Below are 249,497 nucleotides of genomic sequence, written 5' to 3' on the forward strand. Positions count from 1 at the left end.
CAGCTGTAAATCATACATCGTTATGCCTACTGGCTCGCTTGAAAAAAACAAAAACCTATCGTTGAAAAATCACTTTAAGGAAGAAAAAAATGAAAGTACCACTTTCTGCCAATAAATTGAATCGCCGTATCAGAAATGGGGGGAAGATACAGCGACGCAGTTAGTCTGTGAGTAGAACAGATTGTGTAGACAACTTCACTGTTTCCACAAATTAACCAAAAATGTGCTTTTTAACAGGACTTGGTCAGTGTAATGATATAAATGCTAGCATTCGATTATGGTCAACGGTACCGAAAATGCCCGTTGCACCAGCCATCATAACAAATGTCCCAATATAGGATCGATTTAAACCTCTATATATTTTTATTTCACGTTGACAGTGTAGGCTATTATGTGTATTCCGACGCGAATCACATTTAATTGGGTTACGGCATTCACTTCAACCGAATGAAGTCAAATAGAAACGGCTCGAATTCCTTAATAAGGCTTCTTGGTTTTCAAGCTAACTTTCCGAACAGCTGTTTTGTATTGAGTCCTTAAAATGCTACAACACGGTTTTTTTTAAACCAAATAACATTGAACGTCATTGCAAGATATGCATTATATGTGTTAATCTTTTAAATATATGATACTTTCCTGCCAGTAAAAGCCTGTCTTTTATTTTAGTTATTCAATCCATATAATTAAGGTAGATGAGAAAAAACGTTGCTGTGGGCTGGGTGTTGTCAGTACATTTTCTCACGTAGGCTGCCGCTGTTACTCATACATCGTTATGGTTACTGGCTCGCAAAAAGAAACAAAACTTGTCATTGAGAAATCACTTTATCCAAGAAAATTAGAAAGAATACTAACCTTTGCCACTAGATGGCAGTCGCGTATTAGAAATGGGAGAGTCAGTTGCGACTTGCGTTGAAGTTTTAAGACTGGAGATAATGAGTCTCCAGCGAAAATAGTAAACTATTATTGCTTAATGGATGTGATGACACTCCAACAATGAACATATGTGAAAAGATGTAGCCTCAAAATCAGGCAATGTAGAATTTAATACCTTTTTGAAATTATTTAATACATAATTTTCCTATTTGGGCAGCATTACAAGTTAATTTTAAGGCATACCATAGCCATACCATTCCAAGATATTAAAAATCAGTTCATAGTTGTGTGTCAGGGCTATAATATCATGCTGACCACATTTTGTGTGAATGTGATGAACCCCCTAGGAAGAGTATTTCAAAGTTTGGTACGTGAAAAAACACTTAAAAACACACAAAATCCAAAATAGCTCACTTCCTGTTGGGAAAAGTTAAGGGATGCAAATGAGAAATGTGTGTGTCTTGAGGAGACCCTTATGCCTACCAGACGTGGTGCATTTACGTGAAAGTATATGTCCACAATATTAGAAAAAAGCCATAGGGGGCGCTGTGTAGCCACGCCCAGATGAATGTGGATATGGATGTGATTGCACTCCAAAAGTGAATATATTTGTAAAATATCAGCCCGATCAGATGATGTAGAACGGAATTAAGCCCACTTCCTGTTTTTGGGCGTAACGTGTGTATTATACGCCTCGCCATTGCCAAACCGTTTGAGATATCAAAAATCCTTTCGTCATTTAGGGTCAGGACTATTCTAAGATCATGATGACTACATTTGGTGTGAATGTGATGAATACCTTAGCAGGAACGCATACAAACATGATAAAAACCTCACGTCCGTTGCCAGATGGTGGCGCTATAACATTGATTTCTTCTTGGTATTTGGATGTGATTACACTCTAACAGTGAACATATTTGTAAAATATCAGCCAGATCAGACAATGTAGACCATGAATTTATGGCAACTTCCTGTTGGCGCGGCGTGACATGAAAATTGTACGCCTCGCCATGACCATACCGTTTGAGATATCAAAAATATCCTTTGGAATTAGTATCATGACAATCCTGAGACCAATTTGACCACATTTCGTGTGAATGCAATGAACCCCCTAGGAGGAGTACTTAAAAGTGTAGTACGTGTAAAATGCACAAAATTCAAAATGGCTGACTTCCTGTTCACATATTTGATTTGATGCGAATGAGAAATGTGTTTGTCCCGAGGAGTCCCACAGGCATACCAAATTAGGTGAAGGTAGCTCAAAGTGCCTGTCCACAATAGAAAACAAAGCATTAGGGGGCGCTGTGGAGTCCCTTGGCCACGCCCAGGTCTGAGCATCTGACACATCCTGACAGCCAACATTTCTCATGTGTGTGCAAAATTCTGTGAGTTTCCATCTATGGCAAGCACCTCAAAAATGCAAAATACATTGAAAAAAAAGAGAATAATAATTATAGGGGGCGCTGTCTAGCCACGCCCCAATTGATATGTATATATCTGATATTGTACTGCTACAGTGAACATATTTGTAAAATATCAGCCAGATCGGACGATGTCGAAAAAAAAGTCATTTTTTTGCACGCAATATGTGTACTGTACGACTCGCCATTTCCATACCGTTTGAGATATCAAAAATCCCTTCACAACTTAGCGTAAGGACTATCTTAAGATCATGCTGACCGCATTTGGTGTGAATGTGCTGAATGCCCTAGCAGGAATGCATACAAATATGTTAAAGACCTCACTTCCTATTGCCAGATGGTGGCGCTATAACACTGACCTGTTCTTGGGATATGGATGTGATTACACTCCAACAATAAACAAATTTCTAAAATATCAGCCAGATCAGACAATGTAGAGCATGAAATTATGGCCACTTCCTGTTGGCGTGGCGTGACATAAAAATTGTAATCCTCCCCGTGACTGTCCCGTTTGAGCTATCAAAAATATCCTGGCAATTTAGCATCATGACTATCCTGAGACCATTCTGACCACAGTTGGTGTGAACGCGATGAACCCCCTAGGAGGAGTACTTAAAAGTGTAGTACGTGTAAAACTCAGAAAATCCAAAATGGCTGACTTCCTGTTTGGATATTTGATTAGATCCAAATGAGAAATGTGTTTGGACCGAGGAGCGCTATTTGGCCACCAAATTAGGTGCAGGTAGGTCAAAGTGTCTGCCCACAATAGAAGACAATGCGATAGGGGGCGCTGTGGAGTCCCTCGGCCACGCCCAGGTCTGAGCATCTGAGAGCTCCTGACAGCAACCACTTCTGATGTGTGTGCAAAATGTCAAGACTTTTTACGCATGGCAAGGCCCTCAAAAAAGCCCATTTGCCTGAAGAAAAAGAATAATAATAATAAATATAGCTGCAAGCAGCAATGAACGGGCCCAAGCACCATGGGCGCAACCGGCTTGGTGGCATAGTTGTGCCAATGACATTTTTCACAATATGTACACACTTTGGAAATAATCACCTTCCTGGACAACATATAGTGTGCACAGGAATTCCCCTTTGATCAATGAAGATGTTGCTGCTGCTATTGGAATGCATCAATGATATAAACTTCACTTCCTATTGCCAGATGGTGGCGCTATAATATTGAGCCGTGTATGGTTCATGGATTTGATTACACTCCAATAATTAACATATTTGTACATTTTCAGCCAAATTGGAAGATGTCAAGTAAAATTTAAGCCACTTCCTGTTGCCAGATGGTGGCGCTATAATATTGAGCCGTTCTTGGTATATGGATGAGATTACACTCCTAAAATGAACATGTGTGAAGTTTCTGCCACATCAGACAATGTAGAATGAAACAAAAAGTACTTCTTGCTTGCACATTGTAATAATATGCTCCAGTCCTGTATGGAGAGCAGAGATGAATTCATTTCAATAGATTTTACAGCGGGAGGCAGAATTTACGCTTGAGAAGTCATTCGGTTATAAATATGCACTCAAAATAAAACCATTGGCGTAAAGAAACTATTCAACTTTATTGTGGCCGCACCGGGGATGGAACCGAGGACCTTGCATGTCTTAATCCACTGTCTGAACCATTAAGCTATACTGCCCTCTTATACACGTACGCCATCTATTGGCCAAAAGTTGTATGTTTCCTTTTATCTTGGTTAAATAATTTCTCTCCGAAGTGTCGGACAATATTGCATTAAACGTCTAGTTAGCCAGCATCATTCTTTTCCATTTCACCGGTAATTATGCTGCCTGAAACGCATTTGTTCAGCCAAATCTAAGGGAGATGCCAAGTCTCTGCCCTCAATCCGGTATTTTCATATTAAGTCAAAAATTCCAAGCGAAATTGTATGTTCTCTTAATTCGTGTTTAATGACAAGCAAAATAAACTAACTTATCTGGCGATTTAACTGAAAGTTTTCTATTCATGTAAACAAACGTAGCTGACCTGTTTTTTGACTCACACAGACAGTGGACAGGCTGGCTGCTGTTAGCCAACGACCTGCATGCCATACCTTTTTTGAACATAACGGTCTCATGTTAACACAGAGTTCGACCACAGCCATCTCAAACGTTAACGTTTCTTTTTGACTTTTGACTCTTTTAAATATATGCTACTCTCCTGCCAGTTAAAGACAGTCATTGAATGTCTTTAATATTTATTTCAGATATTCTATTCATATAATGAAAATAGATGCAAAGAAACGTCGGGCTGGGTGTTGTCAATACATTTTGTCACGTAGGCTGCAGCTGTAAATCATACATCGTTATGCCTACTGGCTCGCTAGAAAAAAAAAAAAAACCTATCGTTGAAAAATCACCTGAAGGAAGAAATATATAAAAGTACCACTTTCTGCCAATAAATGGATTCCCCGTATCAGAAATGGGGGGAAGTTACAGCGACGCAGTTAGTCTGTGAGTAGAATAGATTGTGTAGACAACTTCACTGTTTCCACAAAGGAACCAAAAATGTGGTTTTTAACAGGACATGGTCAGTGTAATGATATAAATGCTAGCATTCGATTATGGTCAACGGTAACGAAAATGCCCGTTGCACCAGCCATCATAACAAATGTCCCAATATAGGATCGATTTAAAACTCTATATATTTTTATTTCACGTTGACAGTGTAGGCTATTATGTGTATTCCGACGCGAATTACATTTAATTGGGTTACGGCATTCACTTCAATCGAATGAAGTCAAATAGAAACGGCTCGAATTCCTTAATAACGCTTCTTGGTTTTCAAGCTAACTTTCCGAACAGCTGTTTTGTATTGAGTCCTTAAAATGCTACAACACGGTTTTTTTTAAACCAAATAACATTGAACGTCATTGCAAGATATATGCAATACCAACTTTTGCCAGTAGATGGCAGTCGCGTATTAGAAATGGGAGAGTCATTTGCGACTTGCGTTGAAGTTTTAAGACTGGATATAATGAGTCTCCAGCGAAAATAGTGAACTATTATTGCTTAATGGATGTGATGACACTCCAACAATGAACATATGTGAAAAGTTGTAGCCTCAAAATCAGGCAATGTAGAATTGAATACCTTTTTGAAATTATTTAATACATAATTGTATTAAAACATGAACTGTTTGGGCAGCATTACAAGTTAATTTTAAGGCTGACCAGAGCCATACCATTCCAAGATATTAAAAATCAGTTCATAGTTGTGTGTCAGGGCTATAATATCATGCTGACCACATTTTGTGTGAATGTGATGAACCCCCTAGGAAGAGTATTTCAAAGTTTGGTACGTGAAAAAACACTTAAAAACACACAAAATCCAAAATAGCTCACTTCCTGTTGGGAAAAGTTAAGGGATGCAAATGAGAAATGTGTGTGTCTTGAGGAGACCCTTATGGCTACCAGACGTGGTGCATTTACGTGAAAGTATATGTCCACAATATTAGAAAAAAGCCATAGGGGGCGCTGTGTAGCCACGCCCAGATGAATGTGGATATGGATGTGATTGCACTCCAAAAGTGAATATATTTGTAAAATATCAGCCTGATCAGATGATGTAGAACGGAATTAAGCCCACTTCCTGTTTTTGGGCGTAACGTGTGTATTATACGCCTCGCCATTGCCAAACCGTTTGAGATATCAAAAATCCTTTCGTCATTTAGGGTCAGGACTATTCTAAGATCATGATGACTACATTTGGTGTGAATGTGATGAATACCCTAGCAGGAACGCATACAAACATGATAAAAACCTCACTTCCGTTGCCAGATGGTGGCGCTATAACATTGATTTCTTCTTGGTATTTGGATGTGATTACACTCTAACAGTGAACATATTTGTAAAATATCAGCCAGATCAGACAATGTAGACCATGAATTTATGGCTACTTCCTGTTGGCGCGGCGTGACATGAAAATTGTACGCCTCGCCATGACCATACCGTTTGAGATATCAAAAATATCCTTTGGAATTAGTATCATGACTATCCTGAGACCAATTTGACCACATTTCGTGTGAATGCAATGAACCCCCTAGGAGGAGTACTTAAAAGTGTAGTACGTGTAAAATGCACAAAATTCAAAATGGCTGACTTCCTGTTCACATATTTGATTCGATGCGAATGAGAAATGTGTTTGTCCAGAGGAGGCCCACATGCACACCAAATTAGGTGAAGGTAGCTCAAAGTGCCTGTCCACAATAGAAGACAAAGCATTAGGGGGCGCTGTGGAGTCCCTCGGCCACGCCCAGGTCTGAGCATCTGATACATCCTGACAGCCAACACTTCTCATCTGTGTGCAAAATTCCATGAGTTTCCATCCATGGCAAGCACCTCAAAAATGCAAAATACATTGAAAAAAAAGAGAATAATAATTATAGGGGGCGCTGTCTAGCCACGCCCCGATTGATATGTATATATTTAATATTGTACTCCAACATTGAACATATTTATAAAATATCAGCCAGATCGGACGATGTCGAAAAAAAAATCATTTTTTTGCACGCAATATGTGTACTGTACGACTCGCCATTTCCATACCGTTTGAGATATCAAAAATCCCTTCACAGCTTATGGTCATGACTATCCTAAGATCATGCTGACCACATTTCGTGTGAATGTGATGAATGCCCTAGCAGGAAGGCATACAAATATGATAAAGACCTCACTTCCTGTTGCCAGATGGTGGCGCTATAACATTGACCCGTTCTTGGGATATGGATGTGATTATACTCCAACAATAAACGTATTTCTAAAATATCAGCCAGATCAGACAATGTAGACCATGAAATTACGGCCACTTCCTGTTGGCGCCGCGTGACATAAAAATTCTACGCCTCCCTAGGACCGTCCCGTTTGAGCTATCAAAAATATCCTGGCAATTTAGCATCATGAATATCCTGAGACCATTCTGACCACAGGTGGTGTGAATGTGATGAACCCCCTAGGAGGAGTACTTAAAAGTGCAGTACGTGTAAAACGCACAAAATCCAAAATGGCTGACTTCCTGTTTGTATATTTGATTAGATGCGAATTAGAAATGTGTTTAGGCCAAGGAGGGCTATATGCGTACTAAATTTTGTGAAGGTAGCTCAAAGTGCCTGCCCACAATAGATGACAATGCGATAGGGGGCGCTGTGGAGTTCCTCAGCGACGCCCAGGTCTGAGCATCTGAGCTATCCTGACAGCCACCACTTCTGATGTGTGTGCAAAATTCTGTGAGTTTTCATCCATGGCAAGCACCTCAAAAATGCACAAAACATTGAAAAAAAAAGAATAATAATAATAATAATAATAATCCTTCCAATAACAATAGGGTCCTTCGCACCCTACGGTGCTTGGGCCCTAATAATAATAATAATAATAATAATAATAATAATAATAATAATAATCCTTCCAATAACAATAGGGTCCTTCGCACCCTACGGTGCTTGGGCCCTAAATATAGCTGCAAGCAGCAATGAACGGGCCCAAGCACCAGGGGCGCAACCGCCTTGGTGGCATAGTTGTGCCAATGACATGTTTCACAATATGTACACACTTTGGAAATAATCACCTTCCTGGACAACGTATAGTGTGCACAGGAATTCTCCTTTGATCAATGAAGATGTTGCTGCTGCTATTGGAATGCATCAATGATATAAGCCTCACTTCCTGTTGCCAGATGGTGGCGCTATAATATTGAGCCGTGTATGGTTTATGGATTTGATTACACTCCAATAATTTACATATTTGTACATTTTCAGCCAAATTGGAAGATGTCGAGTAAAATTAAAGTCACTTCCTTTTGCCAGATGGTGGAGCTATAACATTGAGCCATTTTTGGTATATGGATTTAATTACACTCCAATAATAAAAATATTTCTACATTTTCAGCCACATCGGAAGATGTCGAGTGAAATTAAGGCCACTTCCTGTTGCCAGATGGTGGCGCTATGCCATTGAGCCTTTATTGGTATATGGATGAGATTACACTCCAAAAATGAACATGTGTGAAGTTTCAGCCACATCAGACAATGTAGAATGAAACAAAAACAACAAACACATTGCGATAACGTGCTACAGTCCTGTATGGAGAGCAGAGATGAATTAATTTCCATAGATTTTACAGCGAGAGGCACATTTTATGCTTGAATAGTCATTCGGTTATAAATACGCACTCAAAATAAAACCATTGGCTTAAACAAACTATTCAACTTCATTGTGACCGCACTGGGGATAGAACCGCCGACCTTGCATGTCTTAATCCACTGCCTAAACCATTAAGGTATACTGCCCTCTTATACACGGGCGCCATCTATTGGCCAAATGTTGTATGTTTCCTTTCATCTTGGTTAAATAATTTCTCGCCGAAGTGTCGGATAATATTGCATTAAAAGTCTAGTTAGCCAGCATCATTCTTTTCCATTTCACGGGTAATTATGCTGCCTGAAACGCATTTGTTCAGCCAAATCTAAAGGAGATGCCAAGTCTCTGCCCTCAATCCGGTATTTTCATATTAAGTCAAAAATTCCTAGCGAAATTGTATGTTCTCTTAATTCGTGTTTAATGACAAGCAAAATAAACTAACATAGCTGACGATTTAACTGAAAGTTTTCTATTCATGTAAACCAACGTAGCTGACCTGTTTTTTGACTCACACAGACAGTGGAAAGGCTACGCAACGACGTGCATGCGATACCTTTGTTGAACATAACGGTCTCTTGTTAACACAGCGTTCGAGCAGAGCCACCTCAAACGCTACCGTTTCTTTTTGACTTCATGTGTTACTCTTTTAAATATATGACACTCTCCTGCCAGTTAAAGACAGTCATTAAATGTCTTTAATATTTATTTTAGATATTCAATTAAAATAATGAAAATAGATGCAAAGAAACGTCGGGCTGGGTGTTGTCAATACATTTTGTCACGTAGGCTGCAGCTGTAAATCATACATCGTTATGCCTACTGGCTCGATATAAAAAACGAAAACCTATCGTTGAAAAATCACTAGAAGGAAGAAAAAAATCAAAGTACCACTTTTTGCCAATAAATGGAATCCCCGTTTCAGAAATGGGGGGAAGTTACAGCGACGCAGTTAGTCTGTGAGTAGAATATATTGTGTAGACAACTTCACTGTTTCCACAAAGGAGTCAAAAATGTGCTTTTTAACAGGACTTGGTCAGTTTAATGATATAAATGCTAGCATTCGATTATGGTCAATGGTACCGAAAATGCCCGTTGCACCAGCCATGATAACAAAAGTCCCAATATAGGATCGATTTAAACCTCTATATATTTTTATTTCACGTTGACAATGTAGGCTATTATGTGTATTCCGACGCGAATTCCATTTAATTGGGTTACGGCATTCACTTCAATCGAATGAAGTCAAATAGAAACGGCGCGAATTCCTAAATAAGGCTTCTTGGTTTTCAAGCTAACTTTCCGAACAGCAGTTTTGTATTGAGTCCTGAAAATGCTACAATACGTTTTTTTTAACAAAATACCATTTAACGTCAATGCAAGATATTCATTATATGTGTAAATCTTTTAAATATATGATACTCTCCTGCCAGTTAAAGCCTGTCTTTTATTTTAGTTATTCAATCCATATAATTAAGGTAGATGAAAAAAACGTTGCTATGGGCTGGGTGTTGTCAGTACATTTTCTCACGTAGGCTGCCGCTGTTACTCATACATCGTTATGGTTACTGGCTCGCAAAAAGAAACAAAACTTGTCATTGAGAAATCACTTTATCCAAGAAAATTAGAAAGAATACTAACCTTTGCCACTAGATGGCAGTCGCGTATTAGAAATTGGAGAGTCAGTTGCGACTTGCGTTGAAGTTTTAAGACTGGATATAATGAGTCTCCAGCGAAAATAGTGAACTATTATTGCTAAATGGATGTGATGACACTCCAACAATGAACATATGTGAAAAGTTGTAGCCTCAAAATCAGGCAATGTAGAATTTAATACCTTTTTGAAATGATTTAATACATAATTTTCCTGTTTGGGCAGCATTACAAGTTAATTTTAAGGCTGACCATAGCCATTCCATTCCAAGTTATTAAAAATCAGTTCACAGTTGTGTGTCAGGGCTATAATATCATGCTGACCACATTTTGTGTGACTGTGATGAACCCCCTAGGAAGAGTATTTCAAAGTTTGGTACGTGAAAAAACACTTAAAAACACACAAAATCCAAAATAGCTCACTTCCTGTTGGGAAAAGTTAAGGGATGCAAATGAGAAATGTGTGTGTCTTGAGGAGACCCTTATGCCTACCAGACGTGGTGCATTTACGTGAAAGTATATGTCCACAATATTAGAAAAGAGCCATAGGGGGCGCTGTGTAGCCACGCCCAGATGAATGTGGATATGGATGTGATTGCACTCCAAAAGTGAATATATTTGTAAAATATCAGCCCGATCAGATGATGTAGAACGGAATTAAGCCCACTTCCTGTTTTTGGGCGTAACGTGTGTATTATACGCCTCGCCATTGCCAAACCGTTTGAGATATCAAAAATCCTTTTGTCATTTAGGGTCAGGACTATTCTCAGATCATGATGACTCCATTTGGTGTGAATGTGATGAATACCCTAGCAGGAAGGCATACAAATATGATAAAAACCTCACTTCCTGTTGCCAGATGGTGGCGCTATAACATTGACTTCTTCTTGGTATATGGATGTGATTACACTCTAACAGTGAACATATTTGTAAAATATCAGCCAGATCAGACAATGTAGACCATGAATTTATGGCTACTTCCTGTTGGCGTGGCGTGACATGAAAATTGTACTCCTCGCCATGACCATACCGTTTGAGATATCAAAAATATCCTTCGGAATTAGTATCATAACTATCCTCAGACCACTTTGACCACATGTGGTGTGAATGCGATGAACCCCCTAGGAGGAGTACTTAAAAGTGTAGTACGTGTAAAACGCACAAAATTCAAAATGGCTGACTTCCTGTTCACATATTTGATTCGATGCGAATGAGAATTGTGTTTGGGCAGAGGAGCCCCACAACCCTACAAAATTAGGTGAAGGTAGCGCAAAGTGCCTGTCCACAATAGAAGACAAAGCAATAGGGGGCGCTGTGGAGTCCCTTGGCCACGCCCAGGTCTGAGCATCTGACAGTTCCTGAGAGACACCACTTCTCATGTTTGTGCAAAATTCCGTGAGTTTTCATCCATGGCAAGCACCTCAAAAATGCACAAAACATAGAAAAAAAAGATTATAATAATTATAGGGGGCGCTGTCTAACCACGCCCCGATTGATATGTATATATTTGATATTGTATTCCAAGAGTGAACATATTTCTAAAATATCAGCCTGATCGGACGATATCGAAAAAAAAGTCATTTTTTTGCACGCACTATGTCTACTCTACGACTCGCCATTTCCATACCGTTTGAGATATCAAAAATCCCTTCGCAATTTAGTGTAAGGACTATCTTAAGATCATGCTGACCACATTTGGTGTGAATGTGATCAATGCCCTAGCAGGAAGGCATACAAATATGATGAAGACCACACTTCCTGTTGCCAGATGGTGGCGCTATAACATTGACCCGTTCTTGGGATATGGATGTGTTTATACTCCAACAATAAACGTATTTCTAAAATATCAGCCAGATCAGACGATGTCGACCATGAAATTACGGCCACTTCCTGTTGGCGTGGCGTGACATAAAAATTGTAATCCTCCCCGTGACTGTCCCGTTTGAGCTATCAAAAAAATCCTGGCAATTTAGTATCATGACTATCCTGAGACCATTCTGACCACAGGTGGTGTGAATGCGATGAACCCCCTAGGAGGAGTACTTAAAAGTGTAGAACGTGTAAAACGCACAAAATCCAAAATGGCTGACTTCCTGTTCGCATATTTGATTAGATGCGAATTTGAAATGTGTTTGGCCTGAGGAGTGCTATATGCCTACTAAATATGGTGCAGGTAGCTCAAAGTGCCTGCCCACAATAGAAGACAATGCGATAGGGGGCGCTGTGGAGTCCCTCAGCGACGCCCAGGTCTGAGCATCTGAGAGCTCCTGACAGCCACCACTTCTGATGTGTGTGCAAAATTCCGTGAGTTTTCATTCATGGTAAGCACCTCAAAAATGCACAAAACATTGAAAAAAAAAGAATAATAATAATAAATATAGCTGCAAGCAGCAATGAACGGGCCCAAGCACCATGGGCGCAACCGCCTTGGTGGCACAGTTGTGCCAATGACATTTTTCACAATATGTACACACTTTGGAAATAATCACCTTCCTGGACAACGAATAGTGTGCACAGGAATTCCCCTTTGATCAATGAAGATGTTGCTGCTGCTATTGGAATGCATCAATGATATAAGCCTCACTTCCTATTGCCAGATGGTGGCGCTATAATATTGAGCTGTGTATGGTTTATGGATTTGATTTCACTCCAAAAATGAACATATTTGTACATTTTCAGCCAAATTGGAAGATCCATCCATCCATCCATCCATTATCTGAACCCGCTTATCCTGATCAGGGTCGCAGGGGGGCTGGAGCCTATCCCAGCATACATTGGGCGAAAGGCAGGAATACACCCTGGACAGGTCGCCAGTCCATCGCAGGGCACACACACCATTCACTCAAACACTCATACCTACGGGCAATTTAGACTCTCCAATCAGCCTAACATGCATGTCTTTGGACTGTGGGAGGAAACCGGAGTACCCGGAGGAAACCCACGCAGACACGGGGAGAACATGCAAACTCCGCACAGAGAGGCCCCGGCCGACGGGGATTCGAACCCAGGACCTCCTTGCTGTGAGGCGGCAGTGCTACCTACTGCACCATCCGTGCCGCCCCAAATTGGAAGATGTCGAGTAAAATTAAAGCCACTTCCTGTTGCCAGATGCTGGCGCTATAATATTGAGCCGTGTATGGTTTATGGATTTGATCACACTCCAATAATTAACATATTTGTACATTTTCAGCCAAATTGGAAGATGTCAAGTAAAATTAAAGCCACTTCCTGTTGCCAGATGGTGGCGCTATGCCATTGAGCCTGTCTTGGTATATTGATGAGATTACACTCCAAAAATGAACATGTGTGAAGTTTTTGCCACATCAGACAATGTAGAATGAAACAAAAATTACTTCTTGCTTGCACATTGTGATAACATGCTACAGTCCTGTATGGAGAGCAGAGCTTAATTAATTTCCATAGTTTTTACACGGGGAGGCACAATTTACGCTTGAGAAGTCATTCGGCCATAAATATGCACTCAAAATGAAAACAATTGGCTTCAAGAACCTATTCAAATTCATTGTGGCTGCAGCGGGGATCGGACGGCTGAATTTGCGTGCCTTAATCCACCGCCCTAACCATTACGCTATACTGCCCGCTTATACACGGGTGCCATCTATTGGCCAAATGTCTCTTTTTATCTTGGTTTAATAATTTCTCTACGAAGTGTCGGATAATATTGCACGAAACGTCTAGTTAACCAGCATCATTCTTTTCCATTTCACTGGTAATTATGCTGCCTGAAACGCATTTGTTCAGCCAAATCTAAAAGAGATGCCAACTCTCTGCCCTCAATACAGTATTTTCATATTAATTTACCATTCCTAGCGAAATTGTATGTTCTCTTAATTCGTGTTTAATGACAAGCCTAATAAACTAACATAGCTGGCGATTTAACTGAAAGTTTTCTATTCATGTAAACCAACGTAGCTGACCTGTTTTTTGACTCACACAGACAGTGGACTGGCTGGCTGCTGTTAGCCCGTGCGTGTCATCTCGCAACGACCTGCATGTGATACCTTTGTTGAACAAAACGGTCTCTTGTTAACACAGCGTTCGAGCAGAGCCACCTCAGACGCTAAAGTTTCTTTTTGACTTCATGTGTTAATCTTTTAAAAATATGATACTCTCCTGCCAGTTAAAGCCTGTCTTTAAGTCTTTAAATGTCTTTCATATTTCTTTTAGTTATTCAATTCATGTAATGAAAATAGATGCAAAGAAACGTCGGGCTGGGTGTTGTCAATACATTTTGTCACGTAGGCTGCAGCTGTAAATCATACATCGTTATGCCTACTGGCTCGCTAGAAAAAAACAAAAACCTATCGTTGAAAAATCACTTGAAGGAAGAAAAAAATGAAAGTACCACTTTCTGCCAATTAATTGAATCGCCGTATCAGAAATGGGGGGAAGTTACAGCGACGCAGTTAGTCTGTGAGTAGAACAGATTGTGTAGACAACTTCACTGTTTCCACAAAGGAACCAAAAATGTGCTTTTTAACAGGACTTGGTCAGTGTAATGATATAAATGCTAGCATTCGATTATGGTCAACGGTACCGAAAATGCCCGTTGCACCAGCCATCATAACAAATGTCCCAATACAGGATCGATTTAAACCTCTATATATTTTTATTTCACGTTGACAGTGTAGGCTATTATGTGTATTCCGACGCGAATTACATTTAATTGGGTTACGGCATTCACTTCAATCGAATGAAGTCAAATAGAAACGGCTCGAATTCCTTAATAAGGCTTCTTGGTTTTCAAGCCAACTTTCCGAACAGCTGTTTTGTATTGAGTCCTTAAAATGCTACAATACGGTTTTTTTAAAATCCAAATAACATTGAACGTCAAAGCAATATATGCATTATATGTGTTAATCTTTTAAATATATGATACTTTCCTGCCAGTAAAAGCCTGTTTTTTATTTTAGTTATTCAATCGAGTTAATTAAGATAGATGAGAAAAAACGTTGCTGTGGGCTGGGTGTTTTCAGTACATTTTGTCATGTAGGCTGCCGCTGTTACTCATACATCGTTATGGTTACTGGCTCGCAAAAAGAAACAAAACTTGTCGTTGAGAAATCACTTTATCCAAGAAAAAGAGAAACCATACCGAAAATTAGAAAGAATACTAACCTTTGCCACTAGATGGCAGTCGCGTATTAGAAATGGGAGAGTCAGTTGCGACTTGCGTTGAAGTTTTAAGACTGGAGATAATGAGTCTCCAGCGAAAATAGTAAACTATTATTGCTTAATGGATGTGATGACACTCCAACAATGAACATATGTGAAAAGATGTAGCCTCAAAATCAGGCAATGTAGAATTTAATACCTTTTTGAAATTATTTAATATATAATTTTCCTATTTGGGCAGCATTACAAGTTAATTTTAAGGCTGACCATAGCCATACCATTCCAAGATATTAAAAATCAGTTCATAGTTGTGTGTCAGGGCTATAATATCATGCTGACCACATTTTGTGTGAATGTGATGAACCCCCTAGGAAGAGTATTTCAAAGTTTGGTACGTGAAAAAAAACACTTAAAAACACACAAAATCCAAAATAGCTCACTTCCTGTTGGGAAAAGTTAAGGGATGCAAAAGAGAAATGTGTGTGTCTTGAGGAGACCCTTATGCCTACCAGACGTGGTGCATTTACGTGAAAGTATATGTCCACAATATTAGAAAAAAGCCATAGGGGGCGCTGTGTAGCCACGCCCAGATGAATGTGGATATGGATGTGATTGCACTCCAAAAGTGAATATATTTGTAAAATATCAGCCCGATCAGATGATGTAGAACGGAATTAAGCCCACTTCCTGTTTTTGGGTGTAACGTGTGTATTATACGCCTCGCAATTGCCAAACCGTTTGAGATATCAAAAATCCTTTCGTCATTTAGGGTCAGGACTATTCTAAGATCATGATGACTACATTTGGTGTGAATGTGATGAATACCTTAGCAGGAACGCATCCAAACATGATAAAAACCTCACGTCCGTTGCCAGATGGTGGCGCTATAACATTGATTTCTTTTTGGTATATGGATGTGATTACACTCTAACAGTGAACATATTTGTAAAATATCAGCCAGATCAGACAATGTAGACCATGAATTTATGGCAACTTCCTGTTGGCGCGGCGTGACATGAAAATTGTACGCCTCGCCATGACCATACCGTTTGAGATATCAAAAATATCCTTTGGAATTAGTATCATGACTATCCTGAGACCACTTTGACCACATTTCGTGTGAATGCAATGAACCCCCTAGGAGGAGTACTTAAAAGTGTAGTACGTGTAAAATGCACAAAATTCAAAATGGCTGACTTCCTGTTTACATATTTGATTCGATGCGAATGAGAAATGTGTTTGTCCAGAGGAGCCCCACATGCATACCAAATTAGGTGAAGGTAGCTCAAAGTGCCTGTCCACAATAAAAGACAAAGCATTAGGGGGCGCTGTGGAGTCCCTTGGCCACGCCCAGGTCTGAGCATCTGATACATCCTGACAGCCAACACTTCTCATGTGTGTGCAAAATTCTGTGAGTTTCCATCCATGGCAAGCACCTCAAAAATGCAAAATACATTGAAAAAAAAGAGAATAATAATTATAGGGGGCGCTGTCTAGCCACGCCCCGATTGATATGTATATATCTGATATTGTACTGCTACAGTGAACATATTTGTAAAATATCAGCCAGATCGGACGATGTCGAAAAAAAAGTCATTTTTTTGCACGCAATATGTGTACTGTACGACTCGCCATTTCCATACCGTTTGAGATATCAAAAATCCCTTCACAACTTAGCGTAAGGACTATCATACGATCATGCTGACCGCATTTGGTGTGAATGTGCTGAATGCCCTAGCAGGAATGCATACAAATATGTTAAAGACCTCACTTCCTATTGCCAGATGGTGGCGCTATAACATTGACCTGTTCTTGGGATATGGATGTGATTACACTCCAACAATAAACAAATTTCTAAAATATCAGCCAGATCAGACAATGTAGACCATGAAATTATGGCCACTTCCTGTTGGCGCGGCGTGACATAAAAATTGTACTCCTCCCCATGACCGTCCCGTTTGAGCTATCAAAAATATCCTGGCAATTTAGCATCATGACTATCCTGAGACCATTCTGACCACAGTTGGTGTGAATGCGATGAATCCCCTAGGAGGAGTACTTAAAAGTGTAGTACGTGTAAAACTCAGAAAATCCAAAATGGCTGACTTCCTGTTTGGATATTTGATTAGATCCAAATGAGAAATGTGTTTGGACCGAGGAGCGCTATTTGGCCACCAAATTAGGTGCAGGTAGCTCAAAGTGCCTGCCCACAATAGAAGACAATGCGATAGGGGGCGCTGTGGAGTCCCTCGGCCACGCCCAGGTCTGAGCATCTGAGAGCTCCTGACAGCAACCACTTCTGATGTGTGTGCAAAATGTCAAGACTTTTTACACATGGCAAGGCCCTCAAAAAAGCCCATTTGCCTGAAGAAAAAGAATAATAATAATAATAATAATAATAATAATAATAATAATAATCCTTCCAATAACAATAGGGTCCTTCGCACCCTACGGTGCTTGGGCCCTAATAATAATCCTTCCAATAACAATAGGGTCCTTCGCACCCTACGGTGCTTGGGCCCTAATAATAATAATAATAATAATAATAATAATAATAATCCTTCCAATAACAATAGGGTCCTTCGCACCCTACGGTGCTTGGGCCCTAATAATAATAATAATAATAATCTTTACAATAACAATAGGGTCCTTCGCACCCTACGGTGCTTGGGCCCTAATAATAATAATAATAATAATAATAATCTTTACAATAACAATAGGGTCCTTCGCACCCTACGGTGCTTGGGCCCTAATAATAATAATAATAATAATAATAATCTTTACAATAACAATAGGGTCCTTCGCACCCTACGGTGCTTGGGCCCTAATAATAATAATCTTTACAATAACAATAGGGTCCTTCGCACCCTACGGTGCTTGGGCCCTAATAATAATCCTTCCAATAACAATAGGGTCTTTCGCACCCTACGGTGCTTGGGCCCTAATAATAATAATAATCCTTCCAATAACAATAGGGTCCTTCGCACCCTACGGTGCTTGGGCCCTAATAATAATAATAATAATAATAATAATAATAATAATAATAATAATAATAATAATCCTTCCAATAACAATAGGGTCCTTCGCACCCTACGGTGCTTGGGCCCTAATAATAATAATAATAATAATCCTTTCAATAACAATAGGGTCCTTCGCACCCTACGGTGCTTGGGCCCTAATAATAATAATCTTTACAATAACAATAGGGTCCTTCGCACCCTACGGTGCTTGGGCCCTAATAATAATAATCTTTACAATAACAATAGGGTCCTTCGCACCCTACGGTGCTTGGGCCCTAATAATAATAATAATAATAATCTTTACAATAACAATAGGGTCCTTCGCACCCTACGGTGCTTGGGCCCTAATAATAATAATAATAATAATAATCTTTACAATAACAATAGGGTCCTTCGCACCCTACGGTGCTTGGGCCCTAATAATAATAATCTTTACAATAACAATAGGGTCCTTCGCACCCTACGGTGCTTGGGCCCTAATAATCTTTACAATAACAATAGGGTCCTTCGCACCCTACGGTGCTTGGGCCCTAATAATAATAATAATAATAATCCTTCCAATAACAATAGGGTCCTTCGCACCCTACGGTGCTTGGGCCCTAATAATAATAATCCTTCCAATAACAATAGGGTCCTTCGCACCCTACGGTGCTTGGGCCCTAATAATAATAATCTTTACAATAACAATAGGGTCCTTCGCACCCTACGGTGCTTGGGCCCTAATAATAATAATCTTTCCAATAACCATAGGGTCCTTCGCACCCTACGGTGCTTGGGCCCTAATAATAATAATAATCCTTCCAATAACAATAGGGTCCTTCGCACCCTACGGTGCTTGGGCCCTAATAATAATCCTTCCAATAACAATAGGGTCCTTCGCACCCTACGGTGCTTGGGCCCTAATAATAATAATAATCTTTACAATAACAATAGGGTCCTTCGCACCCTACGGTGCTTGGGCCCGAATAATCATAATAATAATAATAATAATAATAATAATAATAATCCTTCCAATAACAATAGGGTCCTTCGCACCCTACGGTGCTTGGGCCCTAATAATAATAATAATAATCCTTCCAATAACAATAGGGTCCTTCGCACCCTACGGTGCTTGGGCCCTAATAATAATAATCCTTCCAATAACAATAGGGTCCTTCGCACCCTACGGTGCTTGGGCCCTAATAATAATAATAATAATAATAATAATAATAATAATAATAATAATAATCCTTCCAATAACAATAGGGTCCTTCGCACCCTACGGTGCTTGGGCCCTAATAATAATCTTTACAATAACAATAGGGTCCTTCGCACCCTACGGTGCTTGGGCCCTAATAATAATAATAATAATAATAATAATAATAATAATAATAATAATAATAATAATAATCCTTCCAATAACAATAGGGTCCTTCGCACCCTACGGTGCTTGGGCCCTAATAATAATAATAATAATCCTTCCAATAACAATAGGGTCCTTCGCACCCTACGGTGCTTGGGCCCTAATAATAATAATAATAATAATCCTTCCAATAACAATAGGGTCCTTCGCACCCTACGGTGCTTGGGCCCTAATAATAATAATCCTTCCAATAACAATAGGGTCCTTCGCACCCTACGGTGCTTGGGCCCTAATAATAATAATAATAATAATAATAATAATAATAATAATAATAATAATAATAATCCTTCCAATAACAATAGGGTCCTTCGCACCCTACGGTGCTTGGGCCCTAATAATAATCTTTACAATAACAATAGGGTCCTTCGCACCCTACGGTGCTTGGGGCCTAATAATAATAATAATAATAATAATAATAATAATAATAATAATAATAATCCTTCCAATAACAATAGGGTCCTTCGCACCCTACGGTGCTTGGGCCCTAATAATAATCTTTACAATAACAATAGGGTCCTTCGCACCCTACGGTGCTTGGGCCCTAATAATAATCTTTACAATAACAATAGGGTCCTTCGCACCCTACGGTGCTTGGGCCCTAATAATAATAATAATAATCCTTCCAATAACAATAGGGTTCCTCGCACCCTACGGTGCTTGGGCCCTAATTAGCACATTATGTTTTCATCACACTTATACTTTTGTACTTATCTTCAAACCATACCGCACTTGTCTAGCATATAGAAGTGGATCTATTAGCTCTTCAGTTTAGAAAAATTCCCACATTTTGTCTGCATATTGTTGATGGTCAGGTTCATATGCAAACTCAATACTTTTGAGGAGAACCTAATTCAACTTGCATTTATTATAGAGTTAATGCAATAAATGACTGTACTATAATGTTGTCACCACTTCATTTGCATTCACTTGTGTCGACCAGTAGTTCCGAAACTCAGTCTTGGAGTACCCCTGTGTATGATGTTTTTTTTTCCCAACCCCAATTGTCATTGAATAATTTCAGCAAGCTCTTAGTCTCTTAATTTGGTGCTTTTAATTTTAAGATGAGTTATTTACCCAAAAACATGTTATGCCAGAAATAGTTTTGGCATGAATAATAAAATTCCCATTTTCATATTGTGCTTATTGCACCAACTTGCAAACAATTACATAAGAAGAGGTAACAAATTAAAAGATTTAGGTTAACTAATAAGGTCATAATTAGGTCATTGAACAGTGCAGGTTTGCCTTGTTATCATTTGCTTTGCCTTCAAGTTCTTCATTATCTTCCAAATGGTTAGTTTTGGTGGCCAGGTGCCAAACTTTCACAGCGTACTGATTCAATTCAGTGTTTTTTATTTGATCAGTAAAAAATATTTGACTACGTTTCTATGCAATATAGCATAATAAGCACAATATGAATATGGGAATTTTATTCTTTATGGTATGCATAGCTATCTGTGAAACTGGTTTATGAGGGTAAGTAATCCCTCTAAACATGAAGCACCTAATTAAGGAAGAATTAACAGCTTCTTGAAATTCTTGGATTGCAATTGTGGTTGGAACAAAAACCAGTGTACACAGGGGTAGTCCAGGACCAAGTTTGGGAATCACTGCCATAGACTACGACTATTCCACCAACAAAGAAGAACGATTAAGTGTCCTGACTCAGCTAGTCTTTATATTTCATATCTGCACATTATTACATGTATGGATTTATAGCTGAATGATGAGTATTTCCAGATCTGTGTTGATCTCATTTTTGACCAATTGAATATGACACAGTTTTTTCAGCATTCTATAAAGTTGAGTAAACTGATGATGGTACACTCTTTACCAGGTCAAGTCACATATTGGTTTGGCACTCCAGGGACTCTAGTAGGATTTGGAAGGCAATTGACAAATGCAGAGTTAATATCAATATAGAAGTAGTAGTTTGCAGGTAGTGTCAGGAGCCTGGTGGCTGGGCTGGGTTTGCCAGAGTTGGGTGGGGCTCGGTGTGCACATAGATCCACGCGTGTGACGTGCCGGCTGTCGGGTTTGGGGCGTGACGCAGCTGTTTCCTGTTTGACTAATGAAGTCAGGTTTAAAAGAAGCAGGTAAGGGGCAGACGCGAGAGAGACGCCGGGGTTGAATGTTGGGTTCCGCAAACGGAATTTTAACTTGTTGATTATATTTCAGCCGAGCCGAGCCGAGCCGAGCCGAGCCGAGCCGAGCCGAGCCGAGCCGAGCCGAGCCGAGCCGAGCCGAGCCGAGCCGAGCCGAGCCGAGCCGAGCCGAGCCGAGCCGAGCCGAGCCGAGCCGAGCCGAAGACCGCGCGACTTGGTGGAGGAAAGACGCAGTGGGACTACACTCACCCTGACAAGGGCGGAGGAAACTGTGAGTCTTCCACTCGGCAGAAAAGTAACGGGCGGACCAGGACCGGAGCCAGCACAAGCTCACTCCCCATTGGAGGAACAGCGAGGATGCTGAGGCGGACAGTGCGGCAGTTCCAGCGTGTAGTGGACAGCAGAGTGGTTCGGAGCGCAGTCCAGCAGCCCAGAGACTTTAATTCACAGCGGGAGACAGCCGATTGTTTAGGGGTTGGGTTTTATTTTTTTGTGTTTTTTTGTTTTGGGATGTAGAGGCCCAGCACAGCGGTGGGGGCCAACTACATCCCTTCTTTAAAGATTATTTGTTGTGTTGTTGGTGTGTGTGGAAGAGAAAGGTGTGAGTGCGTGTGTGAGACCCTGCCTGTGTTGGTTGACTTCCCCTTTGAGTGGGGTTTCTTCCCCCCCCTCCTGGGCGTGGGCTGGGTGGCAGGGGGGCCCTGGGTGGGGGACACTGGAGTGCCGTTTGGTCACTGGAGAGTTTAGCCGTGATTGCCTCTGTGTGTTGTGTGACGGGTTTAAGCTCTACCTGTGCCGGGCTCTGGGTACGGGGGGGGAAGTGTTGGTGTAGGAGTAGTGGGGAAGTCGAAGGGGGGTGGGGTTGGTCAATCCAATCAATCAAAGGGCGAAAGTACAAAAGGGTTAAGGCAAAAATCGAAGTTCCAAGACAAAGCAAATAATCAAAACCAAGAAAGCAGATGGACAAACAAAACCAGAGGGCAAGGCGAAACTCGAAAATCAAAACCAAAGGGATGTCTTCAGGAATTAGGTGGGCGAAACGCTAAAAGTGGAGTGGTCACAAAAACTATTGATTTGATTAAGTTTTTTTTAAAGATATTTTTTAGGCCACTCCTTACATCCCACCGCCCGACCACCAGTCCTCTTCACTCCATCCCCTCTCCCCTCCTACAATCTATATCCGATGACATTCTCCCTTTTCTCTCCTCTCTAATCAACACCTCCCTCTCTTCCAGCACCATGCCCTCTTCCCTGAAAAGAGCCAGAGTCAATCCCCTGCTCAAAAAACCTACTCTTGACCCCTCTGCCCTGAACAACTACCGGCCTGTCTCTTTTCTTCCCTTTCTCACTAAAACTCTGGAACGGGCGGTCTGCTCCCAACTGTCCACTTATCTTCTCCAGAACAATCTCCATGACCACAACCAGTCTGGCTTCAAGAGTGGCCACTCCACTGAGACCGCCCTGCTCGCGGTCACTGAGGCACTCCACTCTGCTAAAGCCAAATCCCTCTCCTCTGTCCTCATCTTCCTCGACCTGTCGGCCGCCTTCGATACAGTCAACCATGAGATTCTGCTCTCATCGCTGTCTGGGATGGGCGTCACAGGATCTGCACTCGCTTGGTTTTCCTCTTACCTCTCTGGTCGCTCCTACCAGGTGACTTGGAGGGGCTCAGTCTCCGACCCTCACCCCCTACAAACTGGAGTCCCGCAGGGCTCAGTTCTTGGGCCTCTCCTCTTCTCGCTATACACCATGTCTCTTGGTTCTGTTATCTCTTCCCATAGCTTTTCTTATCACTCTTACGCTGATGACACCCAACTCTTTATTTCCTTCCCCCCCGACACTCAAGTCACCACACAGATCTCTGCCTGCTTGGCTGATATCTCTGCGTGGATGACTTCCCACCACCTGAAGCTCAACCTTGCCTAAACTGAGCTTCTCTACATCCCTGCTAAGTCCTCTCCGTCAATCGACCTCTCACTGATTGTTGAGGACTTTGTAGTTTCCTCCTCCTGTACGGCAAAGAATCTTGGAGTGACTCTTGATAACTGCCTCACCCTGGCTCCACAAGTATCCTCCACTGCCAGAACCTGCAGGTTCTTTCTGTATAATATACGCCGTATCCGTCATCTCCTGACTGAGAAAGCCACCCAGCTCCTAGTCCAGGCGCTCGTCATTTCCTGCCTGGATTACTGCAACTCCCTCATGCTTGTGCCATCAAGCCCCTCCAGCTGGTCCAGAATGCTGCAGCCCGCCTGATCACCAGTCAGCCCAGGTCAGCTCATGTCACCCCGTTTCTCATTGGCCTCCACTGGCTTCCTATTGCCGCACGCACCGCAAAGGCCCTAGTGTTGGCATTTCAGGCTGCTAAGGGGACTGCCCCACCTTACATACAATCCTTGATCACTCCCTACTCCCCAGCTAGACCACTCCGGTCTGCCAGCTCTGGTCGCCGTATGGTTCCCTCTCTACGTGCACCTGGCGGTCGAGCTGCACGTTCATGCCTGTTTTCCGTTCTGGTTCCTCAGTGGTGGTATGACTTGCCTACCACTGTCAGAACAGCAGAATCCCTCCCCCTATTTCGATGCAGACTCAAAACCCACCTTTTCAAACTCTACTTTAGTCCTCCCTTCTGATTTCCCCTGCCCCTCCTTTCTGATATCCCTATCCTTGTCTAACCCCCCCCCCAAAAAAAAAAAAAATAAAATAAAAGAATTTGCACTTATGATGACGACTATGTTTAGAACAGCATTTCATGTGTATTTTGCTAGTTCTGGATGTGATGCTTTGACTTATGGTAGAACCTATGCACTTGTAAGTCGCTTTGGATTAAAAGTGTCTGCCAAATGACAAAAATGTAAAATGTAAAATGTAAACAAATAGACAACAGGTGGGGAAACATAATAGGGTGATAACACCATAACGGGGGGAGACGAAAACATGGACTGGATGCACGTTAACAAACAAGTAAAACATGTTTAGGGAGATTAGGGAGTAGACATTTGCATAGATTGAAGATGTAGTGATAGTCAGAGACAGGTGCGAACACTTCGCTGAAACTAAACAAGTAATCAGGGATAGCATAGAGAGGTGGAGTTATAGAACAGTGCAGAAACACTAAAAAATTCATAAATTAATTCATTCATTATCCTAACCCGCTTATCCTGAACGGGGTCGCAGGGGGGCTGGAGCCTATCCCAGCATACATTGGGCGAAAGTGTGGAGGACCCAGCCCTAGGCCCGCCTGATGAGAGATTGACAGAAGATGGGTTAGGCAGGAATGCATTGTTAACCCCTCGCCCACGCCATTGAGGTGGTAGTAAGAACGCCCGTAAGAGGAAAAATATGTGGAGCCCTACTTGTCAGCAGAGGAGTCTGAAGTCGGAGGACTTAGATTTAGGGTACTAAGGAGCAAGGCTAAAGGTCTGACTGAGGCCATGCGTAGAATGTGTTCCAACATGACCTTGGAGGAGACTCAACATGCCGAACAACCGGTTGGTGACCCAGGGGGTCTGGCTTTCACAGAAACGGTGAATATAATAACATTCCTGATTGAGAAGTGTGGGCTTGCTCCTACAGGGGAGGAACATAAGGCCTGGTTAAAGCAAAAAGATGAGGAAAACAATGTGGACGATTGGGAAATGAAAGATTATGAGGAGATGGAAAAATGTAGGAAAAATAAGGAAGAAGGGAGGGATGTTAATACCGAAAGAAGAGGCTTTAAGGGCCTCCCTGATTATAGCACTGACAATTTGTCAGATAGATTCAAAGGACTGACTGTAGAGGAGTTGGGGGATGAATTACACTCGGCTATTAGTTGGATGTCCTTTATAGATCCCTTAAGGCACCACAAGAAAGAGCACCTGAAGAATGTATTGAGATGGTGGAGGGCACTTACTGCTGGCTTGTATGAAGTCAAAGTGTGGAGAGAGTCCAAGAGAGACTATGACAGTGAGGCAGATTGTCGAGGACCCGGCCCTAGGCCCCCTGATGAGAGATTGACGGGGGATGGGTTAGGAAGGAATGCATTGTTAACCCCTCGCCCACGCCATCGAGGTGGTAGTAAGCACGCCCGTAAGAGGAAAAATATGTGGTTCAGAGATAATGAGCAGCCCTACTTGTCAGAAGAGGAGTCTGAAGTCGGGGGACTTAGATTTAGAGTACTAAGGAGCAAGGTTAAAGTTCTGACTGAGGCCATGCATAGAATGAGTTCCAGCATAACCTTGGAGGAGATTCAACATGCTGAGCGAGCAGTCAGGGAATACCCCAACCCTACAGGGGAGGGGCACAATGCCTGGCTAAAGCAAAAAGATAAGGAAAACGGAAGGGATGTCAATACCGAAAGAATATTAAGAGGCTTTAAGGGCCTTCCTGATTATAATCTGATAATTTATCGGATAGATTCAAAGGACTGACTGTAGAGGAGTCTGGGGATGATTTACACTCAGCTATTGGCTGGATGTCCTTTGTAGATCCCTTAAGGCACCGCAGAGAGGGGCACCTGAAGAGTGTGTTGAGATGGTGGAGGGCACTAACTTCTGGCTTGTATGAAGTCAAAGTTTGGAGTGAGTCCAAGGAGAGATTATGACAGGGAGACAAATACCAGTGATGAATAGGTTCATTGAAAAATTACATAAGAGCTAGTGTTTTTCCACTCGTATATTGAGATGGTGGAAACTCCCAACCGGAGGGGCACATGAGATAAAGTATTGGGAAAATTTATTTTGAGGTATGAGAAAATGACAGTGGGACAAACAGAAGTGATGAATATAGTAATTAAAAAGTTGCATAAGAGATAAATGTCTTCCCACTCGATATATTGGGGACATTTTTAATCAAAAAAAGGTACACTCTTATACGGAAAAAGGATATATAAGGAGTGAGCTTTTAGACGTTAAAAAATCAGGAAAAAAGAAGAAGAAAGAAGGAGAGAAGAAAAAACCCTCTTAGAATTTTGCTGTTGAAGATATCTATGGGCTGTTGAAGAGAGAGCAACGCAAGACAGCTGTAGTCAAGCTGGAGTGGCGCGCTCCCTCTGCGCGCCACTCCAGGATATGGATATGGAGAACAGAGTGATGTACGCGGTGTGGACTTAGCCCAAGAGTTTTGGCAACAGGACTGATGTCAAAAGAGCAACACAGAACAACTATAATCAAGCTTGAGTGGTAATTATAATCTATATTACTTGTAGAAGTAGGAAAAGTAATACATAAAAGTAATACATTATAAGTTTCCTTTTATTTTTATGTCTTTTATTTCTCAGTAAGGTACTATATAAGGTAGAAAAATGTAGAGAAGTTTTTATAGTTTAGATAAATATATATCCTGTAATAATAGTTTCTTTTAAACGTCCAGAAGGGGGAGCTATAGGATAAGGCTAAGGCCAAAGAGGATGGGTATTTGAGGGGTGTACCTTGACTTTTAAACATCATGGTGGAAAGGTAAATTAGAAAGAGCTAAAGGGGTATATGTAACTTGCATGTGATCAGCAAACTGAAAGATGATATATATACTGTAATCTGTATAACTCTATTCTTTTGATTGATTATAATAAAGTATATCTTACTATAATCATATGTGATAAATATTCTTTTAGAGGAATACATTGAATACAGGACATCGTATACCAGATTTGCATCACACCCTTCACTTCGAGACTGGGCTGGAAGTTCAGTAGAACTTACCAGGGCTCCAGAAATTGAGTTCGTCCCCGAGACATGGTGAGGTACTGCTCGTGGGAACGTGAGGTCTGAGCTCGGCAAGGGGTCTGTGGCTCACGACAAGATAACAGTGATGAATAGGCTCATTAAATAAGTTGCAGGAGCGTAGTATTGTCCCACTCGGTACAATGGGGATATTTCTGGATGAATTTCTTACCAGTATAAGTACACTTCTGTACAAGTTTCAGGATATATAAGGAGTGAGCTTTTAGACGTTAAAAAAGGCTCTTATGACTTCGCTTGATGAGGAGGGCAGGACGGCGCGAGACGGCTATATTTAGGGCATGGGTGGTAATTATATTTTGTATTACTTATAAGGTAGAAGGTAGCATTGTTAGGTGATTTAAAAGTTGCAAGTTTCCTTCCTGTTTCATATAATTCTATTTTCTGGTAAAAGTATTTTCACGATAGAAATAAGTAGTAGACTTTAGGGATGTTCGTGCCCACAATATTCTAGGAGTAGTTACGTTTATCTCCCTGAAGGGGGAGCTATAGGATAAGGTAAAGGCCAAAGAGGATGGATATTTGAAGGGTGTATCTTGACATTAACATCTGGTGGAAAGGTGAATTAGAAAAACAAAGGGGTTATATGAACCTTATGTGAATCACGTAAATGTACCGGTATACGGTTGAAAGAATATAAAGCAATGTATGTGACTGGCAAACTGAAAGATCATATTTAACCTGTGAACTGTAATATTCTATTTACTTGACTACAATAAAATATGCTTAATCATAATTATAATTGATTGGAATTGAGTCAACTAGAAAACCTACAGTGAATACAGGAGATCATATAACAGTGTTGCATCACACCACTTCACTTCGAGACTGGGCTGGAACTTACCAGTTCTACTGAAGCTCGGCACGGGGTCCGGGCTCACGACAAAAGGCGGGAATACACCCTGGACAGGTCGCCAGTCCATCGCAGGGCACACGCACCATTCACTCACACACCCGCAATTTAGACTCTCCAATCAGCCTAACCTGCATCTCTTTGGACTGTGGGAAGAAACCGGAGTACCCGGAGGAAACTCACGCAAACATGGGGAGAACATGCAAACTCCACACAGAGAGGCCGCAGACAGGGGAGTGATTCGAGCTGGTAAACATTCAGACGCAGACATAACAGGTGGATCACAAATGAGAAACTGTGATGGGAAACAATAACCAGGGATCTATGATAATGAATAAATAACAAGAATAAACAATAATAAACACTAATACAGACAGAACAGATGCAAAAACATTACAGTTCCATTAGTGGGGAATTCGCTCAGGAAGTAAGAGTGATTGTCTGGCCGTTGGAGGGTTGCCAGTTCAGTCCCCTGCTCTGGGTTTGTCGAAATGCCACACAGCCCCTCGACATTGGCATTGTTGAGTGTGTGTGAATTGGTTAATGAGAGGCATTCATTGTAAAGTGCCTTGGATAATATAAATGCAGTCCATTCACCAATTCTTCTCATTCAATCTTCTTTTACACCTCTGATGGAACTGCATGGCGGACAGTGGTACTACGTGGCAAGCCAGTACTTGGCGACGACACTGGGGATTTTTTTCAAAACATGCTTTATAAGTGAATTATATTAAACGCTTATAATTTGGATAAAGATACATTATTAAAGCTGGTTTGTGTACTATGGAGCTAGAGACCCACATTTCACCACACTTCAAAGCAGTGTTCACCAACCTGGTGTTCATACAAATGTGCTGTTGTACAAATGTCTTAATATATGGGGATTTCCTATGATACACACATGCAGAAGGTTTTGTGAAGTACATTGTACAATATTAGAACATATTTGGAGGCATCTGCTTTTAGCATGTGTAGCTGTTCTGGTGGAAGGCTATGCAGTGTGTTATTGGCAGGTATAAGGATATCGGGGTACTTATTGAGCAGGCGGCTGTGTCACCCCCCATCCCCATCATGGGTAAAAATATGAACATATAAAAACAAAAAAGCCCCAAAACCCTGAAGGACCAATTAATGGTGGATATTGGATTTGTTTTTCAGTTTTGGAAAGAAAAGAACAAAAACATTTAAAATACCTCATCTTAGGTTTGTGCAATGTCCACAGCGCTTGGTATACAGCATCCTAATAACAAAGCTTTTTAAGCTACGTATGTACAGAAAGTTTCTATTTTTCATGGATGGATATGATGTAATGTTTCTGTATTTGTTCTGTATGTTTTCATGTTTATTCTTGTTTATTATTCATTTTTCATAGTTACCTGGTTTATGTTTTCCATTACAGTTCTCTATTGTTCTCCCCTGTTATTTCTGCGTCTGAATGTTTACCAGTCTAGTCACTCCCCTGTCTGCATGTCCCACTATTCGGGTGGTTACGGTAGTTTTCGGGTTTTCAACATTTTTTCTAAAACTCACGATTCTTACTTCCTGCTATTTCTTGGTAGTTAAATTTTGTAAAGCATGATTCTTACTAACTACTACTAATCTAGGTTTTGTACAGTACCAATCCACTTTTATTGGGTAGTTTAGAAATATTCACGTAACTCACTAACGCAATCTCTTAGTATTTCTGCACTGTTCTGTAACTCCGCCTCCCTATGCTATCCCTGATTACTCATTTAGTTTCAGCAAAGTGTTCGCACCTGTCTCTAACTATCACTACGTCTTCAAACTATGCAAATGTCTACTCTCTAATCCGGAGCCGTATGTTTTACATGTTTTGTTTCGTGCATCCAGTCCGCGTTTTCGTCTCCCTCCCGTTATTATGTTATTACCCTATTATGTTTCCCCACCTGTTGTCTATTTGTTTAGCCCACCTTTTTCTCTGCCCCGCCTAGATTGTCACCTTCCCTCTTGTATTAAACCTCATTCTCAGTATGCTTCTTTGTCAGAACGTTGATCGTAGTAAGTGCCGATTTTGTGTAAGCCTTATTATTGAGATTCATGATAGACACCCCTTTGCCTTGACTTCTGTACCTGCCTTGCCCTCTTGTTTTGTTTGCTCATCTCATCTTCTGGTTTTTCAATGTGTTGTTTTGTATTTTTTGACTACGAGTTTGTTTTTGCCCTTTTGTACCTTCGCCCTTTGATTTCCTGGATTTTGACCTCTCGCTTGTTTTTTCGACTATTCTTTTGCTTTTCATTCTTGGCTTTGTACTGGATCTCTTGGCTTTTGACCACTGAACATTAAACTACGATTTTTGGATTATCCTGTGGTCTGCGTCTGGGTTCTCTGCACCGTACATAACATATGATCCATCCCTCTAATTATTTTGGTTTGCTGTTCATTTGAACACTGCTACGTGTTTCTTGTCCTGACCTCAAGTTTAATTGTAAGGTACCACTGACATGCTGAATTTGAGGGAAAAGGAAGCATCAAGCTTCAGTCTTGGTTGGGCCGGTGAGGGTTTTTTGTATTCATTCAAGTACAATTTTCAGTCACTATGGTAACCGGATATACCATTTGAAAGCATCCAAGCTCACAGATCTATCTTTATGACCTTTATGATTTTAATATGTCATTGCTTTAGCCACAACAGTTCCTTATTTTGTGGGTGGCAACCTCACGTTCTCTGAATTTTGGAAATCCACATATGACAGGAATTAAGGTGATATCATTGTCCTTTTCACCACAATGGTCCTGCAAACCAAATGCATAATAGTTTCTAATTGTAAAAAAATGCTAATTCAGAGAAATTCGATAGAATGTCTATTGTTTACTTAGAATTTTTCTCTGGAGGAATTATCATTGTTGTCTGTTTCATAGCATACTTCTACAAAAGTACTTGTACATAAGAATGCTATTAGCTCCATTTCGTATGGACTCTCTGGAACACAATGAGCCTACAAATGAGCTTTTCTGAACAGCATCAGTAATGCAGTTCCCATCCATGTGCAGTGGCCGTTGATCTGGGTTGGGCGCATGCACACACCAGTACTCACCCCCAACCACTATAATTACAAAGGAAAGACAAAGCAATGCCAATATTAAAATACCTGTTTTCATAATAATGCCTGATGTTGGTAGTAGATAATACAAATGCTTCCACTTAAAAAAAAAAAAAATAGTCTCAGGCTTTTGAGCAAGGGTTTCTTGGAAAAAACAATGAATTTAAATTACCCTGGATGGCGAGAGGCTTTAGAGGGCAGATATGGAAGATATTGTAATATACACAAAGGCATGAATATATTTAATTCAGCTTTTGTTTATAGGGTAGCAACACAAAAGATAAGAGAAACAGAAAACTTTCAACTCGGATCCTCTTGGGGACACCGACAAGAACCGATCAACTTTCCTTTCTATTCAGATGATTCACTTTGTGAGATTTTACCATACAGATGCAATAAACATATTGACAGAAACCTTTCTATCTTGACTTGACACATAATATTAATAGTTTTAAAAAGTTTTAAATAAGATGAATAAGACTACTACAATTTCTTAATCTTTACTCATTAATATGTGAGTGAATTCCGGCCCATCTCATTGAAATTGAGAAAAACAAGGTGATAATTATTCTCTGGCAGGGGAGGGGCGATACCATGTGTGAGTGCCAAATGTAAAGCACGATACAATGACATACAGAAGCATAGGCTATTCACTTCTTCTGAGGTAAACATGAGTAAGTGCATTTCTTCCGCGTGTACTGGAACTTCTCCAGCTTCGTTTCAATATTCAGCAATGTGCACGTTTGTAAATTCCCACACTCTAACCATTGCATCTCAATGTGGCGTCGCCAGGATTCTACAACTGGGTGTCCTTGCACAATCAATATTAGTATACTGTATCTACGTTCGAGAAAAAAGCAGAAATAACATAGCTAAACAGTCCAACTCCAAGAGCAAGTGTATTTCTATGATCATATTGGTAAATACATGTGCTGTATTGCAACTTCTCTCTGTGTTCATCTGAATATTCAGTAATTTGCATTTGTAAGTTACCACTCTGTTCTGAATTTATGAATGATTCTAACTCAAAATAATACCTCTGCATTTTTGCAAGACGTGTATGCTCTGCAGAATGGACATTGGGGAAAAAACAACACTCTGTGGAAGTGCAAAGAGTGTGATGTCCCCCTGTCCTTGTAGCTAAACAGGAACTCTTTTGAAAAATGGCACGCAAAACTTTGAGGTGTTTCTGAATGGCATCTTCATTGTATGTAGTTTGTGTGGTGATTTGAATAAATTCCTGAATCAAAAAATATATTTGTTTCTGTCTTCTAAATGGCTCACTGAGTATTTCTTTGTGGAAAGGCTTTGTCTTAGAGGTAGGGAGGGGTCAGTCCAGGTGTGAAAAGCCTACTTACCTGGCAGGACCACATAAATATTCATTGAAGAATATTCTATTAGCCCTCCCATTGTCAACTTGTACTGAAAAATAGTAGCGACAACACTAGGTTTTTGTAATTTAATTTATATTTCTAATTGGATTTGCTACAATATTTGATACCCAAGACCTAGATGAATAAATTTCAGTGATCCAAAAATTATCACTATATATAAAGTTGATTGAAATGACACAAATGTCAGAGCATGGCACAGTCATCAGTTTTCCTAGAGGGTTAAATGCTAGAGACCCTAGAGGGTTAAACCGAAGGGATTCCCTTCACGGGGCAAAACATTAAAAAAAATATAAGCATATGTACAACTACAGATGTAATATACACTGCTCAAAAAAATGATGGGAACACTTAATCATCACAGTGTAACACCAAGTCAGTTAAACTTCAGGGCTATCAATCTGTCCATTTAGGAAGCACCAGTGATTTTGAATCAATTTAACCTGCTTTGGTGCAAATGAAAGTGACAACAGGTGCAATGGAGATGCAAAAGCAAGCAAGTAATGGTTTTGCATGTGGTGGCCACAGACAATTGCTCTCTCCTTATCCCTCCTGACTGATTCTTCTCTATTTTTGTGTTCTGCTAGTGTCCTTGTCACGACTGGTAGCATGAGGCGGTACCTGTAGCCCAATCAGGTTGCACAGGTAGTCCAGCTCCTCCAGGATGGCACATTCATACATGCGGCCGCAAGAAGGTTTGCTGTGTCTCCCAGCACAGTCTCAAGAGCATGGAGGAAATACCAGGAGACTAGCCATTACACAAGGAGAGCTGGACAGGGCCATAGAAGGGCATCAACCCAGCAGCAGGACCGGTATCGGCTCCTTTGTGCGAGAAGGAACTGCACTGCCAGAGCCCTACAAAATGACTTCCATCAGGCTACTTGTGTCAGAAACAGACTCCATGAGGGTGGCATGAGGGCCTGACGTCCTCTCGTGGAACCTGTGCACACAGCCCAGCACCGTGCAGCTCGATTGGCATTCGAGAGAGACCACCAGAATTGGCAGGTCCACCACTGGCACCCTGTTCTCTTCATTTGGGCAGAGTAGTTCTTGGGCAAAGTAGTGGATTCATTACTGCTGGTAATTATTTTTATTGCAGTTGGGACAGGGTCTTTTTTTTGCTTCTAATCATTTAATTCCTTTTAGAATTATCTTCCTGTGGGTGAAAAAGGGGGCATCCCAGACTGTCTGTAGGGATCTCTTTGACTTATAGTCTGCCGTGTGGGTTGCTGGGGTTTGCTGAAACTTAATATGCTGGAGCACTATTGGTATTTGGTGACATGAGTAAGCTTGTGTGGTATTGCACCTTGACACAAGATAAGTGGTGAAATAACAAAGTTCTTCGAGGCCTCATTACACGTGGGTGTTAGGCCCTCTGCCGGCAGGTAAGTTCACGCTAATTATTCTATAAAATTTTATTGTGCTAATGTGATTTACCATTTTGGGTGTTTTTCTTTGCATAATAAAAAAATATATATTTCTTATTACGTCTCTGCTTGTCTTTCATTTGGTTGAAAGCCTGTGTGTATAGAACACGGATATGGCTCCTGAGGTCAAAGACCAACTAGATTTCCCTGGGCAGCCCCAGGGTGGTGTCGTCATTCCCATATAGGTTTCAGTTATTTAAACCTGTGGCCCTTCTACATAAATAAACCAACAAAGGAATCAGAATCCATCGCAAATTGTTCTCTGAAATGCAAGACACAACAAGACCTATTTCCTCAAATAAGGATGTTAGCATTCAAGCACCTATCGATGTGTGCTGCCTCAGACACAAAAGTTTTTATTTCACTTCATTCGAGATAAGTGAATGTTCTTACCCTTTTTAAAAAATTTTTTTACTTCATACATATACATTTTGTTATGTTAATAGCACCTAATTTACAATATTAACATTACACTTAAACCACGCTTGGAATTCCTTAATCATGGAGATGAATTAGCGGCATCTCCCTCATAAGTCCCTCACTACCACAATACATATAGCTCATAGAGCTAGCTAGCGATCTAATTTTAATTCAGGAATGGATATGTTAGCCAATTCATTCCTCTTCTTCTCCTACCTGGCAGGAAGTATGTGGAGGGCAGGACAGGAAAGGAGGGTAAAAAAATAAGTACTAGGAGTCCCGGCCAATGGTTGCTGCTCTTGCAAAGGCACTGGGTGGGAGTAGAATGCCTATTGGCCAGGGGCATTAAAATGTAACGGCCTGCCTGGTTTCTGGCAGCAGCCAATCAATGTGGCACAAATACATCACCCAAAAGAGAAAACACACCCTTCCAATTAAACACCCATATGGGCTTTAAATATTATGTATATACATGATTTTATGTCTGGAAAATTGGTGATTTTGTTAGATGTTACAAATATTAAAATGTAATAATAATATGTAACAGTAATATGTACTGATAGTTCAGGGGTGGGGCAGTGCCCTATGTGCCCCTATTGACCAGCTGCCACTCTGTGTGTAAGACAACACAGTATATGTAACTTCTGCTCAGCAAAGAACCGACTATGGGCATGTTATTGAAGTGACGACTGAAAAGCATTTTAATTAAATTACATTTCCAACGAAGTATAGTTTGTTACAGGGTGGCCTGTAGCGAAGTGGTTAAGTTACATGACTGGGACCCGCAAGGTCGGTGGTTCGATCCTCGGTGTAGCCACAATAAGATCTGCACAGCCCTTGGGCCCTTGAGCAAGGCCCGTAACCCTGCATTGCTCCAGGGGAGGATTGTATCCTGCTTAGTCTAATCAACTGTTGCTCTGGATAAGATCATCTGCCAAATGGCATTAATGTAATGTAATGTAATTAATGTTAGGCTTACATACAAAACATAGATTTTTTTTTGCCAGCGTAATGGAACCGAATAATTTTCAAGATGCACGCTGGGACTGTTGTCTTTCAGCAGAAACAGTTCTTGAGATTTTTTGCCAAAAAAGGTTGACAAGCGATGCCTACATCTAAATTGAAGGCTTCCCTGAGTGAATATTTCTCAAGAAGCCCATGAAAACACCATTGACTCCACAATAGAGGGCATTTTCAGTGATGTGACCCCATTTTATTTTATCAGTGAGCATCTAAATACATTCTAAAAATATTGTTTTATTATTATTATTATTATTCAGTATGCTTGTAAATAAGGAGCAAGCCTGGTTTTGAATAATAAAAAGCAAATGAAATTGTGGAATGTGTTTGGCTTGCTGTTGGGGGTTGGGTATTTGACAAAAACTTCAATCAATAGACCTTAATGAATATGTTAGTATACAAGATGTTGTCATTGAGATTATTGTCCTTAATAACCTGTTGTTGTCTGAGGAGAGCACAAGAACAGGGAGGTTGAGACAGAGAGGTAGGGGGAGGGTGACAGATGGGGGAAAGTACAAACCTTTTTCAGGCAAGTCTTTAATTTAGTTAGCAAAACTGATTTTTTCATAAGACCCATAATATCATTTAGTTTCCATGTGTCCTTGTGGAATCTCCAAATGCTCTTTTTCAAAAACTGCCAAGACATAGCTTAGAAAAAACAATACAGAACACACATTTTAGTGTAAGAGGATTTGTCTATTGTTGTGGCTCTAAGCACACCAGTAAAAGCGACAATAATCTGTATACACTCAAAAACAGAAAATATTTTCAGTGCTGTTACAACCGGCATTCAAGCAGTCAAAACAAAACATGGAGACCAGACAAGGAAAATATATTTAAAGAGTTTTATTTTCAATGATTGCGTTTCTGTCTGAATGAGTGTCAGAGTGAATCAGTTTAGGGGTGTTTGAGTGCAAGTGGAGTGTGGAAATCCAAAATAACAAAGGAAGACCAAACCAACAACCAACAACCAACAACCAACAACCAACAACCAACAACCAACAACCAACAACCAACAACCAACAACCAACAACCAACAACCACTGTCAAAGGCTCAGCACGGAGTGAGAAATCACTTCCCTGAGCATCTGGGTGAAGCCATTTATCAGGGTTCTCTCAGGTGCAAACACCCAGGAAAATTGGTGACTCATCAACTAATTATCCAATCAACCATTAGACCATTCCAGGTGAAGGGAGGGATAGCATGCAGCACTGCCACCTGCTGGACGATTTTGAGCTTCTTTAACTTTGTTTTAGCAATATCTGGAGTAATTTTGACTCTTGGAAAACAAACCTCCAAAGGGTCACCATTCGGAAGAGTCCAGGATTATGCCTGAAGTCAAAAGGGTTCAGGGATAGTAACCATGGTATTTTGGGTTTATAATATTCAAGCATGTGTCAAGAAAATGGGTGATAATTAAGGGGTTTCACTGAGAATTAATAATGAATGAACCCTTTCTTTACATGTAAACACCAAAACATGTAAAGGAAGTCTAAAAACAATATAATAAATCTGAGGATGAGGTTTGTCACGACTGACAAAGGTTTGTTGTCTTGCATGTTAAAATTTTGAAACCGATTGCCTCACTTTCTTGAAGTAAGCACTTAATTGTCCTATATTAAGAAGTTTGGTTTACTTGATTGCGTAAACTTCAGATTGCATGACACGATTGGGTTACTTTAATTTAATTTAATTTAAATAGATCATTCATCAATAAGTTTACTTGATTTAGTACATTTAAGATGATTTGACATGGTTGGGTTACTTTAATTAAAAATACTTGGTTATCCAACTTGAAATTGATTAGTATAAAATGACTTAAAATCAATCTGTAAATTCATTTTACATTCAGTAGTCAGTTTACTTGATAATTATATGTTACTTTACTATTTAATTTACAAATCTATTTATTTAACTTGAAATTGATCTGTAGCATTACTTGAGATCAAACATTGACTTCACTTGGTAAAAGTATGGCAAATGGTTTCCCAACTTCTTAAAGTAAAGTCAATTTATTAGGATTTACAGTGTATGTAAGTGAATGGTGTGTGCCCTGCGATTCATTTCTGGCCTGTCCAGGGTCTCATCTAATGCAATGCAATGTCATTATGCTAGCAATATAGTGCAAAATAATTATATTTCAGTCTGTATACAGTATTTTTTTAATTCCACATTCCAGCATATTCATTGGTTGAATCATTACATTTGTTGAAAAGGTAAATACAGTATAATCAAACATTCAAATGTACATGCAGGCTCACTCGCTGGAGCTCTCTGCCCATATCACTCATGGGAAGGGTAGCTACAATCAAAATGACAATTCTACCAAAAATCAACTATATTTTCTCAATGATCCCCAATAAACCTCCTAGGGCATGGTTCAAATCATTAGACTCTGCAATGACTAAATTCTTATGGAAATCTAAACCACCGCGGATAAGCATAAAAACATTACAGAAGGCCAAAAATAGGGGTGGACTTGAGCTTCCCAATTTCTATAATTATTTTTTGGCCAATAGACTAAAATATATCGTACAATGGATGACGCAAAATCAACAAGATTGTGGCTGGTTGGATATTGAACAATCACTATGTAATGACATCCTAATACAGGATTTACCACTCATCAGTCCCATCATCAAACATCACTGGAACTTCTTAAATTAAACAGGTCCTCATTGGTCCCATGCAGACTCACACCCATCTGGAACAACCCTGACATACTACAAAATAAAAAAAAATTAACTTTACAACTTGGTATGATAAGGGAATTAGACATCTGGAGCACATTTTTCAAGGTAACCACTTCATACCATTTACCCAAATAATAGATACCCATGGTATTGACAAAAACAAATATTTAGAATACCTCCAGCTGAAATCTATAATTCAAACCAGGTTCAAAACTAAACATTTGGATCTTGGAGTCCCGCCAAATATAATAAACCTTCTAAAACTCCCACCACAAAAAAGACTCTCCAAAATCTATATAAGATTATCTGAGTATGATTCATCCCATTCACTCCCAACCCATAAATGGGAAAAAGATTTACTTATTAACCCGGACCCTCACTTTTGGTCGCAAATTTGCAAAAACACCTTTGGAATGACCCAAAACTCAAACCTACAGCTAATCCAATACAAAATTCTTCACAGAACACACTATACAGGACAAAGACTGTTTCAGATGGGTATCAGTGATACTAACATATGCTCACACTGCAGAAACAAACTGCCAGATAACTATTTACATGCCACTTGGCACTGCACACCTGTTAACGCATTTTGGCGAAGGGTCTGTGAAGACCTATCTCTGCACCTAGAACACCCCATCCCGGCCTCCTCCTCCCTTTGCCTACTTGGTGACATCACTAACCTTAACATGGACACAAAACAATCCCACCGGCTCCTCAGAATCCTTACTATCGCAAAGAAAACTATCCTCCTGAACTGGAAGTCCAAAGAAAATCTGAATTTAACGCAATTCAAAAATCTACTGTCAGATCACATTTCCATGGAGAGAATGTCTGCATGCAGGAAAAAACAATTGGCAGCATTTGAAGACACCTGGGCCCCGATAATTAATTACATCACATAGGGTGGGGGGCTCGGCGGGGTACCCCTCCCTGGCCTCTGGACGTGGGCTCCTTGTGGGCTCTCCGGCTGGGGCCTGGGGCGCTTGTCCCCGGGGGGCCGCGTGCCTGGCCCTCCGGGGGTGGCGTGGGGGGGGTCGGTGGCCTTGTGGGCGCTGTCCTCTTGGGCGGGTGGGGGCTTGGGGAGGGTGGGTTGGGGTGGCCGGGGGGCCTTGGGGCCCGTCTCGCCCTTGTGGCCGGCAGTGGTGCCCGTGTTGGCTCCTGGGGGCGTGGCTGCCCGCTTGCGGTGGGGCTGCGCTTGTCGGGTCCGGCCCCCGGGCAGGGCGGGGCGGTGCTCGCTGCGGTGCCTGGGGGGGGGGCACCCTGGGTCCTGCGGTGGTGGGGGTGCGGGGGGTGGTGAGGGGTGTGTGGGGGGGGGCGGATGGGTGGGGGGCTGCGCATGGCTGGTGTCCTCCTCCCACCCCGGGCCGCCCTGGCCGCTCCTCCCTTCCCGTTCACATGTAACTAGGGTTTTGGGGGGACGGTTGAGGAGGGGGGATAGGTTTGGGGCGGCTTCGTCCTGTTTGCCGGACCCTGCCTTGTTGCGCCGCCCCCCCCAAAAATAAATAAATAAATAAATAAATACATAAATTAAAAAAAATGTAACAACACACATTAGTCACCATATGTCACTAGGGCTCCGGGGGGAGGGATGGGGCAGACTAGCTCTCTGTCGCGGTGGGAGCCCCCTGCCGTCACTCCCCCCAATTTTAATTGCACGTCAGTCAGAGACACACTCCACCCACACCACATATCACACTAGGGCCTGCGGGTGCCGGCCCGGCTTGTTGTGGTGGGCTGGGCCCTGGGGGCCCGGCTGCCCCGGCCCGCCCTTGGGCCCCGCGCCCCGGGGGGTGGCGTTCCCGTCTGCCTGCCCCCGCCGGCGGCCCCGCGTGGTCGGGCGTGTGGCCGCCTGGGGGCGGGGGCCCCGGGACCCGGCCGGGGTGTGCGCGGGGGGCTCGATGCTTGGGGGCCACTGGTTGGCGGGGCCAGCCGCGCCCTGTCGCGCCCCTCACGTCCACCAACGTTCCACAGGAAGTGACAAACCTGCTCACGCCCACGTACATGCGCGTATACACACATACCACTTTAGTGAATATTTGGTTCATCTTGATGCTAACCTCTTCTCTTGTTACAGCCAAGTCTTTAGTGTTGTAGTTGTCTTTGTACTGTCTTGAACGTATGTCTTGTTATGTTTGGTGTCTCTCCCCATCACTTGTGTCCCCCTCCCTTCCCCTCTCCTATGCCACTCCCCCCCCCCCGGCCCCCCTCAATCTGCGGCGCGGGGGAGGAGAGCAGTAACAGCCTACTCAGGGAAGAAGACGAAGACCCCCCCCCATCTCATATCCCATCCCCATATGCCTAAATAAAGTATGAAATAAGCAACAGGGGGAACATCTGACACCTCTGGAAGAATACAAGGGTACCAATACTCCCCTGTTATAGATCAAACTGGCCCCAAAACACACGGCACCCAGATCAATCATACTGCTTGCCCAAGATACCGGGGACAAAAAAAAAAAAAAAAAAAAAAAAATGTACATGCAGGCTATTAACTCAATTGTTCTCCATAATCACTGATTTCAGGTACATTCTTATACGGCCTTGTAGCCAATGGTGGTCTGGTCTGCAATCCACTACATATAATCTTGACCCCATGTCTACTATCTAATGAAAAAGCAGTTTACAAATTAATGTGATAAATAGATTCCAGCACTATTTTCAGAAATTATATCTTCTTTATGAAGCAGAGTACACTGCTGCCTAATATACAATTTAAAGGTACAATAGGTAAGATTTTTGTGTTAAAACATTGTTGCAAAACCATTGTAAATCCCTTCCTATCACTGAAAAAGGCTCGCTGACATGTTGACTGACCCTCTGCCTGTGTTTATAGTCCTTTAAATCGGGTTCCAAAATATACAGTTGACGGACCGACACTTGTACCAAAACACTGTATAGCTGTACAATAATTCAAGCTCATTGGTTGAAAATGAATTGCCACAGCCAATGGTGTAGGGGGGGTTTCAACATGAGCGCGTTCACAGAGAAGGGGGACGGATAAACTGTGTTGTGGTTTGAGGGTGTTTGTTGCTGCAGTTCCTTTCTTAACTGTTATAAGTCCGAAATTACCTATTGTAGTTTGAAATGAAAATACACCAAATTCTTATACATACTGTATTTGATAAATATCGAATCACCTCACATTTTCACCTAATATAGCCGTACTTTCCATTGCAGTCATGAGTTATATATATCAATGATATTCTATGAAATTAGCTAAACTTGACTACTATTGAGATTACTTGTTTTTTTCCTCTGGGTATATTGCCTTTCATGTTCCTTCAACCAGCGTCTTCTCTTTCTTGCTCCATTCATCCTAATATTTCATATGTTTTAGTTTTTTCTCTCTTTTCTTGTGACAATGGATTATCTGTTTTTCCAGCTCCAGATACATTCTAAGTGAGAAATGCCAGCCACCATTTCCTTCCACCATCTCCTCTATCTCTGTTAATAATTGTGTAACCTGAGTGCCATCACACAAAATCAAGTCATTAATAACATGATATCTGTTCCCACATTTCTCAACAATCCACTGAAGGTCTTTATCTCTCTCAATGTGCTGTGAAATTGACATTTCTCCTAGTTCTTTGGTTCTAGAAAACAGCACTATCGTGTGTCTCCAGACTCTCCCACTAAGAAGTTCCAGGTGTTTCTTCACAGTTGTTTTTCTGTTCATAGATGAACCCACTGGAATTACCAGGAGCAAAGCATGGGGTCCAGGAGGGCACAAATTAACACTCTGCACAATTTCCTCTTTCACCCAATCTAATGTCTCATGCTCTGAAACTCCATTCCAACCTGGAGTATCTACCACGGTGATCTCTTGTCCAGCTACCTGACCTGTTTTCTTTTGACACTCCCCAGTCACTCTCTCAGTGTTAAAGAGCTCTCTTCCCAGAATGATGTTTGCTATAGTGCTCTTTCCAGCCCCTCTCTCACCCAGCAAGACTATTCTGACCTCTGGCAGATTATTTATTGGGATCTTCTCACCTGTCAGAGAGAAAGAAACAAGCTGCATTAACTTGCATGGAAATATGCATATGGAGATTGACAAGTACAGATTGAATTTCCCATGGCTCTATATAATTACCCATGGCTCTTAACCAAACAAAAAAAGAATAACTCACTTGGGAGCATGGCAGATGCTCTGAACTGTTCAGCTTCAGTCTGAGTGTCTTTATCCTGACTGATTTGCTGTGGTTTCCCACGGTGTCGCCACACCTTCCACTCCACTTTCCCCCTCCTCTTTACAGACCTTTCTGTCCCCTTATTCTGAATTTCATAATACCCATCTCCATTTTTGCCCACCATTTCCTCAATCTTCTCCAGCAGTTCAGTAACCTGAGTGCAGTTGTCCTTGCTCTTATTGTCCAAAATGTGATACCTGTTCCCACACTTTTCTAAAAGCAACTGGAGTCTCTTCCCCCCTTTCTCAATGTTCAGGTCTGTTGTGTCTCCCTTGGTGAACAGCACTATAGTATGGTTCCAGACCGTCTCACTAAGAAGCTCTAAGTGTTTCCTCACAGCTTTCTTGTACCTTTTCCCTGGTGATCCCATGGGAATAACTAGAAGGATAGCATGGGGTCCTGGGTGGCATAGTGACACACTGCATGCTATTTCCTGTTCAACTCTTATTGTAGCATCTTGGGCTGAATGCCACACCCAACCTGATGTGTCTACCACAACAAGCTGCCTTCCAGCTGTTTCTCCCTGTCTCTTCACACAATGGACAGTCCCTACCCTGGAGTCAAACTCTTCCCTGCCCAAAATTATGTTTCCAGCTGAACTTTTCCCTGCCCATCTCACCCCCAGAAGTACAATCCTTAATGCTGACTGGCTTTGTGCCTGACAGCATTCAGATTCTTCATCTTCATATGGCATTAGGAATCCCTTATCTGCAATTTAACAAAAATATTTTAGAACTTAAGACCCACCAATATTTATGCACCGGACCGAACATGACACTCTGAATTCTAGTTTAATTTAATTATATGGCCTCCATTGGCTTGGTTGATGGTGCCTCTAAATGGATACAGGATTAGTAGTAGAGGGGATATGCTTCTACAACATTATTCAATTGCGAGGATTGATAATTAAAACATTTCCGTCTTAATAATCCTGAGCACCAAGCATGTGGGTGTAGCAGTATAACTACAAAAAGTAATCAGTCTCATAAATGACTATTATCTAAAATATCATGAAAATTCTTAAATTCCAATATTAATTAGTGTGATTGCAGAGCCTGGGATGTACAGTTGCTTGCCTTGACTTTTTGCACAATTTATTGTGTTGTAGATTTAATTTTAAATGGATATAATATAATAGAATCCCGGTCAGCTGGGGCCTCTCTGTGTGGGTTTGCATGTTCTCCCCGTGTTCGCGTTGGTTTCCTACAGGTGCTCCGGTTTCCTCCCACAGTCCAAAGACATGCAGGTTAGGCTGATTGGGGAGTCTAAATTGCGCGTGGGTATGAGTGTGTGAGTGAATGGTGTGTGTGTGCCCTGCAATGGACTGGCGACCTGTCCACAGTGTATTCCTGCCTTTCGCCCAATGTATGCTGGGCACCCAGCGACCCTGTTCAGAATAAATGGGTTAAGATGATGGATGGATGGCTATAATAGCCATTTTTAGCCATAACTTAATTTTTGCCATTCATAATGATGCCAAGATTGGAAAAAACTGCAAAGGATTTTGCGTAGGCTATGTGTGTGTGCCCTGCAATGGACTGGCGACCTGTCCAGGGTGTATTCCAGCCTTTCCCCCAATGTATGCTGGGATAGACTCCAGCCTCCCTGCGACCCTGTTCAGGATAAGCGGGTTAGGATAATGAATGAATGAATGAATGTATAGGTGTAGCCCTATGGGAATTTGGGGTATTTCCTAAACTCATTGTATTTTTATTTTGTTTATTTTATTTTAAAACGTGTTTTGAATAATCTAAAAAATGTTTAAATACTGTTTACATGCATTAAAAAATGTGTTAGTTAAAATTCACTTCCTTGGAGTGAGGCCAGGAAAGCAGCAGTCAGGGTGAAGCAGGAAGCAGGAAGACGGGGGAGAGAAAAAACGGGAGTAGAGGAGAAGAGACAAGACGGGAGAGCTAGCACTGGTGCACTGCTAGTCATAAGTTTATAGTTTGTAGAACACCAATGTATAGTGATATTGTAGTGAATGTGTTTAGACCAACAGACAGTGAGTCTTTTAACAACATTCTACAGTGATACAGCGGTGTTACAAGGTGTTTGATATCGAAAACTCGGACAGATTTTACGTAGCCATTTAAAGGTTAAAATATTTATGTAACTGTAAAAGCTAATTTAACCTAGCACTGATAACAGCTACATAGCCTACATTTAGTGAATTATTTCATTTAGCAGTCACTTGATTGAAACTTTGCATTAAGTTAAAAGCCTATGGTAGGTATTCTTAGGGTAATGTGAATAGCTGTAAAGGTCAATAAGTAATAATTAAGTAATTTCGTTAGAGCATTAATTAACACTAGAGAGAGTGATCTCTCGCTATATAGGAGTTTGGGGAGCGCACTCCACACTAATAGCCAGACACGCTAGGGGGCGCTACATAGGCCTACACTCCACGGTGTTTACATTGGATTTAGCAGTTTCCGGTTTGAGATGTCAATGACTTGACATCACACCTTTGTAACCTACTCAGCAATATGCCTGTAGTTAATCAAATAAATTAAATGTGTTCTTATGCGTGACTTATTTAGCTTACAAGAATGGGAAAAGTTATTGTTATGATATATTGAACAGATCTAGGCATATGCTTGTTTTGGGTACAAGTACCCTTTAAAATTGGTGGTAATTGAGCTCCTAGCTAGCTATCAACATTAGGTTAGCATATTAGATTGGTTAATCTACCTAACAAACAAGTAAAGGCACTAAATTCAATATAGGCATGCTGCATGAATGAATTCAACAAAAATAAACTATCAACCTCTAGAATACGATATACCTGGATATACTCTGCCTCTTGAAAATTTCTCCATTGGTGGTCTCTCAGTGGAACGTCTGAGTTTTTGGTGTGCTTCTTTGGGATCTTCCTCTCTGACTTTCTCCATATTGATTGGGATTGGGGTGTTTTAAGTTTTAAATGTTTAAATATATTAGTGGTATTACCAGAGTGTTGCACTATCGTGCTGCATGTGTCTCAGACTGCCATGCTTATTCCACATGCTGTGAAGTAACACCACACAACACTTTCTTCTTTTCAGCCATTTCACATGGTTTTTGTTTCGTCTCCTGCTCTCGCAAAGTTTGGTCAGATGAGGAATCAGTCAGGAGCAATTGCAGAATGTTCACGAGCACTCACGCTGTGTAAACACTGCACAGGAATGCCTGTACAAAGATACAGTTGCAAAGACAGCTTAAAAATGGATGCCCCTGCACAAGAAAATAAGTTGTACTCCCGAGTTTGAGAATTAAACATTTATTTTAGTGAAAGCAGTGTACTGGCTCAGCCCATCCATCAACCCATCAGCCACTACTTTGGAGGGTCTAGAGAGATTAGGGGCACGGCATAGGTCTGGGGGTGTCAACGAGCTGCCTAATGGACCTTTAGGTGGGAGACGCGATTTTCTCTGGAGGAATGTGATTTATGGTTATGGTTATGGTTGCTTATTGACGGTCTACTCTTGAGCCAGGTACTTAACCTGAATTGCTTCAGATGGCGGCGCGCACGTATGCAGCAGCTTTGCTCTCCCTGAAGTGGTGCATTTTGTTCATTTTGTCAGCATTGTGTCTTGTCTGTCTGTCAGCGACAAGACACAATGTTACAGCCGACAGGATCTTATAAAGATCAGAACGTCATGTAGCGAACTGGGTTTCACCAAGAACTTCCGCAATTCACACATCCCAGAGGAGATCATTTGCCTAGCGGGGTCTCAGAGGATTACTATACCGGATGGGAGGCACAGGAGGTGGCGGAGGGAAAGGAGGCAGAAGCGGGGCTGTCACGCTGGTATACAAGCCAAACTAAAGAAGCCTTCACTGCCCAGCATTTTCCTCACCAATGTCAGGTCGCTCAGCAGGCAAGACATTCAGCACCTCAACAACTATAAAAGCAGCAAAGATCCAACCACCAGCAGCAGCAGCGACTCGCTAGCTGAAGAACTTAATCACTTCTTTGCCCGCTTTGAAGTGTATGAGGCAGAGACTGAGACCGCAATGCTACCCATCAACTAACAGCCTGGCACTTACTGTTGGCACAGATGAGGTCAGAAGAGTGCTCTGCAGCGTCAACCCCAGGAAGGCCACCAGACCAGATCGTATTCCAGGAAGGGCACTCACAGACTGTGCGGATCAGCTGGCAGCAGCCTTAACAACTACAGACCTGTGGCTCTCACCTCCACTGTGATGAAGTGCTTTGAGAGGCTGGTCCTAAGACACATTAAATCCTCTCTTCCACCCACTCTGGACCAGCATCAATTTGCCTACAGAGCCAACAGGTCTACAGAAGATGCCATTTACACAGCTCTCCATATTGCACTGACCAATCTAGAACACCCGGGGACATATGTGAGGATGTTGTTTGTAGATTTTAGCTCTGCGTTTAACACAATCATGCCCAGCAGAATGATGACCAAACTGCTTGACCTGGGTGTCAGTCTGGACACATGCAGATGGATCAAGGACTTTCTTACAAACAGACCACAGACTGTCAGGCTGGGTACCCATCACTCCCCGACCATCACACTTAGCACTGGAGCTCCTCAGGGCAGCGTGCTGAGTCCTCTCCTCTACTCTCTCTATACCCATGACTGCACACCAACCCGCAGCACAAATGTAATTATTAAGTTTGCAGATGAAACAACAGGAATGAGACTGATACACAATGGTGATGAGTTCTTCTACAGATTTGAGGTCCAAAAACTGTCAGAATGGTGCTCCAACAACAACCTGGCACTCAACACCTCTAACACAAAATAACTGATAAGGAAACTGAGAGAGGAACCTGCTCCTCTCTTCATCGGAGGAGACATGGTGGAGAGAGTCAATTTCAAATTCCTGGGCAGACACATCTCTCAGGACCTCACTTGGACTGTGAACATTACCTCTCTCGTGAAGAAGGCACAGCAGCGGCTCTACTTTCTGAGGACACTATGGAGAGCTAACCTGTCCCAGCAGCTGCTGCTGTCCTTCTATCGCTGCTCTGTAGAGAGCATACTCACCTATGGCATCCTGGTGTGGTATGCTAGCCGTACTGCAGCTGATAAAAAAGCAGTCCAGAGAGTCATCAAAACAGCACAACATATCACTAACACACAGTTACCCTCACTTGAGGACATTTACAGAACTCTGTGTTTCCGTCAGGCCACAAACATAATCAAGGATTCATCCCACCCAGGCAACCACCTCTTCACTCTGCTGCCCTCTGGGAGGAGCTATAGGTCTTTTAAGACTCGCACCTCCAGACTACAGAACAGTTTTTACCCCCATGCCATCAGAGAAATGAGCTCTGCAATAATCTGCTGTGATCAAGTCTGTGCAATATTTCATGTGTAATATTCCTGTTAAGTGTAATTATACATATTTAAAAAAAAATTTTTTATACTCATATTATTCATAATAGCACTCACACTTTAGATTTTACCTACTTACTTGTTTTTACTCATTTGTTTTTTATACTCTGCGTGTTCCTGTCTGCATTTGTCAAGTTTTTTATTTTAAAAACACATGTATTTAGGTACAGCCATGGAAGGAGGAGGGTATTGCATTCATCATGCTGCAATCCATTTGATTAAGGTAGATGAGAAGAAACAATGAGCTAGGTATTGTAGCCTAAATATGTTTTGTCACGTAGGCTGGATCCAAACTTAGACTCGCTGTGTGACCGAACAAGACACAGGGAAGCGGCCACTTACAAAATAAACTGGCGAGTAGATGGAATAATTTACTTATTTTATGAAAGCTAAAATATCATATAGTTGAATGCATGCCACCTTTTATGGTTTTCTAAGATTGTATCCACAGCCTAGATCTGTTCAATATATCATAAAAATAACTTTTCCCATTCTTGTAAGCTAAATAAGTCACGCATAAGAACATATTTCATTTATTTTATCAACTACATCGGTTCCGTAACACTTCAGTGAGCAGACATATTGCCGAATAGTACAAAGGTGTGATGTCAAGTCATTGACAGCTCAAACCGGAAACTGCTAAATCCAATGTAAACACCGTGGAGTATAGGCCTACAGCCTGTCATTATCATTATGAATGGCGAAAATTATTCAGAAACTTCAACTGGTTATTTGTATGAACTACTTAAGAGGGATTATCCATATTTAGTATGCTCAGGTGGAGAAAGTGACGATTCAGATGATGACATTATGGAACCTGGCGCTAGCAGGGCGACATCCATTTAACATCCGACAAAAGAAATACAAAATTAGCCCTTTTGCACGTACCTTCACAAATATGTGATCATTCCAGAACTGGCCCAAACGCGTACAGTCAAAAATATGTGATTAGAACGCATCATTAGAACGCTCACTTGATAATGTTGTCACAATGGGTTTCTGCCATCTAAAATGGATTCTGAACAAGAGGTGTGCGTTAAGCCCTGTCAGCATATGGCATTATGGCAGAATAAATCAATATCAACTTGTGAAGTTGAAATTGCTGATAAATGACAATTAATCTACATCTTACTGACAGCAAAACTGCACTAGCTAAGCAATTTAGTTGCTCTTGGCCTTTTACCACAGATCTAACAATTATATATTAATGAAAAGTGCAAACCATCAATAGTGCAAGTAATCTAGCATACATAGCTATTTTCAAATTTCCAAAAAACATTGCACCAAATAAACAAATTAATGCTTACAAGGATATAAATACCGGTGTCGTAAAGAGTTTATGTAGCCATTGACACTAGTTCAACAGGATAAAAATATACTAAGTTAGTCCATACAGTATGAGTTAACTAACTTTAGACTGCTAGCTGTTGAAATGAGCTGACTATGCGGTGACAGAAGGCAGAATGATACAATGGCATTTACAAGTTCCAATGTGTCACATTACGGTAAACCCACCAGTGATCAAAATAATTCACTGAAGACTCTACAAACGGTGAAAATATACCGACAGTTGCAACGGCTTTTGCGGCGCTTTACATTTCACTGGGCGCTGCCATCTTGTTTTTCTGCATTCAACCAAAGATAATACATTAGAGAGATGCTCGATTTGCTCCCAAGACAATCTCACTCATTTCCCCATCAAGTCTTCTGGGAAGATTGGCCAAAAGAAGCATGTTATCTTAGTCATGTTATTATCTTTTATTTTGACAAAATTATGTGGTTGGTCCTTAGCCACAGTCTAGGGTTTTAGCACATCATGATCAGGCCTTAAAAAGTATTTTACAAACATTTTGAGTGTCTGTTACAATGTCTGCTAAAATCAGAATACGCAATGTTTAACATGTGTTTGAAAACATGCAAATAATATCACAAATAACAACGTTTTCATTGCGCAAATTACATTAGCTGACATTGCAGCTGGCTTAGTTCACTTATATCATGCAGTTAATACGGCCACATGAGGACTTCAACAGCATAATGTCAGGCTTGCTGTCGACTTGAAGAAATGGTATCTGATCTCCTATTATTTCTTTCTAGCGGTAGCTGGCTTAATGATATGGGTAAAAGTTAGCCTATGTTTGTTGAAATGAAAATTTATTTTAGTAGCTATATTGATGTGCAGCAAATTGTTTTGTTTGGAGCATATTTCAGAGAGACCGACAAAGGTGTGTGCAGATTCCAGCAACAAGGAGAATAAACTGGACCATAACACCACTGTAGATCATGAAATCGTATAGAGGGGATCCTCTAGTGTTGCCAAATTGGGATATTTTGAAAATCCAGTCACGGTTGAAAAATTCATTAAAAAGGGAGTAGAAATGAAGAAAATATGTTCAAATAGGATCTCTTTTATCTGATTTAAACACGGTTTATTACGATTGAAATGTATGTTGTCATTATCAAAGCACTTTGTGACTGGACGCCCAAACGAGGTGTTCAACAACATAATGTAAGGCTGTCGGCTTGAAGAAATGGTATCTGATCTCCAACAACCGTTATTTCTTGCAGTTAGCTCTGTGAGTTTAGCTCTATATTCTGAATGATGCAACGACAGCAATGCGGCAAAACTTCTAATAAAGCAAAAAAATATTTATTTCATGTAAAGACAGGTCAGCCATAGCAACAAAGGTTTAAGCTATGACTTGTATGTCCTATTTATAGCAAACTTTGTTGACGTATTTTTTTTTATTATATTCGACTCCAATTGAGTATTATTTAATCAGGATTAGCCAAATGAAACATCACTTTGTTGTTGAATCCAGTTGTATGTTTTTATATGATATGTAGAATTAGTATGATTGCGAAGCAACACAGATATTTAAGGTTTTCCAGGGGGAAAAATTCCCGTAGGAATAAATGGCTGAATGTTCAGTTTCTAAAGTGGTCACTGCTGGAATTGAAATGTTTGGACATGTTTTTTAAACTTACACACTCAATTTTTGGACTACATACAGTCCCCTCCAAGACTGAATTTGTATTAGAAAAAATAAAGCAACATGAAGACCAGAGAGCTGTCTTTGGGAGAAAAGCAAACCATTTTGAAGCTTATAAATGAGGGGAAATTGATCAGAGCCATTGCACAAGCATTGGGAATAGCTTGCACAAGAGCTTGGAATGCTGGCATACTGTGCAACAGACATCAAACAGGTCGACCAAGGAAAACAACAGCAGTTGATGACAGAAACATTGTGAGAGCTGTGAAGAAAAATCAGCCAGTGACATCAACACAATCTCCACAGGGCAGGAGTGAAGGTGTCTCAATCAACTGTTCAAAGAAGACAAGAAGAGAGCAGCAATATAGAGACTATAACACAAGATTCAAACCACTCATCAGTCGTAAGAATTGGAAGGCAAGATTACAATTTGCAAAGAAGTACAGAGATGAGCCACAGAAGTTCTGGAACAAAGTTTTATGGTCTGATGAGACCAAGATTAACCTCTACCAAAGTGATGGAGAGGCCAAAATGTGGAGAGAGAAGGGACCTGCTCATGATCCAAAACATACAAGCTCATCTGTGAAGCAGTGGAAGAAGTGTCATGGCTTGGGCTTGCATGGCTGCTTCTGGAGTGGGCTGACTAATCTCTATTGATGATGTAACTCTTGATGGTAGCAGCAGGTCTACAAAAAACATTCTTACGGGGAAATGTGTCCAAACTGGGAGGAACTTCATCATGCAGCAAGACAATGACTCAAAACAGACTGCCAACAAGTGGAAGGTAAAGAAAAAGTGGAAAGTTTTAGACTGGCCAAGTCATTCACCATACCTTAACCCAATTGGGCATGCATTTCAACTCATGAAGAAGAGGAGATTGAAGGGAAACAACATGGCTCAGGCAGTAAGAGCAGTCGTCTGGCAGTCGGAGGGTTGCCGGTTCGATCCCCCGCCCAGGCTGTGTCCAAGTGTCCCTGAGCAAGACACCTAACCCCCAAATGCTCCTGACTAGCTGGTTGGTGCCTTGCATGGCAGCCAATTGCCGTTGGTGTGTGAGTGTGAGTGTGAGTGTGAGTGTGAGTGTGAGTGTGAGTATGAATGGGTGAATGAGAAGCATCAATTGTACAGCACTTTGGATAAAGGCGCTATATAAATGCCAACCATTTACCATTTTTTGCTCACCTAAAAATTGGGTGGTCTAATTCCAAAGGTACCATATTCTAAGTAGATTAACATATCTAGTTGTAAATACCAGGAAATAAAAACTCATGTTCATCTTTTTATCTCAAGCCCAAATGTATTCATTGTTTTGCAAAAACAAAGGAATTGGCTCCAATACTTTTTGAAGGGACTGTAAATAAAGAGCCAGCCTGCTTTTGAATAATAAATAGCATGAGAAATTATGCTGTTTCACTTGATGGGCCTTGTGTACTTGACAAAAACATAAATCTATGGACCTCAATGAATATATTAGTATAGAAGATGTGATTATTGTACTCTATTGTACCTATTCCTATCTGAAGATAGATAGCTAGTAAAGAGAGTGGGACAGAGAGGTGGGGGCAAGTGCAAACCTTTTTTTCAGGATAAAAAGTGTAGTATAGTTTAGTAAGCAAAATGCACTATTTTACACCCTATAAGACCCATAATCTCATTCCATTTCCATATGTCCTTTTTGGAAAATTGCCAAGAAATAGACTGGAAAAAACAATGCTGAATGCAAATTTTTTGTGATATTGTCCACAAATTTCCACTTTCACTGCGTGAGTTTCTATAACTTTGTTTTAGCAATATTTGGAGTGATTTTAACTCTTGGAAAAAGAAACCCCAAATAGTTACCTTTCAGAAGAGACCAGGACTATGCCTGTAGTCAACAGGGTTCAATAATAGTAACTATTTTATTCTGGTTATGTCATTTTTAAGGTTGTGTCAAGTAAAGGGGTGATACTTAAGGAGTTAATATGAAAAGTACAGTGCATCTGTATTATTTCAAAATGAGTCATTTATACACTTCCTTAGCTATATCTGTGATTTTCTTGCCTCAAGCTCCATTGCAAATCAATGATGTCTGTCTGGCTTTTGTATTACAATGCCAAGGATGATAATGTTTTGAAAAGTTTTGTTTTATAACTCAAATGAATTAATGTATTTCATTAGATCACAACAGCAGTGAGCACAAGAAACAACTTATGCAAATATTGTCGAAAGATACATTCCCAGTCAGCAACATAAAATGTGTAAATGTTAAATTAACACATCCCTAAACCATTTTATCGAGTAACATTGATTCAGTTTCATTGTGCATATATGGATTATCATGTATATTGGAAACGGTATTACAAGAAAAAAAGTAATACTCCTGTCATTCCCTTTTCAGCTTTAATTTGTTCTGCTATTGCTCCATCACTATTAAAATGCACAGGAGATTATAAAGCAGCTATTCCCTTTCAACCCAAACTTTTGTCTCAACAAAAAAACACAAAGAAATTAACACCCAGAGAAGTTACAGGAGGCTCACCAGACTCCATATTGGGTTTGCAAGATGCCATTTCCTCTCCTCACAATGTACATCCCTTGGTTCTACAGGACCAGGTGTTCTTTCCTGAGCAATGAAGAGTCTGTTCTGAGGACAAACACAACTACAGCACAGAAAGCCATTGTGAACCGGATAGACCACTTCAAATGGGCTGTGACAAATGAACTGTACTCAGGTTACTCAACATATTACTTTACAATGCCATTGATATATTTTTTGTGCTTGTTCTTCACCGTAAGCAGAAAAATGGAATATAAATTATTGTATTCATCCTCACAAGCAACCCAAACACAACTGTAACATAAGTATCAAAAGTAGCAAGTGCACTCTCCCAGGGCAAGGTTTGGCCACACTCTGTTATTGTTACGTTAAAACAGGTATGACAACATCTTTTGTTAGTGACAACCATACACACCCTGCTTTATGTGTTATTACAGTAAATATGGCAAACATCATAGCATTGGTGTCTGGCTGCTACACATTTTGGAATTTACAGTAGCATGCCACCAGCCTGTGATTACCATAGCTGTGGATGTGCAGCTGTACTTTTTGAACACATCAATAAAAAACACATGGCCCAACAATATGACTGTATAGATGTTAACACTAGACCTTCTACAGTGCCTTTCATAATTATTGCTATCCTCAATTAACATTTGCAAATAAATGCTGGGTAACATTCACTTTATTGTTTATCAAATGTCTAAAAAGATTGGGGTCACAATTATGATACCCCTGTATTTAATACTTTCTGAACCCTCCCATTGCCAAGATAACAGCACTGAGTAGCAAAGAGCTGCAATTAAAGTAAAGAGCCTACCACTGCTGCTGCACAACATTCATATGGCAATACAGAACAACATATGGGCAGCATGTAGCGTAGTGGCTAAGGTACATGACCGGGACCTGGAGGGTTGCTGGTTCAAGCCCCAGTGTAGCCACAATAATATCCGCACAGGTTTTGGGCCCTTTTATTAATAGTGCATATTATCCCCACGGACAGTAAGGAAGATGGTGAGGGAGGCTACAAGTAATCCTAGGATCGCAGTTTTTGAATAGCAGAAATAGGTTGTGTCTTGGCATCACCAAGGTACAAAACCAAGCATCTTGAGTTTGCCAAACCTCATTGGACTGGAAGAGAGTGCTATGTACAAATGACACCATCATCATGTTTGGTGGCAAAATGGAATGCATACAAGGAAAAGCACCTCATACCTACTGTCAAATATATTGGTGGATCATTGATGTTTTGCTGCCAGTGGTGCAGGGGCACTATTTAAGATCTACGGCACAATGAATTCAACAATTGGTTGTAGGAAGATTGTCCAGCAGGACAATGACTCAAGCATACACAAAATCCACACCAAAATGGTCTGGTTGTTGGTGACAATAATTTTGGAACCTGTTTTATGGGGATTTATTTTATTATTTGACTTTGGTTGATTCGATTAAAATGAATAAAAGACACTATTTTCTGTGTAAAAAAGCTTATGTCAATACCTTTAAAACAAATAAAATGTATTAAGGGTGAAAATAATTCTGGAGCCCACTGCAATAGACAGGAAACTAATTTGTGAAGTACACAGCTAACACAATGCACTGAAATGACCAAAGACAACAAGGGCAAACAGAAACACACACACTCACAGTGATCATAGTTAAGACTAAGCTTTGCAAATTTGTTGGATTACATTAATGGCATTTGGCAGACTCTTATCCAGAGTGGCGTACAGTTGATTAGACTAAGCAGGAGACAATCCTCCCCTGGAGCTATGCAGGGTTAAGGGCCTGGGTTAAGGGCTTTGCTCAAGGGCCCAACGGCTGTGCAGATCTTATTGTGGCTACACCGGGGACCAAACCTACCAGTCGTGTACCTTAACCACTACACTACAGGCCTTGAATAGGCTACGTAGTGATGTGTATGTGTAAACCAGGGGTGCATCGGGTTGTGCCAAGCGAAAGTTGAGAAAACAAAAGAACAGCTGCAATGTGTGTTCCAATAACACATGTCTTTAAAACTGTTAACGTAGGTAAGTCTGATGACACCGAGTCGAAAACTGAGGGAGAAGTCGAGCTGAAGCTAACATTAGCAGAGACACCTGCCATGCTAGTTGAGACCAGAGACCCAGTAGCATCACAAGAAGGCAGCTCTTGCATCCGAATGATGTGCTGCCTTCTAGCGACAGGGAAAAGCATCCACCTCACAACAGGGAATAGCGATCGAGGTTGAGGAGAATCTTGCGGGTCGTGAAGGATTCTCCTGCAGCAGTTGTAGGGACCAAGCCAGATGTAATGTTGGACAACACAGAGCAATATCCATCAGACCCCTTTCTCTTTGAAAACAAAATGTTAAGCACAGCAGCTGTCTGAGCCCTGATGGGACTGTGTTAGCTTGGGTTGAAAGATAATTTTTCAGATTTTAATGTATCTGATAATGACAAAGTAAAATGGTACCAAAACATAAGTGGCAAATGCACGGTGGATAGGCACTGACGGTGTCATCAGATTGTGCACTCGGCTAAAGCAGGCAAAATGTTTTGTTTTTGCTGTTGTCTCTTTCGGGTGAAGGGAAGTGAAAGCATTTGGGCTTTTCTAGTTTTTGTATAGGAAATGATAGAATTAATCTCCATTCATTCATCTCCAGTGCATCACGTAGCCAAATACATACTTTTCACACCAAAGTATTGCATTACGGAGGATAAGACTTTGATTGCGGGACTTGTGGGGGCAGAAAGGCAGACAATTGAAAGGAATCGGAAAGCACTGAGAGCACTGAACTAATTGAGGCTGTTTTTAGCTAAACAAGGGCTCGCCTTCAGAGAGCATTGGGAGTATATGCAGGTCAAGGAGCCCCTTCTGTAAACAAAGGAAACTTTCTTCAACTTTGAAAACGAATGTCAAAATATGGCAGTGTGCTCGAGAACTACCTCAGTACAAAAGCTGGGCTATGTAAATTGCATTCATTGCAGATGATTATTAAAAAGATCAGAGCGCTGTTTTTTATTCTGATTGTTGATTCAACTATTGGGCGGCAGGGATGGGGATGTTCTCCCCGTGTTTGTGTGGGTTTCCTCCAGGTACTCCGGTTTCCTCCCACAGTCCAAAGACATGCAGGTTAGGCTGATTGGAGGGTCTAAATTGCCTGAGTGTGTGAGTGAATGGTGTATGTGCCCTGTGATGGACTGGCGACCTGTCCAGGGTGTATTCCTGCCTTTCGCCCAATGTATGCTGGGATAGGCTCCAGCCTCCCTGCGACCCTGTTCAGGATAAGCATGTTAAGATTATGGATGGATGGATGGATTCAACTATTGACATTACCTAAGTAGATCCTTATCCTTCTGATAAGAATGGAAAAAAGCATTGAGTGTTTCATTTGATGAGCTTCCCAGTGGCAGTGCCGAAGCATTCCATGATGTATTGACTGAAGCGCTCTGTGAATTCGGACTTAAAGTCAACAATATTACAGGACAAGCTTATGATGGCTGATGATTGATGTCGGTTGATGTCGATGGGCGGCCTGTAGTGTAGTGGTTAAGGTAAATGACTGGAACACGCAAGTTCGGTGGTTCTAATCCCGGTTTAGCCTCAATAAGATCTGCACTGCCGTTGGGCCCTTGAGCAAGGCCCTTAACCCTGCATTGCTCCAGGGGAGGATTGTCTCCTGCTTAGTCTAATCAACTGTACGTTGCTCTGGATAAGAGCATCTGCCAATAATGTAATGTCTTGTAACCTGTCGGGCTGTCAGGGAAGCAAGGATTAAGTATAATATGTTTATTTTCTGAATCCAGTGGTTCCAACAAACAATATCTTTGTTAAGATGTTCAGCACTCTGAAAACTGAAAGGGTGGTATTATGTGCTAGAACCCCTCATTTAACCTACATTTAAATGAATAATTATTATGAAAAATGACAATTATGAATTAAATCACTGAATTCTTGGATAGGTCAGTCTACAGAAAACTGGTGGAATCAACCAACAAGTCAAAACAAACTCTATATCGGATCTCAAGATTAAATTAATTAATGAAGAAGGAGACAATTAGAATAATTAATTAAAATCATACATTCTTTATTGAATGTAGGCTCAGTACTTTTAATTTACAAAACAGGAGACATTAGAAAAGACATTAAACTGCAAATACCAGAGTGAGGGAGAAACAGATAAGTCAGACTTTGCCATTGTAAATACAGTCAGGTCCACAATTATTGGCACCCTTGATGAAAATGAGCAAAAAGGGCTGAATAAAATAAACAACACAGATAATGAGCTATATTCTATGTCCAAACATATGGGAAAACTATATACCTGTATCTTAATACAATTATTCTAATTTTTATTTTATTTTTATTGAGTAATACTATTTTTTAATGAAAAATGTAGGTGTCAAAATGATTGGCACCCTTAAAGATTATTAAAGTTTAAAGTTAAATCTGAGTAAACTACTTATTTAAGTTAATCTCAGTCTTAAGGAACTGTATTGTGGCCTTCCATCACTTCCTGTTTCGGTAGGGTATAAAAATGAGGTAACACACATGTAAAATCCCTTTGTCATCCATCACCATGGGGAAAGTCAAAGAACTGTCAAATCAAAAGAGACAGACGGTTGTTGACCTACACAAGTCAGGTAATGGGTACAAAAAAATACATAAACGGTTTAACATACCACTAGCCACTGTTAGGGCAATAATCAAAAAGTTTCAAACATCTGGAACAGTTGAAAACTTGCCAAGAAGAGGACGCAAGTGCATGTTGCCCCCACGCACAGTGAGGAAGATGGTGAGGGAGGCAAAGATGAACCCCAGTTCAAGAACTGCAGACTTGAGTAGCATCTTGAGGTCACAAAGTCTCAAAATCAACCATAAGACGCCACCTCCATACCAACAGGCTCTTTTGAAGGGTTGCACGAAGAAAGCCCTTACTGAGAACAACCAACAAATTAAAGCGTCTGGAGTTCGTGAATCATCATTGGAACTATGACTGGAACAGGGTCCTATGGTCAGATGAGACCAACATTGAACTTTTTGACCATGTACACCGTCAGCATGTTTGGCTTTAAAAAAAACGGATGCATACAAGGAAAAGCACCTCATACCTACTGTCAAATATGGTGGTGGATCATTGATGCTTTGGGGCTGTTTTGCTGCCAGTGGTCCAGGGGCTCTTGATAAGATCAATGGCATAATCAATTCCACCAAGTACCAGGACATTTTAACCCAAAACCTGGTTGCCTCTGCCAGTAAGCTGATACTTGGCGGAAGGTCCACCTTCCAACAGGATAATGACCCCGAATATACTTCAAAATCAACACAGAAATGGTTCCATGAAAACAAAATCAATGTTTTGCAATGGCCATCTGTCTCCAGACATAAACCCTATCGAAAACATGTGGTCTGAATTGAAGAGGGCAGTCCATAAGCGCAAACCTAAGGATATGAAGGATCTTGAAAGGTTCTGCATGGAGGGATGGTCCAAGATCCCTCCAAATGTGATCTCCAACCTTATTAAACATTATAGAAATCGGCTCAGTGCTGTTATCCTTTCCAGGGGAGGCTGCACCAAGTACTAAAAACAGGGATGCCAGTAATTGTGAAACCTTTTTTTTTTTTGGAAATAAATGTATAATTTGAAAATTGTGTAATTTTGGTTGATTCCATTGAACATTAATAAAATAAAATATTTTCCACATGTTGGAAAATTACAATATATCTGAGTAATGGTATTATATGTTTTCTACAGTCTTTTTTGCGCATTTTCATCAAGGGTGCCAATAATTCTGGACCTGACTGTACCTTAGCCTAAGGATGCTTGCCCCTGACTGGGTGATGCTGAGTTAAGGTGTGGAAGTAAAGGGGCCATACTTCTTTAAGGCCAGAACTAGCCCATCTAAGAGGACAACATTGATTCACTTGACCTTATATTGTTGAAAGCAGGGCTAAGCACCATTATATTATTATGAAAAGAGTCACGGTTTTAGTCTTTTTAATGACACCAAACATGAAGCTAATATAAAAAAGGGATACTTTTTACTTCTGCTTCCAACAACAGAGGTCATATTTGTTGGCAAGTAATTGTTAAATCTCGGCAGTCACAATCTCCATCTACATAATCCATGTAATAAAACCAAATTGCACCACATTTGTCTCCGCTTGAATCTGGAACGGCTTCAAAGTTAGTTGTTAGCTGTACCTATAACCTCAACTGGAATCTTCTGATACAAAATTCTAAATGAAGAACGGGGGGAAAATGTTGAATTAGATGGCCTTAACATTAAGACGTCTTTCTGATACTAGGTGTGCATCGCTAAAACATGTGACAGAGGCCGTGCTAAAAGGTATGCCAGCGACAGTGGAGGCACTTCACAGAATTGTTACCCATTGGAATGCAACACAAAAAACTGCCTCAGAGGCACAGAGGTTGTTGGCAATGTCGGGAGCGGGAAAAGCACCAGCTGACTCCTGCCCCCTCAACGGGTTCCTATTATTCTTATGCAGAACCCACCCACCACAAGGAGCTCAGAACGAAGCAGGTAAAGGGCAAAAGCTTTATTTTATTTATTCTAACAATAACACAGAGCACGCCACAGACTCGCACCAACCCCACCTCCCTTCGACTTCCCCACTACTCCTACAACAACACCCCCCCCCCCCCTCCCGTACCCAGAGCCCGGCACAGGTAGAGCGCACACCCGTCACACCACACAAAGGCAATTACGGCTAAACTCCCCAGTGATTAGACAGCACTCCAGTGCTTCCCACTCAGGGCCCCCCTGATGCCTAGCCCATGCCCAGGAGGGGGGGGGAAACCACACTCAAAGGGGAAGTCAACAAACACGGGCGGGGTCTCACACGCACTCACACCTTTCACTTCCACGCACAAATAACTTTAGAAGGGATTTAGTTGGCCCCCACCGCTGTGCTGGGCCTCTAGATCTAGAAAAAAAAGAAAAAAAAAGAAAACCCAACCTCTAAACAATTGGCTGTCTCCCGCTGTGCAATAAAGTCTCCGGGTCGCTGAGCTGCGCCCCGAACTACTCTGCTGTCCACTGCACGCTGGATCTGCTTCACTGTCCGCACTCAGCGTCCTTGCTGTTCCACCAAAGGAGAATGAGCTAGTGCTGGCTCCGGTACTGGTCTTCCCGTTGCGTTACCGCCGCGTGGAAGACTCACAGTTCCCTCCGCCCTCGTCAGGGTGAGTGTAGTCTTACTGCGTCCTTCCTCCGCAAAGTCGCGCGGCCATTGCCACGGCACCAGTCCGGCTCCACACAGCGCCGCTCCTCCAGAATCGCCCAGCGCTGGTCCCACTTAAGAGCAGTATCGCACGCGCAGCATCCACATTCTTCCAGGGCTACCAGCCAGCTAACCTCCGTCAAGACAGCCTAAACCAAAAAAAACCCAAGAAAGAAAAAGAAACCCAAACACAACGAACTGAAAAAATAATCAACACGCTAAAATTCCGTTTGTGGAACCCAACATTCAACCCCGGCGTCTCTCTCGCGTCTGCCCCTTACATGCTCCTTTTAAACCTCGTTTCATTAGGCAAACAGGAAACAGCTGCATCACGCCCCCAAATCCCAGCAGCCAGCACGTCACACGCGCGTTGATCAATGTGCACGCCGAGCCCCACTTAACTGGCAAATCCAGCCCAGCTACCAGGTTCCTGACAGCAACATTCACATTTTTGTTTATTATCAGTTTGTAGGAAAATGTTTAAGCGAAAGCCTTCATTCTGTCTCATGACTTACTGCAAGAATCAATAGATTTAAACACGGCACCTGTGCTTATTAAAGATGAAAGTGCCACTGATGACCCAATATCCGACAGTAGAACACGTTTCAAAGTTCAGTTCAGGTGCTTAATGCAAAACAGATGAAATTGGTGAATGCGCCATGTTCTCTTAACTTACTCACTTTAAGAGATTTAAGCAAATTAAGAACAAATCTGTTTGTATGAATAGTTGCATGAGCTGCTTTGAATATGAGGTTACCAAGCATACTCGTAGCTCTGATTTGAGGGGATTTACACCCATATTGTGTGATCTGTGCAAAAATTAATGACTAGGGGTGAGTGAGTCCTGCATCATTCGTATCTTTATTACATTTTCTATTTAACCTTTATTTAACCAGGTGAGACCCATTGACATTACAAGAGCTCTTTTTCGAGGGAGGCCTGGCAAAGAAAGCAGCAATACAGTGTTACAGACTAAATAAAATCAACAATAATACATATTAATACATATAAAATATACAGTTGAAGCTCACAATCACATGCCTAAAAGATAGGAGTCAGTAGCCTACCTCCATCTAAGTGAAGAAATACACCTTTTCAACAACACCAAAGCTGTCTTATTTACACAAGGTATCATGTGTATTTGAAATACAAAAAAAATAAAAATAAAAATAAAATAAAAAAGTTTTCAGCATGCCTCTGTTCTCAGGCAAATAATGTTTCTTCAGAAATGCTCTAAGACAACTGAGCACTGCTCAATCAAATATCTTTCACAAACCTTGTTCATAAATCACCAGTCCATCTTGTGACATGTCCCCGGGCTTGCCACAGCGCTAACATTGTTTTAAACATTGCCTATGACATGCCACTGTTGAGAGAATATTCTCAAAACTTAAACTACTAAAAACCTACCCTACCCTTGAAGAGAGACTATGTGGATTATCAATCCTTACAACTGAAAGCCCACATGTGCCAGGCGTCATCATATACATTTGCAGCATCAGTCTAAACTCCTGATTGTTTCTTTTTTAATAGTCGCATATTAATGTAGAACGATAAGGTAGAATATGAAAATATTGTACATGAGGGAGAGTGTTTAGCTTCATGGTTCATATTGATTGAAATACGGATTAAAGTAATGGATAGGCTATTCTAACTCTGAGAATTTATTAGGGGTGACACATATTACAGAAAATATTTTTCATCCAGAAAGAAGATCTTTGCTGTGACTATAGATCATCGGTAGAGGTGATTAGATTAGTCAAAAGTAACAGTAGTGAAACTGATAGAAATAGAAACAGCTCTGGGGAAAGTTTAAACAGAGTCTGAAATGTTGGAAAATAGACTGGAAAAAGCGATGGTTGGTGAATCCAACAGTTTTTATGGTATACATTTTCCATCTGTTTATTGTCCTGTATAGATGATCTATATTTTGTCTATGCTGTTATATATAATACTTTTCAAAACAGAAAAACAGTGTTAGAAAGTGCTTTTACATAGAAATACAAATATTTAATCATCTCAATTCACCATTTCTCATCAGTTTGAATCAATCAAAGTTGTTCTGATTATTCTCTAACAGGGCTCAAGTCGAATGGTATGGCGAATTCTAACTAAATTCAACTCTAAAATCAACAGGAAACCAGATCAACTCCTCACAATGTTTTGAACTGACATGGGCTCTTGGGTTAAGCTTAAGATGGATGACTTGCATTCATTTCTTCTGTGCTTTTTTAGAGCTTTTGTTCTTTTTGTGGTACCATGGATGGTATGGTTTGTGGAGCCATGGGTATTGGATGCCTTAACTTAATTTTGTTGTCTCTCTCTTAACATTTTTACTCTGCGTTCTCAGAGCTTTCCTGCATGTTTGCTCAACAAGCACATGGCTCACGGTAGACCAGGGATCAACTAATTAACTAATCATGGTCTTCAGTCAATAAATTGTAGTGTAGAATCAGGCGTGTTGGTGTTGGGCTATTTTGGGCACGGCCACACTTGTCAAAACCCTGGAAATGTGTACTGTATATCATCCTGGGATTTTAAATGTACAATAGGTAATAGGACTTCTAATGGTCAAGAGAGGAATAGCAGCATTGAACACCTTCAAACCACAACACTGTTTATCCCTCCCCCTTCTCTGTAAAAGCGCTGACATTGAAACGCCATTGGCTGTGGCAATTAGAACCAGTTTTCAACCAATGTGTAAGGGTTGGGAGGTAGTACCGGCCGTGGCCACTAGGGGGTCTTTATTATTTTCACCTGGCCCTCATTAGTGCCAATGGTACCTTACCTCCTGAGGCTGTATATAAAGCACTCGCAGACAATCGGTCGACGCTTTGGTGTTACTGTTTGCTCTAATACCAAGCCGGTATGCACGCAAGAAGAGCATTTAGAAGGGAACGACAAGACCTTTTAATCTTCAGGAGGGCCTCCGATTTAGTCGTGAGGGAATCAGTTACCTCCAGTGATTAATAAAATACATTTTATTTGTTTAAATGCTATGTAGGCTACGGTGCATAATCACAAACAAATAAATATTTCCATAACGTTCCCAAATGTCCTATGAGGTTACCCACCAGCCCATTACGGTGTACAAGTAATTGATTATGAATTTACCATTTTATTCAAGTATACTTTGATTCACTTTTTCCATAACGCCACCACACTTAAACATTGAATTAAATTATTATACATCTTCCCAGTGCATGGGAGGTCATACAAAATACATAATTTAATGTTTCATTGTGCAGGTATTGTTAGAAAGTATGATTCAAAATGAATTTTTCTTGTGATGCAGGGCTGGGGGTGGCCACTGCTGACATGGTGAACAGACAGAAAAACTCAAAGGAAGGGTTGGCCTTTTACTGCAAACTGGCAACCAAACAAGAAATCACAAAAATACTTGCCCAAAAGTCAGTCCATGCAGCAGTCCTTACAACCCCAATTCTCCCCAAACTGAAAAACCCAGGCCTCTTTTACAGCCCAATAATGAGGTAATTGGCCACTTATAGTGATTACAAGCAATCACAGCTGTGGCCATACCTGTCTGTAGGGCCGATGCTGCTGCCTGGTGGACAGCACCTTAATATTCCCATCCTGGCGACATCCAACCTGTAAATACTGTCCTCCCAGTTTCTCTCTCATTTTGGCCTCTCAGGTTTGCGAGTAAAAGACCACAGAGGCGATTCGCACACACTTTGGGGCAACGTTGGTTCAGGCGGTAAGAGCAGTCATCTGGCAGTCGCAGGGTTGGCGGTTCGATCCCTCCTTGGGTTTCTCGAGGTGTCCCTGAGCAAGACACCTAACCCCCAATGGTCCTGCCGAGCTGGTTGGTTTGTGACTGTGTGTATGAATGGGTGAATGAGAAGCATCAATTGTACAGTGCTTTGGATAAAGGCGCTATATAAACACCAAGCATTTACCATTTACACCTCATTCAAAATAAGTAAGGTTGGAACAAATCTGGCCCATACCTTGCTATCAGGTGACGTCTAACCGTCACCCACAGTACAGTCAGCCTAAAGTAGCCGGCTAGTAGTGGTGAGTCGAGTATTGTTTCAGAGTACTCCAGACACAAGTGTTGTACAAGTAATTGGATTCATTATCATTGATCAGAGAAATGGGCTGCTTTATTTATTTTTAGTTTTTTTTACATTGGCTGCAGTAGCAGTACATCAGTGATGAATGCGTAACAAAGTTAACACTGTTTCGTGATCGGCCAGTTTCCTCCCCATTAGATTATTTTCCTCACTTCTCTCTTGTGCATGTCAAGAGACTGTTGTGTTAACCCTCTGGGGTCTGAGGGCAAAATGAGGAAAACTGGTGATTGTGCTATGCTTTGACAATAAACTTTACATATAGTGATTCCAAAGTGTTTCATAACTTTGTTTTTCACAAACTCAGCTACAATAATATGGCAACAGTAAGTAGGTCAGAATGATATGTTGGTTGTACATTTCTCTAGAATCACACAAATTGTAAATGGTTGTTTTGAACATGTACACGAATGCTATAAATCAGGGGTCGGCAACCCTGGTCCCGGAGAGCCACAGGGTGTGCTGGCTTTCGTCTCCACAATTCCATAAGCAACCAATTCAGACCCAAGAAACCAGGTGAGGTGAGTTAACTGTGCAATCAACGGCTTTCATTGATCAATTAATGCCAAGTAACAACGAAAGCCAGCACACCCTGCGGCTCTCCAGGACCAGGGTTGCCGACCCCTGCTATAAATACACATGCTAACCAACTGTAACAAAATTTTTGGAACACTGAAATTTGTTCAACCAGAACTTGGGTATCAAAAGATGACAAAATATTGTAGCAAATCCAATAAGTTGTACTGCAATTCGATATTGTGCTAAGGATTATAAAAGGGTGAAACATGCCATTTTCTTCTCTTCCTCAAACATTCTTCCTAAAACACTCCTTTGTGAACATGCGTCCTCGAACGCTTTCCCTGGACCAGCGTCTCTCGTACAGCACAGGGAAGGCCACAAGACCGAACAATGCACGCTCGCACAGGCCTATCCCAGCAACCCCCACGGAGCACTGCAAACCTATCCGGCGCATACATGAGTGCCGGTGTTCCCAAGGCGACTGAGAAGAGCCACGCAACACCTGTAAGTCCCAGGAGGCAAGTGACTTGTGAGCGCTTCCCCCTTTTTCATACCACAACTCTCCTCTGGATTTTGCCTGGAAAACAATGTATCTGACGAGGAAATCCAACAGAGTAAGGTTGTAACTTTGGGCATATATTATAGCTAGCTTAAACTCAACCGAAACTCCTGTAATTGAATGTACATAACTGTTTTAATGCTCCATGTATTGAATGGTTAATGTATGCATTTTCTTTTGGTTGGTTCCATGCCATCCACCGCGCCATGTTAGATTTAATATACATCACACATAGACAGGATCTTGCATGTGGTCTATTTTAATTACTAACCGGTCATAGCATGGCATTACTGATCTCGACACACTGAAAACTGTAAGGTTATCCTTTATCTGTTTGGCAACTCCATGCGCCATAGTTTCCTCACTAGCTCCAGCTAATTTTCAAACCTCCCTCCATCTTAGTTTCTTTGTTCTCCTTAAAACACGTATGCATGGTGTGCAGCCACGCCTGTATAACCGCGCACATTCCAGAGAACATACAACCTTTCCACATTGCTGTGCACATGCGCACCCAATGCTAACACGCATACGAAAGACAAAGCCTTTCCACAAAGCAAAACTCAGTGAGCCATTTAGAAGACAGAAGCAAATAAATTTTTTGATTCAGGAATTTATTGAAATCACCAAACAACATACAATGAATTTACACCTCAAAGTTTTGCATGCCATTCTTCCTGTTTAGCTGCAAGCACAGGGTGGTATCGCACTCTTTGCACTTCCATGGAGTGTTCTGTTATTTCCCAACGTCTTGCGACCATACGATGCCACCTTGCTGGCATCCAGATTCTGTGTGGCTGTCGGCACAGGCACATGATCATAAATGGCCTGTTGAGATTCCTTGGGTACTGTCTGTCAGTTGATCCCCAGCTTGTGGTGTACTTGGTGTTTCTTTGGCATGTTCATCTCTGAAAATAAAATAAAAACAATATTGTTTGGAAATGTGACATAGTTACTTCCTATAGCCTACAACCAAAGATGCCTTTCAAGCCTATGTCTAAGCCAAGAACGCAGAGGTATTTGAGATGTAATGGTTAGAATCGTTCATAAATTCAGAACAGAGTGGGAACTTACAAACAAGCATTACTGAATACTCGGCCGAACAGAGAGAAGTTGCAATACCACACGTATTTACCAATGTGATCGTAAGAAATAGACTTGCCCTTGGAGTTGGTCTGTTTAGCAAAGTAATTTTTTCTGCTATTTCCCCAAACGTAGATACAGTATGCTAATATTGATTGTGCGACACCCAGTCCTGGCTACGCTATTACACATGACATATGTATTATTTTGAGATGCAATGGTTTGAGTGTGGGAATTTACAAATGTGCATATTACTGAATATTCGAAACAAGAAGTTGCAGTACACACATAAGAAATGCACTTACTTATGAAGTTCATCCTCAGTTGGATCCTTCCACTGTTCAAAATGACACCACTTTTCATCAGTGTCAACTTCAGTGATGAGTCAGTTTGTGTCTTCTTCATCTCCGCTCTCCCACAAGGCATGCATGAGGTCCAGTCATTTGTGCCATTTTCCATAATGGAATGCGTTCCGTTATTTAAAATATTTACCTCAAAAGAAACCTATGCTTCTGCAAGTCATTTTATCATGCTTTACAGTAGGTGTTCTCGCACATGGCATCAAATTAGCAGCACAGAAAATGTCGACATTGATGGAGTGAAAATGCTTTCGATTCACAAACACAAATTCATCCGCGTGTGGTGCCCTTATTGCAATATGAGTGTAGTCGACCGCACCGATTATATTTGGGAAAGCGGACGTCGCTGAAAATTGCTCTTTGATGTTGGCTTGTTCTTCTGCAGTGCAAGAAAACTGTATGCATCACTGTGTCATTCCAATTCCAATCCAATGGGCCCAATTCACACGGATGGCATCACAAGGCTCAATGAGGGTTGTGAAATCCCCAACCTGTCCACCAATTCCCTCTGGAATGTGCCGGTTGCCAGAAACCCAAGAGTGGTCAAAATCTGTAAATAGACTGGTATTGGCCAGTTTCTGGAGGTTGGTCGTTCTAAAGTTGGGCCCAATTCAGCACACAATTCCAAGAGAATTGCTGTTGCAAATCGAAATTGGTTCATAAGCCAGTCATCATCATGGGCCAGAAAATCTTTCCTCTCCCTCCGAAGCCAGCCATTGGCAAGTCCTCCAACAGTGCTAAAGTATGGTCATGACCCAGCCCTTCTATAACTTTGAATCAATCAGTGTGGACTAATTGATACCCCTTGCAAGTCCATTATGAAAATTAATTGAAAAAAGAGATACATCTTTCTTTTCTTTTTGGTTATGTGCTTGGTAACAGAACAATTACTCAGGCAAGAATTTTCCACTGACTAGTGATATTATAGCTTACTCTAGGGTGCTGGAAAGGAGGCTCCGACCGACGGTCGAACCTCGGATTCAGGAGGAGCAATGTGGCTTCCGTCCTGGTCGTGGAACTGTGGACCAGCTCTTTACCTTGGCAGGGTTGCTGGCGGGGTCATGGGAGTTTGCCCATCCAGTCCACATGTGCTTTGTGGACTTGGAGAAGGCTTTCGACCGTGTCCCCCGGCGAACCCTGTGGGGTGTACTGCGGGAGTATGGGCTACCGGGTCCGTTGTTACAAGAAATTCTGTTATTACCCTGTATAACCAAAGTGAGAGCTGTGTCCGCATTCTCGGCACAAAGTCAAGCACGTTTCCTGTGGGTGTTGGACTCCGCCAAGGTTGCCCCTTGTCACCGGTCCTGTTTGTGGTATTCATGGACAGGATCTCAAGGCGCAGCCGAGGTGAGGAGAGTGTCCGGTTTGGTGACCTCAGAATCGCATCTCTGCTTTTTGCGGATGATGTGGTTCAGCTGGCTTCATCGGACCGTGACCTTCAGCACGCACTGGAGCGGTTTGCAGCCGAGTGTGAAGCGGCCGGGATGAGAGTCAGCACCTTAGAGATAGCGTGAGAAGCTCGTACATCCGGAGGGAGCTCGCAGTAGAGCCGCTGCTCCTTCACGTCGAAAGGAGCCAATTGAGGTGGTTCGGGTATCTGATCAGGATGCCTCCCGGGCGCCTCCCTTTGGAGGTTTTCCGGGCTCGTCCAACTGGGCGGAGACCCCGAGGTAGACCCAGAACCCGCTGGAGAGATTATATATCTCTCCTGGCCTGGGAACGCCTCGGGATCCCCCAGGAGGAGTTAGAATGCGTTGCTGGGGAGAGGGACGCCTGGAATACCCGGCTTTGCCTACTGCCACCACGACCCGACTCCGGATAAGCGGGTGATGATGGATGGATGGATGGATGGATAGCATTGTATTGTATTATTTTTATATATTCTCCACTGAAATATGATATTTGCACTGCATTGTATTATTTCCATATATACTCACAAACACTGGAATATTTTCTTAAAGTGGTTAAAAGTCTATTAGAAGCTGTGCCACGGGTATTTTCTGAGATGTGGATGAGAATGTGTAGGCCAATCATAAAACAGGGGTAATAATATGAATGTGTAAGCCAATCTGATGCAAGCAAACAACTGTGGCATGACTGGAGAAGATTGAGCCGTACCCAGACAGAGGGAGAATCCCAGGCCACGAAAAAGATATATAAGAAACTGTGTTGCAATGTGTGTATGCTCCGCGGATTACCACTGCTTTTGTAATTGGATTCCATCTGATGGAATAAAAGCTTATTATTCAACACTTTGCTGCAAGACTCCTGATTATACAGATTGGATTGTATTCTTGGAATTGGACTGATACTTTGTCGGCCTGGGGAACCACGACACTAACTCTCATGACAATCTGTGACAGGCAATGGAGGCAATACATCTCATTCAATATACTGGGCTCACATGGATTATCAGTACGTTTCAAAAGAAGTAATGTCGGAAAGCAACTGCCCCATACCTTGCTATTGGGTGACGTCTATCCATCACCCACACCACAGTACAGTCAGCCTGAAGTAGCTGGCTAGTCTACCAACCACTAAGGTAAGCGTTTAATTTGTCCTTGTTGGATTAACTAACATGAAGGACCAGAAACAGGTGTTGAGTAGTTAAACGTAGGTGAATTAATGACATTAATGACAAAGGCATTTTTAATCCTGGATCATTTATGTTTAAAGTCAGCTCTGCACTGTAGCTTATTTGGAGCACATGGCTGTGTGTTTACACAGCCATTTCTGTTAGCAGCGCACTGCCTTTTCAAATTGTAACATAAAAAAGTTTGAATATGTTCGCTAACAGTTGCGATCTTGAACGCACCCCTGATCACATGATGACAAGATACTAGTCAAATACTTATATCCTTAATCTATGATCGGAACAAGTTCACACAACAGTCTCTTGACATGCACAAGAGAGAAGTGAGGAAAATAACAGCAGGCAGTAGTTTTTACTGATCTAAGGGGGAGGAACTGGCCTATCACGGAACAGTGTTAACTTTGTTATGCATTTGTCCCTGATGTCTAGCTACTATAGCCAATGTAAAAAATGAATAAATAAAGCAGGCCAATTCACCAATCCGGGTAATGACTCCAAATTACTTGTACAACATTTGATTTCGAAAAAAAGACAATACTTGTCACAAGTATTCATCTGAAACGAATACTCGGCTCACCCCTAGTAAAAGGAATCAGTTTAAAAAAAAACATTTGTGGCATTTAGAAATTACATAAACCATTGTAAAGTAACATCCTGAACAATTGTCAGTTCACAGATTTGCTTTGAGTCAGTCCACAGTTCGTTTTAAGCTCCCAGCAGTTTTTGTTTTAAGAGGATAAGATGCATAGAAGTTCAGATTTTACCCTGTGTGGTCTTTTGAAGTACAGTCAATAGCACTGAAACCAAAAAGTCCCACTAGGATCAATTTAAATCTTTAAAAGTTATATACGAGATGCCAGTGCTAACGAGGTTAAGTGATGCGGTGGAAGATATACCCTATACCAGGGGTGTCCAAACTTTTTTAAAAGAGGGCCAGATTTGATAATGTGAAGATTCCGGGGGCCAATGGTCCCTTCTGACATATTTTTAACAGTAAAAGTTACATACAAATGCACTGTTCTATAACAATTTTATTTTCATTGTCACAATTATAATTTTTTTAAATGGCAATGTAACCAAATCTAAGCCACTCAGGCATTAACAAATAAAAATTACTTTATTAAAACAATTCTGCCTTTCTTTTACATCTGGAGTCAGATAACATAGAACAAACTGTATGGAATACCTTAAACTTCCATGAAGTTGATAAAAATCTTAACCTCATGTTCATTTTAAACATGACTTATTATGAGTGATGCAAAGTCTGTTAACATTTAAGTTTAAAACATATGACTCTTGCTCTTGTCTTTCACAAGATCATTCAGAAGGTAATATTTTGTGTCACATCTACAGGTACATAACACCAGCAGTTATGTACAAATGTTCTCCAACATTTTCGTGACACAGTCTTTGATAAACGTACCCTCTGTCCAGAAGAAATCCAGCCCGATCAACATCTCTCCGAAAGTGTTTTCCATCTCGAAAAAGCTGCACCAATGTTCACCTTGTCTTGCCCAAAGATTTATCGATACACACACAACACATAGGTCTCATTTTAGGTCTCATCGGTAGCTACTGCTATTAGCTTCCTCCCTCACACAGCTGTCAGTAGCTTGCGTCCTCGGGCTACTCCTGTTAGCTTCCGCCCTCAAGCAGCCGCCGTTAACTTCTTCCCTCATGGTGGTGCCGTTAGGCATGCGGTGGTGGTTTTAATGAATAGCCTATAGTGGAATGTTGAAAACATTTTTCGAAGTGCGGATGCCGTGACCGCAGTAAGTCAAGGCAGTAGGCTGTTACATTAGCAAATGTTGCTAGGCTATCAGTCTGATCACGAGTCTAAATTCATATGCTGGCTAGTGCTGCCGAAAAAATATCAACTTGGAATCACAAGAGCTGTACTGTATGATGAAGAACATTGGTTTTATATTGAATATCGTAGTTACATACTGAGCAGTTTGCTGTTAATTCCTATTCTACAGACAAGGGTATGAAGGCAGTGAATATAACGGTGCTTGCATCAGGTCAGAATTAATGTTGCAAATTAGATTCCAAATATGCATTGTGCTGTATGTACTAGCATTAATAAACTTCATATGGCAATGAATGTAACTTAGGGTATGAAAAGCAGACTGCTGGTTATGTGATCGCCTGGATGGGTGGACCTACATAAACCAGTACCTGCGTTCAAGGGTGGAGTTAGAGCACCTGTTCTTCTGGGAAACACAGGCTGGAAAGTCAAGCCAAACACTTTGTTTTGCTCCATATCTAGGAAATGGCTACACTGACAGTGATTTAAAAACTGCCTACACACATAATTATAGGCGACATTGGCTCAAGCGGTAAGAGCACTCTGGCAGACGGAGGGTTGCCGGTTCGGTCCCCCACCTGTGTCGAAGTGTCCCTGAGCAAGACACCTAACCCCTAATGCTCCTGACGAGCTGGTTGGTACCTTGCATGGCAGCCAATCACCATTGGTGTGTGAGTGTGTGTGTATGAATAGGTGAATGAGAAGCATGAACTGTACAGCACTTTGGATAAAGGCGCTACATAAATGCTAACCATTTACCATTTTGCCATTTAATTTAAGCATTTAATCCAAATAAGCTCAAGTCAAAAAAGCGTGACAGTGCTCCTTTAAACAAACCATTCCTTAAAACAAATTTGCATCATTTAATTGTCAGGTGTCACCAGCGCACGTGCTTGACCCAATATCATGTATGAAAGAAAAACTATCCACGTGAGTTGCACCCAGGCCCGTTTCTATGGGGGTGCAAAAAGGTGCAATTGCACCGTTAGATTCATATTTTGCTCTCAGTTGAATATTGTAATAAAACTTTAAAAAGCGCTACATATGTTCAGCAGACTATATTGAGCTCATGTCACAAGCAGCAGGCATTACATGATCTCATTTGTTTGGCGTAACAGACAATTGCGACCTATGGTGACGCAAAGAAGTTACAATCAGTTAGACTAGAGGAAGCATGCATTACACCATTTTAAAATGTTCACAGAAGATTAATTAATTATGACTTTGTTCAAAATAAATAACAGTCCTACAAGTTAGCTAAGTAATTATTATCCTAGGTGTATGAAAATAAATACATCAAAACATTATTAAAGTAACCCGAGAACATTATGCACCCGAGGGACATTAGCTGGCACACCAAGGTCAACTTTTTAATGTGCGAGTGAATAAGCAACGTTATGAAAACGCGGTTAGCTTAGGTGTGGATATTCAAAAATGGTTGAAGCCAAACACCAGCAAAAGGACAACAACAACCGCCACCGCCACAAAGATAAAGAGAAAGCTGGCTATAGCAGCAAAATCGTCGGAACAAGGAGTGCTCCAGCCACAGGAACCAGCTCACTCCTGCCGCCTGTCTCAGCCCCTCTAGATAACTAGGTATCAAATTGTAAAATTGAGTAAGCAAAATAAAAAATGCAAAAGTATTATGGTCAATCGTTTTTCTGCAATGATGGGTTGCTGCATCAGCAGTCACTTTTGGTAAAACATGGTAATATACTGTGGGCGTAATACGGTATCAGCATCACAAAACTTTTTGTTGCCATGCCAGCCAACACAGTGTACACTGCAGCTAGCGACTAGTGCACCCCATTGTTTCACGCTAGTTTCCAAATGAATCCAAAACATTGTTTAACTGTCATAATAATATTGAGCTCTCATCGTAAAATCAAGCATCATGCCATTCGTATGTCAATATCTCAGTGATCGTTTTATGTAGAGACAGTAAACTGAATCGTATTCAGTTGATAAATGCATTGGTGTGGTGTGAAGTATTTATTTTGATATGCTTGCATTTCCAAGGCCCTCAACAACCGATTTCAAGTCAAAAACATTGTGACTCATTGTATTGTAAGTATAGATTGTAAATTAGAATTATTCACACATCCAGTGCACCAGATCATTCATTTAACTGTTAAAATAGATTTTTAATTTTATTTAAAATTGAACATTTTCTCCTGCCCTCCGACCCCCCTAGAGGGTTGTCTTCCCCCCCAGTACTGCACCCCCACTCAATTCAGATGCACCCTTTGTGATGTTATTCTGGAACTGGGCCCGGTTGCACCTCTGCGACCGTGGGTATTAATGATGCACAACTCTCTGGAAAGGAAACTGTTCTAATATTTGTTTCAAACATTTGTACTAATCACTTCTAATTCATTTTCAGGTAGGCTAGAAGTGTGTTTGTAAGGATGCAAGACTTCTATTGTCATCACTCAGCAATTGTTCTGAGTATGCATTCAGTAAATTGGTTGTTAATATGTCGGTGTTGGGACACTTCAAATGCGGCATAGAAAATTGATGGAACAACTGCTAATACAACCTAAAAATGCCTTTAATAGGTAAATTAGACAATGTCTGAAAAATATCATTGCATTTAAGGGTGACACAATCACAATAGTACACAGCAATCTCTGCAGGAAAGCAATTTTATTGTCACCTTATATCATTGGAAAAATAAATGTAGATAAATCGGTTAAAAAAAACACAACCCAATCCAGTCCAGTCCATAGATAGATGCTAAATCAACTCTTAAAAATTGTATGTTGTGGGACTCCCGTTTTGCTCATCCTGTTAGGGCTCTTTTCAGTGCATGGATGGGTCTCACAACAGCCTGACAGCACAATTCACTATAGCGTCTCCCAGATACAAGATCGTTTCAGTCACCCAGGATGAGTGTATCATTGCTCACTAGTCACCCCGACAGGTTGATAGGGTGCTTGCAAGTCCGCCTGTTAAGGTGCATATCAAGTCTCTACCTCCAGCTCATGTCTGTACAAGCCCAAATTGCAAACTGTGGTGTGATCACATGCTGACATCACATGCTTCAAAGGACAGCAAAAACAGCAATGAGTGAGTGCACCTGTGTGTGTGTATGCGTGTGTGTGTGTGTGTGTGTGTGTGTGTGTGTGTATGCCAGGTACTGCTAGTTCCTTTGCATTTCTCCCATCTTATTCTGCTTGTCTTCGGTAAATCCTCATTCTAGCTGTCTGGAAACAATCTTTTTGAAAATAGAGTCTCTTTGGCAAAGAACTGCAGGAGTGTCAAACTCCACTGCTTTCCCTGCATGCATCACCAGCACTTTATCGGAATCCATAATCGTGTTGATTCTGTAAAGCAAGAGTCAAAAGGATACATTTTGAGTGGCACAAATACAAATTACTTGCCTGACCTTTTGTCTTTAATCCAAGCAGCAGTATAAATACAGACAGTAACATTAGAAAAGTGGGATAATTGTATGATGAATGGATGATTATAAAGTTATTGGTTCAAATACACACTTTATTAGGTACACCTTATGGGGGTTGCTGTTGCTGTACGCATTGTGCCTAACAACCATGACTATTCATGACACAGCACAGCCTTTTTGTGTCATACTGCTTAAATAAAACACATTCGAGGAACAGCAGAAAAATATAGCATTTATGTTATTTTATCTCAGAATAGTGAAATGCACCACTTTATTATCAATGCACTCCCCCATGCGTGTGATGACTCTCCATAGCACCGGCCTGCGCATTTCATGTGGTAGCTTCGAGGAGCTTACCACCTGGCGTGGAAAACAAACCAAGGGAAGCACTGAGTAGTAATTATTGAAATTGATGTTCTGTTAAATTGACTAGCAGTGCATGAGCAATTTGTTCAATAAAAGCATGCTGGAAATAATGTATGCTTTTTTTTTTTTTTTTTCAGTGGGCATGGGCTATGTTGGTCTCTGGTCTATGTTAGCAGTGTGCCGAAAGTCATTAGAACTGTGCACACTTCAATATTTGTTTATTTATCCCAAGTCATATTGTCATTGCAATATTCAACAACATCATCGCATATTTTGCTCATATCCTGCAGCCATATTTGCTGACCACCACTCTGTTACAACTAGGAATTACACAGACATTCCTTGTTTTCTTTTCGTTTTTTCACCTTTTTTTGGCACTTGCTGCAGTGACGTTAGGCAGGTCCACAGCACACACCTTCGGTTAGGAAATCTATATTTAATTGAGTCTAGTCAGGTGCATCGTGATTTGGCCAGGACCCTATAGGCTCAATTTCAATCCTCCATTTCCCAGCACTAGAGGGATTCGTAACACCTCTCTGACCACAATCTACCCATCTTCAAGCAGGATAACCAGCCATGTCACAAAGTACACATCATCTCAAACTGGTTCCATGATCATAACAATGAGTTCAGGGTACTCCAATGGACTCTACAGTCACTAGATCTGATCTATTAATCCAATCAGCAGTCCCCAACCACCAGGTCATGAACCGGTACAGAGCAGTGGGACATTCTGAAAAAATAGAATACAGGGAACAGAACACAGTAAAACCAGGTGATAATGCATATAACATGATTTAAAATATAGCACAATCATATTGCTCATTGTTGGCTCCCCCCACCAGTTTCATTTTTCATTTAAAAAGATTTGTGTGACTGCCTTTTCTGTTTCATGTGCATGTGTTATGCAGTTATGATGTGACAATGATTGACAAATATGTTTACTATTGGAGTAAAAGTTATTCTAATGCAGCCAGCATCTCTCCTTTAGTATGGCAATTGCTATTTTGGTAAGGCCCTTACTAAAGGTGTTCCTGATGTTCAGCACTCATAGGGTTAACAAGGATTCTTTTTAGTTGTTTCTTTTTAGTTGTTTTGCTGAATTATGTGCAAATTCCCATAGTTAAGAAGCAATATTAACCACTTAAGTATCGCCCCTTTTTTTAACACAAGCTTGAAAATGACATACCCAAAATAAAATGGTTGAACCCTTTTGACTACAGGAATAATCCTGGTCTCTTCTGAAAGGTATTAAGGTATTAAATGATTTAAATTACATTTTTGTATTCAGCATAAAATATTATGAATTTTTTAATAGAATAGTTGAATAGAGGTGTGAATATCTTTGGCTTCACAACGATTTTGATTTGATTAACAATTCAGTAGTTGGCGATTCAATTCAAGGATGATTTGATCTTTTTTGGAATGATTCGAGTCTATAAACCACCAAAATGTGATTTGGTAACTTTTAACCAAAAATATATAAACTTGCAGTAATGCGAGCAAGACTATCTGTATTCTTCTGAAAGTGAGTGAGTGAGTTAATGGCTGGATGGATAGGTGAGTTAGTGAGTGGGTGGTTAGGTAGGTTCTATTCATGTACTTTATGTACAGATTTTTCTTCAGGAATATTAAAGGAGTAACATATTTTCTAGGCATAAATCCCCCACTATAAAAGTTCACCCAAACTGTCAGGGCTTGGTAATGAGAACTGTCAATTAGCTATGACTGACAGACTGTGTCCACTTTCCACACATTGTTTGTTACCATAGCGATCTCCATGATATGTGCTCATCTTAGGAGACTGAATTTTCACAAGCTAGCTAACTTAGTATATCAGCTATCGATAACTAAGGTAAGGACGCTGACCGATCCAATGATAATTTAAGTTAAGATTAAGCCAAGTAAAGATACATTTCTGCTGCTTTGAAGGTCCCAATAAGCACAGTGGCCTCCATCATCCGTAAAAGGAAGAAGTTCGGAACCACCAGGACTCTTCCTAGAGCTGGCCGCCCGTCTAAACTGAGCAATCGGGGGAGAAGGGCGTTAGTCAGGGCGGTGACCAAGAACCTGATGGTCACTCTGTCAGAGCTCCAGTATTCCTCTGTGGAGAGAGGAGAACCTTCCAGAAGGACAACCATCTCTGCAGCAATCCACCAATCAGGCCTGTATGGTAGAGTGGCCGGACAGAAGCCACTCCTTAGTAAAAGGCACATGGCAGCCTGCCTGGAGATTGCCAAAAGCCAGCTAAAGGACTCTCAGACCATGAGAAACAAAATTCTCTGGTCTGATGAGACAAAGATTGAACTCTTTGGCGTGAATGCCAGGTGTCATGTTTGGAGGAAACCAGACACCGCTCATCACCTGGCCAATACCATCCCTACAGTGAAGCATGGTGGTGGCAGCATCATGCTGTGGGGATGTTTTTCAGCGGCAGGAACTAGGAGACTAGTCAGGATTGAGGGAAAGATGAATGCAGCAATGTACAGAGACATCATGGATGAAAACCTGCTCCAGAGCGCTCTTGACCTCAGACTGGGGCGACGGTTCATCTTTCAGCAGGACAACGACCCTAAGCACACAGCCAAGATCTCAAAGGAGTGGCTTCAGGACAACTCTGTGAATGTCCTTGAGTGGCCCAGCCAGAGCCCAGACTTGAATCCAATTGAACATCTCTGGAGAGATCTGAAAATGGCTGTGCACCGACACTCCCCATCCAACCTGATGGAGCTTGAGAAGTGCTGCAAAGAGGAATGGGCAAAACTGCCCAAAAATAGGTGTGCCAAGCTTGTGGCATCATATTCAAAAAGACTTGAGGCTGTAATTACTGCCAAAGGTGCATCAACAAAGTATTGAGCAAAGACTGTGAATACTTATGTACATTACATTACATTACATTATTGGCATTTGGCAGACGCTCTTGTCCAGAGCGACGTACAACAAAGTGCATACCCATAACCAGGGATAAGTTCGCTGAAAGACCCTAGAGGTAAGTACAATTTCAACTGCACATGTGATTTCTTAGTTTTTTATTTTTAATACATTTCTTTCATGTTGTCATTATGGGGTGAAGTGCTGTGAATACTTTCCGGATGCATATATCGTGCATGTATATCGTGGATAGCGGCACAGCTAGGGGGTGTAACGGCACTCTGTGAACCACCCTGCTAGCTGTACCAATATCCACGATATACCATGGGTTCTCATTCCATAACGCTTAATATGTTCCAAGATACTGTGTTATGCTGCAGTGGCAAATGGGAAATTGGTTATTAATTGGATACTCATCATTTAATTTTTGTTCTCACTGCGCAACATATAGTATGTTAAAATACAAACTGCATTATTGCTAATTTGGTACGAGTTTAATTGAGTAACCTAGAATATTACAGGGAGGGGACTGACATTGCAATTGATAATTCAGTGCAAATTTTGATGTGATTATGGTTAGCCCTGCACACAGATACTGCCACGCTCCAAGGCCTGACCACTGATGCTCATCTCTACGTATCTCTAATCACTGGCTATCACAGCTGCAGTTCCTACAAGAACCAACCATTGGGTTTTTTTTTAATATTGGTGAGTGCTGAGCTTTCATTGAATAATAAATGAAAAAAATTATCTGGAGTAATATTTTGGGACAGAAATATTGTACACAACATTATAAAAGAGATGATGTGATTTTGTTCACTTTTCTTCTGTGAATCTCACCATTCTGAAATGCTTCTCTAATGTGGCATGTAAAAATCATCAGACAACTGCTTCTCGTGAAGTCGGGGCAGATGGATTTACCCCAAGTTCACAAGGAGGAATTCTGACTTTGAGTGAAGTTCTATTGCACTTTCCTAGTTTGAAGTCTTCCGAGTTGTCTGGAATGCAGCATTTTGAATTAACGTTACGTTACAAAGACAGAATGTGGCTAACCTAGGGTACAGTTACCGTTGTCTGTTGCAGCTAGTTAACGTTAGCTGCTAACTACAGCATTTTACCTAGCTAGCTATATAACTAACGTTAGCGTTAGCAATGTAATGTAATAAATTATTGGGGACCCTTATGAACCACTGCTGCCGATTTTGCAAGCACTAAATAGCAATATGACAAGTCTATATTAGTTTGATGGGCAATCTATGAGATTGCTAGAGGTTATATAGCCTACATTTTATCGTTGTTAAAACATTTGGTTAAGAAAAACAATGTCGTAAAAATATCTTAAATAGGTTTCTGTCCACCCACTAGGTGGCTGTGTATGCACTGATTGCATTATGCAGCCATCCCAAAGTATTTCTCCTCCTTAAAATCTTCAACTGGCAAAAACAAAGCTATCATCAACTTAGAAATATTCCTTAAATTCTTACAAACAACACAATTTATAAAATTGTGTAAAAGAAGTGTAAAAGGAAGCATTACATGTTATTATTTCATGTATGCATAGATGACAAGAGTTAAAAGGATATTTTGGGAGTTGGTAACATAATTTGGAGAAAAGTTAGATGAACAAAAAACCTACTGCTTAAATGGTTATATAAATGAGTCTTCCCATCCAATCTACCTTGCTTATTATATTTATACATACAGACTGATAAACATTACAGAAATTTAACCTGTAGAGGGAAAATGCATGGAATGCCCCTTCCCAGCTCAGCTCCAAATGACTTTGGCTCAGCCTCAAATGTATTCAAACTTTGGTGACGCCCCTGAGTTAAAGAAATCTTAAATTGCTGGAAAACCACAATCATAATTTACAGTGTGGCATTTGTGAATTTCAGACAAATAAGTATGACTATGACTTCTATCATTTAGCTAACACATAACTTTAGACTAGCTTTCCATTTCAATAGCTAACTATAATGTTAACTAGCTAGCAAGCTAGCTAATGTAAGTTCACGAACATAAACCTGAGAGGAATACTGCTCTAGGTCACTAACAAGTGTTTATAGATCTAGCTAAGTATCTCTAACTGTATATTAAAGTAGTTTGCTATGTTGCATGATTTGTCCTAGCTAGCTAATACAACCAGTAGCAGGAGCAGCAAGCCAGCTATTAGTTACAGTTATTATCTAGCTAGTTAGGTAGTTAACATTACTTAGACAAAGACAGGAGAATCAGTCTTTTCAAGATTAAAAATGCTTTAAACTGTATAAACACCCGGCATATTTCAAAACGCATGGGATCTATTCCTACATAGGTTTCACCATATGCAGTACCATCTAATTCCAATGGAGGGAACAAAGGTTAAACTGATGTAGGATAAGATGCCATGTATTTTTAAATATGGCGGGTGGTCTTTATTATCATTTTTAATATTAAAACTTCTACAGGTCCTGGAGCATTTGTTAAGATAGACGCCATCATGAACACCAGTACATAGCAAGATATTTAAATAACAAGACAATACTTTTGGGTCACTGTCTTGCTGCAAGATGAAGTTCCTCCCAATTAGTTTGGACGCATTTCTACTTAAGCTGGCAGACAGAATGTTTCTGTAGACTTCTGAATTCATCCTGCTGCGATCATCATGAGTTACATCATCAATAAAGATTAGTGAGCCCACTCCAGAAGCAGCCATGCAAGCCCAAGCCATGACACCGCGCTTCACAGATGAGCTTGTGTTTTGGATCATGAGCAGATCCTTTCTTTCTTCACATTTTGTCCTTTCCATCACTTTGGTAGAGGTTAATCTTGGTCTCATCAGTCCATAAAACTTTGTTCCAGAATTTTGTAGCACATCACTGTACTTCTTTGCAAATTGTAATCTTGCCTTCCAATTCTTACAACCGAAGAGTGGTTTGCATCTTGTGGTATATCCTCTATATTGCTGCTCTCTTCAAAGTCTTCTTTGAATGGTTGATTGAGATACCTTCAATACTGCTCTGTGGACTGCTCAGCTCTCACAATGTTTCTGTCATCAACTGCTGTTGTTTTCCTTGGTTGACCGGTTCGATATCTGTTGCTCAATACGCCAGCAGTTTCTTTCTTTTTCAGGACATTGCAAGTGGTTGTACAAGCTATCCCCAATGATGTGCAATGGCAATTCTAAGCTTCAAAATTGCTTGCTTTTCTCCCAAAGACAGCTCTCTGGTCTTTATGTTGGTTTATCTTTTCTAACACAAATGCTGTCTTCCAAGGCTAAAACCAAGAGTAGGCATTCAGAAGTACTTATTGTTTAACAAATCAATCTAACAGGACACATCTGGACTACAAGAAACATATGTATTTATATATAACAGCAAGAAGCAGATGGGCTCCCCCTCTGAGCTTGGTTCTGCTCAAGGTCTCTTCCTGTTTGCCACGGAGTTTTTCCTTGCCACTGTTGCCCACTGTTTCAGGTGTAGGCTCTTTGTAAAGCTGCTTTGTGACAATCTTGCATTGTAAAAACCGCTATACAAATACAATCAAATTGAATTGAAACACCTGTCAGCCACATGTTCCAGTTTGCTGACCTATAAATTGGTTGGTCTGATGCAAAATGTGATATGTTCTAAGTTGTTTAACAAACCTAGATGAAAATACCAGGAAATAAATTCGGATCTGTCACCTCATGTACATATTTTGACCTCAACCTCAATTGTCTTCAGTGTATAGTAAAAATAAAGGTGCTGTTCGAATACTTTTTGAAGGGACTGTACATATTCAAACACAAATCAAACCAACGATTATGATCCATGAAATGCTCACCTGTGGGCTATGGTAAGAACAGTCTTGTCTCTGAATTTCTCCTGGACAGTTTGTTGTAGCAGCTTCTCTGTCTTCTGGTCAACACTGGCTGTAGCTTCATCAATGCAAAGTATCTTGACAAAGACAAAATAAAGTCACTAAGTTGCTAAGTTATGGATCATTCTTAATCACTTGAAAATTTCCTTGAGGATGACATTTTGGAGGACAAGTGGCCATAGCAACCCATAGAACACATTCTTTTTTGCGGTAAAACAGGGGTTAAACTAGGCCTAGATCACAAATATTTTTTATATATACGGAATATTTAACAGCCCCTAGTTTAAATATGGAAATTTCCAATAGTGTATGAACTTTGGTCCCATATTTATATGGTGGGAGAAGATGAATCATAGTGGCAAATAAATGTATATGTGGAAGAATGTCTAGCCTGTAGAGAGCTTTGGAGACAGGACAATTTCTTGAGATCAGTCTCTATTTGTTGAAAATTGTTTCAGGCAGTCAAACAGAGAGGGATGGATATGATCACCAAAATATTTAAAGTCCTTAAAGGGTACCTGTACCCAAAACGAGTATATGCCTAGATCTGTTCAATATATCATAAAAATAACTTTTCCCATTCTCGTAAGCTAAATAAGTCACACATAACAACGTATTTCATTTTTATTGGACTACGTCGGTCCTGTAACACTTCAGTGAGCAGACATATTGTCGAATACTTCACAAAGGTGTGATGTCAAGTCATTGTGAGCCAGGAGCCAATGAGTGTTTTATCTGATCCTTGCAAGCTAGGGATTGTGCTGGAGGTAATGTCATCATCTGAATCGTTGCTTCCTCCACCTGAGCATACTGAATGGGTATAACCCCTCTTCAGTGTTGCATACAAATAAGCAGTTGAAGTTTCAGGAATTTGGATTCAGCAGTTTCCGGTTTGAGCTGTCAACGACCTTACGTCATGTCTTCGTCAAGTATTCGGCAATATGTCTGCTCAGTGAAGTGTTACTGGACCGACGTAGTCCGATAAAATAAATTAAATATGTTGTTATGCCTGACTTATTTAGCTTACAAGAATGTGAAGGAAAAGTGTGAGTGTGACCTGGTAACTCTATGAAGGGGGTGTGGTTCTTTGTGGCAAGAGGAGAAGTAGTGAGAAAACAGACGCCGACTTCCGAGATACAATATTTGAATCTATTCGAGTTTATAAGTTATTTGCATGATAGTGTAGCATTATGCGCACCTATCCCATTCTAAAAGCATCAACCAGCTAGATATCTGCAAGTCATCGTGGAACTTTTAAAATGACAAAACAACAAAGCTTGAACGACGACTGCAAACTGCAAACATGGCACTTCGGGATTTTATGAAACCTGCTTGTTCATGATGAATGAATATATATAGCCATATATATTTCAATGCGATTATCATCAGAATTTATAAAATAAATTGGTCTGTAGTTTGCACAATATGTGGAATATTTTTCTTTAAAAATAAAGATGGCCAAATTTGCATCATAATGCAATTTACTGCTGAGTTAAACGCATCAAGAAGGAAAGAGTCCAATTTAGTCAGGAATTTAAGATAAAGCTCACGAGGTATGCTGCCCCATCCAGGTGATTCTACATTTTTTCATCCCCTGAAAGGCTCCAATTCTTTGAAAGAAAGTGGGCCGCTTAAGGTAGCACTTTCCTCATTGGAGAGAGCAGGGAGATTCAGATTTGTTCTCATCAAAGGGAATTTCAGAATTGCATAGTTTTGCATAAAAAGAAAACTCTGCAGTGATCTGTTGAGGATTGGTTAGTAGGTCTTCCTATGACAATCACATTGAAGTTATACCGGCGAAGCATCCATTTCCACGGAGAGAGCCAGGAGGCGGTTAAGTCTAGCAGCATGGAAATAATAGCTTTGTCTGACCATCTGAATGAGAAATTTGGCTCCGTTTCTTAATAGTGCCTGACGTTCAGTTTGTACTTAATCCATATCATGTGCAATGGAATCAGAGAAAGAAATCTGATTATGTTTCAGAATTGCTAGGTGGCCTCCAATGCCTCAATTTTTTCCCCATTCTCGTTTGATTTGTGAAGCCTTCAGTAAGATTGCACAGTATCCAAATATCCTTACGGTTCTGTAGTTAAAGCTTAAAAGTTTTGATTCATACATGGTGCAAAACTTGTAACAAAGTGACATTAAAGCACCATCTTTTGGGTCTACATCTACGCAGAAATATTGAGTTTGCAATATGAAATTGAATGATCACATTCTCCAAATCCCAGCAATGCTGATTTCTGACAAAACATACAGGGAAACTTGCTGAAGACCAAACTGAAGGGAAATATCCCCATTTTCCACCGCAGTCTGAAGACTCATCTCTTCACATTGTACCTTGCGGGAGTCCCCTAATCTACAGGTGCATCTCAAGAAATTACAATATCGTGGAAAAGTACAAATGTTTGCCGTAATTTAATTCAAGAGGTGAAACTTTCAGACATTCTAGATTCATTACACATCTAGTGAAATATTTCAAGCCTTTTTTTGTTTTAATCTTGATGATTACGGCTTACAGCTCACAAAAATCCAGTCTCTCAAAATATTAGATTACATAAAACCAATTAAAAAAAGGATTTATAATAAAGGAATGTTGACCTTCTGAAAAGTATGTTCATTTATGCACTCAATAATTGGTTGGGGCTCCTTTTGCACTAATTACTGTGGCGTGGCATGGCGGCAATCAGCCTGTGGCACTGCTGAGGTGTTATGGAAGTGCTGAGGGGTATAGTGTCTCTCACCTTCCTCTTGACAATACCCCATAGATTCTCTATGAGGTTCAGGTCAGGCGAGTTGGCCGGCACAGTAATAGCATGGTCAGCAAACCAATTACTAGTAGTTTTGGCAATGTGAACAGATGCCAAGTCCTGCAGGAAAAGGAAATCAGCATCTCCATAAAGCTTGTCAGCAGACAGAAGCATGAAACGCTCTAAAATCTCCTGGTAGATGGCTGCATTGACTCTGGACTTATAAAACACAGTGGACCAATACCAGCAGATGACATGGCACCCCAAATCATCACTGACTTCAAGCAACTTTAAGCAAGATTCTGTGCCTCTCCACTCTTCCTCCAGACTTTGGGACCTTGATTTCCAAATGAAATGCAAAATGTACTTTCATCTGAAAAGAGGACTTTGGACCACTGAGCAACAGTCCAGTTCTTTTTCTCTTTAGCCCAGGTAAGACGCTTTTGATGTTGTCTCTGGTTCAGGAGTGGCTTGACACTAGGAATGTGATACTTATAGCCCATTTCCTGGACACATCGTGGGGCTTATATTACATTACATTAAAGTACTGTGCCAAAGTTTTAGGCAGGTGTGAAAAAATGCTGTAATGTAAGAATGCTTTCAAAAATATCTTTCTTTCTTTTTTTTTTTTGCTTTGCAACAAAATGCAAAGTGAGTGAATCGAAGAAAAATCTAAATCAAATCAATATTTGGTGTGACCAGCCTTTGCCTTCAAACCAGCATCAATTCTTCCTGGTACACTTGCACAAAGTCAGGGATTTTGTATGCATATAGTCAGGTGTGTGATTAACCAATTACAGGAGCTAATGATCATCAATTTAGTATGTAGGTTGAAATACAATCATTAACTGAAACAGAAACAGCCATGTAGGAGGGTTAAAACTTGGTGAGGAACAGCAAAACTCTGCTTCCAAGGTGAGGTTGCTGAAGACAGTTTAATGTCAGAAGTCATACACCATGGCAAGACTGAGCACAGCAACAAGACACAAGGTAGTTATACTGCATCAGCAAGGTCTCTCCCAGGCAAAAATTTAAAGGCAGACAGGGGTTTCCAGATGTGCTGTCCAAGCGCTGTTGAAGAAGCACAAAGGGCAACGTTGAGGACCGTAGACGCAGTGGTCGGCCAAGGAAACTTAGTGCAGCAGATGAAAGACACATCATGCTTACTTCCCTTCACAATTGGAAGATGTCCAGCAGTGCCATCAGCTCAGAATTGGCAGAAACCAGTGGGACCCAGGTACATCCATCTACTGTGCGGAATCAGGTCAGAAGTGGCCTTCATGGAAGAATTGTGGCCAAAAGGCCATACCTCTGACATGGAAACAAGGCCAAGTGACTGAACGATGCACAAAAACACAGGATCTGGGGTGCAGAAAAATGGCAGCAGGTGCTCTGGACTGATGAGTCAAAAATTGTAATATTTGGCTGTAGCATAAGGCAGTTTGTTCGCTGAAGGCCTGGAGAGCGGTACAAGAATGAGTGTCTGCAGGCAACAGTGACGCATGTTGGAGGTTCCTTGCAAGTTTGGGGCTGCACTTCTGCAAATGGAGTTGGGGATTTGGTCAGAATTAATGGTTTCCTCAATGCTGAGAAGTACAGGCAGATGCTTATCCATCATGCAATACCATCAGGGAGGCATCTGATTTGCCACAAATGTATTCTGCAGCAAATGTCATGTCATTAAGAACTATCTTCAGCGTAAAGAAGAACAAGGAGTCCTGGAAGTAATGGTATGGCCCCCACAGAGCCCTGATCTCAACATCATCGAGTCTGTCTGGGATTACATGAAGAGACAGAAGCATTTGAGGCTGCCTAAATCCACAGAAGAACTGTGGTGTTTTGAAGGCAAAGGGTGGACACACCAAATATTGATTTGATTTAGATTTTTCTTCATTCACTTCTTCTATTCATGCATTTTGTTAATTGATAGAAATAAACTATTAACATTCTTATTTTACAGCATTTTTTTTCACATCTGCCTAGTACTGCACAGTACTGTATATTAATGGCAGATGCTCTTATTCAGAGCGACATACAACTTAGTGCAAAGTGCATGCCCATAACCAGGGATAAGTGCGCTGAAAGACCCTAGAAGGAAGTACAACTGCTTTCAACTGCTACCTGTACAACAAAGATAAGCACCAGGTCCAATTTGATCATCGGATTTCTTTTTTTAATTTGTATTATTATTATTTTAATTTAATAGTAATGCCACAACATGTAAATGTAAGAAACTGCTTACCTAGCCAAGCCAACTAGTAAAGGTGTCATCCTAATACACAAGCAAATAACACAGGTAAAGACAACAGTTAAGGTTTACAGGTAGGGAGGGACGGGGAGTTGTGCAGCTTGAAGAGGTGTGTCTTCAGTCTGCGCTTGAAGATAGCAAGAGATTCTGCTGTTCTGACCTCCACGGGGAGTTCGTTCCTCCACTGTCGAGCCAGAACAGACAGTAGTCGTGAGCGGGAGGTGGAAGTTTGGAGAGGGGGAGGCGCTAGGCGGCCTGTGATGGACGAATGAAGAGGCCTGGCAGGCGTGTAGGGTCTGACAATCTTTTGGAGGGAAGCTGGGGCTGACCGCTTAACTGCTTGGAAGGCTAGCACCAATGTTTTGAATTTGATGCTAGCCATGACAGGCAGCCAGTGGAGGGAAGTAAGCAGGGGGGTGACATGGGACTGTGTGGGAAGGTTGAAGACCAGACGAGCTGCTGCATTCTGGATCAGTTGGAGGGGTCTAATGGCGGATGCTAGGAGGCCAGCCAGGAGAGAGTTGCAGTAGTCCAAGCGGGACAAAACCATCGCTTGGACCAGAAGCTGGGTCGAGTTGGTGTCAGAAGGACCAGAAGCTGGACCAGAAGCTGGACCAGAAGCTAGACCCAAAGCTGGACAAGAAGCTGGACCAGAAACTGGGTTGGAAGCTTGGTCGAGTAGGGTGGCTCTTGATGCACTTACTCCAGCTTCAGTCCACTTCTTGTGAAGCTCCCCCAAGTTCTTGAATCAGTTTGCTTGACAATCCTCTCAAGATTTCAGTCATCCCTGTTGCTTGTGTACCTTTTCCTACCACACTTTTCCCTTCCAGTCAACTTACCATGAATATGCTTTGATATAACACTCTGTGTACAGCAAGCCCTTTCAGCAAGGACCTTCTATGGCTTACCTTCCTTGTTGAGGGTGTAAATGGGTGTCAAGTCAGTCTTCCCCATGATTGCCCGACCATACATTTTTGTATTATAAATCCTTTTTTTGATTGGTCTTATGTAATATTATATATAATATTATATAATATTTTGAGATACTGGATTTTCATGAGCTGTAAGCCATAATCGAGATAAAAACAAAAAAAGCTTTGAAATATTTCACTTTATGTAGAATGAATTTAGAATTTATGAAAGTTTCATTACATTACATTACATTATTGGCATTTGGCAGACGCTCTTATCCAGAGCGACGTACAACAAAGTGCATACCCATAACCAGGGATAAGTTCGCTGAAAGACCCTAGAGGTAAGTACAATTTCAACTGCTACCTGTACAACAAAGATAAGGACAAACAAACAAACAGAGCAAAAGTCACCAAAGTTAACTATCCAAACACTGCTTCCCTAGCCAACTAAAAATACCGATACACAAAGCAAGTCACAGAGACAACAATTAAGGTTCACAGGGAGGTAGGGAGGGATGGGGAGAGGTGCTGCTTGAAGAGGTGCGTCTTCAGCTTGCGCTTGAAGGTGGGGAGAGATTCTATAGTTCTGACCTCAACGGGGAGTTTGTTCCACCACCGTGGAGCCAGAACAGACAGTAGTCGTGAGCGTTTCACTTTTTGAATTAAATTAATATTATATTCTAATTTTTTGAGATACCTGTGTTGTCACTTGTTTTTCACCTGTCTCTATATTTAGCATATATAGGCATGTAGGCTCTATATTTTACGTGATGTAAAATATCCCCCAAAACAAGCAGGAGCTGAAAAGGGCTGCATTATAGACCTGGTAGAGCATCAACAGAGACTTCAGGCAGTCATTGATTGCAAAGGATTTGCAACATAATGTTGAATATGATGACTTTATTTCAGTTTTTTTATTTGGGGGACTACGTTTAAAAAGGGACTACATATAAAAAGGGCTGTAATTCCAACACAATTCACCTACTATGGATGAAATTCTACACTTTAACAACATAGTGACTGTTTTATTTCATGTTTGTTTACTGGAGTACTGAAAACAAAAACAAAAATGCAAGCTGCGAGTGCAAGGAATATTGAACAAGCATGGTTGTAATGGCATATTTTCAAATTTGTCCATAAAATAGCCACAAGTTTAGAATATCGAGCTTCTTTGACTGGCTTTGCAATGATTGAATTGTACCTTTATGGATGAAGATGCAATGGTTGAGGGTAGAGAGGGAAGCAGGGCAGGCAGGAGGTGATGCAGGGTAGGCAGGCAAGGCAGGTGAGTTGGCAGGTGAGTAATCAGGTGGATGAGAGCAAACAAAGGAAACTCCAATAGATTCCAATGATTCAACAAATGGTTAGTAGAAAGTGGTTAAATAAGTAGATCCAAATGATTTCGAAATTACAAATAGTCTGAAGTCGAAAATGTGACAGGTAAGTATTCAAAAAAAGGGTCAAATAGTCTTCAATAGCCGTAAAGAACTGTGTGCTCTTACGTCTTCCTAATTCCTTTGTTCTCAGTGTTCTAAAAATCAAAAGTGAGTGTCGGCCATCTTAAAGCTCAAGGCCTTCTCATAATAACAAAAATAAGAGTTCTTTCAAAATAAAAGATCCTAAATTGAAACCAAGTTTTCTGTGCTCCTGTAGCACGCATTCAACTCATTTAAATGGAAAATGGCTCCTACAATGGTTATCACTATTTTACAGCAGTATACCATCCCTTGCTCAATGCTTGATTGGTGCCAATTTCATCAGGCAGCAGGACAATGATGTGAAGTACAGTGCTACGGTATGCAAAAACAATTTGGGGAAGTAGCAATCAGCATAATCAGAATAACCTCTCTGATGGACTGGCCATTACAATAGCCTGAACTAAATCCTATCAAGCTTTTCTGGGAACAGGTCTGTGAGAAGTGCCCTACAAGCCAGTCAAACCTATGGCAAGCGCTACTTGAAGTGTGGGGTGAAATTTCACTTGAATATCTTGAGAACCTCACAGCTAGAATGCCTAAGGTCTGCAAAGCTGGAGGATTCCCTGATGCACTGAAAGTTTGAAGAACATTTGAACATTTGAAATAGAAAAGGTAGTTTGTTATATGAATGCCAATATCTTGACTTTATTTCTGGGTTAATGTAATGCTACTGTGGTATACTATATCATAAAAATTCATTTCTTTCAAAAATATTAAAATGTATGAAGTGATTCCAAACTTTTGAATGGTAGTATAAATTTGAATTACAATGGAAATGGTAAAAAAAATATGTCAATTGCTGGTTGTACATACATGTCAGTAAAGTAAAATTCTTGGAGAGAAAAGTACACATTAATTCAGCTTTCTTTGGCTGTTAAGGCACTGTGTGGATAGGTACCACAATCTGTTTTCAAATCTAGACTGTGCATGTACTAACTGTGGCTAGCACAGGCAATTAACTGCCAGTAGTCGAGTGCCCAGGGAAGGAGGATTGAGTTGGTCAATTAGGCACCCACAGTCTGCTTGTCTGTGCAAACTCAACTGGTATCCTGAACCAACCGTGGAAGTTAAAGAAATGGTGGTGAATACAACTGGCCATTCCAAATTGATGGGAAAAAGGGGGGGAAATCAGCAGTCCTTTATTGTGTGATCTGTTTTAGCAGAAAAATCCTATTTGAGGCAGAGGTTAAATGAGAGCAGATTATGATGTAAGAAAATTTTTACCTTAGCCTGTGTTAGTAGGGCCCGTGCCAGGCACAGCAACTGCCTCTGCCCCAAGGAGAGAGATTTCCCTTTCTCTCCCACTTCTGCACCCAGTCCTCCTTTTGTATTAGAGACAGAGACAATTATTATAAAGATTACATGGATTTCTAGGTATACACATGGACACATTCAAAACACATGATAATTCTATTTTGTAGTGCACCTGTAATACCTCTTTATAGTACTAGCTTTAACACCTTCGCAATGGCTCCCAATCTGGCAACCCTTGCCATTCTTTGCAGTGTTCTTTATAACACCAGACTTAAGACTTGAAAACAGGCTTAACTGAAGTAAGACACTTTTACCATTTATTTAGTTTAGTAGTTATGAAAATAAGTGCTACAAATACAAAACAGTGTAGGTGAAAATGCAAAAAAACATACTGAGTGCCAAAACTATTGGCAACCCTAACAATTGTAAATAAAATCAAAGTGAAATTGGCAATATCATTTTACTTAATTTAGTTAGTTGGATAATAGGTAGAAAAAAATACATAAATGGCTAAACATACCACTTAGCACTGTAAGGGCAATAATAAAAAGGTAAGCAGTTTCATACATTTGCGTGTTGCACCACACAGCATATAAACAAAAATATGTTGTGTTCTTTATTGTAGCAACCACAGACCTGCTCGTGGGGACACAATCTAGCATTCTAGTGTTTGGCTGGAGAGATATTAAATACATTGTTTAAAATTACTTTGGGTACGCCTTGATACACAGCTCCAAGGTGATGTTGCCCTTACGTGCAGATGTAGCATCAGATTTCCCAACCTCAATTTAAACTTGAATCATTGTAGCCGACAATATAATGCTAAGCTGATCCTAAACATCATTATTTGTGAAATGACAGTTATCGCACAGAAGGAAGTTATGAATATTTCTAGTTTCCTGTATCTTTTGATGGAGTACACAAAACGTAGGCCTATATTAGAAATACCACACTCTGCTGCCCTCTACTGTCAGAACATTGCAAGTATTTCAGACAGCTCTGGATTAGAGTGCTCACATTTGCCACCTGGTGGTGGTTGTGCAAACAACAAGTTGTAGAACTTTTTAAAACTGCCATCTCAAATGATTTTAAAAAGACTTGAGGCTTGACTTGGATTGCCCTGTAAGACTTGAGACTTGGCTTGACTTGTCACAACTCAATTGAATGTCTATTCCTGCGTAACTTATGGTTAGTCACATAAAAAGGGATCTTACTACTTATATGTGGTTATGAGGTTATTTAAGTCCTGGTAACAGATGTCACACACTGTTGGAAAGCGTACATTGTCCTCTGTAGGATAACACTTCTCAATCAATTCAAACAAATTATTCAAGACGATTACCACTGAAACCTGAAAGGGGCCTCCCTAACCGCAAAACCAATGGTAAGATTGTGTATGTGTTCCATATTTAGAAGCAGATATTTACAGTAGATTGACATGGCATAATTACGTTAAAAATAGTTTATTTTGCGGCTTCAAATTATTTAGCTGGCTGCAAATAAGACTGCGGGTGCTTGTTAACTACACAACATTGGTGGCACTTAGAAGCGCCGTATTTGAATAAGTTATTGTGTTCCGCTTGGTATTTTGATGCTTCCTCTCATAGTTTGGTTGTAGGAGCACTGGATGTCCAGTGCCACTGCCACTGGGGGGCTTGCGCGAAAGGGTTAATGTTGTCTGGTCAAAATATTTCTTGAGCCAACATATCAAACCTTTTTTTTTTTAATCAGGTGTCTGTCTGGCACCTATCTGGCTGTATAGTATTGTCCTTCCCTTGCCATGCCCGATCTTACCCATCTTGTCTATGGTCAGGCAGAGATGGCACTGCTCCAGCACATCTAGCAGCTCAGCGTCCGGGTGACATCCACAGGGATCAAGGTTCTCCCGTACTGTCCCACTGAACAAGAAGGAGTCCTGGGGAATAATGGCCAACTTTGACCTGCAAGGGAAGACACAAATGGAAAACAAATATGAAAACATGCCACAGTGCCATCCAGCACTCTCTAGTACACTTGAATTGTGCTGATTTGGTAGCATCTTATAATAAAAATATTAGATTTTTAAAAACTTCCAGCTGACTTAAGGTCCATCAACTGCTCGACATCAGCAGCCATTTTGATTAATCCAATACAGTGGTTTCGTGTTTAATTTTTGTGTATATGTTAGTACACTATATACTACCATAAAACCAATTGCCTTACGCAATAACACTTAACCTCACATTACAGTAACACTGATTGGTTATTGTTAATACCTAGCAACCACCTAGAAACTTGACTAGTAATACCCTAGGAATTTACTTTATGCTTATGTTCATTAAACATACTTATATGGTTGATAAAGACCATTAAATCAATGGCCTTGCAAAAACATCTCGACAGTGATTAGCAACACCCAAGCAACCACCTTAGCAACACCCTAGCAGCATCTTAGCAACTACCTAGCAACCACCTTGCAACCACCTATCAACACCCTAGCAACACTTTAGCAACCCCTTACAACACCTTGGCAACACCCTAGCAAACACCTACTAAGACCTTAGCAACTACTGAACAACACATTAGCAACCTCCTAGCAACATCTTAGCAACCACCTAACAACACCCTAGAAACTGCCTAGCAACACCTTAGCAACCACCTAACAACACCCTAGCAACTGCCTAGCAACACATTAGCAACCACCAAGCAATCACCTAGCAACATCCGAGCAACCACATGTCAACTACTAAGCAACACCCTAGCAACAACCTTAGCAGCCTCCTTAGCAACACCCTAGCCACCATGAGCAACACCTTAGCAACCACCTAGCAACCACCTACAAACACCTTAGCAACCTCCTAGCAATACTCAAGCAACCACCTGGCAACCTCCTAACAACACCTTAGCAACCACAAAGAAACAACCCAACAACACCTTAGCAACCAGCTAGCAACAATTTATTTATTTAATTTATCTCTAGTTAGTGTGATTGTTAAGCAACACCCTAGCTTTTATGTTGTCGTTATACTTTTTTAATTATGAGTATATGTTTGAGAGCAGCTTTCTTTACGCTCTAGTCTCACTGATATAAAATTATATAAAATGGGCTCACATCACTGAAAAGGCCTCTATTGTGTTGTCAACAGTGTTTCCACTGTCTTCCTCAGAAATATTTACTCAGACGAAAGATTCCTCTATTTAGACATAGGCATCGCAAAATAAAACGTCAACCTTTTTTGGCAGAAAATCAAAAGAAATGTTTTGCCAATGTGCAACTCGGCGTGTGTATTCAAAATGCTACAGTTTCGTTACACAGGCAATGCATTTCTATGTACAATTACTTTTGTGGAAGTATACAATGGCAAAACGGACAAAAATGATAACTGCTCCAGAAAAATTGCAAGTAAACAATGGACATTCTCTCAATTTTTCTCTAAGTTAGCACATTTTTAGAATGAGAAACCATTATGCACTTGGTCCACTGGACACTTGTTGTGAAAAGAACACTGGCATTACCTTATTTTTACATTACATTACATTTCTTGTAGTATGTTGAATTACACCCACATGTTATAAAATATAAAAAGGAGCTGTTTGCCGCTAAAGGAATGGCATCTTAAAATAGGTTATGCAGATACAACCGTGAGCATTAACGGTTTCAAACGGTATATCCAGTCAGCAACATTTGATGGATTATTGATGGATAATTTTCAAACATTTGCTTTTATTCCAGTATTTTGACCACTGATGAATTTACTGGTGGCGTGATACATTGTAAATTGCAATCATTATTAGAGCATTTATATTCTGCTTTGTGTCAGCCTGTAGTTGGCTCACGGTGACAGCTTTAACAGTCTAATGTTAGCTAGCTAACAGGATAGCCTAGTATTAAGCCTATATTTATTCTGACTGAAATGTTCCTATTTCAGGGGGGTGAATCACAGATCCTTCCTAAACTAGTCCATGCACTGAAGTAAAAACAGCTGTTCCGGGTTTTTACTCTGTGAACTTATCCAGCTAACGCAGTAATTCTGTCTTGTGATATCCAAGAGTATGTAGATGTCTGTATAAATAAATACTTACATTGAGAACATAAATTACCAGCGTTTACCGTTTGGTGCATCGTTTTTGTGTGGAAAAGAACTGTGCTTAGTCTTAGAAAGAAGGTTTAATTGTTGCGTCACTCAAAAATGCCTAATCTTGTGTTCTAATCACACTGGTCTGACCTTACACTTCAGGTATTAGTCTAGTGCTGGAACACCCGTGTGACCGTACGCATCAAAGGGTTAATATATTTCGTTTTTACCATTGAGAAATAACAACACTTTCTATCAATAGCTCCCCATTTCAGGGCACCATAATGTTTGGGACATATTGATGTTATGTAAATGAAAGTACTCATGTTCTGGACTTTGTTACATATCCTTTGCTTGAAATCTGGGACACATAGACCTGGTCCTGAGTATCTTCTCTAGTAATGCTCTGCCAGACCTGTACTGCAGCCATCTTCAGCTTTTTGTTTTGGTGGCTAGTTCTCTAAAGTTTTCTTTTTCTCTTCAGCATATAAAACACATGTTCAATTGGATTCAGAGCTGGAGACTGACTTGGCCAGTCATACATTTTCCAGTTTGGCCTTGAAAACCTCCTTTGTTGCTTCAGCATGTTTTGGATCATTGTCTTGCAGTCGGATGAAGTGTTGTCCAATGAGTTTGTAGGCATTTGCTCAAACTTGATTTGTTTCTATGTACTTCAGAATTAATTCTGCAGCTGCAATCAGCAGTTACATGATCCATGTAGAGAAATGAGTCAGTACCTGTGGCAGCCATATATGCCCAAACCATAACACCCCCACCATGTTTTATGAATAGATGGTTCTGTAGGCTCTTTTAGGTACTGTACTTCTTTTTTTTTTTTTTTAAAGATATTTTTTAGGCCTTTTTCAACTTTATTGGACAGTATATAGTATAGAGAGACAGGAAGAATGGGAGTGAGAGAGAGGGGAAGACATGCGACAAATGTCGGACGGTCAGATTCGAACCGCCGACGTCGCGGCTCGCAATGAGCATGCGGTCAGTGCTCTACAGGCTGCGCCACCGAGACACCCGGTACTGTACTTCTTAGCAAACTGCAACCACCGGGCCGTCCTGTTGTTTGCAGCTAACTCATGGTTTGCATCTTGCATTGTTGTCTCAGTAGTCCTGAAGTACTCGATGGACAGTAGTCGCTGACACATACAAGCCTGAAGAGCATTTCTGATCTGTTGGACAGGTGTTTTTCTTCATTATAATGAGAATTATTTGGGCAAGTGTAGAGGTCTTCCTTTGTGATTACTGAGATCCCCAGTGCTCTCTTTCTTCTTGAAGAGACTTCCTTGATGTTCGTTGGCACAACGCTAGCCCTCATGATGACAAATGCCAATAACAGAAGGCAATGAAAAGTCTACAATCAAGACGAGATACTGAAAACTCAATTCTCGCTGCACTTCTGACTTATCAGAAAGAACAGTGTGAAGAACACTGTTATTTGAAATAGGGGGCCATGCATAAGAAGTGCTGTAATTTCCACATGGTGAAACCAAAATTAAATTGACCAATCAAAATCAACATCAATGTCCACAAAGAAGAACAGAAAAGTTAATGACCAGTGATTACAAGGTCAAACAGCATAAATGCAGGCTTAGAATGCCATGTTCTCTCCCTGTCATTAAACATTCTCCACCTGGCCAACTCACCTCAGGGATTCCAAACCGATCTGGGCGATGTCCACCTGGTCTATGAGGATGTGCCCACCACTCAATTCTACCATGCGAAAGAGGGCCAGGAACAGGCTGGACTTCCCAGAGCCTGTGCGCCCCACAATGCCAACCTTCTCCCCAGGGTGGATCAGTATGCTCACCCCATCCAGTGCATTTGGCAGACCTGGGCGGTAAGTGAGCACTGCTCCACGGAAATCTATTTGCCCCTGGTCTGGCCATGAGTGGGACACCTAAGAGAGAACAAACACAAATATCAGACAGAAATGATAACTATAGAATATACTATTTATTTAAGTATTTCAAGTAAAAAAAACAAAAAACTTCTCAAACAATTATCCCATTTGCTAAATCTAAACTGATAATGTTATTCACACCAATTAAGCACAGATGGCGATTAACAGCAATGTTTACAAGCAACCCTTATGTGAAATTAAGTTTGAATCCTGACTACCTGCTGCAGTATTTTTAAATATTGTACAGGCAGGGGCATGTCAGTTTTTGTTAGAAATAGTGGGAAATGGCCAGATTAAAAATGAGAGCAGTGATATAGCATTTAACTTGCATAAATTATGTAGAAAATTGTTTGCAAAAGTATAAATAAAAAAGATAAATGAAACAAAGTCAGCAATGTCATGTACAAAGATCAAATGTAATGTAATTTTTTTTAAAATTGTGAAATGTTTGCATTTGCCGAAAGGCTCAGAAGACCAGCACTTAGATCAGCCATAATGCTAACATCTGCCTGCTCTCCATCAAGGTGTATCAGCACAGATCTTTGACTGATACAGCCCTGTACTTCAAACAACCTGCACTCATCACTGGGAAGATTGTTTAAGCTTCTCTTAAAGAGCCTTGTTCTTAATCTTATAGCAGTGCTCTTATTGGCAAAGTTGGTTATTAAAGTCAGAGGCAATATACTTTAAGATTTTTGCCCTTTTCTAAAGCATGCTTCATTTCCAACATGCCCATGCATCCTATTTGGGACCACATACAGCCCCCTCCAAAAGTATTGGAATAGCAAGGCGATTCTTTTTGTTTTTACACTGAATACAATTGGGGTTGAAATAAAAAGCTTTTATTTTTATATTTTCTCACGTATTTACATCATTTATCATATGAACAGCCAATTACAACAATCTCACCGCTGTACTACAAACATAATACAAAATAATAATAATATATACAGTACTGTGCAGAAGTCTTGGGCAGGTGTGAAAAAATGGCTTCAAAAAAAATAAGAATGCCTTCAAAAATGGAAATGTTTATAGTTTCTTTTTATCAATTAACAAAATGCAAAGTGAGTGAACAGAAGAAAAATCTCAATCAAATCAATATTTGGTGTGACCACCCTTTGCCTTCAAACCAGCATCAATTCTTCTTGGTACACTTGCACAAAGTCAGGGATTTTGTAGGCATATAGTCAGGTGTGTGATTAACCAATTATACCAAACAGTAGCTAATGATTATCAATTTAATATGTAAGTTGAAACACAATCAATAATTGAAACAGAAACAGCTGTGTAGGAAGGTTAAACAGCTAAACTCTGCTTCCAAGGTGAGGTTCCTGAAGACAGTAAGCACAGACTAAGCAAGACTGAGCACAGCAACAAGACACAAGGTAGTTATACTGCATCTGCCATCAGCTCAGAATTGGCAGAAACCAGTGGGACCCAGGTACACCCATCTACTATGCGGAGAAGTCTGGTCAGAAGTGGTCTTCATGGAAGAATTGTGGCCAAAAAGCCATACCTCCGATGTGGAAACAAGGCCAAGCGACTCAACTATGCACAAAAACACAGGAACTGGGGTGCAGAAAAATGGCAGCAGGTTCTCTGGGCTGATGAGTCAAAATATTTGTTTGTAGCAGAAGGCAGTTCGCCGAAGGACTGGAGAGAATGACTCTCTGCATGCAACAGTGAAGCATGGTGGAGATTCCTTGCAGGTTTGGGGCTACATTTCTGCAAATGGAGTTGGGGATTTGGTCAGAATGAATGGTCTCCTCAATGCTGAGACATACAGGCAGATATTTATCCATCATGCAATATCATCAGGGAGGCATCTGATTGGCCCCAAATTTATTCTGCAGCAGGACAACGACCCCAAACATACAGCTAATGTCATTAAGAACTACCTTCAGCGTAAAGAAGAACAAGGAGTCCTGAAAGATGGTATGGCCCCCACAGAGCCCTGATCTCAATATCATCGAGTCTGTCTGGGAAGAGAGAGAAGCATTTGAGGCTGCCTAAATCCACAGACAAACTGTGGCTAGTTGTCCAACATGTTTGGAACAACCTACCTGCAGAGTTCCTTTAAAAACTGCATGCAAGTATACCCAGAAGAATTGATGCTGTTTTGAAGGCAAAGGGTGGTCACAACAAATATTGATCTGATTCAGATTTTTATTCTGTTCATTCACTTCTTCTGTTTATGCATTTTGTTAATTGATAAAAATAAACTATTAACGTTTCTATTTTTGAAAGCATTCTTATTTTACAGCATTGTTTCACACCTGCCAAAAACTTCTGCACAGTACTGTATATGTTTATTTTTTTGTGTGTTAGTATAAAAGAACACATTTGATATTTTCAAATATTCATTTTCCAAAAGACATTCCAGAGGCATTTTTGTATTTCATTTAAAAAAAGTAACATATTACTGTAAGCAATTAACTACTTTTTACATAAAAACTTGATCAAGGCTGTCTGAGATCAGAAGCAAGGAGCCAACCAAAGTCTGCAGAAGAACGGTGGCAAGTTCTCCAACACGCTTGGAATAACCTCCCTGCTGACTGCCTTATAGAACTGCAGGACAGCATTACCTCAGAAAAGTGATGCAGTTTTAACGCCGAAGGGTAGTCACAAAAAATATTGATTTGATTCAGTTTTTAACTAGTCTTTGGTCACTACTTGTTGAAAATACAAATAAAAGAATATTCCCCCCAAAAAAAAAAAAGATATACAGTGGTGTGAAAAAGTGTTTGCCCCCTTCCTGATTTATTTTTTATTTTTTATTATTATTATTTTTTTTGCATGTTTGTCACACTTAAATGTTTCAGATCAAACACATTTAAATATTAGTCAAAGACAACACAAGTAAACACAAAATGCATAAATGAACGTTTTTATTATTAAGGGAGAAAAAAAATCCAAACCTACATGGCCCTGTGTGAAAAAGTGATTGCCCCCTAAACCTAATAACTGGTTGGGCCACCCTTAGCAGCAACAACTGCAATCAAGCGTTTGCGATAACTTGCAATGAGTCTCTTACAGCGCTGTGGAGGAATTTTGGCCCACTCATCTTTGCAGAATTGTTGTAATTCAGCCACATTGGAGGGTTTTCGAGCATGAACCGCCTTTTTAAGGTCATGCCACAGCATTTCAATAGGATTCAGGTCAGGACTTTGACTAGGCACTCCAAAGTCTTCATTTTCTCCACCTCGTATGAAGGGTCACACTCACTCTACCCCCACAAAGTGTAAGGCGTGTGGTGAAGAACCATGGTCTACCTCGGCATAATATTTGGCAATGGAATAATTTAAAATTACTATTATGAAAAGAGGCTTTGTGTTCCACAATACTTAATTTGAGGGCATGTTTAGTATGACCTATGAAAGACATACCACAAAAGCAAACCAATTAGTGACATTTGTAAAAATCTCAGGATTTATTCATTGTAATATCACAGAAGTGACTTACATGTTAATTAGTACTTGTGCAAAGTGGTGCAAAATAAATTAAATCTGTCACCAAGCAGTGTACCAGGTGAATACTGCTTCTCTTGTTTGTTCAAAGACATGCTTTTCCAAGATTTTAAACATCTATCCATGTTCACTTTCCATCCACTGACTCTCCCCATATTAGCTCAACAATTTGTTTCCAAATTAGAAACTTGACTGTGTGGTTGAAGTGCCTATGGGGACCCATGGAGGATAAACATGGAAATACAAGTTTAAATTCCTGCAGGTCATGCTGGTGGAGATACACTGGCGGCCCTAGTTATAGCATAGCATGCTTAAGCTTCAAGTGTAATGGTAAATTAAAACTGGGCCACAATAATTATACACTGCTCAAAAAAACTAAGGGAACACTTAATCATCACAGTGTAACATCATGTCAGTTAAACTTCAGGGATATCAATCTATGGCAACACGGATGTTGCTGCCACCTCACAGCAAGGAGGTCCTGGGTTCGAATCCCGGTTGGCTGGGGCCTCTGTGTGGAGTTTGCATGTTCTACCCGTGTTCGCGTGGGTTTCCTCCCACAGTCCAAAGACATGCAAGTTAGGCTGATTGGAGAGTCTAAATTGCCCATGGGTATGAGTGTGGGTTAAGATAATGGATGGATGGATATCAATCTGTCAATTTAGGAAGCACAAGTGATTGTGAATCAACTTCACCTGCTTTGGTGCAAATGAAAGTGACAACAGGTGCAATGGAGATGCAAAAGCAAGACAACCCCCAAAAAGGTAATGGTTTTGCATGTGGTGGCCACATTTTTAGTTTTGTGTTCTGCTAGTGTCCTTGTCACTACTGGTAGCATGAGGCAGTACCTGCAGCCCAATCAGGTTGCACAGGTAGTCCAGCTCCTCCAGGATGGCACATTCATACATGCGGCCGCAAGAAGGTTTGCTCCCAGCACAGTCCCAAGAGCATGGAGGAGATACCAGGAGACTGGCCATTACACAAGGAGAGCTGGACAGGGCTGTAGAAGGGCATCAACCCAGCAGCAGGACCGGTATCTGCTCCTTTGTGCGGAGTGCAGGAGGAGCACTGCCAGAGCCCTACAAAATGACAAAATGGCTACTGGTGTACCAACCTGTCAGAAACAGACTCCATGAGGGTGGCATGAGGGCCCAACGTCCTCTAGTGGGACCTGTGCTCACAGACCAGCACCGTGCAGCTCGATTGGCATTTGCGAGAGACCACCAGAATTGGCTCTTCATAGATGAGAGCAGGTTCACACTGAGAACATGTGACAGGCGTGAAAGAGTGGTGAACATTATGCATCCAGCATGACCGGTTTGGCAGTGGGTCAGTGATGGTCTGGGGGGGCATATCCTTAGAGGGTCGCACAGACCTCCATGTCATAGCCAACGGTACCCTGACTGCTGTTAGGCACCGGGATGAAATCCTCAGACCGATTGTCAGACCTTACGCTGCTGCAGGACGATGCCTGGCCTCATGTGGCCAGAGTGTGTAGGCAGTTCCTGGATGAGGAAGGTATTAATGCCATTAAGGCCCCCTGACCTAAATCCAATTGAGCACCTATGGGACGTTATGTATCGGTGCATCCGACACCGCCAAATACCGCCACAGACTGTCCAGGAGCTCACTGATGCCCTGTTCCAGGTCTGGGAGGAGATCCCCCAGGACACCATCCACCGACTCATCAGGAGCATGCCCAAACTTTGTCGGGAGTACGTACAGGCACGGGAGTCCATACACACTACTGAGTCACATTATAAGTTGCCGTGATAAAAATCACACAAGTTGGATCAGCCTTACATTTTTTACTTTGATTTTCGGTGTGATTTTGAACCCAGCCCTCAATGGGTTGATGATTTTGGTTTCCTTTGACTGTTGTTACATCATTTTGTTCTCAACAAATTATACAATGTACATCAGAAAAGATTTTCTTCTCAATCATTCTGAGCAGTGTATATTTGAGCAATGATTTATTGAATTGAATTTTTACAGTAAAAAACTCAAACATATCAAACAAATGTCTCTTATGAGATCTCTTTAGAAGTGACAGCCCTAGTTCACACTCTACCCAACCAGCTAAATGCCCAGTAAGATAGCAGCGTAAGGTATGTAGGATAGAACAGTGGGCTCCAGATTTATTGGCACCCTTAATAAATTTGCACAAGAAAGCGACGTTAAAAAAAAAAAAAAAAAAAAAAAGAATAGTTATTGACATAAGCTTTATTTTTCAACATACATAAATTAGTGTGCATTCAAGTTCAACCAGTCTTTCATTTTTCAAATGAAAAACATATTTCACCAAAAAACAGGTTCCACAATTATTGGCACCCCTGGCAAAGATGATAGCCATGAATCTTTTCCTATCATTTGTGTTAAGTTTAGAGAACACATTTGGAGGGATTTTTGACCATTTCTCCATGCACAATTTTTCAGAACCATTGATATCCTTAGATTTATGCTTGTGGACCCCCCTATTCAGTTCAGACCACAGGTTTGTGATAGGACTTAAGTCTAGAAACTGAGATGGATGTTGTTCTTACTTAAACATTTCTGTGTGTATTTTGATGTATATTTGGAGTCATTATCCTGTTGGACAATCTACCTACGACAAAGTCTCAGCTTCTGAGCAGAGGCAAACAGATTTCCTGATATTTTGTTGAACTCATCGTGCCATTGATCTTAAATAGTGCCCCTGGTCCACAGGCAGCAAGACATCAATAACCCACCTCCATATTTGACAGCAGGTAGGGGTCCTTCTCCTTGTATGCATTCCTCTTGTGCGTGTGGCCAAAACCATATGACCATAGCACTCTCATCCAGTCATAATTCCAATGAGGTTTGGTAAACTCCAGATGCTTTGTTTTGTTTATTGTGCTCAGTAAGGACAGTCTTCGCACCACCCTTCCAAAGAGTTTGTTGGTATGGTACTTTTTCAGACTTGGTGACCCCAAGATGCAACCAATCTCTGCAATTAAACTGCAATCCTTGGGTTACTTATGGGCTCCCTCGCCATCTTCCATCCGTGGGGATAATATGCACTTGCTTACTCTTCCTGGCAAATTAGCAACTTTTCTATATGTTTTACACCTTTTTATAATTGCCCTTACAGTGCTAAGTGGTATGTTCAACCACTTATGTGTTTTTCTGTACCCATTACCCGACTTGTGATGGTCAATTACCGTCTGTGACTTCTGAATTGACAGTTCTTCGGCTTTGCCATGCTGATGGTTCACAAAGGGATTTTGCATGCTTGTTACCCCATTGAAACAGAAATAGAAAGTGATGGAATGACACAATATAGTTCCTGTAGACTGAGATGAACTATATTATGCTACAATAATACAATAATTGTTAGGGGTGGCAATAATTTTGGCACCTCTGGATTTCGGAACAAATGAGATGTAATACATGTATTGAAATAGATAAAAAAACATGTATTGAAATAAAAGTATATTGTTTTCTCATGTTTGAACTTAACATATAGATCCTTCTCAATGTTGTTTTTATATATTTTTTTATCTAGAGTGCCAATAATTCTGGAGTCCATTGTATATACAGTTTTGTGGCTGTAAACTGTAGAGCCATGTGCGCATTAAACAATCATTAATGGCACCTTACTACATCATTTTAAAGAGCAGAACCTCAAAGGCCACTGGGCTGTCTAATGGTTCTCTCACCTCAAGAGTGCCATGCTGTGGTTCAATTGGGACAACAGTAGAGTATTCTTCAGTCCGCTCCATGCAAACCATCTGGGTTTCTGTCTGTGTGAAGCTGAAGATGAGCCCAGACAGTAGGTTGGTAATTGAGAGGGCATAGGACAGCAACAGACCAACCAAGCCTGTGAGAGAAAACATAATGTCCAACCTACATACTTGTATGGACATGTCTGACACACATCCCAATCCAACCCTGCTCTGAAATAGTTACAAACAAGACCCTTAGCTAAGGAGTACTCAGGACACAAGCCAAAGACAATTTCTCAGCACCGGTACTCACCTGGATTGACTGATCTGGTCTGGTACTGAATGATTGCAATCACACTGATTCCGGTCACCACAACAACACCAATCATTTGCAGCCGGATGTCCAGCCACTGCATGGCAGCGTTGCTTGCAAACAGACATCGCTGGTTCCTCTCCAAGTGGTTCTCGTTTTCCTCCTCAAACCTAGAGCACATAAAATTAATCCTCAGATACCTATGGGGTTGGGGATTGGTAAATTGTTAAGATGCTATATTGGCTTAATGATTAGATGTTTTATTGATTCTCATAAATTATTTTTTATTGCATTTTAAGGAAAGAATTTTAGAACGGAATTGACATAGCTTTTATTTCCCAAAAAACTTTTTTTCTGCAGCAGCAATAGGCTACTTTCTGAGAGGATATTGGCAAACATAAATAAATAATAATATCCTTTGGACATATTTCTTTAAACAGTTTTAAACATATCATACTTGACTATCATAAACTTTCATATACGCTTGTCGGGTCCCCTTTATTTTCCTAAGCTACATGCTGTTTTTACATAGTAGAAATAGCTGGTAACAAGCCACGTAAAAATGTCCATCTGAGTTACCGTTTCAACAGAAGTGGTGTAAGTCACCAACATATTAAAAAAGTAACAAACAAAACGATGGCTACTGAAGATGATTGAGGAAATGACTGAATAGTTATATAGCCTATAGGCTAAGTTAAGAAAGGGAAATTAATAAATAAATAAATTAATTGATGGTAGGCCTACAGTTTGTAATTTAAGCCAGGGGAGTGAACAAAACAACACTCACAAATGTTAAATTATGAAGACGACATTCCCTAGCCTATATACGCTCAGTGAGCACTTTTTTAGGTATTATTATACTTATTTTTTAGACTTAATGGTCTTCTGCCGCTGTAGCCTATCCACTTAAGAGGTTTGACACATTGTGTGTTTCAACATATGATGATGCTCTTCTGCATACCACTGTTGTAATGTGCGGTTATTTGTGCTGCTGTCACCTTCTAGTCAGCCTAGGCCAGTCTAGCCCTTCTCCTCTGATCGCTCTCATTAACAACACGTTTCTGCCCACAGAACTGCTGCTCACTGGATGTTTGTTGTTTTTCACACCATTCTCTGCAAACTTTAGTGACTGTTGTGCATGAAAATCTCAGGAGATCAGCAGTTTCTGAGATACTCAAACCACCATGTCTGGCACCAACAATCATTCCACAATCAAAGTCATATAGATCACATTCCTTCCCCACTCTGACATTTGGCCTGAAAAACAGCTGAACATTTGGACCATGTCTGCATGCTTTTATGCATTTAGTTGGTGCTACATATTTGGTTGAATAAATAGTTGCATTAACAAGCTGTTGTACAGGTCTACCTAATAAAGTGATCACTGAGTGTATATGCTTTTGCTGTAGGATTATTATGGAATCAATAACGGTTCTTCTGAGCTGTGTAAAGAGCACAATAGGGTAGGGAAAAGGCAACAAAAGAATGTGATTTTCCAACGGTGGAATACTGAGCATACTTCAGAATTCCAAGCTGGCAAACAAGCAACATTACTAAGCAACAACAAAGATACTACGTCTTATGGAACAAATGTTGACAGCAGCAATTATCACAGGAACTGCTAGGCTCACAAACAGATTTAATGCAACTCAAGTTTATAAACCGCTTTCATGAAACAATAGCAGAAATGAAATGAGGCAAGAATAGGATCAATAAGAGAATCAATAGTTTCCGATCAATAAGATAATCAATTTAATAGCCTTGTTCAACAAGGGTGATTCTGATTATAAATTCACCACAAGAGGCTGACATATGGGTAGCTTTTACATTAGAAAGTGAGTATAGTATGAGATGAATTACTTGCCCTCCATCTTCCAAATGACGCTTCAATATCATACAAGTTGGTTAACTCATTGTTTATTTCAATTATTGCATTGTTGTTGCTATCATTATGACATTAAGCATGACTAGCTTAGTCCTAACACCGAAACCAGAACAGCCATGTAGCCAAGTCAACCATCCATCCACCCATCCATTATCTGAACCCGCTTATCCTGAACAGGGTCGCAGGGGGGCTGGAGCCTATCCCAGCATACATTGGGCGAAAGACAGGATACACCCTGGACAGGTCGCCAGTCCATTGCAGGGCACACACACCATTCACTCACACACTCATACCTACGGGCAATTTAGACTCTCCAATCAGCCTAACCTGCATGTCTTTGGACTGTGGGAGGAAACCGGAGTACCCGGAGGAAACCCACGCAGACACGGGGAGAACATGCAAACTCCGCACAGAGAGGCCCCGGCCGACGGGGATTCAAACCCAGGATCTCCTTGCTGTGAGGCGGCAGTGCTACCCACTGCACCATCCATGCCGCCCCAAGTCAACCAGACAGGTTTTTTTTTCCAATCATTGTGTGATTTCTATGATGCACAATAGCTGCCCAATCAATCGCTTAAATACAGCCTGAACTAGGTTCTGATTTATATCCCTCAACTTATTCAAGACTCACCTCAGTATTCAATTGAATTCCATTCACTTAAATTCAATGATTTTACTGCTGTAATCCCTTGACAGATAGAGGGAGGGTAGTTCGGGTGGAAACAAAAGTCACTTTTTGCCAAGCATTAATATGCAAGGTATTACGGGATAGCTACCTGGCAAGATGTAATTACCTGTTGATGAGGGCTATCAAAATTTGTGGGCACTCTTTGAAATATTACTGTTTTATGGTTTAAAACAAGCAAATACTGGGTTAGGGACTACACAAATATAACAATTTCATACAATCATATCTACAGCAATATTTTATCTCAGCAAGTATTGTATCATTTTGTATCTCCGGTTCTATACTTTAATTTGCAATAAAACATCCATCCATCCATCCATCCATTATCTGAACCCGCTTATCCTGAACAGGGTCGCAGGGGGGCTGGAGCCTATCCCAGCATACATTGGGCGAAAGACAGGATACACCCTGGACAGGTCGCCAGTCCATTGCAGGGCACACACACCATTCACTCACACACTCATACCTACGGGCAATTTAGACTCTCCAATCAGCCTAACGTGCATGTCTTTGGACTGTGGGAGGAAACCGGAGTACCTGGAGGAAACCCACGCAGACACGGGGAGAACATGCAAACTCCGCACAGAGAGGCCCCGGCCGACGGGGATTCAAACCCAGGACCTCCTTGCAGTGAGGCGGCAGTGCTACCCACTGCGCCATCCGTGCCGCCGCAATAAAACATGAAAAGTAAAATTTTGAAACGTATCTGAAGCATGGAGACTGTCACATATACTTTAAATGTAAATGTAATTACATCCTTTTGCTAGGAATCCAATTTTGACTGAGTTTTTTTTTGTTAGATTAATAATGTGCATTTTAAAAGACATTCCATTGAACCAAATACCAAAGTATTTATAGTGCAAGACTCCCTCAGCTTGATCACCGTTTAAAAGATGACTTTATTTAGTAAACTGCATAGTGCACTACATGGACATTCACTAGTTAGGGATTAGTAATTAGTGAATAGTGAGCCATTTTGGACACAGCCTGTGTTTGGCTCAGAACTAAGTTTCAAAGTACTCACTCACGTGATATCATTGCATCCGATACATCGCGATGATACCGGAACCGGAAATAGTGCGACAATTTCTTGGGATCACAGAATTTCTTGTCACAGGTTAGGGAAATGACTGCAGGTTAAATGTCAATAGCACATAGTTTCTTTCTTTAAAATTAAAATTCCTGTATTTATTTCTGTTTTTAATCGTTTGTGGCTGGCCTCATACTACACTCTCAGCAATAAAGGTACAGTAGAAGTACATTTTTGTTTTTTAAGGAACCAATTTCCTGAATGTACCCTGAATGGTACAATAATGTTCTTTGGGTGCTAATAAGTACCTTTTACAAGAAATAAAGGTAGAAAGTAATCCTTATGGTACGGGGTACAATTTCATGCACCAATAGTAACCTAGATTCACCGTGTTCCGAACACCAAATTAGCTCATGTTCTGAACAGTGCAACCATGATTTTGTCTCCTCTTTGTGAGAACAATTTGCAATGGTTTGTGATTCTTTTGTCGGTTTATTTACACAAACCTATGTTGCGTGCATACGTGTGTATGGCGCCCCACCCAGGTTGGCCACCAGCCGCCACTAATTACCAGTATCAACAACATCCAATGATAGCCTTTCTCTGTTTTGAAAATAGTTAATTAAGATTACCCGAGGACTACGATGGGTGACAAAAGGCTGACACAACTGATGCCTATGGCAGTGGAACCAAGTCAAATCGTTGAATTGGGACGACCTGGTCACAGACTTTGCTAAATTGTGATCCCAACCCTCTCAGTGAAGTGAAATAATTTGCTAATCATTACCACTATCCTATTAAACAGACTGAACTTTCAAAACAGCTGACATGGACGACTGCGCCTCCTTGCACCTCCTACCTGTTCTTGTCAACCATTGCAGGACAGTGTTAACTGCGGATTTCCGCAGGATTTACCTATGGAAATCCACGGGACATGCAGAATCCCATGCTCATTTTAATTGACCGCTTCTATAACTATCGTAAAATGCCATATGCAACTCTCGACTGTATACTGTATACCCAATTAAAACCCTACCAAATTTTCTCAACCAAAGCCCAACCTCTTGGGATTTGGGTGGAGCCACTTGATATTTGGCTTTGTTTTGATATATTGGGTTATAGGGAATGAAAAGAGGTCATTTGATTGGCGGTCAATGGAATCAGCTTTAACACACCCACTGATATTATATTCAGCACAATGTGCCATGTCAGGGTGATTCCAGAAAATAGGGCCCAATTAGTTGAAATGACAACAATAAGTGAGCGGCAATTCGGGTTTTTTATTTTTTATTTTTTTATTTTTTATTTTTTTAAGAGTGCACTACTCAAAGTTAGGTCTGTCTATCTTTCTCTTAAATGTATCCATTGGTTCTTGTTAGAAATAGAAAAGAACCCACCACCAAACAGTCATGGAGTATAAAAAGAACCAAAGGAGTATTAATTAAAATTAATTTAATTATATTTATTCATAATTAATCATTCAACTACCCACCACAGCTTAACCATCACCATTTCTATAGGCTATTTTAATTTTCTATTGCTCCGCTTTCCATCCCTGAACTAAAACCCAAATTAATCAGTTTCTCACCTGGAGGTGTTGCCACTGGCTCGGATTGTGCTGATTCCAGTCAAAGTCTCAGAGAAGTGAGTGTATATGGGCGAGAGGGTGAGGCTGTAGAAGCGCTTGAGCTCACGCGAGGTGTGGCGGTAATAGTGCTGTATGTAGTAGTACAGGCCTCCCAGTGGCAGTAACATCAGCAGGATCCAGGGCAGGCCATAGCTAATCACAACCAGCATGCCTAGCAGGCTGAAGATGTTAGCTAGAAAGATATTGAGGATAAAGGGCAATGTGTCATCTATGCTGTACAGGTCAGAAGAGAATCGGTTCACGATGCAGCCAAATGGGGTGGTGTCAAAGAAGCTCACAGTGGCCTGCAAGGAGAAAGCAAAACAATTGGCAATTTTTATTACTGTAGCTGGATATACAGTCGTATGCAAATATTTGGGCACCTCAGGTAAAGAAGAATTTTACAATTCATATCTTGATGAACAGAAGCAAACAAGACTGTTAAAGCAAGATTGCTTTTTATTTTAATTTTTACAGTTTATAAATTATATAAAAAAAGGAAAAGTTCCCTGTACAACAGTTTTGGAATACTTTTGGATTATTCTTTTTTTTTTTCTTTCAGATTTGCAGGAATTTGACAAAATGACAGCTACAACAGAGCATGGTGCAATCCACTGGGTCAGGTGTACCTTCATCACTCTGTTCAGCAACCTATTGTGAACAACTGTAGCAGCACAGATAGCTCCATGGGCAAAGAAGAACGCCCGGGCAGCAGTGAAGAGCGTGTTGGCAGCTGCAATGGAACTGTAGACTGCCAAATAGAATTTTATTTCTGACGTGATGTTTGCCTTAGAAGCAGTTTCTACTTGAGTGACTGGGTACCTGTGGGACACAGGAATGAAAGAGAAATCAAACAAAATTATCATTCTTCTATAATCGCATTTAATAACCACATAATAATAAAATCAACTAAAATAACAAATAAAAGGGAAAAAACATTGTTTCAATAGCTTATATTTTATCCATAGCATCCCTATATTTTGGTGTGATTTTGTGCATTTCCAGGTTACATAAACTCACATGAAACCACGGGGAGAAAAAAGCAGCAGATATGAAAGGTCCCTATACAAGGGGACACTGAGGGAAGTGTTGTCACCACTCTTCAGTTGAGAGATCCAGTGGGACAACCACCAGTCTGAGACATTCTTTGATGCTAAGAGGAAAGATAACAGTGTTATATGTATCACTGCAAATTTCAGAACAAGAACAAATCTGCTGCTCTGGTACAGATAAGATTTTAGTCTCTTCTGGGGCATTCCATCAGAAATCAATCACTTTCTGACCTCACCCTTTTTCGATTTGAACAATTTTTTAATACATGTTAACCTACACAAGGGACTGTTAAAAACGAGGTTTGATTATCCTAGAATTAACCACGATTCAGGAGACAGGAGAGCCAACCAATCAAAGTTGTCGAGATGACTGGATTTTGATAACATAGTGAATGTTCAATCTGAAGCCATGGGTTTTGGTGTTGGTTTTTGCTGGTCCATCTTGTGCTGTAGGTGGTTTGCCAAATAATAATATTTAACATTAGGGGCTTCTAATCTTCAGTGAGATTTATATTTCTGTATAGTAGTCAGGGTGGTGGTTTTATTGTTCTAGTAGAATTTTGATGTTATTGAGTCGAGGGTGTAAAACCAATTATTTGTGTTGGGTTGGACACAGGAGTCATTGCAAATAGATAATTGATTTTGGGAAGGATAATAATATTTTTACTGTGCAGATTCTTCCCATGAGGGAAAGGGGCAGGTTATTCCAGCAGATTCTATTGTTTAATGCATTTGAGCTGGAATAACTGACAGCTTGGTGGAGATACAAATTCCATGATATCTGACTATGGTGATGGGTTGTGAGGTTTGGTCCAGGATTGCAGCATTCCACCTGGTTTCATTGATGGGTAAAAATATTGATTTTGTCCAATTGATAAAGTAGTCTGATAGCGGTGGATTCACATTCTCAGACCTATCTCATTGTAGACCATGTAGAGACTCAGTTTTTGCGCTCTCCTGTAAAAAATGTCAGTGCAGGGTTTACTTGCATGAAGTCACATATAACGGCCTCAAAAGTCTCTAAAATCCCCCATTTCATGTTGCAACCCCTAGTGGAGGGTAATAAACATGAAAGGAGGACACGCGAAATGTTTGAACAGTACAAAAAAAGGTTAATTTAAGTGTAAAATATGAATATGACATGAAGGTGATTAGATGCAAGGTGTATGGACAAAAGGAACAACTAAAATCTTAAAGAAAAACTATGAGAAAGACACTGGCCCAAAAAAGGCCAGGCTCTCAGCAGAGAGGGGGAGGAGAGAGAGTGAAGTCAGGAATATCACCCTGTGCACAGGTGTGCTGCATCTCTTCCGAATGACCATGGAACATGGTGTCAAATAGGCGGCTCCAGGACATCACATTAGAAAATTAAATCAATGAAGACAGCACAGTCTTGCAAACTACTCAGACTCTGTTGAATGAAAATGTGTAGTTGAATGTGTTGTTGATGGATGTACACTGCAGCCAGATCTAGCTTGCTTGCTAGGTTAAATAAAGCCTTGTAAATGAAACTCACTGTTAAACAGATAATGAAAAGTTTACATACAGGTACTTATTGCTAACTTGTCAAAACCTATTAAACACCTGTTGATTAAATAAAGCTTCAAAATAATGTTTAAATCTAAAAGGCTGCTGTCAGAAAATAAAAAAAGGTTTCATAGATATGGCAGCATTCTGTGATTACATGATTATGCACACTTGATCACTTTCTGTATTCATATAGTTGAAGGGCTTTTAGTTCCTCTATGGCTTGAACCATGCACTCTGCAATAACGGTTGTAACACCACATGTAATAATAGCACACACCTTGCATGAGAAGCAGGAAGAGGAGGATGAAGAATGTCAGGCAGCGACCTACTGCCAAGCCGTACGATTTATATACCCTCCAAGCCACAACACCCGTCTGCTTCTGCTCTTCCCTGATTGTGCAGTCAACCAGAGCACTGTGGTCCTGGGGCTGTTCCAGTTTGCTCTCCAGCTCATCTTATTCAAAAGACAAACATTTTTCCCCAGAAATGAGTGACAGTAGCCTTCCACACTTTAATTTATGTCAAGCAGTGCCTCACATTGACCCAAAAAGTAATATCTAGGGTATTTTTGAAACCTTTAGAAAAACTTGATATTAAATAACAAATAAATTGAATAATAATTAAATAACAATATATTTAAACAAAATCATGACTAAGCAATAATCAATTGATTATTGACTTCAATATGGGGATGGAAATACATTTCTGAAGTTCAATTGAAAGAATTAAGCAATCCAGGGGATATTTCAGGGGTGACCATGAGAAATGTTGTAGTTACAGGTGATTTATTACATATTCAATACGACTGTAAATACCTGACAATGTGTAAATCAAATCATTGGTCAATTTATCTTTAAATAATAATTATAATAATTACCCTTTGTCTGTACAGTATATTATACATATAAAAACCATGGACTGATGAAAAAACAGGTAAAATAATTTGCATTTTTCACACTCAGTTAACCCATAAGAGGTTAACAATTTCTAAACGCTACACAACATGCAATTACACTCTAGAAATATACAGTGGGCTCCAGAATTATTAGCACCGTCAAAAATGCGGACAAAGTCATACCTTTATCCTGCCTTTTGCTGTCACTCTTCCGTTTCTTAGGTACTGCTTCCACCATTGGGAGAATTGCTTCAGGAGTGCCTACATATAAAGTAACATTAATTCAAATATCTGTCTCTGTGTGATGTCACAATGTTTATTTAAATGTTGAAAGACAATTACTGAGAATTGGTCAGTGCACCATGTCAACATGATGCCACATTACAACTACATAGCCCAAGATTGTGGAACAGTGAGATCTGGCCTGCACGTAGAATAATTTGAAGATTGATTGGAGGTATGGTAGAACTGTTCAATGAACTACCCTGTAGGACTAGTGCCAATGTTTTAAACTTCATATTAGATATAACAGGCAGCCAGTGACATGCATGGAATGTTGTAGACTAGTCTTGCAGATAACTAATCCTACATGAATATATACACTGGTGGTAAGCACGTGATTCTAGTTCTGCTTCTGCTTCTGGTTCATGAAGAGAAAATGATTTGATTTGAGAATTTGCAATGGGCTATAATGAGCAATGAAAAGCTGTTACAACTGGTTACAATGAACAACGAAAGCATGTTTACTTTAACTTAATGGAAAGCATATCTGCCATATTCCCCCAATAAAAAGCATCAGAACATTTAATACCCATTTCTACAATTGTCCCATCATCCATAAGGATCACTAGGTCAGCTTTGTCCAAAAACTCTATACGGTGCGTGCAAATGATTCTGGTTTTGTGCTTGAGGATTCCCAAGATGCAGTTTCCTAAGAGGTGGGATGCAACAGCATCATCTACTGAGGCCAGAGGATCATCAAGAAGGTAAATGTCCTTCTCCTAAAATGAAAAGAGAGAATGGATTCTACTAATGCTGGCATAAATGTGTTTAACTGGGAATGAATACTTAATTAATACATTTATCTTGAAAGTTTTGTTTAATAATACTATATGGCAAGCAACAGTTTAACAAATGTCAATATAACAAATGTTTTTATGAAATAAAAATGGCACAGCAGATATTTGGCACAAAAGTGGAAGACACTTGGGGAAATTATAAGCTATGAGAGCACAGTATAAAGTACAATAATGGCAATAAGGTGGCCAATGTTTTCCTTGCTAGTGAAATTGCTCACCATGTAAATAGCCCGTGCAAAGGCAAGACGTGCCTTTTGTCCTCCACTGAGTGTCACGCCATTTTCTCCCACCTCAGTCCTGTCCCCTTGTGGAAAAATCTAGAGGCCAAGCAATTCCATCAGCACCACTACAACATGACTTTCTAGGAAGAAACATGCATTATACTGTACAAACAGAGCAGCATATAGGCTGCACCTAGTCAAAAGTCTATTCCAGAAACCTATTCCGTCGGACCAGGAGTCACTGACATGCAAATTCATTAGAAACTAGTGCCAGTACATTTTTGACCAGCTACCAGCTGTTTCAAAACTAGCCTAGCTTGAACTGTTTTTTTTCTAGAGGGTAGTGATATGACGGCTCATAACCACACGTGGACATAATATTGATTATTACAATAAATTAAACATAGGCTACTATTAGTGCTAGCAGCTAGGTTAGAAAAATATATTTTAAAAACAGTATAGCTTTGCTTGAGCAAACTGCAGAGCTAGTCTAACCTGCCTGCTCATTCAGGAGCTTTCTTCAAAAGCTCTAAAACAGTGCCTTTATAGTATCAAGCCCTTCCTGCAAGCCTCCTAGTGGTTGAGACTGCTCGACTCAGACATTCAGTGCCATGCTTAATACCAAACAAGGTATTTAAGCAGTTTTAACAGTTTCATGCTGGTTTGATAGACCTTTTTTAAGCAGTACGATGATGTATGGCACGCCAAATTCTAAACTTAGAACAGCATGAAAGCTTGCTTTACACTGCAAATAAGCCAGTCTTATCACAGTCTTATATTTAAACTTAAAATCTTATCTATATAACTTTTTGCTAAATAGAAAAAACAATAGAACAACAGACTATTTTCTACTTGAGAAAAAAAAATCTTATTACAATAACGCTTGTTAAGACAGCCATTTTTTGCAGTGCAGTACATTCAAGCATAACTTTACACCGTAATATACATGCACTTGAGTTGTAATTGTTGTTTTCTCTGTTGATTTCACTATTATTTTGCCAACTCATCCAGTGGATGAGTCATCAAACATGGTGAAGTACATACATATATGTACATATTGCACGCATGTAAGGGATATACATACTAATGCTTGCAACATTAAAATGATTTACATTCAGATTGGCTGCAATAGACAAATGTCAACTTTTGCTAGTAAGGCATGTTTGTATTGGGGGTGCTATAGGAGCACTGAAGTGTACCCAGGGCAGTGCTGGTGAGTGTCCACGCTCATAGTTGCATGCTTTGTTAGAATTCATGCCACTCACAGATGAGTGTTGAAATCCCCTTACAAGAAAATATTACATACTTTAGCATAGAGAAAACTTACAACAGTGAATGATAGGTGTACCAGTGTGTCAGATTTCTTCTACATTATTTTTCAATGTTATTGATATTAATGTGTCATCTTAAATCGCAAAATTTGCTTATGTCCTTAATGCATATGCATTTAAGGGTGGATTGTGCAAATAAAGAGCGGAGATATTATAAGCATGGCTGATTATGTATTCCGTTGAAGTTCACACAATTAACCAGGGTTTAATTGTGTGTGAAAGTTCTCTGAAGAGTAGGCTTAAAGCAAAGCGCAAGTCAGAAACACAGAAGATACACTGAAATAATCTTTGCAACAAGAATCACACTATTTCACACAATATCTGAGAGCAAGAAATCAAACAGATTATATTAGTAAATATCAATTAATGATTGCAGCCAAGCAGTAATTAAGGGTGTTTTCACAGAAATATATACAAAATAATGGATTAAATTAACCAGTATCTCATGCGAAGCAATTGGAAGTGACTGAAATAACATGTTCAGCCCTAGTGACAGTAACTGAAGTACATAACTTTTTTTTTAAACATAAAAAAGCAGTGTTGCCATGACTAAAAAATCTCAGTAGACTAAATGCAGTGATATGCTGCTTTTAATTGCTTTTGTCCACCGCAGAAAGAGCATGTGTTTGTTTTGAATAGTTATCCTCCAAAACAATCATTGAATAGAAACAGAGAATTAAAAAGACAGCCAGAAAAGAGAAAATCACCTGCAACTTCTGTGACAAACACGCAACCATACAAATAATTACACTTCTAGCAGGAATAAAAGATGTATTGGAACCTCCCACACAACGTTTCCATTCTATCCCGGGAATAGTCAAGCTCATTGCAACATTACATCTGACATTTAATTCAAATGACACTAGCCGCCACAGCTGGAATACGCATTTAGCCTAGGCTATTAGGCAATTTTTCACTATTATAAAAACTGTGTTTGAAACACAGTTACAAACCTGAAAAATCTGTTTAGGATTAAGTATATGACACTGGTCATCACACATAGCATGTTGTTTCTATGGTCACTAGGGGATATTAACCTCCTACGTACTTACTAACCATTGTTCTTATTGCTTCCTCTTTTTACTTCTTGTATTTTTACATTCTTATTTATTTACTTATTTTCTTTTAATGTTTGTACTGTACAGCGCTTTACAAATAAGAAGTATTATTATTATTATTACATATTTTGTCCTGAGTTGGATATGCTTTAATGTGGCAGCCGATATATGGATATTCAAATCACTAAACACGCGTTTTAACTATGGTTTAAGATCTGTACCTTTTGCAAAATGCAGTTCATAGGTAGTCACATTCATTGATTGCATAATGAGCTGTAGCCTTCGTAAATAAGATGCTAATTTCAACTGCTCCAACACAGCTTCGTCAATCCGCATTTTGCGGTGCGAGCTTCACATACGTAAATCTGGCCCTATGTTTCTCCTGTGGGGAGACCTGTTAAAAAAAAGATAGTAAAATAATAACGTAAATGTGTGATCCCACATGAAAAACGTGTCACTAAATATTTGTGATTGTGCCAACAGTTTAAAGGAGCCCTGATGCCTCATGCCAGATAGGCAGACTTGTTTTTCTTGGAAAAAAACCTCTTAAGAGAAAACTAAAGGAGCATTGTTGTTTGCCGGCAGTTTTATAAAATTATTTTTAGGGATAGCCTATTAGCCAAAACATTGATGACAGTGTAGGGAAAATTCACAGAGCAGGAGACCCCCCCCCCCCCAAAAAAGTACAAATCAAAATCAGACTCTGCCCTAATGAACAAGCTGGTTCCTTCAACGCTTTCGAAAATGTAGGCTAAGAGTGTATCAATATATATGTATACACAACATATAATCAATATATCATATGTATGCAGTGTACACTGTCGAAAGGAGAGCAAAGACTGCAAGATTAAAGAATTACGTTTAGTCACTTAGAATAAAGTAGTGATTAGATGTGTAGTAATATATATTCCATAATTTCTTTGATGATTAATGTATATCTTCTATGATGTCACTGTTCAGTTTATCTATACTTTCTATGACTTACTTTTATTTTTCATTTGATGTCTATCATATAATTTCTATGATTTTGATTTGACTGATGCTCAGTACATCTGTGTACTCTTTTATGACTTTTTACTGATGAATATTGTTATTAGAAATGCATAGGTGACCCACATGTAATAATCCAAAGTTAAGTGAAATGATGAATATGAGGTGAAAATCACCAAAACTGATCTATAGGTCGTAGAAAGTTCTGGAAAACACTACATAGTGAATAGCACCGTGTTTCATATGTTTTTAATGTTAAAGATTTAAGTTTATTAGACGACACAGCCTATAGCACAAAATGTATGGAAAATGATCTTTCTTTGTTTTGGGAATCAAGGGGAAAATTCGCCACAGTGGTTTCAGGACTGAAAAGTAAACATCTGCAACATAGCCAAGTCATATGATGGTTTTTAAGAAAGCTATTGGTTGTACTGAGATAAGGATTGTGCATAAAAAGAAGGTTTTGTCTATTATTCAAGGTTGGAAATCTGAGGATTTGAACTGGCTTTTGTGCACGTGTGCTACAATAAAGTCAAATTTTCTGCAGACTTTGCTTTCGTGGGATCTTTTCACTTCCTGGAATTGTTTTACAACTGATTGGAGATCGGACCTTGAGAGCTTCTGTTTCCTAGCAACGACAACAGCCTTGCGATTAGTGGCTGTTTGTTGCAAAAATGTATGCCAAGATATTCATTAATGAGACACAAGTCTCATTAATTGTATTTTATTCTAATTAAGAAAATTACTTGACTTAGCCTTTTTGAGTTTGTTCTGACAAAAACATAAAGGAAACAGAAAAATTGTGAATCATACATAATTTAGAAAAAAAATAAAAAAAATTGACTTTTTTTATTTTTAGACTATATCTCCCAGCCCTATCTAGTATCTACTTTCTGAACATGAATAAAATGTTCATGATGAAGCATATACATTTTCCCCTTATGGTAGGTGATGAAACATTGATATCACATTTATTTTTTATTTTTTTTTAAAGAAATGTGACATACTGTGAGCCAGGATGCCCGCACAGTCCTCCTATATTATTTCCTATATTATACCCCCCCATACAAAGATGCCTTGCATTAATAGCAAAGGCTAACATTTGCCTATTGCAGCCAATCCAAATAACAATATCAAAAATATGACAACCTAAATAATTGTAATGTTACATACAAGAATACGTACCTCTTCACTATGTTCTCCCTGACTTCATATTTCATATTCTTTTTCTGACTCACTCCCCAATTCCATGAAGAAATACTCCTTACAGAAACTCTGAAGCCGTTTTATTTACACAAGGTAAATACAGGTGCATGAAAAAGTGTAAATGAGACGCTGTTTATGGAGAAGTGTATTTCAAATACACATGATACCTTGTGTAAATAAGACAGCTTCGGAGTTGCTGTAATGTGTATTTGTTCACTTTGCTCCTGACTCCGATAGCTCAGCATAAAGCCTTGAAGCCTAACAGGTTTTGCTAACATGGAAATGTGAATGCACAAAAATGAAATCAAACATCTTGTCTATGTCTGGGTTGGTACCCTTTAATATCTAAGTGAACAGAAGCAAACCTGACCTCACAACAACGTTAAACATTTTTTTTAAGTAACAAAGAATAATCCAAAATGGTTCCCAAACTTCTGCACAGGGCCCTTTTTCTTTTTTTATAATTTATAAACAGTAAAAAATGACAATAAAAAGTTATTTTACCCCACCCCACTGTAATCCCTCACATCCCTATCCACAACAGATAAGAGAATGAGACTGACAAAGAACAGAAATTGGAATAAAGAGATTGCTCACATTTAGATCACTGGTTAGTGCACAAGCTTCAATGACAGAATTGTAGAAGCTGCTGTTGAATTCCTTGCCGAACAGAATGTTGTCACGGACTGTTGCATGCTGGATCCAGGGCTCCTGAGTAACAAGGCCAAATCCATTTTCCCTTCCTTGGACACACACCATACCTTGATATCTGTGGAGTTCAGAAGCATTTGAATTTTCTTCACTGTTTAGAGGTTTCTGTGTTTGGAACTGGTATTGAACCACACTGCAATATTCATATGATTAAATAATATCATTGGAAAATAACAGCTGATCATTTGAGAACCATATAAAAACATTTATAATGCCACAAGCTTCATGCGTCAAGCCCTACCGCACAAGTTCTCCTGCAATGGCTGCTAGAAGAGAGCTCTTTCCACAGCCCACTTTCCCCACCACAGCAACAAGGGAACCCTGGTGGAGACCAAGATAATTGTTTCAAGAGAGAATCATTTCATTTATTCCACAGAAACAAAAGTTTGGGGTCACCTTGCCTTGTTCTGCTATAACATATTATTATCTCTGTTCGTAATCAAACAATACATATGTGGTCAAGCACAGACTCAGGTCTCTTATTAAAGTATTTTAATACATTTTTGTTTCACCATGTAGTAATTATAGCAGTTTTTGTATGTAGTCTGTATGTAGAATTGTTTCTTTTCAATATTTATTCAACAGGAAAATTTCTCAGGAGAAACATTTATTGTAGTATCCACTGCATATCTGACAGCAGTATGATAGTTTGAGGCTCATTTGATACCTTTTTTGATTTAGGTATGAGCTCTCTGCCAGGAGAGGAAATATGGCAGTTGAATCTCCCAAAAATATAAGCAGTGATGTTAGTATTCTGCAGTGGGACCCAGCTATCGTGCCAACCAGTTTACAAAACTGAATTTAGTATGCTTTTCAGATACTACACAGAAAAAAAAAAAAAAGCCCACACCCAGAAGAGGCCGGAAGAGTTTTTAGAATAACAAATGTAAATAGAAAAGCAAGGAATTGGGCAGAAGGGAACACAGGCACAGGCTGCCAGTGTATCATAGTAATGACTGAGCATGTTTGTTTGATGATATTTGCAAGGTGAAAATCCTCCATCATATGCCTTTAAGTCAACATGACATTGACTTCAGCATAGGTATCAGTGATCGTCAACATAATTTTTCGTGTGTTTGGCACTTCGTTTGAGGAGAAGGACACAGGCTACTTGTGCACGCAGTCTGGCCAGTGGCCATGAGCATCTTTTTAAGCATTTTACTCTCTGACATTAAGCTGGCTTGGTAAAATTTGAGAGCCACCACTCTGCGTTTGTCAGTCCAGAGCGAGTAGTGTATTTACTCAAAATAAAGATCTGCCAAATTTGCATATTTATTTTGTTTTTCCACAGTAACTATTTGTTGTTTGCACAATCACCACAAAGTGGCATATGTGAGCACTAATCCATCGTCTGAAATACTTGTTCCAAAAGAATGGGGCAGCTGAGTGTCATATTTCTAATATAGGTCTAGGTTTCAAGAATAGTCCATGAACTCCTCCAAAACTAGCATCCACACATACATACATACATACATACATACTATAAAGATACAGTAAACTAGAAATATTCATAAATATGCTGTGCAACAACTAATTTGACAAACAATGATGATCAAGATTAGTTTATCATTGTATTGTAGGCTATAATTGTTAAAGTTGGTTGGGTTGGGAAATCTGACCTGCTTGTACGGGCAACTTCGCCCTGGAGCGATGAAGTCTCTCATTTAATAAAAGAAAATACATTTAATAACTGTCCAGCCAAACGTTACAATGCTAACCAAATATGCACTAAATGAGCAGGTCTATGGTCGTTACAATAAAGAACATAACACAGCCTGTTTGTTTTATTTTCCATCATGACACTGGCTACAACCAGATATTGTTGCCCCCTTAACAAATCTGCCTAAATTGTGAGCTTGCCTGTTACCACCTTGAATTTCACTGTTCTCAAAACACATAAAAGCTAATGCACAGTCAATACCCAATCCACTAAGCGATCTACATCCAACAGTATCTACAACACATGATGAAAAATGCATAGCCAGCTGACTTGGTAGCGCATAAGAATATGGAAAGCTATTTCCCTTGAAAAGCTATTTTGAAGGGCATCAGCTCTAGAACGGGCCCAAAATGAAGGCAGTTGAGCAGGGGATGCTGTATTGATAAGTCTCTAAAGTAACAAGAGCCTGCTATACTTACACAGAAGCTTTGCCATGGTTGAGTTATGGGTTGGCAATTGCTTTAAAAAAAGAAAGAAATCCATCCGATCTTGATAGCTACCTTTTCTGCTAGTACGTTTACTCCCGACTTCTGTATTTACTTATGTACTACTAGTACATTTGGCAGATGTTCTTATCCAGAACAATGCACAATAAAGTGCAGACTTTGCTATTTTCCTACAAGCTGTCACTGATGTTCAAACTTTACCACAAAAACTAGCTAGTTTCATCATTCTGCCTCATCAGAAAACATGCAGCATATCGAGGTTGGAAACAACGGGTCTGTATGAACTGAAACCACACTTTGTTGTTCCCACAAGTTCCCAAGACGATAAACCCAGAGCCATAGAAAGAGATAGTTGCATCAACTCCGTTCAATCTAATGAGACCGTTTTTTTAGAGCACTAGCAGATCGTGGAGTCTCAATAATTCCAAAAAGGTGCAGTGTTTTTGACAGTATGCGATGTTCTCTTCAAAGGCAAAATTAACAGTATTTTGACATTGTTACTAGCACATTTGTATCAAAATAACAATGTGGCTTAAAGCATGCCTCCTCATTAATTCCCACCAAATCAGTAGATTAAGGTAATTTAATGTTAACAGATGATAACATTATTGAATGTTTCTGAATCCGGACCTCAATCCAACCTAACCTATAGCTAGGTTAAAATTAGCTAACAACACGTAAAGACAATATTGCTACGTGTTGTGTTGTACCCATTTCATGGATAACGTTGCTAAATTAGACAAAGAGACTGTGTTTTAGGGGAAAATAGAATGTTTTTAGTTAAATGCAGCCTAGCCTACTATCAGCATGAGGATATCTAATGATATAGGCTAGGCGCCTAACGTTAGACTGCTTCCGACCACGATATGGTAGCTCAAATTAACTGACCTTATATCACTGTTAACGTTATAGCTAGCACCAGACAGCTAGGTTGTTCTTGATACTGATGAATCTTCCTATTAAGGAGAACCATCCTTATTACAGACAACAGATATCCAAATTAGCCCGTTTGGATTCATTTACATTTTACATTTTAGTAATTTGGCAGACGCTTTTAATCCAAAGCGATTTACAAGTGCAGAACTTGTTGCATTGGTTATTTGTTGTGACTTTATCGATTAACTTACTGAAAGTTGCAGATCCTGCTACATTTAGACTAGCTTCATAAACATAACATATGTGACATTTCTTGCCTAGGCTTCAATCTGAAAGTCATTACAATTACATTAAGTATTTCTGGCTATCGTAGAAGTTGAAAAACATATAAATAAACATGCAATGCAATACAGTAAGCAGCAAGTGGGTTAGCCAAGGGATGAGTCAAAAAACCAGCTAACTAACAGTTTAATCCGAGGTATACACTCACTGAGCACAGCCAGTGCAATGCATAAGATCATGCATACAGGTCAGGAGCTTCAGTTAATGCTCACGCTGACTATCAGAATGGAGGAAAAATGTGATCTAAGTGACTTTGACCGTAGAATGATTGTTGGTGCCAGACAGGGTGGTCTGAGTATCTCAGAAACTGCTGATCTCGTGGGATTTTCACATGCAACAGTCTCTAGAGTTTGCAGAGAATGGTGCAAAAAACAAAAAACATCCAGTGAGCAGCAGCTCTGCGAGCAAAAACACATTGTTAATGAGGGGTCAGAGGAGAAGTGCCAGGCTGGTCGAAGCTGACAATAATGCAAATAACCATGCATTACAACAGTGGTATGCAGAAGAGCATCTCTTGACACACAATGAGTGAAATCTCTAAGTGGATAGGCTACAGCAGCAGAAGAGCTTGTATGTACCGTTAGCTAGGTAGGTAGTTGATATATACTACTGTCAAGTATGTTAGCATTATTGAAAGCAGAGAATGTTACTGAAGATACCCAAAATGGCGTAGCACTTAATATCTCAGCCTTGTGACTTTGGTTAGCAAGCAAAACATGCAAATGAGTCATCTACACACTGCCGCATATTTTCTATTGTGAATAATACAGGTAGGCTTGCCCTGCAATTTATGTCTGTTTTCAAGGCATTATCTGTTCAATCCGAATAATGTCTGTATTCGGTTACATCCCTATTAGCTAGTAGCCTACAGTTACCACAAAGGAGGTTAAATGCAGTTTGTCATTTAGTTTGTATAACCATCTACAAAACATAATTGGTCACAAACATAAGTGATGTTGCAACATTTGGTTAGGTTTCATGTATAGAGTAAATGCTAATCTACTGATTTCTCCATTTAAATGATTCAAGGAACTGATTAGTTGATTTCTGTAGCGCAAATTGCCAACAAATAATGACATGATTGACTGAAATTTAGTATTATTATGATTTATTCTTATTATTATGATTGAACTTGAATAATGGCTCATGGCAGCTGTGGAGTAGAGTGCTCACATTTGCCACCTAGTGGTGGTTGTGAAGAACACTATGGATTATTTGTAATCTTGCTACAAATGCCTGTTACTGCCCGAAAAAAAAAAAAAAAAGGATGAAAGTCAACTGGGAACTTCATTAAAGGCGAAGCACCTTAAATTGTGATAATGATTATAAATCTTTTATTGCCATTTATTACCCATTCTTCTTTGTGCACGAAAAATGTATATGGTGAATCCACTAATGTATATGGTGAGACAACTAATATTTTCCCAGCTAAAACAGAAATGGGTTTTTCCACAAATACAAATGACACTCTGCTGCCTCCTACTGTTGAAACCTCACAAGTATATTTTCCTGGGTGGCAGCATTCTTTTCGCCGAGGCAAACCACTATGTGTTTATGTGTTGTATCAGTTTCTGAGGTAGATGTGTTTAAAGGAGAGGTGCAGTCCCTTCAAAAAATATCAGAACAGCAAGGCCAATTCCTGTGTTTTTGCAGAACCTAAAAATTGGGTGGCCTGATACAAAAGGAGATATGTTTTAAGTTGTTTAACAAATATAGATAAAAATACCAGGAAACAAAAACTGAAATTTTGATCTGTCATCTCATGTACATCTTTTGAACTCAAACTCTCAAATGCCGAGGTTACAATATCTGAATGCAAAGTTGGTACATTACCACGTTAGCGTGTCAGGAACAGTAAATTAATGTGTCTGTGTTTCAATGTATCTGGAAGAGTGAAATGAGAGCTGAAGGCAGACCTTTTTAATGGTAAGGTTGAGGTCATGGAGCAGCAAGGCCTCTGGGCCAATCGTGCCAGTCTCTCCTGGAGATTGAGAGTCCCCTCCATCTCGGCCTTTCCAGGAAAATGTGCACTGCTCTATTCGCACAGCTATCTGAGGATCCTCAGGGGCCACTGTGGGGACACAAGGTTAAAATTAGTGGTGTGAATGGTTAAACGGTTAACCGAAACTGATTTGTAACCGGTTCCAAAAAATTGGTAACTGATAACCGATACTTCTTTTCTGAAGGTTAAATTGTAAGCTCAGTTTAAGATAAATGCACGTTCATCACCATGTTCTAAACTAGCAATCGACTAGCTTCAGTGGTTCGAGCAAGCAATCTGGCCATTTCAAGGGGTTTAAAATGCAAACACCATAGGGAATTGAATGCTACAATATTACAGTTATCAAATAATTTCAGAAGCGGTTAGTTAACTTATGGCTTATTGTAACGTTATGTCGTTTCTTTAGGTTCACAGAAGATCCGTGTTTATTCGTTGCCACGCGAAACTACTGGCAAACTGCAGTAGCTTTCCACTATGCTGTATCCACATAAAAATCAGCCATTGCGCGAAATATTACAATACGCCGTTTACATTCAATCCACAAGCTACAGTCATACAAGCAAGCAATCTGCGGCCATTTCAGAGGATTAAGAATGCAAAGAGCGATCATTTCTGTGTTTTAAATCTGTAGCTGTTAGTTCACTTATGACTTATTCTATGGCGTTTCTTCATCCGTGTTTATTCGTTGACACGCAAATTCGTTGACACTACCGGCAAACCAAACTTCGATTTCCACGATTTATCTACATTATCACTAGGCTATTTATCCATCAGATATTGAAAACGAAAATTCCCTGCTTTCAGCGGAAAATGGACAAGTTAATCTCACAACCACGATTGTCCCACGCCATATAAAATGCAATGGCATATAAAATGTAAGTTTACCGTTACATAAGAATATATCAAATTATACAGAGACTTGCATTGGCATGAAAGTAAAATCATTAGACCAGTCGCATATGGTAAAATAGACCCGGTGTTATATTATTTCAGGCAAATATTGCGTGACCACGGAGTGCACAACCTCGTCTGTAAGAAAGTTGTTAACAGCAGCATATTCACAGATTTCATGCCAATCAAGTCAATCAGGCAGAAGCCATAGAGAAGAGGGATGAAAACACGAAGAATTATCATTTTAACCGATGCATTTTTTAAAAATGACACACGATCGACCAGCATTGGCTGACATAAACTACAGGGATTTAACTACAGATTTCTGCAACTGTGAGGTTACCCTGCACAATGTCAGCGTAAATGTAAATATTTCATTAGGCAATTAGGCTGACTTACTGTTATCTGACTTACAATGTTGACATTTAACTATTGAGATGGCCAATACAATTACATTTCTCAGTAATCCAGTAAAAAAAAGAAAAGAAAAAAAAGATACGACCTCTAGCGGTCATAAGCAGTATCGGTTAACTGGTTAACCGTTTAAAAAATGGGATGGTAACCGGTTACTAAAGCTCATGATTTGTCACATCCCTAGGTAAAACAAGCAAATCCAGCACATCCAGATCAAATAGATATTAAAAGTTTACATTGTAGGAGAGTGTTGGTGTGGTCACCATACCCAGACTGTAGTAGGTGTTCAGGTCCTGATTGCGAAGCCTCAGAAAGCACTGTATGCGATCCAAAGACACCATGGCCTCGATGATGCCATTCAAAACCCATGGGAAGCTGTTTAGGGGAAGGATGAGCATCCCCACAAGGGCAAGTGCTGTAAAAACCTGCAAGACAATATAAACAAAACACTGGTTAAGATATCACAATTAATTTTGTAAATGGCACAACAAGTGAATGATTTCATGGCAATCGACAAGCCATTAAATGTTGTTTAATTGTTACTTGGTTGGTTGAGTGCAAAACTCAGACTTTAGTGTAAAATTGTAACACTTGACCCAGTTTATTGAAAGTCTTCTCACCCCCAACCTCACCCCCACCCTTTCCCTGCTAATAGTATATATAAAAAAATGTTTTAGATTTCAGTGATTTGGCAGACGCTTTTAATCCAAAGCGACTTACAAGTGTGTGTGTATGTGTATGTGTATATATATATATATATATATATATATATATATATATATATATATATATATATACACACACACACACACACACACACATACACACTCGCCTTACACTTTATTAGGATTTGAGTATCTCAGATGGTTTGATTATCTCAGAAACTGATCTGCTGGGATTTTCACGCAAACTAGTCTCTAGAGTTTGCAACAGTGATATGCAGAAGACCATCTCTGAACAAACAACACATCATAACTCTAAGTGGATAGGATACAGCAGTAGAAGTCTAAAAAATAAGTCTAATAAATACCTAATAAAATGCTCATTGAGTGTATATAAACCTTGTTTGCAGATTTATTTCAATACAGTTCCAAATTCTTAGACAGCATAAATCTATCATTCCTGAAGCAACAAGGTTCAGTAGATAATGTCCAAAATATAAATGAGATACAGAATATACAGAACAATCCTTAGGTATTTGGATAGTGACTTCACTCTGTACTCCAGCAAATAAACAGTTGAAATAAAACACTGTGGGGTTAAAGTGCAGGTTTGAGGGTTTTTACATCCAAATTGGGTGAACAGTATATGAATTGTAGCTGTTGTTATACATAATTATACATAGTCTCCCCAATTTTAAGGGACTACAAAAAACAAAAAAAGATCTACAGGAGCTACACGGCAAGCTGAAATTATGCAGCTTGTTGACAGCTCCAGACCTATGTCCTGCCCCCAATCTCTCTGATAAGCCATTTACCTCATTGCATCACAATTGCAATCTCTGAATTTTAACAAGCAGTTCATTTGGCTTAATTTCATGCTTTTTAAGAGGGGTTATGTAAGCCACTTTATGTCAGATATAGCTATGCATGCCATGAAGACTAAAATTCCCAAGTTCATATTGCACTTATTCTGCTATATTGTGAAGAACTGCATAAATTGTTCAAATTAAAGCCTGAGTTCAATCAATATGCCCTGAATTGGTGAAAGTGTGGACACCTGGCTACTCAATCTAACCATCAGGAAGATAATGAAAAAAATACAAAAAAATGATAAAGAGCCAAACCTATATGGTGTTCAATATTAATGAAATAAAACAATAACCTAAACAGGAGCATATTAATTAACCTCAGTCTTTTTTCATTTGATCAAAAAAAAGGAATTTATGTTTATGTAACTGTTTGCAATATAGCATAAGATGAACTTGCTATCTATGCTACATATCATGGCATGAATCGCTATATCTGACATAATGTGGCTTACACAATCACTCAAAACATAAAACACCTAATTAAGCCAAATTAACTGCTTGTTACAATTCTGGTTGGAGCAAAAACCAGCATACACAGGGGGGGCCCAGAACCGCACTGTGCTAAGTACTAAGAAGTGTTTTTTGTACTGGAAAAAGGTATTGTGGACAGAAGAGACCAAGATTGACTTGTATAAAAGCGATGGCAAGAGCAAAGTGTGGAGGGAAAAAGGAATTGCCCAAGAACCAAAGCAGCCCATCTGTGAAACGTGGTGGTCAGGGTACACAGGTGCTGGCTTATTTGCCTTCATTGATAATGTAACTGCTGATGGCAGCAGCAGAATGAATTCTTAAGTGTAAAGAAGTATCTTATCTGCTCAAGTTAAATCAAATGCCTCCAAACCCATTCATCCCACAGCAAGGCAATGAGCCCAAGCATAGACCAGTGCTCTTTTTTCTCAGCCATAATGGCATCCTTGCTATTAACACAACTCTGGTCTTGATGTTGACAAACAAAAGAAAAAACCGAAAACCTAGAATCAAGACTAGCTAGATACTGAAAGCTTTCTTATACCTGCATTAAGGAAGCAACTAAATAGACCTGTCCAATCACCTTTGGTATCCTAAAATGGAGGGACTCTGTATAAAAAGGATGCAATTCCTACATGGATCACCCAATATGGAAATTTCCTCAAACTAAAGGAGACAATCTGCACTTTATCCACATATTCATGCTTTAATTTCAAATCCAATCTGGAGTAGAGAGCCAAAAGAACAGAAATTGTACCACTGTCCAAATACTTAGACAACACTGTACAGCATACAGGACTGTGCACACATCTTAGATTCTATCTATTACTTCATATGTTATTTTATTCAATGAAATACAAAAAATGTCACGTTTGGAAATCTCAAATTTGCTCTTTTATACCGATACACAAATGCATTAAACAAAAAATAAACATCTTAGATGATTTATATATACACAAAAAAAAGCCCACTGACCTTGGCCGCAGTGAGTTTGTGACCCAGTAGAACATATGTTATAAATGTGAGAATCGAGACGATCACAGGGAGTGCAGCCCAGGTATATACACACACTGCATCAAGGTACTTGATAGTTTTCAGGTGGCTGAGTTCCTGCTTCCGACAATCTGCGATCTTCTGCACAAAGTGTGACTCCCAGGTGTAGAACTTCATAACCCGTATTCCAAACAGCATCTCTGACATACGCTTCAGAGCACAAAGTAAAGAAAATGAAACTATTGCGATGTTTTCAATTTTACAGATCAAAGCCTTACTAACTTTAGGGTCATCTCTGGAAACAATGGGCCAGAATTTCATACATGAAACTCACACTGATGAGGGTGTGTTGGTGCGTTTACAGTCTGCCTGAAATGAATGTCTCATTTACAAAGGCTAAAGCGCATCACAAAATCAGCAAATGGAACTCCCTACTGATCGCTTTTTGTGAATGAAACAGATCTTAAAACTAGCTAAAACTCCTATTTAGTGCACTGAATATCTTCACTGGATGTGGAAATATTCATATATCTTATGGTGCCAGGTAACATATCCAGCACTGTTGCCAGGATAGAATGGGAATGTTGTGTGGGAGGTTCCGAGAAGAGTATGGTCACAGAAGTTATTTTTGGCAGTTCTGTGTTGTTCCCCATTTTAGTGTTTCATAACAACATGAAATAACATAACATAAAGACAAGGACAGGCCATTCAGTCCAGTAAAGCTCAACTTTCCTAACCACTAGGACCACTACCTACTGCTTACTTTGCCTTAAAGATAAATAGAATCTAGCACCGTATCAACCCTGGTCTTCAAAACTCCCAGAGTGCCTGCCTCCACTACATGTCCTGGTAAGCTATTCCACACAGTGACCACTCTGTGTGAAAAAATACTTCCTAGTATCAGTGCAGATTTTATCCTTATCCCAATTTCGATGTATGCCCTCTCATTCTGCTAACTCATCCTGAAGAATCATTCACTTTGTTACACACTTGAATGAATTTAAAAGCCTCAATCAAATCCCTGCTGTGTCTCCTTTTACTATGCTTAGAGAGATGAAGCATCTTCTGTCTTTCCTCATAACATTAATCATTTTTACATGGAATAAATCTGGTTGCCCTTGCCTGTGCCTCTATAGTGCTTTTCCAATGCCTCTATAGTGCTTTCCATAGAATGATACCCAGAAATGCACACAATACTCTAAGTGTGGTCAAACTATTGTATAAGGTGACTATAACTTTCTAAGATTTATAATCAACACTCTTGGCTAATTATCCTAACATGCTGTACTGCTACCGCACATTGATTAGAACCTGAAAGGCTTAGATCAACGATTACCCATTAGTCTTTTTAAACTTATTTCATACAAAAGTCGCAAGGCACAATGCCTCATATCTACACCTGAAGCTAGTCACAAGCAGTTTAGTAAATCTGGCCCAATGCATCTCAAAAACATATAAATTAAAGTTGTCAATAACTATGGTAAAGTTTCTACTGTATTCCCTTCAGAATTAGTTTTATTAGACTTGTTTATAAACAGAGCTGAATTTACTGAAGTTGCTCAGGGTGCTTACTTTGACACGGATGTCTTTCTGCTGGAGCATTTGCTTGCTGTTCTGCATGATGCATGTGGCAATCACCTTATTTAATGGGACAAGCAACAGTGCTATGCCAAGGCCCCCCAGGAACGCCACCCCCACTTGCAGGTAAAGCAGATAGAGGGTGATGGCAAACTGAAAGGGAAGACTCCATAATTCATGGAAACTATTGAAGAAATTGGCCAACCGATCAGTGTCCGTGCTCATGAAATTGACCACCTCGCCCACGGAGAAACTGGCCAGCGCTGAACTGTTGACTCGTAGCGTCTTGCGGTAAATAGTGGAGATGATAGCAGCACGAACAGAGAGCGAGACCTTGGACACTTCGAATAGGAATATGTTGCGAAGGAAGGCAGAAAGCGAGGTACTAGCAAAGAGACCAAGACAGCACCACAGCCCCTGATTAACAGGTGCTTGCCCAACCTCCATGAAATTCACCAGGCTGCTGAGGAGCAACGGGCCAGCGAAGCCCAGCATGTTGCCTACCAACTTTAAAATGCCAAGGAGGTAAAATTTCATTCCAAACGCCCTGTGTAACACCTGAGGAAGCCAGACCACAGGCTCCTCAGCTATGCATGTCTCTGAATCATAAAGAATTTCCTGTGAAGCGGACTGGCTCCATGTACCATTTTGAACTCTTTCAGGAGGAGTCAGTCTGTCGCTTATCACCTCTTCCACCCCTCCTTGCCTTAGCATAGCCTCCTGCCAGCATTGGTCGAAGTGTAGGCAGATGGCCCTGGTGCGTAGTTGGCGGGGCAACAGGTAGACATCTGAAGGCCTCTTCAGTTCACCGTGTTGGCCAAGTTTCATCAAGGGGTTCAGCCAAAAATAGAATATCCGAGAAACCCAGTTGCAACTGTCCTCTGCAACTATTTGTCCATCTTGGCACAAGTGAGCATCATTGGATATAAGGGAGGCCCGGTCAGAATAATTTACAGAGAGATGTTCGACTGCTTCTCTCTGACATTGAAAAGAAAATGCAACCAGGTAGACCAGAAGACATAATAACTGCGCAGCCACAATGGCCATGCGTACAACCCTGAAGGGATGAGTTAAGTCTAGATAAGTGGAATCCTTGCAAAAAGTGACCAGATTAATGATGAGACTGGGAGCAGGCAGAATGGCCAGTACTAGTAGTGTTAAAGGTCCCCTGTTCCCAGTACCTATGCAGTAAAACTGCTGCTGGACTGCTAGTGCCCCAAAGTGGACAAACCACGCCAAAATGCCACATCCATCAGCCAGGATATTAAGATACATAATGGGTTGGTTTAGAATGACAACCATGACTATATCCACAATGAAAAGTAAGGCAACCAGTACAACCATTGCCATCCTCCAGCTCCAGCTGCATGAGGAAGAGACAGTAGGACTGTTGAATCTGCATGAAGAAAATAGAGGGGAGAAGATGATTAGATTATGGGACTGTGCCATGCCCTGCAGAGAAGCAATTGCACATTTACTCATATACTGCTACAGACAAGTTAGTAATTTGAGCAAGACACACAATTCTCAGAATAGTTTTATTAGTGTGATTGCAGAGCAATTGTTGTTTATTTATTTGCTTGCTTTAGCACAGAAAACTATTACATTACATTATTGGCATTTGGTTATCTCAGAGTAACAGTCTAATTGAGACGAGATGGCTTGGAGAAGGCATGTCGCTCTCAGGGTCACAAGATCCTACTGAGCAGCCGAGCTAGCACTAATTGGATTAGATAAGGTATAATTAGCTACCAAATTGGGAGAAAAAGGGAAAAATTGGAAAGGAAATATATTTTTAAAGAAATGTCGACCTTCTGAAAAGTATGTTCATTTGGAGGGTTGCCAGTTCGATCCCACCCTGGGTCTGTCGAAGTGTCCCTGAGCAAGTCCCTGGTGCCTTGCATGGCAGCCAATTGGCGTTGGTGTGTGAGTGCGTGTATGAATGAGAGAATGAGAAGTATCAACTGCACAGCGCTTTGGATAAAGGCGCTATATAAATGCCAGCCATTCATCATTTACATACGATGCAATGTAGTGTCCGAAAGATTTAAATCAGAGTCATTGTTATGCTGATGATAGCTCAATCCAATGGCTGTTACCAGAGTTGGGGACTCCAGTCAGGGACATACATGGACTCATACAAAAATGACTTCAGACTTGACTCGTCAATAAGGACTCATGAGTCTGCCAAATGGCATTGTGAAAACGAGAAAGAGAATAATGTCACAGCCAATGATTATTTTTAAATTATTTATATGAAAGATATCCCTAAATTAAAACACACCCAACGTCGTTTTACGTGCCACACCGTGCGCCTTTTAGTTGCAACCATAGCAAAACCCTACGCTGTATTTCTTGCAGCATAGCTCGCTAAGATTACAGTTCCGCATTTTAAAATTATTTATATGAAAGATATCCCTAAATTAAAACACACCCAACGTTGTTTTACGTGCCACACCGTGCACCTTTTAGTTGCAACCATAGCAAAACTCTATGCTGTATTTCTTGCAGCATAGCTCGCTAAGATTACAGTTCCGCAACAGACATTTGAAAACTTATACGGAAAGGTTACGTGTTTCAGACTCAGAATAAAGTTTGTGTCATTTTAATCAGCATAACAGAAGTGCATATTTTCTTATTTTGTTGACTGCCAAGTTGTAGCGATGTTGGCTTGCATTTCAAATGATTATACTTGAAAAGCTATGCAAGCTAGAGAACCACAAGTATAAGGTACAGTAATTTTAAAACAAACTTCTTCAGGTTGGCTTGAAAAGCCCTGTACATTGTCAGCATAGTTCACACAAGCAGCTGTGTTTTTCAATAAAATGGCCATGTAATGGGATTTTTATCTGGGGCCCGATCAAGGGTTGCACTATTTTAAAAACTTTCAGTATGGTCTTTAAGATCGATATGCAAGCAGGACAGCGAGTGATTTTTCAGTGTCTTGTTAGGTGATGTTATGGACATTGCTTGGTATTCCAGTGTCATACAAATATGAACTGTATTTGAGAGAACTTGTTTGTAATTGACGTTAACATTAAAAGCTACCGTAGAACCCGAGTTTGGCATGTACTGTAGTTGCATGCAGTTTTTTATAAGATTTATAATTTTACTATGCAATAGTGCAATGGCATTCCTTAGGATTCAAGGTTTTCTTATAGAATAATGTAGATGTAGTCCAAAATCATAGGTCCCGATTTCTTGCATAAACAGTATCTAGCCTGACTTTATTTTTTTTACTAATTCAAGTAAATGCTTAACAGTAACCTTTCATTAAAAATTTTTTAAGAAACAGTATATTAATAAGGCGGCACGGATGGCGCAGTGGGTAGCACTGCCGCCTCACAGCAAGGAGGTCCTGGGTTCGAATCCCCGTCGGCCGGGGCCTCTCTGTGCGGAGTTTGCATGTTCTCCCCGTGTCTGCGTGGGTTGCCTCCGGGTACTCCGGTTTCCTCCCACAGTCCAAAGCCATGCAGGCCAGGCTGATTGGAGAGTCTAAATTGCCCATAGGTATGAATGTGTGAGTGAATGGTGTGTGTGCCCTGCGATGGACTGGCGACCTGTCTAGGGTGTATTCCTGCCTTTCGCCCAATGTATGCTGGGATAGGCTCCAGCCCCCCTGCGACCCTGTTCAGGATAAGCGGGTTAAGATAATGGATGGATGGATGGAGTATATTAATAAACCACTACTGCAACGTGATTCAAATTTCAACACTTTGTAACTTTGTTTACATTTACAAAATTATTATTCTTGAGTCACAGATGCAGATTAAGCCTAGTCCTAGACTAAATTCAATTGCATTTTAACCATACAAAGCTGCATTTAGTCCAAAGCTTAATCTGTGTTCATGTAACCAGCCCACATTTTGTTATTGACAATCATATATATTACAGCCCATGGTAATGAGTCACACAGAGTTCTTCAAAAAATAGAATAGTTATTTATTTTATCTAATTTATTGATATAGCAATTACCTAGCACAACAAACCTGAGGTTTTGGCAAGCCTTTCTCCGCCATCTTGAGAAAGGCTTTGCCAAAACCTTGGCTCAGGCGTGGTAGTTCATTGCTATATGAATAAACAAATGAAATAACCACTATCCCCTGATAATATCCCCTGCTTCTTCAGTTGCCACACACTTGATGTCATATACAAACTATGTCTTCTACACTTCTGGTTTCTATATCTTCAATTAGCATAGGAATCGTTATGAATTTCTATAGCCATACTGTGTAGGCTGCACCATTCTGGAGACTTGAGACTTGACTCAGACTTGCATATGATGACTTGTGAACATCTCTGGCTGTTACGCAGTACTCATGATACCAGTGGTGGAAAGCAAACTGTGTGCAGGCAGCACGCGGGAGATGCAAGATTACAACACACATGAGCGGCGCAGTCCTTTGAAGTGCACACTCGGCAATGTTGAGATCTGACAAAAGAGTCGTAGAGCAGTTCTTCCAGGCTGTTGCTAGCTGGTCCTCTCCCAAGCTATGTGCATTAGTGGCAGGCTAGCTAACATTAGAGCGACCTTTCTTCAGTTGTTCAGCAGGTTGAATTTCACACACAACTTGCGAAAACATTAAGTTCAGTCACTCACCATGCTAATAACAGGCTATCCCCGTCCACCGGGTGTGGGACAGAACCAAACGCAGTGCAGTGCAATACAATCGACACGACTTACTAACAACTAATAAATAAAACAGTAGGCAAATAACCTGGATATACGCTATTTGGCCCAAATAATATTTGGGCCAATACAGTGTATTTAAGTTGTCAAATATTCCAAGTTACAATAGTGTATCACATAAATTCCCATTGGCTGACGAGACGTACTACAGGTTGCATATTACATTGGATTGGGTAATAATTGCAGGAAGCTGTATTCATAGAAAATAAATGCACAGATAATTCTGGGAAATAGGGTGCTCATGCTTAATCATGCTTCAATAAACATAACTTTGTGCAAGTCTCAATAAAACAGCAAAATTACACATTGACATCAAAAATCATATTGTAACAGAGCCCTACACTAATTTAGGGGTATCCATAACACAGATATGGTGCAACTTAGCGATATCAAAATCAGTAATTGTCAAGCCCATTGCCATTGTAGTAGACATGGCATTGAGATTGGTTTCGAAATGGATGAGATATTGAGGTTCAAATTTAGCTGTTTTCAATGAGAGAGCCAACCAACCCGAACATATACTGTGCACTAATACGCTCAGTATAATAATTCACTCTTGTACGTTTTGCTGTAATCTATAGATCATGTAATCTTTTGTTGCATGGGGATGGGACACATTTTACAAATGTAACTATTTACAATAAATCCAATGGAATTATTACGATCATTAATTATCAGATCATCTAGCATGCTAACAATGCTTAAATAGCAGATCTAGTACCCTTCAATTATGTGCTGGCTTATTAGCAAAGGCGAAACATTGTCAATTACGACCAATGCAAATATAACAATATCAAAAATATGACAATGAAAATAATTTAAATGAGATAAGCAGTAATAGGTTTGCCATGTTTCTATGTGTCTGCTTTTCTCACATACTCCCAAAATCCACATCAACATTAGGGGTGTGAATGATTAAACGATTAACTGGTTAACCGAAACTGATTTGTAACCGGTTACAAAGAATTGATAACCGATTGTAAACTCAGTTTAAAATAAATGCACGTTCATCACCAGGCGTATTATTGCGGTTCTAAACTAGCAATCAACTAGCAGTTCGAGCAAGCAATCTGGCCATTTCAAGGGGTTTAAAATGCAAACACCATAGGGAATTGAATGCTACAATATTACAGTTATCAAATAATTTCAGAAGCTGTTAGCTGCTAACTTATGGCTTATTGTAACGCTATGTCGTTTCTTAAGGTTCACAGAAGATCCGTGTTTATTCACTGTGTCACGCGAAAATACCGGCAAACTGAACATAGCTTTCCAGTATGCTGTATCCACATGGAAATGAACAAAGCAATACATCATTGCATAAATATTGCACAAAATATTACAATACGCTGTTTACATTCAATCCACAAGCTACAGTCGTACAAGCAAGCAATCTGTAACCATTTCAGATGGTTAAGAATGCAAACACCGCATGGAATTGAATGCTACATTACTACAGTTTTCTAATCATTTCTGTTTTAAATCTGTAGCTATTAGTTCACTTATTGCTTATTCTATGGCGTTTCTTCATCTGTGTTTATTTGTTGACACTACTGGCAAACTGAACTTCACTTTCCACTATGCGGTATCTACATAAAAATAAATAAAGCAATACATTATCATTAGGCTATTTATCCATCGGATATTGAAAGCGAAAATTCCCTGCTTTCAGTGAAAAATGGACACGTTAATCTCACCACCATGCCATATAAGATGCATTGGCATATAAAATGTAGGTTTACCGTTACATAACAATATATCAAATTGTACAGAGACCTGCATTGGCATGAAAGTAAAATCATTAGACCAGTAGCCTATGGTAAAATAGACCCGGTGTTATATTATATCAGGCAAATATTGCGTAACCACGGATTGAACAACCCCGTCTGTAAGAAAGTTGTTAACAGCAGTATATTCACAGATTTCATGCCAATCAAGTCTATCAGGCAAAAGCCATCGAGAAGAATGCAGCAGCTCGTCTGGTCTTCAACCTTCCCAAATACTCACACGTCACCCCCCTGCTTACTTCCCTCCACTGGCTGCCTGTCATGGCTCGCATCAAATTCAAAACATTGGTGCTAGCCTTCCAAGCAGTTAAAGGGTCTTCCCCAGCTTATCTGCAAAAAATCATCAGACCCTACACCCCTGCCAGACCTCTTCGTTCAGCCTCCACAGGCCGCTTGGCACCTCCCCCCCTCAGAACCTCCACCTCACGCTCACGACTACTGTCTGTTCTGGCTCCACGGTGGTGGAACGAACTCCCCGTTGAGGTCAGAACTATAGAATCTCTCCCCACCTTCAAGCGCAAGCTGAAGACGCACCTCTTCAAGCAGCACCTCTCCCCATCCCTCCCTACCTCCCTGTGAACCTTAATTGTTGTCTCTGTGACTTGCTTTGTGTATCGGTATTTTTAGTTGGCTAGGTAAGCAGTGTTTGGATAGTTAACTTTGGTCACTTTTGCTCGTTTGTTTGTTTGTTTGTTCAAAAAAAAAAAAAAAAAAAAAAGAAATGGCCCTTGTCCTTATCTTTGTTGTACAGGTAGCAGTTGAAATTGTACTTACCTCTAGGGTCTTTCAGCGAACTTATCCCTGGTTATGGGTATGCACTTTGTTGTACGTCGCTCTGGATAAGAGCGTCTGCCAAATGCCAATAATGTAATGTAATGTAGAAGAAGGATGAAAACATGAAGAATTATCATTTTAACCGATGCATTTTTAAAAAAGGACTTCAAATGACACAAGCTGTACATAGTTGGAAAGCTTATACTGGCAGAGAAAAGAGTTCCCAGTCAAAACATTTAAATGAATTAAAACAGCTTTTCAAAAGTGTATTGTTATGTGTGGCTGATATACCCCCACTTCTTCTTTGCTTGATTTTTATAAAAAGTAATTCAAACAGATTATGAAATGACCATTGAATCTTGAAACAGACACCTCTATGCATAAAACCACTGGAAAGAAATGTATATTTATTAGATGTATAGGAGCAGATATTGACATTTTGCTATTAAGTGAGGACAGTTTTTCACTGCTGTATCATTACATTTACATTTTTACATTTTTGTCATTTGGCCGACGCTTTTAATCCAAAGCGATTTACAAGTGCATAATACCTTCAAGCTATTTTTGGCTTTATCTTGACGGAATGCTAATTTTGATGGTGAAAATTTTGTATGTATCCTTGAGTTTATGCTCCCAGATAGACGCTATTGTTAAATGTGTCAAGCTTATTGCAGATGAGGACCGCTCAGGAAATGTGCGCACATTAGTCACTAAACAGGACTGGTTGGACCTGCTTTTGCGGTTTCAGGCTTTCAAGTCTGTTCCCAGGTAGTTGGTTACCACATCCCTAACTGTAACCAGAGAGGAAGAGGCATAGCAAGAGGTCGCACTTTGGGTCTGAAACATCTGCAACATTGTTGATATGCTCGATTGCGCAAATTGACACATTTTGTTGATGTTGTTTGCTCAAAATAACCTTGTTCCTAACTGCATCACTGTCATGGCAATAATAACAGTAAACACACCTTCACCTGATGTGTGATAATGCATGTTTTGAACTTTGAACTCTTCTCTTCTCTAATCATATGGCCAAATTAAATTTGATTGCAGAGGCATCAGCCTGAATTCGGTGAACGAAGGAACTAACATTACTTCACAAACACGCAACAAACCCTCATTTTCACCATTATAGCCTTTCAAAATAAAAATGTATCAATATTTCTTTTTACAATATTAGCCGAATGCCGAATTGGTTTGTTTGTATCTGCAATATGGATAAATAACCCCTCTCCTTTTTTATCTAACTTACAACAAGTCAGGGTATATATTTTTTTCTTGAACAAAGGACACGTGTCAACTTAAGTTTCACCTGATCAGGAACATTGAAATCTACAGTTATTCAGTCAACTGAACAGTGAGCCGTACAGACATTAGCACGCCCTCTGAGTCTTGCGGGGGTGGGGTGGGTGAAGACAATGAAGCAAACTGATCTGAAAGCTCACTATCCCTCACAAGTGCCCAAAACAGTAAATCCACAGCTTAAGCTAGGTTTTGAAACAACTAGTAGCTGGTTGACCAGTTAGACCAGCTCCATACTAAACATGCTTTGACCATCTCAAGCTATGCTTTGAAAGAGCTGGGTAGCTGGTATCTCAAGCTGGTCATAGCTGGATTTTACCCCAGGGACAGCTAACGTCAACTAAGTTATATAACAAACATTTGTTTACTTTAACATCAAGTTTATGTTTGTACTGATGAGCTAATGTTAACAACATCCATGTCTCTACGGCCTAATGTTTCTCTTAGGCCGCACACAAAACGATTAGCTAGCAATTTTAAATTAGCATCTGGATGAAATCAGTAAAGTAAGAAATAAGAAAAAAAGGTAATGTAGGCTCCTGCTTAGGCTACAGAGCTTTTAAACTTTAAAGTCCTGGTTGTTCCTCTACATTTAATGATGTGAGACAGCATAGCCCTATAGCCTACTGTATAAACGACCTGGATAACAAGTTTCCATTTTCATAACATAAAATAACATAAGGTAATGGCGAAGGTAACAGGCCATTCAGCCCAGGAATGCTCACCTTTCCTACCCCTAAGTGTATCTACTGCCTAATTTGCCTAAAAGCTAAATAGAATCAAATACCATATCAAGACTGGTCTTGAAAACTCCCAGTGTTTCTGCCTCCACTACATGCACTGGCAATTCCAAACATTGGCCGCTCGTTGTGTGAAAAAATACTTTGTAATGTCAGTACGGAATTTATCCTTTGCCAATTTCCATTTGTGTCCTCTCCTTCTGCTAACCGAACTCAACCTGAAGAATCCCCTATAATTCACTTTGTTAATCCCTTTAATGAATTTAAAAGCCTCAATGAAATCCCCACTAAGCCTCCTTTTACTAAACTTAAAGAGATTAAGCATCTTAATTCTATCCTTGTAACTCTTATCTTTTTTACATGGAATCAATCTGGTTGCCCTTCTCTGAACCTTTTCCAGTGTCCTTCTTATAGTGCTCCTATATACTCAATACTCCTGCCTATGTATCCTAACATCCTACTGGCCTTTGAGCACTATCCAATTTTGTACCCACCATGCAGTAATCCTGCCTTATATTTTTATTTCCCACATGTAGAACTTTGCAATTGGTTGTATTGAATTTTATTTGCCAGGTTTCCGCCCACTTCTGGATTCTGTTTAAGCCTTCCTGGATTACCTTAGTAGAGTCTATACTGTTAGTTAAGCCTCCTAGTTTGTATCTTCTGCAAATTTAACTAAATTACTTTCAATGCCCATGTCTAGGTCATTTATGTCAGGAACAGCAGTGGCCCCAGCACCGATTCCCTGTGGGACTCCACTTCCCACAATACCCATTCATCTGCTTATGGTTCGCAATCACAGAATTTTAAAAAAGCTCTTCATTTTTCTGATTTAGATTATTACAAAATGAGTAGACATCAACTACGCTACAAGAGCCGAGTCTTATACTGTCCGGACAATAGTAAAGAGGTGTTAAAAGCGGGGGGATAAGTGGGGTAAGTGGGAATTTGTCTGACCCACTATTCAGTAGCAAACTGAACGACAGGAGGGGAAATCAAGAGAGAGAGAAGTGCATATTTTAGGACTACAAACATAGCACTACTCCCATAGAGGAAATTTTGTAATCTCACATCTTCTTATGAGCAAACAATTACAACCCCCAGTTAGTAATAAAAATGACTATATTGATACATATTGATTGTTGCAGGTTTATTTGCATTTTTCGCACGATCGCTAAACATGCTCACTCACGTACAGTATTTTCATATTTTAAGGTTCACCGAATACAAAGAATAGCATTCTACATTAATGTGACTTAAATAATAAGGGGGATAAAGGTTAGATAGACACCTGCCTGTAATCAGTGGTGTACTTAAGTAGCCTACATTTTTGCAGTATCTAAAATGTGTCGTCTAAAATATCTCAAAGAAAACCCAAAGAATAATGATGCACTTTTAAATTGTTTAAAAATAGAAAAAAAATTATCTGAGGTACAAGATCCAATCACTTCATGAAAATGAACTATAATACTAAACATGCTCACTCATGTACAGTATTTTCATATTTTTAAGATTCACTGCATGCATTCACTATTCCTTTCCACCACAAAATTCTACCCAGTGCTTACTGCAATATGCAGATAAGCTTGAATATAATTCAGAGACAGACTTTGCCATCTTGATGCAGCCAATCCGTTTCCCATTAAAAAATGCTCTCTGTATCAGCTAACAATTCCGTTTCTGTTTTCAACTATGCTACATGCCACTATAAGAGAGTTGGTAATGGCTATGAGTTAGCCAACCCTCTTTTGGAAAGTTGTATTAAATTGTAAACGTGTGCTACAGAGTGAAGATGGTCCAGACTGCAATTTAAAGTCCGTAATACTATGTATTCGGAACTAGTAGGGTTACAGATCGTGGATGTTGTTAACTTTAGGTCATCAGTACAAATATTAACTTAACGTTCAGTAAACAAATGTTTAATGAAACCGATGTTAGCTGTAGATATTTGCTACTAAAGGGGTGTAACGTTACAAGCAATACAGTGGGGTTCAATGAATGTCTGTTACAATTAATCTGTATATGACTGAAAATAAACCTGAATAGCTTTATAAATGATACAAAAGGAAAGGGGCTGTGAGCAAAAGTGTGGGATACTTTTTGGATTATTCTTTGTTACTTTGTAAAAAGTGATTTGAGTCAGGTGAATATAATTCCAGGGCTGAACTTTTTATTCTGAAGTAACTCCATGCCCTTTAATGTATCCAACAGCAGTGTAGTGTCCTATCCATCTGGTGCTAACAACTATGGGTTCCTTGTCCAAGGATGTCTGAATGAAAATGCTTAATTTGGTTAACTCTCAAAGTTTCAAACTACCTATTTCCACTGTCAGAAACATTATCAGAAAATTTAAGATGAATGAAACAGTTGCAGTCCAGGCAAGGTCTGGAAGACCAAGAAAAATTCAGATAGAATGGCCCAAGGGGTACCCAAATGTTTGCACACCACTGTATATTATAAAGTTTGTTAACTTCATATAGGGAGGAGCTTTATAATGCTATGTGCACGTGAACTCAACAATAAATTTCTCATAGAAAACAAAGTTTGTCCACTTTTTTACTTCACAGCAGTGGCGATAAAAAGTGCTAGTGCATTGTTGACCTTTACTGGTCCCCATATGAGGTTAGTAAGATGTCACTAGCATAACCCATATCACTAACCCATAGAATTTGCTTTTTAACAGTAATTTGTCAGTAGAAAGATAAAAACAAAAGCATTCGATTATGGTCAACGGCACCGAACATTTCTGCCACACGATCGAAAAACAGGGGGCGGCCTGTAGCGTAGTGGTTAAGGTAAACGATTGGGACACACAAGGTTAGTGTGTTGGTGTGTCTAATCCCGGTGTAGCCACGATAAGATCCACACAGCCGTTGGGCCCTTGAGCAGGGCCCTTGAGCAAGGCCCTTAACCCTGCATTGCTCCAGGGGAGGATTGTCTCCTGCTCAGTCTGTACGTCGCTCTGGATAAGAGCGTCTGCCAAAAATGCCAATACTAAACAGCAAAAGTGAGACGGGTGCGTGGGGGGGTTGGACCCAAAATGCACGACTCAGAAACAGTGGTGTAATAAAGTCCCGTCATGGCTTTATTCTGGGAATATCCAGAGAGAGGTGTTCGTACACGTAAAATCCAGCCAAAACCAAAGTGCAGTACCGAGGGAGAAGGCAGTCTCGTAATCAGTACACCATGCAAAAAGTCTGGTAGCCAGGAAAGCTGTCAGCGGGGCAGAAGTACAGGTGGACGGTAGGCAGGCTCAGGGTCGATGACGGCGCAAGAGTCAAGACCGAAGTCTGCTCCGCAGGGCAAAAGCACAAAGACAGCAGGCAAAGTCGTGGTACAGGCAGGCAATGGTCAACAAAACAGAAGTCAATAATCTTTGGTCAATAAACAGGCTTGGATCGTAACAGGTAGACAATGGCTTGACAAAAATGCTGAAGAGATGCACTGACGAACAGGAGGCAACAATTTTGCAAAGACATGAATAAACTACATAATGTGACATGACAAGACTAACAATAAAATCGTAACAACAACTAAACGTGAAACATAACATGACATGAGACATAAAAACGTGGTGAGACTAGACTAACATAATACGTGACATGACAGTAACATGACCAAGATAGTAACTAAACATGAAACATGACGTGACAAACATGAAACAAAAAGCCCCACTATTGAAATCATTAAAAGTTATATACGAGATGCCAGTACTAACGAGCTATGGCTGTCATCTTTGCCAGGGGTGTTTCAAACCAGAGTATTAAACCAGGGGTGCCAATAATTTTGGAACCTGTTTGCACTGTACCTTAATTTTAATTGGTTCATTTCAAATCCAATGCACTGGAGTACAGAGGCAAACGCACTGTGCCCTGAATAAAAAGTGCCCCCAAAAATCTGTGACTGCCCCCCCAAATCAGGGCAGTCTAGAACCGAGTCTAGTCTAGAACTAAAATATATATATATGAGGGATGTGACAAATCAGTTTTCGTGAATGGTTTCCATCCAATTTTTTCAACATTTCACTGTGTAACCGATACCGGTTATGATAGGTGGCACATTTTTTGATAAATTTCATTTCATTTTCAAACTGTATTTTGGGCCAATAGAGGTCTCTGTACAATTTGGTCTCTGATATATTTTTATGGAACGGTAAACTTTGCCAATGCATTTTATATGGCTTGGGGCAATCGTGGTGGTGAGATTAACGTGGTCCATTTTTCACTAAAGCAGGGAATTTTAACTTTAAATATCCGATGGATAAATAGCCTAATGATAATGTATTGCTTTATTTATTTTTATGAAGATACCACACAGTGGAAAGCGATATTCAGTTTGCCAGTAGTTTGAATTTGCATGTCAACAAATAAACACAGATGAAGAAACGCCATACAATGAGCCATAAGTGAACCAACAGCTACAGATTTAAGACACACATAAATTATTTGATAACTATAGTACTGTAGCATTCAATTCCCTGCATTGTTTGCATTCTTAACCCTCTGACATGGCCGCAGATTGCTTGCTAGTAGGCTACTACTGTAGCTTTTCGATTGCTAGTTTAGAATGTAACAGCTTACTGTAAATTTCATGTAGCATTTGTCCAATGATGTATTGCTTTATTTATTGTTATGTAGATGCAGCATAGTGGAAAGTTCAGTTAATATAAACCGCAATAATACGCCTGGTTTTGAACACGCATTTATTTTAAACTGAGCTTATCATTCCAGCTTCAGGAAAAAAATGATTGTTTATTGGTTAGCAATTTTTTGTAAACGTTTACAACTCAGTTCCCATTTGCCTCGGTGAACTCATTGTGCACTTTCGCGTGAAGCACCTTCAAATGCTTTATAAGATTGCTGGTGTTGAAACTGACAACACTAGTGCCACCCCTCAAAACTAAAGTCTTGCAAACTGTGCACATTGGTGTTTTACTGGTGGAATATTCCAGTGTAATATATTGCCAAATTTCTGACATTCTGCTAGCTCTGACCAACGTTACATTCTCGTGTTGTTGTTTGCCTGAGTAGCATAAATGAGCAATCATCACATGATAAATTATGTGGTACCTGATCGGTGCATAGACTCGCGTACTCGCCGATACCCGATTCAGCATTTTGGACTGTAATGAAGGCATTTCCGATACTGGTATCGGTATCGTAACAACACTACTTGCCATAATTTATTCAAACTCAAATGCTGCCTGACTGGGACTCTCATCATACATAGAACTGTCGCTAAGGATGGCAGGAAATTTGTATCCCTAATGCATTTAATGTATATTTTCATTCCTTGGATTAAAAGTTTGATCTCCATATTGAAGCATATTCTTTTGCACTTTGTCCCCGCCATTTCTACTCTAGGCTACATTAACTGGTGGAGGATGATAAACAGGGGTCAAAGTGAGGTTCAGATAAATAGGGTTCTACTATACTTCAACACAATAAATGATCAAGCACAGAAGGTATGGTACTACCATTTTTTGACCTACCTGTGTGCAGTCAGGTAACATGCACTGGCAACAGCAAGGACAGAATGTGACAAGGAGCCAAGGACCAGCAAGTTAAAACAGGGGCTGATTGTTCCATTTTGCCACACTGGAAGTGGATCCAGAGGGTCTGTGCAGCAAAGTTCAGCCAGGAAGTCATCCATCTCTACAGAATGAACTCACTGGGATGGAACCAAGAAGAACATTGTTAGAGTAATTACACTCTAGATCACATTTCTTTAGTCCACCGACTTTAATTAAACATTTTGGTCCATTACATTATTTCAACATTTCTGACATAATATCATTTGGCTGAAAAAACTGATAGAACATTTGAAATGTTCTTTCTGCATTCCACTCTGGCATTGCCCCAATCTTGAAGACAGAGTACCTTTGAAGACATCTCTTTATCATAAATCTCAATAAAGACATAGAACAGAAAGTTGTTGCTGCCTGCATGTGTCGTTTACTTTTTAACAGCACATTTTGTTTACAGTCACTTACATTAGTCAGATGTTTCGTGTTTCATTTTCATTCAGTTAAATTTGAGGTGAGAAATAGGCCATGCAATTGCTGAATCTGGAATCATACTTGATCCCGTTTGGATTATTTGCCCTTTTTTGTGCAGAATGATGAAGAACACGCTGACAAGTTCTCTTAACCGAGGATTTAGGTTTATTACAATGTGCAAGAGAGAAACCATCTTGGAACATTTTGGGCCATCAGTACTGGGAATATCTGAGTTGAGTGACTGCCTGAGTGACATCCAGAGCTGGATGGACAACCACCATCTAAAGCTCAACCCAGGTAAGACTGAAATGATATTCATCCCTGCCATTACCTCTCCCCATCTGGATCTCTCCATTTCCCTAGGGGATACTACTTACGCCATCACCCAGTGCAAGGAACCTCGGCTTGGTGATGGACAGCAGACTGTCCCTCTCTGAGAACATTGCAGTGGTGACCCGGTCATGCAGGTTCTTCCTATACAACATACGGAGAATCCGCCCCTTTCTCACCCCCTACTCGACCCAGCTCCTGGTCCAAGCGATTGTTCTGTCCTGCCTGGACTACTGCAATTCCCTCTTGGCTGGCCTCCCAGCATCCGCCATCAGACCCCTCCAACTCATCCAGAATGCAGCAGCTCGTCTGGTCTTCAACCTTCCTAAATACTCACACGTCACCCCCCTGCTTACTTCCCTCCACTGGCTGCCTGTCATGGCTCGCATCAAATTCAAAACATTGGTGCTAGCCTTCCAAGCAGTTAAGGGGTCTTCCCCAGCTTACCTACAAAAAATCATCAGACCCTACACCCCTGCCAGACCTCTCCGAACTTCCACCTCACACTCACAACTACTGTCTGTTCTGGCTCCATGGTGGTGGAACGAACTCCCTGTTGATGTCAGAACTGTAGAATCTCTCCCCACCTTCAAGCGCAAACTGAAGAAGCACCTCTTCAAGCAGCACCTCTCCCCGTCCCTCCCTACCTCCCTGTGAACCTTAATTGTTGCCTTTCTGTGATTTACTTTTTTGTGAATCAGTATTTTTAGTTTGGCTAGGTAAGCAGTGTTTGGCTAGTTAAGGGGTTTGCTCATACTTTTGCTTTGTTTGTTTGTTTGTTTGTTTGTTTAAAAGAAATAAAAAAATAAAAAAATTCAAATAGACCCTGGTCCTTATCTTTGTTGTGCAGGTAGCAGTTGAAATTGTACCTCCCTCTAGGGTCTTTCAGCGCACTTATCCCTGGTTATGGGTATGCACTTTGTGTACGTCGCTTTGTGTATGCCAAATGCCATTAATGTAATGTAATGAGTGTAGAGGTCTACATATCAACTGCGTCCTGTTTTGACTAAATGCAGTTTAGTCCCTACATGGAGGAATTAAATAATAAGGTGGGGCACTGCAACCTTCCAGCTCTGGAAAAAGGTCTTGTGGACAGATGAGACCAATATTTACTTGTATCAGAGTAATGGCAAGAGGATGGCTGCCGCAGGTGCTGATTTACTTGTTTTCATTGATAATGTAAGTGCTGATAGCAGCAGCAGAATGATTTCAGAATACAGAATTCTACATAACCATCTTATCTGCTCAAGTTCAGTCAAATGCCTCCAAAGTCATTGGACAATGCTTCATCCCACAACAAGGCAATGATCCCAAATACACCAGTGAACGCTTTTATCTTAATGATGTTCTAATGTTAATTTACATTACATTACATTATTGGCAATCTTATCCAGAGCGAGGTACAACAAAGTGCATACCCATAACCAGGGATAAGTTCGCTGAAAGACCCAATTTCAACTGCTATCTGTACAACAAAGATAAGGACGAGGGCCTTTTTTTTTTTTTGAGAACAAAGAAACAAACAAACAGAGCAAAAGTGACCAAAGTTAACTATCCAAACACTGCTTACCTAGCCAACTAAAAATACCGATACACAAAGCAAGTCACAGAGACAACAATTAAGGTTCACAGGGAGGTAGGGAGGGATGTGGAGAGGTGCTGCTTGAAGAGGTGTGTCTTCAGCTTGCGCTTGAAGGTGGGGAGAGATTCTACAGTTCTGACCTCAACGGGGAGTTCGTTCCACCACCGTGGAGCCAGAACAGACAGTAGTCGTGAGCGTGAGGTGGAGGTTCGGAGAGGGGGAGGTGCCAAGCGGCCTGTGGAGGCTGAACGAAGAGGTCTGGCAGGGGTGTAGGGTCTGATGATTTTTTGTAGATAAGCTGGGGAAGACCCTTTAACTGCTTGGAAGGCTAGCACCAATGTTTTGAATTTGATGCGAGCCATGACAGGCAGCTAGTGGAGGGAAGTAAGCAGGGGGGTGACGTGTGAGTATTTGGGAAGGTTGAAGACCAGACGAGCTGCTGCATTCTGGATGAGTTGGAGGGGTCTGATGGCGGACGCTGGGAGGCCAGCCAAGAGGGAATTGCAGTAGTCCAGGCGGGACAGAACCATCGCTTGGACCAGGAGCTGGTGGCTTTGAGACAGGCGGACAGAAAGAGATGTGCACCACATTCCTTCAGGCTCACGCACCCTCCAAAGTGGTTGACAGTCCGGCTTACTCAGTTTGCCCGCTTCGTATGTGTCCAGGGGCCTCATTTATAAACGTTGCATAGGCACAAAAGAATGCGTACCCCACTTTGTAAGCAAACTTTGGCATTTATAAAAAACGAACTTGACGGGAAAATGTGCGGTCCTCCACGGAAACTCTGACCCATGCGTACGCACATTAACTGGAGAAATGAGAAACTGCGATGGCAATGGGATGAAACGCGAGAAATGGTGTGAAATTGATACTGTTGTGTCCTGTGCCTTTAATGCTCGTGACGTAAGACCAGGAAAACGGGAAGTGAAGCGGGAAGTCAAACAGGATGTAAAAAGGTATAAAGATTTGCCGGGAGTTGTGGCTGGGTATGGCTGCTGTAAGGACGTGCTTCGTCCCTGTTATACTTATTAAAGTGTTGTATTGTTGAATCTCGCTATACGGCTTCTCTCCCTTCCTAAGTGCAACACAGCATTTGGCGACGAGAGAAGTCGAAAATGATACACAACAGATACCACTGTGTAAAATAAATCGAAATTGATTGTTGTTGATTGTACTCTTAAAGGGTTCTGATTTTCTGCATGTTTACACTAGGACTCGGAACTATACTGTCCTTTCAGGTCCTCTTTGCACTTGTTCTTGTGTTTAATTTGCACTTTGTTGTACGTCGCTCTGGATAAGAGCGTCTGCTAAATGCCATGCAATGTAATGTAATGTAATGTAATGTAATGAAATATTACCTCTCACGTATCATATACGAAGAGTTAATTTGCAAAAACTGACAAAAGCCTCTCTTACAACGAATAAACAAACAGCTGTTTGATTGATGCTCCCTGGAGTGCCCAAAAAATATGATTTAGGATGATAAATATAAACGGAGATGTTGCTGTAAAATAATCCCTAAAATATGTAGACGAATTGTTAAACAATACTTCATGTTATTAAATGTATTCTCATAAATAATATGGTGAACAGTCGGACAAATTGCGCTGCACTGATGCTGTTTACAATGCGTCAGTCGGGCAGATACGAGCATAGTTTCATATATTGTTATCATATTCATATATTATGTTTTATAATGTGTTTATTGTTATACATTTTTGTTCGTTTTATCTCTTAATTTTGCAACTGTGTTTTCAATGGTGCTAGACAAATAACGTGTATTATTATTATTATTATTATTATTATCATCGTCATCATCACATTCGTTGTGCAGAACTGTTCGTCATTTACAATCAATCAGGATAATTCCCACACCTGTAGCTTTTCAGAGGCAATCAAATGGCTGAAATCCCTTTTCTTGGCCTTCTTTTCAGCGTTTGCCATTGTCGTCTTCCTGAAATGCATATTCATTAGGGGTGTTTCACTGCCTATTTATAGGCAACTGTGGGCGCGACATGAAGCTGGCAAAGTTGCGCCACATTTAGAGTTGATTGTGATTTTTAAAGGAAAACTGGCGTGGGACGTGCGTATGCACCGTTTTATAAATCAGAATATTTTTTTGCGTACGCACGTCCTGGGATTCATGCTTACGCAACCTTTTGACGTGAATCCTATGCACAGTTTTATAAATGAGGCCCCAGGACTTTTACAGGACTGATGTGACTGTGGGAGAAAACCAGAGTAGCCGGAGGAAACCCACGCAGACACGGGGAGAACATGCAAACTCCGCACAGAGGGGATTTGAACCCAGGACCTCCTTGCTGTGAGGCGGCAATGCTACCACTAATGTAATTATTAATTTAGCCAAATTATAGTTATTATGAAATATTTTATGAGACTGATATTTTACCTAATGCCACTATTTGTAGAAGGATGGTATAACCATCTATCTCACCTAATTGGCGCCATACGTGAGGATTATTAAGACGGAAACATCTTATTATAAATCCTCGCAACTCTACACACAACGTGTAGGAGCATATCCCTTACATAATTGGTGCCTTGTGTGAGGACTGAGAGACGTATACGTTTCAAATAGTCATCCTCACTATTTCGTAGAGCATAAGAACTAGGGATGCTCCGATCGATCGGCCACCGATATAATTCGGCCGCCGATATAAATCGGCCGATTTTCACTCCAAATGACTCCATCGGTGGTTGCCAAATTAGCAGATCGCAAAATCCAATGTTTTACCAGCAAGCTGCATTAAGTAGTATGAAAATCAAGTATCAGATATCATTGTTCTGAATAGTAGGCTACATAACGACGTGAACTCTCTCTCCATGGCAGCAACGTAAAACAATTATGGCATTACTAAAGAAACGCGCTGCATTCTGGAAAGATAAAGATAGGCTATTGTTTTATTTTCCCAATGAAAGTACAAGGACCGGTACTTCGCAGACGATCGCAAAGGCCATGCAGGCACATTGCTTTCCGGTGTCCAGGCCACAAGAACAGGTTCAGATCCACAAACAGACAAAAAAAAAGTTTGAGAGAAACTCACACAGAGCACCCCCGGAAAGTACCCCAAGCAGGATCCTTGCAGGCGATGTATTCTTAAATACTGGAGAATCAGGAACAGGCTGGTTCTGACAGATGCGAGATTACAGACAAATCTGTATCTCTGTGAGGCACCGATCGCACGAAGCGCACCACCTTTTGCTTTCTGGCTGGTCAATAAGGGCCGCTTGCTGAAGCAGCTCGTGTATACCTTGGCGCACCTTGTACGGGTGGCTGTTTAGCACAGTGGCAGATATTATTGATGGGAAAAGAAATAGATTGTCTTCAAAGAATGCAGAGATGCTCATATTCCCATATAAATAAAGATGAATTTGCCCTCTATGCTTAGTGAACAGTAGCCAAAGCGAAGCTCAAAGTTCAAGCCTTTTGAGTAGGCTATGTACATTACATTACATTATTGGCATTTGGCAGACGCTCTTATCCAGAGCGACATGCAGTTGATTAGACTAAGCAGGAGACCATCCTCCCCTGGAGCAATGCAGGGTTAAGGGCCTTGCTCAAGGGCCCAACGGCTGTGCAGATTTTATTGTGGCTACACCGGGATTAGAACCACAGACCTTGCGTGTCCCAGTCATGCTACCTTAACCACTACGCTACAGGCCGCCCCTATGTATGTACAGTGGGAGCAATAATTATTTGATCCCTTGCTGATTTTGTAGGTTTGCCCACTTGCAAAGAATGGAACTGTGTAGAATTTTAATCATAGGTACATTTTAACATTGAGAGCCAGAATATCACAAAATAATCCACAATAACAACATCATATAAATTTTACAAATTTATTATCGTATTTTTGCATTAAATAAGTATTTGATCCCCTACCAATCAGCAATAATTCTGGCTCCCACAGACCAGTCAGTTTTCCTATTAAGAAGCACACATGTAGCTGTATAAAAGACACCTGTCCACACAATCAATCAGATTCCAACGTTTCCACCATGGCCAAGACAAAGGAGCTGTCTAAGGACATCAGGGACAAAAATTGTAGGCCTGCACAAGGCTGGGATGGGCTACAAGAAAATAAGCAAGCAGCTTGGTGAGAAGTTAGCAACTGTTGGAGCAATTATTAGAAAATGGAAGAAACACAAAGTCACCGCCAATCTCCCTCGGTCTGGGGCTCCACGCAAGATCTCGCCTCGTGGGATATCACGAGAAAGGTCAGGGATCAGCCCAGTACTACACAGGAGGAGCTTGTTAATGACCTGAAGGCAGCTGGGACCACAGTCACGAAGAGAACCAACACACTACACCGTGAAGGATTAAAATCCTGCTGCGCACGCAAGGTTCCACTGCTGAAGAAGGCACATGTACCGGCCCGTCTGAAGTTTGCCAAAGAACACCTGGATGATCCAGAGGAGGCTTGGGAGAAGGTGATGTGGTCAGATGAGACCAAAATAGAGCTATTTGGCATCAACTTGACTCACCGTGTTTGGAGGAAGAGAAATGCTGAGTACAAACCCAAGAGCACCATCCCCACTGTGAAGCATGGAGGTGGAAACCTTATGTTTTGGGGGTGTTTCTCAGCTAAGGGGACAGGACGACTTCACCGTATCGAGGGGAGGATGAATGTGGCCAGGTACCAGGAAGTTTTGGGCACTTCCCACAGTGAGAGCACTGAAAATGGGTCGTGGATGGGTCTTCCAACATGACAATGACCCAAAACATCATTCGAGTTGCCAAGCGACAGCCTCGGAACCTTAAGGATTTGGAGAGGATCTGCAAAGAGGAGTGGACCAAAATCCCTCCCAAGATCTGTGCAAACCTGGTGAAAAACTACAACAAACGTCTGACCTCTGTGCTTGCCAACAAAGGTTTCTCCACCAAGTATTAAGTCCTATTGTTCTATGGATCAAATACTTATTTCATGTGAAAATATGATATAAAATTTATAAAATTTATATGATGTTGTTATTGTGGATTATTTTGTGATATTCTGTCTCTCAATGTTAAAATGTACCTATGAAATTCTACACAGTTCCATTCTTTGTAAGTGGGCAAACCTACAAAATCAGCAAGGGATCAAATAATTAGGACTGGGTCTGGCATTCATTTTCATATTTGTAGCATTTACATAGCCTTGGACATTTGTTTTTATTTGCACATTTCATTGAAAATTTTATTTTTGAATAGGATTTAGATTGGGCCTGTGGTTCAGATATTTCGGTACACCTTATGTAGGCATATGAAACTGCCATAAATATTTTCATATAGAGAATGTATGAAATTAAAAGAGAGGTTACCAAATTCAAAATCTGTCACTTAGCATTTGTCTGATATACTGTATATCTGATATATACTAAATAATATTTGGAGGGCCTATTCATGAGTGTAATGAGTATTTAATAATGGGCAAGCTTAATCTAAGGCAACTCTATGTGAAGACAGTGTCATCATATGGGTACAATAATATGGGAAAGAACATTCTAAGAGACAGCCGGTACAGTTAGTAGCAAAGATTAAACCGTTTCTTTCTTTCTTTTTTAATTTCATTCATTTTATTTTATTATTTTAATCGGTATCGGGCGATCCTGCGGAAAAGAACCGTTGATCAGTATCGACCCCAAAAATCCAGATCAGATCATCCCTAGTAAAAACCCTACACTTCAGATCAGTCTTATGAAAACCGAACTGGGGAAAGCAGCTGAATTATGCTGCTCATAACTGGAACTGTGTACAGGACACCTCAAAACTGGATCACCGAAATAACATGGAGGGTTCGATAATTATTTTAAACGAGGCCTTGCCGGATACACGCTCTTTTTCGTAAATGCATTACGTTTTTCTTTCCATTATTGTCAACTTGTTACTTTTATCTTGTTATTGTGTGATTCTTCTTTCTCTGTATTTTGTATCGATATGATTTGCACATTGTTATGTATCCCATAGCACTGCTGGAAAAGAGCATTACTCACCTGGTCTTACTTGGTTAAATGAAGGTTAAAATAAATAATGTGAATAAATTCCAAAGTGTCAATTTATCAGTACATTCTATCTGACAATTTATGATCTACAGCATGTCGTAGGCCATTGAGAAAGAAATATTTGCTTATACTGTAATTACCTCTGCCAAATATGTAAAAATGCACATAGGGAGCCTATATGAAATAAAGTACGATGTTTTCGGATATGGTGTCTGGTAGGTTTAAAATGTAGGCTATAAGTTTGGGGGGGAAATGCAAAGCTTTATCCTGTCACAGCGATAAGAAGGCATTTTAGGACAGCGCGAGTATGACGTGTCTGAGCCTGAAAGTGTTTTATCTAACGTTTGATCTAAAGAGGTGACTATATTTTTAAAAAACGACACAACCTCCGCTGTGTAAACACACTTTTAAGCTACATTTGCGGGTCAGGCACATGTGCTGCGACCAAAACGAAGATAGCAATTTAGCTTGCATGCACATCTGCCGAAATGTAAACGGGTAAGGAATTATCACGGTAAAAAGAAATGTTATGACAACGTTATCAACAAAACATAGCTATCAAGTTCATTACGAACCTACCTGCCGTTTTGAAAAAGTAGACCAGAGCGAAATCCATAAATGGTTGTTTATCAAGAACAGCCAGCATAAATTGAAGGATTTTATGCAAGATTATGAGAATTCATAGCTGGGATTAAACTAAAGCAAATGACTGTATTGTAAACCAGACAGTATAATAATCTTCGACTTCTTCTTCTTCGACTTCTTCTTCTTCGTTTAACGGCGGTCAGCAAACCATTTCTGCTATACCGCCATCTACTGAAGGCATCATGTGATCTCTAATTATTTAGGCCCTAAATGGCTCACTATTCTATTTTTGTTAACTCGTGGGAACGAGATCCGTATGTCCTGGCAACAATTTACAAAAGTGTGGGAACGCGAACCTTGTTTTACCTCTGTTAATCTGTTAAACGAGATTATAGTTATATAGTATCACGCTAGTAGAAGCACACCACTTGCTGCTGCAGAAAGGAGTTGGAAGTGAAGGCTGATGCTGCTCTATGACAAATAAAATCAGGTAATTAATGAAGCATTTAATGGTTTATATAATAAGCGGTTAAGTTGGTGCCTCTGCACATAAATCGTGGCTAAACCACTTCTGATTTCTTTGTATGGGGAAAAAATACAACAATTTGAATGATGAACTGCCAGGTAGCCTATTTGCAAGGGCAATAGAATCGTAGGCAGGGGCCATGTTAATTATCGGTATTGGACTGGAATTGGAAACATTGGAATTGACTTGATATTTAAAGAGGGATATGTATATCTCAAAAGCGGTGCATTGCGCATCGTGCAACTCTTGTAGTGTAACTACGTTGTGTTGTAACCATTCAACCTGGACTAGTCCACCCAGGCAAACATGGCTCATAGTGAGTAGCCTTGCTGCCAACACAACCTGCAAGTATCACATACGTCTGGTTTGAGACAATAAAAAATAACGGATTTCATCAATTTATTGTTTTGACACATCTTGTTTCAACATTAGTCTAGGCCAGAGGTTTTCAAACCTCTCATGGAGCCCCATGGCATATTTCCACCACCAGCACACCTGAATGAACTTAAGGAGCCCTTGATTAATTGAATCAGGTGAGCTGATGGTAGAATTGAACAAATATATAGAATGGCTTAAAAACCACTGGGCTAGGCTACAGGCAGGGCCACCAGGTTTTTAAATGAATTAATGAAAATTTTAAAACTGAAATGTCTTTATTGCATAAGTATACATAATAACCATTCTTAATTCACTCAAGTGCAAGAAGCTGCCTTTGCTTTTTGCTACCGATAGTGAACTGGTATTGTTTTATAACTAGATAAGTAGTCTTCACCTGGATAATAAGCAATAGTATACAGAGTTTTAGTGATAGCTTGTCTGAAGTGCAATTTGGGCAGCTACACACAAACAATCCAAATAAGCCCCCACGCCATTGGCTGTGGCAATTAGAACCAATTTTCAACCATCCATCCATCCATTATCTGAACCCGCTTATCCTGATCAGGGTCGCAGGGGGGCTGGAGCCTATCCCAGCATACATTGGGCGAAAGGCAGGAATACACCCTGGACAGGTCACCAGTCCATCGCAGGGCGCACACACCATTCACTCACACACTCATACCTACGGGCAATTTAGACTCTCCAATCAGCCTAACGTGCATGTCTTTGGACTGTGGGAGGAAACCGGAGTACCCGGAGGAAACCCACGCAGACACGGGGGGAACATGCAAACTCCGCACAGAGAGGCCCCGGCCGACGGGGATTCGAACCCAGGACCTCCTTGCTGTGAGGTGGCAGTGCTACCCACTGCACCATCCGTGCCGCCTCAATTATCAACCAATGAGCTTTAATTATTGTACCGCTGTTTTGGTACAGTGACGGCCCATCAACTGTACATTTTGAAACCAGCATTTAAGGACTATAAACACAGGCAGAGGGTGAGTCAAAATGTCAGTGAGCCTTTTTCAACGATAGGAATGGTAACAATGTTTTAACACAAAAATCTTACCTATTGTACCTTTAAGTGAATTCAGAATGGTTATAATAAGGGACGTGTTTACTTATGCAAGCAATTATTTCACTTTTAGGGTGGAGTAGATTGTGTGGATAAGTGGGGGGAAATGCAATATGTCTTGAGTTCAGGCTGTATTGAAACAAAATACCAATATTTGGACTGGGTGTGCATGCTTTCTATAGGTATATGTATTTACAAATGATGGCCAAGCTAAAACAAAATAGTGCAACCAATCCAGAATTCAGCCTGCAATGTACTCACACACATTTACTGACACAATAGCAGCATTTGATTAATTAATTAATTCTTATTTGACAGTAAGACTATTAATGGTCAATTATGACCATCATGCTCATTATCATATGCCAGCTGCCATATTTTATAGAAATTGGTTTTCCCATTACTCTGGCCAGTACCTGTATGTTTAATAAAATCTGTGAATTTATTTCTGTTTTGTTAACATTGTATTGCAATTAAATATTCATTTCCCCATGTTGCATTGGCATACAGTGTGAGCTATTAATGTTGAATTTTAAATGCATTAAATTAATTTTTACTAACCCTTTCAAATTTATCCTTTCCACAGATTGATGTCTCTGAGATTCCACTGATGGCAGAAGATGATCTAGCCAAATACATCCCCCATTGTTTATGACAGAAGGCCACCGCTGCCACTACAACAGTTTTTGGATAGAAGTACATACAAGAAAGGTCTATTAGAGTGATTAAGATCAAGACTCTGTGCCCCAAACACCAAATAAAGACACAGAAGAAGTTTTAAAGAAATACATGGGAAACTCAAATGCCAAGAAGAAGGCCAAGCGAGTTGAAATAGGCTGGATGAACTACAGTGAGAGAGACTGTGATAAGCAAGTCTGCATTGGCAGACCGACAAAAATAGGTGAAATCCAAAAAATGGCAGAAATGCTTTTTTCCCCAAATGGGAAATCAAAGCATTTTTAACTCAAATATTTTTTACTGTGACATTTGGGATAGCTCTAATAGAAAGGTTGTCCAGGAATGTACAGTTGAAGAGTTATATGAAACATCCATCCATCCATTATCTTAACCAACTTATCCTGAACAGGGTCGCAGGGGGGCTGGAGCCTATCCCAGCATACATTGAGCGAAAGGCAGGAATACACCCTGGACAGGTCGCCAGTCCAACGCAGGACACGCACACCATTCACTAACACACTCATACCCATGGGCAATTTAGACTCTCCAATCAGCCTAACCTGCATGTCTTTGGACTGTGGGAGGAAATCCACACAAACATTGCACAGAGAGGCCCCGGCCGACCAGGATTCGAATCCAGGACCTCCTTGCTGGCGACAGTGCTACCCACTCCACCATCCGTGCCGCCCCGTTATATGAACCAACTTAGTTTAAAATTCTCAAGTTGTACCTTTTCACAACAAAACACAAGAACGTGGACAGTTCTCACATCGCAACACCTGACATAGAAGCTGTACCTTCCCGGAATGACAACCAACAGTATGAAACAGTCAACTTGACCATTTTAGCAAACGTAGCTGAGACAAATTTTGGCACAGAGGATCCAGAAGACTTTATGAACCAGCAAATATTGGCTATGCACAGATAAAATAGGCAGGAGAATATCCAGGCAAGATCAGAACATGAAGTGCATGTTGAAGATTTCATCATGGCAGAACAAGGGCAAGAAAACAATTGCATAGTTGGAAACATCCAGGCAGAACAAGGACAAGAGAACCAGGAGACTGTGGTGTGCATCAGAACCATTACACAGAACAGAGAGATTCCAATTGATGTGAAAACTATCCAGTTTGAGGACTCTTGATAATGAGGTCACGATTGGAGCAGCATTTAGTGAGTTTGGGAGTCAAGATGACACAATTCCTATTGAAGATATCAGAAATTCTGCAACAATTGTCGTAATGTGAAGAGGGTTTTCTCTCACTGACCTAATGAGTGCATTTAGCAACCCAGAAATTATGGAGAAAGAAGTGACTGTCCGCATGAAACTACCTACTGGAAGATTGGAAGAGGGAGTCAGCTCTGGCACTTAATTTTGGAATACATTTTATAACATGTACTGGACAACTTTTTAGTCGGTTGACCAAGACTCACTCCTTGATGTTCTAGATTCACATGAATGTCACCAGATTCCCACTGAAGAAAATATTTCACCACTTCTGACACAGTTGGGTCACAAAGCCCTCATACAAACTCCTATATTTGTGATTGAGTTTCCACAGGCCATGACTGCACCACAGAACTGTGTGGCAAGACACCTGAAGAGATATGTTGGGGAGTTGGACAACAACACTTTACGGCACTTCCTCTGCTTCTGTACTGGGGCCGATTTCCTATTTGGAAGCCACATTACCCTTAATCCCTAACCCTTAATAAAAAATAAATAATAAATTGCACTTACGTTGACTGTTGTCTTTTTGTTTAGAAGAGTTATTCATGCGTATTTTACTAGCTATGGATTTGATGCTTTTAACCTGTGGAAGAACCTATATACTTGTAAATCGCTTTGGATTAAAAGCATCTGCCAAGTGACTCAAATGTATTATTATCAGAACTATCCAGACCTCCGCAGTGACTTCAATACCGTTCTCAACAGCTCAGTCTGGGTGATGGATATCATATAAACCTTGAACTTGTAATTGGTTGTTTGCTGTACTTATGGTCTTCTGAGAGGATTAAGTAGACGTAATTGCTTGTAGTTCACTTTACTTTTGTGAATAAGACCAGTGGGGGCACAACAGTGTGTCTGTTAGTAATGAGATTTGATTTGAATTACAAAATAAAGTAGTTATTGATTGTATAACAGGGTAGGTTAAATAAATCAAGGTATCCATGTATGTGACTTGATAAACTATCTAGGTAGGATGTTAAAAAATAAAAAAATGGGCTATAGAAAAGCTTAAGGAGCCCTTGATTAATTGAATCAGGTGAGCTGATGGTAGAATTGAACAAATATATAGAACGGCTTGAAAACCATTTACTCAGTAATTTACACAAGCACAGCTCTGGCCTGACATATTTTTGTAAATCAGTAGTCTGTTGTGGCTGTGATCTGATTTTGCCTGTCATGTCAGGTAGCAGACTGCTGTAACAGTGCCTTTGTTCAATGGATCAGTCATAAACTGCAGTCATTGCTTTTAACTCTTGCTGAACATTTCCGATTGAAAAATGAGATTAAGATTTACATTTGTTTAAGATCAGAAGTTTAGAATCACAGGGCCTTAACATCTTTGTTTATGATTTTTATTTTTATTTTCATCTCACAGTGAATAGGGTATAACATATATTAGCTATGCTACCTTTCACACCACTGTTAACAAACTGAGTATTTCTAAATTTGGAAGAATACAGCACAGAAGGTATTTGATAATGTAATGTAATGTAACAACAGGTGGGAAACATAATAGGGTAATGATACTGTTATGTTCCTGTGTTCTGTCCTGTGTTAGTTTATCATTGTTTATTATCATTATTCTTGTAATTTATTATTTTTCATATTTCATGTCTCGCCTCACAGCAAGGACGTCCTGTGTTCGAATCCCTGTCGGCCGGGGCCTCTCTGTGCGGAGTTTGCATGTTCTCCCCGTGTCTGCGTGGGTTTCCTCCGGGTACTCCGGTTTCCTCCCGCAGTCCAAAGACATGCAGGTTAGGCTGATTGGAGAGTCTAAATTGCCCGTAGGTATGAGTGTGTGAGTGAATGGTGTGTGTGCCCTGCGATGGACTGGCGACCTGTCCAGGGTGTATTCCTGCCTTTCGCCCAATGTATGCTGGGATAGGCTCCAGCCCCCCTGTGACCCTGACCATGTCTGGTGTTCTGTTTATATTCATTAGTCTTTGCACTCGTCTTCCCCTGTGATGTCTGAGTCTGAATGTTTACTAGCCCAGTTACTCCCCTGTCTGCGTGCCCCACTATTCGGGTGTTTACGGTAGTTCCGGGGTTCAACCTTCCTTCCAATCTTGCATTTCTTACTTCCTGCTTTCTCTCCATTTCATGTTTGTACATAGCACTAATATACTAATCCCAACTAACATAGAAGTTGTACAGTACTAATTATACTAACACACTAATATGTATGTCAATCTAGTTTTTGGTATTTGTAATTTAAATCACTTAACTAACTTACTAACGCATCTCCAGTTTCAATTCTGTTCTGTAACTCTGCCTCCCTATTCTATTACTTGCTTAGTTTCATCCGTATCTCTGCATCTCCTGATTCTCTGCAATTGTCTACTCTCTAGTCCGGAGCCGTTTGTATTACATGTGTCTTTGTGAATCCAGTCCGCGTTTTTGTTTCCCCCTCGTTATTGTCCTATTACCCTTTCATGTGTCTCACCTGATGTTTATTTGTTAGACCGCCCTCACTCCCATGCCCCGCCTAGTTTGTCTCATTCCCCTGTGTATTTATATTTGTCCTTTTCAGTTGCACGCTGTTCGTCTTGTGATTTTTTCTGAGCCCCAAGCCATTTATTCCTTCCCCCAGTTCTAGCCTCCTTGTTTCCTTGCCTTTGTATATCTGGATTTCCTGTTTTGACCCCTGCCTGCTTCCCTGGACTCTTCTTTGCATGTTGTGGATTTCTGTACCTCTGCCTTGTTGGACTGACCCCCTGGTTTTTGACTCCGCTCTGTCTGTCCCTGCTGTTGCAATTAAATTGGCCTTTTTTTCCTTCACCCCTGTCTGCTTTTGGTTCCTCTGTTCCCCTCAGCGTAACAGATACTCTAACAGGGGGAGACGAAAATGCTGGATGCACATAACACACAAGTAAAACATACGGCTCTGGATTAGGGAGTAGACATTTGCAGAGAGTGAAGATGTAGTGATAGTAAGAGACAGGTGCAAAGACTTCGCTGAAACTAAGCGAGTAGTAATCAGGGATGGCATAGGATGGCGCAGTTATAGAACAGCGTGAAAAGCTAGGAGATTACGTTAGTGAGTTAGTTACGTGATGAATCTAAACTACCCAATTAAAGTGACTGTTAGTTTATTAGTTAGACAGACAGTAAGTGTATTAATCGGATTAGTACTGCACAATATCTAAATTAGTCGTAGTTAGTAAGAATAGTGCTTTACAACATTTAACTATCGAGAGAAGGGCAATTAGGCAACATGTTCAATAAAGTGCAACATGCATCCTTCGTAATTTATAATTTTATTATTTGCATGAAAACAGTGCCATTAATGTGGTATTTTAGTAATATTATTAGCCAACTACAACTGTAGAATTATTAGTGTTCACATTGCTTAACAGATTAAGATGTAACTAAGAGCTGTCACGGTCAGGTCTAGAACCCCGGTCTCTGGTGTGCTAGTCAGATGCCAATCCCCTCGACCACCAAGTTCTGAGAATGTAGTTCACAGAAGATTTATGAAACAAAAACAAAAACAGAGGATTTTCCAAAATTCCATAAAGCCAAAAAACAACAAAGAACTTCCAAAAAGGGAAAACTAAAAATACTCCAAAAGGTAGCCAAAACACAAAGGGCAATCCAGTCTCGTAGTGTATAAACAATCCAGGGTCAAAAACAGAATATCCAATAAAGGTACAGGTAGACAGGGAATCAGACAGGGTTACTCACGGAGGGTAAAGTGAAGACTCAACAAAGACCAAGTGAAAAGGACCAGGCTATATACAGGAGACAATGGACAACACTAATCACAAGACTTAACAACAGGTGCGTACAACAAGACAATTAAGCAGTGAGACAAAATCAATGTAGTGACACCTAGTGGCTAGCAACACAAAGTACAACACTATGACAGAACCCCCCCCCCCCCCCCCCTCTAGGAACGCCTCCTGGCATTCCCTGAACGACCAGGATGCTGCTGGTGAAAGTCTCTAATTAGAGTCTTGTCAACAATGTTCCGGGCAGGAACCCATGACCGTTCTTCCGGGCCGTAGCCCTCCCAGTCCACCAGGTATTGGACCGACCGTTGGACCCGACGGGAGTCCAGCAGCCGCCGGACAGTGTATACCGGTTGACCATCAACCATACGGGGTGGAGGAGGGGGCTTGGGAGCTGGGGCAAAAGGGGAGGTGAGAACTGGTCTTAACCAGGAAACATGAAACGTGGGGTGGATTCTCATGGAACTGGGCAATGCAAGTCTGTAGGTCACCGGATTGACCCGATGGGTCTCCTTGAAAGGGCCAATGTAGCGTGGAGCCAGTTTACGGGATTCCACCTGCAAAGGTAGGTCCCTGGAAGATAGCCAGATCCTCTGTCCCGGGCGGAAGCGAGGAGCTGGCCCTCGGTGGTGGTTGGCCTGCTCCTGGTTCCGTCTGGCCGTGCGAAGCAGTGCCTGACGGACCCTCATCCAGGTCCGTCTGCACCGCCTGTAGCGCTGATGGCACGGCTGCTTCGTTTTCTTGTTCGGGGAATAAGGGTGGCTGGAACCCAAACTGGCACTGGAATGGAGAAAGGCCAGTGGAGGAGGACTGGAGGGTGTTGTGAGCATATTCTGCCCATGGCAGCTTGGAGCTCCACGCGGAAGGATGTGGAGGGGCGTATAAATCCGGTGGAGAGGGCATCCTTGATGTAATCATCCATGGTTTTCCTTTCAGGTAAGGAGAGAGAGAAGATCCGACCTCATGGGGGACTGGATCCTGGCAAGAGTTCTATTGAGCAATCGTACGATCTATGGGGTGGAAGTGTGCAGGCCCTTTGTTTGCTAAACACCTCCTTAAGGTCGAGATACTCACTGGGAATGTGACTTCGCTCAGAGGGATCTGGAGACTTGGACACAGGATATAGTCTTGAAAAAAGGCAGGTGGCATGGCAAGTAGGATAGTTGTGACGATTCAACCATGGAAAACCCAGGACCACGGGAAATTCTAGTGAGTCAATCAAGTGTAAGGTAATGGTTTTGTTATGGTTCCCAACAATAAGGCGGAGTGGAGTGGTGGTCGACGTAACCTTCCCATCGCCGAGAGGTTGGCCGTCTAATGCCGACACAGAGAGCGGAGTTTGTAAGGCGGCTTGGGGAATCTTCAGTCTTTGGGCCAGGGTGGTGTCAATGAAATTCCCAGCAGCACCAGAGTCCACTAACGCCTGACAGGAGTGTCTTCGCTCTCTCCAGGCCAAGGTTACTGAGAGGTAGACTCTGGTTCCGGGAAGTTTGGGAGAACAAGTGACCTCCGTCACAGCCCTCCCTCGGCTGAACGGGGGTGACCTTTTCCCTGGAGTTCGGGGCAAGAACGTCTGAAATGGCCCGATTTACCACAATAAATACACAGCCTCACCCTCCGTCTCCGATCCCTCTCCTCCTGTGAGAGCCATGTTCGTCCGATCTGCATGGGTTCGGTGGCCTCAGGGGAAGCAGGAGAGTCCCAGGTGAGTACAGGAGGTGTGGACCGGCTCTGGACGCTGGTTGGCGGCTGGACACAGATCTGGTCCCGTTGACGCTCCTGGAGACGATTATCTAGACATATAGACTGAGAGATGAGAGACTCAAGATCGTTAGGGCACTCGGTTACGGCTAAACAGTCTTTCAGGGAGTCCGACAGGCCATTTAAAAAGGTGGAAACCAGGGCCGTCTCATTCCAGCCACTTTCTGAAGCCAAAGTTCGGAAAGAAATGGTGTAATCAGATGCTCGGTCTTCCCCTTGGCGGAGAAGCAAGAGTCTCTTAGCCGCCTCTTTGCCAGCAGCAGACTGGTCAAAAACTTGCAGCATCTGATTGGTAAAGAGAGAGACGTCAGGACTTTCAGGACCCTGTTTCTGCCAGATTGCCGTGGCCCAGGCTAATGCCTTGTCTGTCAATAGGGTGATCACATAAGCTATTTTGGACCTAGCGGAAGGGAACGTGGAGGGCTGCAGCTCAAAGATCAGTTGGCATTGCGTTGCGAACCCACGACAACCACCAGAGTTACCGTTGTATCTTTGAGGTGCAGAGGTGCCGGTGGTGGTGGGGCCGGAGGATCGGGAGATGGAGGCTGTTCCCCTGGTGGATCGGGTCCTGGGTTCCGCACCGACTGGACGAGCTGCTGAAGGAGTTGATCATGATGGGCAAGAGTCTGTTGCTGGAGAATGAGAGCCTGCTCAACAGCTCGTCCATAGTGCCACAAAAACTGTTGAGAGCTGTCATGATTTTTTGAATTTCAGAAACCGCCAGATTAACACTACTGGTTTCTCCTGCAGAAGCATCCGCTGGGTCAGACATGTTTGAGTCTTCTGTCACAGTCGGGTCTAGAACCCCAGTCTCTGGCGTGTTAGTCAGATGCCAATCCCCTCGACCACCAAGTTCTGAGAATGACTCAATTGCGGATTACTGCAGGTGTAGTCCAATTATTTATTTGAACAAAATACAAAGTTCCAAAAGCACAGAAGATTTACGAAACAAAAACAAAAACAGGATTTCCCAAAATTCCATAAAGCCAAAAAACAACGAACTATATACAGGAGACAATGGGCAACACTAATCACAAGACTTAACAACAGGTGCGTACAACAAGACAATTAAGCAGTGAGACAAAATCAATGTTGTGACACCTAGTGGCTAGCAACACAAAGTACAACACTGTGACAAGAGCAACAGCTGATTTCAGAGGCTTGCGGTCGTAACAGTGGTGGCCACTAGCGGAGTGAGCTGACAACATCGCTAAGGTATAGCGAAGAATGGTCCAGACCAACCTTACGAAAGTACAACGTACAGAAGGTATACTTAGCTAAGAAAGTTTCAGGAAACATGCTGACTCGTAGAGCTTAGGTACATGGTAGAGCTTAAGGTACAACTTACGAACGACGTAGCGTTAAGGCTTCGGGAAATGCACCCCTGATTGTTATGTGTTTGCTCCATACTCTCCAGCGTTTATTCCTGATTGATTCCACTTACTACCTGTTTTGTTTTCGACTTCCGTCTTTAGCTTATCCTGTCTGTATAGTTTTGATCTGTAGTGTTGGATGAATAACTGTACTGTGCTGTACTTTTTACTGAACTAAATGTGCATGTAGAAGATAGATACACTGTATAAACAACACATACAACATAATTTAACAGATTTATTAAAAGTATGAAGATAAAAAAGAACAATGTGGTCATATAAATATATTTCTGTTTACAATGAATCCACTTGTGTTTTGCATATTTGTCTGTTTTTTTCGGGCTGCCGGCCTAACATCATAAAGTGTAGGCAGTTGAGCTGATGATTTCAAAAATGCTGTGCACAAAAGCAAAAGAATGATATAGAACTAAAATGAGGTGAGTGGATGAGAACAATAATCAGTTAACTGGTTGCCTACATGAACGTGCCTGCGACATGCGTCCCTGGCTTGTGATTGCGGCTTCTGGTGGAAATAACTGTTCCAAGTGCATTCCGCTTGTGCGGCCGCATCTGGTGTAAAACCGGTTTAGAACAGACTTTACCGCTGCTATTCTATAGAATAAGATTTGTGGCAAAGGTCTCAAACAGAACAACGTATCATATATCAAACAAAAAATCTTTTTGAGAAATCTATATTTTGCCTTTCAACTTTATTTCTTTGCTCTCAATCAGAAATGCCTTGCTTGATTATTTTAATACAAATTTGAATCAAAGTTATGATGCTTTCTTTCATAACTAATTTCGACAATAATCTGATTCCGCACATGATAGACGGCACGTCGTATAGCGTACAACTGTTTGCTTAAAAACTATCAAGGTAGATAGAAACGGTCATTGGGACGCTGAGAGGAGAGATAACGACATGACGGTCAGGTACAACAATATAGGCTGTCATAAACAATGTAATTTAAATGTCTGTCAAACCATGTAGCCTATCTGTTTAAAAGTTTTGGCCCCACATCCCGCACTTTTCTCGTTTTTACACTATAGTTTGTTTGGGGTAATTACAGTTTAAACATTTTGTAACACGATATCATTAAGTTTTCACTGCCAAGCGAAATCGTCGTCTTGCTTTTGTACTATGGGTAGTATATATATTTTAAAAAATGCCATCTACTTTATTGCAAGCTATAAACCGCGAGGATAGGGTAACATGAGAAGGACGATGGTGAATAGATGTTCACAGTAAATGTGTATTTAAACAAATATGTAGCAACTTGCTACTTCCAAGCAATGTTTCCTCCGCCAGCACATAATACACGTCATATTGACGATGACGCCGATTCAACACGGAAGGTTTGTAACTGAAACTTGTTTCATCAATGGAAAGTTTTAGTGTAGTCTACTGAGTCTACTTTTCGCTGGGTTGCTAAAACTATCTAGATAGTTCCGGAACACTTGCCTGACCTTTCGGTTATTGACCTGAAAACCTATTTACGTATTACATTCTAACGTGTGCAGGCTACGTACAGTAATTTGAGTTACTTCTTAGAACGTAACAGAAGGTAAGTGATCTATTATATTTGTTTATTTAGATTATTAAGATCTGTCTTAATAATGTCGTAGCTAATGTCCTCAGTGTAACAGTAACAGTGCCCAGGCAGGTGGCGGTTTGGCGTGTGGAAAGAATTTCACCACCCATCGCGTAAAAATAATTATCACGAATAAACTATTTGTGTCTTGGAAGAACGAATATTTATTTTCTCAGTCTTAGCGGGTTTACGAATTCCAAGTAAAGCGATCCAATTTTACGATTCTCATTTAGCATTGCTGTGATCTTAAAATAGGTTTATATTTGTAAATATTGACCATCCTGTAGGCTACATTTAAGCTAAAACATTGAGTCTGCATGTGAAATATTACGATTATCTATCATGATCCATATCTCTAATAATGATTATCCATAATAATAATAATAATAATAATAATTATAATAATAATAATAATGCTATCTATATCACCTCACCTATCGTGCACACACACACATGTAAACATAAACATGTAAAGCCTACACACGTGCACACACACTATGTGTAACTCGAAAATTGTTTTTGTGTCTGAGTTAATCCTCTTTCAGATCTTGTATTTCCTGTATTATATTTGAGTGCTGATCCTGCCATAGTGGTTAATTTTATTAGACCTCGAGAATCTTGTACTGATGCGTTTCTGAATGTTTTCCTTTATCAGAGCACTAAGCCTACACACGTGCACACACACTATGTGTAACTCTAAAATTGTTTTTGTCTGAGTTAATGCTCTTCCCGGTTTTGTATTTCCTGTATTATATTTGCTTGCTGATCCCGCCACGAGAATCATGTACTGATGCGTTTCTGAATATTTTCCTTTGTCAGAGCACTAAAGACAAACGGCTGCATTATAAAGATCCAAGCGATTTCCGCATTCCCTTTAAATGAGTAGTTGCTCATATAGCCTCCTATTATTTTCCTTTTTTTGCTGATGTAGCACATCCCATACCGGTCAAATTCAACCATTTATTATGCCCTTAGTCAGACATAAAATTAGGTGTTTATCAATTTCCTCATTACAAATAATACTAAAGTACCCTAATGATTTGATGGTAGAGTTGACCACCAAATATCTTCACACTGCCTATTCCATAAAATCCAATCCTAAAATCCAATCTGATGTAGGCCCTACCACTTTTATGGGAGTAGAGCTGTTGGAAAATGTGTCCATTAATATTTATAGCAGGCACAGGATTACATTGGATGAGGACAAACATCATGTACTACTGGTGCCCCTACCAATACAATTATCTAGTTTTAGTGTGAAGCTTGCAAAGCTATAATAGGGTCAGTTGACCATAGCTCACCAGGTGAAAGTAAACACTAATGTAAAACTGGGCTTAGATGTGATGTGTTAATAGAGAAAACTATTTTAGTCAGACAATTCACGATTAATTAACAATACTTGAGGTTTACTGTAAATGCAATGTAAAGGCCTCTCATTACTCCCTGTTGTAAAGCCTGCCGAAAGTAGCTACAAACCCACCCTGATGGGGATCTTCAGAAGCAGAGCTCACCGGTGGATGCTGGGGTGGTGGTGGGAGCGCAAAAAAGGCATGAATGAGGAATTGCAGGATAATTTGTCCCAACCATAAATTGCAATCCCAGAATTTTAACAAGCCATTCCACTTTTCTTGTTTTGAGGGATTATTTTCCCTCTTAAGCTACATTGTCAGAAACAGCTATGCATGCCATGAAGAATAAAAGTAGTGCAAAAAGTTGGTGAATGAGGTGAGGCTGAGGTGAATCAATTGGTGAAACATTTGGTAGATAATTAAACCAACAAATATGTTTCCACTTACCCAGAGTCAGAGGACTCATTTGCATTGCATTTATGTATGTATGCCATAATTAAAATGACTAGGTGACATGGTTACAGCAATACAAGCAAAAAATTTGTGAATGTGAATGAAAGTTCACAATTTAACCTAAACAGATACAGTACATAATTCATGAATTCATATTATTAAGAAGTTTTATTCACTGTCCTTGGTCAGCTATTGCTGAATATTGTTTATAAAAAAATTAATTCCTTGCCCTTGCTCTAACATTAGTAAAATATAAAAAGATTGTGACGCAACAGCAACTCCGATCTCTTGAATAATTTACTCTAGAATTTATGAGAAGTAAGATCTGTGGCAAGGCATCTATAACATACCAAGGCATCTTTTATCAACCAAAATTCTCAGGAAATATACGTAATGGATGAAAATGTTCAGCATGCTTGAGCAAAATTTTCTTGACACAAATAGGCTATTGATTTTCTTTGACCATCACAGCTGCTCCATCACTCCCCAGCCAAAGTAGTCAGTTTAGGTCCACATTACGGCTCACAAGCGCCTTTTATTTTAATAGTTGGCTCATGCTAATGTACACAGCAGTAGGCCGACCAGAGTGCACCACATAGTTGCCTGTGAACACAGCTTCACATTTGTATGGCAGCCTGGGAAAACCCTTCTCATGGTGAATAGCTCTTCTGAACAATATTCATAATTTTCTTTTTTGATATGTCAATCTGAGCCCAGATGATGATGTTTTAAAGTGAATAACAGCCGAAAACATCCATCCATCCATCCATTATCTGAACCTGCTTATCCTGATCAGGGTCGCAGGGGGGCTGGAGCCTATCCCAGCATACATTGGGCGAAAGGCAGGAATACACCCTGGACAGGTCGCCAGTCCATCGCAGGGCACACACACCATTCACTCACACACTCATACCTACGGGCAATTTAGACTCTCCAATCAGCCTAACGTGCATGTCTTTGGACTGTGGGAGGAAACCGGAGTACCCGGAGGAAACCCACGCAGACACGGGGAGAACATGCAAACTCCGCACAGAGAGGCCCCGGCCGACGGGGATTCGAACCCAGGACCTCCTTGCTGTGAGGTGGCAGTGCTACCCACTGCACCATCCGTGCTGCCCAGCCGAAAACATAAAACTCAATATTACATGAAATACATTAATAATATATAAATACAATTACAATGGTATAGTACATTCAATTAGGTAGTATTGTATTAAAGCATAACACATCCTGGGAAGACTATTGGCTATCTGCAAAAAATTGCCAACATTATGCTACAACAAGTCAATAACAATGTGAATCTTTGAACTGAACTGGATGATCTTAAGTATAATGAGAAATTAACGCAGGTACAGTTCAATAGCGTATGAAATAATGAATTGCTGTATTAAAAAACAACACATCCAGTGGCTAGGCAAAGGCCACAACCTGTTAGAAGTGGAATATCAATATCATCAACAAGGTTTTCAATGGCTTGATGCACTGTGAGCACATGAAAATATTCTAAACATATACATAAATTAATATAAAATATTATCATATTTATTAACAAATTATTATATTATCTACAGTCCCCTCCAAAAGTATTGGAACAGCAAGGTCAATTCCTTTGTCTTTGCTATACACTAAAGACAATTGAATCTGAGGTCAAAAGATATACATGAATGACAGATCCGAATTTCAGCTTTTATTTCCTGGTATTTTTTATCGATATTTGATCCCAACTTAGAACGAGGGATGTGACAAATCATCAGTTTCTGTAAACAGATACCATTCCATTTTTTAAATGTTTAACCATGTAACCAATACTGCTTATAACCGCTTGGGGTTGTATCTATTTATTTTTTATTTTTGAAACTGGAGTACTGACAAATGTAATTGTATTTTGGTGGCACGGATGGTGCAGTGGGTAGCACTGCTGCCTCACAGCAAGGAGGTACTGTGTTCGAATACCGGTCAGCCAGGGCCTCTCTGTGTGGAGTTTGCATGTTCGCGTAGGTTTCCTCCCACAGTCCGAAGACATGCAGGTTAGGCTGATTGGAGAGTCTAAATTGCCTATGAGTGTCTGAGTGACTGGTGTGTGTGGCCTGCGATGGACTGGCGACCTGTCCAGGGTGTATTCCTGCCTTTCGCCCAATGTATTGTCGTGAGCCACGGACCCCTTGCCGAGCTCAGACCTCACGTTCCCACGAGCAGTACCTCACAATGAGGTGTCTCGGGGACGAACTCAAGTACTCCGAACGTCCTGGAGCCCTGGTAAGTTCTACTGAACTTCCAGCCCAGTCTCGAAGTGAAGGGTGTGATGCAAATCTGGTAATCGATGTCCTGTATTCAATGTATTCCTCTAAAGACTCTTTATCACATATGATTATAGTAAGATATACTTTATTATAATCAATCAAAAGAATAGAGTTATACAGATTACAGTGTACATATCATCTTTTGCAGTTTGCTAATCACATGCAAGTTACATATACCCCTCTTAGCTCTTTCTAAATTACCTTTCCACCACGATGTTTAAAAATCAAGGTACACCCTTCCTATATCCATCCTCTTTGGCCTTAGCCTTATCCTATAGCTCCCCCTTCTTGACGTTTAAAAAGAAACTATTCCTATAATATTATATTTATCTAAATATGATAATTTCTCTACATTTTTCTACTTTATATAGTACCCTAATGAGAAATAAAAGATATATAAAAGTAAACTTATAATATGTTACTTTTCCTACTTCTACAAGTAATATAGATTATAATTACCACTCCAGCTTGGTTATAATTGTTCTGCGTGGCTCTTTCTTCACCAGCTCGTAGATATCTTCTGAAGCCAAATTCTGGGATCCTGCTCTAAGGTCTAAAAGCTTATTCCTTATATATCTTTTTTGCATACAAAAGTGTACCTTTTTTGATAAGAAATGCCCCCATTATGTCAAGCGGGAAGACATTTATCTTTTATATAACCTGTTTTTTAATGATCATATTAATTATTTCTGTTTTTCCAATTGTCATTTTCTCATACCTCAAAAGAACTGTCCCCAATATTTTATTTCATGGGCCCCTCTGGTTTGGGAATTTCCACCATCTTAATATACGAGTGGAAAAACACTAGCCCTTATGTTGTTTTTAATGAACCTATTCATCACTGGTGTCTGTGTCAGTTTCATAATCTCTCCTTGACTTCCTCCAAACTTTGATCTCATGCAAGCCAGACGTTAAAGCCTGCCACCATCTCAACACCCTCTTCAGGTGCCCCTTTTTGTGGCGCCTTAAGGGATCTACAAAGGACATCCAGCCAATAGCTGAGTGTAAATTATCCGCCATTAATCATTAATTTTCTTTCGGTATTGACATCCCTTCCGTTTTCCTTATTTTTTAGCCAGGCATTGTGCCCCTCCCCTGTAGGGTTGGGGTATTCTCAGTCAGAACTTTAACCTTGCTCCTTAAAACCCTAAATCTAAGTCTCCCGACTTCAGACTCCTCTACTGACAAGTATGGCTGCTCATTCTCTGAACCACATATTTTTCTTCTTACGGGCGTTCTTACTACCACCTCGATGGCGTGTGCGAGGGGTTAACAATGCATTCCTTTCTAACCCATCCCCCGTCAATCTCTCATCAGGGGGGCCTAGGGCCGGGTCCTCGACAGTATGCTGGGATAGGCTCCAGCCCCCCCTGCAACCCTGTTCAGGATAAGCGGGTTAAGATGATGGATGGATGGATTTACATTGACATTGTGTAATCTCACAGTTACAGAAGCCTGTAGGGTAGTTAAATCCCTGTAGTTTATGTCCAGGCATTCTGGTCTATCGCGTGTCATTTTCTAAAATGCATCGGTTAGAATTATAATTCTTCATGTTTTCATCCCTCTTCCCGATGGCTTCTGCAGTCAATTCTGTGGTCACGCAATATTTGCATGATATAATATGATAACACCAGGTCTATTTTACCATAGGTGACTGGTATGTTGTATGTAACGGTAAACTTTCCTAATGCATTTTATATGGCACGGGACAATAAAATTGTCAATTTTTCTGATGAATTTTCACTCAATATTTGTATTGTATTGTATTGAAATGTATTGCTTTATTTATTGTTATGTAGATAGTCCATTGTGGAAACCTATATTCAGTTTGCTGGTAGTTAGAATTTGCGTGTCAGTGAATACACATGGATGAAGAAACGCAATACAATAAGCTATAAGTGAACCAACAACTACAGTTATCTTTGATTACAATAGCACTTGCACTTTGATTACAATTCCCTGCGGTGTTTGCATTCTTTACCCCCAGAAATGGTCACAGATTTATTGCTAGTTTAGAATGTAAACGGCATATTGTAGTACTGCGTGCAACACTTGTACAATTTTGTATTGCTTTATTTGTTTTTATATATACGGCATAGTCGAAAGCTACATTGAGTTTGCCGGTAGCTAGTTTGAATTCGCATGTCAACGAATAAACACGGATCCTTTGTGAACATTAAGAAACTATGTACATTACAATAAGCCACAAGTCAACCAATAGCTACAGAAATTAATTTGTAACTATAATACTGTATCATTCAATTCCCTGTGGTGTTGGCATTTTGAACCCTCTGAAATGGCCAAAGATTGCTTGCTAGAACTACTGTAGCTTGTCGACTGCTAGTTTAGAATGTAAACCACAATAATATGCCTGGTGGTGAACATGCATTTATTTTAAACTGAGTTTACCATTTCAGCTTCAGAAAAAAAGATTGGTTATCTGTTTGTAATTTTGTTTACAACTGTTTAAACATTCACACCCTTACTTAAAACAAATCACCTTTTGTATCAGACCATCCAATTTTTAGGTGAGCAAGTCCCCTGGCCCATGTATATTGATTAATGATTGGGGGGGTCCTAGAAGTATCTAGCTACATGCAGTTGTAGAAGCCGGAGACCAGATGAGGTGAAGGAAAGGGCCAAAGAGAAAAGAGAAAGTCCAACAAGGATGTCTTGCTCTTATAATGGGAAAGTATATTGCTAATTTAGTTACGTGGTCCCTACAACTATGTGGACAGACTAGATCAGCCAGTGATTACACCAAGTTATGAAGATAGCAGTCACACTCTGGATTCCGCTCTATTCTGGTATGGGCTGATCTAGAATCCCGAAAATAGTGGTTGTAGGTGAATTAACCATTTTTAAGATCTGGAATCTTAATAGTATGAGAGGTGCCAGCATGAAGTTTACTAGGCCTCCCCCATTGAGACACACACACTCACACTCACCCCAATTGACTGAATGCCTTTTTACTTCTTTTCTTATCTTCAACCACTTTGAGGAGGCCCTTTGAAGTTCCCCATGGCCAAATGGTGAATGAGTAGTACATTGGTAGTACACAACCAGTAGTGACATTAGTAATGCATAAATCAAGAGTATTAGTAGGATTTAAAGTTATAGTGAACTAGGCTACGTTTGAACTGAAGAACAGCTGATGCAACCTATTCCTACAGAGGGCACACAGAGGGTTTCTGCAGTAGTGAAGCTCCCCTCTTAGATATTTGTTTTCTTCTGTTACACGCCAACCATCCAACCTTTATATAAAACCTGATATTGACTGGGCTCCATCATAACACTTTGTCAACTCATCTAGGCCTAGTTCAAACCCTGTGTTTGACCACAAAAATGTGTTCCTGGTCGATGTTGTCACGTGATTAAGAATGATCTATAGTGCCAAACCAATGCGACCAGACGTATGTTAACGCACAATAAATGATGATTCGACTAAAAGAATCTTCGTCAGTGAATGGTTCTCTGGCCAATACTTTGACTAATCGACCATTGGGGGGCAGCCATAGTGTTATGCAAGCAGATTCCATTTAGTTGCTACATTTGGAATTTGTTGTGTAAGTATATGCATGTATTGTTATAAAGTAAATTTTAGGAGATTTAAGAACACCTTTGAAATCTAGTATTAGATTTTGATTGAGGTAATATTTACCTGGTGCATCAAGGCATGCATTATAAAGTAAATAACACATTCCATAAGCAACTGTCAAACATTTCAAATTAATTAATGCATTCATGTTTTCTAAACTGTAAAACCTTTTTGTTTTTTTGTAGTGTATATGTAGGCCAGTTAATAATGGTCATGCTGGTGGATGTTCAAACATTACTTTGAAATAATCTTTCTTTCAAGGAAGGTACTGATTGTATTTCAAAAAAGGGTGCTTAATTTTCTCTCTACATTAAAATTTCATGGTGTCAGTCAGTAATGTTACCTCTTCAGTAAGATCACCTTAGACACATGATACTATTGTGCAGGCACCTGGAACATTTGTACCCTCTTTTTTTCCAGAATAAGTGACTGAGTCTTTATTTTATAAATACTTATCTATTACAATATATTATTTTGTAATGATTTATAGTGTACCAGAGTATGCTTAAGTGTGTGTCCTATTGTTTTCACATAAAACATATGTGTGTACCTAAAGATCCTGAGAAGCTGGATTGTGTCATAAATGTTTGATCAAAGACGCATATGTCCTCTCATGGACAAAGGGGTTTTTTGTGGGAGTCTCTATGACTGTGGTGAAGGCTAAGCTTGTCAGTCTCATCCCACAAAGTTTTGTACTCTGTTTATCCTTTTTGGCAGTTTTTGAATCTGAAATATGCTGTATGTATATAAATAAAAAAAGTGTTGTGGCACAATTTAACACCTTAAGTCTCACCAGGGCTGTGGCAATGTCAGTTTTTCTGCATTCATTCCATTTTTAACAGTGTCATTTTCAATCACAATGGTAACAGAAGATACCATTTTAAAGTGTTAAAACTCACAGCTCTATCTGTATAACCTATATTAGGATGCCATTGTTTTAATGACAACAGTCCCTAATTTTGTAACATGAGTGAGTGTGGGGGGGACCTCGCCTTCTCTGCATTGTGGAATTCCATACACTACACGAAATAAGGTAATGGGCTGTGTCCTTTTCATGGCCAGTAAACCAAATGCATAATAATGCAACTCCGAAAACTTGCTAACTTGGAGAAATGTGCATTGTTTACTTCAAATTTCGGTTTCACTGCTGCATACTTCTACAAAAGTACTTGTATACATGAATGCTATTACCTACTTTTTGTATAGGCTCTCTAAAACAAGAAGAGCCCACATACAGTTGTGTTCACATAAATAGCAGTGCGTTAAAAAAAGTGAATAAAGTGCAAATATTTTATATTATATAGTTAATAGCTTTTAGTTCAATATTTCAAATGTAGTGGAAACATCCATCCATCCATCCATTACCTTAACCCGCTTATCCTGAACAGGGTCGCAGGGGGGCTGGAGCCTATCCCAGCATACATTGGGCAAAAGGCAGGAATACACCCTGGACAGGTCGCCAGTCCATCGCAGGGCACACACACCATTTACTCACACACTCATACCTATGGGCAATTTAGACTCTCCAATCAGCCTAACCTGCATGTCTTTGGACTGTGGGAGGAAACCGGAGTACCCAGAGGAAACCCATACAGACACGGGGAGAACATGCGAACTCCGCACAGAGAGGCCCCGGCCGACGGGGATTCGAACCCAGGACCTCCTTGCTGTGAGGCAGCAGTGCTACCCACTGCACCATCCGTGCCGTCACTAGTGGAAACATTACACATTTAATTCCAAATCAAAGCATTAGCAAATTTGATCAAGTCTACGTTATTCTTTTACTGGAAGCAAAGAAAAGGAATATTAATCTGTTCAAAGAAATGGTGTAGTGTAGACATTACTGAACTAATATTTAGTTGCATAACCATTGTTTTTGTAACTGCTGCACATCTGCGTTGCATCGAGTCAACCAACATTTGGGACCTAGAAATGGGTATTTCAGCCCAGGATGAACAAACTACATATGTTTAGGTTTTGCTTCAGAAATTCACCCCACAAGTTTTCAATGGGATTGAGGTCGGGGGATTGAGCTGGCCACTGCCTTACCTCAATCCTTTTTATCTGGAACCCATTTCAGGGGCATTTCCTCTTCGGCATACGGCAACTTAATCTCTTCAGGTATTTTGATGTATTCAAACTGATCCATGATCCTTGGTATACAAACCCAACACTGTAGTATGAAAAACATCCCCATACCATGATTTTTACTTTACTTCACAGTGTACTGTGGCTTGAATTCAGTACCTAGGGGTCGTCTGACATACTGCCGACGACCACTAGACCCGAAAAGAACAATTTTACTCTCATCAGTCCATAGAATATTACGCCATTTCTCTTTGGGCCAATTGATGTGTTCTTTGGCAAATTTGAACCGATTCTGCACATGCCCTTTTTTCAACAATGGTGCTTTATGGGGACTTCTTGCTGATAGCTTAGCTTCGATCAAACATCTTCTGACTGTAACAGCAGTTACAGGTAATTGTAGATCATCTTTGATTTTTCTGGAGCTGCTGAATGGCTGAATCTTTGCCATTCTGACTATTCTTCGGTCCGTTTTAACAGTAGGTAATATTTTAATTCCGCTTCTTTCGGGTTTTTGTTGCTATTTTAAAGCATTTGAGATCATTTTAGTTAGCATCCTATAATTCTTTTCTGCACTCATTTTCCCCTCTCCAATCAACTTTTTAATCAAATGATGTATTATTATTTTACTTAGCAATTCAGAAGGAAATATATTTTATAACACGCCCCTTTCAATGAGTCAATTAATCAGAACAAGCAGCATGCATGTCGTGACAGTTTGGTCTGTTGTTTTTCTATTACACTACTACATCTACAAGCGAAGTATTTGCCATGCCGAAATATCACTACTACTAATAACCGTGGTTCATCAGGTTACGTGTACTGCTATTTTTTTGAACACAACTGAATTAACTTCTCTAGCCAGTAATCCTGTTGCACAGTAAAGACGTGAGCTAAATATACAGTATAACTTCAGCTGAACCTAGAACCTTCAATACTAGTGGTATGGCATTGAAGTAACGTCTGAAGCATTTTAGCTTTTTGAATATGCACACTGAGACTGTTACGCAAAAACTGTTCTTGAGATTTTCTTTGGGGGACTTCCAAGGAATCTCTCATCTTTCTAGTCTCTATTCTCGAATGAATATTCAAAACACCTTTGGCTCCACAATAGAGGGCATTTTCATTGTTGTTACCCCATTTTATATCAGTGATCATCTAAATACATTCTCAAAATATTGTATTATTATTCAGTATGTTTATAATTAAGGAGCAAGCCTGCTTTTCAATAATACATTGAATGTGAAATTGTGGAACGTGTTTTACTGTCATGTTCCTTTTTCAGTCCCTCATTCTTGTCATCTCCTGATTTCCCTGTTTTACAGTCCCCTCCAAAAGTTTTGGAAAAGCAAGGTCAATTCCTTTGTTTTTGCTATACACTGAAGTCCTCTTGGCCAAAACTCTAGGTTTTAGCCTTGAGTTTTGCCTGTGAAGACTATATTTGTGTTAGAAATGATAAACCAACATGTAAACCAGACCACGGTGGAGGAAGTGTCATGGCTTGGGCTTTAATGACTGCTTCTGGAGTGGGCTCACTACTCTTCATTGATGATGTAACTGATGATGGTAGCAGTAGGATGAATTCAGAAGTCTACAAAAACATTCTGTCTGCCAACTTATGGAGCAATGCTTCCAAACTAATTGGGACAAACATCATCATGCAGCAAGGCAATGACCCAAATCACACTGCCAACACAAGAAAGGACTTCATTATGGAGAAAAAGTGGAAGGTTTTAGACTGGCCTGACCTTAACCCAATTGAGCATGCATTTTACCTCCTGAAGAGGAGATGGAAGGGGAAAACCCCTTGAAACAAACAACTGAAAGAGGCTGCAGTAAAAACCTGGAAAAGCATCACAAAGGAAAAATGCAGCAGTTAGGTGATACCAATGTACTTTCATTTACTTAAATACTCTCTGTTCCAATACTTTTGCTCACCTAAAAATTGGGTGGCCTGATACAAAAGGTGCTATGTTCTAAGTTGTTTTACACATCTAGGTGTAAATACCAAGAAATAAAAGCTGAAATTCTGAACTCTTGTCTCGTGTTCAACCCCAAATGTATTCAGTGTAATGCAAAAACAAAGGAATTAGCCTTGCTGTTTCAATAGGTTTGGAGGGGTCTGTATGTATTTTTGAGTTACATGTTCCGTTTCATGTTTTTTTTGTCATGTCCGTTTCCCCATTTCTATGTTCCGTTCCATGTTTTTTTTCTTGTTACGTGTCTCCACCCCTCGCACCATATACACTCAGTGAGCACTTTATTAGGTATTTATTAGACTTATTTTTTATACTTCTACTGCTGTAACCTATCCACTTAGAGCTATGATGTGTTGTGTGTTCAGAGAGGCTCTGCACTCTTGTAATGTGTGGTTATTGCGTTACTGTCATCTTCTTGTCAACTTTGACCAGTCTGGCCATTCTCCCCTGTTGTCTCTCATTAACCAGGCATTTTGGTCTGCAGAACTGTTGCTTACTGGATTTTTTTTTTTTTGCACCATTCTTTGCAAACTCTAGTGACTAGTGTGCGTGAAAATCCCAGGAGATCAGCAGTTTCTGAGATACTCAAACCACCCTGTCTGCCACTAACAATTATTCCATGGTCAAAGTCACTTAGATCACATTTTTCCCCCCATTCTGATGTTTGGTGTGAACATTAACATTGCCCTGGACCTCATTCTCAACCCCAGACCTGCTGTAAAGCCTGCCGTTTACTTAATTCCTGAGTCCGCGAGTGGTTCCTCTGTTCACGATTCTGACAGAACAAACTAGCCGAGATGGAACCTGTGGAACTGCCCCAGGCCTTGTCTCCAGCATCTCCTTGGGCACTGTTCCCTGCGTTACTTCTGGTCCAGCCTCCAGGCTTCCACAGGCCCAGTTTAAAGTGTCACCCCGGTCCCCAGTGATGCCTCAAGCCCTGTCTCCGTTGCAGGCTCCGTCTCCATGCTCCATCCCCAGCGACTACTTCACTCTTCCTCCCCTGCGCCTTCTCTAGCTCTGTTATCACATTGGAATATAGACCAACAATTCCCCATCTGCTGGACAAAGGACCAGCTGGCAGTGTAATCAGCAAGGGCAACGATTTTTCACTGTGGTGAGTAAAAACCCTTCAAACATACTACATATTTCATTTATGACCACTTGCAGAGTTTTAATTCCAGTTTGAATGTGGTCATAAATGAAATCTATAGGATCTTGAAGGACTTTTACTCTGAAATTGTACTGTGAGAAAACATGGTACTGAATTATACCAACTCAGGTTCGTCTTACGGTGGCACGGATGGTACAGTGGGTAGCACTGCCACCTCACAGCAAGGAGGTCCTGGGTTTGAATCCCCGTCGGCCGGGGCCTCTCTGTGCGGAGTTTGCATGTTCTCCCTGTGTCTGCGTGGATTTCCTCCGGGTACTCCGGTTTCCTCCCACAGTCCAAAGACATGCATGTTAGGCTGATTGGAGAGTCTAAATTGCCTGTTTGTATGAGTGTATGAGTGTATGAGTTTAGAGTGTGTGTGTGCCCTGCGATGGACTGGCGACCTGTCCAGGGTGTATTCCTGCCTTTCGCCCAATGTATGCTGGGATAGGCTCCAGCCCCCCTGCGACCCTGTTCAGGATAAGCGGGTTCAGATAATGGATGGATGGAGGTTCGTCTTACCATCAGATTCAGAATTGTTAGGTAATAGTCGACAGCGTCTTCTTAATTCCAGCTTGAACATGGTCATAAATGGAAGCATGTTGGACTTATATTTATTGGAATGTGTTCTGAGGGCAGCATTAGGTTCTGTCAGGTACCCGATGAAGAAAGCAAGGAGGTGGGATCATTTGCAGTCGGAAGCATAAGCTTGATCTCCCTTTGGTCAATTACTTGTTTTTTATTTATTTATTTATTTATTTATTTACACAAAATACTGAAATTAAAAGGAATTGACAAAATTACAGAACAGTATACATTAAGATTGCAACTCCCCGGACTGAGCTGAAAAATGTGTTATACATTTGTTTTAAAAACTGAGCAAAACAAAGAGTAAATGGAGGGAACAGGTAAGCCTTGAACCCTGGTCTCCTGCAGCAGAGACCATCATATTTACCACCACACCAAACCTGTTGGTGGAAGAACAGGTGCCGTTTCTGTGATGTACCATTCAGAGGACCCTAGCGCAGACCAGGGAGTATGCAAAAACCTTGTCTTTATTCAGTGCAAAGTCAAAGCCAGGTAACCAGAAGATACAATTCCAAATTGAGTTGCAAAAGAATAGTTGAAAAACAAAAGCACGGGTCAAAAATCCAGGAAAGCAAAGGCTGAGGTACAAAAGGGCTAGGCAGAAACAAAGGCAGAAGAAAAAAACAAATAATCAGATGTTCAAACAAATCAGAAAGAGCATGGCATGGCATGGAAAGTCTCAGGCAAAGGGTGTCTTTCAGGAATTTCAAATAACCAGGCTTAAATACATGAAGGGAAGTGACATACTAGGCGGGGCTTGGGAGTGAGGAGGGCTTTACAAATAAACAACAGGTGAGAAACATAATTGGGTAGTAATAAAATAACAAGGGGGAAACAAAAATGTGGACTGGATACATATAGACCCACATGTAATACAAACAGTTCCGGATTAGGGAGTGGACAATTGCACAGAGTTAAGAGACGTAGTGATAGCGGGAGGCAGGTGCGTACATTTCGCTAAATCAAAGCAAGTAATTAGTGATAGAATAGAGAAGCGGAGTTAAAGAGCAGAATCGAAACTGGACATATGTATGTTAATTTACGTGATTAAATCAAATTTACCCAAAACTAGTGACTGTTTATTAATTAGTTAGACAGAGTTAGTGTGTTAATATAATTAGTACTGTACAATATATATGTCAGTTGTTATTAGTAAATTACAACATGAACTAGAAAAAAAGCAGGAAGTAAGAAAAAGCGAGGCTGAAAAGGAATAGTTGGAACCCGGAAAATTCCAAAGGCACCCGAATAGTGCAGCACACAGACAGGGGAGTGGCTCAGAAACATACAGACACAGATGTAACAGGGGAAGACGAATGCAATGACTGTAGTGGACGAATGAACAGAAGACCAGATATGAATAGTGAAAAATAATAAATCACAAGAAATAACAATTAAACTAACAGACATTCTCAGGAACATAACATTTTGATTCGGTGCCTGATAGAACCAATCACATCCAGTGCTGCCCTAATAACAAATTCCAATAAATATAACTCCTATGTGCTAAATGGAATGTGTATGACATTTTTTAATTGTTCTTAACCATTTTAATTCTGAAACTGATATGATCACCCCAAAGAGCAAACCCTAAAGTGCATGTGCATACAGGAAACTAATATCTTCAACGATCAGCATCATTTGTTGTCATTTACATGACATTACATTAACGTTAACAGTTCTGTGGAACAATCTTCACAATTGACCTCCTTTGTAATAAAGTAAATATCTTGCGTTCACATGCAAAGCACCAACATTTCAAATAAACTTCATTTATCAGTTGAACACACACATATTCTTTACAGGTGAACCAATTGAAACAATAGTTGCTTTCATTATGTAATCCACTATCCGAGCATTTGCACAAAATAAAAGGGCAAAAGGTGAGATGTTCTGTGTTTGCAGGCAGGATAATGTTACATGATCGTGACCATATTTTCAAAAAATTTTAAATATATACTAAATGTTGTTGACTCCCAGTAGTTTTCCAGTCTCTTATTTTTGTGCACTTTCATCTTTCATATCAGGCAGTGGGACAGTGGAACCATGCAAAAACCATAACAGAACAGAAACAGAATAATGAGACAGGAGGGCTAGAACAAAACAGAATACCGAGTGTACAGCAGGGAAACAGACTTGATGAACTAGCAACCCAAGAACAAAACAGGCAGGCGGGGACAGAGCTTGGGGTAGAGGCTGGACCTGGGGTGGCTCGAGGAAAAGAGTCCAAGGAGGTACTGGAGAAGGAGCAGGACCTTGGGTCTGGAGCGGCACTGGAACTGGAACTCAGTGCAGTCCAGGAACTGGGTGCGAGATGATCCTGGAAACTGGACTGGGAGAGGCACCATGAATTGGACACTGGTGCGGGAGCAACTCCTGGGACCTGGTCTGGAGAGGCGCTGGAGACTGGACCTGGTGCAGTGCAGGAAACTGGGCTTGGGACAATCCTGGAAACTGGTCCAGGAGAGACGCTGCGGACTGGACCTGAAGTCGCGCTGGACACTTTCACTGGAGCAGCATTGGGGATCAGATCTGGGGTGAAGCAGGAGACTGGATCAGGGATGGAACCAGAGGTCTGGGCCTAGTGCCGTGCTGGGATCTGGGTCTTGGGTGAAGCAGGCGACTGGATTCGGGATAGAACTGGAAGCTGGAATTGCCATAGTTCCGGGAGCTGGGTCTGGAGCGAAGCAGGAGACTGGACCTGGGACAGAACAGGGAGCTGGGCCTGGTGTGGTTTTGGGAGCTGGTTTTGGGGTGAAGCAGGAGACTGAACCTGGCGCAGCGCTGGGAACTGGGTCTGGAACGAAGCAGGGAACTGGACCTGGGACAGAACTGGATGCTGGGCCTGGAGAATTGTTGGAAACTGGGCCTTAGGCAAAGCAGGAAACTAGGCCTGGAGCGGAGCTTGAAGCTGGATCTGGCGCAGCGCTGGGAACTGGGTCTGTTTAATGGAGTGCGGGGTACTGAGCATGCAGAGATGGTCTAGAGCCCAAGGGAGCTCATCGAACAAAAGTTTGTAATTTAGTAAATTTAGAATAATTTCACAGAGGGCATTATTACTGTAATTAGTGGAGTCGAAGTTCAAAATCTAACAGCACAGGAAGAGCTCCTGACCTGTAGAGAATCCCACATGTGACTGGTCAGAGAATTTCCTCATGTCGGTGGAGAAAGAAAAAAAACTAAGAACCACTTAGGTGCCCAAGAGTCCACTGGTTCCAGTTTTGACTAGTTTGTTCTGTCAGGCAGCAGGACAAGAGGAACCATGCGTATTACTCAGGGATAAGGTGAATAAAGCATGCTTTATTAATAATGGCCACACCAGGAGGGTAATCCAAAAACAGGCAAAGGTCATAATCCAGGCAGGCAGGTATATACAGGGTGATCAGAAGCATAATGGGTAAAAACAAAAACTGGTAGGCAGTCCACACAAGTGAAAGTGCAAAACTTAATCCAACAAAAATGCATGCATAAATATACTTACAAATGAATTAAACTATTAACACATATAAGGAGTGGAGGATGGAGATATGTAATGGGGACAGAGGGAAAACAGTGAAAGCACAGAGAAAGGAAAAAAACAATAGGAAAAGGGGCATGGACGTGACATCTATTTTTCATGAATACTTTGTTAAAAAAGACAAAACTCCTCTCAATGTAGTTTTTATAATTCGTGTTGGCTAGTATAGTGCAAACAGTAAATTGTATATCCATTGACAGTACAACACTGGCTATTCAAAAACATTCTGATGCTTCAATAAATTAAGAAAAAATTATTTCAATTGTCATACCAGTGGTTATAATTTATATTCATGACGTATCTTGTTCAGTTGTTTATAATTTGGAAGCACAACATTTCTTGAGGTTTGACAAAACCACCACCATTTTAATTTGAGAAACTGTGGAAAAGTGTGACAACTACAGACATTAAAGTGCTTTTATTTTGTTATTAATTTACACATCTGTCATGTGCGCAGATGTTTCACCCTAATTCTCACAGTGCACATGCGTTTCAGCTCAAGCTCTTGCCAGTCCCGTGGTAGCTGGATGCCAGACATAAGAAACAAGTTTGAAGCCATGGCAGGGCCAGAAATCTTAGTGAGGGGACTTAACAGGATGGACCACTAGGCCTCACTAAATAATATGTACCCCTTGATACAAGTCCATAACCTCTAATAAAAGTAATTATACAATTTGTAAATTGACATCCATTAATTTTTGCGCAATTCATACATCATATGGAAAAAGGCTCATGGTGAAGCATGGTGGAGGTTCCTTGCAAGTTTGGGGCTGCATTTGGGGATTTGGTCAGAATTGGGGGATTTGGTCTGAATTAATTGTCTCCTCAATGCAGAGAAGGCGGCATGGATGATGCAGTGGTTAGCATACGGGCTTAAATACAGGCTTATTTCAATTCAGCTACTTCACCATTTTAGGAGCTAAAATTGATTAATTGACATGATCATTAAAACACTGTACTTACAAGTAAGACTGATGAATTCAACAACCCTGACCAGAGAATGCAGTAAGTCTGACCCAGGTTGAAGATTCACTCCAGACAAACTGCCGCCATTCATGCTTTGAAATGTTTGGTTCGGTAGCAACCCAGAACATACACCTGTATAAGGTTTGGTCAGGAACACCCTGTGACTATCGTTCCGACCTGGTCACACTATGGCAAGATACTAGTTAAGTAGTTATATCCTTAATTTAAGTTCACTCAACACTCTCTTGACATGCACATGACAGAAGTGAGGAAAATGGTAACAGGCAGTAATTTTTACTCATCTAACGGGGAGGAACCAGGGAAGAACTGGCCAATTACAGTTTTAACTTTATGTTACTATTTGTCACTGACTTACAGCTACTGCAGCCAATGTAAAAAAATAATAATAAAGCAGGCCAATTCACTGATCACGGATAATGAGCCAATTACTAGCTTTAGTTATCTCCTAGCATATCTTCCTCGCCAATATCATCCGGTTGTACTCAATGTGAAAGAGACCGATAAACAACAATTTGTTCATATTTAATATTAATTTTAATAGTTACGATTTTTTGATCATTTGGGTCAAGTTCAAGTTTAATAACCAAGGAGAAAGTCGCACACGCAACATGTGTGAACCCCAAACACCCGTTCTCCACGCGAAACACAATTGGTCAGTTCAGTTTAGTAAGCCATATTGTACACATAATTTCATTATACCTTAATTTTTTATTTTGTTTGAGCAAGAGTTCATACCAAGCCATTCACTGTTGTGAACAGCTGGATAGCCTGTGTTACATTGAATAAATACTTGAAAAACATTTCAGTATTTCTTAGTTACCCCCCCTCAACATACAACATCCAGCCAAAAAAAAAAAAAGGAATTATCTATATATATACATATACAGTGCATCCGGAAAGTATTCACAGTGCTTCACTTTTCCCACATTTTCTTACAGCCTTATTCCAAAATGGAATGAATTCATTTTTTTCCTCAAAATTCTACACACAACACCCCATAATGAAATAAGTTTTTTTGAATTTTTTGCAAATTTATTAAAAATAAAAAACTAAGAAATCACATGTACTTAAGTATTCACAGCCTTTGCCATGAAGCTCAAAATTGAGCTCAGGTGCATCCTGTTTCCACTGATCAACATTGAGATGTTTCTACAGCTTAATTGGAGTCCACCTGTGGTTAATTAATTTGATTGGACATGATTTGGAAAGGCACACACCTGTCTATATAAGGTTCCACAGTTGACAGTGCATGTCGGAGCACAAACCAAGCATGAAGTCAAAGGAATTGTCTGTAGACCTCCGAGACAGGATTGTCTCGAGGCACAAATCTGGGGAAGGGTACAGAAATATTTCTGCTGCTTTCAAGGTCCCAATGAGCACAATGGCCTCCATCATCCATAAATGGAAGAAGTTCAGAACCACCAGGACTCTTCCTAGAGCTGGCCGCCCGTCTAAACTGAGCAATCGAGGGAGAAGGGCCTTAGTCAGGGAGGTGACCAAGAACCCGATGGTCACTCTGTCAGAGCTCCAGCGTTCCTCTGTGGAGAGAGGAGAACCTTCCAGAAGAACAACCATCTCTGCAGCAATCCACCAATCAGGCCTATATGGTAGAGTGGCCAGACGGAAGCCACTCCTTAGTAAAAGGCACATGGCAGCCCGTCTGGATTTTGCCAAAAGGCACCTGAAGGACTCTCAGACCATGAGAAACAAAATTCTCTGGTCTGATGAGACAAAGATTGAACTCTTTGGCGTGAATGCCAGGCGTCATGTTTGGAGGAAACCAGGCACCGCTCATCACCTGGCCAATACCATCCCTACAGTGAAGCATGGTGGTGGCAGCATCATGCTGTGGGGATGTTTTTCAGCGGCAGGAACTGGGAGACTAGTCAGGATTGAGGGAAAGATGAATGCAGCAATGTACAGAGACATCCTGGATGAAAACCTGCTCCAGAGCGCTCTTGACCTCAGACTGGGGCAACGGTTCATCTTTCAGCAGGACAACGACCCTAAGCACACAGCCAAGATATCAAAGGAGTGGCTTCAGGACAACTCTGTGAATGTCCTTGAGTGGCCCAGCCAGAGCCCAGACTTGAATCCGATTGAACATCTCTGGAGAGATCTGAAAATGGCTGTGCTATATATATATATATATATATATATATATATATATATATATATATATATATACAGTACTGTGCAAAAGTTTTAGGCAGGTGAGAAAAAAGGTGTGAAGTAAGAATGCTTTCAAAAATAGAAATGTTAATAGTTTATTTTTTATCAATTAACAAAATGCGATGTGAGTGAACAGAAGAAAAATCTAAATCAAATCAATATTTGGTGTGACCACCCTTTGCCTTCAAACCAGTATCAATTCTTCAAGGTACACAAAGTCAGGGATTTTGTAGGCATATAGTCAGGTTATACCAAACAGGAGCTATGCTCATCAATTTAATTTGTAGGTTGAAACACAATCATTAACTGAAATCGAAACAGCTGTGTAGGATGGTTAAAACTGGGTGAGGAACAGCCAATTTCAAGGCAGACAGGGGTTTCCAGATGTGCTGGAAACGGGCAACGTTGAGGATCATAGATGCAGTGTTCGGCCAAGGAAACTTCACATCATGCTTACTTCCCTTTGCAATCGGAAGATGTCCAGCAGTGCTATCAGCTCAGAATTGGCAGAAACCAGTGGGACCCAGGTATACCATTTACTGTGTAGAGAAGTCTGGTCAGAAGTGGTCTATATTCACAAAAGTCTTTGTCAGCTAATAACCCTATATTAAATTTCCACTGTGAGTTTTTTGAGTGAAAGACTTGTCCAATCCAGGGCCTACGTTGTCTGGTATGATTGTTAATACGCAAGTGGGTTTCCTGGAGAAACATTGCTTCAACATTAAGGAATTTCAAGTGAGAAAATGTTCTGCAGCACTTAACAGGACCGCCCAACCCACGGACATTCCATTTAACTAATCGAATAGTAGGCCCCATCATAACCTGCATTTACACTAGAGGCAGCCTTATGCATGAATTAAAAGGACCAAAAGATTGAATAAAATAAATAAAAATAAAAAAGGGGATTATGCAACCAGAGAAAGCATTTTGCACCTCCAAACAGGATAACACAACAATCATGAATACCTCCTAAATGAAAAGTAACCAACATATTCCCACAATAAAAAAAATTTCAAGAATTCCAAGCACCATAAGAATGAAAGAAAAAAAAGAAAAAGATACCCTTTTACATAGGCTAGACCATAACATGAATAATTTAACTTGATATTAATATAAATAATTAATAAACTTGAGTGAAGTAACCGCCTTGCAGTTGTATGCCTTCGTCAACCAGTCAAGTTGCAGTTTACATCCCAGGCTGTCCAGCATCATCTCATCTTTAACTCAACTCATCTTTATGAATCCACAAGAAGTAGAGCTTAATGTAAAGAATTAATGTGCCGTTTCTTTGTCATTGGTGTTATAAAGGTGCTATAATGTAAACAACATTAAATGTTGAATAACATTTTTTCTCATTACAACCTGAATATGTGGTTTAAGGCAGAGTAGTGGAATGAATGAAGAAAATGTTTTTATAAAATTGCACGTTTAAACAACATTGTATGAATGTATCATTTTGTTCTCTCAAACCAACTACAAATTAAGAATATAAAAAATTCTGTAATTTTAAAAATATTTTTTAAACTTGAAAATGTTTGACTAACTTGAAAATATCAACTAATGATTACATCACCAATCAACAAAACCTGAAGATTATTTTCTGTGAGAGTGAAGTTGACCTTTGACCTTTTGGATATAAAATGACTTAACTATTTTATATTAGACATTTATTAGATATTTGTGTAAATGTTTGTCAAATTAACTTATGAATTCTTGAGTTATGGCCAAAATAATTTCTTTATTCATATTAATTTATGACGTTACAATTACCTTGGACCTTTGACCAGCAAAATCTACTCAATTCATCCTTGAGTCCAAGTGAAATGCTTTCCTGAGATATTGCATTCACAAGAATGGGACAGATGGACGGACGGACAGATGAACCTGAAAACATATTGCCTCCGGCCACAGCTGTTGCAGGGGTATAAAAAAAATATGAAAATGGCACTTAACGTTTTGCCAATATAACAATAAGTTGCTAAATAGATCCTACAGTCCCAACAGTATAACGTTTTGAAGCAATTTGTTTATCAGAATAGGTCATCTACAGTTAAACTCAACTCACAGCAAAGTGCTGCTGATAAAAATGCTGAGCCTTCTCTGGGAAATCAAAATGATCATTTGTGCCATTCAGCGTGACTCATTGCTGGGCAGGATACAGCATGTCAAAGCAAACTCCTTTCTTGTAGAAAGTAGATTTGAAACAGGAAAATCTGCCTGTTTCCTGGCTACTGCTATACTGAAGTCCTCATAGAACTTGATCTGATGCCCATTAAAGGACATATCAGAGCGCTCCTTAGCCCACTGTAGTACCTGTTCCTTCTCAGTATAGTGATGAATGTGCACAATGATGTGGGTGCTGGTCCTGCTGTGGTTTGGGTCCCAGGCTGCGGTGAGCTCGGTCTAGTTCGGGAGGGCTGGGGAGCTCATCACCAAGCACTTTCATGAACAGCTCAAACATGAACCACCTCGGGTTCTTACCCTCCAAACCCTCCGGAATGCCAACAATATGCAGATTTTGACAACAAATCAGGTCATCAATGCTGTAACGAACTGCAGCGTTTTCCTCGAATGCCGCACTGCGTGGAATTCACTTTTTTTCTGGAGCTGGGTGATCCTGCCACAGTGATCATTGAGTGGAGGATTGTGAGCCCACGATGGTTTCAAGGGCTTTAATAGAGCTTTGGAGCAAGAGATTCCTTTAGGGAAGTGCGATTTGCTACCCAGTCACGTTCATTCCTGTAAATAATTGATGCCTAAATACTTTCAATTAACAAAATGAACAAAAACTGAAGGTACAAATATTGAAATTGATTGATGGAATTGATGATGGAATTCTGACAGAAGCAAATACGTTGGATTGATTTTCAAACAGATTTCTCTTATTTCTCGTTAGGAGTCAATTTTCATAAAACCAATTGCCAATCCAACCTGTGCAATATGCATGGATCGCAATGGAAATTCATTTCACTTCAGTTCATTTGATTGGAGATGAATCAAGGTGCACCCCACTCACTGATAATATAGTGAGCATAATCCAGCCTATTTCCACCTGCCCATGCACAAATAAACTTTGCATGGCGCATTGGCGTGGTGTGCCAAGTGTTGCCCTCGCTCGACAACGGAAAATGGCATGCTTCAGTAGCCATGCCCAGTGCACCATGCAGCTCGCTACTTGACTGTGTCTACAATGCCCCATGCAAAGTTGATTCCGGAAAATATGGCCCTATGAGTCATAATGATAAGGAGTCATACTGATTCCCCACAGACCAACAAAATGAGGAAGATGGAAACCTCTTCTCATTTGCATCAGCTTCCTGTTTTTGAGCATGTTGTTCCAAATTAGATCACAGAAATGTACACTCACATGACACACATGCACTAAGATTCCAAATACATGAATACATCTTCTTCTTAATGGCGGTTGGCATCCAGCTTTAGGTTTTATTACCACCATCTACTGCTGCGGAATGTAGATCAAAGCATCGACTGTGTATGTTTTGCCCGGCTTCCCTTGTCTTAGCTAACATTACCTCCCTTTCCCTGTGATACCTCCAACAGTGCATTATGACATGCTCTACTGTTTCCTCAAACAATACACAATCCACATTGCCCTGCTGCAAGCATTTTGATCACTGTCTGTGTTACTTTTAAGAGACTATGCCCTATCCGTGGCCATGTAATAAAAATAGTGGAGGGGGCATTGTTTGACTGCAGTGGCTATGGGGTGGCTTAATTGCATGGGTGGCTAGAGGGAGAAGCTGACAAACACCATCTTCTTCTTCTGTTTTCCTTTTTGCCTGGAAAACCAGCATGTTCACTGTTCAGCTTCAGCAGTGTATGTGGGTGGCTACATTTCATCTGCACTGAAAAGTATTCTGATGGTGAAATTTTGCAGCCAAAAAGCATTCAGTGGAATTCATTGTATTTCCACCAGAGAAATATGTCTTCCACTCAATCAATAACAGCTTTGTGCAGATATTCAACAGATTCTGCCCTTCTGTGCTAATTGCAGCAGAGCCCCTTTCGCCAGCAGTCTGACCAATATAGTTTTTGTCGTAAAAATGATAAAAGAATTTGAAAAAGGGCACTGCTGCCCCCTATTGTTGGAAACTGCAATTATTTCAGACCGCTATGGATTAGAGTGCTCACATTTGCCAGCTGGTGGTGGTTGTGTGAACAATAAGCAGTTACTGTGGAAAAATGCAAATTTACTGCTGTAAAAATGTTGTTGTACTCATTAATGTTATGTACATTTTATATTGAATGTTACAACTGATTGCCCAGGATCTTATTCAAACATGGGTGTAGGTTGTGATTTGATTAAATCACTAGGTAACATGAGAAAAGCTGACAGCTGAAATGTGAATGTTTGGACCGAATGGAAGATACCAAATTAACCTGTAATCAGTGTAATTATCATGGACACATCTAGACTGTCTAGTTCGGCCAGTACAACACATAGTAATACTAATGAACATTGATTACCTCCAAATTAAAGCCCTCAACGTTCTTAATAATCTCTAAATCAGCATTATTTATATGTAGCCTACAAATGTCCCTACAGCTTGTTGTTACCTTTCCTGATCATAGTCAGTTCAGGGAAGTTTCAATTGACTTATAAACTCCAGGTACAGAGGTGCCTAGCTGAATTCTGAGGTAACTACACTAATGCAATTTCCAATCATTCCCCTCTGTTAAGTGAGTGAAGAGACAAACGGTGTTGATTCTGTGAAGCAGATGGTAATTATTTGCCAGCTCACATGTTTCCACAGTATTCCCGATTTAGCTAATGGAATCAATACATTCAAAATGAGGCAGTGGCAATTTCAAAGCGACTAGACTGCTCTACCACAACCAAAAGCTCTTAAGGGCATAAAACACATTTTCTAACATTTTGTATGTAACATTGCCTCAGTACACCTGGACATGAGATACAGCGCCTACGTTCTTTTAACCAAAAGATTACTCAGTATGTTTACCGCTTTTCACAAAATGCACTTATCACCTAGGTTATATGACTTTACTGTATGTATAATAGATGTTAACTGACCAAGTAAGTGTGATTATCGTGTGACAATGAACAGATTTACACCCATAGCCTTGATAGATTCAATATATCTACCTAAATAAACAAACAAATATTTAATTTATTCACAAAAATAAATTTGATTTGAATTAGCTTTTAAATCACTTAAGGTAAATAAAGTAAGATAAGTGGAATCAAACCACTTGAGGTGAGTATAAAACTGTTAAGCTTTTACTCAAGTAACTGACACATAGTATACTTTTAGGTTCTAGATACACTTTAACTCATGTATGTATTAATTCATACAATAATTAAATTCAACAAGCTTCAGTACATTATACTGCTATGTTCCAATATTTAATCTGTGTAGGAATGGCTACAATGATATAAAGCAGTTTAACTGAACAGGAGTGAAATTACAACCTTGGTTAACTAAAATGCCATGCAATACAATTGCAAAAACACGTAGGCACACACACAAGATAAGACAAATTAGCTGGCAATAATGAAAACAAAGTAAAAGAACCTCTGTTGCAGGCCTGATAGAACTGTGCTTCGTGCTTACACTGCTAGAGCAAATGAAACAGATTTTCTCCATTGTTTCCAGAGGTGGTGCCGAGCTTTCCTATCTGGTTTTGCTGGTGCTGGTACTCTTTTCCTAGTCACACACAGTGCTATCTGTATTCTTATGGTATTTGCAAGCTGAATTACCATAAAGCTAAGCAAGCTTAAGCAACACAGCAACAGAATGATACTTACAGGTGCTTTCTGATATGGATTCCACTCAAATCACTCAGATGACAACACACACTTTGACAACGGCTTGGACAAATGAAACATTATGCTTTTAAAACCAGCACTATTACAAGCGACATGGCTCAGGCAGTAAGTCGTCTGGCAGTCGGGGGTTGCCGGTTCGATCCCCCGCCTGTGTCGAAGAGTCCCTGAGCAAGACACCTAACCCTCAAATGCTCCTGACGAGCTGGTCGGCGCCTTGCATGGCCGCCAATCGCCGTTGGTGTGTGAGTGTGTGTATGAATAGGTGAATGAGAAGCATCAATTGTACAGCGCTTTGGATAAAGGCGCTATATAAATGCCAACCATGTATCTAGGCCCTACAAATGAAAAGGCATGTATGGACACTGGATCTGCAGTCTTCACACTGCTCTGACCATAAAGGAAATTGAGGAAGATTTACATTGCTCACAGTATCCCCGCTCCCTGACCTATTATCATCGTAGAAACATGATGTCTCGTTATATTGACAAATTAGTCAAGTGCAGAAAAGAAAACTTAATCAGGCTAGAGTATATTACCATGTGTAGCGGGCTGTGTCATTCAATCTACAGTCCCCTCCAAAAGTATTGAAACAGCTAGGTCAGTTCCTTTGTTTTTGGGAATTTCAGCTTTTATTTCCTGGTATTTTATCTAGATTTGTTAAACAACTTTTAGGTGAGCAAAAGTATTGGAACATGTGACTGACAGGTGTTTCGTGTTGCCCAGATATGTCCTGTTAGATTGATTAGTTCAACAATAAATAGTTCTGAATGCCTACTCTTGGTTTTAGCCTTGGGTTTTGCCTGTGAAGACTGCATTTGTATTAGAAAAGATAGGAGTATAAAAGCACCCCTGAGCAAGACTCCTAACCCCCAATTGCTCCGACAAGCTGGTTTGTACCTTGCATTGTAGCCAGTCGCTGTGAATGAGTGAATGAGAGGCATCAATTGTAAAGGGTTTTGGATAAAAACACTATATAAATGCTAAACCAGGAAAACAGGAATTAAAGCTATTGGACAATTGGAATGATGTTTCCTGCAGTCTGATGACATAGAAAAGGCATCTAATATTATGATGGCCAGATTCAGTGACACTGCACCATGGTTAAATGAGCATCCTAGGAGGCTTATGAAGCAGAGACTTGAAGGATTACCACATCCCCCTCCACTAAGAAAAACTTTCAGGAATTGCGAAATAAAGTAGTAAAAGAACTGAGAGGCTAAAGCGAATTATTTCATTAAACTAATGAATGAGTCTAATTAGCTCATTTATTTGGGAAAATATGAATACAATTACAAAGGAAAATCATTTCAAAATGTGGCAATAAATTAACAATCAAAAGTGATGGAAGATCAGATTTTTGAAATTATAAATCAGTCCTTTAACTCCTGTTTTCCCTCTGGAAGGCTGCAGTAGGCCTTTTAAATCAGGTGAAAGAACTAACCCATCAAATTATAGACCAATTAATATTCTTCCAATAGTTTCTAAAATTGCAGAAATGGTCGTTTGTGATCAGCTAGTTTCTTATTTAAATGAGGGTGAATTTACTCTACACCCCATGCAATTTAGTTTCCGAAAGCATTATTCGACAGAAACGGAAAATTGCTTTTTTATTGAACAAATCAAAGGTAATCTTGATAAAGATACAGCCAAACTGACAGCTACAATGAGCAAAGTGTCGGATTGGCTAGCTAATTCATTCTTGGTCCTTAATGTTTGTATGTATTTGTATGTTTGCATGTATTTTACAGTGAGGATCAATAATTCAGTTAATCCTGAAATTTCATTTCAGTCATCACATCTGTGACATGTTAAATATCTAGGCATTATAATTGACACAAACCTGTCTTACAAACAATGAATTAGTAGGGTCAGCAATGTCAAATTTAATCTGAATAATTTTAAGAGCATCAGGCATCAGTTGTCTCCGTCTGCTGCAAAGATTTTTGTACATACTGTGATTACTGCATGAAAACCTGGCACAGGGAGGTGTGACTACACTCAAGCCACTGTACTCACTCTATAAACAAATCCTAAAAGTACTAGATAATAAGCCAAAGGATTATCATCATTGTAACATCCTTAAAGATATATCATTTCCTCAATTTTGATTCTTCTTATTTGACTCTGATGCATGCCTGATGTTTAAAATGATTCATAATCTCGGCTCTTATAAGATGCTTGGCCTATCCCAGCAGTTATAGTGCCAGTAGGACTAGCGCATCTACTAGGGGGGACTGGGTACCTCAGTTCAGCCTCAAGCTTTGGCTAAATTTATCACCAATTTGTACATATGATACTGATTTTAACTATTTACAGTTGTGTTAAAAAAATAGCAATACAACATCAGTAACCAGATGAACCACTGTTATTAGTGGTAATGATATTTACTTGTAGATGTAGTAGTGTAATAGAAACACATCAGACCTAACTGTCATGACATGCAAAACCCGAAACACGCGGAAGAAAACGAGCAACTACTGTTAAAACGGATCAAAGAATAGTCAGAATGGCAAAGATTCTGCCATTCATCAGCTCCAGAAAGATCAAAGATGATCTACAATTACCTGTAAGTGCTGTTACAGTCAGAAGACATTTGATCGAAGCTAAGCTATGAGCAAGAAGCCATTGTTGAAAAAAGGGCATGTGCAGAATCGGTTAGAATTTGCCAAGGAGCACATCGATTGGCCCAAAGAAAAATGGCATAACATTCTGTGGACTGATGAGAGTAAATTGTTCTTTTCGGGTCTAGTGGTCATCAACAGTACATCAGATGACCCCTGGGTACTGAATTCAAGCCACAGTACACTGTGAAGACAGTGAAGCATGGTGGCGCAAAAAACATGGTATGGAGATGTTTTTCATACCACGGTGTTGGGTTCGTATACCAGGGATCATGGATCAGTTTGAATACATCACAATACTTGAAGAGATTATGTTGCCATATGCCCCTGAAATGGGTGTTTCAATAAGACAATGACCCCAAACACACAAGTAAGCGAGCAACATCTTGGTTCCAGACAAAAAGGATTGAGGTAATGGAGTGGCCAGCTCAATCCCCCGACCTCAACCCCATTGAAAACTTGACATTAAAAATGCAGAAGCAAAACCCAAAAATTCACAGGAACTGTGGAATGTAGTTTGTTCATCCTGGAATGAAATACCTGTTTCTAGGTGCCAGAAACGCAGATGCGCATAACAATGGTTATGCAACTAAATATTAGTTCAGTAATTTAAAGTGAAGTTAAATCTTGAAAACATTTCTTCAGTTTGTACAGTATTGTTTGAGTTAAGAGAAAAATGTTGACACTTCCATTTTTTTCATAGATTAATATTCCTTTTCTTTGCTTCCTGTAAAAGAATAATGCAGACTTCATAAAATTTGCTAATGCTTTGATTTTGAATTGAATGTGTAATGTTTTGACTACATTTGAAATATTGAACTAAAAGCTATTAAAAAATATTTGCTCTTTATTCACTTTTTTTAATGCACTGCTATTTATTTGAACACAACTGTATATTGAAGGACCTTTATGGATTGAGCTGTTTTATGTAGTGTATTTGCTGTTTCTGTGGTTATCTGTCTACCTGCCCAGGGACAACAGATGTAAATTAGGTGCTAGCTAACTGCGATTACTCTTTAATTGTGCACTGTCCCTGCAAAAATAAACAATAAAATAAAAATACAATTATATTTTGTCTGACCATTGACTAGTTTGAAGTTGGAGACAAATGGATTCTTTCCAAAATGATATATTCATTGGCTCTATGAAAAAAAACTCCCACCTCCAGCCCAGGCACAACACTGTTCAAACACTTTTCCTGTTTCTTGGATTTATGTTTATTAATATTTGTGTATCAAACTAACAACAATTATTTAATAACATTGTCACTTTATTGTTGTTGCCTAGTTGGTGTTGTGCTGCTCGTATTTATTGGTGTAGTAATTTTATTTTATTATGCATATTTTATTTTTTATTTGGTTGGTTGTAATGATTGTTGCTCTTTTCATTTCAGATATGGTATCACATGGTTGCCTCAGTCTCATCAAATACTTCCTGTTCCTGTTTAATCTATTCTTTTTTGTAAGTAAACACTTCTTTTACACATACACACACCCGCACACACACACACAAACCTCAATAGCTTATGGAAACATGCAGTGTTCGGCTTCTGAGCTAAAAATCGAGGAGGTAGAAACTAATGATTGGTCTGTTTTCAATCATTTTCCTTAATTAACAATGTGAATAAGTCACAAAGTGTTGGTACTATCAGGCCACTTTACTCACTAAAACAGAAATAAAACGATTTATTTGCGAACATTTCAATCAAGGTTATTCAAAATTGTTGATACATGTACCTACTCTTTTTTCCGCACTCATACTGCGAGAATACTGGTAGCATGTCAGTTTTAGTTTTATTTTACTCAGAATGCTGTGCATGTAGTTAACTGTATAGAAATCTGCAAAAAATAGACATTTTAGTTTTTAGTCTTGTATTTACAGTATAGTGTAAAGTGTGATGTTAAATGAGCCAGTGCATATATTAAATCACTGTTTCTACCTGGCTTCTAGACTCTGGGAATGCTCCTGCTCTTTCTTGGATTATGGATTGTATTTGATGAAATGAGCTTCTTCAGTAAGTTCAATATTTTTTGTTTTGAGTACTTTACCATAATGTAGATTATCCACACAATGACACAATAATTGACATAGGATTCATATGAATGCTTTATTCCTTTCAGGTGTGAACATTTTAATGCGTATCCTCCTAAGACCCGGCAATTAATTTTGTCCCCTGTAGGGTATAATTTCAGTTTCTGGTCTCAATCTCAAGGGCAATATTAGGGGTGAGCAAGTAGTGCATTACTCGTATCTGTTTCCATATCTGTTAAACCAATTGAAATACTTGTATCTGTATACGTTACTTGTACTTGGAAGTTGGGGTGTCGTAACCCGGAAATGGTGTCGTTTTAGTGGTGTTGTACATTGAAACCAAGACTTTCACCTGAAGCACAACTACTACAGTTTTGCACTGTTATGCAGGTAAATCTCTATTAAATCTTCATCTGGTTAATCTTAACATAAATTAAAAACCGAAACCATATAAAACGATGTCTGTCCGTGAACAATTTTACAAGGAACATTTTGGCTATCCGTGTTGCCATCACACTCGCCCTTTTAGCACACACCTACATTGTCCTAAAGCACTATACTCTTAAGTAACACATCCGTCACAGTTTGTTCCATGAATAAAAAAAGGAAGAAAAAAATCACAAATCACAAAATAGCGTAAATCACAAACACTGGTGACTAGCGACCACACTCTCATGGCAATCTGTGACAGAGACAACTGGACGTTCTTGCCACATTAAATTAAAACTTCAAAATAAAACTCAAAGAGAACTGAGTCTGATAGAAGTGGGTTTATTGTATATGACTTGTGACAAGAACCCGAGCTGGTCTGCATAGAACAACAACACAAAAACAGTTTCTCATTCATTCCCAAGACAGAAAAGACAGACTGAGATCAGATCCCTCTTTTATCCTATTTCTGTAGCATCTTGATTTAATAAAAAATGAACAATTCACTTCTATTTCCACTACATGATTGTTTCTGACAATGCTCAATGCTTGGCACGTCACCTGGCATATCACTTGGCACATTGCCTAGAACACTGTCTGGGATACAGATATAGTCACAGCTTGGCCTTGTTCAGGCCACAATTGTCAGGTTTGGGGGACAGAGGAACCAAGCGCAGACTTAGGGGTGATGAGAAAATGGCAGATTCAATGAGAAGTAAGATCCAATATGTTATCCAAAAACAGGCAATAGTCATAATCCAGGCAGATGGATACATACGGGGCAGGCGGAGCGTAATCATGAAACAGGCAGAGTTCAAAAACCAAGGAGACAGACCAAACCAGCGAAAGTACAAATCGAAAATTCAAAAACACAGAAAGGTAGATATCACAAATCTCAGAATGCAAAAATCAGGGCACAGAAAAACAGATAGGATACAGGGTAGCAGAAAAAGGCTAGCGGAAAAAGGCTAGAACCAGGGGAATGGAATACAAGGGCAGACTTGGAAAATGGGACAAGACGAACTAGCAAAGAGCAACTTAAAAAGACAGTTATAAATACACAGGGTAATGAGACAACCTGAACAAGCGTCAATTCAATGCCAGAAACCCGGTAAAACAGCCAATGAATAACGTTAGCTACGTTAACATTAACATCAGCCTTTTACAGAATGCTTAGTTAAGCTAGCCTGGGCCTAACCTACTTTCAAGACAACATGTGCCACTTCGTTTCCATTCAATAAATAAAATAAAATAAATTTACATAAACGTTACTGTAAATCTATTACATAAATCTTGAGTGATAGCTACAGTTAACGCTAACAAAGAAAAATTAATTAATTAATCGACCTTTCCATTAGTAACGGCTTCTACCAAATCGTTTGTCCTTATCGACCATTACATTTAAGAGCTCCACATAATTTCCGCGATTGCATAAGCTGACGCTCTCATCGTTCCCATCTTGTTTAGCCAACAAGCATATAGCATCAATAAGGCTTTTTTGTTTATTTACTGTATGCAAGTACGCCAAGTCTGTGCAACAGTCAGCTTTTCACGTTAATGTAAAAATAATACGGGTCAACACGCTTGCTTTCGCGAGAGCTTTCTCCCCACTGTAGTAACGTCAACCTATGTAGGCTTGCAGCCAAATCACAGTGAATTCCCGAATTTGAATTGCGTCGTGAGACAATAATTAATGCATCTATTTTCAATTCGCTGACATTATTGCTCATAAAAAAGAAAAAAGAAATCTTATTATTTTATTTATTTATTCATGTATTATTTGTTTATTTTTTCATCACTGGCTAGGCGCCGCCCGTCCGTGGTACATTTTAAACAAAAACAAAGCTCCATATCTCTTTTATTGACCAATTTATGCCAATACCAAATATATACTAAGCTACATAAAGTAATACATATTCCCAGTTTAGTCAATGTGACCATCAGCCAGCAAAGAATTTGAAAGCAAGTATTTCGAATAACTTCAGGAAATTACCAACGAGAACACCAGCTATGACAAGAATAAAGACTTGACCAGATAAAAATTTATTAGAGATTTAGTCTCCAGAATGGTGCAGCCTAAACAACAATTTGGCTATAGAAATTAATCACGATTCTCTAATTGAAGAAGCAGTATTATCAGGGGCACAGAAAAATATATATCAATGAACTAGAGCCAACGTTTTGGCAAAGCGTTTCTCAAGATGGCTGGAGAAAGGCTTTCCAAAAGCTCAATATAAAATATAAAGAACTCTGTGTGACTCATGTGACTCATAATGTAAGCATTATCATGGGCTGTAATATAAGATGATGGTCAATAAGAAAATAGGGGCCGGTTAATCCTGGACTAAATGCAGCTTTATATAGATAATCCCCAGTTAAATTCAGTCTAGAACTAGGTTTAATGTGCATCTGCAACTAATTATAACTTTATTTGTAAACAAAGTTACAAAGTGTTGAAATTTGAATCACGTAGCAGTATCGGTTTATGAATATACTCGTACCTTTTAATTTTTAAAATGAAGATAGCTGTTAAGCATTTACTTTAATCATTCAAAAAAATCTAATAAGGCTAGATATGCAAGAAATCAGGAGCTATATTATTCTATAGGATAACTTCGAATCCTAAGGAAAGCCATTGCGCACTATTGCATAGTAAAATTATAAATAATTTCAAAACCGCATGCAACTACACTACATGGCAAACTCGGTTTCTACGGTAGCTTTTCATGTTAAGGTCAATTACAAACAAGCTCTCTCGAAAATACAGTTCATATTTGTATGACACTGGAACACCAAACAATGTCCACGCAATTAATACAAAACGTCACCTAACAAGACATTCAAAATCACTCGCTGTCTTGCTTGCATATCGATCTTAAAGATCATACTGAAAGGTTTTTAACAGTGCAATCCTTGATCAGGCTCCAGATCAAAATCCCATTAAAAATGAAAACGCAGCTGCTTCCATGAAGTACGTTGACAATGAAAATGCATGGGGCTTTTCAAGCCAACCTGAAGAAGTTTGTTTTATTGTTACCTTACGCTCGTGGTTCTCTAGCTTGCATAACTTTTCAAGATCAACCATTTTGAAATGCAAACCAACATCGGCAGTCAACAAAATAAGAAAATATGCGCTTCTGTTATGCTGATTAAACGGTGACACGAATACTGAGTCACGAACGCGAGTTATGTGAACACCTTTCCATATTAGTTTTCGAATGTCTGTTGAAATTTGACATGGTTGCTCCCGCATCCTTTTTTTAAATTATCCACATTTTGCAAGACAAGCCTTTTGATTTTGACGAAGAAATACAACACAGTTTACAGTTTTTAACCATCATTTACAGAGGAAGAATTGCGTGAGCGAGAGACTACAGGATGTTGCAAGGGTTCGATCAAAGTTATTATTGGCATTGATGCAAACTCCGTGTTCGGTTGTCCGTGTTCCTCCGCTGTCTCTCTCGCTCACGCAGTTCATCCGTTTCAAAACTTTAAAGTTATATTTCTTCGTCAAAATCGAAAAGCTTGTCCTCTAACTCAGGGAAGTCAGAGCTCTCTGTCATATCGCTCAGGCTAGTGATATTTGTATGCTAACGCTATTGTATTTTCTGGGAGTGTCATGTGATCACCTGGATGGGTGGCCTTCCATAACCCAGTCTCTGCATTCAAGGGCGGAGTTTGAGCACCCTTTACCTTCTGGGAAACACAGGATGGAGATTCAAACCAAACACGTCCAGTGGTGTCAGAGGACGTGTTTGTTTTGAGAAGTTTTGCCCTACATTTTGCCCCACATTTAGGAAACAGCAGAACTGACGGTGATAGCATAATAAAAACAGATGCATAGTCTCAATTAACTGAACAAATATACACTCAGTGACACTTTATTAGGTATTTATTAGACTCATTTTTTAGACTTCTGCTGCATTAGCCTACCCACTTAGAATTATGATGTGTTGTGTGTTCAGAGACGCTCTGCTACATACAACTGTTGTAATGTGTTATTTGTGTTACTGTCACCTTTCTGTCAGCTTTACCAGTCTGGCCATTCTCTTCTGACGTCTGTCATTAACAAGGCATTTCTGTCTGCAGAACTGCTGCTCACTGGATTTTAATTAGTTTTTTGCACCATTCTTTGCAAAATCTAGAGAGTAGTGTGTGTGAAAATCCCAGGGGACAATTTGTTTCTGAGATATTCAACCTGATGAGACAGAGGAGAGGCAGGGTCAGGTGTCCAACCACAGCACCCAGAATCTCCAGGCACACAACAAAGGCGTCAGCATTCTCTCAAGTAACAACAACGTATCAGACGACCTGCAACAACAAGAGAGGCAAGCCAGTCAGGAAACAGGTCAGGGAGTGCAGGCCATTGAGGGAGGGGAGATGAGGAAAAAGCTAGTGACGTGGCCAACAGCAGCAGCCAGGAAAGACTGTGAGTCTTTCGACCGGGAAGTAGACCAAGTCCTGGAGTCTGTCCTCGCTGGTGACATTGGCAGGAAGATGAAAGCAATGTCCACTATCATCTGGAACATAGGAGCAGAGCGCTTTGGGATGGAGCAGAGAAAGACCAAAGGCCCGCAGCACGCTGGAGAGAACGGACGCTCAAGGGAGATTGCAAAACTCAGAGGTGACTTGAGAAGACTGAAGAAGGTTTTTCAGCAGGCTCCTGAAGACAAAAAACCTGCCCTTAAAGAGATGCGAGATAACGTGAGGGAGCGCATAAAGACCTTGCGCCGAGCGGAGTGCCACAGAAGGGATAGAAGGAGGCGGGAAAAGGAGAGGGTTAAGTTCACCAAAAACCCCTTCAAGTACCTGTCAGGGCTCCTTGGAGTCAAAAGATCAGGAGTGCTAAAGGTGCCGAAGGAGGAGGTAGAAGAGCACCTCAGTAAAGTGCACAGTGACCCAAGGCGAGAGGAAGAACTCGACCTGGAAGGAAAGCTGTGCTGCCCAGAGGAGCCAACCATCTCCTTTGATGACGGAGAGCCCAGATGGAAGGAAGTCAACGACTTCATCCGAAAGGCCAGGGGAAGATCTGCACCACTGCTCCTTTTTTTTTTTTTTTTTTGAGAACAAAGAAACAGAGCAAAAGTGACCAAAGTTAACTATCCAAACACTGCTTACCTAGCCAACTAAAAATACTGATACACAAAGCAAGTCACAGAGACAACAATTAAGGTTCACAGGGAGGTAGGGAGGGATGCTGCTTGAAGAAATGTGTCTTCAGCTTGCGCTTGAAGGTGGGGAGAGATTCTACAGTTCTGACCTCAACGGGGAGTTCATTCCACCACCGTGGAGCCAGAACAGACAGTAGTCGTGAGCGTGATGTGGAGGTTCGGAGAGGGGGAGGTGCCAAGCGGCCTGTGGAGGCTGAACGAAGAGGTCTGGCAGGGGTGTAGGGTCTGATGATTTTTTGTAGATAAGCTGGGGAAGACCCTTTAACTGCTTGGAAGGCTAGCACCAATGTTTTGAATTTGATGCGAGCCATGACAGGCAGCCAGTGGAGGGAAGTAAGCAGGGGGGTGACGTGTGAGTATTTGGGAAGGTTGAAGACCAGACGAGCTGCTGCATTCTGGATGAGTTGGAGGATCGGTGAAGACACCATCCCAACGGTCAAGGAGAAGCCGGTAAAGAGCTTAGGAAGGTGGTACAGAGCCGACCTGAGTGACAAAGTAAGTATGAAGGAGATGCTCAACCAAGCAGAAGATTGGCTGAAAGCCTTAGAGGGGACGGGGGTCAGAGCTGTGTGGTGAAGTCCTGAACGGCCGAGGGAGCATTTCCAGGACGCTGGTTCTGCTGTCAAGCCCCACTGAGGTGTTGTGGGCTAGTTGACGAAACACCGGTGAAGTAGGATGCCCACTTGAAAACCTAGTGAAGTCAGCAGTTCTGAAACATGCAGCTCTCCCCTCAGTTGAAGACGTCTGAGGGGAGCGACTCCTATGCTAACCACCCCACATAAGAAGCAGGACGTAACTCCTGCAAAGTGGGGTGGTTGCGATATACCCTATCGTTTAAAGACACACATATACAGTGGTGTGAAAAAGTGTTTGCCCCCTTCCTGATTTATTATTTGTTTGCATGTTTGTCACAATTAAATGTTTCAGATCATCAAACTAATTTAAATATTAGTCAAAGACAACACAAGTAAACACAAAATGCAGTTTTTAAATGAAGGTTTTTATTATTAAGGGAGAAAAAAAATCCAAACCTACATGGCCCTGTGTGAAAAAGTGATTGTCCCCCCTGTTAAAACATAACTTAACTGTGGTTTATCAAACCTGAGTTCAATTTCTCTAGCCACACCCAGGGCTGATTACTGCCACACCTGTTCTCAATCAAGAAATCACTTAAATAGGACCTGCCTGACAAAGTGAAGTAGACCAAATGATCCTCAAAAGCTAGACATCATGCCGAGATCTAAAGAAATTCAGCAACAGATGAGAAAGAAAGTAATTGAGATCTATCAGTCTGGAAAAGGTTATAAAGCCATTTCTAAAGCTTTGGGACTCCCACAGTGAGAGCCATTATCCACAAATGGCGAAAACATGGAACAGTGGTGAACTTTTCCAGGAGTGGCCGGCCGACCAAAATTACCCCAAGAGCGCAGCGACGACTCATCCAAGAGGTCACAAAAGACCCCACAACAACATCCAAAGAACTGCAGGCCTCACTTGCCTCAGTTAAGGTCAGTGTTCATGACTCCACCATAAGAAAGAGACTGGGCAAAAATGGCCTGCATGGCAGAGTTCCAAGACGAAAACCACTGCTGAGCAAAAAGAACATTAAGGCTCGTCTCAGTTTTGCCAGAAAACATCTTGATGTTCCCCAAGACTTTGGGGAAAATACTCTGTGGTCTGACGAGACAAAAGTTGAACTTTTTGGAAGGTGTGTGTCCCATTACATCTGGCGTAAAAGTAACGCCGCATTTCAGAAAAAGAACATCATACCAACAGTAAAATATGGTGGTGGTAGTGTGATGGTCTGGGGCTGTTTTGCTGCTTCAGGACCTGGAAGACTTGCTGTGATAAATGGAACCATGAATTCTGCTGTCTACCAAAAAATCCTGAAGGAGAATGTCTGGCCATCTGTTCGTGACCTCAAGCTGAAACAAACTTGGGTTCTGCAGCAGGACAATGATCCAAAACACACCAGCAAGTCCACCTCTGAATGGCTGAAGAAAAACAAAATGAAGGCTTTGGAGTGGCCTAGTCGAAGTCCTGACCTGAATCCTATTGAGATGCTGTGGCATGACCTTAAAAAGCCGGTTCATGCTCGAAAACCCTCCAATGTGGCTGAATTACAACAATTCTGCAAAGATGAGTGGACCAAAATTCCTCCACAGCGCTGTAAGAGACTCATTGCAAGTTATTGCAAACGCTTGATTGCAGTTGTTGCTGCTAAGGGTGGCCCAACCAGTTATTATGTTTAGGGGGCAATCACTTTTTCACACAGGGCCATGTAGGTTTGGATTTTTTTTCTCCCATAATAATAAAAACCTTCATTTAAAAACTGCATTTTGTGTTTACTTGTGTTTTGTGTTGTCTTTGACTAATATTTAAATTAGTTTGATGATCTGAAACATTTAAGTGTGACAAACATGCGAACAAATAAGAAATCAGGAAGGGGGCAAACACTTTTTCACACCACTGGATATATATATATATATATATATATATATATATATATATATATATCTCTTTTTTAAAATTATTATTATTATTATTATTATTTTTATTTTTATTTTTTTCAGGTGTAAAATCTTGCCTACTTATATTGCAAATCCATCTTGCTCTGCTTTCTATTGACAACCTTCAATTTTCCTGTCCCTGGTGGGTAATAATCTTTGGCAAATGAAAAGGACAAACAAAAGGAAATGGAAAAACGGGAGCAAAACTTCCCTAGCACAAGGCTAACACAAAACAACCTCAAACGGAGGCGAATATCGCTAAAACAGCGAGAAACAAACAAAATAGCAAGCCTGTAACTACAGCTCAATAGCCTAAGGAGCTGAACAGAGGATAAACAGGCTGCAGGCAAAAAGAAAGGAATAGAGGACCATAGGACAGAAAAACAAAAAATGTAATCCTATCACTAATGGAAATAGCTGCGTCTCTGTATAAAACCAAACAGAGATGCAGTAGCTAACTTCTCATACCTCTACCTATACTGGCTTCCTCGTCATAAAGCAACGTCAATCTAGAAGCACCGGAAAGCAGAAGTAAGGTCTATTTATAGCCGAACACAGGTGTCGGAGATAATGACCCGGAGAGATCCAAACACTGGGACAGAAGAAGAAAAAATCTGATAGAGCTTCAGACAACGCCAAACGGAAAACAATAGTAGAAACAAATAGAGACAGCCACTAACCATGACAATCTGATTTTGTGATGCAGATGGTATCTAATTTGTTTCCTGATTTAGCTGATGGAATAAATATATTCAAAACAATGTAGGGCAATTTAAAGGTAACTAGACAGTTCGCTACCACAACCAAAAGCAACAAAACACATTTTCTAACATTCTGCATTAGTACACGTAGCCTACTGAGATAGAAATGCTTCAAGATTTTTCACTGTAATAAACTCTTAAAGGTACAATGGGTAATTTTGGACTTCTAACAGTCAAGAGAGGAATAGCAGCAACAAACACCTTCAAATCACAACACTGTTTATCCCTCCCCCTTCTCTATAAATGCACTTACACACCATTGACTGTGGAAATTAGAACCAATTTTCAACCACTGAACTTGAATTATTGTACAGCTATGTGTAACAGTCAGAGACAGGAGCTTCAGGAACTGCCTTTTTGACCGTTTATTGTCTGAAGAAGACAAACAAAACACATAAGTGTCTTCTTAAATGGCCACTGCACTGGCAAACCCTCAGCAGACAGACTTGAATCTGCTACAGGGATATAGCAACACAAGAGGGACATAAACCGCGATATTAATCGAAGTGCAGTGAACCAAAACTCCACAAGAGCACAAAACAACAAATACTGGCTGGGGGTTGCTCAATTCAAGTAAAATTCACATAAAAATAACCTACATTTTATACTCTGTTACACCCACCCCCACTGAATTTTGGCGACAGTCTGACATATTACACTGGATCTCCAAAACAGGAAAACCAACCTCAAAAGTATCCCATAAGGATGAAGTGGTATGAGAGTAGCGCTAATCTCTCAATCCAGCTACTGGTAGTAGGGTGCCTTCTACAACCCACAAGACCCTCACATACTGTCTAGTACAGGGGTCGGCAACACTGGTCCTGGAGAGCCGCAGGGTGTGCTGGTTTTTGTTTTCGCCTTAATACCAGCAACTGATTCATACCCAAGAAACCAGGTGAGGCGAGTTAACTGTGCAATCCGCTGCTTTAATCAATCAATTAAGTGCTGAGTAACGACAAAAGCCAGCACACCCTGCGGCTCTCCAGGACCAGGGTTGCCGACCCCTGGTCTAGTACAAGCCCAGGAAGATAAATCACAACTTGACACTATAACAAATTATCTGACCAATAAAGATGTAGGCTAAACAAATGGCTTTGGACTCAATTAGTAAAAACTTGGAACATGGACTTGCAAATAGCCTGAACATTGAGCTTTGTGTCATGAACAACGTCTTGCCCCGACATGGTCTGTATTAACCTATTGACTGGTCTGATAAGGCGGCTATATCTAGACCTAGCTTGAGCATGAGCACTGGAACAACAGAGTGTGTGGGTGCACTCTGTCTATCAGTGCATTGTGTGTGTCTTGCACTACCTGACTGTGTCATAGTGTCATGTGAAGAACCTGACTGCTCTACGTGTATGGAATTGTCAGCATGTCAGTGTCAGTCACTGGTCTATAGTCACAGGTCACAGACTGATCTTCCATCTGTTCTTCAGATCCCTCTGAGATGTTCTGAGGCACTGAGGCCATACTGCTTATATCTATAGCATCAGCATGTGAAAGACTAGGTTCGGACAGCCGAGTAATCCATCCACAGGCTCCGGGTCGGTCAAGGGATCTTCATCTCCACGCTTTCTCCCTCACCATCAACACTTGGAGTGGAAGACTGGGTCACAAGCATGGATGAGACAGGGTTGGACACATCACTTGTGTCATCCACAGGGAAGAAATTGACCAGCATCAACAGGTTCCTATGAACCACCTTCTCCTGTCCAGTAACTGTGTCACGGATCCTGTATGTATGTGTCCCAGCGTTCAGGTCTACCACAGTGTAGACTGTTGACTCCCACCTATCGGCAACTTTCCTTTTTCCTCTCTCTTTTCTGTTCGCCAAGAGCACCCTGTCACCAACTTCAATACTGGGCCCCTTCACTCTCCTGTTGTAGAGTTGGGCATGCCTGTTCTGTTCTTTCTTGGCATGTTCCTGGGCAATGACCATGGCTTCACTCAGATCCTTAGTGAGAGACTCTACATACTTGTCATAACACGTCACACATGAGTCATTGAAGACAGTTCGGAAGAGGACATCTACAGTCAGACGGGGAACACGGCCGAACATAAGGTAAAAGGGGGCATATCCTGTTGTCTCATGGACTGTGCTGTTGTACATGAATGTCAATGTCTGCAAACGTCGTGGCCAGTCAGCTTTTGCTTCAGGTGTCAACACCCTGATCATCCCACCCAGGGTCCTATTGAAACGCTCGACACTGCCGTTTCCCATTGCATGGTAGGGAGTTGTGTGTGACTTCCTAATCCCTGATACTCTGAGAAGCTCACTGATTAGCTGACTCTCGAAATTTGGCCCTTGATCACTGTGGATCCGTTCTGGGAACCCAAAGACACAGAAATATCTGTCCCAGAGAACCCTCACCACTTGTTTGGCTGACTGATCTTTACAGGGAAACGCCTGAGCCATCCTTGTAAAGTGTTCTGTCACCACTAAGACATCGATGGACTTGTTCCTGTTATCTTCGGCCAACCAAAAGTTGATACAAACCAGCTGCAGCGGTCTGATTGATGTTATACTCTCTAAGGGCGCTCTCCCTTCTGGTTTGACCGTCTTGCTCACTACATCGCTGGCAGTGGCGCACATAATCTCTGACGTCCCTGTCTAGGTTTAGCCAGAAGAACCTCTGTCTGGTTAAGCTGAGGCTCCTGAACTGGCCCTGATGTCCTGCATCATCGTGAATTCCCTTCAGGACCTCGACCTTGAGTGATTCAGACACAACATACTGGAACCACTTTGTCTTGGTGATCTGGTCCCTCGAAACTCTGTACAGCACACCATTGCTCACAGGAAGCTTCTCCCAGTGCTTCAAGTATCTCACTACTATGACAGACTCTTTCACTCTTTCTCTCCGGGAAGGCCTTCGATGTCTCTCCACATAATACAGGACACGCGAAAGGGTTCTGTCTTCCAACTGCTTATCACGGAGGTCATTCTCTGTGTAGGCAGGTAAGGAGTCTTGCCAAGGTGGAACCAACTGAGGTAAATACTGCAAAGCTGCCACAGCGCGGGCCCTCGAACTAGCCTCCCATTCCATGTGCGACTGTATGACAGCAGACACATCTTCCATCTCAATGCACTGATCATGCATGTGACTGGGGCTGCACGTAAACTGAGCACTGACACTCAATGGAGTGTGCGTCTGACGACCACTGGATGACCGGAAGGCATTTTGGACAGAGGCACTTGACACATCCTTGACCTGAGAGAGGAGACTCTTCAAGCAGCCTGTGGCCAACACCGTTCATGACAAATGGCACACGGCTCAGGGCATCGGCCACAATGTTCTGCTGACCTGTTACGTACTTGATGTCAACATCATAGCTCACTAACTTGGCTACCCAGCCCTGTTCACAGCAGTCCAGCTTCGGCTTTGTCATGATGTGAGTCAGCGGGTTGTTGTCAGTCCAGACTGTGAAAGTGTGGCCCTTCAGCCAGTGGCTGAACTTGTCGCAGACTGACCACTTCAAGGCCAGAAACTCCAATCGATGAGCTGGATAGTTCTTTTGAGACTGTGACAAGGACTTGCTGGCGAATGCAATAGGTCTGGCTCTGGTTTCACCTTCCTGAATTTGTGACAGAACTGTGACGCCAATCTGTTGATAGCATGAAGGGACGGGTGAAGTCAGGATCAGCTAAGACTACTGTGTTGACGAGGGATGTCTTCAGCTTCTCAAAGGCCTGTTCCTGCTCCAAGGACTGCCGAGAATCTGGGGACGAAGTGCTGATAATAATTGATCATCCCCAAAAATGACCTTATCCGCTTTTGCGATGGGGTCACACCATCGGGCTCCATAAGGTCAGCACTCGTCATCTTTGCAATGCTCTCAACTTTGCTGGGATCCGTTGACACACCATGCTCATTTATTATGTGGCCGAGGAATCTCACTTACCTCCTGAGGAAGAAACACTTCTTGGGTGCTAACTTCAGGTTATGGCGACGCAGTCTGCCAAACACCATCTCAAGGCGCACCAAAGCAGTCTCCTCATCTGGTGCAAACACCAACAAGTCATCCAAATAGCATAGTAGACTCAAGTAGTTCTGGTCTCCGAAAATACTGGTCATCATGCGCATAAAGCTCCCAGGACTATTGCATAGGCCCTGCGGAAGGCGGTTGTACTCATACAAGCCCATAGGTGTGGTGAATGCTGAGTACTTCCTGTCGTCCTTGTGCAATGGCATGTTATAAAACCCAGAGGTCAAGTCCATCGTGCTGAAGAGACAGTTGCCACCAAGCGCAGCCAGGCAATCCGCCTGGTGTGGAAGAGTCCTCTTATTCAGCCAACGGAAATCTGAACACACACAGAGATCCCCATTTTTTTTCCACCCAAGCACCAGAGGTGATGCATATTCACTGGTAGACTTCCGAATGATTTCCTTCACCTCCATCTCATTCAGCACCTGGCGTAACTTCTGATACTGACCAGGGTGCACTCGCCTGAATGGGAGCCGGAACGGTCTGTTGTCAGAGAGGTGGAATGCGGTGTACGAAGCCCTTCGCTTATCCACAGTCAAGATGGTGGCGTGAGAAGATGTCTTCATATTGCACAACCAGGTCAGCCATCTTCTGTTTGTACCTCTCAGACACATCACAAGACTGGATATCAAGACTATTCAGCCCAACCGACTTGAGCTTCTCGTCAACGGAACGTACATCAGCAGTGGAAGGCATCTCCGCCTGGGTGCAGCTGACCAATGGAACCTCAGACCCGGCAGCATCCATTTCCTCAAGTGCTATACAGGAGAAGACATCAGCTAGCTTTGCGTTACGCCTCACCAACACAGGCGTGTCAGATGTATTGATCAGCTTCAGTGGGACCCACCTGTCCCCCCACAGTGGAGTAATAATCTTTGCCACCAAAACTCCTCTTGGAGCCGAACAGGCTGAAGTGGGCTCTGTCATCACAGTGCTGCCAGGGGATATAGTAGCACTCTTAGGCAGTTTTCCACATACTCATGGCCAGTCTCAAGGCAGACAGCTGAATTACATCTCACAGTGCCAACCTTTTCGGGAATGTCCTGCCCTCTCCAGGGACTCAGACCAGACAGCATGGATAAGAACTGTTCGATTTCTGGATCCCTTGCAGAGCAGGGGTCAGACACAGTCTTCCAGTAGGAATGGCACAGCTTAGATTGACGCAGGATGTGTTTTATGACATTCGTGCCCAGTATCAAATCATCATGCTGTCCCTGAACGATGAGTGTGGGAACCAACATCTTACAGCCATACACTTCCATCTCCACATTGAAAGCAGACTTAGGCTTGACACGACGTCCACCACATCCAACAAGGACCACGTTCACCTTGAACTGGTTACACTCAGTTAACACTCCAGCCTTCCATAGTTTCATCTCTGCCGCCTCACTGATGCTACAAGCCATTGACTCACTGTCTAGCATGCCACGCAGTGTTACTGTACCACCTATACTCACAGGTACGGAGAAAAGACTGTCACTGTTGCCAACTCTGTGTATGTTCTGATATACAACTTCAGAGTCATTACACAAATCTTTCATATATGTGTAGATTGTCTCAGCATTAGATATAACATCAATTTGGGAGTTTATGTCAGGACCCATACTGCCTCCCTCCAAATACAGGTCACCTAGCTTCCCCCAGACTGAAGTTGGGAGGACTTGGTGGCTTGGCAATCAGCTTTGGTATGGCCAGGAGCCAGACAGATGAAACACAGTCCCTCGGACATGCAGTGTGAAATGGTACCATGACCAGAGTCATTACAGACCCGACAAGCTCGCTCTTTGGGACGTCTCACCCCAGGGGCATGTTGATACCTCCCACCTCGCATTGGGGTAGCAGTATTGTGCTGCTGCATTTTCTCCATCATCCCCTGAAACATGTCCACCATACAGCTGAGAAGCCTCTCCTCTGACTGCTGGAGATTTTGAGCTACAGCTGGCACAGAGGCGGGGCATGAAGCATGGCAGACCTCACCCTGAAGTGGGACATGGACAGGAGAGGAGCAAGGAGGGTGGCACACTTGGGGCTGTGTTTGAGGAGAGGGAAGGAAAGAACTTGGGGTGTGGCACTGCTCCAGCACTGGTAAGCAGACTGGTGATGAGTTGGGCTGCTCAGAGGGGGTAGCAGTGGTGTGGCTCTTCAACTGCACAGCACCAGTGACTCGACCGCTAGCTCCCAACTCCCTCTGATAATCGTCAATCCTCACCTGAACACCTGATCTTGTGAGGTCCATTCATGGATTGGCTTACATTTCAGGGTGCAGGACAACTCTGGGTCGGGGCAGTGTTTCGCAAACATTAGCGCCACTTCATCACTCATGTTCCCTGACTGTTTGCCCTGTCTGGAAAGGCCCTCAAGCAAGGTCTGCTGCTTTGTTAAATCTAATCCAGTAGTCAACTGGGTTTTCTCTGAGCTTGGGCAGAGTAGTATAGAAGTCTGCTAGCGGGAGACATGAGGACGCATCACTGAAGTAATGAAGGAGGATCTCGTAAATCAACTCAGGGTTCTGATTGACATCAAGCACTGGATCACTACGTATGCTGATTCTCACAACGTCTCTAGCTTTGCCCCTCAATTGACTCATAATTTCCTCTGCTTGTTCATGCACAGGTATTCCCTGCTTTCTGAGATGAGTCTTAGTCATGTCAATCCACTCCCGGACTGAATACTTCTCAGAACTGTCACCTCTGAATGTCCGGGGTTCTCTGTCAGACTTGACATGGACTGTTACTTGTGGAACCTCATGTCTGGTAGCTTCACTGTGTGTATTTTGAGGATCACTACTCATGCTTACTACACCAGCTGACATCAGCTTTTCAACTATGGACTCACCAATCTGGGCACCTAATTGTCCTATCAGATCTGCAAGGTGGTGGGTAGCATCAGCATCACTACCGGGTGTGGAAGTGTGAGGACCCTCCCCAATCAACTGCCCAACAGGAGTACAACCTGGGCCCCCACCTGACCCTGTACCCCTAACGCTGTCAGCCATGGACTGGGAACGCCCCACCCTCCTACCGTCAAGCCCTCTGGCGACATCATCACTGCCAGTATTACTACCAAACCAAACACCTCTTCCCTTTGGCAGAGCTGGACTGGCAAAAGTATTAAACATTCTGTCATCAACTGCTCTCTCAGCCATTTTATGTACTTGCGTTGTGTGAAATTCGATGAAAATAACACAATAGAATGTCAAATGAACGTAGTGTGGAGAAAGAAAAAAAAAAGAAAAAAAATAGATATATATATATATATATATGTCAACAAAAATAAAAATGATTCTCAGTCTTATCACTATACACTCAAGCACTATGCTAATAGACTAATAGACTAGTTACGGATCTGACCACAACTTGATCTTCTACTCTTAGACTGGACAGCCACACAGCAACAGACTGAGCTGATCTTGAAGATCCCAAGGGTCACGGCACTAGTGTAACAGGTGTCAGTCAGTCAGAAACAGGAGATTCAGGAACTGCCTTTTTGACCATTTATTGTCTGAAGAAGACAAACAAAACACATAAGTGTCTTCTTAAATGGTCACTGCACTGGCAAACACTCAGCAGAGAGACTTGAATCTGCTACAGGGATATGGCAACACAAGAGGGACATAAAGCGTGATATTAATCAAAGTGCAGTGAACCAAAACTCCACAAGAGGGCTCCAAAACAACAAATACTGGCTGGGGGTTGCTCAATTCAAGTAAAATTCACATAAAAATAACCTACATTTTATACTCTGTTACACATGCAATGTTTTGGTTTTGGAAGTATCGGGCCGTCAACTGTATATTTTGAAACCCGAATTTAAGGACAATAAACACAGGCAGAGGGTGAGTCAACATGTTAGTGAGCCTTTTTCAATGATAGGAAGGGATTTACAATGGTCTTGTAACACAAAAATCTTACCTATTGTACTTTTAATAATAACTGAATGTCACTCAATCCACAGTTTTCCAAATATATTTTTTATTGTAAAAGAGGTGGAAAGAAGTGTATAGTTCCTTAGACATGTTTATTCAAAAAAAGAATCAAACTTCTTATTGCTCTTTCACACATGCAAATATTATCTGCAAATGAAGCAAGTATACATTTGTCCTTGTTACAGTCAGCTTTAGGAAGATATTTCTACATTGTGTTGCTCATTTGCAATAACAGTCCCCATTTCTCTTCCCTTTCAGTTACTGACCCCTCTTCCATTTCTCTCTCTCTACTCTCCTATTTTCTGGCCATTGGGGGCACTATCACTATGGGAGTGGCCTTTTTTGGATGCCTGGGTGCATTGAAGGAGGTTAGATGCATGTTGGGAATGGTGAGTTAATTGATTTGTTTGTTTGTTTATTTCTTTGTTGATCAGGGAGATCTCACTGAGACTAGTAGGGTTGGGAAATGAGAACCGGTTCCAAATTAGAACCGGATTCAAAATTCCGAGAACCGGGTAGCTGACAAGATAAAATAAATTCCAATTTCAGTTCTGCTTATCGGTTCCATTTTCACTCATGCATGTTTCAAATAAACAGCCTCGATTTGGCCTTTTATAAATCCCAACACAACTTTGAATTGTCCATATGTGTACGAGCCCAACACACCATCTAGTTCACTCCAACAATTTCCCATACATGGTTAAAGAAACGCTCTTCATTAATATTGATAAGCATAGAACTGTCATTGATAATACCTATGTCTGTGAATGGCAATGTCAGAGCGCAAAGCTAAGAAGAGAAATTTAGAAAGATAATTGGGAAATTGATGCACAAAAGCTCACACTTATCCCTGGTTATGGGTATGCACTTTGTTGTACGTCGCTCTGGATAAGAGCGTCTGCCAAATGCCAATAATGTAATGTAATGTAATGAGTGTGTGAGTGAATGGTGTGTGTGCCCTGCGATGGACTGGCGACCTGTCCAGGGTGTATTCCTGCCTTTCGCCCAATGTATGCTGAGATAGGCTCCAGCCCCCCTGCGACCCTGTTCAGGATAAACGGGTTAGGATAATGAATGAATGAATGAGATTCTAAACTAGCAATCAATCTGTGGTCATGTCAGGGGGTTAAGAATGCAAACACCGCAGGGAATTGAATTCTACAGTACCATAGTTATCAAAGAATTTCTCTGTTTTCTATAGCTGTTGGTTCACTTATGGCTTATTGTATGATGTTTTTCATCCGTGTTTATTTGTTAACACACTACCGGATAACTGAACGTAGCTTTCCACTATGCGGTATCTACATAAAAATAAATAAAGCAATAAATTATCATTCGGCTATTTATCCATTGGATATTGAAAGGGAAAATGTCCTGCTTTCAGTGAAAAATTGACGATGTTAATCTCACAACCATTTGTGAGATGATTTGTCACATCCAAATACAAAATTTCCATAAATGTACGGCAATTTTATATTTTTATAAATCCCAATTCATGCTTAGAAAGTGGCCTACGCACATTTCAAGCCCTTTTTTCTGCGTATGCAAAGGTTATAAATGAGGCCCCATGAACAGATTTGCCTATGTATCTATAGGAAAGTTGCAGTGACTGAATCACATGTACATATTGCGACGTGATAGCAACTGCTTTTACATAATCTGCCGTTATGTTTTTGATGTCTTCAGAAAAAACTGGAAGTGTATAAGAAGGGAAGCTGTAAGAACAACTTCTCAGGCTTGCCAACCAGAATTTCATATAAGAAATTTAACAAGAGCTTGAAAAATAAAATAAGGAAAGGAAGCAGTCAATAATGGCAGTCAAGATTCAAAATACAGTTTCTGCTCTCTCCTTGATGTTCCGCTTAACCCTGTAAGAAATTAATGGCCTGAAATGTCCCAATTGATGTTGTGCTAGAGCATTTACTAGACTTAACTCTACATTTCTCCACACAGTATTTCTTCCTGCTCACAATCCTGCTTTCAGCTCAGATTGTTGGAGGAGTTCTGTTCTTCACACAAAAGGCTGCGGTAAGGCATTAGTTTGCTGGGATCACCACACTTTATGTCATTGCGAATGCCGCAGTGTCATTTTAAGTGTGTTAAGTTTTATGTTTGACTCATGAATAGGGGCTACTGGGTGGCTCATCCTCTTATGACACTGTTATAGTGCATGGCTGGGGTCTAGTGTCATTTATGGATGGGCAAGTTTCACTCAGTCAGCCAGGAAAACATTTTCTTCTCACTCACTAGCAACCCCAGTGGTTGATCAGGCATGTATTGTATTCAAATATGAAATGTGAAATGTATTCATATGTCAAATGTATTGCAGAGATTGAAGCATTGAGAACTAAAAATATATACTGTATGTACAATTGGGCATTCCAGGTGAGGAAGAAAGTTTTTTTAAATATAGACATGAAAACATTAATTTAATTAATTAATTAATTTGTTTATTCACATACATAAAAATCAGTTTTTCATAATCTTCACATTTTCATCCACAGTTTGGAATCCCCAGACACGACTATAGGCCTACTGTCTTTCATTAGTTCTGAAGTACAGCCAGTTGTTGTTTCTTTTCACAGCAGTCCACAAGCTGAAATGTAGTAGGAGTTCAGAGGATTCACTATTGAGTCAGAAAGGTTAATATCCTGTTGACTGAAGCCATTCTTTCTGGGTTATCCTATACCAATTATACACTTATTACTCTTCAGATTTGACCCAGACTACAGGCCCAATCACATTCTCCTGTACTGAAAATAAAAAATAAAGAACTTGCATTTTTCAAAATAGACCTCAAGACTCCATTGGTTTCTGAATAGTTGTTGAGTCATGAGGAGATCAATGGTGTCTCTGAACTGTTGCTCTCCAAATACTCTTTGTAATTATTTTATTTAGTCCTGGTCATTAGAGAATTAAATTCCTCCTTTGACATTTAAGTTGAAACATCACAGTAGTGTTGGACAAGATGTCATTTGTTTGATAGTTACAAGTTTTGATGACTATCCAAGTATCTTTCTTAACATTATGGTTAGTTTTCATCCACTGCCATATTTTCAATGATGACTGTGGAGCAATAATTTACTTGTTGTTTTATAAAATTCATGTGTATGTCTCTTAATCATGTTATGTACACTGCTCATAAAAATGAAGGGAACACTTCACATCAGATCTTGATGAAGTTTATTCAACGAATTGTTCAAGTAATAACGTTCAAAGGAAACCAAAATCATCAACCCATTGAGGGCTGAATTCAAAATCACACCAAAAATCAAAGTAAAAAATTAAAATCACAACTTTATTTTATTTTATCACGGCACCTCATAATGTGATTCAGTAGTGTGTATGGCCCCCGTGTGCCTGTACGCACTCCCGACAATGTCTGGAGATCTCCTTCCAGACCTGGATCAGGGCATCATTGAGCCCCTGGACAGTCTGTGGCGGTACTTGGTGGCGTCGGATGCACTGATACATAACGTCCCATAGGTGCTCAATTGGATTTAGCTCAGGGGAACGTGAGGGCCAGTCAATGGCATCAATGCCTTCCTCATCCAGGAACTGCCTATACACTCTGGCCACATGAGGCCGGGCATTGTCCTGCACCAGGAGGAACCCAGGGCCCACTGCACCAGCGTAAGGTCTGAAAATTGATCTGCGAACAGGGTACCGTTGGCTATGACATGGAGGCCTCCCCAGACCATCACTGACCTATCGCCAAACCGGTCATGCTGGATGATGCTACAGGCAGCACACCATTCACCACGGTGTCTCCAGACTCTTTCATGACTGTCACATGTGCTCAGTGTGAACCTGCTCTCATCTGTGACGAGAACAGGGTGCCAGTGGCAGACCTGTCAATTATGGTGGTCAATTATGGTGGTCTCCAAGCTGCAAGGTGCTGGGCTGTGAGCACAGGTCCCACTACTAGAGGACGTTGGGCCCTCATGCCACCCTCAGGGAGTCTGTTCCTGACATGCACATCAGTAGATTGCTGGAGGTAATTTTGTAGGGCTCTGGCAGTGCTCCTCCAGTTCCTTCTCGCACAAAGGAGCAGATACCGGTCCTGCTGCTGGGTTGATGCCCTTCTACAGCCCTGTCCAGCTCTCCTTGTGTAACAGCTGGTCTCCTGTTATCTCCTCCTTGCTCTTGAGACTGTACTGGGAGACACAGCAAACCTTCTTGTGACCGCACGTATAGATGTGCCATCCTGGTGGAGCTGGACTACCTGTGCAACCTGATTGGGCTACCAGTAGTGAAAAGGACACAAGCAAAACACAAAACTAGAGAAGAATCAATCAGAAAGGATAAAGAGAGAGCAGTTGTCTATGGCCACCACATGCAAAACCATTACCTTTTGCCAAAACCATGCTCTTGCATCTCAATTGCAGCTGTTGTCACTTTCATTTGCACCAAAGCAGGTGAAATTGATTCACAATCACTTGTGCTTCCTAAATGGACAGATTGATATCACTGAAGTTTAACTGACTTGGTGTTACACTGTGATGATTCAGTGTTCCCTTAATTTTCTTTGAGCAGTGTATTATGCTGCATATTTGTTGCTATACTACTTAAGATACTTGTTGTATAGCATGATATTTGTATTGTCACATGCACTTTATATTGTTTAAGAAATGTACAAAACATTTCAGTTCGGAGTGGCTTGGCTGATTAATGATCAATTCAGATTGATTAGCAGTAGTAATACCATCAGAACTGTCTGTCTCATTTTAGTTTGAGGACAAAGTAAGAGATCATGTGCTTCAAATCATCACATCATTCAGAAAAAATGACTCCAGTCTCAACCATTTTGAGAAGACTCTGGAGTACATACAGATAGAGGTAATGTACATTCCTTTTGTTCTCCACACTTTCCTCTTTGCATCACTTTGTAAAAGATTATTAATAATTTACTCATCCTCAGCTCATCTGACCTTGTTCCAGAACATTTTTAGCAATCTCTATCCTGGGCATTCATCTCTGAGGCTATGCTGGTGTAATCTGCTCATTATTTTAGTCTTTGAGGCATCTACAGAGTTTACACTACATTCATTACTGTGGGCAGCCCTGCTCTGACAAGCGCACAGTCGCATACTCCCTGATGCACTAAAGCCACGCCCTGTACTGCTCACTATTTATGAAACTTGCACACCTAGAAATGCCAATGAGAGACCTCGTCACCAGACCTAGAGCAAGAAAGACTCATTAAGCAGGGTTGACTAATTTCACATAATATGAAGCTCAAAATTAAGCTTTTTTATTAATTTGTTAAACATTTTCTGCTTTGCAGCTAGTTACAGATCACTTGAGTAGCCTAGATGCCTCAGCTCAAGGCAACAGGTGTGACAGTGTGTGTAATGCAGGCTACAAATTAATTGTGTCAGGTTCTGTGTTTTTGTAACTTTACTATTTTTCATATTCATGCCTGGTTTCCGTTTACAGTCATTGTTCATCACACTCGTCTTCCCCTGTGACGTCTGTGTCTTTATGTAGTTCTGAGCCTGAGTCACTACCTGGTCTGTGAGATTCACTATTTGGGTGTTTTCGGAATTTTCCGGTTTCCCACGATTCCTTCTCCGTCTCACTTTACTTTCTTCCCGCTTTCTCTCCATTCATGTTTGTAGATATAACTAATCTACTAATCTTGACTAACAAAGAATTTGTACAGTACTAATTGTATTAACTAACATACTAACATTCACTAGTTTTTGGTTTTTATAGTTTAATCACAAAACTAACATGTTAACATTCTCCCTATTTCTGCACTGCTCTGTCGCTCCACCTCCATCTCTGTTTGCCTGCCTTAATTCTGCAAAGTGTTCGCACCTGTTCTCTAAATATCACTACATCCATTAAGTCTGTGCAATTGTCTACTCCCTAATTGGGAGCTGTTTGTATTACATGTTTGTCTATGTGAATCCAGTTCAGTGTCTTCGTGCCTCCCTTGTTATTGTATGATTGCCCTTTCATGTGTCTCACCTATTTGTTAGACCGCCCTCACGCCCTCTATCATTCCCCCATGTATTTATACCTGTCCTTTTAAGTTTGTCTTTCCTAGTTTGTCTCTCTCTGTTACTGAGTTCTGCCCTTGTATTCCCTACCCTGGTTCTCCTCTTCCCCGTGCTGTCCTCCCTGGATATTCTGTTCTGTTCTGTTACGCTCTGTTTTGGATTCTGGATTTCTGTTTTATGACTCCTGCCTGGCTCTGTGGACTCTGCTTTCTGAATCACGTTTCTGTACCTCTGCCCTGTTTGGACTGACTACCTGTTTTTTTTTACTTTGCATGATCATTGGATTATGCTCTGTCTGCCCCATCTGCCTACTTCATTAAACCTGACATATTTCTCATAACCCCTGTGCTTGGTTCCTCAGTAAAAAAAACTATTAAAAAAACTGTATATTTATATTTATTGCAGGTAGGCTACTTATTAGTCTTATTCGTATTATGGATGTAACTCCTCCTCCAGTTGATAAAACTAAATGGACCAAACTTGCCAATCAAATGTCCACACACCTATTTGGTTGCTTCCTCTTATGCGATACAATTTATACTTTATATATCATCATGTTTTTTAAAAACAGCCCCCTGACTTAACATCGGTGGAACGCTGAGTTTACAGCAGAAATTTTATTATTATTATTTTTTAAAAGATATTTTTTCGGCCTTTTTCAGCTTTATTGGACAGTATAGTATAGAGCAGGGGTGTCAAACTGAATCCCCAGGGGGCCGCAGTGTCTGCGGGTTTTTGTGGTTTCCTTTCAATCAGCTGCCAATTAAGGCCAATTAAGGCCTTGAGAACAAGGCGTGTGGATACTTTAACCAATCAATGACTTGAATGAACCCAGAACACCCCAAAAACCAGCAGACACTACAGCCCTCCAGGACTGGAGTTTGACACCTGTGGTATAGAGAGACAGGAAGAATGGGAGCGAGAGAGGGAAAGACATGCGACAAATGTCACGGCTTGCAATGAGCATGCGGTCAGTGCTCTACAGGCTGCGCCACCGAGACACCCAATTTACAGCAGAAATTTCAGCAAATGTTTTAAAATCGAAACTGAAATCTCTCATTTATAAGAGTATTCAGACCTTTAATTCGTCTTCAGGTTTCTCCACAGATGTTCTATGGGGTTTAAGTCTGGGCTTTGGCTGGGCCACACAGTCAGAGATGTGTCCCGAAGCCACTCCAGTGTTGTCTTGACTGTATGCTTCGGGTCATTTTCACTGAAAGGTGAACCATCACCCCAGTCTGAGGTTGCATGCTCATGCACTCCAAGAACCTCTTTGTATTTTGCTGCATTCATCGTTCCCTCAATTCTGACCAGTCTCCCTATCCCTGTCTCTGCTGCCACCATCATGCTTCTCTGTAGGGATGGTATAAGCCAGGTGATGATCAGTGCTGGGTGTTTGTTAGACATAGTGCTTGGAGTTCTGCTCAAAGAGTAAAATCTTTTGTCTCATCACACCAGATAATTTTTTTCCCTCATTTTGCAGAGTTTAAGTGGGCTGCCATCTGCCTTTTTCTTGGGTGGCTTCCATCTAGCCACTCTACTATATAGGCCTGATTGATGGAGTGCTGCTGAGATGGTCGTCCTTCTGGAAGGTTCTCCCATCTCTGCAGAGCACTTCCAAAACTCTGTTTGTGATTGTTGGGCTCTTGGCCACCTCCCTGACCAAGGCCCTTCTTGCCCAGTTACTCAGGCCAACACTAAGAGTCCTGGTGGTTCCAAACTTCTTCTATTTCACAATTATTGTGTTTCACTGTGCTCCTGGGAACACACAAAACTCTACTCTTGCACTTATCTATGTGTGACCAGAAGATAAGGAAGTGAAACATCACAAGGCTAAGAGTGACTATGCCACCTCTGGATATAATGGGTAGGGGAACTCAGCTAGGTACAGCATAAGAAGCAACAACTTTTAGTATAAAAATAAAGTTTGTAGTTATCCTTAAATAGTAGCTCAGTTGGATTCGATATAATAATTCAGCACATTGACAAAGCTGCCGGCCCTTGGGGTTACAGGTAGTCTTCCCCACCAAATAAGTAAATTAATAAATAAATAAATCTGAAATAAATACACGGCTTGACGCTATGTCCCAGATGCGCCCCAATACATACTTCGACCAGGTGGCTAGGGTTGGCCCTTCGGGGTTGAGTCACACAGTTCAGAGTAGAACACAGCACACTAATCATCATAAAAAGATGTTATGCACAGCACAAACCGTTGTCACTACACACTGTTTAAAGAAATACACAATTGACAGCAGACACTGAACAGCACAAAAAGCTATTCTGAGATATTAAGGGCGGAGTTAATAGCCCAAGGGCCAATCTATAAGCCAGAATGGTCACAGTTCTCAAGGGTCCAAAGCCTGGGCACAACAGGGGGTTGCACATAAAAAGCCAATAAACCAGATAAGAAAACTATGGTGGCTCAACCAATTTGAGAATGTGGATATTTGTGTGATCCAGTAATACGCAGCTCACTACATTTGGCTCACCACAATTTTATCACAAAGGTCTACAGAGTTCCTTGGCTTGTTATACTGACATGCAGTGTGTGCCTTTTTAACGATGTCCAATCAATTTGGCACAGGTGGATTCTAGTCAAGGTCTAAATACCTCTCAAGGATAATTAAAGCAAACTTTATTACCATAGCTACCTCGATGACACACGCTCATCTTGGGAGACAGAATTTTCACAAGCTAGCTAACTTAGAATATCAACTATTCATAGCTCGGGTAAGGACACTGGAGTGGCTATGGGACATAAGGCAAGTGGTTATCCTCGGTTATCCTCGCATACGAGGAGAACATTCTCAACCGTTTCAAAATGACATTACATTAATGGCATTTGGCAGACGCTCTTATCCAGAGCAACGAACAACAAATTGCAAAGTGCATACCCATAACCATGGATAAGTACGCTGAAAGACCCTAGAGGGAAGTACGATTTCAACTGCTACCTGCACAACAAAGATAAGGACCTGGGCCTATTTCATTAATTCATTCATTCATTATCCTAACCCGCTTATCCTGAACAGGGTCGCAGGGGGGCTGGAGCCTATCCCAGCATACATTGGTCAAAAGGCAAGAATACACCCTGGACAGGTCACCAGTCCATCGCAGGGCACACACACCATTCACTCACACCTATGGGCAATTTAGACTCTCCAGTCAGCCTAACATGCATGTCTTTGGACTGTGGGAGGAAACTGGAGGAAACCCACGCAAACACGGGGAGAACATGCAAACTCCACACAGAGAGGCCCCGGCCGACAGGGATTCGAACCCAGGGCCTCCTTGCTGTGAGGCAGCAGTGCTACCCACTGCACCATCCGTGCAGCCACCCGGGCCTATTTGATCATCAGGATGTTTTTTTTTAATCGGAGTACCGCAACACGCTAATGTATGAACAAACCGCTTACCTAGCCAAACAACACTAGCAAAGGTATCATCCTAATACACAAGTAAATATCACAGGTAAATACAACAATTAAGGTTTACAGGGAGGTAGGGAGGGACAGGGAGAGGTGCAGCTTGAAGAGGTGCATCTTCAGTATGCACTTGAAGATGGCAAGAGATTCTGCTGTTCTGACCTCCACGGGGAGTTTGTTCCACCACCGTGGAGCCAGAACAGACAGTAGTCCTGAGTGGGAGGTGGAAGTGCGGAGAGGGGGAGGCGCCAGGCAGCCTGTGGTGGCCGAATGAAGAGGTCTGGCAGGTGTCTAGGGTCGAATGATTTTTGAACTGATGAACTGCTTGGAAAGATAGCACCAATGTTTTGAATTTGATGCAAGCCAGGCAGCCAGTGGAGGAAAGTAAGCAGGAAGGTGAGGGGTGAGGATGTAGGACAATACAATTTAAACGCTTACTTCTCCAAAACTAAAGAACGGACATAATAGAAAGTGTGACCAATCACCATGTTAATACATTTGCAAAAAACATTTTTCACTGGTTTTCACTTTTTCATTATGGATTATTGAATGTAGCTTGATGCCACTATATATTTCAGAAACGATGGCTTTATATTTTTATATTACATGTTATTTAACTGATGCTTTTATCCAAAGCTAATTACAGTTGATTAAGTAGAAGACAATGCCCATTGGAGCAATGTGGAGTTAAGGGCCTTGCTCAACAGCTGTGTAAATTGTATTGTGGCTACACCAGGGATTGAACCACTGACCTTGCGGGTCCCAGTCTTTCACCATAACCACTTTTTTTTGTATTAATTTCAGTAAAGATAGCCAAGCTAAACGCCCCAGGCTACAGTGTTCATGTTCACCCTGCCTGTATGCTAGTTGAATGTCAGGGTCAGGGAAGACTAAAACCTGGGAGATTATTACTATTGTTGTTATCTCTGTTTTGAGTTCCATGTACTATGGAACAGATGGAAAAATGGTTTGACATTAAACTGGTTTGGTTTGGCAAAGCTATACAATTATAGGAGAGATGTTGTCTGGAAGGGTGACAGCAATATATTTTCACTTTCCTGTGCCAGTCCCCAAGAGGCTGAGGACAGAAAGCACCTGAACATGTTCTGGAATTGGACAGGAACGGCACATGGATCTTCTGGCTCCAGTGTGTTGCGTAAACAGAAGGATGTGTCTGGGCAATCAGAGCCAGTTTTATATGGTCTATGGTCGGACCCAACTTGTGGGCCTCACAAGAAATCAGCCATAGAGACAAAGGTCTAAGCTATGACTACTTATATTAAGTAAGCTACCCCTATTTATAGCAAACTTTGTTTTTACGTGTTTTATGGAATTTACTGTATATTCAACTCCACTTAAGCATTAATTAATAAGGTTTAACAGAATGAAACGTTGTAATATTGAATCCCACTGCATTTTTATATTATATAAATAATTTGATTATTCCATTGGCTTATTCAAATAATTTTGCCACTCTAAGTCAAAATAAAATATGAATGAATCGAATAATCTTACTAAAAACTGAAATCCGAAAACTGATAAATCCCCATTTTTTGGTGAAAATGCATTTCTGAAGGATAAACAGTCAATTTCGTTCGACTCACGTTTGACAAATAAGCCCCAGTGCATTCAATTTCAGTTTAATCTGTTCAAATAGACCTGTGAATCCGCATTAGGCGATGTTGTTCACATTCTGTCACATCCCGTACTCCTGTCTCTTTTTTCCATTTGTACCTTTGTTCCTGTGTTTTTTGTCCCTGTTCACTTTCCATAGCACATTTCTCACCTGTGTTGTGTTATCTGTAACCAATCACTCACACCTGTTTATCATTGTGAATAATTTTCCAATAGGAAAGCAGTGGATTTTTTTATGACTAATGACAAAATGATAGAAAATGAACGCTCAAAAATAGCTATAACGGTAATTTTTTCAGTCTTTGTCCGCCCAGATGACGACTCTCACCAGGCTGGTTAAAGACTTTGCCACGCAAGCTGCTAGCCCACCAGCTATTGCTGCTCTGATCATGCCTTGATGTCATGCTGAGCCACGCCTACCCCCTTTTCTCCCAGTCTGCCTTAGTGTTCAGGCTTCAGTCAACTTCGTTTCTAACCAAACATTACAATGTCATTATGCTATTGACTAGACTCTGGGGCTCCTGAATGCGATGATGAATGTGATGATTTTCTGTCATTCTCGGCTGAGACAAAGAAAGTCTTTGACTGGTCATCTGTGGGTCACTCCACAACTCGCCAACTCTACGTACCATTTCTGACGTCTAAATTTAATTCAGCACCTTGGCAGCATCTGTGGGCGGGAAGAAGGAACCCCTGTACGGCCATGTTTTTGCATATCAAAACAAATAAAGGACTGACCACTTGCAAGCTTCCTCTGACACTAGATGATCTGATATACCTGGCTATCCGTGTGGACTCCTGACTGAGTGAGCGACAAACCGAAAGATGTTTACAGAGGAGAGCTGCCTGCTTCGCCCCTCGTCCTGTGAAACAATCTATAGTCGCTCCTTTGCCCCCGGAACCGATACAAGTGGACCGCACTGTCTACATGGGAGCAACCGTTGCTTATTTCTAAGCTGCTGTGCCTCCACTGCACTGGAACCGAGAATTTTCTCGCTAACTGTCCAGTTTCATCCTGCACGCTCTCATTTCCTGGAAGGGAACTCAACAGCAGGTTCAGGTTTTTATTTACTCTGGGGCCAACGCACATTTCATATGCTCTACAGCTTCAGCCACTTGAAACTGCTCTTTGAACCAACGTGCTCAGTGGTACCCCCTGCCCGAGGTCAACTGCGTCACATGGGAATCTCGGTCTCATGAGAAGGCGGCTTTATACTTTTTAAGTCCCCTCAAGTTCCTGTGGTGTTGGGCAGACCCTGGCTTCTATGTCACAATCCTCAGATTGACTGGATAAAAAGTACTATCACTGGGTGGGGCCCACCTGTCACGTTTCATGTGTGCATTCCACTCCTGGCCCCATAGCTCCTGTATTCCCCGCTGATGAGATGCCCATCGACCTGACCAACATGTCAGTGTTTAGTGAATCTTGAGCCTGCTCCCTACCACTTCACCTTTCCTACAACTGCTCTATTGACCTGCTCCCGGGTACCACACCCCCCAGAGGTTGACTCCCTCTCAGCACCCGGATCCACCTCCATGGAGAAATACATTGGCGAGTCCCTGGCCGCCGGTCTCATCCGCTCTTCTTCATCGCCCACCAGAGTGGGGTTTTTCTTCATAGAAATTCTGCATAGACTATTGTGTACTTAACAAAATCACTGTTAAGAATCATTACCCCCTTCCATTCATTTCCTCTGCTTTCTCCACTCTTCAAAAGAGCCAGTTTACCAATCTTTGAAATGTTTACCACCTGGTCAAAATCAGAAAAGGGGACAGCTTTTAACATGCCCAGTAGCCACTACTGGTACCTTGTTATGCCTTTTGGGCTAATCAATGCCAAGGCCATATTTCAGACTATGGCCACTTACATCCTATGGGACACTCCCGATTCCTGTCTGTTTACCTCGTGAAGGCAGAGAAGGGCAAATTTCATCGGACTACTGTTCAGTTCCTGGGTTTTGTGGGTTCTAGATGTCAGATCAAGATGGATCCTGAAAAGACCAAACTGGTGGACTGGCGTAAACCAACCAATCGCAAGGAGTTGAAGTGGTTCCTCGGTTCCCTCATTTCTTCCTGAGGTTCGTGGATACAGCCCTGTCGCCACCCCACTCATGGCTCTCGCCTCTAGCAAGGTCACATTTTGCTGGAACCAGGAGGCTGAGGCTGCATTCCAAGAATTGAAGAAGTGCTTTACCTCTGCTCCTGTCCTTACTCTGCCTGAGCCCGAAAAGCAGTTTATTGTGGAGGCAGACACTTCTGACACTGGTGTCAGGACCGTTCTTTCCCAAACGGCACCAGACAACAAAGTACATCTATGTGCATTCTTCTCTTGTCGCCTTAGACCTACAGAGAGAAATTACAGCATTGGCGACTGGGGGCGGTTCTGAGCATTTCCCTTTGTATTACCTTTTTTGACCCTGTTCACTTTCCATAGCCCATTACTCACCTGTGTCGCTTTATCTGTAACTAATCACTCACACCTGTTTATCGTTGTGAATAATTGTCTGTGTATTTAATCCTGCCTGTTTGTTCAGTTCTTCTGCAGATTGTTATGTGTCCTGACCATACTCATAAACTACCATTTTTATGCCTGCCTGTTTCGTGTTCTGAAACGGGTTCTGTATCCCGACTTCTCTTTGTGGATTTGCCCTTTCAATCGTTTTGCCTGTGTTTGGTACTATTGTTTGTGGATACACGTGTATGATCCTCTGCCTGCCTCTTTGACTAAGAACTTTGATTATCTACATTGACTCTGTTCGCTAGTATTCGATCATTACTTTTATCGACCCTGAGCTGTTCAATAAAAACACCTTCTTAGCCAAGAAGTGGGCTGTGATTGGTTCCTCTGTCCCCATGCTTGACAAAAACTCAAGCTTTCCTACCAGAGCACTGCTGAATACTGGCTGCAGGCACTTCAGCCCTTAACACTGTGAGGGTTTATTCACCAGCTTGTTTGTTTGGTAGCTAGTTGGTTAGCTAGCTTGCACATCTCTGAGTTGTCCTGCGCTATCATGGCTGTACCTTTTGTCTTTTTAGTGAGTACTCTCATGATTCAGGGCTAATTGCAAGTTAGTTATTGTATAAAGGGTTAGGGAACATTCTAGGATTGCCACCTCTTAGTAAAATCATTTTACAAAACAACCATTCATTGGATTTCCCAGCTAATGCTGCTTGAAAAACAAGACATGCACACAATAATAATAATAAGAAGAAGAAAATAATGCGATACAACATTTCCAAGAGAGTGTCGGTACAAATGAATAAAGTCAATTTCCGTTTTAGAAGAAAATATGTTGTTTTTTGAAAGCAGTTGACAATAATTTCACTTCTTACCTACATTTTAATAGCACGGACAATGTGAAAAAATAATCTTATTAAAAGTGTCAAAGTGTCTTTAGGTGTACAGTTTGTTCAGTTGGAGCTGTCTTAATACAGTTTTTTCTGGTCTTGACCATTCCAACACAATCAAATATCTGGACATATTTCTCTCTTAAGCGGCACTAGGGCCACTGAATTCTGATGCTGCTTTCCAACCAAAATAATAACTTTGCTAAAAAAAAGCAAAAGCAAAGATGCTTTCAAAAATAATGAAATTAACAGTTTTAAATATCGAAAAATGTACTATAAAGAGCAGTGAATAATTAAAAACTAAATGTGACCACCCTTCACCTTTAAAATTGCATAAATTATCTTTGGTACAGCATGTTTTTCTTTTCTTTTGTGCTTTCCCTTTCCAAGTGTGATCGTCCAATTTCAATCTTTTCTGAACATGCTGCACGTTTTGTTTTTATGTTCACCTTGGCATTTTGCAGTATGATTCTTCTCTTGCAGCAAGGTTCCGTGCTACATTTCCTTTACCTCATTGTTTCATGATTTGCAGCACATTTTCCTTAGGGTTTTTATGCTTTACTGTTTTTGAAGTGCAATCATTCTTGTGGGTCACTGTAGGCATCAGATCATGAAAAATAACTGACATTTATTTTACCAGTGTATTCCATCTTTTGATTAATTGTTTCAACAAACATAATCTCTCTCCATCTTTCCTTCTCTGTCATTCCCTTTCCCTTGCTTTCATGTGGTCACTCAGGTAAACTGCTGTGGATGGAATGGACCAACGGACTGGAGTGATGATCTGGTGCCTTGCAGTTGTTATGAGCCAAGCAACAGCACAGTTTTTGACCAGTTAAACCAAGAGATAAGTCATACTGGTTCTCAAATGGCTTGCCTCTGCCAGTCCCTGTCCTTCCCAGAAAACTACACCTGCAACATTTATAAGCAAGTGAGTCCTTATAGTACTATAAATGACAAAGCTATAAATCATAATTTCCATGCTGGATTGTGATATATTGTTCAAAACATAAATATTATTTATCTGTGGATTTTACCATTGTTCCAAACATAAGTGCTGCCTCTCTTTCTTAGGGCTGCAAAGAAGGTATTAAGGTGTGGCTTGAAGAAAACATGGTAATCATACTGGGTGTTATGTTTGCTGTGGTGCTAGTTGAGGTGAGTGAGAAACACAATTGAGGTAATTGAGGTAAAGTTCATCCTGTTGAGACACTGTTTCAATATGTGGATGTACACTGGATGAATGCATTGTATCCAGCCTGTTAAATCAGACAAGATGGCATAGAATAGAAGCCGCGGTGGCACAACAGGCTAAAATCCAGCGGACTTGCGGTTGCAGTTCGTTGCAGTTGCACACCGAGGACCGGGGTTTGCCAAAAGCCAAGTTTGGCTGGCCTCGGAATCACGGTCACGAGCATGAGACGCAGTGGACTTGTGGCTTGAAGAAGGCGTGTTGTTCTCAGATCGCCAGATCCCTTCGGGCTGCCAAGGGACAGGCTGTGGGTGGTGCATCCCCCAGCTAACACTAATTGGATTAGATAGGGTACAATTGGCTACGAAATTGGGAGAAAAGGGAAAATCTCAAAAAAATTAATATAAAAAAAGATGGCATAGAATTCATGTAACAGGGTCATCTTGGCTAGTTCACAAATCTTTAACTTGTTACATTGGTGCCTGTTGACCAAGACCTGGGCTGTAAATAAAAATGGTTGCTGCAGTTTCAAATGGAGGGGGTGGTGAAAGGGGTTTGTGTAGCAGGATTAGCTTGGCTAGTTCTCTAGTAAAAGTGTTGTTCCTGTTTTCTGTCTGTTATCATTGTTTATTATCGTTATTCTTGTAATTTATTATTTTTCATATTCATGTCTGGTATTCTGTTTATATTCATTAGACTTTGCACTCGTCTTCCCCTGTGATGTCTGAGTCTGAATGTTTACGAGCCCAGTCACTGCCAGTCTGCGTGCTCCACTATTCGGGTGTTTATGGTAGTTCCGGGGTTCAACCTTCCTTCCAATCTTGCATTCCTTACTTCCTGCTTTCTCTCCAGTTCATGTTTGTACATAGCACTAATATACTAATATACTAATCCCAACTAACATTCACTAGTTTTGGGTATTTGTAATTTAAATCACTTAACTGACTTACTAACGCATCTCCAGTTTCAATTCTGTTCTGTAACTCCGCCTCCCTATTCTACTCCCTAGTTCAGAGCCGTTTGTATTACATGTATGTCTTTGTGAATCCAGTCCGTTTTTTTTTCCCTCTCGTTATTGTGCTATTTCCCTTTCATGTGTCTCACCTGATGTTTATTTGTTGCCAACCATTTGTTAGACCGCCCTCACTCCCATGCCCCATCTAGTTTGTCTCATTCCCCTGTGCATTTATACCTGTCCTTTTCAGTTGCACCTTGCTAGTTTGTCTTGTCCTGTTTCTTAGTCCTGAGCCCTTGAATTCCTTCCCCCAGCTCTAGCCCCCTTGTTTCATGAGCCCTTGTTCCCTAGCCCTTGTTCCTGAGTCCTTGCCCTTGTGGCATTCAGCCTTGTTTATCTGGATTTCCTGGTTGGCCCCTGCCTGCTTCCCTGGACTCTTCTTTGGTTTTTGTGGATATCTGTACATCTGCCTTGTTCGACTGACCCCCTGGGTTTTTTTTTTTACTCCGCTCTGTCCTGCTTTTGCAATTAAACCTGCCATTTTTCTGCACCCCTGTCTGCTTTTGGTTCCCTCGGCATAACAAAAAGCACAGTGAAGTACAGCAACAACGCTCCCTGATGACATAAGCCTCAAATTCAAAATAATGTTGTTGGACTTGGTTAGGGGCAATCACCTTTAGCTGACTGGAAACACATTTGTGTTGTATGAATCTTTGGATTCAAATCCCACCTTGGCAAATGTCTAACTTGTTACATTAGCTCCTCCATTTGCACAAATAATGTGGGATTTTCGGATGTCAGTTTTTCCGTGGGAGCTGAACGAACGGTTGTAAAGCGTGCTTTGTGCGTTAATTATTCCATTAATTTATATTTGATTTTGATTTTGAGTGGCAAAATTATTTTAATAAGCCAATTAAATATTATGATTATTCATATCATATAAAAACGCAACAGGATTCAACATTAAAAAGGGTGATGTTTCATTGCTGATTAATTAATGTTTAATTGAATGTAATATAAATTCCATAAAACATGTAAAAAGTTTGCTGTAAATAGGCCGTAGCCTACAAATGTAAAGGTTTGCTATAAATAGGGCGTCCCCTGCTTAGACCATTGTTTATATGTCTCTTAACATTACATGTAAATGTATTGCTTTAGCCTATTCGAAGATTTGGGGCTTGGCGTAGCCTACTTCGGAAAGAACGCATATTCAACGACTGAGCCAATTTCTCGCTCACAGAAAGAAACAATGAACAATAATGGCGAGTTCAAGTTGAAACATCATGGTATAGAAGTGGCGTGGCATGGCATGCACTTCATTTGTTAATGAGTTTTGTTGACGTGAACTGTTTTTCCCAGTCGGAAGGTGGTAATTGGGTCATTCCGATATGACGTGAACACAGCATTAAACTCTCTTTAGATTAATCTTCAATTAAAGTCTTGTAGACTGGCACAGGACAGTGAAAATATATCGCTCCTTGATAATTCCAGACAGTAATTCTCCAATCACTTTATGTCAAACTTTATGTTTTATGTCAAACCATTTTTGGTTTACTTGTTCCACAGTATGTGGAACTCAAGACAGAGATGACAAAAACAGCAATATCTCTGAAGTGTAGGTCCTATGTGGCACATATGTAGTTTATGTAGCCTATATAAACAAAAATAGGCTATAAGCATGCACACCTTACACACCTCTATTGTAGAAAATGTTTTGATCCCAGTGGATCTTCATCAGGTTTGGCACATCTATATTTTCATGTTCGCAAAGAGAAGTTACAAAGTAGCTGTAGTGCACACAGATTAGATCATGTGGAGGCTAATACAGTATTTTTTCACTTTAAATTGCCTGAAATTGATTTCCGTGGTCCTTATATTTTTATATTATATTTTTTTAATGAACACAAATGAGAGAGCTGTGTGCTGTACTGTGTGTGTGGGTGGGTGTGTGTGTGTATGCAAGGCTCAAGCTGAGGTAGGCTAACAGTTTTGTGTTGCCTACTGCCAAATCTCTCTGGAGAACAGCCTGCTTGTGAAATTAACGGTGCTGCTGACAAATGATAACTGTCGGAAACTGTTAAGCAGTCATCGTCTTTCTTCTGTAAACACTCAGAGGCTAAAGGGTGGAATGGGCAGTCAATATCTCCCAATCTAAGTTACGATACTAACGCATAGCTGCCAACTCTCACGTGTGAAAACAGGCAAATGCGTGTGTCTCACGCCGAAAGCGTGAGAGTTGGCAGCTATGCTAACGTGATGAAAAATTTATAATCTCCATTGCTATATAACATAGCCTCATTTTTGCCATGTATGATGTGGATGTAGTTACAAATGTAACAGTAGGCTACAACCTATTTCTTATCCATAGAACAAAAATATTTACTGAACCCATCCTACTTAGTTTTGGAGCTTGAAAATGGTCATATGTTTTCATTTCTATTAAGTGCATGTGGAGTGCCTGGCAACTTTGCTTATTCAAATAAAAAAATAATGGTTGATAGCCTACAGAGCGGCAGGTAACTCATTCAGAATAATAATGAGGCAACGTTATCTCAGCTGGCCCCATACAAAACTAACACAAAAATAACCTTGAAAAACACTTTTTCTACTCACTCAAGTCATTTGAAGGGCAACAGCTCTAAAACGGGTCCAGAAGGACAGCAGTTGAGCATCTCTAAAGTTACTGACAGCATTAGCCTGCTGTAGCTAGTTAGCAAATGCTCACACAGAAATCTTTACCATGGTTGGGATTGATTAGCTAAAAAAAGCCATCTGACTCACTTTATTACATATTGATTAGACTTATTTTTTACATATTGGTCTTCTGCTGCTGTAGCCTATTCACTTAGAGCACAGGTGTCAAACTCCAGTCCTGGAGTGCTGTAGTGTCTGCTGGTTTTCGGGTTGTTCTCAGAACCTGTGGTTGATTTAAATCATTGATTGGCTAAAGCATGGACACATCTTGTTCTCAATGCCTTAATTGACAGCTAATCGAAAGGAAACCACAAAAACCAGCAGACATTGCAGCCCCTTGGGAATTCAGTTTGACACCCCTGACTTAGAGGTTTGACGCATTGTGTGTTCAGAGATTCTCTTCTGCATACCACTGTTGCAACGTGTGGTTATTTGCGTTACTGTCACCTGGCGCTTCTCCGCTGACCTCTCTCATTAACAAGGCGTTATTGCTTGCATAACTGTTGTTCACTGGTTGTTTCTTCTTTTTCACACAATTCTCTGAAATCTTCCAGTTTCCCACGATTCCTTATTAGTCTCATTTTCTCTTACTTCCTGCTTTTGCTCCATTCATGTTTGTAGATAACACTAATCTACTAATAACAACTAACATAGGTTTTGTACAGTAATAATTATATTAACACACTAATTGTCTGTCTAACTAACAGTCACTAGTTTTGGGTAATTATAATTTAATCACGTAAACTAACAGACTAACTTTATCTCTATTTCGATACTGCTCTATAACTCCGCCTCTCTGTTCTATCTCTAAATTGCCTGCCTTAATTCAGTGAAGTGTTGCACCTGCTCTCCACTATCTCTATGTTCCTTAACTCTGCGCAATTGTCTACTCCCTAGTCTGGAGCCGTTTGTATTACATGTGTGTCTTTGTGAATCCAGTCTGTGTCTTCGTGCATCCCTTGTTATGGTATAATTGCCCTTCCATGTATCTCACCTGATGTCTCTTAGTTAGTTACTCCCATACCCCACCTAATTTGTCATATTCTTCAGTGTATTTAAACCCCATTCTCAGTTGTTTCCATTGTAGGATCGTTGATCTATATTTCAGTGCCAATTATTTGTAAGCCTGTAATACTAGAGAGTCCTGAGCTGCTCTTTTGCCTGATTCTGAGATTGCCTTACCCCTTCTGTTTTGTTTGCCTTTCTGATTTATTTTTAATTTTTTATCTTCTTGTTGCCTTTTTGACTATGCTCTTGCCCTGCCCTAAAATTAAAGTGAAAGATTTGCATTTAAACACCGTCATTGTTCTATTTCAAATTCAATGTGTATGGACCCAAAACAACAAAGTATGTGTCACTGTCCAAAAGGTTACAGACTGCACTGTATAATGTGGTTGTCTCACATGCTGGTGATATAATCTGGACCACTTATGCAAGTATAGGTCTTGAGTCTTGAATCTCAATTCTTATTCCCTCTCTCTTTAGTTCATCCAGTGCATCTGTCTTGCGTTGTTCTGTTGTGTCAGTCATTGCCGTCATTGCAGTCACCAGCAACTAAAGACAAATGAAAGACTCTATCAGCCATCAAGGTCTGTTTTGGAGTGGATGCATGTTTTTTATATTATTGGGGGGCATTCAATGTGTATATTATGGAATTCTAAATATTTAGCCCATTTGAGCAGATGCCAAATCTGGCCAGTCCTCACCTATTTACACAGTGTTACTATATTTAAGGCTGTATAACCCTGGATGTGAGCATTAAATAGACTTGGAAAATGGCTTAAAGGTATGAGGGAATAAATAAAATGCTAAATTTAAGTTGTTCTCCTTTAGTCTGCCATGAAATAACAAGAGTCACAAATTAAACCTCTGCAGACCCTGCGTTCATTGAAATGGACATCACATTTTTTTCCCCACGTTAATGAATTATTTACATAACATTCTTCTGCTTGGCTATTTACTAGACCCTAACTAATCTAAGTATGACTGTTTACTATACCCTAACTAATCGGATGCAAGTATGGTCCAACTGGTTGACAATTGAAAAAGTTACATTACACCAAATGTAATATCTTTTTTCAGCATGTATTAATATATGTAAACACTGAAAATATAATTTTAAGCATTATATGTTTAGACACAGGACTTTTTAAAAAGTCATTGTCCATTGCAGTGGACACCAGGTCTGAAGAGATGTAACCTATGTGAAAATTAAGTTGACACACAAAGAAATTAAATAATTGATCAGCATAGTACAAGATTTTTCTAAGATTTTTCATATTCAGTAATAGAGGTCCTAAAGGTTGGGTACTATGGATGAGAATGAGGGTGAAGCTCTACCCTTGACAGCCAGGATTCAGATAGTAGGTGATTGTAGAATTTTAGATATGAGAGATACGATTTAACATATGTCTGGGGCCAAATATTCATATTATCTATTCATTTTCAGGATTCAATCCACTGTGAATATAAATAATCTAGATGATTAATAGAAATATACAGTCCACTCCAAAAGTATTGGAACAGCAAGGTCAATTCCTTTGTTTTTGCAATACACTGAAGACAATGTGTGACGCCCCCAGGCTTGGCGAGTGGACCCAATGCAGACACGGACCAGAGAATAGGTAAACTCCCCACGGGAGATTTTAATAGCAGTCCATGCAAGGGTCAAACAACAAAGTAAGCAATCTGTGAAGGCTAGGTACAGTTGGGCAGGGCTGAGTCGTAGTCGAGAGCCAGGCGGGGGTCGAAAGCCAGAAGAAACAATCAGCGAGGCGGAGTGCAGAAGGGGGATCCAGGAGAGGCATCTGAAACAGGCAGAAGGTCGGGGTAGTAGAAGTCAGGCAGGGGTCTTCAAGCCGGGTCAAACTGAAGGCAGGCAGCGGAGGCTGGGTACAGCAAGGGGCAGGCAGAAGCGGTGGTCAAACAGACTGGGTTCAGAGCGTGGCAGACAGAAGATGTAGTCGTGGGACGAAGAAAGTCGTAAACAAGGCAAGGCATAACGCTCAAAAGCATCTCGGCACAAGAGGGACGAATTCAACACAGTCATCATAAGTGAAATTAAAATTTCAGGAGGTAGGACTAAGGTACAGTTTTAAAAGGTGTGTTTTTAGTCTGCGACGAAATAGGGGGAGGGATTCTGCTGTCCTGACAGTGGTAAGCAAGTCATTCCACCATTGAGGAACCAGAACGGAAAACGGGCGTGAACGTGCAGCTCGACCGCCAGGTGCTCGTAGGCTCATAAGGCGACCAGAGCTGGCTGCTTCTGGAGTGGGCTCACTGATCTTTATTGATGAAGTAACTCGACATAGCAGCAGGATGAATTCAGAAGTCTATGAAAACATTCTGTTTGCCAAATTAGGGAGAAATGCGTCTAATGGAGGAACTTCATCATGCAGCAAGACAATATTTGTTGGACTGTCATGTGATCACCTAGATCGGTGGCCGCCCATAAACCAGTCTCAGTGTTCAAGGGTGTTTGAGCGCCCGTTACCTTCTGGGTAACATAGGCTGGAGATTCAAGCCAAACACGTCCAGTGACGTGGACTACCTGGAAATAAAAGCTGAAATTCTGAACTCTTGTCTCGCGTTGATCTTTTTATCTCAACCCCAAATGTATTCAGTGTATTGCAAAAAAAACTGTTCCAATACTTCTGGAGGGGACTGTATGTTTTAACCATCCATTAAAATGGCAATACATTGATTAAGGCTAAGATGATTGCAGATTTATTAAAAGTGAATTTTCCATGAATATTTTCTGTGAGTGTGGAAAAGGAAGAGTAGCCTATATTTATCCATATGTTTAAATAATGTAGATGTGCATGATTTTTTCATCTAATTGAAGAGAATTGTCTATATCTGATGGCATTCAGTAAGCTATTCCATTATGTAAATAGGCGAGCTCATTTAGATCAATGTTTAAACTCTGCAGATGCACTTTTATAAAAATATATTTTTAATTTCAAAATTTGATGACAGTGTGGATATAGGCTAACTATACAGTTGATTGCATTTTCAACATGCATACACTGTGATACTCCGATAAAAGCAATGGAAAATAAATACAATGACGAATTGATTTTAATTCTGTCACATTCTTTGCGGCACCTAGTGCTCCCAGAACAAAATGCAATGGTATATTGCATTTTTATATGGAGCACACTGATGTTGAAAAGCAATCACAGGCCACTCTGCTGTTAATTCTGCCATATTCTGTCACAGAGTATGTATTGCAATTTAATATTGTCACGAAAACCATGCACTGATGTTGAAAAACAATACACACCATATTGTTCTTCAGTATGAGTGACAGTGATGAATGCATATCATTATGTAAAAGTGAACTGAAATGTGTATTACATTTCACTATGTGTCGCTGTAGCAATTGCATTTAATTAACTTTGGGACAGATTTATATACATGAAACTCGCAGGGCAAAATGCGGCCTGATGGGTGTGTTGGTTGATGCGGTCGCAGTCTGCCTGAAATGAATGTCTCATGTTAGAAGACTACAGCCCATTACACAATCAGCTTATGGGACTGCTTACTAATTGCGTTTTGGGAATGAGGGAGATCTTTAACGGCACAGTTTAAACTCATCGATATTCCAGCTGTGATGGGAATTATCGTTTTAATTAATCCAAATGCCAGATCCAGGCCTGTTGCCTGGTTTTACTCACGTAGTCCAGCCATTTTGGATGGCTAAAATAAAATAAATAAATGTTTAAAGATAAATAAATTACCTTCCATACATGCTAGATCTGTGATAGGGACAAAAGGCTGCCAGTGTTAGGATCGCAGTCGAACATCCTAGCAAAGACTCTCTGGGCATATCACCCAGGGGTGCAAAAAAAAATCCCAGATTGGGTTTTCCAGGTGGTGGTGCCTTTATTGCCCCCATTGAGTGGCCATTGGTGTTTACTATGTGTGTGTCTCATTTTAAGTTGCTTGCAATAGGTGTTTAGTTGGGCATGTTGTTCTATCTATCTTTGTGTGCATGCACTGTGTATGTAATTTTATAGTGACTGACATTTCTTGTTTCTGAATTCCATACAGAGATTTTTACATGGAGTATTGGCAAGGTAGACTTTTCAATGAGTCATTCAGTGTTAACAATTCTGTGTGCCTTTTTTCTTTCTGTTTTCTGGCATTCTGTCTCATCGATAGCTCCTGTTATATTTAGCCATTTCATGTGCCAAAATTCCTTTGTCTTTAACAAACTACTGAATTGTAGTGAAAAAGTTTTGCCAGGAGATCTATTGTTTCTTTTAATTTCATTATTTCTTCTACTGTTCATGAGGTATGAAATGTGGAGGAAAAATAGAATCATATTGGCTTTTGTCTATTATGTCAAGTGAGTAGTATATACATATGACCTCTTTTTTTCTTTCTCTCTCTTTAGCTCTGTGGTATGACCCTTTCGATGTATCTGTATAGGCAGATCAATTTGGACTACAGTGTGCTGACTCGTTACTTCTAGTCAGGAGTGAGAATGGGACATCGCATAAATTGCTTTTAGTTTGGCTACAATAGACTCAAAATGAAAATGTTGACTATGATTGTAATTCATTTTTGATATTTTTCCTTGAGAGTATTGTTTGTGTTTTATTAATTTGAAAATTTGTTTTCTTTAAACTTGGAGTTCAAACTTATGATGTCTGTTTACATAATATAGGTGTAGGTTACCGTATCTCTAGCCCATGTAATATTCTATGTCTATGTACAGTATTTGACCCAAATTTCTGTACCTGTACAATATCTGTATTGCGTGTATTTGCTTCTTAAGTCATTCAATAAAGTTGTTTAACAAATCATCTTTAATACATACTTTTCACTGAGGTCTTCACAGAAAACCTGGATCTACAACATAGATATTTCATATACACCAGAACAGAAAAACATGTTTTAACTGAATATATCCTCTGGCTAAGATGTACAGGAATATCACAAATCATTGCTCATGACTAGGGCCACCTTGTTTTCTCACATTGTACTTCAGTCCTCCACCAACTAGAGGTTGCAATAGCTTCTGTCAAGCCTCTTCTCAATCATCCTTTTTACACCACCTCAATAATCTATGTTGATAAAGTAATTGGCATGAATTAAGCACAGATGAGGATTGACAGCAATGTTTGCAATTGACACTCATGTTAAATTCAAACCCCTGTTTCATGTACAATGCCCTCCATAATGTTTGAGGCAAAGACCAATTATCTCTTGATTTGCTACCATTTTTGGTTTGGAATCACACAATTAACATGTGGCTAAAGTGCATATTGCATATACATTTTGGTTTCACCATGTAGAAATTACTGCAGTGTTTATACATAGTCCCCCATATCTGGGGACCATCATGTTTGACTCCTTCATGCAGGTATAAGAGAGCTCTCTGCACCTAGTCTTTCCTCTAGTCGTTCACATTTGGGATAAAAAAGGAGAAGGAACTGCCCAAGATTCAAAGCATACCACCTCATCTATGAAAAGTCTTCACCCTTCCCTTTCACGGGTTCCAGGCAAAAATAATTAAATAAACACTCACACATCTCAAGTAAAGCCATGAGGCCAGAGTACAGCCTGGCTTCACATAGTTTATTTGAGGTTTACATAAACGATCCAGAAATGCAATAGCTTTGCATTTCATCACTTCATCTCAGACAATATCAGCCTGGTTGTAGAGTGGGTACTCCACTTTACATATTGCATAGTCAGCATAGTTGTGCTCTCTCGCGCTTTTTGGGGTTTTGTAGTGGTCACTCCCTGTTATTCATTTGGCGGGTGTATAGCTACAATTTGCTTGCCAACAGGGAGTGAAAAGAGGCAGAGCCTTGATGCCAAAGTTTTCATTTTTTCATCTCAATAAAATCATTGCTATTCAATCATGAGTTGTCTGACAGAAATGATGCGGAGCCTGCGGAGCTAGTTTGGGCAGACAACTCGAGAAGTGCCCATTGCTTAATTATGTGATACTTGCAACTTAACCTCCTAAGACCTGGCGTACACATGCGTGGACATTTTGGGCTGTACAACCATAATACTTCATTCTTAAGACCGAGAGTCCACATATGTGGACATCATTTTTCTCAAAAACTACATCATGTCACTGATTCTTCTTCCTCTTCCTGTTTTTGGGTCTCAGCTAGCAGACCACTCCTGTAGTCGTCATTGGCTTCAAGAACGTTCCTTAATTGAGAGTTTTGTGAACTCCTCCCTTAGCTCTGCTTCAACCATGCCGTTTGCACCCCTGTTGAGAAAGTTGGCCTGTCTGGTGAAGCTGCTTTTTGCAATGGTCCTCTCTCTTTTGAGCTGCTTAACCATCTTCCCCAAGACATCTTCCGCCACTTTGATCTCACAGAAACACACGCTCCCCTTTTCTGCGTCAACAGCTTTTCACTGGACGTCTGAAGCCTTTTATCGTCACGTCCACACTGCTCCGCTTGGTTTACAACTGTCGAGTTATCTGGGTTTTATTGCCTCAATGCCTGCCTAAACTCAAAAATGGCTCAGAGAACAACAGAGGACGCCTGAACAACTCAACTCCTTTCCTTGCATTTATTTTCCAAGTCTACAGCAGTTATATTCCGCACAATCTGTTTTGTTGGAGTTTTTTAAGTTAGCTTGGAGTTTGAGTTAGGTTGAAAACCTTTACAGAAAACCAATAAAACAAATAAATTCATTAACTCATATCCATATCAGCTGCTATCATTATAAACATTAACAAGTCTTTTTTACTCCACAAATAAATGAAAATATATACAACTAGTTATTATAATTTAATCACGCATTTTCTGTCATTTGGTAAATGGTTGATGGTTGGCATTTATATAGCGCCTTTATCCAAAGCGCTGTACAATTGATGCTTCTCATTCACCCATTCATACGCACACTCACACACCAATGGCGATTGGCTGCCATGCAAGGCACAACATTGTTAGGTTATACCAAATGATAACCAATACTTACCAATAGCGTATCTGAGGTAGTATATGCAATGACTTGTTCCCTGCAGAAATATCTACTTCACTCATTCAAAACAGAACCCGTTTGCTTGTTTGACTCTTTATTGTGAAGCTCGCCGTGCACCTGGTTCACCGGAAGCATGCGTAATTGACCTCTGACGACTCAGCAATTCAGCACTGCCCTCTGGTGCGATATTTAATTATTTATTTATTTTATTCATAGTGCCAAAATAAATTGAAAACATTTAAGCATAATATTAATCTTAATATTTAAACACAACCCATGCATAAATGAATACAACCAAACAAGGGAATGTATGTATGGATATATTAATTGAAATACATGTTTCATTCATTATTTTTGTCTTCACATTAATGATCAGAAAAGCTTATTTTTCTATTAAACCCAGGTGGTTTACTCGTTAGTGTCAGGTTCTGTATTTTTTCTGTTTCTGTTTTTCAAAATGCAGTGTTTTCATTCTCGACATAGTTTAGTGTTGGTCTTTTGTTTCCTTCTTGGTGCATGATTCTTTTATTTGTTTTACAGTACGTTAAATATATGAGTTTGGAGCGTCTAAGTTCTAAGCGTTTTCATTCTTTGTTACCCTGTGCTCACCGTAGTCCATTCGCTCCATTAATTCTTTTCACATGTTCTCCATCTCCCACTACTTATTTGTATTTCCTTCCTGTCATTGTCATATCGCTCACCTGTTTCTCATGTTGTTAATCAGTGTTCTATTAAAACCTGTCCTTTTCAGTGGCTAGTTTGTCTCTTCCTGTTTCCGAGTTCTGCCCTTTTTGTGATTCTGTTCCCTTCCCCAGTTCTAGCCTCCTCTTCCTCATGCCTTTTCCATGTTATTCTGTCTAGTTTTGCTCCATTTTTGGATTTTTCAGGTTTTTGATATCTGCCTGGTTTTGACTTCTTTTTTGTGAAAAAGGACAAGTCACTCCATCCCTGCATTGACTACCATGGGCTTAATCACATCACAGTTAAGAACTGCTAGCCCATCCTGCTGATCTCTTCTGCCTTCTCCTCTCTGCAAGACTGCCAGTATTTCACCAAGCTTGACCTTCACAACGCCTACCACCTGGCCCGCATCTGTGAGGGAGACGAGTGGAGAATGGCCTTCAACACCCCTAGTGGCCACTATGAGTACCTCGTCATGCCTTTTGTACTCACTAACACCCCCACTGTCTTCCAGAATCTGATCAACGATGTCCTTCGGGACATGATGAAGTCTGTATACGTTTACCTGGATGACCTTCTTATCTTCTCTGCGTCCTTGGAAGAACACATCGGTCACATCTGTCAAGTCATCCATCGTCTCCTGGAGAATCAAATTTTCGTCAAAGCCAAGAAGTGCAGATTCCATTGCAGATTCCTTGGCTTTGTCATCTCCAGGTTACAGATTGAAACGGACCCTGAAAAGAACTCCTCTGTAGCTAATTGGCTTCTTCCCACCAACCGTAAGGAGCTTCAACGTTTCCTTGGCTTTGGGAATTTCTAGGTACATCCGTAATTATAGTTCTGTTGCTGCTCCTCTGACCACCCTGACCTCCAGCAAAGTTACCCTTGGCTGGACCCCTGAAGCCAACGGTGCCTTCTTGGAGCTCAAGAAATACTTCTCCTCCGCTCCTGTCCTGACTACTCCTGACCCCGAAAGACAGTTCACCCTCGAGGTGGATGCTTCCAACACCGGAGTCTGAGCGATACTCTTCCAGAGATCCCCGGACAACAAGGTCCATCCCTGTGCCTTCTTCCCTTGCTGTCTCTCTCCCACTGAGAGGAATTACAGCATTGGCGACTGTGAGCTCCTGCCAGTGCAGTTGGCATTTAAAGAATGGCACCATCTATTGGAAGGAGCGACCATTCTGTTTGTTGTCTGGACGGACCACAGCAACCTGGAGTACCTGATGTCGGCCAAGAGACTCAACCCCCGCCAGGCCCTGTTTTTTAACAGGTTTAACTTTACCTTCACCTACTGGCCTGGTTCCAAGAATATTAAATAATGACTACAGACAAGAGACATGGAAAAACAGGTAGGAAGCAGTAGACGCTATGACAGGAATTTGACAAATAATTATTCTTTTTTTTTAACCTTTTATTTATGAACATTTTTTACATTATAAAAACAGTAAGCAAAAAGCATACCAATATAAGGTCACGTGATGATCAGTAAATAAAGGGAAATTTGCCAAATTTAAAATAAGATATCGCACACAGTTCAGGCAATAATTATGATTATTATGTTCATTGGCTAAATGAACACACCAGGAGGGGTGATGCCATGTGTGAGAACGCTAACGGTAAAGCACGATAAAATGACATACAGAAGAAACGGCTATTCACTTATTTTGAGGTAAAAAAACTTCATCACGGAACACGTTTCATTATGGAAAATGGCACGGATTGCTGAGTAAGGCATTTCTTCCACGTGTACTGCAACTTCTCCAGCTTCATTCAAATATTCAGCAATATCTGCATTTGTAAATTTCCTCACTCCATTGCATCTCTAAATAATACATACGCGATGTGTAGTGGCATAGCCAGGATTCTGGTCCTCGCACAATCGATATTAGCATACTGTATCTATGTTCGAGGAAAAAGCAGAAATAACTTACTAAACAGATTAACTCCAAGAGCAAGTGTACTTCTTACGATCATATTGGTAAATATGTGTGCTGTATTGCAACTTCTCTCTATATTCATCTGAATATTCAGTAATGCACGTTTGTAAGTTCCCACTCCGTTCTGAATTAATGAACAATTCTAACCATTACATCTCAAAATAATACCTCCGTGTTTTTTCACGTGCATGCTCTGCAGGATGGAACAAAAAAACAACACTCTGTGAAGTGTGATGTTCCCCTGTCCCCCCAGCTAAACAGTAATTGTTTGAAAAATGGCATGCAAAACTTTGTGTCTTTGTGAATGGCATCTTCATTGTTTGTAGTTTGTGTGGCGATTTCAATAAATTCCTGAATCAAAACTTGTATTTGTCTCTGTCTTCTAAATGGCTCACTGAGTATTGCTTTCTAGAAAGGCTTTGGCTTGGGAGGGAGGGGTCAGGCCAGCTGTGGAAAGCCTACTTACCTGGCAGGACCGCATACCACATAAATATTCATTGAAGAAAGGCCATTAGCCCTCCCATTGTAAACTGCTGCTGAAAAATAGTAGTGACCACACTATGTTATGTACCGCTCTGAGAACCCAAACACAGACCACAGGATAATCCAAAAATCATGTTTAATAGTCCGAAATCGTAGGACAAAGATCCAATACAAAGACAAAAACAAAAAGCAAAAGAATAGTAAAAAAAAAACGGGTGAGAAAATCAAAATGCTAAATTACAAAAGGACGAAGGCAAGAATCAAAACCAGAAAACAAAGCAGAATGTTGCAAACCAGAAAAGCAGAAAGGCAAACAAAACAGAAGGGCAAGGCAGGCTCGGAAATCAAAAGGCAAAGGGGTGTCTATCAAGAATCTCAAGAGTTAGGCTTACGAGGTATTCGGCACTAAAACTGATCAACGTTCTGACAAAGAACAATGCAGAGACTGAGGTTTAAATACATGAGGGAAGGTGACAATCTAGGCGGGGCTGGGAAAAAGGTGGGCTAAACAAATAGACAACAGGTGGGGAAACATAATAGGGTAATAACATAATAACGGGAGGGAAATGAAAACGCGGACTGGATGCACGAAACAAAACATGTAAAACATACGGCTCCGGATTAGGGAGTAGACATTTGCATAGTTTCAAGACGTAATTATAGTTAGAGACAGGTGCGAACACTTCGCTGAAACTAAACGAGTAATCAGGGATAGCATAGGGAGGCGGAGTTACAGAACAGTGCAGAAATACTAAGAGATTGCGTTAGTGAGTTACGTGAATATTTCTAAACTACCCAATAAAAGTGATTGTTAGTTAGTTAATTAGACAGACAGTAAGTGTATTAATCGGATTAGTACTGTACAAAACCTAGATTAGTAGTAGTTCGTAAGAATCGTGCTTTACAACATTTAACTACCAAGAAAAAGCAGGAAGTAAGAATCGCGAGTTTTAGAAGAAATGTTGAAAACCCGAAAACTACCGTAACCACCCGAATAGTGGGACACGCAGACAGGGGAGTGACTAGACTGGTAAACATTCAGACGCAGACATAACAGGGGATGACAAATGAGAACTGTAATGGAAAACATTAACCAATTTCAAAAATTAATAAATAACAAGAATAAACATAAATACACACAGGACAAACACAGGAACATTACACACTAAGTTTTTGCCATTTATTTTATGTTTCTAATGGGATTTTCTAAAATATTTTGTGACCATGACCATTCTCTGGATTGCCTTTGCCTGGACATTTGATTAAGACCTGCCTATTCTTTACCATTCCTGTTTGCTGCTTATCAACCCCTGCCTGTCTGAACTACGACAAAGTTAATGAAGATTTTAACTTTATCTCTTGTGGTCTTGCTATTGGGTTCATTGTTCTGGTACCTGACAGTATTTTGTAATGGCCTTTTTACTTGCTGCCCGTAACAACTTTAGGAGGTATATATGAACTTTACTTAGCCCATCAGGGATATGTCCATGATAGAAAGATGTGAAGACCAGAAAACATGTGCATGATCAACCATGATTTCTCTACATTCCCTCCAGCAGCACAGCTGAGTGCCAGTTTGTTTAGACTTCTGTTTGGGAGTGATAAAAAAACGAATCCAATTTTTCCAACAGAAGTCTCTCCAGGTCCGGGAGTTGGTGGGGGCCTGTGTTTCCCATACATTCAGCCATATTTCTTCAGGTATTTCAATGTCCAGTTTGTTTTCCCATCGTTGTTTCACATAGTCTGTAGTGTCCTTATTCAGTGATGTGATGCCATGGTATAACTTGCTTATAAGATCTTTATTGCTTCCTGAGTTGTAAGCATCCATAAACACATGAACAATAATTAGTGGCTCTCTTGGATTAAAACCTCTTTTTACACAAAGCGGTAAATGCCTGTAAAAGTCCAGTCAACCCATCTCATATGTGTGACATTATTATCAAAACTATTAAGCTCCCATTTTTTTTACAATCTTGCTGATAGGAGTGATACCATAATAGACCCATTGTCTATATCTATGATCTTGTGATGCTGGTGGTCATATCCTGGCCATCTCAGCAATTAAACCTCTCTTTGGAGTTGGAGACGTGTAATCACTTCCACCCATAATTTCTGTGAGAAATCCACCCATTGACTCGCCGTCTGTAATATTTCCTTCTCCTTGCCAACACAGCCAAGCAATGACTGTTTTGGTGCATCTATTAAAGATAATTCCATAGTCTTCCACTTGGCTATATAAACTGGATTACACCAGTATACAAGAGGTCTCAACTGTGTCACGTTTTATGCTTGTCATGTCATGTTTCATGTTTACTTATTGTTTTAGTTATTTTATTGTCATGTCACGTATTATGTTAGCCTAGTCTCGCCATGTTTATATGTTTTATTTCTTGTTATGTTTCATTTTCATGTCATGTTACATTTCATGTTTAGTTCTTGTCACAATGTATTTTCTAGTCTTGTCATGTCATGTTATATAGTTTATTCATGTCACAGTTTTGCAAACTTGTTATGTCATGATTTATGATTGTTTCATGTTATATGGTTCTGTTCATTGTTTTGCATACACTTTTTTGTGTCTTTCCGCAAACTCTGCATTCATGCTTTCTCTCTCTCTCGCTTTCTGTCACTCACGCTTCCCGAATTGTTTACATTACATTACTTGTAGAAGAATGGAAGTTGACTCATTTAACAAAACAGAAACACATTTAGAGGGAAATATAATTTGGTGTGGAGATTTTAATGCACATAGTACAATGTGAGTAGATCATAATGATGCCAATGGTTTGGTAATTGAAGAACTAATGGAGAATAAAAAATGATGGAAATGGAACAAAAGGGTAAATCTAGAGACGGAGGTCTAAAACAAAACAGGTCAAAACAGGAGTCAATCAGAACGCTGGAGAGTATGGCTAAGGCTCATGGCAATCTGGCAGCAAACTGCCCAAACAGAGGTGTTTTTATATATAGGCAACGAGAGAGAATTACAATCAGGTGTGGAAACAATCAGGAAGTGGGAGACAGGTGAAATGATTGACAGGGAATGACAGGGAATGAATGACAGACAGACTACAGTGAACACAGAGGGTAACAAAACACGGAAACGCTAACCACACAGAATCTGACACTTCTCCTCTTTTTATCCCAAATGAATTGTGAAATATGCTTATTCCATTCTCAAAATTGCTTCTGAGGGATTTCTACTGGAAGTGATGGGAAAAGATTGAAAATAATCTGGAAAGAATGTTAATTTTAATTGATTGATCTGATTCTGCTTCCAAAGTCGAGATGGAACAAGCCCCACCCACTGATGTCATTATATATATTTTTGTTGATGCAAATAACTGAGACAAATCTTGGGGTAAACTTACTCCCGGGTACTTGATGTGGGATGAGTTCCTGTTGAAATTATACTTTGCTGTAAGGGAGCGGGGTAGGAGGACCAAATGCAGCCGAGTTGGGTTCTAAAAGCTACCCACAAGACGTGAGATAACCACTAATATGTTCTGGGGGGCAAACCTAAAGACAAGGGATACACCCCAGAGGAGGAAGAGGAAAACAATGAAGGGAATAGATAACTCTACACCACTTAGCCAACCAATAGAATGACCAATCAAAATGGTTGAGAAGTCTAATCTGAATTGAGCAAGGAAATAACAAACCGCCAGGAAACTCAATCTCACTTCCTACTGATTACGATGGCCGTAAGACAAAGTGGTGTGCCCACAACACAAATGAGAACACTACATAGGCACCCAACTGCATTATAACCTACCTAGGACTAGGAACGTGATAATGAAAGACAAAACTAGATATTCCGTCTCTAATTGCACTGATGAAGCAGGAATACTAACCCTCATCCTAACAAACGCGAAAAACATTAACACTACTTTAACTAAAAAAGCAGGACCCTTATACCAAGGCTAGAATACACAAAATATTACGCCTCTAATTCAACTGACAAAACAGGATTATTTATACATTGGTAAAAAGTGCACACAAACAGTGACACTTTTCTTCAGATGCAGAACCCCAGCTATCAGGAGTTAGAGGGGCTCTCCACCGAGAGGGGCGAACTCAAACACACATGTACGCTACTTGACTTTATAAAAGCTAGGAAATAACAGATTCACCAAGGACACTCCCTTCTCAGCTCCACTTACAGTACATGAGACTTAGACTTACGAGGGAGTTAGATAAATACACAAGATACCACAAGGGTATCAAACACAAAACCCCTGGCTGCCAAGGGTTGCAGAGTTCTCCAATGAGAGGGGCAACCTCCAAACACCATGCATTTAGACTTATTGAAAAACCACACTAATAGCAAAAACACTAATATTGACACAACTACAATACCCTGCACGGCTCCACCGCCAGTGCGGGAGACCCAACCGGAAGCGAGATAAATACACAAACAGCAACAAATATTTTCCATATAGAACTCCGGGCTATCAGAGATTCGCTCCACTCCCACCGGGAGGAGAGACAACTCCAAACTTGTGAATTTGACCAAGTGTAAAACATAAAACAGACCTGCACTAAGAAGAAAAGAAAACACATAAGCGTCTCTGCACACATAAGTAACCTAAATACACAACACACCGCAAAGTCCGCCTACTTAGATTCCCGAGTACCAAAGGTGTGCAATGCTCTCTCATAGGGATGTTACCTCCGACAATGGTGTATAGTGCAATATGTACAATCACCGACACTAAACTATGATGAGAATGAAAACACTGCTTCTTGAATAAAGTGGCAAAAAGAAACACCTCACTATAAAGAAACAAAAGGAAAACGGTTGTCAGCCTTGGAAACAGCATGCCACAGCAAAACAACA

The 249,497-nt window shown here is 40.6% G+C and overlaps 3 protein-coding genes across 8 annotated transcripts; 1 reads left to right on the forward strand and 2 right to left on the reverse strand.

The window, feature by feature from the left end:
- Positions 1-40,593: 40,593 nt before the first annotated feature.
- LOC133122852 (GTPase IMAP family member 8-like) lies at positions 40,594-53,521 on the reverse strand. The gene is made up of 3 exons (XM_061233078.1): positions 53,400-53,521; positions 42,475-43,242; positions 40,594-42,337 (listed from the first exon to the last, which is right to left on the reverse strand). Exons 1-3 carry the CDS (start codon positions 53,428-53,430, stop codon positions 41,664-41,666), a joined length of 1,473 nt encoding a protein of 490 aa, XP_061089062.1. The 5' UTR covers positions 53,431-53,521; the 3' UTR covers positions 40,594-41,663.
- Positions 53,522-74,282: 20,761 nt separating this feature from the next.
- Positions 74,283-154,757, reverse strand: abcc10 (ATP-binding cassette, sub-family C (CFTR/MRP), member 10). Of its 6 annotated transcripts, none has more exons than XM_061221897.1 (23): positions 154,559-154,757; positions 145,558-145,736; positions 130,774-132,175; positions 129,184-129,411; positions 126,478-126,634; positions 124,819-124,973; positions 119,760-119,839; positions 119,405-119,576; positions 114,220-114,318; positions 113,734-113,923; positions 113,106-113,183; positions 112,305-112,481; positions 110,466-110,598; positions 110,075-110,267; positions 109,407-109,750; positions 104,216-104,385; positions 103,897-104,057; positions 96,493-96,746; positions 92,577-92,722; positions 90,753-90,850; positions 84,883-85,008; positions 82,103-82,215; positions 74,283-74,981 (listed from the first exon to the last, which is right to left on the reverse strand). In XM_061221897.1, the coding sequence occupies exons 2-23, from the start codon at positions 145,716-145,718 to the stop codon at positions 74,849-74,851; spliced, it is 4,770 nt and encodes a 1,589-aa protein (XP_061077881.1). In that variant the 5' UTR covers positions 145,719-145,736; positions 154,559-154,757; the 3' UTR covers positions 74,283-74,848. The 6 variants fall into 6 exon arrangements, with proteins under 6 accessions (XP_061077881.1, XP_061077897.1, XP_061077889.1 ...); XM_061221913.1 differs by lacking the exon at positions 154,559-154,757 and adding an exon at positions 143,220-143,356 and having other exon boundaries at positions 145,558-145,673; XM_061221905.1 differs by lacking the exon at positions 84,883-85,008.
- An 11,939-nt stretch (positions 154,758-166,696) lies between these two features.
- Positions 166,697-239,404, forward strand: cd37 (CD37 molecule). Its single transcript, XM_061232126.1, has 9 exons — positions 166,697-166,882; positions 196,911-196,978; positions 197,468-197,531; positions 214,590-214,720; positions 216,285-216,359; positions 219,063-219,170; positions 229,490-229,681; positions 229,825-229,908; positions 238,993-239,404. The coding sequence occupies exons 2-9, from the start codon at positions 196,913-196,915 to the stop codon at positions 239,068-239,070; spliced, it is 798 nt and encodes a 265-aa protein (XP_061088110.1). The 5' UTR covers positions 166,697-166,882; positions 196,911-196,912; the 3' UTR covers positions 239,071-239,404.
- Positions 239,405-249,497: the final 10,093 nt, after the last annotated feature.

The sequence above is a fragment of the Conger conger genome, chromosome 2, assembly GCF_963514075.1.
Source record: "Conger conger chromosome 2, fConCon1.1, whole genome shotgun sequence".
Taxonomy (NCBI): Eukaryota; Metazoa; Chordata; class Actinopteri; order Anguilliformes; family Congridae; genus Conger; species Conger conger.

Coding starts and splice junctions, on each gene's coding strand:
- LOC133122852 (XM_061233078.1), bottom strand. CDS start 53,430: ATGGCATCTTGCAAACCCAATATGGAGTCTG. Junction 43,243..53,399: donor CAAACCCAATATGGAGTCTG/GTGAGCCTCCTG, acceptor GTTAAATTGCAG/ATAAGGGATTCCTAATGCCA. Junction 42,338..42,474: donor AGCATCTGCCATGCTCCCAA/GTGAGTTATTCT, acceptor TCTCTCTGACAG/GTGAGAAGATCCCAATAAAT.
- abcc10 (XM_061221897.1), bottom strand. CDS start 145,718: ATGGATGACTTCCTGGCTGAACTTTGCTGCACAGACCCTCTGGATCCA. Junction 112,482..113,105: donor CAGCAAAAGGCAGGATAAAG/GTATGACTTTGT, acceptor CTTTTGAATAAG/ATGAGCTGGAGAGCAAACTG. Junction 82,216..84,882: donor GGGGTATTGTCAAGAGGAAG/GTGAGAGACACT, acceptor GTCTTTGTCAAG/ATACTTTGCATTGATGAAGC.
- cd37 (XM_061232126.1), top strand. CDS start 196,913: ATGGTATCACATGGTTGCCTCAGTCTCATCAAATACTTCCTGTTCCTG. Junction 229,682..229,824: donor CCTGCAACATTTATAAGCAA/GTGAGTCCTTAT, acceptor TCTCTTTCTTAG/GGCTGCAAAGAAGGTATTAA. Junction 229,909..238,992: donor TTGCTGTGGTGCTAGTTGAG/GTGAGTGAGAAA, acceptor CTCTCTCTTTAG/CTCTGTGGTATGACCCTTTC.